At 41.8% G+C, this 246,172-nt stretch overlaps 1 protein-coding gene across 1 annotated transcript; it reads right to left on the bottom strand.

Annotated features, from left to right (window-relative positions):
* Positions 1-85,561: 85,561 nt before the first annotated feature.
* Positions 85,562-225,650, bottom strand: LOC126473892 (facilitated trehalose transporter Tret1-like). Its single transcript, XM_050101232.1, has 6 exons — positions 225,523-225,650; positions 150,027-150,358; positions 140,240-140,509; positions 110,966-111,274; positions 96,072-96,180; positions 85,562-87,288 (listed from the first exon to the last, which is right to left on the bottom strand). The coding sequence occupies exons 1-6, from the start codon at positions 225,578-225,580 to the stop codon at positions 87,020-87,022; spliced, it is 1,347 nt and encodes a 448-aa protein (XP_049957189.1). The 5' UTR covers positions 225,581-225,650; the 3' UTR covers positions 85,562-87,019.
* Positions 225,651-246,172: the final 20,522 nt, after the last annotated feature.

The raw sequence follows: 246,172 nt of genomic DNA, 5'->3' as shown, positions 1-246,172 counted from the left end.
CAGCCTCTCATCGTTCGCATAAAGAGGTAGTTGCTAATATAACGTAAATAGTTTCAGTATTCTCATCCACATTTTACATCATATGATTTTATCCGCGAGAACTTAGCATTTGCTCACATAGTGTAGAATGAGAAATTTAGTTCACTTCAGGAAACTGAACTTTCATACGGCTTAATTTTTATCGCTTTAAAAGATCCATAGCATATGTTCAGATTGTTTTAAAAGTATCTTGTAAGCTAATTCGGGTACAACATATTTTAGAATATATTTTAGAATATAATTTAGCATATTGCAAACTTCTAACGAGAAGTGGAATCAAATAAAATCTAATATCCATTGTAAGATATTTAAATTTATATCTTATCCTTGATGTTGTCTACGAATTCCGAAGTAAAAATATTGCAAAGCATTTGTTAATTATGCAGCTGACTTATTTACTCGTGTTCACCCTAAAGAATTACTTATCAAATTGTATGTTAAAGATATTTTAATGTAGAAAACATAAGAGAATAATAAAATTGTTGAATTAATGAGCTTTATCTTGTTTTTAGACTTTTTATGGCCTAATCACATTTCTACAATAATACATGCGTCACTTATACTAGGTTTTTTTGTGATACGTTATCCACCGAATTTGTTTGGCGCTTTAGATTGAAAAAGGTGTTAATTCAGCTGCGAGATACTTTGCTTAAATCACTGGATATTTCAGAGAGGTACTTCTTTGGTCGTACAGCTTGTATTGCCGAAAATTCAGATTTTCCCGAAATTATTTAATAGTTGCAAACCTATCAGAGGTGAGCTTTGTACGGAATTACTCTATGCTGAATTATTGTGGCGTATGACCATTCATTTAGGAACCTTTAGTGGGAAACGTTTGCCAACATCTGAAGAATTTGCTATAACTTCGGGCCTAAAGTGGTGGTGGCGAATAGGTCTTTTGATTTTTATGATTCACTGTCGTTTTTTGGAAATTAGTTTTGCTGGCACTCATACACAGCTGACGATAACCGTCTGTAAAAACATAAAGATCAAATAAAACTTTGACTAGCGGAAATTTAAAACTGAAATCCACTCATTTGAAGTAAAATGGAATTTGCTATCAATCTCGAGCCTAAAAGAAAGAATAAAAGGAAAGATATTTTAAAATTATGCGAAGAAAAGCTATATCAATGATTATTATTTTCGAGAATAACAGTTAAGAGATGCAATTTGCGTTTTTGTTCGTCTCTCATGCGTATAACCTGTTAAATTTTACCTGAGGAAAAGAGAAAAAAATTGAAAAATAATTATTGTAGGTGACAGACAGAAATACTTCATAGTAAATCCATAATATGCAAATAACTAGAAAAATCTAGGTTTGCAGTTGATTAGTAACAGACTAAAATTGTATAGCTGACTCGGCGGTTAATTTCATCTTTGAAGTCGGAATAAAATCTGACAAAAGAAGATAGATCCGCAGTGACTACGCCTGTTTCGAGTAACTGTAAGTAAAATAAAGTTTGAAATCGTTAAGGTTGCTAAAATATTTAACGTTATTGAGGTGGAAACTCGGAAAATAGATTATATATCGAGTGACAATAATAGGTTATATTATTAGCGCAAGTCAGAGGTAAAATTACGGTCCAATTGTGCGTCGTTACAAGGTATATAACTTGACTACAAGTAACTATATCTATTATAGCTGTGGCATATCGTATGTTATTACAGACTCACAAGAAGCAAAAAGGACATACGCTTACTGACTTTGTATCCCGGCTAAGCTCTAGTAAAACGTATTTAACGATTTGTTGATTCCAAGCTATACAAGTCTATACTAAGACGCTTTTATGTGTAAAAAAAAACAAAAACTAGACTTAGGTATTTCAATACCTACAAATAATTTGGTTGGAAAACTTCAGTAGAACGGATATACTTACTATAGGTGAACCATTAAGTATAAAGAAAAAGTAATAGTGATGAAGTGAAGTGGTATTGGAATCTGGTTTGGAAGAAATTCGCGATTAAATATTAGAAATTCGAACACGTACACTCAACATCGTAGCGATGTATCTTTGTACTAGGTGTGCCTCAGTCAGGTGTGAAATGGCGTAAGGTTGCATGTACGTACATAATCGCACGTGTGTTCGGAAGGAGTAATATAGGATCAATAGCAACAGTAGTTTTACACACCACTTAAGCAAGTAGTCGTTGGTTATTTACAAGAGTTCTCCAGACAGTAACATACGTAGATGTGCAGTACATGATTGTGTGTGTGTGTGTGTGTGTGTGTGTGTGTGTGTGTGTGTGTGTGTGTGTGTGTGTGTGTGTGTGATGGTATAAAGTAGTGGTCCCCAAACTTTATTTTGTAACGCGACCCGCTATTTTTCTATAAATATTTTCGCGACCCAGTATGTACATGTACATGTACTCTACCTCTACAGGCACTATGCAGTAGTTAATAGTAATATGAAAATTATATATAATATGAAACTGAACTTAGTATTGTGTGGAAAAGTACTTTGCTGAGTAATAATGTTGAAAATGGCGAAGCGAACGTAATTAAAAAAAAGAAACGATACTTTGGCCCATAAGAATTTTATTCCATGCAAATTGAATGGTGAACTTAATGAAATTTTCAGTGTTTAGTCTTGGTGTTAGTGACATTTTCTATATCTGGATTGAAGCTTGTTGGCTTTAGTCATAAATCGTTTCCCACGCAAAGTTAGTTTCTGTATTTGTTTTTTAACCAAGCTAGAAAAAGCACGTTCACATAAGTAGTTGTGAATCCCATTAATTCATTCAAAACTGTTTGCAAGCACTCGATACTGTCACTCTAATTTGCTCGAAAATGGGTTAGGCTTAATTAAGAAGAATCACACTGTAGTTCTATTGGGGAGTCTTCCGCAGGTGCCAACAGTTTTAACTTTTTAAGGTTGTCTTCTTCAGATTTCTTATCCATAGCAGTTATCAGGAATTCTTGAAAAGTAATACTTACAACAACAAATCAATATTAAGCAACGCTCTTGAATAAGCACACAATTATCAGTGAGATTAGCCTGGAACCTTGAGATTTTGAGTTCGCTATGTGAGGACGGCTTAACTATTATTTGGAAAATGGAGGTGGTTGAACTACATTGTTACTTTTCTGTGTTGGATGAAAAACAATAACATGAAAAAGCCGGCCGCGGTGGCCGTGCGGTTCTAGGCGCTACAGTCCGGAACCGCGGGACTGCTACGGTCGCAGGTTCGAATCCTGCCTCGGGCATGGATGTGTGTGGTGTCCTCAGGTTAGTTAGGTTTAAGTAGTTGTAAGTTCTAGGGGACTGATGACCTAAGATATTAAGTCCCATAGCGCTCAGAGCCATTTGAACTATTTTTTGAATAACATGAAAATCATAAACATGTTTAATAAGGAATACTTCAAATCCAAGTGATTACTAGTAAAATTATTTGAGAATAAGTACCTGCAACTAGAGGCCAGTGTTTCAAGATATTCCTTTATGGCAGCTGCTGTTTCCTCGTTAACTGTGATTCCATCTAAGAAATCATTGAGTGAGAATGCATCAAACCCCCCCCCCCCCCACCTCCACTCTGCGGGTCCACAGGTGTTCCCATACACGAGTTAAATTTTCTTCTAATGCAATCGCCAGCTATAGTTCTTTTTATTTTTATTTCCGTTGGATTCCTCTCTCACAGTAGACACTATTTTCTTAATCGTAGCCGTGAACCTTTACCGTTGCACTACACTGACTTTCTCGGAATGCATCTAACGTTACGGTATACAAAGCACGCAATGAAACTCAAAATCGATTTTCTCAAAAACTAAGGCCCGCCGATAAAAAAAAATCGGATAGCCAGGTACTCAGGGTAAGTGCCTCTACAGCATATTTGAAGCGCATCAGAATCCGTGACTAACGGTATGGAGGGTCCCCTCGTTAGCTATGGGAGTAAGATTTGCACTTCCGATGCTAGAATGTCTTCACAACTGATGAGAATGATTTGCTTCATTTTTGGTTACCAAACTTAAGTTACTATTTAGTTCCGGTTGCTTCCGCACTATAAAAATTATTTGGGCCAATGAGAAAGTTTCCGTTATTGGCAATTAAGTGCAATAGAATGCGTAATCTATATCTACGTTTAAACTCCGAAAGCTACCTTGTGGCGTGCAGCGGTGGGTATTTTTTGTACCACTGTCATTTCCCCCTCCGTCCCCCACCTTTTGCTGTTCCAGCCGCGAATATTCCGCGGGAAGGACATTTGTCGATAAGCCGCCTCTTGATGAGATCGAGTCTCTTACTAATTTTATGTTTATGCTCTTTTCTCGAGATACGTGTAGCAGGAAGCAATGTATAGGTTGGTCCTTCTAGCAACGTACGCTCTTGGAAATTTAACAATTTAACAATACATCACGCCGTGATGACCAACCCTACTCTCGCAAAAGGTGTTGGATCAGCATAGCGTGACGCTTACGCGCTTACAACACAAAATTGGGACGAAAAACACAACTCTTTTTTCTTCTCTTCTAATCCTATCTGGTTTGGATCTCAGGCTGACGAGCAGTATCGAATTATTGGTCGAATGAGGGTTTTTTGTAAGGAAAAAGAAAGCTATCTCCTTTGTGGTGAACTACTCTTCTTAAGGATTCTTCCAATGAATCTGTCTGATATCTGCGATTAGTTTTATGTGGTCAGTTGCTTAAAATCTCTCAGTACGTATGCTGCTAGTTATTTAATGGATGTGACGGGATCCAATGACTGCTCTCTGTTCTTTGTGCCTGTTATAAGTAAGATGCTATATTCGATTGTTCAGGATCAACTGTCAGTCCCTGTGAAAAGTGCCAATCTGTTACAGGTCATCCTGCATTTCGTAACATTTTCGAGCGTCGACTCCTCTGCGTAAAACAGCTTCATCCGCAAAAAGTTCATGAAACTTTCAAAGTCATGCACTACGTCATTTATACAGCCGTCTCTCCTATGGGTCGTCAGGCGCATTTTTTCTGGTGTTTCGGCGGATATTTGCGATTTCTTTTTGTAATTTGTAACTGGAGTTATCCCAAACAAATACTGCTCATCAATACTTTTCATTAAAACTGCCTTTTCCGACTGCTAGTTATTTTATCCCATAGGCGTTTCGCCTTCTCCTTCTCTAAGGCATCATCACTGGGATCTATAACGATGCAGTTTTGTTAGTTATACAGGGTGAAAAGTATGTAAACCGACAAGCTCTGCGAGGTTGTAGGGGACATCAAAACAAATATTTATCCCTAATGTCATTCCTACCTATGGGGATTATTTAAACCAGTGGAAGCCGTATTACGCTCTTCGGTTGTTAGAGGGCGTATTACACTCTTCGGTTGCAGGCAACTGCTGTCCATCAGTGTAGTAGTGCATTGTCTCTATTTACTAATGGAGCGATACACCTGGAGTGAGTACACTGATATGGTTGGTGCGTACTACGTAGCGCACCACAACGGACGAGCTGCACAGCGGGTTCATCAACAACAATATCCTAATCGCCGTATCCCGCATCATACGACCTTTGCTGCTGTGTACCAACGTCTGCGTGAGACCGGGTCATTTAGCTGATTACCTGGTGGGGGACGCCGTCGCACAGTAAGAACGCTGCAATTTGAGGAAGCTGTCTTGCAGCATGTGGAGCGGGATCCTTCAATCAGCACTCGTGCAATTCCACTTAACATGGGGACGAATCAGACGAATGAAAGAACAGTCCTTCGAGAGCAATTGTAGCGTCCATTTCACTTACAGTGTGTCAACAACCTGGAGCCAGTTGATTATCCACCCAGAGCACAGTTTTCGCAGTGGTACCTGGGACACTGTGAAATGCATCCTACATTTCCATCCTCTGTGTTGTTTACCGATGAAGCAACGTTCGGGCGTGATGGAATCTTCAACATGCACAATTCGCATGTTTGGAGTGAGGATAACCCACATGCCACAGTTACTAGCGCTCAAGTACGGTTCTTCGTTAATGTGTGGGTCGGTGTTGTTGGACACTGTTTAATTGGGCCGTATCTGCTACCTAGGCCATTAAATGGCTGGCACTATTACAATTTTCTTGCCAGAGCATCGCTAAAATTGCTGGAAGACGTCCCGCTCCCTACAAGACAATGCATATTGTTCCAACATGACGGGGCGCCGGCATATTTCAGTCGTCGTGTGCGTCGATTCCTGGACCGACGGTTCCCAGAAACGTGGATTGGCAGAGGTGGTCCTGTACCATGGCCTGCTCGATCCCCAGGTATGTCCCCTCTGGACTTTTTTTGTGTGGGGAGAGATGCGCAACCTTGTTTACGCAACTCCTGTTGCATCAGAAGAGGATCTGGTTGCCCGGATAGTAGCAGCAGCAGCAGGAACAATTCAGGATACTCCTGGGGTTTTTTCCCGTGTCAGACAGAAAAAGATCCGACGGTGTAACCTTTGTTTACGTGTCAATGGAGGCATTTTTGAAAATCTACTGTAATTGAAATTGAGTTGTGTTAATTTGTTGTCTCTTGGTCATATAAAAAATGGAAAAGTATTTGTTGGTTTAATTAATTTGCCGCTAGAGAAATCTTCCTCTACCGGATTAAATACTCCTCACAGGAAGAAATGACATTAGGGAAAAATATTTGTTTTGATGTCCCCTACAACCTTCCAGAGTTTGTCGCTTTAAATACTTTTCACCCTGTAGATTATCAAACAGTTAACTTTGCGATTTCTTGTAAAAAAAAAAAAAAAAGTAATTATTTACGATTTCTTGATCTGCGTTTCCTCACATCTGGTCTAGAGGTCGCACTGCCGCTTCTATCACTGCCACATAATCACATCTTTGTGTTCTCTCGCTTTCCACACCTTCCACACACTCTTCACTGTGTGTGTGTGTGTGTGTGTGTTATATATATATATATATATATATATATATATTAGGGGGGTATAGAGACCTTTTTCTGAGTGGGGGGGGGGGCAGTGAGTGGTTGGTTTGTGGTCATTTTTTCTTAGGTGTTCTGCAGATGTGGAGTGGTTTGTCCCATATTTCCAGGCTCTCATATGTTCCTTGTATCTGACATCAAATGTTCTCCCTGTTTGCCCTATGTATGTGCCTTCATAAGTGTTACACTGTAGTTCGTATATACCTGCTTTCTGGTATATGTCTCTGTTTTTTGTCAGTTTTGGGGTGTATTTTTGTATAGAATCGTCTGTTGTGTATGCTATGTTTATTCCCTGTCTTTTGAAAATGTTGGTGACTTTATGGATGAGTTTGTGCTTGTATGTCATTGTGTACCATCTTGTGTTTTCTTTCATGTTTTTCTGATTATGTTGAGTAGTTGTTATGGGACTTCGTGTTTGTGTTTGGTTCTTTTGTGCTGTTGTCTGTGGTTTGGAGCTTTCTACTTTTATTTTATTTTTACTGTCATTGTTTAGCTTTGTGACTGTGTTATTATTGTAACAATTATTTTGTGCTATCTGCATTATTATGTCCATTTCTTTTTTGGTAGCATTCTTTCATGGGTGGTACTGTGTTGAGTCTATGAGCATGTGTCAAAGTGCTGCTTGCTTTTGTGCGTGTGGGTGGTTCAAGGATTGGGGAATGATAATGTCCATTGCTGTAGGTTTACGGTAAATTTCAAACATATGCTTATTGTTTTGTGTTTTGAGTGTTATATCCAGAATGTTAATTTGGTTGTTCTGTTCTCTTTCAATTGTGAATTTTATATTTTTATCTATCTTGTTGATGTCAGTATGTAGTTTTTCAATTTTTGTTTGTGGCTCATCTATTAAGCAAAGGATGTCATCCATATACCTGAATGAATATAATATGTTGTATTCTTTTCCTACCATTTTTGTGAAGATGATCTGTTCAATGTGGTTTACAAAAATATTTGCTAAGGCTCCTGAAACTGGGGACCCCATTGGTAATCCATCTTCTTGTAAGTAAAATTCATTATTGAACTGGAAGTAATTTTGTTCTGTTATGAGTTTTATTAGTGCGCATATTTCCTTAATCTGTTCATCAGGCAGTTGACTATAAGTCTTCAGGTTCTTACATAAAATTTCTATTGTTTCTGCTACTGGTATGTTGGAATACGTGTTTTCTTTATCAAATGAGAGGAGTGTTGCTGTGTCTGAAATTTTTATATCTTTTATTTGTTGTAGTAGCTGTGTAGTGTTTTTAATTGTTCTGTCTTCCTGTACTTTTTCAGACAGTAGTTTTAACATGTATCCTGCAAGCTTGTAAGTGGGAGATTTTCTGAAGTCCAGTATTGGCCTCACAGGAAAATTTTGTTTGTAGATTTTTGGTTGGCATTGGAGGACCAGTGTATAGTGGTACTGATCTGTGTCAACTTTCTTTTCTCTGTGCTATCCAGTATGATGTCAATATTTTTCAGAGTGTTTTTTTACTTTTGTCTGGAATCTGTTTGTTGGGTCTGATTTTAATTTTGTAATGTTATTTTGTGAGATGAATTCTTGTGTTTTTTCATTGTATTGTTCTTTGTCTATCGATACTACTGTGTTCCTCTTGTCTGCTTTTGAAATGATAACATTTTCATTTTTAAGTTTTCTCCTAAGTTTTCTGAGTGTTGCAGATTGTGTGTTTTTGTTGTTTTTGTGTTGTGTTTTTACAATGGTAATTATATTCTGTATTTCTTTTTTTGCTGGTTCTCTAGTTGATCCAATGTTGACACTGCTATTTTGATTCCTATCTTCCCTTATCACAATACTTTGTGCTTCTATAATTAGATTTTCTAAGTAATCTTCATCTATTTCTGAGTTTACATTGTATTTTAATCCTTTCTCGAACAGCTGTCTTTCTTTATTGCTTAAATGTGTGTCTGTAAGGCTCACTAATCTTGGGTAGAATTTGTGTGTGTGTGTGTTTTTCTTCGCTATGTGTAAAGGTATTATGGTCGTAGATATTGCTATAGTCGCACTATTTCACTCCCATTTACGGAGCTTGTTAGCACTTGATGTTAGGTTGGTGCCATTAAAATGCATTGTGGTAATCGCTGCTGCTTGCTGGATCTCTGCTGTGTCTTGATGCTGATGCTGGCTCTAAATCTGGTTGTCTAGGGTTAAAAAGGATGAGGTCCTGTGTTTTCATGTGCTTTTGATGATAAATAACGAGCAAAACCAACAAATATTTTAACTTCAAATATTTATTACTCTGGCGGCCATCATAATTCCACTGTCCACCAAAGACAATGACACAACACAAAGTAGTACTTCTTTTACATGTTCTTTGCATTGTTTATCCACCTCGAACAATAACACACATACACACTCCACCAAAGTGACATTCTGACTGCTCTCCAACCCTTCTTGCTGCTTGTATTTATAACCTTGTCAAAGAACTACTAAAAAGAGATATAGTTTATAAGTCACATGTACATCTGTTATCATAATTTGTGCAGAAAAGTTATTCATTTATATCAAGTGACATAATTTAACAGGTTATTAAAATGACAGATTTATTGACTTGACAGAGTAATTCTTTGTTACAAAAAGGCAGTTTTTTAGAAGTTTGTCAATTGACATCTCTAATTTGCATAAATAAGTAAATAACATGAATTATTGAGAATTACATGGGTTTTCATCTAACATAGGAGTGTTCACATGAATACTGTGTGAAAATGGTCCTAGTGAACAAATAGGTTTCACTGGGTGATTTTTATTTAAGGAGATCTAGAATACATAAGTAGGCCACTATTTTTCGTACTTCATATTAACTATTTAAGATGTACTTAGTGTTTTTACATGATGACATTTGCTGTATCAGTGATCAAGTGATATTAACTTTTGTGGGGAACAGTTATTCAGTATAATTTAATGGGTTGACTGTTTATGGAGACATGTTATGCAATCATTGTTAACATACACAAAAACTTTTCTATAATCATAAATACTCACTAAACTGGTTGAATTTTGGAGGGTATCGCACACTTCGGTAAAGTAAAGCCTTTAATATGTTCCATTACAATACCCCCCTTGGGTAATATCATTTACAGAATGTTAATGATATTAGCCGACTAGGACCAATGTGTCAAAAGGCAAAAATTTGGAAAAGTTCTACTTTAATAATTTTTTTGTTTTTCTAGGCGTAATGTGTATGTATCCAATGACTGTTACACCATTTCAAAATGACTTCTTCCTGCAAATATTTTAGTTGTGTTGTTTCAAATGTATTTTGTGTTATGACTCTCAGTATGACAGCATAATAAAATTATTTAGTAATATATGAAAGTAAAAAAAATTGTATTATCTTTGCCCACAGTGAGCCACATGGAAAATGGTCAAAAACAGACACAAATATATCACATGTGATGTTAAGATATATAAAAAATGTATGCAAATTATTTTAAAGTCAGCTCTCATTGAGTCACAGAATAATCAAGATAATAGAAGGAACATAAATGTATTACATAGATGGACAGGTCATATGTCCAGTAAGAAAATATTGCAACTGTCTGCTCTTTTTAGCCACATAATGGAAATGAAAACAAAGAACATAATTATAAGTATGGACATGATATATACACACACACTAGACAAGTCACATTTATGAATATAATATGCATTTTAAAAAAAGTTTTTTAAATATTGACTCCCATTGAGACACATAGTCAAGACAGTACAAGAACATATTAATACCAAAATTGCAAACTTAAATTGGTCACAACATAACACAAACATCAAACTTGGTGAACATCTGATTAGCTGTAGAAAATTGTACACACATCTTATGCCTAAGAAAAGAATAGTAACAAAATGATGGGTCTTGCACAACAATTTTTACTTTGTCTTTTATATTTGGTGTAAGTATGTCCCACATTCAACAATACAAAAAGAAAGTAATAAATGTTTGTCACCTCTTTGGGTGCATGGTTAAACTTGCTCATTGCAAGTGAAGATGATGTCTCAAAATTTAATATTCAATAGTGGCAATAAAAATATAAAAACATTTTCTCAGAGATCTGGAACTTTTCCAGGGTCTGTAGGATGAGTGGTAGTTGCTATTTGACACACCCAGTAAAAAGTTTTGCTGGTAACATGCTTTACGGAAAATGGGTAAGTAACTGTATTCAAACAGGGAAATGTGCTTAATCATGTTTATATGGTTTCAATTCAGTGATGTTTCTTAATCCAAATAACCTTCTTGATCTGGGAATGATAATTCTATACGCATTAGGATGTGGGCTTTCTTTTATTTCAAATGGGCCAATGTCAATGTTTACTTTAACATATGGACAACCTAGCTCAAAATCTTTGTCTATTTGAGTATTTTCAAACAATAGATCATTTTCAATTTCCTTAGTTCCTAAGTCTGTCTCTTTCCTACACTCAGACACATCCCTTCCTCTTTGCAAAGCATTGACATTTAAACATAAACCTTTGTTTTCATCTGTTTCTCTTAACACTGTGTTGCCACTTAACAAACTACTGTTTTCACCCCATTTTTTATGAAGTCCACTACAGATTCTTATCCACCATACAGGATACAAGGTTGCACTTACCTTTGCTAATTCTTTCCAAAAGGCATCTTTGTTTACACAGTTTCCATAGTTGTTCCACAAAACATCTAAAAACTTTTCCCCTTTGTCTTGAAAACACATTTACATTCCATCCCTTTATATTTTCTTTAGTATTATTATTATTACCATTCTCATAGATTAGTGTTTCATAGTTCCCAATAGGCATTAGCTTGTCATCAGATACACATTCCCTAGGCTGCATTTCACTTAAATTAATCCCATTATTACCCATATTTGTCACATCACTTACCTTTAATTCATCATCACTCTTCAGCTCTACAAATACTTTTTATTTCTTCCTCCACACTCTAATCAATAACATCACTTAACTTAGGACCATTATTTGAGTGTCCCTCTATTACTTCTTCTTCCTCCTTCTCCACAACAACCCCATCTTCAATTTCCCCCCTATGTATCTGAATCTCAGCAACTGAGTCTTTGGCTCCATTAAACACTTCGTCATCCCCCTTCTTATCAAATGAACCCCCCAAAATAGATTCTATTTGTGGTGTGTCTGACTTGTTATTAACACCAGTATCTTTTTCAGCCCAACTATAGAATTCTGCAATACCTTCAACTTCTGCACTTTCACTAACTACCTGTTCTTGAACACTGTTTTTATTAACTGTATCACTTTCTCATAGTATCCCAAAACCTTTTATTAAATTCTAATTTATTCATTCTAATTTATTCAGTATTTCATGGTACTTACTCTTTACATTGTATCCTCGATTTTCCAGTTTCAGTTATGTGTTGTCCTGCCATAATATTGTCTAGCCCCATAACTACGGACATCTAGTGGGGCTGTCCACCGTTTCCTGGCTGGTTCCATCGGTCTGTCCATTTGTAGTTGTCGTTCTGTTCACTAGTTTCAACAAACCCCCTTCTATCTTGTTCCCTTACCCAATACCTATTTCTATCATTCCTGTTATCTCTCCTCCATTCTCCCTCCTGTGCATTGTTTCTGAAATCATTTTCATATCTCCTATCTCCCCTATTTGGAGCATTATTTCCAGAAATTTGCAAAGTCTCTCCTCCCATAATAATCTCTATTTACATTCCTGTTCCACCCCCCCATACTGGTTGTTGCCAGAACCAAAACTTTGGTTACTTTCTCTTTCGAAGGCCCTATCTAATCTATCTACAAATTTTAGGAACTCTTCCATTGAATCATCTGGTCCATGGACCAATTCCCACTGCAGTCTCTCTGGTAACCTTCTCTTTAAAACATCAACTTGTGTCATAATATCAAAAGAGTTATTCAAGTGAGCAAGTTTTTTCAATTGATCTCTGCAAAATTTTTGCATTCCCCCTACTTTCCCTCTATACATTGGTCCATTTAGAAATTCTGACTTTAATCTGGCTTGTATGGATTGTGACCAAAATTTACAAATAAATTTAGCTTCAAACTCTTCAAAAGTATTCCAAGAATCATTATTCTCATTTGCCCAGGATAGGGCTTCCCCTTCTAGAAACCTTTTTACTAACTTAATTTTTATGTTATCTGAATTCCTACATTCCTTACATTGGTGAATAAAGTCAATAGGGTGCTGATTTTCACCAGGAAAACATTTCACTTGGATGTGCCCATACATTGTATTTTGATTGTAAAATATATGTTGGGACATCCATGTGTCTTCCAATTGTGTATATTTAGTGTGTATATTTTCTACTTTTGTATCTACATTAGTGGTAAACAGGTTGTATTCTTGTTTAAGGTTTCTGATAGTTTGTCTATTCTCTGATCTAATCTTTCTACTTCAGTATCTACTCTGTTGTTGATGACAACAATGCTGTCTGTGTTAGCTTGTATGTTTTCATTTCAAATTTCAACTTTAACTTGAAATTCTTTTCTGAAGTGTATCAACTGTTCTCTAGAGTCCTTATTAGTTTCCTCACACTTCTCATTGAGATGAGTACTTCATAGATCAAAATTCAAACTTAACTTATCCAGTCTGTTTTTTCTTTAAGTTTCAAACTTACTTGTTCACTCGATTGTTTAAGTTGCGAGCTTATTTGAGATGCAAACTCTGTTAGCCACTCTATTAAGTTTAATTGTTCACCATCCTCTGCTTCAATTTTTACATTCCCTACGATCTCAACACTCTCAGGTAGAGACATGTTAACTATTAATTTTTTAAATGACAACAACAAAATACCTTGCTTTTTTTCTGTAGCTATGCTATGATGTCGTGGTCGGTGTTCTTGTTGGTTTTCTTCACTTCTTTTCGGTTTTATCGAAGTAGCAGTCTTGACTGATGAATTCCATTGACATAACCCAGATGTTAATCTTCTGAGTGGTGTGATGATAATTTTTCGTACTCGCACATACACACGTTTTTTCACTTTGAAATATTTTCACTGTTGCCACACTACACAAATAAACTTTTTTGTAGTGCTAAGCACTTACGAAATTTATCGCTGCACTATTATCATCGATGCACTTAAAGATCCACTTTTGTAATGGTCGCCTAGTCGTAGATATTGCTATAATCGCACTATTTCACTCCCATTTACGGAGCTTGTTAGCACTTGATGTTAGGATGGCGCCATTAAAATGCATTGTGGTAATCGCTGCTGCTTGCTGGATCTCTGCTGTGTCTTGATGCTGATGCTGGCTCTAAATCTGGTTGTCTAGTGTTAAAAAGGATGAGGTCCTGTGTTTTCATGTGCTTTTGATGATAAATAACGAGCAAAACCAACAAATATTTTAACTTCAAATATTTATTACTCTGGTGGCCATCATAATTCCACTGTCCACCAAAGACAATGACACAACACAAAGTAGTACTTCTTTTACATGTTCTTTGCATTGTTTATCCACCTCGAACAATAACACACATACACACTCCACCAAAGTGACATTCTGACTGCTCTCCAACCCTTCTTGCTGCTTGTATTTATAACCTTGTCAAAGAACTACTAAAAAAAGATATAGTTTATAAGTCACATGTACATCTGTTATCATAATTTGTGCAGAAGAGTTATTCATTTATATCAAGTGACATAATTTAACAGGTTATTAAAATGACAGAGATTTTTTTGACTTGACAGAATAATTCTTTGTTACAAAAAGGCAGTTTTTTAGAAGTTTGTCAATTGATTTCTCTAATTTGCATAAATGAGTAAATAACATGAATTATTGAGAATTACATTGGTTTTCGTCTAACATAGGAGTGTTCACATGAATACTGTGTGAAAATGGTCCTAGTGAACAAATAGGTTTCACTGGGTGATTTTTATTTAAGGAGATCTAGAATACATAAGTTGGCCACTATTTTTCGTACTTCATATTAACTATTTAAGATGTACTTAGTGTTTTTACATGATGACATTTGCTGTATCAGTGATCAAGTGATATTAACTTTTGTGGGGGTCAGTTATTCAGTATAATTTAATGGGTTGACTGTTTATGGAAACATGTTATGCAATCATTGTTAACATACACAATAACTTTTCTATAATCATAAATACTCGTTAAACTGGTTGAATTTTGGAGGGTATCGCATACTTCGGTAAAGTAAAGCCTTTAATATGTTCCATTACAAAACACACACACACACACACACACACACACACACACACACACACACGATATAAACATCATAAATAGAAGTTAGTATCGAACATGTACTTCGTTAGGTTGGCAACAAATAGGTAATCATACCAAAGAAGATGAAACACGTAATGGAGTCGCAATATTTACGATGTGAAAAGCAGTGTACGACGAAATAGTTGTATCGAGTGACAAAAGAACAGGCGGCCACAAAAAAGTGAGAAACATGGTGTGAAGAGTGTGTAGAAGGCAAGAACACAAAGATGTGATTATGTGGCAGTGATAGAAGTGGTAGTGCGACCTCCAGACCAGATGTGAGGAAACGCAGATGAGCAAATCGTAAGTAATTGCTTTTTTTACAAAAACTCGTGAAGTGAACTGTTTGATAATCTATAAGTAACGAAACTGTAACGTTATAGATCACACTGATGATGCCTTAGAAAAGAAGGCGAAACGCGTATGGGATAAATAAAACAACTAGTAGCAGGAAAAGGCAGTTTTATTGAAAAAACAAGTATTTATATGCTTGCTGCGGAGGATGGCCACACAAACAAACTTGTTACTGCTCATCGAGTCTATCATGGGACGCTCAGTGCCGACAGAAAGATTCGGCTTGTTTCCGCTTATGGACAATAGAGTTGTACGTGTCCATTCGATTTAGCGGTATCAAAATAGTTTAGTGCGATATTTGTTATATCGATAGGTATTAAAAAGGTCAGTAAAACACGAGGAATAACAGTACTCCAGCAGCGCTCAAGCCAGCACTATCTGCAACTGCCGAGCAAGCAGCGCGGCTGTATATCTGCTGTTTTCAGTACTGGTTTTTCTTCGTGTTTTACGGACCTGACTTACCGATAAAACAAATATCGCACTAAACTAATTTAGGACCGCTCAATAGAATGGACATGTAAAATTCCGCTTTAAAAATCATTTTCTCCATAAGGGGAAACAAACCGACCCTGTCTGTCGGCAATGATAGGCTCGGTGAGCATTATTTGTTTGGGATAACTCCGCCTACAAACTACAAAAACAAATTGCGATTATCTTCCGAAACATCATCTAAAATACATCTGACGACTCTTACGAGAGACACCCTTTATATATTGTGAAAAATAATGCTCCCGTAACACTCCGTTGTGGGGTACGCCCGAAATTGCTTTTATGTATGAAGCGTCCTCTGCATTAAAAATGACATGTTCTGTTTGTTAGAAACTCTTCAATCTAATCGCATAAACTTATATTCCGTACGCTCTTATTTTATTCATTAGGTGCCAGTGCGGAACTATATCGAACGCCTTATGGTAGTCGAGGAAGACGGCATCCACGGCTTTTGTAGTATCGTGTGGTTTTCATACAATCTGTATTTTCGAGAACCACCTTCATTCATATGGATGAGATTTTTTGGTCTCCAGAAGTGTCAGAATACCTAGCATAAAACATATTTCAAAATACAACAACAGACTGGTGTCAGTGATGAAGGCCTACATTTCTGTGTTTGTTTGACGACTGTTCTTGAAAACTGGAATTCCGTGTATCTTGCCAATCACTACGAACACTTTTCTCTTTCAGCGGCCTACGGTATGCCGCTTGCTGCTAGAAGAGGAGCATTTCTCTCCGTAGTTGTATATCCGTATTAAGCGTGAAATCCAGTAATTTACTTTTTCAAGTAATTATTACCACTTATCTGTAGATCTCATGAGGCTCCCATACACTGGAGCAGTACTCAAAAATGGGTAGCGCTAGTGTTCTACAAGCTGTCTCTTTTGTAGATGCGCCACACGTATCTAGAATTCTCACAATAAACTGAAGTCGACCAGTTAGCATTCTTTACAACCGACCTTAAGTGCTCTTTCTCTTTCAAGTCGTTTTCCAGCGTTACGCCCAGATACTTACCAACGTGACTGTGTCAGCAGCACGCCACTAATACTGCCTTTTAACACTACAAGATTATTTTGACACTCATCTACTTACACTTTTCCTGATTTAGAGCGAGATGCTATTCATCACATCAAATAGACGTCCTCTGCGAGTCATCCTGTATGCTCCTACAGTCACTCAACGAGGTCTCTTCACCATGCCTGTAAGTAGGATGTTTAGGTTTTTATGTTGGTAACGCCTCGTAGCGCTCTATATGAAAATCACTGGCTGTGCTGTGTGCAGTCTGTGGCTGGTTGGCATTGTTGCAATATTCGCTATTGTAGTGTTGGGCAGTTGGATGTGAACAGCGCGTAGCGTTGCGCAGTTGGAGGTGAGCCTCCAGCAGTGGTGGATTTGAAGAGAGAGATGGCAGAAATTTGTAATACTGGATATCATGAACTGATACATATATATAATAACTTTTGAATACTATTAAGGTAAATACATTGTTTGTTCTCTATCAAAATCGTCCATTTGCTATGCCTATCAGTGCCTTCAGTAGTTAGAATCATTTATTTAGCTGGCAGTATTGGCGCTTGCTGTATTGCAGTAGTTTGAGTAACGAAGATTTTTGTGAGGTAGCTGATTCATGAGAGGTATAGGTTATTGTTAGTCAGGGCCATTCTTTTGTATGGATTATTGAAACTCAGATTGCGTTGCGCTAAAAATACTGTGTGTCAGTTTAGTGTTGATCAGAATACGTAAAGAGACAAATGTCTGAGTACGTTCAGTTCTGCTCAGCTGTTTGAAAATCAAATAACGTAAAGGTTTATCAGCACAGTAATTCATTAATTTTTTTAAGGGGAGGCTTCACACTGAGTGATCAGAAAATAGTTGCACGTATTGCTCGCCCTGTCTGTTAGCTCGTTTCTGTGTATAGTGAACAAGAGCGGCCCTATCATACTTTCCTTTACATCCAATGACTTTCGGGTTCCAGGACAACGCGCTGTTTTCTGTTATTTACTGCTCTAGCAACTCACTTACCCCTGTAAATCTATTCCGTATGCTCGGACATAATTGTCGCAGAGTGGCACTGTGTCAAACGCATTCCGAAAATCTAGGAATATGCAATCTGCATGTGGGCTTTTATCCAATGCTCGCAGCACATCGTGCGAGAACAGGTCAAGTTGACTTTCAGACGAGCAATGCTTACTAAATCTGTTTTGATTTGTGGATAGAAGCTCTTCTTTCTCAAGGAAATTTAGTATGTTTGAACATAGGATATGTTCAAGAAATCTGCAGCAAACCTATTAAGGTTACACTGATCTGTAATTTTGCGATTTCGTGTTTTTGACCCTTCTTATATGAAGGGCTTACTTCAATGGCGGTACAAGTCCAGTACCTCCACTTTTCTGCCTATATTGCTTCCGAATTTAGTGATCCAAACAAACAGAAAGAAAGGTTCATCTCTAGCAAGAAGCCATATGCTTGAATATTTCTGGTATCTCAACTGCAGATTTTCAGCGCTCAATTAACTTTAGGACTCTGTATCTCAAAATGAACAAAAATGGACTTGAACCACTACTGAAATAAGCCCTTCATATACCGTAGTCACCTGAGCTTTTTTCCAGTCGCTTGTGATTCTGGGCTGGGCGACATTCGCGATAAATGCAAGCTAAAATATGGAGCCGATGCCTATTTTCTTTTGTTTTTTGGGTCATCAGTCTTCCGACTGGTTTGATGCGGCTCGCCACGAATTCCTCTTCGTCTCAGAGTTGCACTTGCAAGCTACGCCTTCAATTATTTGCCGGATGTACTCCAATCTCCGTCTTCCTCTACAGTTCCTCCCCTCTACAGCTCCCTCTAGTACCATGGAAGTCATTCCCTGATGTCCTGTCATCCTGTCCCTCCTCCTTGTCAGTGTTTTACACATATTCCTTTCCTCTCAGAGTCTACGCAGAACCTCCTCATTCCTTACCTTACCAGTCCACCCAATTCTCAACATTTGTCTGTAGCACCACATCTCAACTGCTTCGGTTCTCTTCTTCTCCGGTTTTCCCACAGACCATGTTTCACTACCGTACAATGCTGTGCTCCAAACGTACATTCTCAGAATTTTCTTCCTCGGGTTAAGGCCTATGTTTGATACTAGAAGACTTCTCTTGGGCAGGAATGCCCTTTTTGCCAGTGCTAGTCTGCATTTTGATGTCCTCCTCGGTCCTCCGTCATTGCTTATTTCGCTGCCTAGGTAGCAGAATTTCTTAACTTCATCTACCTTGTGACCATCAATGCTGATATTAAGTTTCTCGCCGTTCTCATTTCTGCTATTTCTTATTACTTTCGTCTTTCTTCTTTTTCCTCTCAATGCATATATTATACTTACTAGACTTTCATTCCATTCAGCAGATCATGTAATTCTTATTCATTTTCACTCCGAATAGCAATGACATCAGCGAATCGTACCACTGACATCCTTCCACCCTGAATTTTAATTCCACTCCTGAACTTTTCTTTTATTTCCATCATTGATTCTTCAGTGTACAGATTGAACAGTACAGGCGAAAGATTCTATCCCTGTCTTACACACTTTTTAATCCGAGCACATCGTTCTTTATTGTCCACTCTTATTATTCCCTCTTGGCTCTTGCACATATTGTATATTACCCCCTCTCCCGATAGCTTGCACCTATTTTTATCAGAATTTCGAACATCTTGTACCATTTTGCATTGTCTAACGCTTTTCCAGGTCGAGAAATCCTATGAACGGGTCTTGATTTTTCTTTAATTTTGCTTTCATTATCAACCGCAACGTCAGAATTGCCGATTACTCTCTGTAAAACTGACTTGGGATTCCAACTAGGCCTGGCGAATTACGTATTTTCGATTGTTTCAGTTGCTTTTCAACGCCAGGGATGTCTATTTGTATATCCTCAATACTCCTGTTTGTGGGGCGCTCAAACGACGATATGTCTAAACGATCCACTTGCGTAAATGTTTTTATGAACGCGAAACGAACTTCAGTCTTCCTTGTGTTGTCTTCTGTGGTCACACCATAGTGGTCTACGAAGGCCTATCTCACGCCTAGTGATTTTATTAGGACCAGAATTTTCTAGAACTCTTGCCAAAACCCTTAGCTAAAATATGACGGTCGAAATTGCATGCTTCGCACATGAATCTTTTGACGGACTAATTTTTGCGTACCGACATTTGTACGTTTTGAACCGTGAGTGCAACATTCGCTGTATTCTCACCCATTTTCCGAATTTTGTTATTAAACAGTGGGTCTTTCCGTCCTTCATCCAGTTACGCGACACATAATTCTCCAAAGCGCGATTTACAGTGAGTTTAGACTTTGCAGATACTTACTCTGCTTCCACCATACTTAAACTAAATGACATCAGTTATTGTCTAAGTAGGACGCCAATAACGACTTATCTGCTCTTTCCTGAGTAAAAACTCTCCTAGTTTTCTTGATGGTTGGTTAACTTGATTATGATACCGTGATCACTACTCTCTTTCTCTGTATTGAAAGTGCTAAAAGTGTCAGGACTGTTTGTATCTACTCGCTTTAAAATACATCAATTCCACGCGGGTTCTCGCACTAGTTGCTCAAGACAGTTTTCGGACAAAGTGTTCAGAATTTATTCGCAACACCCTCTGTACCACCTGATACGAATCCATAGCCGACCTAGGCTCTATCAGGTAGCTTAAAAGTCACGTCTAACTAAGACTGCGTGATATTTCCAAGTTACTAAGCTTAAGACTTTCTTTGAATGATTCTAAAACTGTTACAGCAATATCGGGTTAACGGTGAAAATATCCGGTGATTAATTTGTGTTCGCCTAGACCGGATACACGCGTCCAGATAACTTCGTAATCAGACTCGATTTCGGCGTTGATAGATCTAATATTTATGTCGGTTACAATTATCACTCACTCTCCTTTGATGACTAACCTGTATTTTCGACATATGTTCCTTGCTTTGTTACGATATTCGGAGCTTTCTACTTCGGGTTCCATAGAGCTCTTTGTTGCAACGCTTCCTAATGATAGTTGAATGTGCTCGTCCTCCGACTTTGGTTGACATACGTAACTGTTTAAGTGCGCAGGTCATATCCATTTTTAAGAAAAACTGTTGAAGGGATGCACGTAATTGTAAGTTTATATCGCTGACGTCAGTGCGTTGTAGAATTCTTGAACACGTTTTATGCTCAAGTATTATTACTCTTTTCGGAGACCGGAAGCTTTCTGCACGAACCAACATTGATTCCACATACCCATCCTGTGAAACGAAGATCGCTCTGTTTATCAACAAGACCAGAAGGCATTACATACTGGGGCCTAAGTTTATGCAGCGTTCGATGACTTCCGGAATGCGTTAGACGAGTTTTCGCACTATCCACTAATGAACAAAATATGAATGTATCGAATATGAGACCAGTTTTGTGACTCTGACGCAGAATTCTTGTAAATACATAGAACACATCATATCCTTTTTAACGGAGGGCAACCTGACCCTAAAGAAGCGTTGTAAGACCATTCATTACTGTTCACAATACACTATGCTGACAGAAGTCATATGATACAAATATGTCGAAGGTCCTCCTTTTGCTCGGCATGGTATGGACTCGACAAGTCTCGTGAAGAAATACTGAGATTTGCTATTTCTACAGCCGTACATAATTGTGGTAGTGTTGCCGGTGCAGGATTTTGTGCACAGACTAATCTCTCGATTATGTGCCATAAATTTTCAATGGGATTCATGTCGGGCGATGCGGGTGGCTAAACCATTCGCTCAGATTCTCCAGAAAGGTCTTCAAACCAATCGCCAACGATTTTGGCCTGGTGACATGGCGCTTTGTCATCCATAATTATTCCATCGTTGTCTGGGAACACGAAGTCCATGAATGGCTACAAATAGGCTGCAAAAAGCTGAACATGCAGAGGGCCCAGTCGAATCCATGTAAGCACAGCCCACACCTTTATGGAGCCACCACCGTCTTGCACTGTGCCTCGTTGTCAACTTGGTCCCATGGCTTCGTGGATTCTGCGCCACTCTCGAACCCTACCCTCAGCTCTTAGCAACTGAAATCGGGACTCATCTGGCCAGGCCACGGTTTTCCAGTCGTCTAGGGTCCAACCGATATGGTCAAGGGCCCAATAAAAGTGCTGCAGGCGGTGTCCTGCTATCAGCAAAGTGACTCGCGGCAGCCATCGGCTGGCACAACCCATTAACACCAAATTTCGCCGCACTATCGTAACGGATACATTCGTCTTATGTCTCACTTTGATTCCTGTGGTTGTTTCACACAGTGTTGCTTGTCTATTAGTACTGACAACTCTACGGAAACGATGCTGCTCTCGGTCGTCAAATGGAGGCTGTCGGCCACTGTATTGTCTGTGGTGGTAGGTAATGCCTGAAATGTGATATTTTCGGCACATTCTTGACACTGTTGATCGCGCAGTATTGAATTCTCTATTTCCTAGCCGGACGCCGTGGCCGAGCGGTTCTAACCGCTTCAGTCCGGAACCGCGTGACTGCTACTGTCGCAGGTTCGAATCCTGCCTCGGGCATGGATGTGTGTGATGTCCTTAGGTTAGTTAGGTTTAAGTAGTTCTAAGTTCTAGGGGACTGATGACCTCAGATATTAAGTCCCATTGTGCTCAGAGCCATTTGAACCATTTGAACAATTTCCAAAATGCTATGTCCTATGCGACTACCTCCAACTACCATTCGGCGTTCGAACTCTGTTAGTTCCCAACGTGCGGCCATAATCACTTAGGGAACCTTTTTACATAAATCACCTACGATGGTAAATTAAAACTTTAAATATTTTTTAAATATTATTTATTGTGCAGAAGTGGTACAAAGCTGTATCACTTTTCAACATAATCTCCCCCACGCTCAATGCAAGACCTCCAGCGCATAAATTCCTTTACAAAAAAAATTCTTTTGGTAGACCGCGCAACCACTCATGCACCGCGTGGCGTACCTCTTCATCAGAACGGAACTTCTTTCCTCACATTGCGTCTATGAGTGGTCCAAACATATGGAAATCACTTGGGGCAGTTCTGGTGAGTATGGTGGATGAAGAAGACACTCGGTTGTTGGAACTGTTGTACGGGCAGTGTGGGGCCTTGCATTGTTATGTTGAAAAAGGACACCTGCTGACAGCAATCCACGTCGCTTTGCTTTGATTGCAGGCCGCAGATGATTTCTTACGAGATCTGTGTATGATGCACTGGTGACAGTGGTCCCTCTAGGCATGTAACGCCCCAAAATGACGCCTTTTTCGTCCCAAAAAAGAGTCAGCATAACCTTCGCTGCTGATGGTTCTGTTACAAACTTCTTTGGTTTTGGTGATGAGGAATGGCGCCTTGATCGCTCTCTTCCTTTCCGGTCGGTGGAAGTGAACCCAGGTTTCGTCCGCAGTAAGGATTCTTGCAAGGAAGCCGTCAACTTCTCGTTCAAAGCGCCGAAGATGTTCTTCACAAGCATCAACACGTCGTTCTCTCATGTCAGGTGTAAGCTGCCGTAGCATCCATCTTGCAGACACTTCGTGGAACTGGGGCACATCGTGCACAATATGGTGTGCTGACCCATGACTAATCTGTAAACATGCTGCAATGGCATTCAGTGTCACTCGGCGGTTTCCCTTCACTATGGCTTCAACTGCTGCAATGTTCTGTGGAGTCACAACTCGTTGTGCCGACCTGGACGAGGAGCATCTTCCACTGAAGTCACACCATTTGCGAACTTCCTACTCCATTAGTAGACTTGCTGCTGTGACAAACACGCGTCACCGTACTGAACCTTCAATCGTCGATGAATTTCAATAGGTTTCACACCTTCACTACGCAAAAACCGAATAACAGAACGCTGTTCTTCCCTGGTGCAAGTCGCAAGTGGGGCGGCCATTTTTATACTGATACTGCGACGGTGTGTGTGCATCTGCACTATGCTGCCTCCTACATTCCATTCTGCACGCTATTTGTAGCACGCTTACGAACCTACAGGATAACGGCGCGAAATTTTGATTTGTTATTAGAAATTTAAGGTTTTCATTTGACTCACCTTCGTAAATACAAATGACAGATCCGTCAATTCAATGCCCTTTTCTACCTTGTGTATAAGATACTACCGCCATCGGTATAATGCATATCGTTATCCCATGACTTGTGACCTCAGCATAAATGCAAGTGACCTAGTGGATAACGTCGGAAGCTCCATGACGCTGTTCTTGGATGATGCTGTTCCATATAGATAAGTTGCAACAATAGGAATTTCTAGTGAAAAGGAGGAGCGTAAGCAGAGGATCGATGACTTGTACAGGGTCTGGCAAATGACTCTCAGCTTCAACAAAAATAACGTACAGCGCAAAAATACACAGATTGACCAGTTATGGTTTGTTTGTACAATTGCCGAACAGTCACTGGAAATAGTGACATTTATTAAATATTAGGAGCAATGTATGGAGTGATTTAGAGTGCAGTTACCACCTATTAATAGGAAAGGCAGATGCCAGACTAAGATTCAATAACAGTCAGAAACTACGAAATAGATTCCCATATTGTGATTATACACTGACGTCGGCTGTTTACGAGACATAACACATCGTGCCGGACCGAGACTCGAACCCGGATTTCCCTGTTATCGCGAGTGGTCACCTTAACCACTTCGGCTATCCTGAGCACGAATACAGGAGCGATCCAAACTGCCATACGCCAGGGAGTCGTAGGTCTTATGCTTGCACACTTCTTGATCCCCGCACAGGGAGAGAAATATCATTTCGCCATTTTAGCCCATCAAGGCATGGACACGTCATTGGTGTTTACAACGTCTATTGATACAGCGTGTGTATTTTCGCAATACAGTGTCCTTCAGACAAGCATGCATGTGTGATGTAACAGACACTGTCTCTGACGACTACTCCTGTTGTCAACATTACGAAATAGCTTCGCGTATTGCGACCATACAGTGACGTCAGCTGTTTATGGCACATGAAAGTTTGTGCTAGACCGGCACTGTAGCCCGGATTCCCCGTTTATCGCTAACGGTCGCGTTAATCGTTTCGACTATCGAAGCCCGTCGCGCATGGAAGGTCGTAACTACGTGGCCAGTGGAAGTTTCGACTGGTCCTGGAGGCGTACTGGGACACCCGAAGCGGTTAAGGCGACCACTAATCTTAGCAGTAGCACAAGCTTGGTTCATTTGGAGACTAAACATTTCAAAGATATCTTTCAAAATAACTGCACATCCTTGACAGTTAAAAGCCGGATACAAATAATTACTATCTGCTTGAAATGAATGAACAGGGTTCTCACAGCGAAAACAGATAGTATCACAAAACGCTTTTTTGAATTTTACCAATCATCAGACGCTAGGAATTCAACCAACATAAATCCGATGACTGCCCCATATGAATCCACGGTGCTTATTATACACTACTGGCCATTAAAATTGCTACACCACGAAGATGACGTGCTACAGACGCGAAATTTAACCGACAGGAAGAAGATGCTGTGATATGCAAACGATTACCTTTTCAGAGCATTCACACAAGGTTGGCGCCGGTGGCGACACCTTAACGTGCTGGCATCAGGAAAGTGTACAACCGACTTCTCATACACAAACAGCAATTGACCGGCGTTGCCTGGTGAAACGTTGCTGTGATGCCTCGTGTAAGAAGGAGAAATGCGTACCATCACGTTTCCGGCTTTGATAACGGTCGGATTGTAGCCTATCGCGATTGCGGTTTATCGTATCGCGACATTGCTGCTCGCTTTGGTAGAGATCCAATGACTGCTAGCAGAATATGGAATCGGTGGGTTCAGGAGGGTAATACGGAACGCCGTGACCGATCCGAACGGCCTCGTATCACTAGCAGTCGAGATGACAGGCATCTTATCCGCATGGCTGTAACGGATCGTGCAGCCACGTCTCGATCCCTGAGTCAACAGATGGGGACGTTTGCAAGACAACCACCATCTGCACGAACAATTCGACGACGTTTGCAGCAGCATGGACTATCAGCTCGGAGGCCGTGGCTGCGGTTACCCTTGACGCTACATCACACACAGGAGCGCCTGCGATGGTGTACTCAACGACGAACCTGGGTGCACGAATGGCAACACATCATTTTTTCGGATGAATCCAGGTTCTATTTACAGCATCGTGATGTTCGCATCCGTGTTTGGCGACATCCCGGTGAACGTACATTGGAAGCGTGTATTGGTCATCGCCATACTGGCGTATCACCCGGCGTGATGGTATGGGGTGCCGTTGGTTACACATCTCGGTCACCTCTTGTTCGCACTGACGGCACTTTGAACAGTGGACGTTACATTTCAGATGTGTTACGTGACTCTACCCTTCATTCGATCCCTGCGAAACCCTACATTTCAGCAGGATAATGCACGACCGCATGTTGCAGGTCCTGTACGGGCCTTTCTGGATACAGAGAATGTTCGACTGCTGCCCTGGCCAGCACATTCTCCAGATCTCTCACCAATTGAAAACGTTGAAAGCTGGCTACACTGAGTCACAGCGCCAGAAATTGCGCCAAAGAGTATTATTCAGCCGTCCCCACTGGCAGTGGTAGTTCGGAGGTTGCCGTGGGCAGTGCTTGTTGAGACGATGTCGATAGCAGTACTAGTTGTGAGCATGTCGTGTGCAGTTGTTCTGATGGGCTAGACAGCCGACGCTGTTCGATTGGGGATGTTGTAATGATCAGAGTGTATTTTTCGTCAATATACAGGGTGATTCAAAAAGAATACCACAACTTTAGGAATTTAAAACTCTGCAACGACAAAAGGCAGAGCTAAGCACTATCAGTCGGCGAATTGAGGGAGCTATAAAGTTTCATTTAGTTGTAAATTTGTTCGCTTGAGGCGCTGTTGACTAGGCGTCAGCGTCAGTTGATGCTAAGATGGCGACCGCTCAACAGAAAGCTGGACTACAGTATCTGGAGATGTTAGAGAATTGGCTGTTCCCTCAGCTCGAACAAGAAGCACAACAATTCATATTTCAGCAGGATGGAGCGCCACCACATTGGCACTTATCTGTCCGTAACTACCTTAACGTCAACTACCCGAGGCGATGGATCGGCCGCCAGGCAGCCCGTGACAGAGCACTTCATCACTGGCCTCCAAGAAGCCCTGATCTTACCCCCTGCGATTTTTTCTTATGGGGGTATGTTAAGGATATGGTGTTTCGGCCACCTCTCCCAGCCACCATTGATGATTTGAAACGAGAAATAACAGCAGCTATCCAAACTGTTACGCCTGATATGCTACAGAGAGTGTGGAACGAGTTGGAGTATCGGGTTGATATTGCTCGAGTGCCTGGAGGGGGCCATATTGAACATCTCTGAACTTGTTTTTGAGTGAAAAAAAACCTTTTTAAATACTCTTTGTAACGATGTATAACAGAAGGTTATATTATGTTTCTTTCATTAAATACACATTTTTAAAGTTGTGGTATTCTTTTTGAATCACCCTGTATATTAGGTAATAAAAAATTTTTTGTATTTCAAATTTCCTAAATAACAATGCTTCTTGGTCACAGGTTCAGTCAACAAAGCATCTGGCTTGTGTTCATGTATCAGAGTGTAATTCTGATTTCTATGTGCAAAAAGCTACGAAACAACAAAGCACAAGTGTAACTGTTCTGTGTGTGGAAGTGTGATTCAACGTACACATCAGGCACGGTTCTTCCTCAAGACGACAAGATGCTTTAAACGCCAATTACAATGAAGTAATTAAAAAAAAACAAAAATACTATGATTGCACATAGAAATCAGAATTACACTCTAATACATGAACACAAGCCAGATGCTTTGTTGACTGAACCTGTGACCAAGAAGCATTGTTATTTAGGAAATTTGAAATACAAAAATTTTTTTATTACCTCATATATATTGACGAAAAATACACTCTGATCATTACAACATCCCCAATCGAACAGCGTCGGCTGTCTAACTATAATGAATTCTACTCTGTAAATGATGAAAGTCTATATGAATGCAGCTTGCCGCTAACTTGGTGTAATGTTTTGTCTGTACAGAAGTGTATCTGTCGCCTTTATCGCTCTTTCACTCTCACACATAAATCGGTACAATAAAGTCAGGGCTTCGTGTTTTCTAGTTAGGCTGATCCGTGAAAAGACAGACAAACAATTATGCTAATGGAGGATTCTGAGTAATTTCTCGAATTTCATTCTCTCTCTCTCTCTCTCTCTCTCTCTCTCTCTCTCTCTCTCTCTCTCTCTCTCTCTCTGTCCTTTGTCTGTGTACAGCTTAACTATATTATTTACGTGAAATCAGCCTAGTAGAATCTCTGGTGGAGCCCTTCGTCTTAATATTCAGCGGCTGGCTTGCTAGAAAAGATCTTTACATTTGTTATTATTATTAAGCGCTGCATTCAGTTGGGAAAACCGATCGTTTGAACAATTCGTTCAGTTTACGACAGATCTAAAATTTCAGATGTGGACGAAGCCTTTTTGGACGATTTATAAAAACTCAGAGATTGCAGGCCCTCTTCGTCACAGCTGAAACTTCCCAATTAATTACAGAGCCCAGACAATCATCAATGATTCAGACAGAGAACTCATTCGTCATTCACTCTAGAATAAAATGGTCACAAACCTTATTTCTGAGGCAAATTGTATATTGAATCCATTTCCGTACATGTTCCGTTTTCTGTTGGTTCCAAGTCTCATGTAATTTTCTTTTACAGGTTTTTTTTTTCACTTTATCTATCACGCCAGCGGCACAAACTTTCCTAGCTCGCTTTAGCGCGAAGAAGAGTAAATAAATCTCTTTTAGCAATCCGAAAATCTTCCAACCGATACTTCCGAAGCTGTTCCTTTATCCCCCTATAATAACCATGGAGCATACATTTCTGTACCTCTGTTGTTCCAAAGAATAAACGTGCTAGAAAAATACCTTGGCGTCGACGAGCTGTCGGCGCATATATTACTAGAAAATCTGATCAGATACCTTTCAAACGTAAATACATGTGGATGATTTGGTTGACCATTATTAATTATTGCGTGGTAGAGGGTAATTTTCCGTGGGGAGATTACAATGCCCCTCGCAGCGAGCGAAGTTTGTGAGCTCAATTTTGATTCACCGAACACACTTCGCGAGCTATCTATTAGCGTGGATAACCCGGAAGTGATGATTGTCAGTCCTCCGACTGAAAAAGAATATTATATTTGAGACAGACGAAGAAAAGAAATGTTGAAAACAGAAGAAATGAAGAGACCGGTACTGCGGCTGTATTGCTTTTACGTGCCTCTAGGTGTTATATTTGCTGTGCACAACCAAGGAAGATAATCTTTCATGAACTGATGTCAGGGTCTACCCATTCGGGAACTTTCTTAAGCAGGGAAACCTTGGAAAACCTCTTAAGCCTAGACCCCCAGCCTACGGTACATAGAAGATAGGAAAGCCTATAGAAGAAAAAAAAATACAATTTTGAAATTGATCTCTAAAGGAAAGACAGGAATCAATTTGTATCACGATTTGGAGAAGAGTGGTTTGTGCCTCTAGCAAAAAAGACGTTTTACAATAAATAACGTGAATTCTCGTTTTACAATCTTGCTCCTGGTACAATATCTTGCGGTGCTAAACTCCCCCGGGTCTTGCATGTCCCCGACGTCCACATTTGTAGTCGGTCTTCTATGCGGCCCCCTCTGTAGTTGATCTTCTACGCGGCCCACAATGGGAAGAGTAGAAGGAACAGGGATACTCGAAGTCACATGCAACATTCATTCCAAAAGAATTAGCAATGACCAAAAGGAAAACTCTTCCTGTAAGAGAACTGATTAGGTTGCACCGTCCAAGATTCTCCTTTTTGAATGCAAAATCCTTATGGCTTCATGGATCCTTTTTGTTACGACGTACTTCAAGGAATTCAACAATTAACTAATGATGTTGCCAAAAGCATCATCCGATTTACTCCCTTTTGAATACTCCTTTTAACTTTGCCTCCCCCCTTGTGCTTATAAGTCCAAAAGTTCTAACACATTTTCTATCACTGACTTGTTCTTCGTAATTTAAAGGATTCATGTAACTTACTATAGATTTTGGATTCAAATCATCGAATAATGGAAAGTGTATTTCATTTTATACCAAGACGTCATCTATATTTCCTTGATAAGTCATATAATTTAGCTCTACTAAAAACTTTTTATTCTAAATACATATATTTCTTCGCTTGAGTGCTGAAATGTAAAAGTTATTAGCATTGAGGAATGCGGATTCGCTTCTTTCAATTACTCTCTGATTCATACGGTGTTCATCCATGCTCATATATGGAAATGGATTTTTCACACAAAATTCCCAAACGAACATGAACCATTAAATTACTACTGAATCTATGAATATTATTTTCTTTAATCATTCATTAATAAATTAAAAACTCTTAACTTCTAATTATAACACCTATTCCTTTTAGAGTTCAACATGAATCAGTTTATCCTCGCGTTTGTTGCGAGTCTCTTACAAAGCATATCTGTATCGTCTATATCGATTTTAATTCTCGCGCCGACGTCAACTGTTTTGCGCGGGAAATTATCTTTGCGGCGTTAACCGTCACTCACGATTCACTACCACAACACATCCCTTCACACGTTACCCATGTAAGCGTTCACATGAGATTATATATGAATCTTCACTCGAACCTCTTTAGATTATTCAGCGTCATTTGCGGGAAACATTTCATTCTTCTTGAAGGTCAGTTAGATCCTTAATCATTCTTGATGACATTAGCAATGCTAAAGTTCTATGTTCACCCAAACCACAGGTGAAGCCTATCTCCACTATCTTCTTTACAACACTCGATAATAATAGTTAGTCACTGTTTCTATACTCTGTCACTGATTAACTATTTCAATTTAAAGGTTTCTATTACTACACACACAGTCTATTGTTATGTTTTTTACGAGCGTTCATTTCTGTCACTCGGAACACCATTCTTCACTATCTTCTACTCTTCATTATATCTTTTTAAGTCGTTATGAGCAAATAACCCTTTTATTTTGTTCGATCCCGGGTATGCTTTTGGCACGACCAACAATGGGGAGCAGTACGGGCTTGTAGAGGGTTCGATCAAACCCCATTTCAACATGCGATCTACACTCCTGGAAATGGAGAAAAGAACACATTGACACCGGTGTGTCAGACTCACCATACTTGCTCCGGACACTGCGAGAGGGCTGTACAAGCAATGATCACACGCACGGCACAGCGGACACACCAGGAACCGCGGTGTTGGCCGTCGAATGGCGCTAGCTGCGCAGCATTTGTGTACCGCCGCCGTCAGTGTCAGCCAGTTTGCCGTGGCATACGGAGCTCCATCGCAGTCTTTAACACTGGTAGCATGCCGCGACAGCGTGGACGTGAACCGTATGTGCAGTTGACGGACTTTGAGCGAGGGCGTATAGTGGGCATGCGGGAGGCCGGGTGGACGTACCGCCGAATTGCTCTACACGTGGGGCGTGAGGTCTCCACAGTACATCGATGTTGTCGCCAGTGGTCGGCGGAAGGTGCACGTGCCCGTCGACCTGGGACCGGACCGCAGCGACGCACGGATGCACGCCAAGACCGTAGGATCCTACGCAGTGCCGTAGGGGACCGCACCGCCACTTCCCAGCAAATTAGGGACACTGTTGCTCCTGGGGTATCGGCGAGGACCATTCGCAACCGTCTCCATGAAGCTGGACTACGGTCCCGCACACCGTTAGGCCGTCTTCTGCTCACGCTCCAACATCGTGCAGCCCGCCTCCAGTGGTGTCGCGACAGGCGTGAATGGAGGGACGAATGGAGACGTGTCGTCTTCAGCGATGAGAGTCGCTTCTGCCTTGGTGCCAATGATGGTCGTATGCGTGTTTGGCGCCGTGCAGGTGAGCGCCACAATCAGGACTGCATACGACCGAGGCACACAGGGCCAACACCCGGCATCATGGTGTGGGGAGCGATCTCCTACACTGGCCGTACACCACTGGTGATCGTCGAGGGGACACTGAATAGTGCACGGTACATCCAAACCGTCATCGAACCCATCGTTCTACCATTCCTAGACCGGCAAGGGAACTTGCTGTTCCGACAGGACAATGCACGTCCGCATGTATCCCGTGCCACCCAACGTGCTCTAGAAGGTGTAAGTCAACTACCCTGGCCAGCAAGATCTCCGGATCTGTCCCCCATTGAGCATGTTTGGGACTGGATGAAGCGTCGTCTCACGCGGTCTGCACGTCCAGCACGAACGCTGGTCCAACTGAGGCGCCAGGTGGAAATGGCATGGCAAGCCGTTCCACAGGACTACATCCAGCATCTCTACGATCGTCTCCATGGGAGAATAGCAGCCTGCATTGCTGCGAAAGGTGGATATACACTGTACTAGTGCCGACATTGTGCACGCTCTGTTGCCTGTGTCTATGTGCCTGTGGTTCTGTCAGTGTGATCATGTGATGTATCTGACCCCAGGAATGTGTCAATAAAGTTTCCCCTTCCTGGGACAATGAATTCACGGTGTTCTTATTTCAATTTCCAGGAGTGTATTTCCTTTCGAACTTGAGCCTTTAACCTCCAGGGAACAGGATAGAAAGTTCTACAATACGTTTCGTGCGGCTTAACGTAGGGATGGCATATGTATCCCTTAATAACTCCTGGCCTTTCATCAAACACGTTTTCATACGCTAATAATAATTCTTTGAGCTGCTTCTTCTGATCTTCAATAATGCAGTCGGATTCATTTAACTTCTCATACACTAATTGACCGAAATCTCCTTTGACTTGTAACTCATTCTTTACGTGCTGTTTAGAATTTTGTGCAGTCCTGATTACTTGTACACTGATCCCACTATTATATTTTCTGATAAGGCTTTCCCTTTTCAACAAGTCCAACTCAATTTCTTGTTTATTTACATTTAACCAAATTTTTCCTGTTTTAAAATCTATTCTACATCCGTATTGACGTAGGCTGTCGACTCCTATAATGCAGTCTACCAACAAATTTTTCACAACAAGGAATGTGCTTAATATTGCTACATTTCCGATTTCTACACTAAGTAGTGACTGCACTTTTACATTAGCCGATCTAGCCCCAACGGCGTCTATTATTCTGCAATTTTGAACTGGAAAAATTGGTGCTCGTCTTATATTTCTGATCTTGTTGAATAGAGCCTCCGAAATAACATTTGTGGTTGCAGCTGTGTCCAAAACCGCCACTATCGGTACAGTCTCTAAAATGACTTGCACTTCGGCTACTGCCACCTGTTCCTTATCCTCATCTTGGGGTTCTAAATCCTCGGTCAATTCATCTGCCAGTAATCGTCCATCATTATACGTTAGCATGGGTACACATATCCTGTTGCCCCTCAACCAATTGTTGACCGCTCCTCCGGGGCACGAGTGGGTCCTTACAAGTTTGTTGGATTTTGATTCGCCTGGTGGTTGACATCGTCCGTCACTTCGGTAATTACCGGTTGATTCGTAGATGTCCGTCCCCACTGATGGTTATTTGAGTTTATTCCCCCCGGTTGATTCCACTTTCTATTATCGTTATTGTTCCAAGCTTGCGGTCTGAAATTCCTTTCGTTTCCCCATACGGGATTGTATCTTTTCCCATTCCTGTTGTTCCTTGGATAGCCCCTCGCAAGACTATTGCCGGTATTATTGTTGAGATTTTGAGGGGTTTCTCCACTATTTATCGATCTCTGTGTGTTTACTTGCCTACCATTTGGCGGAGGTTCTATCTCCCTATATTGGAATCTGTTGTTACGGGCTTTCTGGTTGCTCTCTTCTATAATGTCTATATGATCGAACGTCGTGAGGAACGACTCCAGGTCTTTATCGTTGCCGTAAATTAATTGATTCCGTATACTAGTTGGTAGTCTTGCCTCAAGTATGTTTATTATGTCTGGCAAAGGCATAGGTCTGTCCCAATATCTAGTTTTATTTATATATTTTTCAAAATACTTCCTAAGACTTCCTTTTGAAAAAGAGAATGGCTCTGGGTAGAGCACCTCCTGCCTTAGGCGTTCCTGTACCCCTTCTGACCAGAATTTTGCTAAAAACGCTTTCTCAAAATCTTCATAGGTTGAGCAAACAGAAGTCATGTCCGAGGCCCAGATCGCCCCCGAACCTTGTATATACCCAGTCACGAAACTGATCTTCTGCCACTCCGACCAATTTCTGGGTAGTACTCCTCTAAAACTTCGAATAAAAACAATCGGATGGACCCCCCTTTTGTCAGTGTTAAAAATCTGAAATTGCCGATGCTTTAGCATTTTTTCTTCGGCATGGCAAAGGCTTTCGTAATCTCCGTCAGATAAAACTTCACGCGAACAACTAGCTCGTGGCAATTTAATATTCGAGTTACTCACACAAGTCGGTATCGTGTGCGAATGGGCAGTAACTGGCTCTACAGTCGCTGCCAACTTCTGCTGCTGGCCTGTATTCATTTGTTCTGAGCCTTGTTGTGAAACGCGTATCGACTCTGCTATCGTTTGTTTCCAATGCTCGAAATCAGCCCCTAACTGCTGTCGCACTTCCTCAAGTCCTTTCGCAAACAAATTCTCTTCCTGTTTGCCGCATAGACTCTGGAATGCTGCTTTAACATTTTGCTCAACGTTTTCACACATTAGCCTTTTGTTTTCTAATGTGATTTCGGATAATTTACCCGTTAATACATTAATTTGATGGTCTATAACGTCCTGACGTTCTGTCAGATGTTCCACACTTTCCTTTAGGTTCGTCTGCGTACGTGCCAATTCAGGAAGTTGGGCAATTGCACATGACATGGCATCTTGCTTTTGTACTAATTGCGGAACCATTTCCACCTGTTCCCGTACGGTATCTATCTTAATAGCCACATACTCCTTCATTTCTACACGTACGCGTTGAGTAAATTCCTCACATTGAGCTTTAACCAATTCTATTTGTGCAGTTAATTTTCGTTCCGTCTCTTCGGCCTGATCTTTAAGTTCCTTTGTCTTCGCCTCAATCCGCTGCTCTAATTCGGAAAAACTGTCGTGTAACTGCTGCTTAATCTCAGCTTTCAAATTCTCCTGCCCTTCCGTAACTGAGGCTAACTTCGCATTCAAATCATTTTGCCCCTCAGTAACTGAGGCTAACTTCGAATTCAAATCATTTTGCCCCTCGGTAACTGAGGCTAACTTCGCATTAATGTCAATTTTCAGATTTTCTTGCCCTTCAGTAACTGAGGCTAATTTCGCGTTAATGTCGATTTTCATATTATTCATGCTCTCGGTTATCATCTGCATCTGTCTCATGATAATCACTAATGGATCTAATCCATGTTGCATACCTGCTGTTACATCTCCAGCCGTGTCTACAGGGCGTTCTATTGCGCTATCTGTAGCGATCGGTTCTACAACACTTCTTACTCCATCATTATCATCAGTGCTAACAGCTGAAGGCTGTTGCGTGTTGCTCTGCTCTGTTTGACTCATCTTAAACATTGCCCTAGTTAAAGCCATATAAATGTTCTACAGTCAAGGTGTATATATCTCCCTTCACACAAGAATACTTCTGTGGCTACTTTCTTATAGTATATCCAGGTAAATGCAACTAGGGCAGATCAATCAAACTACATGTAGCATGAACACAATTAGAAAATGTTCCAATCTACGTCTACTTCCTCAATACTAGCAAGCTTTAATAAAAAACTATAGGTCTGGCCTTCTATTTTGCGCCCAGCGTGCTGCTTTTATTTGTAGATCCAATTATATCACCTGCGAGTCTTTCCTCTCTTTTCCAAGCGTCAGTTAGGTTAGCTCGTCGTAGTTGACATGAAACAGAGAACAAAATTATTTTAGCAACGTCCAAAAACGTGTCCTGTCACGGATTGGCCATTATAATGAATTCTGCTTTGTAAATGATGAAAGTCTATATGAATGCAGCTTGCCGCTAACTTGGTGTAATGTTTTGTCTGTACAGAAGTGTATCTGTCGCCTTTATCGCTCTTTCACTCTCACACATAAATCGGTACAATAAAGTCAGGGCTTCGTGTTTTCTAGTTAGGCTGATCCGTGAAAAGACAGACAAACAATTATGCTAATGGAGGATTCTGAGTAATTTCTCGAATTTCATTCTCTCTCTCTCTCTCTCTCTCTCTCTCTCTCTCTCTCTCTCTCTCTGTCCTTTATCTGTGTACAGCTTAACTATATTATTTACGTGAAATCAGCCTAGTAGAATCTCTGGTGGAGCCCTTCGTCTTAATATTCAGCGGCTGGCTTGCTAGAAAAGATCTTTACATTTGTTATTATTATTAAGCGCTGCATTCAGTTGGGAAAATCGATCGTTTGAACAATTCGTTTAGTTTACGACAGATCTAAAATTTCAGATGTGGACGAAGCCTTTTTGGACGATTTATAAAAACTCAGAGATTGCAGGCTCTCTTCGTCACAGCTGAAACTTCCCAATTAATTACAGAGCCCAGACAATCATCAATGATTCAGACAGAGAACTCATTCGTCATTCACTCTAGAATAAAATGGTCACAAACCTTATTTCTGAGGAAAATTGTATATTGAATCCATTTCCGTACATGTTCCGTTTTCTGTTGGTTCCAAGTCTCATGTAATTTTCTTTTACAGGTTTTTTTTTTCACTTTATCTATTACGCTAGCGGCACAGACTTTCCCAGCTCGCTTTAGCGCGAAGAAGAGTAAATAAATCTCTTTTAGCAATCCGAAAATCTTCCAACCGATACTTCCGAAGCTGTTCCTTTATCCCCCTATAATAACCATGGAGCATACATTTCTGTACCTCTGTTGTTCCAAAGAATAAACGTGCTAGAAAAATACCTTGGCGTCGACGAGCTGTCGGCGCATATATTACTAGAAAATCTGATCAGATACTTTTCAAACGTAAATACATGTGGATGATTTGGTTGACCATTATTAATTATTGCGTGGTAGAGGGTAATTTTCCGTGGGGAGATTACATAACCCATCAGAACAACTGCACACGACATGCTCACAATTAGTACTGCTGTCAACATCGTCTCAACAAGCACTTCCCACGGCAACCTCCGAACTACTACTGCCAACAGCAACTTCTGGACAGGCACTGCCAGTGGAGGCGGCGGAATGAAACTCTTCGGCGCAATCTCTGGCGCTGTGACTCAGTGTAGCCACCTTTCAACGTCTGGTCAATGGTATTCGAGCAACTGGCTCGCCACAATACGCCAGTCACTACTCTTGATGAACTGTGGTATCGTGTTGAAGCTGCATGGACAGCTGTACCTGTACACGTCATCCAAGCTCTCTTTGGCTCAATGCCCAGGCGTATCAAGACCGTTATTACGGCCAGAGGTGGTTGTTCTGGGTACTGATTTCTCAGGATCTATGCACCCAAATTGCGTGAAAATGTAATCACATGTCAGTTCTAATATAATATTTTTGTCCAATGAATACCCGTTTACCATCTGCATTTCTTCTTGGTGTAGCAATTTTAATGGCCAGTAGTGTACTTTCGCTTCTTGAAAGGACCATCACGAGAAACGTGCGATCGTAGGACAGTGAAACTCTATGACTACATATGTAGGTACATGCGGAAAGGAAATAACGAATAAATAATTGAAGGAAACAAATTTAATTTCTATATAAGAGTGTATCATTTGTTATTACGTACCATGTATGCTACAAACTTTGCTCAATCTGACACCCATCTGCCTCCACGACAGCTTGGAACCGCCCTAGAGACAGCCAAATTATAGCTCCTATTGCTCATCGCTTCTTGTGCGAAAACACCTTTCGTGACTGGAACTGGACGCTAATGAAGTTTATAGCTACTAATGCGGCATCGCATTAAATTATATCAATAACAAATGTTTTGCAACCAGACTCACAACTTTTTTCAAAATTTAAACAAAACAATTATACCTGGATCATGGGTACTTAACTCATTACATACAAAGTATGTCGAACCCTTAAGAACAAGATCTGTATCACTACTTTTGTCACTGCCTTCCACAGTGACGCTGGAAGAAAGGGTTTAAGCTGAAACAAACATTTCACACTCACAGTGTAACAGAAGTTTGCAGCTTAGAGAGAAATGGAATTAAGTGTAACACTTTTATGTTTCGTATTTTCAAGAAAAATTTTAGCAAGCAGTCTATTAGGGCTATTTCAGTTCAATTTTTCTTCCTTTCCACCTAGGCACTAGGAAAAAAAATCATTAGTGAAAAGCAGGAGGTATTTGCTTTCTATAAGTGTAAGCTTTTACTGTTATCAAGACGCAGTTTTAAATAAGAAAAGCGAAAACACACAAACAGAAACAAGATACTCGTAGACTTTGATTTAAAATACATTTTAGCGTTGATGAACAAGAACTATCCTAAGAATATTCAATGACAGAGGATGATAATCTAAAAAGTGAATTTTGGAAATAAATTAGTTTGTGTTTGGTGTTAACAAGGGAATTGTTTTATCAAACAAGCCATTTAAGGCTTTTCCTTCACATAAATTTCAATAGGATAAAAAGCACTACTTTTAAAGGGGTAGGAATTTGTGTTTTATAAATATTATCAAGAGACAGAACTTCAAGTTAGAAATAAGGAAACACAGTGACAAAGTAAAAGATTCAGTACAGTAGAAAAAAAGAAAGACCTAGCGATTACAGTTCCTTTCAACCTTGGAAAACAACGTAAAAAAGGAAGAAAATGTAGAAACAATTGCCAATAATACTGATGGGTCAGGCGGCACCGGTTGCTGGCAGTGCCCGGGGGTGACGTGTCGCGTCTGTCGTCATCCTTAGCCCGTTACAGGCGGTTCATGATTCACGTCAGCACTGCCTTTCATTTATCCAAGAGTGCCGACATCAGCGTCTCAAATCTCTTTTCACGTCGAAATACATGAAAATACAAAAACCACACAACTTACTTACTGAAAGTCCCAACGAATAAATACAGTATAAGCACATCACGTGTGCCGGTTGGGGGTATAGCTCAGTGGCAGAGCATTCGTCCGATTACGCTCCTCAACGCCGACTATAAAATAGTAGCGAAATGCATCGCAAACAACCTGAAATCGGTGATGAGGAAAGTCATCAGTCCGTGGCAAACATGTGCGGTACCAGGGAAAAATATATTTGACGCCACATGCACCTACAGGGACATAATAGCACAGGCAGCCACCACCAGAAGCGCAGGTGCCATAATTTCGGTGGACTTCAACAAAGCCTTCGACAGGATCGACCACAAATATCTCGTAGAGACACTAAATAGACTCGGGTTTGGGCAAAAATTCATCGCAATCATCCATAAGATACTAAGAACTGCAAGATCGACAGTAATAATCAATAGTTGGGAAACAAAACTGATAAAACTGGACAGATCCGTGAGGCAAGGCTGTCCATTGTCAATGGCTCTATTCGCTATAGCACTGGACCCACTCCTGCGGAAACTCACAAACGACATCAGAGGCTACTCCGTAGGAGGCAAAGCAGTAGCATGTGTAGCCTACGCTGACGACCTAGGCATCTTTATTGAAGACCAGGAAGATATTGGGAGAGTAGAAACCATCATGAATACATTCCAAAAAGCGTCAGGCGCCCAAACCAACCCCAAAAAAACAGTGCTACTGCCGATAGGGAATCAACGACTCAAACCAGACAGCCAATGGTATAAAATAGCAGAAAGCCATAAAGTTCTTGGAATATATATACAGTCTTGTCCACTTAGAATGGCCGCATACAACTGGAGGGACGTGCTACACACCATAAGAGGTCTCTCCAGACAGCACGCGAACCGGAAGCTAACAATCCACCAGAAAACAGAACTGATAAACACGACGATCCTGTCGAAAGCTTGGTACCTGGCGCAAATCTTAAGCATCCCGACAGAAATTGCGCGAGCACTAACGAGCGCAGTGTACTACCTGTTGTGGCGTCGAAATATATTCAAAGTGGCGCAAGCAACGTGCTCGCTGCCAACAAAAGAAGGGGGACTAGGTCTAGTTGATATAAAGACTAAATGTGCAGCCCTTCTACTGAAACGAACGCTCGCCATCCAGGACAAAAACCCTGACAGCGTCACAGCCAAGATAATTGGAAGATACAAGCCCGCATCACAAGAAGCGCCGGTCGACACGAGACACATTCCCTGCAGAATGCGACACGTCAGGCTGCACTACGCCAACAAAAGTTACGTTCTGGACACCGTGGCGAACCCCAGCCACAGAACAGCCAAGAGAATATACTGGGCCCTCAGGGGGAAGCCGGAAAAAAACAAAATTGAACAAAAACTCCCGCAATACAATTGGAAACAAATATGGGGGAACGTCTCAGAAAACGTGTTACCTAAACATGCGAAGGAGACGTGGTACAAAATAATTAACAGAACGGTACCAACCAACCAAAGACTGGCGGAGATAAAACTCGTCGCAAGTGACAAGTGTGACGTATGTGGCATGACCGACACCCTCGAGCACCGATTCACGTGCGGGAATGCCATCAACATCTGGGAAGCGTGCCAGCAGATGGTGGCCCACATCAACAGAACGGCGCCGGGAAGCATCACAGTGGAAGCAATCACCGCCCCAGACTGCAACCCATTTCCACGACCCAAGCGACTGGCGACTCTCTGGATCCTCGCCATGACGGCACACGCCATCGTAGCGCGGAGGCAGACCGACCGGCTGGCCTTCCCGATGGACCTCTGGGAGGAGAACAAGACGGCCCAGCAGCACAGGCGATACCACGAGAATTTCAAAAACTTCCTGCAGATTCCACTGCAGACAGCAATCGCCAGAGTCCTCCCCAGCCTGTGACCCCCAGCACCGCCACCAGCCACCTCACCGCACTCACCACAAGAATAACGTGTGCAGTGATAGTGAACAAGTGCAACACAAAAGATAAATAGCTTTCTCTTCTCGCATCAAATAGTGAAGTATAGTAGTATAAAGTGTTCCTTTCTAGTGGAATCAGTGACACAAAGTGCTCCCTAGTGGAAAGTGCCAACTACTCATTATTATTAGATATTTGATTTCCTTTACTTTGTGCCTACAAAATTCTATTGATTACTCACACTATCCTTTCTGCTTCTCTTATGTAATATGACAAAATTTTCTCCCTTCTTCAGTTAGGTATATTCTGTAGTATATGTAAAAAAAAAAAAAAAAAAAAAAAGTTTCTTCCACTTCTGCTCCACCTATCATGGTGACGCTCCTTCATACTGTCCCACTAAATAGTGTAACTAGAGGAAGAGTTCAAACCAGAATACACAATGTGCCTATGTCATCACAAGTGCATCACATACAGAAACATAAACTCAAATCAATGCAACGATGCCAAATAAACTGTTATGCCTGTCCTGCAATGTCTACCCCCCCTCAAAAAAAAAAAAAAAGACGACAAATGGCCATGTAAAAGGGTTTAAGGAACAAACAATAAGAGAAAAACGAAAAAGGAAAATATAAAAACGAAAACATATAAAATGACAATAATATTAACCATCACTAGGATAATAGATTAATAGAAAAATGTCTTTTTTTTTAAATGTATCGTTGTTAAAATATTTAAATAAATATATATGGTTACAAAAAAAAAAGGTTCAAATCCGGGTGCCCCCTTCCGTTTTGAATTTCTCAATCTCACAAAATTTATGTACGTGGTTCCGCTTGAGACGTCGTGTAGCTGGGACGTGTTATGACTATGCTCCGTCGTAGCGGCGTACCTTCCAGTACTAGATGTTTACGCTGTCATCTATGTAAACGTTCAGTGAATTCTGTTCTTGATTTTTTTTTTGTTGTTCTTCGTTAGCATTTCCAGCGGCTAACTAATAGTGATGATGTGAAGAATGTTCCCTAGAAAATGCACCCTGTGCTTCGAATTCGACAAGGCAGCAAGACGTGGTCAACTACGTTTATTAGAGGTGGGCTATTGGAACGTGGAAGTGTTGACCCTTGTGGTGCTGGAAAGGATTCTACTCAGCTATAGAGCGAAGGCTGAATTGCGTCCCCGTGACGCCTTGGTGAGTGCTGTCATAATTTCTAAAACCGACTTGCACTGTAAAAATGTATGTGTGTTTAATCTACCTTCTGAGGTTGAAAACTATCATTTAAAAAAAGATTTTAACAAAGTATGTGAAGGTAAAACAAATTCGTAACGAACGCTGGTCTAGACATTTGAAATTGCAGTGTTTTAGCCGTGTGAGATCTGTTGAAATCCATGTCATGCAGAATATTCTCTCTCATCTCGACTTGGTCTCTTGACAAATAATCCTGAGCACCACCACGGATACAGGGATTAGTGACCACAAGGTTATGTAGCGACAGTGAACACCGTATCATCAGACTCACTACCGCTCGTGGTAGCCGTGCGGTCTGAGGCGCCTTGTCACGGTCCGTGCGGCTCCCTCCGTCGGAGGTTCGAGTCCTCCCTCGGTCTTGGGTGTGTGTGTTGTCCATAGCGTAAGTTAGTTTAAGTTAGATTAAGTAGTGTGCAGGCTTAACGACTGATGACCTAAATAGTTTGCTCCCATAAGACCTTACCACAAAGTTCCAAACTCATTAAAACTGAACGCAGAATGTATCTATTTAAAAAGGCAGGTAAAAAGTCAGTTGACGCACTCCTAAGAGACTGTCTCCTGCGAACTATGTAAGCCTAGACTAGATGTGGCTTACATTCCAAGAAATACGAGGGTTATTCCAAAAGTAAGGTCCGATTCGCCGTAACTATTGAAATTTGGCGCCAATGACAAAACACGCATGCGCGCCGACTCCCGGCAAGCCTTGCGCGTCAAACGCCGCCATTCGCTTTGTTACTGTTGCTGAGTGTAGTTCACAGTGTCACTTTACAATGTTTAAGACAATTGATCAGCCCGCCGATTGTGAAGTAAGGGCAGTGATACGGTTTTTGTCTGCAAGAAACAATTCAGCGGCGGAAATCCATCGGCAGATTACTGAAGTGTACGGTCCTAACATAATGAGCGACAGTAAAGTGCGCAAGTGGGTGCGAGCTTTTAATGAAGGACGGGATAATGTGCACGATGAACCACGGTGTGGCCGACCATCAGTGATTTCAGACGATTTGGTCAATGCGGTTGACAAAAAAATTCGTGAAGATCGCCGATTCAGACGTAGACATGCATTTTCCGAATGTGAGTAGAACAACTTTGTACAGAATTGTGTCTGAACATTTGAAGTTTCACAAATTGTGTGCCCGTTGGGTTCCCAGGCTGCTTACTGAGCCCCAACGAATGAAAAGAATGGCTTTTGCTCTTGATTTTTTGGAGCGATATCATAAGGAAGGTGACAGTCTTTTAGACAATGTTGTCACAGGGGATGAGACATGGGTTTCTCACATCACTCCAGAGTCTAAACGTCAGTCAATGCAATGGCGTCACACGTCATCGCCAGTCAAGGTCAAGGCAAAGCAGACAATCTCAACACGTAAGGTTATGGCGACTGTGTTCTGGGATAGACGTGGAGTATTGTTAGTCGACTTTATGGAGAGAGGAACAACGATTAATAAAGCCGCCTACTGCGCTACCCTGACTAAACTTCGACGTGCAATCCAGAATAAGCGACGTGGTCTTTTGTCGTCTGGAATCTTGTTGTTGCATGACAATGCCAGACCCCACACTGCGAATGAAACGCAAGCTCTGATCAAGAAATTTGGATGGGAACAGATGGACCATGCTCCTTACAGTCCGGACCTGGCGCCAAGTGATTTCCACCTGTTCCGTTACTTAAAGGAGTTCCTAGGCGGCAAGCGCTTCGACACAGATGATGAAGTGAAAGAAGCAGTTAAGGACTGGTTATCGTCACAGGCGGCCGATTTCTATAACATGGGCATTCAAAAGCTTGTTGAACGATGTGACAAATGTTTAAATAAGTATGGAAGTTATGTAGAAAAATAAAGATGTAAGGAATGTAAATAAAACAATTGTTTTGAAAAAACATTTTAGTTTTGATTTTTTTTTATAACCGGACCTTACTTTTGGAATAACCCTCGTAATATTGACAGCAGTTGTTCAAATGGTTCTGAGTACTATGGGACTCAACTGCTGAGGTCATAAGTCCCCTAGAACATAGAAGTACTTAAACCGAACTAACCTAAGGACAACACACACATCCATGCCCGAGACAGGAGTCGAACCTGCGACCGTAGCGGTCGCGCGGTTCCAGACTGCAGCGCCAGATCCTGCTGGCCGCGGTGGCCGTGCGGTTCTGGCGCTGCAGTCCGGAACCGCGAGGCTGCTACGGTCGCAGGTTCGAATCCTGCCTCGGGCGTGGGTGTGTGTGATGTTCTTAGGTTAGTTAGGTTTAAGTAGTTCTAAGTTCTAGGGGACTTATGACCTAAGATGTTGAGTCCCATAGTGCTCAGAACCATTTTTTGTAGCGCCAGAACTGACAGCAGTTGTGGAAATTATGCCAAGTAAGAGGCAGAACTCATCCCTCACGGTACACAAAACAGGTCAGAATACCGTTGCAGAAGCAGCGTAAAAAGCATGTCAAATTTAAAAGAACACAAAATGCGCAAAATAGGCGAATATTATAGGTCGATATTTACTCTCTACTTCAATGCAAGATGTTAATAGTTTGCACAACGAAACTCTGTCTCAAAATCTGTCAGAAAATCTGAAAATATTCTGGTCGTATGTATAGTACAAACAAAAACACACCTATTCTATAAAAGCCTCAGTGATATTGAGAACGCAGATAAAAAAAAAAAAAACCTGTTTATCACAGACCAATCTGTCGTCCTCTACAACGGCGTGTGTGTAGGACAGCTTTCGACGTCTGGGCGTAGTACCACCAAACTACAGACTCCCGCAGCGCTGCAGGCACGGTTAGCTGGGTGCTGTAAGTAGGATGTTTAAGTTTTCTTACTGGTAACGCCACGTAGCGCTCTGTATGAAAATCACTGGCTGTGCTGTGTGCAGTCTGTGGCTGGTTGGCATTGTTGTAATATTCGCTATTGTAGTGTTGGGCAGTTGGCTGTTAACAGCGTGTAGCGCTGCGCAGTTGGAGGTGAGCCGCCAGCAGTGGTGGATGTGGGGAGAGAGATGGCGGACTTTTGAGAGCGGATGATCTGGACATGTGTCCATCAGAGACAGTAAATTTGTAAGACTGGATGTCATGAACTGATATATATATATATTATGACTTTTGAACACTATTAAGGTAAGTACATTGTTTTTTCTTTATCAAAATCTTTCATTTGCTAACCATGCCGATCAGTAGTTATTGCCTTCAGTAGTTAGAATCTTTTATTTAGCTGGCAGTATTGGCGCTCGCTGCATTGCAGTAGTTCGAGTAACGAAGATTTTTGTGAGGTAAGTGATTCATGAAAGGTATAGGTTATTGTTAGTCAGGGCCATTCTTTTGTAGGGATTATTAACAGTCAGATTGCGTTGCGCTAAAAATATTGTGTGTCAATTTAAGCACAGTCATTTACAATTTTTCTAAGAGGACGTTTCAGGCGCACGTATCCATCTGACCAGCAGATATAAATTACACATGAGAGTGACAAGGATTTGTGAAAGCGCGTTTTAGAGACGGTTATGTTCATACAAAGTACTAATCTGGAGTAAGGAATATGAACGTAAATGAAATCAGTTTTATACAGCTCAATGAGTAGAAGGGAAATCACGTTTAAGATATTCATTTGTCTGGCAGCCAGATCGAAGCCGCGGAGTACACGATCGCCCATTCTCGGCGGCTTCTCATTGTCGGCAGCTTTTATGTCACAATATAGAAGTATGGAAAATACGGTGTGTTCCAAAATTGTCTTTACAACTTCGATCACATATATTTCAGAAATGAGGAAAGGTGGAGAAATGCGGTTTGTGTCTTAATGTTCCCGGCGGAGGTTCGAGTCCTCCCTCGGGCATGGCCGTGTGTGTTTGTCCTTAGAATAATTTAGGTTAAGTAGTGCGTAAGCGTAGGGACTGATGACCTTAGCAGTTACATCCCTTAAGATTTCACATACATCTGAACATCTTAATGTTCATGCTTACCTAAGGTTCTAGTAGCCACTTTTGATATTGCAAAAAAGTCTTAATTGAATGTAATAACCGCTAACTATCACTTAAATTTGTTGGAAAAAGTACATTAATTTATATTTTACTAGTACCTTCAAAGCACCTTACAAGCAGACATACAGTATTCACCAGCGTTCTAAATTTTCTTCAGTATACCTGTACTCTTCAACAGCATTATAAAAACATCATAATTCACTATAGTCACAACCATTGCTTTCATAATCTCTTCAACAAATTGTGTTTTGCTACATTACTCATTTTGGAAAATACCCTCTCAGTAACAGCATAGCCGAGCGGTCTGAGGCGCTGCAGTCATGGACTGTGCGGCTGGTCCCGGCGGAGTTTCGAGTCCTCCCTCAGGCATGGGTGTGTGTGTGTTTGTCCTTAGGATAATTTAGGTTAAGTAGAGTGTAAGGTTAGGGACTGATGACCTTAGCAGTTAAGTCCCATAAGATTAAAAAAATAGTAACAGCATACCGTTACAGGCGAATAAACATATAAATCGGGGTAAATCGTTTCATAATTGTCAAATCTAGGACACATAGGTGTCCCGAATTCGGGGCAGAGCTAGGAAAATCGTGACTGTCCGAAAAAAGATGGGACGGACTGACGGATGTTCACCTCAAATGTATGTGCCGTCTATAGCACACAGGTTACCTAAGTGATTTTCCATTTCCGGCCTAGGATGATCTCATTAAAGTGTGCTATTGCTGCTCACAGTTCGTGCATGTCCCGGAGGAAGAAAAAAATGCAGTAGGATCCCGCAGGACATGGGTGTCAGATGTGGTCTGTACCAAATATCCCATACGTTCTCCCAACTGCTGGAGGGTGGCCAGCCAGTAACTAACATGGGAAAATAAGAAAAAAAATCAGCTTTACGTATGTATGAACATTACGCCGTAAGCCGCGCCTTTCCACCTATTCTCATTTCTAAAATATACGCGATAAAAGTTGTAAAGATCATTTTGGAACATACTGTATGCGTATAGGAGAGTGTCTAAGCATGCTTGCCACTGCGTTTTTAATAGACTAAAACGAGGACGCTATCAATGGTTCGGGCCTGTTTTATTGAGTTTTAACTAAGGTTTCTTACAATCTGTTTCCAGTTAATAGAATTTCTACAGACACGAAGAAAGGTCCAGGTTTATCCCGGAGGCCGGCCGGAGTGGCCGTGCGGTTCTAGGCGCTACGGTCGCAGGTTCGAATCCTGCCTCGGACATGGATGTGTGTGATGTCCTTAGGTTAGTTAGGTTTAATTAGTTCTAAGTTCTAGGCGACTGATGACCTCACAAGTTACGTCGCATAGTGCTCAGAGCCATTTGAACCATTTCATCCTGGACAGTTGTGCAAATATCCTTCCAGCACGAATCTGGACGTTCTCAAAATTAGGACTATTCTGGGGAAATCCGGACGTACTGCAGCCATAATTGGAGATGCAAAGATGAGCGCAATGGTGCCCTTAATGGTATTTGAAGAAAAAGTGAATCTTGCTTCGTTTTAGAGACATTTTTCATTCTGTTTTGTAGGCAATGTGTGATTTTGTCCATAAATACAAAATCATCTGACTATTCAGCCATTTATTTGAGTAGAAGGAAAATATTTTGTACAGAAAATTACGTCATCGAGTACATACTTGTCCCAGACGTTTTCAGATCTACAGGTAGTGTCATAGTTTATTAATAATTCACAAGCACAAATTTTCACGACTATCTGAATGGCGTTAGGAATCTGTATGGGGCTAGGAGAGATTATTTAATATTTGTTAATTCGTTTTAAAAGCATTTTATATTAAAAAGTTTCTTTATTTAAATTGTTATTTTCTGAATTTTAGTCTTGTGTGTATGAAGTTTTTCAAGTGATGATATTATAACAGAGGCATATGGTAAATCTGAGGTTTCTTTCAGTTTCTCTTCTTAATGAGTGAACCAGTGTATTGCTTCCTCATAGGCCTATCTGACGAAAAGACCGCGAATGTAAAAATGAGAGAGAATCGAGCTCACAGGGAACCTTAGCAGCAATGGTTCTTAAATGTGAAACATTTGCGACTGGAACCTTAGTTAAAATACACCGTGTTCTCGTTTTAGTCTATTAAAATGCAGGGGCTGGCTGGCCTAGACGCTCTCCTGTAGCCTATAGTATATTCCAAAATGATCTTTACAACTTTTATCACGTATAGTTTAGAAATGAGAGTAGATAAAAATGTGCGGCTTACGGCGTAATGTTCACACATACCTAAATCTGATTTTTTCTTATTTTACCATGTTAGTTATTGGCTGGCCACCCTCTAGCAGTTGGCGCAATGTGTGGAATAGTTGGTACAGACAATATCTGACACGCAGGTCCTGCAGAACCCTGCTATATTTTTTTTTCTTCCTGCGGGACTCGCACGAACTGTGAGCCCACATCAGAGCAATAATAACACACTTCAATGAGGACACCCTATGTTGCCATGGAATTTTGATATCGCTTATATAGCCTCCGTGCTACATACCGCACACATATTTGAGGCTATCATCCATCCCTCTGTCCCATCTCTGTCCCATCTTTTTCCGTGACAGTCACGATTTTCCTAGCTCGGTCCCTAATTTTTCGGGAAGTAATTCGGGACACCTATTTGTCCAGGATTTAACAATTATGAAACGATTTATCCCGGATTATAAGTTCACTTCACATGTATCGGCATGCTGTTACTGAATTTTCCCCTAATGAGTACTGTATGGAGCAGTGACGAAACAAACTTTATTGTAGAAACTGTAAAAGCAATGATAGTGACAAGAGTGAGTCATGATGAAACATAAGTTCAATGTTTTAATAAGTTGAAGAACACAGACAGAAGAAAATTTACAGCGTTGATGAATACTGTATGTCTGCCTGCAATTCTTCATCTTAGAAAGTACTAATGAAGTACAAATTAATATACTGTTTGTAATAAATTTAAGTGATAGTTTGCGTTTATTACATTCAAGTAAAACGTTTTTTGCAATATCAAAATTTTTTAATGTGTCCCGAATTTGGCTCTAGAAAATATGATCACCTTAACACACTGAACTGTGTTAAGTGGCTACTAGAACACTGTTGTTGTTGTTGTGGTCTTCAGTCCTGAGACTGGTTTCATGCAGCTCTCCATGCTACTCTATCCTGTGCAAGCTTTTTCATCTCCCAGTACCTACTGCAACCTACATCCTTCTGAATCTGCTTAGTGTATTCATCTCTTGGTCTCCCTCTACGATATTTACCCTCCACGCTGCCCTCCAATACTAAATTGGTGGTCCCTTGATGCCTCAGAACATGTCCTACCAACCGATCCCTTCTTCTGGTCAAGTTGTGCCACAAACTTCTCTTCTCCCCAATCCTATTCAATACTTCCTCATTAGTTACGTGATCTACCCATCTAATCTTCAGCATTCTTCTGTAGCACCACATTTCGAAAGCTTACTAGAACACTAGGTATTTATAAACATTAAGACACAAACCTAGCTTCTCCACCTTTACTCATTTCTGCAATGTACGTGATCGAAGCCGTAAAGACAATTTTGAAATACTCTGTATTTTCCATACTTCTTCATTGAGACATGGAAAGCCGCTGACAACGGGTGATAGCATACACAGTGCTGTGGCCCTGCCTGCCAGATAAATGAATGTCTTAAACATCATGTGCCTTCTACTCACTGAGCTGCATAAAACGTACTGCAGATTAGTGGTGTGTGTGAACATAGAAGTCTCTATAATGCGCTTTCACAAATCCTTGTCATGTGTATTTTATATCTGCTGGTCTGATGGATGCGTGCGGCTGCTGGTGTTGTCGGCACTGAAACTCAAGCGAGAGAACTCCCCCCCCCCCCCCCCCCTCCCTCTCATGCGCCCACTCTCTCCGCAACATCATAGCCCTCGACCAACTTATCTTCTACAGATTGTTTGTGTCCAGGAAAATGATCTGATTTGACCCAGATGTCCGGGGTTTTCGAAGTTTTTGTTTGGGATCGGCAATTTAAGTGATTGCAAGCCTACCCAGTCATACATCAGGTTAATTAGTTTTGTGTTAATGGCACCTAAAAAAATTTAATCCACAAGAATACATGAATTAGTATGAAATGATGAAAAGAAAAATTACTTCATTCAGTGCGTAATTGGTGCAAATGGCTCTGAGCCCTATGGGACTTAACATCTGAGGTCATCAGTCCCCTAGAACTTAGAACTACTTAAACCTAACTAACCTATGGACATCACACACATCCATGTCCGAGGCAGGATTCGAACTTGCGACCGTAGCGGTCTCACGGTTCCGGACTGTAGCGCCTAGAATCGCTCGTCCACTCCGGTCGGCCAGTACGTAATTGAATGAAAATGTATACTGGTTATTTTAAGTTTGACATACCCCTTAGATATGTCTCCACTTAGGACCACCCTCTGTCAGTATAATGTAGCACTGACTTAGTTCATTTAATTAAATTATTGCGGGGTGGTTTTTCCCAGGAGAATGAGTCGATAGCTCGGTCATGTAAAACATTAAAGAGTGGTATCACTTAGAAGAATGAACACATGGGTCACCCGACACCCAAAACACTACTGATTGTTTTCAATTGAAAAGAAAGAATGAATAATTCACTCAATATGTAAAGTCAGAACAGTATTTAATCTTTTCATTGCATTGCTACCACTGACTGCTTTCACTCGAAAAAAGTAAATGAATAATAATCCAATCGACAGGTAAAACTATTCGTACAACCGACTGACACGATTGTTTTCATTCAGCATTGGTTTCATTCAAAGAATGAATAAGTAGTCCGACCAACAGAATGACTGTTTTCATTCGGTTGCTCCCAAAAACTGGTTTCACTCAAAAGAATGAATGATTAGTCCAACTGACTGAATCGATTGCCGGCCGAAGTGGCCGTGCGGTTCTAGGCGCTGCAGTCTGGAACCGCGAGACCGCTACGGTCGCAGGTTCGAATCCTGCCTCGGGCATGGATGTGTGTGATGTCCTTAGGTTAGTTAGGTTTAAGTAGTTCTAAGTTCTAGGGGACTAATGACCTCAGAAGTTGAGTCCCATAGTGCTCAGAGCCATTTGAACCATTTTTTTGAATCGATTGTTTTCATTCAGTTGCTCCCACACACTAGTTTTACTCAAAAGAATGAATGACTAATTTAACTGGTGCATGAAACTACAGCACAATCAGTTGATAGTTTTCCCACAACCGAATGAATAGATTTTTTGTTTTCAGTTGTTCCCATCGCTATGTTATATATAGGAAAATATGCTTCATTATACGAAACACGGTATAGTAGAAAATATACTCGTAATTTTGCTCTGATATTTTTCTGGTAGGCTTAGTGATTTTTTCACATTGTTTATTATTGACCACTAAAATCAAGTGTACTCTGGTTGACTTCACTGTTGTCTTCATGATCAATTACATCGTCATCATCCTCAGAGTCAGAGATAACTTTACCCACACCCACGGAAGCGACTACGTTTGAACAACTCGCAGTTGTCGGCTGGAAAATAAAAGCAAACCTTAGTGCCACAGAACTGGTTCATATTAATGCATCAAGTGGCCTGTTATTACGCTTATTATCACGAATTTTCTTCAGTCCCTTTCTATATGAGTCCTGTAAGCTTAGTAATTTATTTATATATTTATTTATTTTTCTTGTTTTTGTGCATAAAAATCACGGTTCACTTTAGGGAAAACTGGTATACAAAACGCACCAGTTTATTGTAAGCTTCATTCTTCATTTTCTATTCTTATTTGTACGGTTCTTGGATTCAATTTCCACAAGCATTTTCGTTCTTTGTACATATTTATAAATTCCATGCTTCAGCAACCAGAATCTCCCATGATCTTGTCGCATACTTAGGTAACTGAGAAGATTATGCAGGATGACGGGTACTGTGGGTAACTGACGAAGAACCTGCTGTACAGCGCGCAACAGCATGCGTGAGAAGGCCAGTCGTCAGTCAAGTGTTAAAATTCGCTGGCGGGCATGTACCGGGCGTATCTGACTGGCAGCTTAATGGCATACCTACCTGCTTATTGCGACTACGTTCACACGGGCATTCTTGTATGCGGAACTGCGCGGTTGGGAGTGTCTGTGTGAGACCTCTACTGTCTTTTACACTACTGGCCATTAAAATTACTACACCAAGAAGAAATGCAGATGATAAACGGGTATTCATTGGACAAATACATTATACTAGGACTGACATGTGATTACATTTTCACGCAATTTGGGTGCATAGATCCTGAGAAATCAGTACCCAGAACAACCACTTCTGGCCGTAATAACGGCCTTGACACGCCTGGGCATTGAGTCAAACAGAGCTAGGATGGCGTGTACAGGTACAGCTGCCCATGCAGCTTCAACACTATACCACAGTTCATCAAGAGTAGTGACTGGCGTATTGTGACGAGCCAGTTGCTCGGCCACCATTGACCAGACGTTTTCAGTTGGTGAGAGATCTGGAGAATGTGCTGGCCAGGGCAGCAGTCGAACATTTTCTGTATCCAGAAAGGCCCGTACAGGACCTGCAACATGCGGTCGTGCACTATCCTGCTGATATGTAGGGTTTCGCAGCGATCGAATCAAGGGTAGAGCCACGGGTCGAAACACGTCTGAAATGTAACGTCCACTGTTCAAATTGCCGTCAATGCGAACAAGAGGTGACCGAGACGTGTAACCAATGGCACCCCACACCATCAAGCCCGGTGATACGCCAGTATGGCGATGACAAATACACGCTTCCAATGTGCGTTCACCGCGATGTCGCCAAACACGGATGCGACCATCATGATGCTGTAAACGGAATCTGGATTCATCCTAAAAAATGACGTTTTGCCATTCGTGCACCCAGGTTCGTCGTTGAGTACACCATCGCAGGTGCTCCTGTCTGTGATGCAGCGTCAAGGGTAACCGCAGCCACGGTCTCCGAGCTGATAGTACATGCTGCTGCAAACGTCGTCGAACTGTTCGTGCAGATGGTTGTTGTCTTGCAAACGTCCCCATCTGTTGACTCAGGGATCGAGACGTGGCTGCACGGTCCGTTACAGCCATGCGGATAAGATGCCTGTCATCTCGATTGCTAGTGATACGAGGCCGTTGGGATGCAGCACGGCGTTTCGTATTACCCTCCTGAACTCACCGATTCCATATTCTGCTAACAGTCATTGGATCTCGGCCAACACGAGCAGCAATGTCGCGATACGATAAACCGCAATCGCGTTAGGCTACAATCCGACCTTTATCAAAGTCGGAAACGTGATGGTATGCATTTCTCCTCCTTACACGAGGCACCACAACAACTTTTCACCAGGCAACGCCGGTCAATTGCTATTTGTGTACGAGAAATCGGTTGGAAACTTTCCTCATGTGAGCACGTTGTAGGTGTCGCCACCGGCGCCAACCTTGTGTGAATGCTCTGAGAAGCTAATCATTTGCATATCACACCATCTTCTTCCTGTCGGTTTAATTTCGCGTCTGTAGCACGTCATCTTCGTGGTGTAGCAATTTTAACGGCCAGTAGTGTATTTCTTCATCATCAGCATTTGACGTGGTCGTCATCATTAACAGCAGTAGTGCAGTGGCAGCCGCTTTAAATCCGTCCTGCTAGATAAAACTCTCAATTAGACTTTTGTTCCATGCATTGTGGCCTTCAACGATACGTGTGCATGGTACTGCATGATTCTAATGTTTCCGACCCACTTTCCATAGGTCATCGTTCCCCTTTGTTCTTAGCTCTTGACACCCACTAAAGAACTTCCTTGGTTCATCTGCACATCACACTACCTTCATTTTATTTTCAATAGTCACAATTACGTCTCCTACATCAGTTTGTTTGTTATCCTGTTTCTACTTGTAATTCTCAACACTCATATCTCTGTTGTTGCCGGCCGCGGTGGTCTCGCGGTTCTAGGCGCTCAGTCCGGAACCGCGCGACTGCTACGGTCGCAGGTTCGAATCCTGCCTCGGGCATGGATGTGTGTGATGTCCTTTGGTTAGTTAGGTGTAAGTAGTTCTAGGGGACTGATGACCACAGATGTTAAGTCCCATAGTGCTCAGAGCCATCTCTGTTGTTCACTGAGTAACTGTAAGTTTTTGTGTGGGTTGTTGCTTTCTAAGTTGACATCTCATTGCAGTACGTCAAGATTAGTACCGTACTCTGATTATTTGAAAATCCTATTTAGTTTACTAAATGAACTTCAGGCTATCTTTACTGTTTTTTTTTTTTTATTCTTCTGTCCATCCAGTCATTGTCTCCACATGCTCTTATTTTCTCAGGCCCAAATGATTTCTAGCCCTGAAAAAAAATCTGTTTGCTGTAACAGGAAAAAATGGACATTACTATCAGAAAATATCGAACAGAATTACAGAATACATTTTCATTAACCTCTTATAGAAAGTTCATTGTAATGGACAGACAGTATCAACGGTTGTTGTTTCCACATTATGGAACACTTTAAAATAGTTTTGCTTTTGACAAAACATTGGTGCACCAGACTTTTCACAAAATATACGAATTTTATTCTTACAATTAGGCAAAGATACATTACAAAAACGGAAGTAAAACAACCAATCAGGCCAAACGTCCTTTGCAATGGGCACTAGTTTTTTAATGTGGGTAACACAATTATTTTCCAAAGTCGGTAACAAGTTTTACTACAGAGCATCCACACACTTTCTAAAAAAATAAAACATGAAGAAAGTATGTGCCTCTAAACTTTAAGCACGTAACGTTGTCGGAAATTCGCGTCCGCTGAGTGCCGTCTTGTCTCGTACAACGTCCAAATCCTCCGTCCTGTTCATTGTTCATTTGTATATTGAAGGATGGTTGTATGGTGATGGCAAAATGACAATAACGAAAAGAATCCACTTCTTTTTCTTTCCTTAGGTTTTTTATGAATAAAATTTGGATAATAAAAATTATAACGTTTTCGCAAAAAAAAATTATTCTTTCAGAAACTGACTTTATAGCAGCAGCATGCTCGTCCTAGAGAGTAGGTACTTACATGGTCTTTGTTTCACACCGGGTCCACCTGAACGAGAGACTTCTGTAGTTCTCAAGCTGGTCTAATAGAAGAATAAGTGGTTTTTTTCTTGTAATATATATGAAGTGAACAGTCGGAGGTTCGGCGTCTATACAGGATGATTAATATCAAAACAACAGAAAATAATGAGATGGAAAATATAATTGTATTCAGTAGATTTATTCAAATGGCTCAAATGGCTCTGAGCACTATGGGACTCAACTGCTGAGGTCATTAGTCCCCTAGAACTTAGAACTAGTTAAACCTAACTAACCTAAGGACATCACAAACATCCATGCCCGAGGCAGGATTCGAACCTGCGACCGTAGCGGCCTTGCGGTTCCAGACTGCAGCGCCTTTAACCGCACGGCCACTTCGGCCGGCCTTTATTCAAATATTTATGCAATAAAAGAGATACATTATAAATGCAGATCATACGAAAATAATGACGTTCCAGAACTGATGCCAGATGTGTTGAATAAAACCATTCATGCTAAGGAAGGAAAAGCGCCTGGAGATCATTGCGCTTCAGCAGAGGCCAGTAAACACCGATTCTTTAAAGAATCGACCTCCACCATATAAAAAAGCTTCAAACATCTGATTACATTTCATGTGAGTCAGTGTGTTAAACACTAACGTTAAGCATTTAAGTGAGAAAACGTTTGAAAGTCGGAAGTCGCTAAGTGTTCTCATTATGAATCGCTGGATGGTTATAGTCGGGGTAATTTGCGCTCCACTTTAAACAAAATTTTTTCGCGCATTTCAATCTCCTGAACTATGTGTCGTAAGATTATATAATTTGCAGGTACGTTCAGTGATATATGTAGATTTCGGCGGCGCGCCCTGCTTCAAGCGCCGATAGACGACCGTCACTGAGCTGCATCATTTCAACTCGGCCGACTCCGTAGTCCGTACTACCACCTGGCGACTTTCGGACCGCAGCAAGAGTTCGGCCGGCGGGCCGTTAGATGGCAATACTAGCGGTCACAACATGGAGAGCCTGTTTACATAGAGAGTGGCCATAGGTGAAGTTGCCCGTGATTGGTTGATTAGCTATGGCGCCATTTTTCTGCCAAACGTCTCTCGCGCTTCCTACGTTCGCCGTGCTTTTGAGTTGAAGTTCTGAGGACTTTAGGAAACGATTGAAAGGTATTTGAATTATTGAGAGACTTTCCGTTGTGCGTGCATGTTCGATTTAGTTGTATATCGTTTTTAGCACGTAATTTGCGTTTACGATCTTAAATACGAGTTGAAGCGTTTTGTGATGAAGTCGGTAGGCCTAGATGTTTGAAGTAAACACGTTAGTAATTGTACAGTATTGTTTTTGGCATTTGTAATTCGTTCTGCAGACGATTGTAAACGATGCCAGGAAGGAATGGGTAACTCTTGTAATAAAGTCCAGGTACAACTTTTTTAATGGTACATATTATCCGAAATATTTATTTAGTTACGCCTATAAAAATGTTTGGTTCTTCACTTTGCTCAGAAAACTTGATTTTAAGGTGTCAGTTTTTTTAAAATATTTTCAGTCACGCAAAACAGGTAGGCCTATTACAATTTACTGCATTTTTAAGCTCTTATTTCTTAAACAGTTCGTGCATACTGGTAGCATCACAAGCTATTCTGAAGTCGATATCTGACAGTCGTTGCTGGAAACGGAAAGTTCCTGTAATTGTTGTGCCAAGCTCATCGATTTTACAGCGTCAAACTTTATTTCGTTCCGAATCAGAACACTAGGCATGATTTTGGTTTCAGTATTATTGCCTGACTGTCGACGCAGGCGAGTTGTAAGCACGTTTTCTGCAGTTGTCGTGGTTGCTGAAACATTATTCGTAGTACATAACTGTAGGTACTTCTGAAGACGGTTTTTAATAGGCCTACTTACTGCGGGGTAGAAGGGATACGGTAGTTTTCTTGTTATATTTCGTCGTTATTACAGTAGCCTACATTTAACATTACCTTATTTTTGTAATGTTTTTCGTTTGTTATCTACGAGAGGTAATGAAAGAAAATCGTAAGCAGTTGTTTACTTGCGACATGCAAAAAGTTTGAAGACGTGACAAAAAGTACTAATACGTTTCACACTTTTTGCATGTCACAAGTAAACAACGGCTTACGACGTCCATTCATCTGACGTAGTACAGGTACGTTAAATCTTTCGCGTTATGCACTTCCGATACAAAACAAATGCTATAGACTATTTTTTTTATTTACGTTACTTTCATTGCAATATGTCTAGTAAACGAACTTTAAAGGAGATAAATGCAAGTAACGAATAATTTTTACAGCCACTGTATCAGATTTTCCTGTGCTTTACGTAGTAGGCTACTATGAGTATATTATAGCTGGAAAGAAAGGCATTTAACGAATGATTTCGCCATATTGTCTTGTGCTTCTGATTCGGTGAGCGTGTACTCCACTACTGGCCATTCAAAAGTTGGGCAGAAAAATGGCCGCCGTATCGGCCGGTTGGCCACTCTCTCCCTATACAGGCACTCTATCACAACAAACCTGCAATCGATAATCGACGCGCGCACCAGCCATTGGCGCTCGCCGATCGCACCACGTTCTGCATCCACCAACCAGGGAAACAGCCAATAAGAAGTCATCCACATGGCCATGATTTAAGACTGCACTCTGGCCGCAATCGGCGGTTCATCCACCTGCTGAAGACACGTTCATCGCCATAGTCGCCGCCACTGTTGCCGCCCCGTCCACCACTGGCCACTTTCGCTGTCCGCTTTCGACGGTGCGCTCCTGAAAACGGGTGATTTTGGATTTGGAGAAGTTTTCAGTGGTGACTATTGAACTTAGGCAAAATTCCATAATCCGTGCTGGAAATGGATTTTAGCTCAGAACCAAAGCAGAACATACGCAGCTGAGCCAAAGAAACTGCTACAACTGCCTAATATCGTGCATGGATCCCGCGAGCACCCAGAAGCGCCTCAATACGACATGATATGGACTCGAATAATGTCTGGAGTAGTGCTGGAGAGAACTGACATCATGAATCCTGCAGGACTAACCATAAATACGTAAGGGTACGCGGGGGTGAAAATCTCTCCTGAACAGCATGTTGCAAGGCATCCCAGATATGCTCAATAATGTTCATGTCTGGGAAGTTTGGTGGCCAGCGGATGAGTTTAAACTCAGAAGAGTGTTCCTGGAGCCATTCTGTAGCAATTCTGGACGTTTGGGGTGTCGCATTGTCCTGCTGGAATTGCCCAAGTCCAGCGGAATGCACAATGAACATGAATGGATGCAGGTGATCGGATAAGGTACTTACGTACTTGTCACCTGCCAGACTCGTATCTAGACGTATCAGGAGTCCCATATCACTCCAACTGCACACGCTCCACACCATTACAGAGCCTCCAACAGCTTGAACAGTCTCCTGCTGACATACAGGGTCCATGGATTCATGAGGTTGTCTCCATACCTGTACACGTCCATCCGCTCGATGCAATTTGAAACGAGATTCGTCATACCAGGTAATATGTTTCCAGTCATCAACAGTCCAATGTCGGTGTTAACGGGCCCAGGCGAGGCGTGAAGCTTTGTGTTGTGCAGTCATCAAAGGTACACGAGTGGGCCTTCGGCTCCGAAAGCCCATATCGATGATGTTTCGTTGAATGGTTGGCACGCTGACACTTGTTGCTGGCCCAGCACTGAAATCGCAGCAGTTTGCGGAAGGGTTGCACCTCTATCACGTCGAACGATTGTCTGCAGTTGTCGTTGGTCCCGTTTTTGCAGGATCTTTTACCGGCCCCAGCGATGTCGGAGATTTGTTGTTTTACCGGATTCCTGATATTCGCGGAACACTCGTGAAGTGGTTGTACGGGAAAATCCCCAATTCATCGCTGCTTCAGAGATGCTGTGTCCCACTATAACACCACGCTCAAACTCACTTAAATTTTTATAACATGCCATTGTAGCAGTAGTTACCGATGCAATAACTACGCCAGACATTTGTGGTCTTATTTAGGCGTTGCCGACCGCAGCGCCGTATTCTGCCTGTTTACATATATCTGTACCTTTTAGAGATAGGGCCCCTCCACGCCTGCACCAACGTGGTGACCAAACCAAAAGTTCTACTGTCACCTCCGTAAACATCTTAGTTATCTAGTAAGTGGATCACAGGATGCTGGGCTGTGATGTTATCCGTGCGTCTGGGTAAGACTACGCATTAACACGGTCCATCAGGTGATAGATAGTGGACGAAACGCGAGTGAGGGTCGCGATTTGAAGAGCAGAGGGAAAAAAGTGCCATGGCTCGTGCCGTGGGAAAAAAACCTCTGCGACAGTGGGATGGGTAGTAAGAGCAGTAGTGGCTTACTAGCTGCGATAGTTCATGCAAGGTTGGATTTGTTAGTATAGGTATCATGCATCATTACCGTGGCAAGCGATGGCGATGTATCCCAGTTGCTTCAGCTGCTACATTCCTGGAACGATCAAGATCGTTATACAGTAGTGGGAGATCGGCCATAGATCATCTCACTGTGTGGGGGGTGTGTGGAGCTTGTCTGCATGCAGTGTACGGTATGGCTTCCCTGCGTGGTGCCAGTTATTCGGCAGTGTATTCCAGCTGGATATCCAGCAATGGCGTCTGATTAACAGGGGCTCGCCTGTACTGTTATGTTTGCATATGCTTGGCCATAGATGTTAGGTCCTTACAAGTATGTCTTTTGGTCTTTTATGTTTCCATCTATGGTTGTGGTCGTAGTTCCCCAGATTCAGAATAAACGGGTTCTGCGAATGTCTGGAGTTTCTGTATAGTCTTGTGGTGAGTTTGTGGATTACCTCCGTGAGAGTCTCAAGTCGGTATTCCCGGTGAAGGTCCGCGATGCGTGTGTATCGTGGAGCATTGCTTATGATTTTGAGTGCTTTGTTTTGTATGAGCTGCAGACGGCGCAGGCGTGTAGGCGCAGCGTATCCCCAGGCAGGAGCTGCGTACGTCATCAGGGGTCGGATAAGTGTCATGTACATGGACCTCGACACCCTTCTGTTCAGTGTGCTACGCCTGTTGAGCATAGGATAGAGCTGTTCGAGCCTCGCGCTAGCTCGGTTGGTCATGTGTTGTATGTGGTCCCCCCAGAGTAATTTCGGGTCCAGCCAGACACCGAGGTATTTGACTTTCTCGCGGAAACGTATTGGGCGTGCATGAAGAGTTATTGCTCTGCAGTAGCGGTGTTTGCGCAGTTGATTCGGTCTTCTAGTGAACAGAACGGCTTCGCACTTGTCGACGTTTACTCTAACACGCCATTTCTCCAAGCGAGGCTCAGCCACTCTGAGTGCAGTCTGTAGGCGTGACGTAATGTTTGATGGTTTCCAATCTTGCGCAAGGATGGCTGTGTCATCCGCGTAGATTGCCACGTTGTGTTGTGTGTGGTGGGGAGATCGTTTATGTAGAGGTTAAACAGTAGGGGCCCTAGGATGCTTCCCTGGGGTACTCCCGCGTGTATACCATGTCGTGTTGATTGTTTTCCCTGCACGTCAGTGTTGAAACTCCTGACTGTGAGGTATGAGTGTATTAGACGCACCAGTCCGTCGGGGAACCCCGCGTCGCTGAGTTTGCGGATGAGGCCGTTGTGTCATAGACGGTCGAAAGCCTTTTCGATGTCCAGGAACACCGCCCCTGTAGCTTTGTTTATGTTGAAGCCATATGTTATATGTTCAACGACCCGTAGGAGTTGTTGTGTTGTGGAGTGCTGATTCCTGAAGCCGAATTGCTCCGGTCTCAGGATGTCATTTGTTATGCAGTGCCTAGCGATGCGTTTGAGAATCACCTTCTCAACAATCTTACTGAGCGAGCTCAGAAGGCTGATGGGTCGGTAATTTTGTGGGAGGCTGTGGTCTTTCCCCGGCTTCCTGAACATCAGGACCTTGGCCGTCTTCCAAAAGGCGGGGAAGTGTTGGTGTTTTAGTATGGCATTCGTTATGTGTGTTAGGTACTCAGTTGCTTTATCCGTGAACTCCTGGAGGACACGGTTTTGAATGCCATCATGACCAGGGGCTTTCCTAGCAGCGGAATGCATTATAGCCCAGGAGACTTTGGCTGTGCTAGCATGTCGAATGTCGTCGCGCGATGGTTGGGCTAGAATGCGTGTAACCTCTTGGTCAGTAGCAAGTGTGAACACTGGATCTGATGGTACCAGGTTCGGTGTGAATGACGCTGCGAGTGTTCGGGCCATTAGTTCTGCTTCCTCTTCTGCTGAGTATGCAGGTCCGTCAGGCCCTTGAAGCGTTGGGGTGCATATTTTCTCCCTGGTGAAGTGTCGGGCTAGTTGCCACATGCCAGGTCGTGCGGTGTCCAGCCCTTCGAGTTTTTGGTTCCACTGTTGTGTTCTTTGTGTTTGTATTTTATCGTGTATGATGCCCTGTAGCCTGTTAATGTGCCATTGTCTCCTGAGGCGATTGCTGATTGAGATTAGGCCCAGGATTTCCTGGGGCAGGGCCGTACTGCGTTGTTGTGAGGTGCGATCAGGCATGGTGCCCGCCATTGCGTCCTCGACGGCGTTAGTGAGGGTTTCTACTGCCTCGTCAATTTGTGCTGTTTCATTAATTTCGTGTATGGGTGGGATGTGGCTATCGAGCGTTTCCTTGAACAATTCACGCCCGTAGTCCAACATCTTGCGTTGTTCCGTGTGCTGCAGTGTTTCCTCAATGTATAGTATTACAGGTTGGTGGTTTGAGGGCAGATCGTTTTCAACGGCAACGTTGAATGTCGCTGTAATGCCCTTTATGAGGGCCATGTCTATCACGTCTGGCCTGTGTCCCCTCTGATAGGGAATGTGCGTCGGTTCAGTCGGCGCTAGTATAATGTAGTTTCTGCCTAGTGAATGTTCGTGCAGTTTTTTGCCGTTGGGATTTCGTATGCGTGAATTCCATTCTGGGTGTTTTGCGTTCAGATCTCCAGTGACTATTACTTCCGGTGAAATGTTGAGTAATGTGCTGATATCGCGTGTTGAAATGCCTACAGGGCTGTTGTATACCGATATCAGTGTGGTGTAGGCTCCGTTGAACTTGACTCTGACGGCCGTAGCCTCGATTTTTTCCAGTTCAGGGAGCTCTATGTTTGTGTGCTCGATGTCTTTGCGTATGACGATTGCAGTTCCACCTGCCACGGCGTCGCCCGGTCGGTCGGTACGACAGACACAGTAGCCAGGAAAGTTTAATTGTTGTGCGGTTTAAGCTTAGTCTCCCTCGTAGCGCGACAAGGATTCCCTTGCGCTCCATGAACGCGGCAAATTCTGCCCTTTTGTTGTGGATCGAGTCTGCATTCCAGAACAGGATCTGTGATAGTGTGTGCGGGTTAGCGTTATGGGCCGGGTGTGGTATATTATTCATGTAAGAGTGTGAAAGAGTGTTGTGATGGCAGTGTGTATGACAGCCCAGTATTGCCCGGGTTCGGCGCTCATGAGCTGGGTGGTGAGTGTAGTGACGGCCGTCAGTACCTTGGTAAGGATTTGAACGGTCGTGTGTCGGGGGAATAGTGTTTCCAGTATTCCCCCAGGTGGTGTGTTGGTGTTGGGTGTGGCAGCCTGAGGTGCTGTTGTGGAGTTAGCGGCCGCTTGTGCGGGTATTGGTGTGTTGTTAGGAGTGGCATTTGTGCTTTGTGGCAGAGGTTGTGGCGCCTGTGTTACTTCTGTGGTGAGGGGGATGGTAGTGTGAGTTACAGTCTCGGTGCCTTGTTGACTGTTTACCTGTGTGTCGCTGATCTGTTGTTGCTCCGTGGTCTGTTGTGGTGATTTCGTGTTCCCCGCCCTGTGTTTACGTGTACATCTATTCCTCCTCTGGGCTTGGGGTTCGGGGGGTTCTTGTGTGGATGTGTTTTCCTGTATATCGTGCGTCTCTTCGCAGCACCTGATTTCCGGGAGTGGCGTCGTGTTGTTTGGGGGCATAGGTGTCGGTACCGATGCTTGTTGGGTTTCAGGTGTTGTCTGTGGCTGTTGTGTAGCTGTTGCAGCGGTTGTTTCGCGTGTGTGTGAAGGGCGCTGAGGTTCCGCGGCATGTGCCGTTCCGCCAGGGCGTGCAACCGTGGCAAACGTTACGCCGTTCCTTACTGGGTTCGGCGCTGGCCTTGGGCGTGGTATGTCGTACAGTACCCCGCTCTTGTCTTGTTTACGCTTCAGCGCCTGTTTGTATGCACTGCACTGTCTGAAGTTTGCCGCATGGGGCCCACCGCAGTTGGCACAGCGTCGCTGGTTTGGCTGTGTTTGTGTGCAGGTGTTGGATGCGTGACTGCCAGCACATCCGCTGCAGCGATTTGCCAGGCCGTAGCGGAGGCCCGAGTGGACGAACCGCTGGCAGATGTTACATTGTTGCGGGACGTTGGGTGGTTCGTAAAGTTCTACACGTAGGTCCATCCGCAGAAAGCTCTTTATCTGCAGGATGGCGCGGGAATCAGACGTGCCGGCTAACTCAACCGTGTAGTGTGGTAGCGGTGCGTGTATGCGGAACCCTGTCATCCGGGAGGCACTTTTACAGTCGAATCCCAGATAACAGAGCGCCGCCTGTACTGTCTCGTTGGGGGTACTGGGATCCACTCCCTCGATCACGTACCGCTGGGTTCTCTCGTCCAGCCTTCTGTACGTGTAATGTTCGATCTTCCGATCTTTGAGGAAGGTCAGAAGATCTTTATATTCGTTGTCTGTGGCAACGTACAGTGAGGCCCTATCCCCCGAGTACTTTGCATGTAGCGTACTGTTTATGTGCCTTTCCGCGAATGCAGTGTTAAGGGCACTAAGGTTCCCATAGTTTTGTAGAACGACTGGGGGGAAACCAGTCTCGTGTTGTGTGGGCACCACTGTGGCTTTGTTTGCTTTGTTGTTGTTCGCCACAACTGTGTTTGCGTTTTATTTTGTGTTAATATTGTTGCTAGCCTGAGATGAGCTAGTAGGTGTAGGCAACAGCGCCTTTCGGTTGCCTAGCGAGTTTGGTTGCTCGCTTGTTTGTGTTGGTGTTTTTCTGGGTCTGCGTTTTGGGCCCTCCACCTGCCAGGGCTCTGTGTAGTGGTTTTCTGTGCCCACATCCGCCGCCGCTGCCTCGATCTGTTGAGGCTGCGGCGTCGGTGGGATAATAGTACATAGGATAGGATAGGCGAAGTAACATTGTTAAACTGTTCGCTTTGATCCTGTGCCCATTACACATGTTGTACAAATGGAGATGATATTTTAATTACTGACGACGCCTTTTGGCATAATTGTTTCATTATTCTCCAGTGCATGATGTAATTTTAGAAGTTTACTTCTGATGAAGGTATATTTATATGTACCGAAACCTTGGTCAAGAATTTTAATATAAAAAAATTCTATCCTGCAACTGTTTTTGGCTGCCATCCTTTATTGCGAAGAATTTTAACAGTTGCTGCTGCAGCCATGTTTAAAATCTTGTAATAGTACATGACTGTCCAGTGACGGGTGAGTGTAAGGTTATGTTAAGTGTTGCTGTTTTGGTGGGTGAGACGTCTGCCCCGAATAGTTCGGTGATTAGCCGGTGCGACTCGAGCTGCTTTTGCGCTTTCGCGCCAAGCTGTCGAACATCACCAGCCGCTCCCTTGCGTTCGGTAGCGGGCGGGGCGCGAGTTTCGGCGGGTGCAGTCGATCCTCGCGCCTCGTGTGTTGCAGTCTTACTGCGGGTAACAGCAGCGGAAGTGCTAGCAGCGTCCGCCATCTCGCACTTAGGTTTGTTTATTAGGTGGGAGGGGGGAAACGACAATTTTGCTTTTCTCGATAGGCGAGAGAAGTGTCTCTTGTTCCCTAAGCCGGCCGCAGTGGTCTAGCGGTTCAGGCGCTCCGTCCGGAACTGCGGGACTGCTACGGCCGCAGGTTCGAATCCTGCCTCGGGCATGGATGTGTGTGATGTCCTTAGGTTAGTTAGGTTTAAGTAGTTCTAAGTTCTAGGGCACTGATGACCACCGATGTTAAGTCTCATAGTGCTCAGAGCCATTTGTTCCCTATTGAAGTGGGTGTTCCCTACGTTACGCTAACATGCGCTGTCGGTGCAAGCGCGGCACCTAAAGGAGGTGCGGAAGAAGAATGCCCTGCAGCACGCGGGCGTGGTCCCGTGAAGGAGCCCTGGTACTGCCTCAGAGTCTCTAAAAGAACGTGAGAATCACGTTGGGGGCGTTGGGTAACCGGAGGTTACCGGGAGCTGCGAGCCGAAGCTCTTTCGCGGAAGTCCGCGACTGGTTGCGCGGCTTTGTGTCGAAGGGGAGCGAGCTCAACCCTTCGGCACTCGGCCGGTTGCCGCTGGGCGGCTGCGACGGGAGCGGCTGATGCGCACTCCCCGGACTGTGGGGCGCTGGTAGCGGCCGGCTGGAGGGGGTAGCGGGCGAGTTACGGCTGCTGGCGGTCGGCGGCTGCGCTGCGAGCTCCTCTCCGCCCGGCGTCCACGCGACGACTCTCATACGAGGCCTGTTCAGAAAGTAAGCTCCGATTGATTGCCAAATTGAAACCACAGTGAACATCAGAAATGTTTTACTTGTAACAATTAGCTACACCTTTCAGCTACTTCTCTACGTAGTCGCCGTTCTGACTTAGACTTTTGTCATAGCGTTGTACCAACTTTTCAATAGCCTCATCATAGAAGGCAGCCGCCAGTGCTTTCCGCCAATTCTCCACGCTGGCCTACACCTCGTTGTCTGTGTCAAAATGTTGTCTTCAAAGACAGCGGTTCATGTGACCGGAGATGAAACTCAGGGGGAGACAATTGCGGACTGTATTGTGGGTAATCTAACATTTCCATTTGAAAACGATGCAGGAGCATCTTCATTGCCCCTGCAGAATGCGGCTGAGAATTGTCGTGAAGACGAAACAGCACGACAGTTATGTAATGTTAGCTGCATAGCTTCAGGCGAAATTTCTCACCAGGCCCCCGTACTTGGCGGCAGACACTATTTTCTAGACATCTTTACGCACTCACTACGAGCTCAGAAATGAGAAGAGCGACGTGATGCTAACTGGGGTTATACTAGAGACACTACCCAACACATCTGTGCAAAGCTTTATCGGATTTTCATATTCGTTTCCATTTCGCGACCGATCGGAGCTTACTTTCTGAACGCCCCTCGTATATCTGTACCTGAATACGCGTGCCTATACCAGTTTCTTTGGCGCTTTAGTGTGCTACGCACCAGGGTAGTGACTTTGCCCTTTTTTGTTGTTCCAAATGTTGTCCGAGTTTCCTGCTGAAAACACAAATTTTTTCTTTGGACCTCGACACTTCAAAAAGAAGTTAACTTTTCGTAGAATATTTAGAAGAATTTTATTTCCTTCTCTGATTCAAGCAGCAGATCAAATTTTTTCAGAGTCCTTTCAAATTGCGTGTCAATAAACTTATTATGAGGCATTGCTTGCTGGTCTCAATTTTTGGAAGACTTTTCATTGGTACTGTCTGCAAGATGTGTTGTGTATTGAGTTAGTAACAAAGAACGAATAAATTAAAACATCATGCCTGATGTTGAAGTATTTTTCGGCATCATTTTTAAGCCGAAGCTAGGGTTTTTTCACATATAAATGTCTATTGCGTCGTATCTTGTGAACTATGTGTCGTACAATGATGTAATTCTTCAGGTACATTCAGTTATATATGTGGCTACAGTCTGCAAACTGTATTTCAAATACAGACAGTAGTAAAAAACGTAAATTACGTCATGTGTGATGCCGAAGTTTTACTGCATGAATAGTGAAAATTAGCAAGCGATTTTTTTTTTCATTTCATCATTTTGTAGGAGTCTCAGCAAGAAGTAGTTTCGTAAAGGTTTGAAATTATGTGTGAAGTTCACTGGAAGTCGCTAAATGCTTTCATTCTCCAATACCGGATGAAAAAAGTCCGAGTATTTGCGCTCCGTCAGTTACACTCCATCAAGAGAAATGCAATTTCCAGATGTAATGCTTGACTTATTGTTTTAAACTTTCAGCATAAGATTATACACGCATTAATCAGTAGATCATGACAGCATTTTAAATTTTTGAAGTCTACCATTTATTACGCGAAATGTAGAAGTTCAAAATTTTGTTGTGTCTTTTGCCCTCAGATGGGCAAGCTGCAACTGATACTGGCTTCCGGAATAGCCGCTTCGTAATATAGATACAAGAAAGGTATTTCTAAAGAAACATGTACAATTATTTGGTTGTCAGCAAATGGGAAAAAATCTGTCCCAAAGTGGAACAATGCTGTGTGGCTGTGGTACCTAAGACAGGCCACCCCAAATGTATACACAATGAACGAGTACATCGAGATGCGGTTATCGCCAAGTAATAGTGGAAAATTGGCAAATTTCCTGACATTCGCAAATAATTATCATCATTTATAGTCTCAAAATTACGCCACCTTCTTAGTTTTATTAATGGAACTATATATATTTTTATGTGGCATTTGAAAGAAGTTTCTGTCGGACTGATCAAATAATATCTAGATAACAGTGCCGCCAACCACTGTCCCACACTCAGAAGAAAATATTCCACGAACGTCTGTTCTGCTGTACAAAATGTAAGCAAACATTTAAGTCTAGTACGGTTCTTGTGTTAACCTGTGTGTTGGGAGCCCATCAGTCTGTGTTGTGCTGTTGTAAAGCTTTTGAGACATTCACAATGTGTACGACAGTCGAAAAAGTGACTATCGTTTATGGCTAATGTCGTCAAGCTATTACAGCAGCGATGTTGCTGTACGCTGAAGAGTATCCAGGTTGTACTAGACACTCACGATCTGTCTTTATAGACAATACAAAAAAAGTTCTAGAGATCTGAAGTGTAGGGAATAAAATTCGCCAAGGAAAAAAAGTGCAATAGAAGAATTAAATTAAACTAAGGTTGTAGATGCAGTAATATACAATCCAAATTCCACTAACAGGCATCTCGGGAGTACGAGAGTGATAAAGAGAACGAGTATACTGCGAACACTATATTCGATTCCATCTCATCTTCTTGACATTTCGCTGTGTTTGCAGCTTCATAGCAATGAGCTGCAAAATTGGGTATAGTTCTCCGAATTTTATCTATGAAATGTGCAAAGTGATGCGGTATATACCGGGTGGTCCATTGATCGTGACGGGGCAGAATATCTCACGAAATAAGCGTCAAACGAAAAAACTACAAAGAACGAAAATTGTCTAGCTTGAAGGGGGAAACCAGATGACGCTATGGTTGGCCCGCTAGATGGAGCTGCCCTAGGTCAGATATCAAATGCGTTTTTTAAAATAGGAACCCCCATTTTTTATTACATATTCGTGTAGTACGTAAAGAAATATGAATGTTTTAGTTGGACCACATTATTCGCTGTAATAGTCACAAACATATGGCTCACAATTTTAGACGAACAGTTTGTAACAGGTAGGTTTTTTTAAAATTAAAATACAGAACGTAGGTACGTTTGAACATTTTATTTCGGTTGTTCCAATGTGATACATGTACCTTTGAGAACGCATGCTGTTACGCGTGATTACCTGTAAATACCACATTAATGCAATAAATGCTCAAAATGATGTCCGTCAACCTCAATGCATTTCGCAATACGTGTAACGACATTCCTCTCAACAGCGAGTAGTTCGCCTTCCATAATGTTCGCACATGCATTGACAGTGCACTGACGCATGTTGTCAGGCGTTGTCGGTGGATCACGATAGCAAATACCCTTCAACTTTCCCCACAGAATGAAGTCCGGGGACGTCAGATCCGGCGAACGTGCGGACCACGGTATGGTGCTTCGACGACCAATCCACCTGTCATGAAATATGCTATTCAATACCGCTTCAACCGCACGCGAGCTATGTGCCTGACATCCATCACGTTGAAAGTACATCGCCATTCTGGCATGCAGTGAAACATCTTGTAGTAACATCGGTAGAACATTACGTAGGAAATCAGCATACATTGCACCATTTAGATTGCCATCGTTAAAATGGGCGACAATTATCCTTCCTCCCATAATGCCGCACCATACATTAACCTACCAAGGTCGCTGATGTTCCCCTTGTCGCAGCCATTGTGGATTTTCCGTTCCCCAATAATGCATATTATGCCGGTTTACGTTACCGCTGTTGGTGAATGACGCATCGTCGATAAATACAACGCGTGCAAAAAATCTGTCATCGTCCTGTAATTTCTCTCGTGCCCAGTGGCAGAACTGTACCGAAGTTCAAAGTCGTCGCCATGCAATTCTTGGTGCATAGAAATATGGTACGGGTGCAATCTATGTTGGTGTAGCATTCTCAACGCCGACGTTTTTGAGATTCCCGATTCTCGCGCAATTTGCTAATGATGTGCGAATTAGCCGCGACAGCAGCTAAAACACCTACTTGGGCATCATCATTTGTTGCAGGTCGTGGTTGATGTTTCACATGTGGTTGAACACTTCTTGTTTGGTTCAAATGGCTCTGAGCACTATGAGACTTAACATCTATGGTCATCAGTCCCCTAGAGCTTAGAACTACTTAAACCTAACTAACCTAAGGACATCACACAACACCACTTCTTGTTTCCTTAAATAACGTAACTATCCGGCGGACGGTCCGGACACTTGGATGATGTCGTCCAGTATACCGAGCAGCATACATAGCACACGCCCGTTGGGCATTTTGATCACAATACCCATTCATCAACAAGATATCGACCTTTTCCGCAATTGGTAAACGGTCCATTTTAACAAGGGTAATGTATCACGAAGCAAATACCTTCCGCACTGGCGGAATGTTACTTGACACCACGTACTTATACGTTTGTGACTATTACAGGCCGGCCGGAGTGACCGAGCGGTTAAAGGCGCTACAGTCTGGAACCGCACGACCGCTACGGTCGCAGGTTCGAATCCTGCCTCGGCCATGGATGTGTGTGATGTCCTTAGGTTAGTTAGGTTTAAGTAGTTCTAAGTTCTAGGGGACTTATGACCACAGCAGTTGAGTCCCATAGTGCTCAGAGCCATTTGAACAATTTTTTTGACTATTACAGCGCCATCTATCACAAAGCCAAAAAAGTGGTCCAACTAAAACATTCATATTTCTTTACGTACTACACGAATATGTAATAAAAATGGGGGTTCCTATTAAAAAAAAAAAAAAAAGACGTTGATTCCATTTGACCTATGGCGGCGCCGTCTAACGGACCAACCATAGCGCCATCTGGTTTCCCCTTCAGGCTAGACAAGTTTCGTTCTTTGTAGTATTTTCGTTTGATGCTTATTTCATGAGATATTTGGCCCGGTCACTATTAATGGACCACCCTGTATATGCAAAATGTTGTTTAAGGAAGAAGCTTCGTTTACAAACTATGGTCAAGTCAATCTTCCCAATATACAGTAATCGTCAGTCCAGAATACACGCATACTCAAGGAAGTGGATAAAAACAGAGCTCTTCTGTTGCAGTTATTGGAAGACATATCACTGGACTTCCGGCAGTCAGTGTGGTACCACGTAATGGCAGAGCGTCTTAAGAGAATATTCGGAGAGCATTGAAAAAAGAAAAAAAAAGGAAGGAAGCAAGATTGAGTTAGTCTCGTCGACATTGACGTTATTAGAGGTAGGGCACAAGTACTTTTCGTGCCAAGACGGTGGAAGGAAATCGGCCGTGCCCTTTCAGGGGAACCATTCTGACGCTGGCCTGGAGTGTTTTATGAAATCACGGAAAACCTAAATCTGGATGGCCGGACGCGGGTCTGAACCATCGTCCTCCCGAATGCGAGTCTACTGGAGAGCATTGGAACGGCCGTTCAGGAAACGCAAAATGTTCTGTACACTCACCAAACTTAACAATTCTATACTTTTATCTATGGCGAAAATTAATGCAAGAGGTGTATTAGGAAACATCGATTATTGCTGAAGGCATGAAATGCCTTGTAACTCGGGCCTGTGCTGCCATTAACTGGACGTGAAATTCAACATGCAGTATTGTTCCTCCAGAATCATTTTACAGCTTGTAGCATGGTCAAGGTCATCATTTTGAGGACTTAGTTTGACAGCCGTGATAATAAACATATGAACCATACTTGCGTTACGTGTTTCCTTACATTTGGTATAGCAATGCAGACGTTTGTGAAACCTCTTTTCCTGACGGCGAGACAGTGTTTGTGGTGCCGTTATGTTAATACTATTCGATCAAGCGCCATACATACGTGTATTGTGTCGTTGAAATTCTCTCAGAAGCTTCTTTCAAATGCCGCAAAAAAAAGTATATAGTTCCATTAGGAAAAGACAAAGTGGATGCCGTAATTCGATGACTATAAACGATAAAAATTATTTGCGAACATTTCTGGAAGGTGACTACAACAACCGTCAAGTAATGTATATAATGCTTGTTTGACCATCAGCTGCTTTTATTTTAAACCCAAATATCGACCGGTTTTAGTCATGGACCATCTTCACTGATAAGGGTTAAAATTGTTTAAGCCACAACATTACACTCGACATTACATAAATAATTTGTAGAGCATGTTGTGGTTGGCAGGAGAGCCAACACCGTGTTACTAGAGAAAGCCGAAAGGCACGCGTTTTAGCTCACGCAGGCTGGCGTGAGGTCTGGAACAGGACAAGGAAATTAGAATTTAGAAAAAACGGACGTAGCTGGTGGAATACTTAACTTTAATCCATTAATGGTGAACGTCGCTCTTGACCGTACATTATTCACAGTATCAATAGTAACTGGTAATGGCATCTTGCTAGGTCGTAGCAGATGTAGCTGAAGGCTATGCTAACTATCGTCTCGGCAAATGAGAGCGTATTTTGTCAGTGAACCATCGCTAGCAAAGTCGGTTGTACAACTGGGGCGAGTGCTAGGAAGTCTCTCTAGACCTGCCGTGTGGCGGCGCTCGGTCTGCAATCACTGATAGTGGCGACACGCGGGTCCGACGTATACTAACGGACCGCGGCCGATTTAAAGGCTACCACCTAGCAAGTGTGGTGTCTGGCGGTGACACCACAGAGCATGTCATGAATAACAATATACGACACAGGACTTTTAGAAGCTGTCATTCCACCACCACACGCAGTCTTTTTATTTCTCTCTGTCTGCTATCCCCCCCACCCCCCCAATCCCATCCCCACCTCCTCCTTACCCCCACCAAGTCACCATTCCCATCATGCACCGGTGCTGCTGCTCGCAGTGTGGTTTCACTTGCCTGAGACTGCAGTCGTGTGTTTGTCACCTGTTGTTGATGAAGGCCATAACGGCCAAAAACTATAATTGTGAGAGTCTTTTTGTTGTGCCTATCTGCGACTCAGCACCTCATCTACATGGTGAGTAGCAACTTTCCTTCTCATCATCATTTAACAGTTCCAGTTGCCCAGGTACTGGTAATGAGCCACTTCCACTTTGTCCTGTCACACCCGTTCACACAGAACATCATCCACTGTCCATCCTCTGGTCACTAGATCAGCCTTAATCAAGTACATCCATTGGGTTCGATGTCTTCCTTGAGGTCTTTTCCCACCCACCTGTCTTTCCAAATTTCTTTTGGCTGCTCTAGTTCGCTTCATTCTCATCACATACCCGTGCCATCGAAGTCTAGATGCGGCAAGAGGAAAGTCTTTATTCCGGTTTCTTTCCTCAACTTGTCATCCCTTAACAAGTCTTCTGGATGGCGGATCTAAGAAATTTCATCTCTGATGCTTGCAGCCTTGATGATTCTCTTTTTGTGAGGGCGCATGTTTCAATACCATAGGTCAATATTGGTATGAAATAGCTATTAAACATGATCAGTTTGGCCGGGTTTTGGAATCAAGTCATCCTATAAAAGTGATCTTACTTGTTGGTAGAATTCATATCCTTTTTGCACTCTGTTGGTGATTTCGTTTCTGACCAAATTATCACTGGAGATGACACTTCCAAGGCAAGGAAAACTGTCCACACAATCTAGTTGGTGGTCTCCCAGTTTTACACTTGTTAGTCGTCCATCTATGTTGACTGCCATCACCACTGCCTTGGTATTGCTGATGTTGACGTTATATTTCTGGAACTGAGATTTCCATTCATCAAGTCTGATCTGTACTTCCTCTTCAGTTTCACCCTATATCATGATGTCATCAGCAAAGGCAAATGCATTCAGTTCACCTGACTTCTCCTTGACGTTCTTCATTATAGTATCCATAACAGTGATGAATAGTAGTGGGGACAGTGCACTTCCTCGCTGAACTCCACTCTTGGTCGCAAACAATGATGATCGTCCATCCCCAATTTGTACACAGCTAGTACAGTCTTTGTACAACATCTGAATTTTTCTTATCAGTCCTTCAGGTACATTCTTTTTCCTCAGGCATTACCAGATTTTATTTCTTATAGTACTATCAGGGGGTTTTTCTACATCTAGGAATAAAATGACCAGGTTCTTGCCTTTCTCCCAATACTTTTCCATCAACATGCGGATCCTAAAAATTAGATCTATTGTTGATCTGTTACTTCTAAAGCCATATTGTTACTCATCCAGCTGTGGTTCTATGATAGTTCTCAATCTCTTTTCTGTGATCTTCTAAAGTATTTTCAGCCCATGAGACAATAGGGTTATTCCTCTACAGTTGGTGGATTTCCGCCTGCTACCTTTCTTAAACAAAGGAGTTATTTCACCGTTGCTGCAATCCGCGGGTATTCCATTACCTGCCCACATGGCACTGAGTACTCGGTGCAGCCATTTTATGCTTTGGATGCCTACTGCTTTTATCATGTCTGCGTTCACTTCATCTGCACCGGAAGATTTTCCTTCAGGCTTAGATTTTAAGGCTGCCTCTCTTTCTGTCCAGGCGATGGGAGTTTCCTCATTGTTAGTTTGGATTTCCAGTTACGTATTTGGTTCTTCAACTGTTTTCGCCCAGGTGATGGGAGTTTCCTCGTTGAAAGTGTGCATTTCCAATTCTGTATTTGGTTCTTCAACTGATCTATTTAATAGGTGGTCAAAATGGTTTTTCAGGACTTCACTCATGTCACTTTTTGTCCTAACCAATAATGAATAATCAAAAACATTTACTTACGTTTTGGGAAGCAGTCATGTAGAACATAACAAGCATTTCCAGTCTCTGAATAAAGTCTTTTGTCAGCCCAATTGAATATTATCTTTCACCTGCGCTGGTTCTCGCAGAGGTCGGCAGCTGCTGTCCTGTGGAGCTGAGCCTGTCGAACTGAAGAGGCGTTCTGCACTGACGAAGTGGTCCCTGATAACCATCACCGGCCTTACTTATGCCTACGCCGGAGAGGCCGCTTGTGTCGTGTAGTCTTCCCAGAGAGGGGAGGTGCGGGCCTGACTTGCATGAACCGCCACGCTGGCGCCACCACGCGGAGTCCGCAGGTACCAACGTTCGTGCTGGCGAGCTTTTGACGGCCAGCGTACGAATCGTGTCGTACGATGACACCACTAAGATTCTTCCTATGGATCGCAGTCTGGCATCTGCTTTTCCCACTATCTGTTTTATGTGTTCCTATATACACTCCTGGAAATGGAAAAAAGAACACATTGACACCGGTGTGTCAGACCCACCATACTTGCTCCGGACACTGCGAGAGGGCTGTACAAGCAATGATCACACGCACGGCACAGCGGACACACCAGGAACCGCGGTGTTGGCCGTCGAATGGCGCTAGCTGCGCAGCATTTGTGCACCGCCGCCGTCAGTGTCAGCCAGTTTGCCGTGGCATACGGAGCTCCATCGCAGTCTTTAACACTGGTACCATGCCGCGACAGCGTGGACGTGAACCGTATGTGCAGTTGACGGACTTTGAGCGAGGGCGTATAGTGGGCATGCGGGAGGCCGGGTGGACGTACCGCCGAATTGCTCAACACGTGGGGCGTGAGGTCTCCACAGTACATCGATGTTGTCGCCAGTGGTCGGCGGAAGGTGCACGTGCCCGTCGACCTGGGACCGGACCGCAGCGACGCACGGATGCACGCCAAGACCGTAGGATCCTACGCAGTGCCGTAGGGGACCGCACCGCCACTTCCCAGCAAATTAGGGACACTGTTGCTCCTGGGGTATCGGCGAGGACCATTCGCAACCGTCTCCATGAAGCTCGGCTACGGTCCCGCACACCGTTAGGCCGTCTTCCGCTCACGCCCCAACATCGTGCAGCCCGCCTCCAGTGGTGTCGCGACAGGCGTGAATGGAGGGACGAATGGAGACGTGTCGTCTTCAGCGATGAGAGTCGCTTCTGCCTTGGTGCCAATGATGGTCGTATGCGTGTTTGGCGCCGTGCAGGTGAGCGCCACAATCAGGACTGCATACGACCGAGGCACACAGGGCCAACACCCGGCATCATGGTGTGGGGAGTGATCTCCTACACTGGCCGTACACCACTGGTGATCGTCGAGGGGACACTGAATAGTGCACGGTACATCCAAACCGTCATCGAACCCATCGTTCTACCATTCCTAGACCGGCAAGGGAACTTGCTGTTCCAATAGGACAATGCACGTCCGCATATATCCCGTGCCACCCAACGTGCTCTAGAAGGTGTAAGTCAACTACCCTGGCCAGCAAGATCTCCGGATCTGTCCCCCATTGAGCATGTTTGGGACTGGATGAAGCGTCGTGTCACGCGGTCTGCACGTCCAGCACGAACGCTGGTCCAACTGAGGCGCCAGGTGGAAATGGCATGGCAAGCCGTTCCACAGGACTACATCCAGCATCTCTACGATCGTCTCCATGGGAGAATAGCAGCCTGCATTGCTGCGAAAGGTGGATATACACTGTACTAGTGCCGACATTGTGCATGCTCTGTTGCCTGTGTCTATGTGCCTGTGGTCCTGTCAGTGTGATCATGTGATGTATCTGACCCCAGGAATGTGTCAATAAAGTTTTCCCTTCCTGGGACAATGAATTCACGGTGTTCTTATTTCAATTTCCAGGAGTGTACTTTACGGTAGCTTTTCTATTTTGTGATCGGTTATCTCAGTATCTGTCATTTCGAGATTCGTACGATGATTGAAAGTAGAGACAGATTATGATCTTCAGTAGTGAACCACCTTGGCAAGAGCGAAGTCAGTATTGCAGCCTTCTCTCTGTCATCTTTCGTTTCGGTGCCAGTATGGTCTCTGAGTGACTGAACGGATGATTTCGATCTGCTTGCTGATTTTATATAAGACCAAAAGCTCTTAGGAGTTTTCGTCAAATGGGTTCGCAAAATTTTACTTTTTTAGTCATTTTACGCTTCTCTCATTTCCCTCCTTATGCTTGCTTTTACTTCAACTTTTGTTCGTCGGCTGGATTTTGACTTCTCTTGAATCTGTGATGAAACTTTCTTAGTTTACGATGCAGTTTCTTAACGCAGTTATTATACCACAGTCGGTGTTTCCCATCCCTTAAGATTTCACTCGGAACAGACTTGTTTAAGGCTTATTATACAATAATTTTTAATTTTTTACATTTGTCCTCTATATCTTGTAATTGACTTTTTCATTTTAATAGTGGCTGAAATCTAGGTAATGACTGGAAGAGTGGAGAGGGAGGCGTGTTTTGAATTTTTTGGGTAAATCAAATGGTTCAAATGGCTCTGAGCACTATGGCACTTAACTTCTGAGGTCATCAGTCCCCTAGAACTTAGAACTACTTAAACCTAACTAACCTAAGGACATCACACACATCGATGCCCGAGGCAGGATTCGAACCTGCGACCGTAGCAGTCACGCGGCTCCGGACTGAGCGCCTAGAACCGCGAGACCACCGCGGCCGGCTTGGGTAAATCATTCAGATCGTTCGGATACTTTTGAAAACCGCCCGAAAGGGGTTACATTATAATTAGTTCTTTCATTTTAATGGTGACTAAAGTACTAGGCTATGTTTGAAGGAGAGGAGTTACATTATGTAGTGTGTGTGTGTGAAATATCTTTGTTATTTTATGTGATCTTGTCAGTTTTACATGTCATTTTCTTACTATACTGTGACTGGCTGGAAGGGGTACAGAGAGGGCCCCCTGATCCAGAGGCAGCAGCACTACTCAGTAGACCACGAGCTGCGGACAACTTGTCCTCTTTAAGAATCCATGTGTTCATGGTTGAAACTTGGTGCAGCTTTATTATTGCATTAATATAATTGAGTGCTGTAATTAGAATTCTCTATTACAAATAGAAAAGTCACTTAACCTACCACGAACAAGAACTTTTCGTTCCGAATTCGGTTTTTAGTAAATAGCTTGGAAACTAATAGAAGTAGTTTATTAGTGGCACAGGTTTTTGTATGAAACTGAGCCTACACAAGAATTTTCATCTTTCTGATTTTAATATTTAGCGCCTTCAATTTTTCGTAAAAACGGCAGTTTTGGCCAAAATATTGTTCTGGTCATTCTGCGACTTAACAATGTTAACATTAATGTACTGAAACATACATTGAGGAAGTTTGTAAAAGTTATTATAATTTTTAATTTCACTCTTAGATTATGGTCCAGTCCTTTGAATTTTAAGCACAAGCTCATTATGTCGACGTGGTGCTGGAAGTAGTGAACTGGGGTAAGCCCCAGTACACTCACTCGCCCGTGTACATCCTACAACGATTCAGCGCTTGTTTCACCTCAAAGTCTCCAAAATTATTCAGCTGGCGAAAGAAACGTCGATTTCTTTCTGCATAAGCTGTAGCTATACTAGAAGCCCTAAAATTTTCACCTACCGTCAAGTTCCGACGTCCCCATTCTACCCGATTCTATTTTGGTTTTCAAATACCTACCGCACAAGCAGTGGAATTCCAATACCAGCAACCTCACCATCTTGGCAATCATTTGGCAGTGAATCCAGTGTGAAATCCAAAGTCAGGCGATAGAATTCCTGTGAGTTACATCTGACTGCGGCGTCGTACATAAGTAATAAATCGATATTCTCGCTAATGAAGCTACAAAAGCAGAACTTCTGTCGATCTCAAAACTTTCGCCGTCTGACTTGTATCGTCTGGCACACAAATTGTCTGTCAACAGTGGCAAGGGGACTGGAATGTGTTTCAGTGCTCCAGAGGATGATATTATGCTTGTGTTCAGCCTGTTATTCCACGTAGACACTGGTCTCGTATTTCTTGCCAACCCACATGCCTGGTACCTGCTGTCCGCCGTATGAAATTCATCCACGGAAGTCGTGTGAGGGACCTCCACCGCAATGGAATTACCCAAATTAGTTCCGTGCCTACACTAACACTACAGAAGCTGACATCAAACATATCCTGTTCGTATGTGCAAAATATCACTTTTGTAACAGTTACGTCATCTGAAACTAGAGTTTCCTACGAGTGCCGACATTCTACATTTTTCGAGTAATACTGCATATACTAACGAACTTATGTAATTTTTACAAGCTACTAAGATATCATTGTAGCACTGGCAACTATGTTAACCATCGTTTTTTGTTAATACGCGTTTTATAGGTATAGTTATTTCAATTTATGCACTGAACGTTTGTGTGTCTATTGTTCTATTGTTCACGTGTTATTTCTTGATTTTATGGCACCAGAACAATTAACTCTGTCAAACTGCAGTGCTACATTTTGCACATGTCAAACACCTTTGTTAAACGTGTACACGTATCTTATATTGTACTCCAATGCCGCTGTTGATGGTTAACATTGTTATTCTCTCTTTTCCTTTAAATTATCAAACCTATTGCAAAGTATCGAAAATGTCCTCTGTTAAACTTCTGTCTGTATGCTTGCAGACTATGTCATCAATTTATGTTTTGTACTGGACGTCAGTTATTTACCTTCTATCTTTTTAAATGGCCGTTAGCTGCCAAAGACTAAATCCATACATACAGGGTGTTTATAAAAGAATATCGGGGTTTTAACGCTTTATAATATTTATTACATTAATCTTACAGTTATAAATGATATGTCAAATGAAAGAGCAACTCAAACAGTTGTGTTTGGCACCAGTGCGCATGTGCAGCGCGCGATGTTCACTGTACCCAAGCGCTGGATAGGTCGCAAGGAGACCAGTGACAGGAATTGCTTTGCATGGCCTCCACGTTCATCCGACCAAACGCCATGCGATTTTTTCCTTTGGGGCTTCATCAAGGATCGTGTGTACGTGCCTCTGCTACCAGCAGACCTCCCTGAATTAAGAAACCGGGTTGTAGCAACTGTTGCTACAATCACGGAAGATACACTTGTCAACGTTTGGGAAAAACTCCGCTATAGACTTCATGTGTGCCGTGTAACAAATGGTGCTCACATTCAACATCTATAAGGTCCTTGGTAAAACTGTTTGAGTTGCTCTTTCATTTGACGTATCATTTATAACTATAAGTTTAATAGAATAAATATTATAAAGCGTTAAAACCCCGATATTCATTTATAAACATCCTGTATTGTAAAAATGTTTGTGTATGTGTGTGTGATTGTGTTTGTTCCAAATCTCCTCCTAAACCACTGGACCTATTTGAACCAAACCTCGTACATATATCCCCTAAGGTCTGGCAACAATCTTTGTCTTAGCAAGAACCACCTACCTGTCACAGTTCAAGAGATACGACGTCATAAACAATTAGATGCGTGAAAAATTGCCGCATCAAATATGATGTTTAAATTTATAACTCCTGTCTACTAACTCTATTGACAATAAATTGTGCAAACAGTGCCTGCATATGCAGCAAAACGTACCTACCAAGTTACATTTCTGGAGATATAACGTCATAAAGACTGAAATACGTGTAAAACTGCCATATTGTGCATGACATTTAAATTTACTTTTTTCGTAGCAGCTCTATTCGCAACACATTTTGCAGACAGTCTCTACAAATTCCGCTGAATGTACCTAGTCAAGCATATCATTGTACTACACAATTTTCAAGAAATATGTCGTCATAAACACTGAGACGTGTGAAAAAGCCCGTACCATGCGTTATGTTTTAATACATTTATTCTTTACTATTAAGGCACCCCAACAGTTGAGCCAACGTAAGGATATCGCTGACGGCTAGAATCGCTTTTGGCAGCTTTCAACTGCGAAATGCAAACGAGTGTAGGCGAAAATAAGTACCATCCACAGAGTTATGAAGGGACGTTGCCATAGAGAATCGCAAAGTAGACACGCGAAGCGCGTGCGCACAGCGTAAAGAAACTGTCTGGGATATTTCACTAAAATCATACTTCATTTTTTCTTTTTCGTTCCTAACATTCAATAAGCAAAATGACTACCGAGGCAATTCTGGGTTTCCAGGAAGTTTCAATGCTGGGTTTGACAGCTGGTATTCGAGAGTATTCCTTGTATATGTGTGAAGTGCGAAATCAAAATCTGCTGTTGGGTAATACACTACTGGCCATTAAAATTGCTACACCACGAGGATGACGCGCTACAGACGCGAAATTTAACCGACAGGAAGAAGATGCTGTGATATGCAAATGATTACCTTTTCAGTGCATTCACACGAAGCTGGCGCCGGTGGCGACACCTACAACTTGCTGACATCAGGAAAATTTCCAACCGATTTCTCATACACAAACAGCAGTTGACCGGCGTTGCCTGGTGAAACGTTGTTGTGATGCCTAGTGTAAGGAGGAGAAATGCGTACCATCACGTTTCTGACTTTGATAAAGGTCGGATTGTAGCCTATCCTGATTGCGGTTTATCGAATCGCGACATTGCTGCTCGCGTTGGTCGAGATCCAATGACTGTTAGCAGAATATGGAATCGGTGGTTTCAGGAGTGTAATACGGAACGCCGTGCTGGATCCCAACTAGCAGTCGAGACGACAGGCATCTTATCTGCATGGCTGTAACAGATCGTGCAGCCACGTCTCGATCCCTGAGTCAACAGATGGGGACGTTTGCAAGACAACCATCTGCTCGAACAGCTCGACGACGTTTGCAGCAGCATGGACTATCAGCTCGGAGACCGTGGCTGCGGTTACCCTTGACGCTGCATCACAGACAAGAGCGCCTGCGATGGTGTACTCAACGACGAACCTGGGCGCACGAATGGCAAAACATCATTTTTTCGGATGAACCCAGGTTCTGTTTACAGCATCATGATGGTCGCATCAGTGTTTGGCGACATCGTGGGAACGCACATTGGAAGAGTGTATTCGTCATCGCCATACTGGCGTATCACCCGGCGTGATGGTGTAGGGTGCCATTGGTTACACGTCTCGGTCACCTCTTGTTCGCACTGTCGGCACTTTGAACAGTGGACGTTACATTTCAGATGTGTTACGACCCGTGGATCTACCCTTCATTCGATCCCTGCGAAACCCTATATTTCAGCAGTATAATGCACGACCGCATGTTGCAGCTCCTGTACGGGCCTTTCTGGATACAGGAAATGTTCGACTGCTGCCCTGGCCAGCATATTTTCGAGATCTCTCACCAACTGAAAACGTCTGGGCAATGGTAGCCGAGCAACTGGCTCGTCATAAAATGCTATTCACTACTCTTGATGAACTGTGGTATCGTGTTGAAGCTGCATGGGCAGCAATACCTGTACACGCCATCCAAGCTCTATTTGGCTCAATGCCCAGGCGTATCAAGCCCGTTACTACGGCCACAGGTGGTTGTTCTGGGTACTGATTTCTCAGGATCTATGCACCCAAATTGCGTGAAAATGTAATCACATGGTAGTTCTAGTATAATATATTTGTCCAATGAATACCCGTTTATCATCTGCATTTCTTCATGGTGTAGCAATTTTAATTGCCAGTTGTGTATTCAGGACCATCTTACTCTCCCCCGTTAATTTTATCTTAATTAGGAGTTTTCTCTACCTCGTTTTTTTGTGTGTGTGTTCACTGAAAGAAGGTTGTGAAGGTTGGTACTACTTTCAACAAAATCTTATACAGACATGACCGTCGTATGTGAGACACAAGTCTGCAGTTTCAGATAATGCTATTGTTTTACTGCGTCGTTCCGAGACACTCCGTCAGGGGGAAGACATCTTCGTTTGTTGTAACGCAAACACAGCAACAACTAGAAGATGGGTCGTTGGGAGGGAACTCTCGTGCGAGAAAATGCTCGTTTAGAGTAATTAATATGCAGCATCTTTATTCCTATACGCTTCCAACGGCTCTGTCATTGCAATTCCTTCCCCAGATACCATGGTTTTCAGATCTGACGCGTTAAGACTGTTTTGTATTAGGGTGTGTCAAACATTTTGATTTCGTTTTTCAAAAAAAGTTGTGCGTTTATTAGCAATTGCCAACTATGTTTACAAGAAATAGCAATAAAATTGTTTTACTCGGTAAACAGCTGCTTCAGTTTCGCGGTATTTTGACGTGTCATGTAAAATTCCCAGAAAACTCTCTTCTATCGAGAAGTCCCTTCTTATCATTATTTCCGCCTGTACTTCTGCTCCAAGGATAAGAATATACTATAAAACCTGTAAACTTTTGTAAGTCACTCGTAAAAGTTTTAAACCAGCAGTACTCATTCGCAGCAGAGTGTCTTTTTATTAATATCATACACGTAGAGACATTTTCTTCTCTTTATATTTCCATAGACTATTAGTTTCTTCCACTTGTAAAATCTGAAAATACGGAATCGTGGCCACTAGATGCAAGACAAGACTGGCAACTACGACTCACACGAGTTACTTCGTTGGAACTTGTTGAGAAACGCTGCCTTCTGAACGCCAAACTCTGCGTGATGTTCTAAGACTTGGGCTTCTGCTAAGGTAACAGAGTGAAAACAATCCCAGAGATTACGCAGCAACCAGTCCTGCAAAGGATATTTATCCAAAAGTGCTTAAACAGTGTAATCTAGCAAACAGCTGTATTGTGGGGCTAGTTTTCAATTTGAGAGTCACGGTTCTGTAGAAGATAACAGAAATTTGGGAGAAAGCAAAAAACTATCATTCTAGGAGAACTATAAATGAAAGAGGCTTTCATAGAAACATTAGACAAGCTCTTTGAAATCCTCAATAGCAAGTGTGAGATTAAACTACGTTCAGAATTTGCGAGCCCATGTCCAGGCGATGCTGACTGTAAACATGAAGTGTACATCTCCTGCTCTTGTTTTAAAAATCTGAAGATTCCTGTAAAAGAACTAGAGTTTAATAAAGGTTAAGGAGAGAGGGGTGGATTTGTTGGACAGAATCCATTTGTATTACCAGATCTGTCTGAGCAAAGAATACAGTTTAAAAAGCTGAGGAGATAGGCAGATGAGTTAAGGAGAATTTCTGAATACAGACGGAGAAGGAAGGGAGAATTAACATTAGAATTACTGGATCTGTCTGAGCAAAGAATACAGTTTAAAAAGCAGAGGAGGTAGGCAGATGAGTTAAGAAGAATTTCTGAATACAGACGGAGAAGAAAGGGAGAATTAACATTAGAATCAAATGAAATTCTTTTCTACGAAGAAGATGGAGACAATTGCTGTTAAAGATTAAGAATCTGAAGATCCTTTGACGTACCTTCTACTTCAAGTACAAGTTAGTAAGACATTCTAAATGCGCAGTGTTGCAGCGCAAAATATTAGCTATGGTTTCGGTCTACGTGCTACAGCTGCCATTACAACAGCTGCACATTTGTATGCTGGATGAATTACTGAAGGAGACACAAGACATGTCGTTGATCAGAATAAAGTGAAAAGGGCCGAAGAAACAGTCATGAGATCACTTGATGAATAATTTCATGTTCGATGCAGGATATGCAAGATTGAATGTATCTTCTTTCACGTATGGCAAGATTCCATTAAAATTCTATTACAAACAGACAACTCAAGTCATCAGTTGTGAAAGAAGAGTATTACATTATTTGCAGTCAACCGTATTGAAGTTGTGCTTGACATTTAACTCCAGAGAAAGAATTGACGAAAAGTAAACCTGCTGAAATTATTGCTAACCATCTTTTGGATTTTTAAAAGAAAACCAGCGTTGATATAAGTTTGCTGGCTATTGGTGGTGACTCAACGAATTTCAGCACTTGTTGGGAAGGAGGAGTCATTCATTGGATTGATACAAAGCTGAATCGTAAACTCATACGGTTTATTTGTGCTTTTCAAACCAATGAGCTGCCTTTGAGCTGCGTGACCGAACAGTTGTCTGGGAGAGCTTTGTTTAACAACAAGTGGAGTAGTAAGGTTGGCAACATGCTTGATAGTGCAACAGAACTTTGTCAAAATATCATTTCCAGTGTCTTTGGTTCCATTGGGTGACACTGTTGTCAAAGATCTCTCTACAGATCAGGCTTATGGTTACAGAATAAGTCAGACTGTAAGGGCAAGTGCACTTACAACTGATCTGACATTATCAGAAATTTGTCCTGTAATCCACTCTTAGTAGCAAACAACTGCCAATAAGAATTGCCGCATAAACGTTTCAAATCATGACCTTAAAGGCAACAACTTGACGTCATTACAACTGCTTGCAAAATACATTGTTGGCGGTTACTATCCCTGCAGGGTGAGAAGCTGCTAAAATCCCCAAAGATATTTTTTTGCCTACAATCCTAGATTAATCGTGGCTCGAATTTAGTGAAATGGAGCTTCAGACACTTTTATGGTCGGAAGAGTAAGAAGAAAGGAAAGTAATGGTCCACAACATAACTGAAATGAAGAATGAAAACGATAATATACCAGGAGACCTATCTGTCCGGCCTTGGAAAATACCTGCAGTAAATCCAAGTGCAATTTCACTTTTGGAGCTGATAAACTGCTCTGAGAACATTTTTATGAAGATCCACTTACTTGTAAACTCAAACTGGCAGAAATAAGAAAATTTGTTCAAGGGCCAATGCAAATTCCGAAGTCGCCATGCCATGGAGAGTCGATAGAGAGGTTTTTGAAAGAAGTGACAAGGTTTTCTGACGAAGTGTACGCTCATAAGAATCGAGAAGAATACATTAGAGAATAGGAAGCAAGAAGAAGAATGATGTCTAGGAATGAATCGATGCAAGATTTGATGAATATTGTTGGTTGAAGCTTTTTACATTTTTTTCAATGTGTTTTCAGTGTTTGTTTGAGTTCATTAAACCAGTTTTAGAGCAAATTTTGGTGGAATTTATATTAATTTATGCCCTTTTGTTGGAAATTGCAATATATTTTATGCTTTAGCAGAAATGTACTGAGCTAAATGTTTATCTGCGAAGAAAATCCTTTTCAATTACGATATTACACATCAAAAGGCATATTTTTGGACACTCTCATTCACAAAAATCACAAAGTTGGCGTTGTCTCAAGAGTGAGGTTCACATGTGAAACACACCAACTATAGTATGAACACTGCTACCTAGTCAAGGAGCGACCTGTCACTGTCCCTAACAAAGCATTTTTCGACACTAACTCGTATCGCTTCATCAACAGAATACTGATATCGCAATTAATCAAGCTATCAAAGTAACTCATTCTTTTTTTGCATTTCTGTCATATTTGATGGGTGCTTCGTATTCCACCAGAACCACCCAGAAGAAAATTCACCCTTCATATGACAGCTTTTATTTACTATTATACGTTATCGATTTTTCAAGTGGAAATAATTTCTGCAACACACTATTGATAAGCCGTATGGCCATCTGTAATTTTCAGCTATTCAATTAGAGTGATATATACAAACATATAAGCTCATGTATTTACACAGTTACATTTACATGGTAATAGTAACACTGGGGCGGATTGTACATATTTAGATCTTATAGTATGTGTTAATACTGGTCATTTATAAAATAGAATTACAAAAGAACACAATAAATCATTGTTTACCTTTTAACGTACTTACAAAATTCTATCCGTTTGACACATCAGAAACTGACTGTGGCAGGAAGAAACGAGCATGCATTACGTGATGATTTTACATACGTTAAATAATAATGTACACACTCATCAAGTAGGAGCACAATTTGTCTTCACGAAGTGCAAAACGTATTGCTTTAGATCTATAGCATTTTGAACAACAGTACTCAAAGAGAACAGGCAGTACAGTACAATACAAAAGGAACCGTTTACTACACACGCTGTAATAAAATTGCTGTATCTGGTTGTCCACTGCGAAATGAGCGTATATTTTTTCGAAATATTATTTTTATTCATTGAAAAGGGTCCGTTTCTTCCCATAATATCCGGCATGGCATGTGCTGTTTATGATGTCATACAATCGTATATTTGCACCAACGCTTTTAGTACCTGGGAAAAAGTTTGACCGAATTATCAAAATATCTCAACGCGAAAAGAAAATATTTTGTTTAATCTAATAACCTGTTTTTTTAATTGTACATATGACGTAGATCTCTATTATCAGAAGAAAGTCATAGGAGCTAAATGAAGAGAATCAGGGGTGAACAGTGATCTTAAAAAGGAAATAACAATAAGGAAGTTGTTATTTGGCGGAAACCAGAGCGCAGAATTCCAGACGTCAACGTTTCCATTTAAATGTCCCTTTATTTGCATCAAAATAACGGGCGATACTGAAAGCTTTTGCTCTGCTGGTGCAGGACCGTTAATGAGAAATGTAGAAACGATGTTGTAGAGCGTCCTTGGTGATGTATAAAATGTAGTAGTCTTTCGTCATTGCTATCTAAGTTTCTTGTTCTTTACATGCTAACTTCGGCCAGTACAAGTATCTCTTGCATTGGTAGCACAAGACAAAACAGTTGTTCTAAATTCTCCATACTGGAGTACAGAATGTGTCATTTTTACACTGGAAGTTAACTGCTAGCGATACACGGAAGACATTCCACAGCCATAAAATATCTTTGCAGAGTTGAGCGGCTACAACTTAGCATCCCGATGACACCTTTGGAGAAGGAGTTCTGAGTGTGCGAGAAAGGAACTGATCGTGGCGCTGATGAGGGGATCTTTCCCAAAGTCAATTGAAGTCATCTCGGTTCCAAGCGAATGTAATTAGACAGCTACGTAGCGTCACGTTGTGTCGTAAATGTCGACTTCAACTGTTCACACTTTGAACTATCTCCCTCTGAGACATTATACGTGTAGTTCACGTCTAATAACGAAACAGACGGTGCATTTTCTGTGTTCTTACTTATGAAATAATTTCCTAGTAACAGGGTTGCATGCTTCTTCTTCTTGAGGTGCTCCATCGAAGTATTGGCAACTCTGGACATACCATCACAAGAAGAAGCCACTGTCTACTAACACTTCCACATAACGAAACAGCTCCCGGCACAGAATATTGCACAGCAGAGTTCTCTAACTACCGATCGCTGGCAGCACAGATCCGACGGGCGCGCCCTTCTACTCGCCGAGCATCTCTTGTATTTCCTCAAGAGTCTTCCCCTTCGTCTCCGGCACCACAAAGTAGACGTAAATCGTTACGAGTAGTGCGCATCCCGCGAACACGAAGAAGGGACCGCCGTTTCCCACTGCGAGGGCGATGTCTTCGTAGAACCTGGTGACTATGAAGGACATGAACCAAGACACGCATGCGGCCATCGGCATCGCCACGATCTTCACGTTGGGTGGGAAGACTTCGCCAGATACCGTGAATGGTAGGCAGCCGTAACCTGAAACAAAGACACCAAACTCTACATACATTGTGTCAATACCGATTTTTATCTACAGCAAACTTAAAATAACTGGATCCTAGCTGTATATATAAGGCGAGCCAGAGCTCTACCGGCAAACTTTCATAGATGATAGTATGCACCAAAACACGAAACAATATCTACGAGGCGTGTTTTTTTAAGTAAGTACCGTTTTGAAATTAAAAAAAGACGTGCTAAGATATCTCAATAATTTTATTTTTACATGAAAGCCTGTACCTTAATCTACTTTTCTACATAATTTCCGTCAATATTGAGGCACTTGTCATAACGTTGTACTAGTTTTTGCATACCCTCGTCATAAAAGTCTGCCGCCTGACCTGTTTACCACTGCATCACCACTGTTTTGACTTCGTCATCGTCTTGAAGACACTGACTGCCCAGGTGTTTCTTCAAGTGCAGGAACAGATGGTAGTCACTGGGCGCAAGATCGGGGCTATACGGAGGATGATCTAGAGTTTCCCATCGAAGAGATGTGATGAGATCTTTGGCCTGATTCGCCACATGCGGACGGGCATTGTCTTGCAGCAAAACGGCGCCCTAGCTCAACTTCCAAGGACTGTTGCTTTGGTTCTGGTGTGACGTAGGCCTCGCATGTTTCATCGCCAGTAACAATTTGGCTTAAGAAATCATCACCGTCGTTGTGGTACCGCTCAAGGAAAGTCAATGCACTGGTTAAACGTTTGGTTTTGTGCACATCCGTCAACGTTTTCGGTACCCAACGTGCGCACAATTTTCGGTAATTCAAGTGCTCGGTCACAATGCCATACAAAACACTACGAGAAACATTAGGAAAGTCATCCCGCAAGGAGGAAATCGTAAAGCGTCTGTTTCCTCTCACCTTATTGTCCACTTTCTGCACCAATCTTTCATTAACGACCGAAGGACGCCCACTCCGTTTTTCATCATGCGCATTTGTGCGGCCATCTTTAAATGCTCTCACCCACTTTCTTACCATTCCACAACTCATAATGTTTTCTCCGTAAACTGCACAGATCTCACGATGAATATCGATCGCTTTTAGGCCTTTAACATTAAGAAATCTTATAATAGCCCGTACTTCACCGTCGGCGGGACTGACGATTATCGGAGGCATCTTAAACACTCAGTACACAACGTAAACAAGGAAGAATCAGACTGTAATGGCGTCAGTGTGTAGATTAAGGTTCAGGATTTCATGTAAAGATAAAATTATTGAGATATCTTAGCACGTCTTTTTTTTTAATTTCAGAACGGTACTTACTTAAAAAACACGCCTCGTAGTAAACATGGGATCTAACGTTCTTACGCTAAGAGCTTTGAGCACTTTTTAATCTTCAAAACTGTGTAACACGTCTCTTCTGTTGCAAGCTCTTTGCTTTCCTTACTTTGGGAGGATGTAGTGCGGACCAACCAGAAGAAGACATAAACAATAAGAAGCAGCAGAAATGAGAGTAGCAAGAAGCTTAATATCAAAACGCGATCACAGAGTAGGCGAAGTTAAGGAATTGTACGAACTTGGAAGCAAAATATCCCATAACGGACGAAACAAGAAGGCCATAAAAACAGTCTAGCACCACCAAAGATAGAATTCCTGACCAAAAGAAATTTACTGGTATCAAACATAGGCCTTAACCTTAGGAAGAAATTTCTGAGCATGAACGTTTCGAGCGCAGCACTGAATGGTAGTAAATCATGAACAGTGGGAAATTAGAGGATAATTAAACTGTAATGGTTTCGGTTGTGATGTTACAGAATAATTTTGAAAATCAGGTGGCCTGATAAGATAAAGAATGAAGAGGTTCTCCCCAGAATTCGCGAAGAAGAGAACATATGAGAATCAAAACGGGATGATAGGACATGTGTTAAAATCTCAGCGAACATCCTGCATGGTACTAGAGGGAGCTGTAGGGGGTAAAAACTGCATGAAAAGGCTAGCGCAGGATAGCGATTTGTGTCGGTCCGCGTCAAATCAGTCAAAATACCGGTGCAAACAAGGGTGTGGACCAAAGCAAGGAAAAAATGTCCAGTCAATATGGGCTCTAAAATGCTTCTCTTAAGAACTATAACCACTTGTTTAAGGAAGAGATGTGTTTCCCAGTGGCGAAGACGAAAAAGCTTTCATAGCCCTTAATGTACACATTATAGAACCCGTGTTTACTGGAATTTTTTTTTGTCCATACTACCTGCTTCGAAAGTTTTTGGTGGAATCCCGGTTCACCATTTAGACAAACAGTCCTTAGAAGACGTGTCACATATTCCTACAGAAGCTAGTATTGATCAGACACTGAAGGAAAGTTCCTACAGTTACTGGTACGGAAACCAATACCTGATGAGACATGGACCGTTGAAGACGTGCAGTTCCCAGCCTCCATTTTATTTATAGATGAGGCATGACCCATAAAACATGACCTAGTGAATTACCATAATACGTCTGCGTAGGCAGATGCAAATCCTCGAGCAATCATGGCGGTGAACCATCAGGGTCGCTTCAGTATCAGTGTATGTGCAGGAACTGTCACTGACAGACTTACGGGGCCTTACACTTTACCAAACAGGTTGACAGATGTCGAGTATCACCGATTTCTGCTCAATAAATTACCACTTCCAATGGAGAATGATACCGTTATAGAAAGACAGCTTTGGTTCTCGCACTACAGGGTAGGTCGATGAGGTCCTGTACCATACACTCACCATTCACCGGAATTGAACCCGTGGGATTTCTGGCTGTGGGGACATATAAAGGCATTGGCGTATGCCCAACCAATCGACAATATGCAGACGTTATAGGAGCGTGTGACCAAAGCGTGTGTGTGGTCTTCAGTCCAGAGACTCGTTTGATGCAGCTCTCCATGCTACTCTCTATTCTGTGCAGAGCTTCTTCATCTCCCAGTACCTACTGCAATCTACATCCTTCTGAATCTGTTTATTGTAGTCATCTCTTGGTCTCCCTCTACGATTTTTACCCTCCACGCTGCCCTCCAATACTAAATTGGAGACCCCTTGATGCGTCAGAACATGTCCTACCAACCGGTCCCTTTTACTAGTCAAGTTGCGCCACAAACTCCTCTTCTCCCCGATTCTATTCAATAGCTCCTGATTAGTTATGTGATCTACCCATCTAATCTTCCGCATTTTTCTGTAGCACCACATTTCGAAAGCTTCTATTCTCTTCTTGTCTTAACTATTTATCGTCAACGTTTCACTTCCATACATCGCTACACTCCATACAAATACTTTTAGAAACGACTTACTGACACTGCCGATGTTAATAAATTTCTCTTTTTCAGAAACGCTTTCCTTGCCATTGCCAATCTACATTTTATATCTTCTCTACTTCGACCACCATCAGTGATTTTGCTCCCCAAATAGCAAAACCCATTTACTACTTTAAGTGTTTCGTTTCCTAATCTAATTCCCTCAGCATCACCCGACTTAATTCGACTACATTCCACTATCCTCGTTTTGCTTTTGTTGAGGTTCATCTTATATCCTCCTTTCAAGACACTGTCCATTCGGTTCAGCTACTCTTCCAGGTCCTTTGCTGTCTCTGACAAAATTACAATGTCCCCGGCGAACCTCAAAGTTTTTATTTCTTCTCCATCGATTTTAATTCCTACTCCGAAATTTTCTTTTGTTTCCATTACTGCTTGCTCAATATACATATTGAATAACAACGGGGAGAGGCTACAACCCTGCCTCACTCCCTTCCCAACCACTGTTTCACTTTCATGCCCCTCGACTCATAACTGCCATCTGGTTTCTGTACAAGTTATAAATAGCCTTTTGCTCCCTGTATTTGACCCGTGCCACTTTCAGAATTTGAAAGAGAGTATTCCAGTCAACATTGTCAAAAGCTTTCTCTATGTCTACAAATGCTAGAAACGTAGCTTTGCCTTTCCTTAATCTATTTTCTAAGATAAGTCGTAGGGTCAGTTTTGCCTCAGTATTGTTCCAACATTCCCATGCGTTCACAATGCTGTTTGTAGTAGCTTACCCGCATTCCTATTTTCCTATTCATTATTAAACCTACTCCTGCATTACCCCTATTTGATTTTGTATTTATAGCCCTGTATTCACCTGACCAGAAGTCTTGTTCCTCCTACCACCGAACTTCAGTAATTCCCACTATATCTAACTTTAACCTATCCATTTCCATTTTTATATTTTCTAACCTACCGGTTGTAGTTTCCCCTTGCTTTCAGCCGTTCGCAGTACCAGCACATCAAGGCTTTTTTGGTTAGTGTTACAAGACCAGATCAGTCAGTCATCCAGACTGTTGCCCCTGCAACTACTGAAAAGGCTGCTGCCCCTCTTCAGGAACTACACGTTTGTCTGGCCTCTCAACAGATACCCCTCCATTGTGGATGTGCCTACGATACGGCTATCTGTATCGCTGAGGCACACAAGCCTCCCCACCAAAGACAAGGTCCGTGGCTCATGGGGGGAAGGTGGCCAATGCATGTGACGAAATTCGAACAGAACCTGTTGTTTCCGAAAGAGAGCATAATTCACTGCCAAGAAAGGCTGAAGGATGTGTCAGAATGCATGGTAATGAAATGCTGCAAGGCCTATAGTGTCTATTTCCATGCAATAAGCCAATGGGAATGAAAGGACAAACTGACCCATATCTGAACAGCTATTGGTTTCTATGCATACTTCTATAGGGACACTAGATGAGTGACTAGCATTGCCTGGAAATGTATTTATTCCTGTCTTCTATAAGTCCATTTCCTCCCTTCCCTTCCACTGTCCATCTCCTCCTCCCTCTCTTAATCTGTTTCTCTCCCCCTCCTCTCTATCTGCTTCTCTACCTTCTGTCCATCTGCTCGTTCCCCTTTTGTCCATCTCCTACTCCCCCTTCTAAGTTAATCTTCTCTCCCTCTACTTCCTCCTCACCCCGTCTAAGTCTTTCCCCTGATCCCCTCTATCTTAATTTACCTCCTCCTCCCACAATCTCTGTCCATCATCTTCTACCCCTCTTCCTGTTCCTCTCCCCCTACTCCTCTCACTGTCCAGCTCCTCCTACTCATGTCTCTGTCCATGTCTTTCTCTTTTCTTTTTCATTCATTTCCTTCTCTCCCTCCTCTCTGTCCATCTCCTCCTCTTTCCTCTCTCTGTCCATCTACTCCTCCTCACTCTGACCATACCCTCTTTCCCCTCTGTCCATCTCCTTCTCTCCCCTCTCTCTTTCCTTCCAGTCGCTTCTCTCTCCACATTAGGAGGTGCTGGTTCTTACTCCCCCAGTGTTTCTTTCCAGATAGCAAGTAATATCGGCTTGTTTAGTTGAAATTGGTCCACGGGTTTAAGAGGAGTTTCTACCCACAAATATTTAACACATTCTACACACATTTGTGTACACATTTGACCTACATATCTAGCGGATTGCGCCCTGAAGTTTCGTATCCACACAGCTCGCTGTTTATGACGTCATGTCTCCTGAACTATGTGTTGTACATAATTTTAAAGGTACATTCAGTGGTATACGTGAACACTGTTTGCAAAATGTGTTACGAATACAGCTCGTAATAAAGAAGGAAGAAATTAAAACCTCATGCCTGATATGGCAATTTTATTGTATGAACAGTGAAAATATAATAAACCACAAGTCTTTTTTCTTTGATCATTCACGTAAACATGTCATTATTAAAAACCTAACACTAAACTGACTCTGACTCTCCTTCTTTTCAGTACGCAGCACCGAGCGAAGTGGCACAGTTGTTAACGCACTGACTCGCGCACGACCGTCCAATCCCGAGTCCGCCCATCCTGATTTCGGTTTTCCGTGATTTCCCTAAACCGCTCCAGGCAAATGCCGGAATGGTTCTTTTGAAACGGCACGGCTGACTTCTTTCCCCATCCTTCCCTAATCCGATGGGACCGATGACCTCTCTGTTTGGTCCCCACCCCCAAATCAACTAACCAACCTAAGTAGCATTGTACCCACCTTCAAAAACAATAACCGAAAAATAATGATGATACAGTTTCTAATCAAGGACTGTCTTTACGTAAACGACGTATTTTTTTAAAAATTACTACAGTACTGTGCTACATGCACCTGTATTGTAAATAAGAGAAGTAATTGCAATAATTATTGTTCTACTAACTTACATTCTCCATGCACGATTAGAATTTCTACCCTCTCTTCGTTGATGTACGGTGGATTCACAAAATCCTTTGACTGACGACGCGGTTGACTGAATGAGTAGTGTGCAATTTCCTTTCGTTTCCATTTATTTGCTTTCAACTCCAGGATGTGCACATTATGATACATTTTTGAACAGGTGTTGAGGAGCAGAAGTGGATTACCAAATAAAAATGTGGGGTGCTATTTAAAAAGGACGTACTGCTAGTCATTATTTCGTAATTAAGTTACAAGGGTGATATTGTTGGTTTATTTCCATCTGATTGCTATAAGACTGCTCGTTGGCTGCATGCTGGTTTTTAGTTTACATTGTTACTATTGAACCTGTGTGACCATCTACTTGCATTACCTTGGAGAATTATACTCGACTTTGCGTCCTGGCTGCTAATATACCAGGCACATAAGAAATGGTGTCTATATTATGACCTTTATTTGATTAACTAGGTAAACAAATTAATTATTTTAGAAATGTGCGCAACGGAAACTGGTGCGTGTTTCTCTAAGATAACACGTGATGTGGTGGTTGAACTCAAAGCCGCCACTCTAGTAGCTGGTAGCCTATCTAAATTCAAATTGCAGATTATTTCTATGTTTCATTAAATTTAGAAGATCGAACTGAAAAGGCTTGCCAGGTTTAATTGAACTGAATAAGATACATCCTATCCATTTCATTTATCAGGTGACTGGGGGAATATTTCTTAATTGAAATGCAGACTCTCATTTAATACATTTATTTTCTACTCTGATGAAAATATTTTAGAACAACACACATTAGAATTTCTCCTCAGTTACAAAACTTATGTTTGAATGAGCGTTAAATCTCTCATGGGTAGAACAATGACAAAAGGAAAACACTACACGAATAATTTCATCATGGTCTCACAACACAAAAAAATACATAAGTGGGCCACACCGTTTTTAGCGGTATAATCGTCATTCATTCCTTGAAACTCACGTTTCATCATGCATGAATTACACAATAGAAATTTAAGGTAAGCCACTGCTGAAGGTAGAAAACCTCAACCAAAGAAAAGATTTGGGCAAAACGTTACTAAAAATTTTGTACATTTTACAATAATTTATACGCCGCTGTCTGTTTCAATTGAAAGCACTATGCAATGAACACAGTTAAATTCAGTTTTAGCATGGTAAGGCGTGGTATCTATTGTTCTATGCCTGCTACGGGCCATGTGGTCGAACATAAACTACAGTAAAATGCTAAAAACACACACACTTTTCAATCAAAATTCATAATAAGGCATGCAAATTCAGTTTTAAAATGTATCAGCAAGAAATCGTGCAAGCAGAAACGCAATTATCAGGCAGATGCACGGTACTGTTTATGCACTGGATTCACTTTCCAACGCCGCGAAAGTAAGAAAGAATTAGAATTTATTCTGGTTTAAGCACCGAATGCTGTTAGGTGAACTGATTAATTTGCTTTCAGTGCTGAAAACTTCACTGTAGCAACGACTGTTGAGCTCTAAAGCGTGTGCTACGCTGAGGGCGCAAACACGTGGTCGATCATATGAGATTTAGGTAAAGGCACAGTAGCACACTAATAACGGTTAAATATGTCACTGAAAACAACTGTAAGCATACTGAAACTCGAGAATTGACCACATTATAGGACTTTGTACTATTGGCGCCAAAATGAAGTGCGAACTAAACTCACAAAGAAAGTACCAAAAATAATTGAATTTCGCGACAGAAATTTCTCGATCTAACATCTGATACGCAATCTGCACTCATTGAGTTAAAAGTGAATCTTTCAACTCGGGAAATAGCTACATGAACTCATGGTTCTTGTTGCATGGCTCACTGCCACAAAGCAAAATTTTACAAACACGTTTCTGAGAAAACTATTCCAAATAAATTAAAGCCGTAACCTCTACCGATGAAGATATGTTGAATGCGTACTATGGGTATACCCTTTCGTGAAATTTTAGCCATATTACCTCATTTTTATCTCACCAAATCTGCGACTGCTGAGCTCCCGCGTCCGCTCCGTCTCATGGCTGATCCCACAGTGCTCTCCAAGCGCCAAAATCCGACCAACGTTCCTCTTCAAACGCGGTGGTGGGAAGACTCACCCCATCCGCGCACCAACTTTGTAACCTACCCTCGTGCCGGTTTTCATCTTTGCTTGCTGCTCTGGCCTACCTGCCGTTATTCTTGTAATGTTGGCAATGACTGCTATTCCCTTAATCTGTTCCCTTTGGTCCATGCTCCCGCTACATTCATCCCCATGCACACTCATACAGGATGGAACAAGGAGTATACATATAAACGGCGTGTGACCTCTTTGTGAAATGATGAAAAGAAATAAAGGAATGCGTCAAATATTTCTTTCACCCACCGAAGTATTGAAGCTGCTAGCAATCAAAGAAAAACATATATCTCGATATAGAAAACATAATTACTTCGTACTGTAAACTGAGGCAAAACGAAAGTAACGCCTCATGATGACTAAGTAATATTTGCACTATAGATCCATTTTTTACTTTGCTTCTAGACAAATGTTATTTTGGTGGTCAAGATAAATAGTACACTCTGTATAAGTTAATGCTGATACCAGTGAATGAGACTGGTATTGCTGATGAGCAAGTAAGAAGCTCACCTGGCGTATAGACGATAATATAGAAGATTAGGGCTGTGACGGGAATCCATCCGATGCTCTCCACATCCTGCTTTGCGTCGCTCAAAACGAAGAATACGCCCAAAGGAATCTGCAACATAAAGATTTGACAAATCTGTGCCATAAAGGCGACCACGGTGAATGATTTGAATGGTCACAGATGAAGGAACTGTAATGCAGAGAAAACTAGACTCCAGTATTCCTTCATTATTATTTATTAATGATCATATTCGTTGCAAGTCAACCAAGTAGCTACGTAATCCTCTTGTTTTTATCTGAACCAGGATTCTGAAGATAGCTAACACAGAAATGCGTAGCAATGGGTCAATAAATGAAGGAATATTGGATTCTACTTCCCTCTGCATTACGATTCCTTCATCTGCGACCAATTAATCAAATTGAAAATCACGTAAATTAAGGATTTTTCTGCACAGGAGATAACTGGAAACACATTGGACTTTGAACGATAAAGGGTTGTAAAATGATATTTATTATTGAATGTGATCTACTTTCTACCCAGTACAATTTATACAATAATTGTTTGGCTGTTGTTAATTAAGCTACCGATTTCGAGACTATAATCAACTCACAAGTCCTTACAGTTGTCCAAATAAGTCGACAATGGAATCGCACACGTAGAAGATCCACAGTACAAACCAACTTATGACCAATTTAGCGGCGTTTCCTGTTCACAGGATACGGGGTGTCTCCAATAGCAAACATCGATAATGTTTCATAGACATTTTGTGACAATGAGAGACAATTTTGGTGAAGTAGGCAACGCGCAAAACATACTTAACTTTTTAATTTATACTGATATTTTATTTCATGAGAGCGTATGTTCCATTAACGATGCACTACCGCTAATAATGTAGAACGTTCAAAGCGGCAGTGGAAGTAAGAACTGAAGAGGTGTTTAATGAAGGAAGACGGTAGGTGAGTGGGCCAAAAAATGCAATTTTTAGCTAATAATTTTTCTGTATTCTCCGATCCTTTCATCTTGTTTTAGCAGTTCTTTGACGTCGACAGAACGTCGAGGGTTAGTCTTTAGATTTTAATTGTCCCCTCGAACACATGAAGTTCTGTAATTAACTTTTAGTTTGTTAGCAGGTACATGTATGCAGCTATGGTATACACTGAAATCTCCTAGCCACAGTACTTTACCATGCCTCAAGACGAGCCAAACAAAATTACTAAAGCCATTGATAACGTGTAGTATCGTCCGGCAACCAGTGTTCGTTAGCAGCGAAAATACTGCAGTTCTGGCACGCCATGAAATGAATTCGCAGGTGCGAATACGAACAACCACCAGCTGTGTAAGGGAATGACAACAATGAAAATCTGTCCCGGACTGGGACTCAAAACCGGATTTCCCGCTTTACGTGAGCAGTTGCGTTAACCACTTTGAAAGAACAGATGGCATCTTCGTATCGTTAAGGCTAACCGGCTCATGACCTTCTTCGATGCGGATGCGCACGAATTGCCTGAACTCTTACGGGACTCGGTGGATTTTCTGCGCGAGGATTGGGTATAATGGCAGGGGCACTAAGAATGCAGTGTGTCGACTATAAGTTGAGAATGTGGGTCTCACGGGGAAAGTGCCAGGGATAAGTCCCTGCAGTCGCACTATCTTCTGTGCCTTGGGTGGCTCAGACGGATAGAGCGTCTGCCATGTAAGCAGGAGATTTTTTATTTGCTTATTTACATCTCAGGTTCAAAAATGGCTCTGAGCACTATGGGACTTAACAGCTGTGGTCAGCAGTCCCCTAGAACTTAGAACTACTTAAACCTAACTAACCTAAGGACATCACACACATCCATGCCCGAGGCAGGATTCGAACCTGCGGCCGTAGCAGTCGCGCGGTTCCGGACTGCGCGACTAGAACCGCGAGACCACCGCGGCCGGCTTACATCTCAGGTTCCGTAGGACCAAATTGAGGAGCAAATCTCCAGGGTCGTGGAACGTGTCAGTACATGAAATTACAACATAAAAGTAATAACAGTTAAAAATAAATGTTCATGAACCTGAAAAAATTCCGTCCATAAGTTTAAGTACACGCTATCAGCAATACAATAAGAATCAGCTAAATTTTTCAAGGAACTCCTCGACAGAACAGAAGGAGTGATCCATGAGGAAACTATTCAGTTTCGATTTGAAAGCGCGTGGATTACTGCAAAGATTTTTGAATTCGAGTGGCAGCTTATTCAAAATGGATGCAGTAGTATACTGCACACCTTTTTGCACAAGAGTTAAGGAAGTCCGATGCAAATGCAGGTTTGATTTCTGCCGAGTATTAACCGAGTGAAAGCTGCTTACTCTTGGGAATAAACTAATATTGGTAACAGGAAACGACAATAAGGAACATACATATTGAGACGCCAATGTCAAAATACCCAGACACGTGAACAGAGGTCGACAAGAGGTTCGTGAACTCTCTTAAGGCCCGAACCGCCTGTTTCTGAGCCAAAAATATCCCTTTAGAATGGGAAGCGTTACCCCAAAATATAATACTATACGACATAAGCGAATGACAATAAGCAAAGTAGACTAATTTTCGTGTAGAAGTATCACTCACTTTCGATACCGTTCGAATAGTAAAAATGGCAGTATTAAGTCTTTGAACACGATCCTGAAAGTGGGCTTTCCACGACAGCTTACTATCTATCTGAACAACAAGAAATTTGAACTGTTCAGTTTCACTAACCACATGCCTGTTCTGTGAAATTAAAACGTCAGGTTTTGTAGAATTGTGTTAGAAACTGTAAAAATTGGGTCTTACTGTGATTTAACGTTAGTTTATTTTCTACAAGCCATGAACTGAGGTCATGTACTGCACTATTTGAAACCAAGCCATTGTTGCACACAACATCCTTTACTACCAAGCTAGTGTCATCAGCAAACAGAAATATTTTATAGTTACCTGTAATACTAGAGGGCATATCATTTACATAAATAAGGAACAGGAGTGGCCCCAACACTGATCCCTGGGGCACCCCCCACTTGACAGTACCCCACTCAGATCCCACATCACAGCCTTTATCAACATTGTGAATAATGATCTTTCGCTGCCTGTTTGATAAAGTAAGAGGTGAACCAATTGTGAGCTACTCCCTGTATTGCGTAATGGTCCAACATCGGGAGCAATATTTTGTGATCAACACAATCAAATGCCTTAGTTAAATCAAAAAATACACCAAGCGTTCGGAACTTTTTGTTTAACCCATCCAGTACCTCACAGAGAAAAGAGAATATAGCATTTTCAGTTGTTAAACGACTTCTAAAGCCAAACTGTACATTTGATAGCAAATTGTATGATATAAAATGATCAATTAACCTTACATACACAGCCTTTTCAATAACTTTTGCAAACACTGATGCCATAGAAATAGGTCTAAAATTATCTACATTATCCCTTTCTTCCTTTTTATAAAGCCGCTTTACTACTGAAAACTTTAATCGCTCAGGAAACTGACCATTCCTAAAGGAAAAATTACCATTATGGCTAAATACAGGGCTAACATGTGCAGCACAGTACTTTAATATTCTGCTATACACTCCATAATAACCATGAGAGTCCTTAGTCTTCAGTGATTTAATTATTGACTCAATCTCCCTCTTGTCTGTATCGTGAACTCTCACCACTTATTGCCCTAACAGCCCGTTTCTGAACCAAAAATATCCTATCTCGGAAAGGCATTTGCAAGAAAGTTATATGATTTCCTGTAGAAACTAAACTTTTATTTAATTCGCCAGCAATGCTCAGAAAACGATTGTTAAATACTGAACATATATCTAATTTAACAGTAACAGAAATAGTTTTACTGCAAACTGACTTTATATCGTCGACCTTGTGCTGCTGACCAGACATTTCCTTCACAATTGACCATATGGTTTCAATTTTATCCTGTGAATTAGCTATTCTATTTGCGTACCACGTACTCTTTGCCTTCCTAATAACATTTTGAAGCACCTTACAATACTGTTTGTAATGGGCTACTGTAACTTGATTGTGACTACTTCTAAAATTTTGATATAATTCCCGCTTTGTTCTACATGATATCCTTATCCCACTAGTCAGCCACCCGGGCTGCCCATTACTCCTAGTACCCCGTTTAGAATGTTGTAATGGAAAGCAACTCTCAAAAAGCATGAGAAATGTGTTAAGGAAAGCATTGTATTTATCATCTATGTTATCGGCACTAGAAACACCCTGCCACTCTTGTTCCTTGACAAGTTTTAAAAAACTCTCTATTGCTGTTGGATAACTTTCCTACATAGTTTGTAATTAAATATGACATTGGTTTGAGTACAAAAGCCTTTTAGTGTTAAAATTTGTGCAGCATGGTCTGAAACGCCATTCACGCTTCTACTAACAGAATGCCCATCTAGTAATGCAGAATGAATAAAAATATTGTCTATGGCTGTGCTACTGTTCCCCTGCACCCTAGTTGGAAAAAACACAGTTTGTGTCAGATCATATGAATTTAGGAGATCTACCAACATCCTTTTTCTTTCACAATCACATATAAAATTAATATTGAAGTCACCACATATAAGTAGTTTCTGGTACTTCCTACAAAGTGAATCAAGAACCCTCTCTAGCTTGAGCAGAAATGCTCTGAAGTCGGAGTTAGGGGACCTGTAAACAATAACAATTAGAAGTTTAGTTTCACTAAATTCAACTAACGCTGCACAACATTCAAATATCTATTCAGTGCAGTGCGGTGATACGTCTATGGCCTCGAATGGAATACTGTTTTTTACGTACAGAGCCACTCCCCCACCCCGCAAGGAACTCCTTGAGAAACAGCTAGCTAATCTGTAGCCTGGTAAAGGAAGCTTCTGAATTGTCAAATTATTTAAGTGCTGGTCTGATATACCAATAATTTCAGAGTCAACATCTATAAGCAGTTCACTAACTTTATCTCTAATACCTCTTATATTTTGATGAAGTACGGTAATTCCTTCTCTTCTTGGAAACATTACATCCTCTGAAGGTGAGCCCTTAGTTAGAGGGACTTCCTTTAGGCAGGTATACCTATCCCGGGTTCGAGTCAAGGATGGGACACAAATTTTAAACTGTCCCCGTTGATGTATATCAACGCCTGTCAGCAGCTAATGGCATTGATTTAATTGTAATTTCATCTTAATTGAAGGTCGCTGCCTGGTATCGGCGGGTAAACAAAATATTGCGTCTCTGTGTTGTTAAGAAGAGCGATACAGTGTTCTTCCAGACGTGCACGTTTGTCCGAAGGAACAGGTAGTGACACAGGAACGACGACGTATTGAAGTTTGGTTCTGGCCTTGTCGGGTGCACGGATGGGCGAAGCGGTTAAAGCGACTGCTCGCGAAAAGCGGGAAATGAATGATCGAATCCCGGTCCAGAAAAGATTTTTCATTGTCTTCATTCCCTTAAACAGCTGATGGTTTTTCTTGTTCACAACTGCGAGTACACTTGATGTATTTCATAACGACCGTAGTCACCACATTGGCTGTTCTTTCGAACATGCATGCAAGTCCGAAGGAACATTGCTTAGTTCTTCTTAACGACACAGGCACTGCAATATCGTGTTTGTCAGGTCTACCTACTTGACTTCTTTAGACGTCTGGATTGCCCTTGTGGCAAAATGTTTTGCAGCAGCGGTAATACAAATCATGGCATTTGGGGGAGGGGGGAGGAGTGATGTGTTGTGTGTTGCCTGCGAGAATTAGTGAACGTATGAAAAATAGGTGCCAGGTTTTCTAGGTTGACTACTGAATTAAGTCAGGATACCACAAGGCAACTTGCGCTTGAACAGGTGTTTATACACTACTATTTGGATCGACACTGGTTGGTTCCCTTAATCCTCACTAAGATGCAGCTAAGGGCTCTCCTCCACTCTCTTACTAAAGTCAGCTTTCTCAGCCATCAGTGCATCAGACAACAAGAGCGCAGCACAGTTTACATGAAGAACTGAATACGGGATAACATCGTGCAACGTGTGTGCCGCATTTGTTGAATACTGATCAAATTCAAACGCTCCGACCAATAGGTGGAATGTTTTGAAATGAATCCTGTTGTGTTTTGCGTGCCGATTTGCAGTTGGGGATGAGACATGTCTTCACCACTTACCACAAGAGATGAAACAGTAATCAAAGCACTGAAGAAAATTCGTGGTCCTGAACTAAAAACGTAAGTTCCCTTCATTTGCCAGAGAGGATGGCAAGATTTTCCCACTGGCTAGTAGGAAAGGTGTAAATCAATGACAGGCGAATATTATGTAGGTGTTTTATATCAAACGGATGAAGAAAATACTCGATAAGAGGCTATGATTGCTAAACCAAACCAGTTGTGTTTCAGCAGTCCAATGCAGTACAACGATATACTGTGCTCTTGTCTTCGGCAGTTCTTTGACAATGCGTAAACAGAGTGATCTCAAGAAACTATTTCTGGAACAAATAAATCCAAACAAATTTTGGCTGCTAAACATTTTAGTCCAATTTACATGTTGTGATTTTCGGAAACAAATGTGCTGCCCTTTCTGCACCGCTGTTGAGGCGTGTCATTTACGCATTGAAAATAAGTGTAGCAAAAACAAAAAAAAACTACTTCAAAAATGACAGTATTTTTGAACATGGAAAACAATGGATTACCTGCCTTTGTAAAGGCCGAGCAGTAACTCCAGATCTACATTCACATCTACAGTTCCCAAGTTACCTTAAGGTGTGTGGCGCAGTGTGCCTCGGACCCCATTGCCCCCCCCCCCCCCCCCTCTCCCTGTCACACTGATAAATGCTACGTGGGAAGAGCAACTGTCCGTAAGCCTTCGCATGATTTGTAATTTCTCTGATTTTGCAGTCTTCGTCATTTAGATAGATTAATGTGGGAGGAAGCAATAAGTTGCCTGACTGTTCAGGAAACGTACACCCTCCAGCAAACGTCGTCATGATTCAGATACACTACCTTGTAACATCTGTAGCCGTTGTTTGACAAGCGACTCTGAGAAAATCCTTATCTCACAAAATAAACCTTGCTGCAACGTGCAGCTCATCTTTCTTGTCTCTTTCTCCCATTTTGTGTATGTGCGTGTGTGTGAGTTTCGGCGGGGAGGGCGATGCGTTTACCTCCCGTTTTGCTCTCCTGTTGCAATGTCTTCGTCTCAGCGCAGCTCTTAATCGAACGTCCTCAATTACGAGGGTCACTCCAAAAGAAATACACACTATTTTTGTAAAATTACAGTTTTCATTCTCCATGTGTGAAAGTTTTACAGTGTGTAGATACATCCTTCCCGCTTGTTTTCAAACTTAGTTCAACCTGTTCCCGTGAGTGGCGCCGTCACAGCATGTCTTCTACATCTACATCTACATCTGCATCCATACTCCGCAAGCCACCTGACGGCGTGTGGCGGAGGGTACCTTGAGTACCTCTATCGGTTCTCCCTTCTATTCCAGTCTCGTATTGCTCGTGGAAAGAAGGATAGTCGGTATGCCTCTGTGTGGGCTCTCTGATTTTATCCTCATGGTCTCTTCGCGAGATATACGTAGGAGGGAGCAATATACTGCTTGACTCTTCGGTGAAGGTATGTTCTCGAAACTTTGACAAAAGCCCGTACCGAGCTACTGAGCGTCTCTCCTGCAGAGTCTTCCACTGGAGTTTATCTATCATCTCCGTAACGCTTTCGCGATTACTAAATGATTCTGTAACGAAGCGCGATGCTCTCCGTTGGATCTTCTCTATATCTTCTAACAACCCTATCTGGTACGGATCCCACACTGCTGAGCAGTATTCAAGCAGTGGGCGAACAAGCGTACTGTAACCTACTTCCTTTGTTTTCGGATTGCATTTCCTTAGGATTCTTCGAATGAATCTCAGTCTGGCATCTGCTTTACCGACGATCGACATTATATGATCATTCCATTTTAAATCACTCCTAATGCGTACTCCCAGATAATTTATGGAATTAACTGCTTCCAGTTGCTGACCTGCTATTTTGTGGCTAAATGATAAAGGATCTATCTTTCTGTGTATTCGCAGCACATTACACTTGTCTACATTGAGATTAAATTGCCATTCCCTGCACCATGCGTCAATTCGCTGTAGATCCTCCTGCATTTCAGTACAATTTTCCATTGTTACAACCTCTCGATACACCACAGCATCATCTGCAAAAAGCCTCAGTGAACTTCCGATGTCATCTACCAGGTCATTTATGTATATTGTGAATAGCAACGGTCCTATGACACTCCCCTGCGGCACACCTGAAATCACTCTTACTTCGGAAGACTTCTCTCCATTGAGAATGACATGCTGCGTCCTGTTATCTAGGAACTCCTCAATCCAATCACACAATTGGTCTGATAGTCCATATGCTCTTACTTTGTTCATTAAACGACTGTGGGGAACTGTATCGAACGCCTTACGGAAGTCAAGAAACACGGCATCTACCTGGGAACCCGTGTCTATGGCCCTCTGAGTCTCGTGGACGAATAGCGCGAGCTGGGTTTCACCGTCTTTTTCGAAACCCATGCTGATTCCTACAGAGTAGATTTCTAGTCTCCAGAAATGTCATTATACTCGAACACAATACGTGTTCCAAAATTCTACAACTGATCGACGTTAGAGTTCTGTACATCTGTTCGACGTCCCTTCTTGAAAACGGGGATGACCTGTGCCCTTTTCCAATCCTTTGGAACGCTACGCTCTTCTAAAGACCTACGGTACACCGCTGCAAGAAGGGGGGCAAGTTCCTTCGCGTACTCTGTGTAAAATCGAACTGGTATCCCATCAGGTCCAGAGGCCTTTCCTCTTTTGAGCGGTTTTAATTGTTTCTCTATCCCTCTGTCGTCTATTTCGATATCTACCATTTTGTCATCTGTGCGACAATCTAGAGAAGGAACTACAGTGCAGTCTTCCTCTGTGAAACAACTTTGGAAAAAGACATTTAGTATTTCGGCCTTTAGTCTGTCATCATCTGTTTCAGTACCATTTTGGTCACAGAGTGTCTGGACATTTTGTTTTGATCCACCTACCGCTTTGACATAAGACCAAAATTTCTTAGGATTGTCTGCCAAGTCAGTACATAGAACTTTACTTTCGAATTCATTGAACGCCTCCCGCATAGCCCTCCTCACACTACATTTCGCTTCGCGTAATTTTTGTTTGTCTGCAAGGCTTTGGCTATGTTTATGTTTGCTGTGAAGTTCCCTTTGCTTCCGCAGCAGTTTTCTAACTCGGTTGTTGTACCACGGTGGCTCTTTTCCATCTCTTACGATCTTGCTTGGCACATACTCATCTAACGCATAATGTACGATGGTCTTGAACTTTGTCCACTGATTCTCAACACTATCTGTACTTGAGACAAAACTTTTGTGTTGAGCCAACAGGTACTCTGAAATCTGCTTTTTGTCACTTTTGCTAAACAGAAAAATCTTCCTACCCTTTTTAATATTTCTATTTACGGCTGAAATCATCGATGCAGTAACCGCTTTATGATCGCTGATTCCCTGTTCTGCGTTAACTTTTTCAAATAGTTCGGGTCTGTTTGTCACCAGAAGGTCCATATGTTATCGCCACGAGTCGGTTCTCTGTTTAACTGCTCAAGGTAGTTTTCAGATGAAGCACTTAAAAAAATTTCACTGGATTCTTTGTCCCTGCCACCCGTTACGAACGTTTGAGTCTCCCAGTCTATATCCGGCAAATTAAAATCTCCACCCAGAACTATAACATGGTGGGTAAATCTACTCGAAATATTTTCCAAATTATCCTTCAGGTGCTCAGCCACAACAGCTGCTGAGCCAGGGGGCCTATAGAGACATCCAATTACCACGTCTGAGCCTGCTTTAACCGTGATTTTCACCCAAATCATTTCACATTTCAGATCTCCGTCAATTTCCTTCGATACTATTGCACTTCTTATCGCTATAAACACGCCTCCCCCTTCACTGTCCAGCCTGTCTCTGCGGTATACATTCCAATCTGAGTTAGGATTTCATTACTGTTTACGTCTGGTTTCAGCCAACTTTCTGTCCCTAGTACTATATGGGCATTGTGACCGTTTATTAATGAGAGCAGCTCTGGGACCTTTCTATAGACGTTCTTGCAGTTTACTATTAGCACATTAATATTGTTATTCCCTGTTGCATTTTGCCTACTCCTACCTTGCCGCGTCTCAGGAGGCGTCTTGTCGGACCTAGGGAGGGAATTCTCTAACCTAAAAAACCCCCATGTGCACTCTACACGTACTCCGCTACCCTTGTAGCCGTTTCCGGCGTGTAGTGCACGCCTGACCTATTCATGGGGACCCTACATTTCTCCACCCGATAGCCGAGGTCGAGAAATGTGCACCCCAGATCTCCGCAGAATCGTCTGAGCCTCTGATTTAAGCCTTCCACTCGGCTCCAAACCAGAGGACCGCGATCGGTTCTGGGAACGATACAAGATGGCTGTCATAGAATTCCTGTGCTGTGAAAACGAGGCAGTGGGAAACATCCACAAGAGATTGAAAAAGGTGTATGGAGATGCTGCTGTCGATCGCAGTACAGTTAGTCGGTGGGCAAGCAGGTTACGTGATGAAAGCGGGCACGGCAATATTGAGGATTGTCCTCGCAGCGGCAGGCCTCGTACTGCACACACTCCAGACAATGTGCAGAGAGTTAACGAATTGGTGACTGCTGGCAGACGCATCACAGTGAACGAATTGTTACGCTACGTTGGGATAGGAGAAAATGTTGGCGTTAAAAAAGGTTTGTGCCAGGTGGGTTCCCTGTGGCTCACAAAGAAACAGTGGCTCTCTGAAACACCCGCCTTACAGTCCTGACCTGGCTCTATGTGACTATCATCTCTTTGGGGAGCTGAAAGACAAGGTTTGAAGATGATGACTCCCTTATGCACGCTGCCAAACAGTGGCTCCAACAGGTTGGTCCAGAATTTTACCATGCAGGTATACAGGCGCTGGTTCCAAGAGGGCGTAAAGCAGTTGAGAGGGATGGAAATTAAAAGGATGTATCTACACACTGTAAAGCTTTCAGACATGTAGAATAAAAGATGGATTAAAAAAAAAAATAGTGTGCATTTCTTTTGGAGTGACCCTTGTAGTTATGGATATATTCCTTATCAGTGTTTTCCACATCCGTCTCTAGCATTCTGTGGCCTGCAGCTGATAGGAATGACGCGTTTCAGGCTCGCAGGTAGTATTAGGCTATTAATTAATGTTTTGTCTACTACATGGTCCTTTCGTCAGTCCAGATACGGTATTCAATGCCAGTTGTAATGGTTTTCATTGTTTACGTTGGTAACGATATCAATATTTTTGACAGTCAATATCCTAAAGAGTAAATAGCCTTTCGAATTGGTTTGGATCTTCTTCATGATTTGCTCTAGTGGTGAATTTTGAAATTTGTGGTAAGTTCCTATGGGACCAAACTGCTGCACTGATCGGCCCTGCCGAGCGGTTCTAGGCGCTGCAGTCTGGAACCGCGACACCGCTACGGTCGCAGGTTCGAATCCCGCCTCGGGCATGGATGTGTGTGATGTCCTTAGGTTAGTTAGGTTTAACTAGTTCTAAGTTCTAGGGGACTAATGACCTGAGAAGTTAAGTGCCATAGTGCTCAGAGCCATTTGAACCATTTGATCGGCCCTAGGCTTACACACTACTTAAATTGACTTAGGCTAAGGACAACACACACACCCATGCCCGAGGGAGGGCTCGAACCTCCGACGGGGTGAGCCGCACAAACCATGGTAAGGCTCCTCAGACCGCACAGCTACCCGGCTTCTGTACTTACCTTGAACATCGGTACGCTACTCCACAATTGCTTGACACACTAACGAGTGAGAACACCGTGGTTGTCCGCACAATGCGGTGAAACAGAAAGGAGTCGTCGGACTTTCTGCAAATGAACACGTGAAGAAGGGTATATACGTAACGGGCTACGGGAACAAGCAGATAGTGATGAAACTGGAGCGCAAGGGAGACTCCGTGACTGTCAGCACGTTCTTGACGAAACTTTTCAAGAAGTAAACTGAAAGAATAACGTCTTGCAAAAGTGCAAGTGTTGTCTCGTATTACGAAACTATGGGAGACATAGATAAGATCGATTTCTTGTTGAAAACGGAGCGAATTGCCGGAAGTAGACTTAAAAATGCATGCTGCGGTGAGTACATTCCATAGAGAAAAAATGGCGGCATAAAAAGCTGTTTGGAATTCATAATAAGTCTCGGGCAACAGCTGGCTGTATGCTCTCTGCAAAAGGTGTCCTCGATTGGACGCAAACATCGAACGCCAGAAGCGACTAGACTTATAGCCAAGTATTTTCCAGAATTTTTGCCAAGGACTCCGACGAGAAGACCAACAAGGGTATACAGAGTATTTCACACAGAAAACGACCTGTAATTCTGTGAAAATAAAATTTCATTATGTTCTTTAATCTATCCTATTCGCTATTAATCCACGTTAGCTTTCGTGCATAAGCTCAAATCAACAACAAAAAATTTAGCAAGTGAGTAGGCAGGTGACACGGTTGCGACCGTCAGCGCTCGGAAAATGATCCACTGAGGAAGAGGAATGTGCACGAAAACTACTCTATTGGGCATTAAAATTGCTACACCACGAAGATGACGTGCTACAGACACGAAATTTAACCGACAGGAAGAAGATGCTGTGATTAGCAAATAATCGGCTTTTCAGAGCATTCACACAAGGTTGGCGCCGGTGGCAGCACCTACAACTTGCTGACATGAGGAAAGTTTCCAACCGATTTCTCATACACAAACAGCAGTTGACCGGCGTTGCCTGGTGAAACGTTGTGATGCCTCGTGTAAGGAGGAGAAACGCGTACCATCACGTTTCCGACTTTCATAAAGGTCGGATTATAGCCTATCGCGATTGCGGTTAATCGTATCGCGACATTGCTGCTCGCGTTCGTCGAGATCCAATGACTGTTAGCACAGTATGGAATCGGCCTCGTGTCACTAGCAGTCGAGATGACAGGCATCTTATCCGCATGGTTGTAACGGATCGTGCAGCCACGTCTCGATCCCTGAGTCAACAGATGGAGACGTTTGCAAGACAACAACCATCTGCACGAACAGTTCGACGACGTTTGCAGCAGCATGGACTATCAACTCGGAGACCATGGCTGCGGTTACCCTTGACGCTGCATCACAGACAGGAGCGCCTGCGATGGTGTACTCAACGACGAACCTGGGTGCACGAATGACAAAACGTAATTTTTTCGGGTGAATCCAGGTTCTCTTTACAGCATCATGATGGTCGCATCCGTGGTTGGCGACATCGCGATGAACGCACATTAGAAGCGTGTATTCGTCATCGCCATACTGGCGTATCACCCGGCGTGATGGTATGGGGTGCCATTGGTTACACGTCTCGGTCACCTCTTGTTCGCATTGATGGCACTTTGAACAGTGGACGTTACATTTCAGATGTGTTACGACCCGTGGCTCTACCCTACATCCGAGACATTCGAAACCCTACATTTCAGCAGGATAATGCACGACCACATGTTGCAGGTCCTGTACGGGCCTTTCTGGATACAGAAAATGTTCGACTGCTGCCCTGGCCAGCACATTCTCCAGATGTCTCACCAATTGAAAACTTCTGGTCAATGGTGGCCGAGCAACTGGCTCGTCACAATGCGCCAGTCACTACTCTTGTTGAACTGTGGTATCTTGTTGAAGCTGCATGGTGTAATGGTTCTTTATTTACGTGACCATTACGGCACTCCAACCCCAGTTCTCGATACCAGAAATATCGATCTACTTTTCTGCGAAGTAAGAGACGTATTTTTGTGACAATATTCACATTTGGTTTTATTAATGTATAGGTACTCCGATGTATCGATATATAACAGTGATATGGTTCTTGTGTGTATTCATTTCTGTGAGACTATCATAATCTTCGACCTACTTGTAACCGTTTTGGCGCGAATGCGCACAGAACAGTCTTTGTTTCACTTTGGAAAAGTTAAGTTGTTATTTCGCTTTGTAAAAGAACAGTCAAGTCTTGTGTTTGGTTAAAGTGGAAATTAAATATATGAAGATTGATACAAAACTGTTTTCTTGAGTGATGTGACAATTAAGAAGAAATATATGTGAATTGACAAGAAGTTTAATAAAAAATGTAGATCGTGAACGCCAAGTCAAAAAATATTTCTACCATACCATTGTTCTGACCTGGGATTGTTTGATCATTAAGAATTTTCTGAAAAATGCATTTGTTAGGTCTTCAAATACTGCTAAAATACAGATCTGGACCTTCTAGCAGTCAAAGTGGGATCACCCTAGAATCAACAAGATGAGCCATAACAACTTCGACGAAATCTACGTGGGAATCCATTCAAGATAAGTGCCAAAATTAATGACTTTATTACAGTGACTTCATTATTTCTATTCTGATGGTACCATCCACAGTCAATAACTTCGTTGTTTGCCCGATAAAGCGAACATAAGCTACGTGAGCAACATTATTAATCTGATTTCTAACCTACTTTTCAAGTGGTGGTATTGTTAGAATGTTCAGCTGTACCTGTACACGCCATCCAAGCTCTGTTTGACTCAATGCCGAGGCGTATCAAGGCCGTTATTACGGCCAAAGGTGGTTGTTCTGGCTACTGATGTCTCACGATCTATGCACCCAAATTGCGTGAAAATGTAATCACATGTCAGATCTAGAATAATATATTTGTCCAATGAATACCCGTTTATCATCTGCATTTCTTCCTGGTGTAGCAATTTTAATGGCCAGTAGTGTACTTACGCATTGAGTTAATCCTGCCTCTTATGGCTTCCAGAGCAACAATGGGGAATCGGCCGAACGACTATTTGGTGAGTCTGGCTAAAACGAGACAATGGGCTGATAGAGGAATAACGGCCACTCACCAGCGCCAGACACATGCCGGTAGAAGAGAAGAGCAGCAGCCGCCTGCGTCCCACCCGGTCCACCAGGAAGGGAGCGAAGCACGACTCCACGAGCATGGTGCCGTTGATGATCATGGGCGCGACGATGTCGCTGACGGAACCACCTGCCGCGATGAAGATGCTCTGGCTGTAGAAGAGCACCGCGTTGATGCCCTGGATCTGCTCGGAGCACACCACGCCCAGAGAGATGGCCAGCGCGCGGCGGCAGCGGCGCGACCGGAACAGGTCCAGCACGGAGGGCTCGTTCAGCTTGGACTCCTCCACGGCTTTCTGCAAAGGAGACCCATTTCGTCACTTTAAAGCAATAGCCCTGAGGGCAAACAGAATGACAACGATAAGCCATCACTGTTAATAATACACAAAGAATCATACACCTAAGACCTATAGGAAGGTCCCAGAACTCCTCTCATTAATAAACGGTCACAATGCCCACATAGTATTAGGGACATAAAGTAGGCTGAAACCAAATGTAAACAGTAATGCAATTCTAAACTCAGATTGGAATGTACACCACAGAGACAGGCTGGACAGTGAAGGGGGAGGCGTGTTTATAGCGATAAAAAGTTCAATAGTATCGAAGGGAATTGACGGAGATCCGAAATGTGAAGTAATTTGGGTGAAGGTCACGTTTAAAGCAGGCTCAGACATGGTAATTGGATGTCTCTATAGGCCCGCTGGTTCAGCAGCTGTTGTGGTTCAGCACCTGAAAGATAATTTGGAAAATATTTCGAGTAGATTTCCCCACCATGTTATAGTTCTGGGTAGAGATTTTATAATTTGCCGGATATAGACTCGGAGACTCAAACGTTCATAACGGATGGCAGGGACAAAGAATCCAGTGAAATTTTTTTGAGTGCTTTATCTGAAAACTACCTTCAGCAGTTATACAGAGAACCGACTCGTGGCGATAACATAGTAGACCTTCTGATGACAAACAGACCAGAACTATTTGAAACAGTTAACGCAGAACAGGGAATCAGCGATCATAAAGCGGTTACGGCATCGATGATTTCAGCCGTAAATAGAAATATTAAAAAGGGTAGGAAGATTTTTCTGTTTAGCAAAAGTGACAAAAAGCAGATTTCAGAGTACCTGACGGCTCAACACAAAAGTTTTGTCTCAAGTACAGATAGTGTTGAGGATCAGTGGACAAAATTCAAAACCATCGTACAATATGCGTTAGATGAGTATGTGCCAAGCAAGATTGTAAGAGATGGAAAAGAGCCACCGTGGTACAACAGCCGAGTTAGAAAACTGCTGCGGAAGCAAAGGGAACTTCACAGCAAACATAAACATAGCCAACGCTTTGCAGACAAACAAAAATTACGCGAAGCGAAATGTAATGTGAGGAGGGCCACGCGAGAGGCGTTCAATGAATTCGAAAGTAAAGTTCTATGTACTGACTTCGCAGAAAATCCTAAGAAATTTTGGTCTTATGTCAAAGCGGTAGATGGATCAAAACAAAATGTCCAGACACTCTGTGACCAAAATGGTACTGAAACAGAGAGTGACAGACTAAAGGCCGAAATACTAAATGTCTTTTTCCAAAGCTGTTTCACAGAAGAAGACTGCACTGTAGTAGCTTCTCTAGATTGTCGCCCAGATGACAAAATGGTAGACATCGAAATAGACGACAAAGGTATAGAGAAACAATTAAAATCTCTCAAAAGAGGAAAGGCCGCTGGACCTGATGGGATACCAGTTCGATTTTACACAGAGTACGCGAAGGAACTTGGCCCCTTTCTTGCAGCGGTTTACCGTAGGTCTCTAGAAGAGCGTAGCGTTCCAAAGGATTGAAGAAGGGAACAGGTCATCCCCGTTTTCAAGAAGGGACGTCAAACAGATGTGCAGAACAATAGACCTATATCAGTTGTAGAATTTGGAACACGTACTCGTATTATGTTCGAGTATAACGACTTTTCTGGAAACTAGAAATCTACTCAGTAGGAATGAGCATGGGTTTCGAAAAAGACGGTCGTCTGAAACCCAGCTCGCGCTATTCGTCCACGAGACTCAGAGGGCCATAGACACGGGTTCCCAGGTAGATGCCGTGTTTCTTGACTTCCGTAAGGCGTTCGATACAGTTCCCCACAGTCGTTTAATGAACAAAGTAAGAGCACATGGACTATCAGACAAATTGTGTGATTGGGTTGAAGAGTTCCTAGATAACAGAACGCAGCATGTCATTCTCAATGAAGAGAAGTCTTCCGAAGTAAGACTGATTTCAGGTGTGCCGCAGGGGAGTGTCGTAGGACCGTTGCTATTCACAATATACATAAATGACCTTGTGGATGACATCGGAAGTTCACTGAGGCTTTTTGCGGATGATGCTGTGGTATATCGAGAGGCTGTAAAAATGGAAAATTGTACTGAAATGCAGGAGGATCTGCAGCGAATTGACGCATGGTGCAGGGAATGGCAGTTGAATCTCAATGTAGACAAGTGTAATGTGATGCGAATACGTCGAAAGAAACATCCCATATCGTTTTGTACAATATAGCAGGTCAGCAACTGGAAGCAGTTAATTCCATAAATTATCTGGGAGTACGCATTAGGAGTGATTTAAAATGGAATGATCATATAAAGTTGATCGTCGGTAAAGCAGATGCCAGACTGAGATTCATTGGAAGAATCCTAAGGAAGTGCAATCCGAAAACAAAGGAAGTAGGTTACAGTACACTTGTTCGCCCACTGCTTGAATACTGCTCAGCAGTGTGGGATCCGTACCAGGTAGGGTTGATAGAAGAGGTAGAGAAGATCCAACGGAGAGCAGCGCGCTTCGTTACAGGATCATTTAGTAATCGCGAAAGCGTTACGGAGATGATAGATAAACTCCAGTGGAAGACTCTGCAGGAGAGACGCTCAGTAGCTCGGTACGGGCTTTTGTTGAAGTTTCGAGAACATACCTTCACCGAGGAGTCAAGCAGTATATTGCTCCCTCCTACGTATTTCTCGCGAAGAGACCATGAGGATAAAATCAGAAAGATTAGAGCCCACACAGAGGCATAACGACAATCCTTCTTTCCACGAACAATACGAGACTGGAATAGACGGGAGGACCGATAGAGGTACTCAAGGTACCCTCCGCCACACACCGTCAGGTGGCTTGCGGATTATGGATGTAGATGTAGATGTAGAAAACATAATGACTATGTGCTTCATAGTCTGTTGGTTCACCTTTGGAATGCAATACAGCATCGATTCTGTAAGTACTTCTGTAAGTTTATGGAGGTGTTACAATGGATTTGCAACAACACAGGCAGTGGAGTGGTGGTGGCCAATGACTGTCAGGATGCTAATATATTTTAGCATTCATAGACAATTTTTTAACGTCTCTTCCACTGATTTCGTCTACATCTATATGGCTTCTCTGCAAATCACACTTAAGTGCCTGGCCGAGGGTTCATTGAACCACCTTCATACTAATTCTCTATTATTCCACTCTCGAACAGGCTGAGGAAAAAACGAACATCTATATCCTTCCGTGTGAGCTCTGGTTTCCCCTATTTTATTAAGATGTTCATTTCTCCCTATTTAGGTCCACGTCAACAAAATACAGGGTGTATGAAAAAGAATTATCCGATTTGGCACGTCTATAGTTATGAAACTAATAAACATACATAATGAACTTTGTTTTTTGATGAATGGGGCCCACACTGATGTAGGCATGTCTTGAGTTACAGCTTCCACAGCTACTATTATGCAATGTCCCAGTTCATTCACGCTTCTTGATAATGGAGACACATAAACAGAGTCTTTAAAACCCCCACAAGAAATAATCACATACAGTCAGGTACGGTGACGTTGGAGACCAGTAATGTAAGACTGAATGATTTGGTCCAGCATGACAGATCCACGATTCAGTAATCCTTTGATTTAAAAATCCCCACACTTCCAGATACCAGTGGGGCGGTGCCCCATCCTCTTGGCAAATGAAGTCATTCGAATCAGTCTCCAGCTGTGGGAAAATAAAGTTCTCAAGACCATCGAGGTATGAGCTTCGTACAATAGCGTTCTCAGCTAAGAAAAATAAACCATACACCTTTTACTGTGAAACTGCAGGAAACTCATTAAATTTTGGAGAGTTCCTATCATCTTGTACAACTTCATGTGGTTGTTCTACATGGATACTCTGCAAATCACATTTAAGTGCCTGGCATATTCTCATATTATGACGGTTCACCTTTCCATTTAAGTGGAATGTTGCTTCGTCACTAAACACTAAGTGTGGAAGAAAACTGTCATCCCCCATCTTGTCAAGAACGAAATTATAGAACTCCACAGGTTGTTGTTTGTCACTTTCACGAAGAGCTTGCAGTAGCTGAATTTTGTATAGTTTCATGTTATAATGTGGACGCAACACACGCCAGCCGGACATCTGGGGCATGCTGAGCTGTCGAGTTGCACGGCGAACGGATTTCTTTTCAGATTGTCTCCTAACTCGTTTATATAGATAAGGAAAAGCAGAGGGCCTATGACACTACCTTGGGGAATGCCAGAAATCACTTATGTTTTACTCGATGCCTTTCCGTCAATTACTACGAAAACCACGAACGTTGTTGCATAACTGAAAGGATATTCCATAAGCACGCAATTGGATTACAGGTATTGTGATGACAGGTATTGTGTCAAAAGCCTTCTTGAAATCTAGAAAGACGGAATCGATTTGAAATCCCACGTCAGTAGCACTCAACACTTCATGTGATTAAAGAGCTACTTGTGTTGCACAAGATCGATGTTTTCTAAAGCCGCGTCAAGTAATGTGTCAATAGTCAGTTCCCTTCGAAGAAGTTCATAATTTTCGAGCAGAATATATGTTCCAATATCCTACTGCATGTCGACTTCAATGATGTTGGCCTGTAATTTAGCGAATTGCTCCTACTGTCTGTCTTGAATATTTCTATGACTTGTGCAACTTTCCAGTCTTTGGGTACGCGTTTTTGGTCGAGCGATCGGTGGTATATGATTGTTAAGTATGAAGCTATTGCATCAACATACTCTGAGAGGAATCTAGATGGTAATACTTGCTTTTATTAAGTGATTTAAGTTGTTTCATTACTCCGAAGATATCTAATTCTAAAGTAGTCATGCTGGCAGCTGTTCTTGATTCGAATTCTGGAATATTTATTTCGTCTTCTTTGGTCAAGGAATTTCGGAAGGCTGTGTTTAGTAACTCTGCTTTAGCGGCACTGTCATTGCTATCGTGCAGAGAAGGCAGTGACTGCGTCTTGCCGCTAGCATACTTTACATATGACCAAAATCTGTTTGTATTTTCTGCCCGGTTTCGAGACAAAAGTTTCGTTGTGGAAACTGTATAAGCATCTCGCATGGAAATTCGCGCTAAATTTCGAGCTTTTGTAAAAGATTCCCAATATTAATTGAAACTCCAAAGAAGTTACTAAAATTATCACAGTAATCTTAAAAACCTTAACTGGTTGTCATTTAGTAATTTCCAAGAACAGTAGTACAAAATCTTTCGTGAGTGAAATACCCAATCCCATAGGTCAAATAATACTAGAATTAAATCATTGTACCAACTTATATTACAAAAGTTCATAATCCACAACTGAATTGTGGGTCAAATTTCTCGAAATCCTCAAAAGAAAAAAATGTATGCAGTCAGACAATAACTTAAAATCCTAAACACTGCCTTCACCCATAAAACTGAAATTTCACAGAACAGATTATTTCCAAGAAGAAAATGCGTAAACCAGGTACATACTGAGAATTTACTGGACAGAATAATTCTTACCTTTATTTACAGCCTTTTCATTGAACATACAAATATCAAGTAGCATATGGTGAGATGTCACCCAAGAGACTCATAAAAGAAAAACGTAAAAAGCTAAACTCAAGTTTGCCACAAAATTTTCTCAAACACACAAGCTGTAACAAAAGCGTCCAATGCGAGCCGCGTAACTCTGTTAGTATTAGCGCTCAGACTCAAAATAAAACGTGCACAGGCTTCAATCAAATACCGTCAGACTCCAAGAGAAAGCCTAAATAGCACTAAATGATTTTTTAGCGACTATATAGAGTAGGGTAACAAACTGCATCCTGCTGCACTCTGCATTGTTATGGTTCAAATGGCTCTAGGGACTTAACATCTGAGGTCATCAGTCCCCTAGACTTAGAACTACCTAAACCTAACTAACCTAAGGACATCACACACATCTATGCCCGAGGCAGGATTCGAACCTGGGACCAAAGCAGCAGCGCGGTTTCGGATTGAAGCGCCTAGAACCGCTCGGCCACAGAGACTGGCTGCATTGTTATTAAACAACATCTTGTATAACCAAGAACCGGCCACCCCCTCCCAATGGTGGTATATGTGGAAACGATGCAGTTAAATAGATATGCAAATTAATTAAATTGACATGTAACTTAATTACATTAGTTATGAAAATTAATTAAATTCATAAATGGAGGAAAATTCGAAAATGGTAGGAATTTCAAAAATTGTTAGGAATTTCAAATTCTAGTCCTGGTTCACAATACCACCACCAGAGGCTGCTGTCAGACTCTCCCCTCTCCCATTTCCCCTCTCCCCTCCTCCCACTCCTTCTCCTCCACTTGTGAATCGGTGGGAAGAAACAAAGGAAGGAAGGAAGTTTGGGTTTAACATACCATCGACGTAGAGATCGTTAGAGATGGGGTGGGTAAAAGTCTCCATCTGTGTTGAGCTGCCAAAGAGGATGGACGTTAACTCTTTACTTTATTATTCGTGTGATATGTTCAGTGGATGAGATGTTGGTGTCAGACAAGGAACAATTGAACAGCTATATTAGCCATAATCATGCAGCTGAAGACTGCGTCCATACCTCCCTGCATCACGCTTGGAAACTGCGGATAATGGATGAGCAATAAGAAGAAGAATACATTTCATCAAAAAGTGATGAAATGTGTCCAAATTTCACAGCATGTTAATACTCTGCATCTGATGTGTCGAGTAGTGTGGTTTTGTTGAGTTTCCCCATACAATCCAGATCCTCCTGAGGAAATATCCCCTTTCTGATCGTTCTCAACACCGGAATTAGCCAAATGCTCAATGATAAAGTGAGCACTATACTCATTGAGATCGTTGAAAGAGATATGCATGTGTCATGCAACTGAAACTTCAAGTTGCGCATATTATGGGCAGCACCAGGGAACTTCCCAGTGAGGTGCAATGATCACTATGAGGTGTTTCCGCTTTTCCGCTTTCCAGTATAACAGCTGCCCACAGATATGACAGTCAACAGCCGTATTGAACAAATCATTGTTCTCCTTTGACTTCGTTATGGGAATATTGGTGCTGAAAAGCTGATCAACTTCCCATGAAAGTTTCTCGAGCTCAAAGAGCAACCAAATCGCAGGATCATCCCTGATATATAATTTTGGACAGTTTAGACTTGAATCACATGAACATTGAACTTGGTACACAGCCACATTTTTCTGTGAAGGTTGTATGTGAGGCTGTAGGGTCGCCTTCACAGCGTGTCACAGGAGCGAGGTGGCATTCAAAATCAGCATAAACTACAAAGGGGCATCGATCCTGCTGATAGGAATTCTTCAACTTGAAGAGCCTGTTTTCCTTGGTAGGCATTATAACACATATTGGTTTCCTTGTTGAACAATCAATTTGATGGTTTGCTAAAAACTAGCTTGTGGAAAAATAATTCAGACATCTTAAGCAAATATGGTCCCCCCCCCCCCCCCATGAACCATGGACCTTGCTGTTGGTGGGGAGTATTCCGTGCCTCAGCAGTATAGATAGCTGTACCATAGGTGCAACCACAATGGAGGGGTAGCTGTTGAGAGGCCTGACAAATGTGTGTTTCCTGAAGAGGGGCAGCAGCCTTTTCAATAGATGCAGGGGCAACAGTCTGGATGATTGACTGATCTGGCCTTGTAACATTAACCAAAACGGCCTTGCTGTGCTGATACTGCAAACGGCTGAAAGCAAGGGGAAAATACAGCCAAAATATTTCCCGAGGGCATGCAGCTTTACTGTATGGTTAAATGATGATGGCGTCCACTTGGGTAAAATATTCCAGATGTAAAATAGTCCCTCATTTGGATCTCCAGGCAGGAACTACTCAGGAGGACGTCGTTATCAGGAGAAAGGAAACTGGCGTTCTAGGGATTGGAGCATGGAATGTCAGATCCCTTAATCGTGCAGGTAGGTTAGAAAACTTAAAAAGGGAAATGGATAGGTTAAAGTTAGATATAGTGGGAATTAGTGAAGTTCAGTGGCAGGAGGAACAAGACTTCTGGTCAGGTGAATACAGGGTTATAAATACAAAATCAAATAGGGGTAATGCAGGAGTAGGTTTAATAATGAATAAAAAAAATAGGAATGTGGGTAAGGTACTACAAACAGCATAGTGAACGCAATATTGTGGCCAATATCTATAAGAAGCCCATGTGTACCACAGTAGTACAAGTTTATATGCCAACTAGCTCAGCAGATGATGAAGAGATTGATGAAATGTATGATGAGATAAAAGAAATTATTCAGATAGTGAAGGGAGATGAAAATTTAATAGTCATGGGGGACTGAAATTCGATAGCAGGAAAAGGATGAGAAGGAAAGTAGTAGATGAATATGGCGTGGGGGTAAGGAATGAAAGAGGAAGCCGCCTGGTAGAATTTTGCATGGAGCGTAATTTAATCTTAGCTAACACTTGGTTCAAGAATCATGAAAGAAGGATGTATACATGGAAGAAGCCTGGAGATGCTGGAAGGTATATAATGATAACACAAAGATTTAGGAACCAGGATTTAAATTGAAAGACATTTCCAGGGGCAGATATGGACTCTGACCACAATCTATTGGTTGTGAACTGTAGATTAAAACTGAAGAAACTGCATAAAGGTGGGAATTTAAGGAGATGAGACCTGGATAAACTGATAGAACCAGAGGTTGTAGAGCGTTTCAGGGAGAGCATTAGGGAACGATTGACAAGAATGGGGCAAAGAAATACAGTAGAAAAAGAATGGGTAGCTTTCAGAGATGAAATAGTGAAGGCAGCTGAGGATCAAGTAGGTAAAAAGACGAGGACTAACAGAAATACTTATGTAACAGAAGAGGTATTGAATTTAATTGATGAAAGGAGAAAATATACAGGGTGGTCCGTTGATAGTGACAGGGCCAAATATCTCACGAAATAAGCATCAAACGAAAAAACTACAAAGATCGAAACTCGTCTAGCTTGAAGGGGGAAACAAGATGGCGCTATGGTTGGCCCGCTAGATGGTGTGAGGGTACTGGTGTGTAGTATCTGTAAGTGGTTGTTCTTTGGAGGGCGACCATGCCCAGTGGCGCAGAGAGTCGCAAGCAGAGGCAGTTGTTGAGGGGCTGTGGAAGGTGTAGGCTTCGTGAGCCAAAGGCTGTTGCGTAGCGAAGGATTTATCTCTATGTTTAATAGTAGTGGCACACAGTTTGAATAATAGTGTGTTTATGTTTGTGCAGTGTGATAAAGGAAATAAATTTAATTTTACCAGTTCTTAATGCGTCTACGTCAGTTAGTACCACAACATTGCATTTAACAACGAACGAAGTCTCGATATACACGGTCAGCTAAAACAAGAGGGATGTAACATAATAAACATTAATTAACCCATATAATCTCCAAAGACGACGGGAGCTTATATTTGGCGACGCATGTGTCGGACGTCGATTCCTTCGCAATCTTCGGATCGTCGGAGAAGATGGGCATAACAAACGGTGAGTGAAGCAGCTAATTGCGACCGCGGTGCTTCGTGTCTAATTGTTTTCCACGTTGCACAGGAGAAATTAGGAAAGGACCTCTGAACTATGTTAAAGACTGTGATATTTATAATATGATTTTTAAACTAAGTGTTGGGACTAATCATTAATGGACAGTGATTTTTGTGAACAATGTTAAAATGGCGGACAAAACGCGAAACAACAGTGAAGTTATTAATGAGGAGGGACAAGTTAATGCTTTAGTCAATGTAGAATGCGAGTTTGGACTTGAGAATACCACACTTAACGTAATGGAAGATAGTGGTGTAGTTAGTTTCGATTCAAGGACACCTAGTTCAACACCAGTGAGTAGTCAACAAACGGGAACGAGTGTTAGCACTAACGATTTGATAGCGCAGATGTTGAGAGAAATCAAAGAGGAAAGTAGGAACGCCAATGAAGAAATAATGCAATGGTTAACTTGCGAACTGAGCTCATTAATTCACTTAATCAGAAACATAAGGAGCTCCAAAAATAATGTGATACCAAACATGAAAAACTTGAAAATAAAATGCAAGGTCTTAACACGAAAGTTAATGAACAAGGTAAACAATCGAGCACAACTAGTTAATAAAGTTCAAGAAACAGTTAAGGCTCAAAACGATGAATTTTTTAAAATTAAGAGTACATGTAAAGACAACAAAGAAACAATTTTTAAGTTAGTTCAAGGCATACAGACGCAATGTACTGAACTGAGTACCGGAGTAGGCGAAATTCGCCAAAAGGTAATGTCATCCGAAAATGGTTTGAACAATGTCAATAAAGACCTTATACGTCGGGAAATCAGTGCAGCGTTACGCGAAGTTGATAACAGTATGGTTAACGTACGTCAAGTTATTGTAGATAATGGATTGAGCGTACGCAATTTTCAAGATTACGATCCGAAACAAGGTATCCATGCAGTTGCCTTTATTAAGCAATTTAAACACGCGTCTCCAAGACATTATGCGGAACGTGCGAAAATTGATACTTGCATTAGCCACATGAAAGGCGAAGCACATATCTAGGGCATCAGTGTTTCAGAGAATTATTCACAGTACAAAGAAATTGAATCTGCATTCTTGAGTAAATTTTGGTCGCGAGAAAAACAGTGGGATGTAAAACCAAAGATTCTTACACCGCCGAACTACGCAAGACATTATGGAACAATGCGCGAATATATGCAGTAATTTTGAAACGACAATGCCTATCTTGATGATCCGGTCAAGGAAGAGGAATTGACGTCAATTTTGATACAGAAGCTACCTTTCGCGGTACGTGAAAAGTTAGCACTCACTCCAAAACCGCCGGCCGCGGTGGTCTCGCGGTTCTAGGCGCTCAGTTCGGAGCCGCGCGACTGCTACGGTCGCAGGTTCGAATCCTGCCTCGGGCATGGATGTGTGTGATGTCCTTAGGTTAGTTAGGTTTAATTAGTTCTAAGTTCTAGGGGACTGATGACCACAGATGTTAAGTCCCATAGTGCTCAGAGCCATTTGAACCATTTGAACTCCAAAACTGAACATGGAGCAGACCTGCCTAATGATCGATAGAATTGATGTACCTAACCTTGAACGCGAACAAGCGAGAGAAATAATGACGATCGTCATTCGCGTGGTAATGGCCCACCGCGACAAGAATTTATGACTAATGGAAGACCAAGCAGATTTGATAGAAGAGGGGACAGAAAACAAAGAAGAAATGACTATGACACACCGAACAGATTTAATTACAATGAGGACTCAGATCGATCACAGTATGAAGAAAATAGAAGACAACAACGATCGCCGGAACAAGAAAGGGGCCCAGAGTGAAATCCACAGGAATGTGAACCGGTAAACTAAGTCAAGTTTCGAAGACGACCCGCTCCGAAACTTAAGTCACAAGAAATGGGTCGGATGTAGCGATTAACGCAATCAAGTGTGAACGAGTAGATGATATTAAAGACGATTTGTATCGAGAGGATGAAAATAATGACTAAGAAATCTTAATGCCTTTTGTAGAGGTGGAGGTATGCGGAATTATTGTGGACCCACTACTGGACTCAGCGAGCGAAGCGAGTGCAATTTCAGAAAATCTGTGTTCACAGTTAAATAATCTGGTGGCATTTTCAACAGCCCTTGTGAACGGCGTACGTATTGTCAGTGCTGCATGTAATAGAAGCAAACCCATTAAAGGTCAAGCTCTATTGAAGTTTAGAATCAATGAAGACGAGTATGAGCAGAGCGTATTAATTGTTGGATCTCTTAATGTCGGATTAGTACTTGGAATCGATTGGTTGACTGAAATGAGGTGCAGTATTGAATTTGAAAAGGGTTGTCTGCGGATGAGAATAAATAACGTCGAGAAGAAGATAATGTTTAAAAGGATTTATTAATGAAGAAAATAAGGGCGCTGCGTACATCAAGATGAGGCTAATGCGTTTCCGAGGAGAAGAGGAACTGGCGACTTATGATGATTCTGAGGAAGATCCTGTTCACCGAGAAAAGAATAATGATGAACATGCTCTGACTGGTATTCGAATCAAGATTCAGACGTCAGTGAACTTGACGGAAGCAAAAAGAGAGGAATTAATGGAAGTGCTGAGACGCGAAGTTGACCTGTTTTCAAAATTACCTGGATTAATTAAAGGATGCGTTTGCAAAATTAAAGTCAAGGAACATGAGCCATTTCGCATCAAATCGTATGCAATACCTTTAGCGAAGAGAGAAGCAGTGAACAAGGAAATCAAAAGGATGTTGGCTAATCATATAATTGAGAGATCAGACAGTGAATATTCGAACCCAATACACGCTGTAGGAAAAAGGGACGGTACAGTATGCATTGTACTTGACGCTCGCGCAATGAACTGCATTATTCTTCCGCAATGTGATCAACCTGAAAGTTTAGAATGTCTTTTGCAAAAGTTCTAAGGAGTGAAATATTTGATGGCAAAGAAAGCAGAAGAAAGGAAGCAAGCCCACGATAAAATAGTGAAACCTATCACGTACATGGTTGGAGATCTGATCCTAATTCGGATACGCACGAAGCACGAAGTCATCTAGTGTGAATGAGGAGATAAAAAAGTTCAATCATTATTACAAAGGACCATTCAAGACCAGAAAGCTAGTCCACTGGAATTCAGTGGAGGTAGAAGTGATTAAATCTGGCAAATACCATAGCCTACAACATGTTGAGAATATTAAGTTGTATAAGTGTCCTGTACTATCACAAGGAAGTGTCAATTAGTGAACCGTGTTTAGTTATAAACATGCTATGTTACTGATGGACAAACCCTTGGACAATAGTCGGTAGCTGTTGTGAAATGTTGAAGACTGTAGTCGGTAGCTGCAGTGAGTGCATTTTATTCTCTGTATTTGATATCGTGTGACTTTCTCTTATGCCCTGTGACAGGCGCAGCAGTGGACAACGGAGCGACGCTTGTAGCGTATGTTTTGGGTTTTCAGGAAGCAGGCAACAGTGCACAGCTAAGCACGTTAGTCTTTTGTTACCTCACGCTGCCATAATGTTATTTTATTGTTTGCCTGCCAATGACCTTCTACACCTGGCGCGCTACGGTTTGGGGGGGGGGGGGGAGGAGGAGGTGGTGACGTCACGAACAGCAGACTGGCATCCGGCACTTGTCAACAAACGGGAATGTGCCGCCGACGAACCGTACGGCGGAATGCGGCAATTCTTCGTGGGCATAACAACAGCTCGTAGATCTTCCTGTCTCCGGCGGCGTCGATGTCACTCTTCCCTTGCATCAAACGTCGTAACTACGAGTGACGACCAGCTCAACACATAGGACAGTGATAAAAGCAGAGTAAAAGGTGCTATGTTACGTATAGTGTTTGTGAGTCCTCAGCAGCGACGATGCCACTCCCCCTAGTGAAATCGCGTGAAGTGCTGCTCAGCTTATAGGTAGGGCCCCAAAGCAGAGTACCCAATATTTCCTTATGGTGTGAAAAGTGCTCAAGCCAACAAAATGTCTTTGGTTTATAAAAGATTCACACAATGTAACCTGGTTGTAAATGGAAATATTTCTTTAAAGGTATGTACTGATTTTTGTATTAGTAGGCTGTGTGCTGTGTGCCAATTTACAAATTGCAATAATTAATTGGTAAAATGTTTTATGCCTGTAACTGTAGTTTTGACAGATGCATAGTGTCAATAGTTTTGTGTATATAGGTTTTACATTTGTATTAAGCTATTTAAAATTAGGCTCATTTATTCAGATTCCATTCCTTAGTGTCAATTATGTTGTTTACTGTGATTCATGTGTGTAATTAAGAGTAACCTGTACTAATATGCTTGATATCTCCAACAAAAGGGAAACTGTGGCAGTCACATTATCATATCTTTTTTACATTTTTCTTGCTGATTAACAAGCAGTTAGTAAATTATGTGTAAAATCCTTGCTGTCATTAAATAATTTTCAAATTGCTACATTCATTGATCATGTTTTATGTGTGTGGAGATAAGGTTAATTAACATTAGTTATATTTTGAAAGTCATTTGTTCTCAGGGTCAAATACTTATTGCAACTACTTTGACATGAAATACTATGTAGTGTAATTTTTAAATTTTGATTTTTTATTGTATAACTTTCGTTAGGACTTCTGAGTCCCCAAATCCCCTCAAGAGGTAACCTAGTTCTAGTTTTGTTTTGGTGGGGATGTGAGGATACTGGTGCGTAGTATCTGTAAGTTGTTCTTTGGAGGGCGACAATGCCCAGTGGCGCAGAAGGTCGCAAGGAGAAGCAGTTGTTGAGAGGCTGTGGAAGGTGTAGGCTGCGTGAGCTAAAAGCGGTTGTGTAGCGAAGGATTTATCTCTATGTTTAATAGTAGTGGCGCACAGTTTGAATAATAGTGTGTTTATGTTTGTGCAGTGTGATGAAGGAAATAAATTTTACCAGTTCTTAATGCGTCTCCATCAGTTAGTACCACAACATTGCATTTAACAACGAACGAAGTCTCCATATACACAGTCAACTAAAACGAGAGGAATGTAACATAATAATAATTAATTAACCCATATAATCTTCTAGGAGACGGGAGCTTATAATGGCGCTGCCATAGTTCAAACGGATAGCAACTGCGTTTTTTTAAAAATAGGAACTCCCATTTTATTACATATTCATGTAGTATGTAAAGAAATACAAATGTTTAAGTTGGACCACTTTTTTCGCTTTTTGATAGATGGCGCCTAAACAGTCACAAACGTATAAGTAGATGGTATCACGTAACATTCCACCAGTGCTGAAGGTATTTGCTTCGTGATACATTACCTGTGTTAAAATGGACCGTTTAACAATTGCGGAAAAGAACGATATCGTGTTGATGTAGGACTATTGTGATCAAAATGCCCAATGGGCGTGTGCTATGTATGTTGCCCGGTATCCTGGACGACATCATCCAAGTGTCCGAACCGTTCGCTAGATAGTTACGTTATTTAAGGAAACGGGAAGTGTTCAGCCACATGTGAAAAGTCAACCACGACTGCAACAAATGATGATACCCAAGTAGGTGCTTTAGTTGCTGTCAGCACATCAGTAGGAGACAAATTGCGCGAGAATCGGCAATCTCAAAAACGTCGGTGTTGAGAATGCTACATCAACATCGATTGCACCTGTGCCATTTTTCTATGCACCACGAATCGCATGGCGACGACTTTGAACGTTGTACACTATTCTGCCACTGGGCACAAGAGAAACTGCGGGACGATGACAGATTTTTTGCACGCGTTCTATTTAGCGCCGAAACGTCATTCACCAACACGGGTAACGTAAATAGGCATAATATGCACTATTGGGCAACAGAATATCCACGATGGCTGCGACAAGTGGAACATCAGCGACCTTGGGGGGTTAATGTATGGTGCGGCATTATGGGAGGAAGAATAATTGGCCCCCATTTTATCGATGGCAATCTAAATGGTGCAATGTATTTCCTACATAATGTTATACCGATGTTACTACAATATGTTTCACTGCATGACAGAATGGCGATGTACTTCCAACATGATGGATGTCCGGCACATAGCTCGCGTGTGGTTGAAGCAGTATTGAATAGCATATTTCATGACAGGTGGATTGGTCGTCGAAGCACCATACCATAGCCCGCACGTTTACCGGATTTGACGTCCCCGGATTTCTTTCTGTGGGGAAATGAGAAGGATATTTGTTATTGTGATCCACCGACAACGCCTGACAACATGGATCAGCGCATTGTCAATGCATCTGCGAACATTACGGAAGGCGAACTACTCGCTGTTGAGAGGAATGTCGTTACACGTTTTGCCAAATGCATTGAGGTTGACGGACATCTTTTTGAGCATTTATTGCATTAATGTAGTATCTACAGGTAATCACGCTGTAACAGCATGCGTTCTCAGAAATGATAAGTTCACAAAGGTACATGTACCACGTTGGAACAACCGAAATAAAATGTTCAAACGTACCTACGTTCTGCAGTTTAATTTAACAAACGTACCTGTTACCAACTTTTCGTCTAAAATTGTGAGCCATATGTTTGTGGCTATTTCAGTGCCATCTATCACAAAGCGAAAATAGCGGTCCAACTAAAACATTCATATTTCTTTATGTACAACACGAATATGTAATAAAAAATGGGGATTCCTATTTAAAAAAAACGCAATAGATATCCATTTGACCTATGGCAGCGCCATCTAACAGGCCAACCATAGCGCCATCTGGTTTCATCCTTCAAGCTAGACGAGTTTCGTTTTTTGCAGTTTTATCGTTTGACGCTTATTTCGTGAGATATTTGGCCCGGTCACGATCAATGGACCACCCTGTATAGAAGGTCTATACAGGGACGATGTTTTTGAGGACAATATTATTGAAATGGAAGAGGATGTAGATGAAGATTAAATGGGAGATGTGATAGTGCGTGAAGAGTTTGACAGAACACTGAAAGACCTAAGTCGAAACGAGGCCCCAGGAATAGGCAACATTCCATTGGAAGTACTGACAGCCTTGGGACAACCAGCCCTGACAAAACTCTACCATCTGGTGAGCAAGATGTATGAGACAGGCGAAATACACTCAGACTTCAAGAAGAATATAATAATTCCAATACCAAAGAAAGCAGGTGTTGACAGATGTGAAAATTACAGAAATATCAGTTTCATAAGCCACGGCTGCAAAATACTAACACGAATTCTTTACAGACGAATGGAAAAACTGGTAGAAGCCGACTTCGAGTAAGATCAGTTTGGATTCCGTAGAAATATTGGAACACGTGAGGCAATACTGACCCTGCGACGTATCTTAGAAGATAGATTAAGGAAAGACAAAACTACGTTTCTAGCACTGGTAGACTTAGAGAAAGCTTTTGACAATGTTGGCAGGAATACCCTCTTTCAAATTCTGGAGGTGGCAGGGATAAAATACAGGGAGCGAAAGGCTATTTACAATTTGTACTGAAACCAGATTGCAGTTATAACAGTCGAGGGGCATAAAAGGGAAGCAGTGTTTGGGGATGGAGTGAGATATGGTTGTAGCCTATGCCAGATGTTATTCAATTTGTATAATGAGCAAGCAGTAAAGGAAACAAAAGAAAAATTTGGAGCAGGAATTAAAATCCATGGAGAAGAAATAAAAACTTTTAGGTTCACCGATTATATTTTAATTCTGTCAGACACAGCAAAGAACCTGGAAGAGCAGCTGAACGGAATGGACAGTGTCTTGAAAGGAGGATATAAGATGAACATCAACAAAAGCAAAACGAGGACATTGGAATGTAGTCGAATCAAATTGGGTGATGCTGAGGGAATTAGATTGGGAAATGAGACGCTTAAAGTCGTACATGAGTTTTGCTATTTGGGGAGCAAAATAACTGATGATGGTCGAAGTAGAGAGGATATAAAATGTAGACTGGCAGTTTCAAGAAAAGCGTTTCTGAAGAAGAGAAATTTGTTAACATCGAGTATAGATTTAAGTGTCAGGAAGTCGTTTCTGAAAGTATTTGTTTGGAGTGTAGCCATATATGGGTGTGAAACGTGGACGATAAATAGTTTGGACAAGAAGAGAATAGAAGCTTTCGAAACGTGGTGCTACAGAAGAATGCTGAAGATTAGATGGGTAGATCACATAACTAATGAGGAGGTATTGAATGCAACTGGGGAGAGCCGCACGGGATTAGCCGAGCGGTCTTAGGCGCTGCAGTCATAGACTGTGTGGCTGGTACTGGCGGAGGTTCGAGTCCTCCCTCGGGCTTGGGTGTGTGTGTCTGTCGTTAGGATAATTTAGGTTAAGTAGTGTGTAAGCTTAGGGACTGATGACCTTAGCAGTTAAGTCCCATAAGATTTCACATACATTTGAACATTTTTTTTGAACATTTGAACATTTTTGATTTTGGGGAGAAGTGAAATTTGTGGCACAACATGAGTAGAAGAAGGGATCGGTTAGTAGGACATATTCTGAGGCATCAAGGCTCACCTGTTTAGTATTTTAGGGCAGCATGGAGGGTAAAAATCATAGAGGGAGATCAAGAGATGAATAGACTAAACAGATTCAGAACGATGTAGATTGCAGTAGGTACAGGGAGATGAAGAAAGTTGCACAGGGTAGAGTAGCATGGAGAGCTGCATCAAACCAGTCTCTGGACTGAAGACCACCACAACAACAACATTGGCAATAGTGTAGCACATTAACATAAGTATTCTGAAACAGTTGTCCAACCACTGTATTTTCTTGAAGATGTCTGGGCAGGAGATTCAGAACTAATATCAAAATAATATGGTTCTCGCAGAATGCTTCTGTAATCTATAAATATTATCCTTTTAAGCTTAGTTTCCGGAAAAATGGTTCTGTAATTCATTATTGAATTGAAATGTGTGGAATATATTAGTTACTTCTTTTTTAAGTAACCTGTGTCTATCATCAGTACTGCAAATACTGCTGAACTGAAAGCCTCATTAAATCTTGTGCGTGTGTTTTCCAGTGAAGGTTGTGATGCATCTTTAATGACCAAAAATTACGATCCTTTCTTGTATTTCATTGTCTGAGTTACTGTTTTATTAGTATCAGCTCTGAACCTGCTACATCTACCTTTCTAGAATATTTTATGTTCCATATGATGTGTTTTGGTTTACACAATCGAAAGTAAAAGAATTACAGAGAGATAGAGAGGAAATTTACAGAGGTGTATTAATCAGAGAGACGACTTTTACTGATTATGATGATGATGATGATGTAGATGTGGAACTATTGTATATAATAGTATTTGGAACTGTTTACCAACTGAACCAGCAAATGGCAGTGTGCAATTCCTTATTTGATATGTCAGTTGATACGGAATAATGAATTTGTTACAATTTCATGCGACATGGAGGGAAATTTGTTAAGATTTTGCTGTAACATTATGTTGTATAGGGACAATTTTTCAGTGTCACTGCAAAATGTAGTACAACTGGTTGCAGTTTCACTGTAACGTGAAGGATAATTTTTGGATAACAACTGCAATGTGGAAGGCTGTTTAATATAATTTTGCTGTAACAGTCATCAGTTTGCTACATGGAGTGTAATTTGTTGCATTTTCGCTATCACATCGTTTTGTTACAATCTTGCAGTAACATGTGTCAATTTTTTACATGGGGGCAATTTCTTACAGTTTTACTGAAGACAGTTTGTTACAGTTTCACTGAAGACAATTTGTTACAGTTTCACTAAAGACAATTTGTTACAGTTTTGTTATAATATAGGTCACTTTGATATATGGGGGGCAACTGGTTAAAGTATCATGAAGAGCAGTTTGTGGGCAGTTTGTTACAGTTTTGCTGCCACATGGACAAATTGCTTAGAATTTTAAAGCAGCATATATATATATATATATATATATATATATATATATATATATATATATATATATATGCTGCTTTAAAATTATATATATATATATAAAATTATATATATATATATATATATATATATATATATATATATATATGCTGCTTTAAAATTCTAAGCAATTTGTCCATATATATATATATATATATATATATATATATATATATATATATATATGGTGAGTCATATCCCCTTTATTTCGTGAACCGTTACACGTATCGAAACGCGGTTTTCGGCAAAAGTTTGAGCGTCGAGGGTTACTTATATTTAAATGTTTTTAGCGCTGTAATCAAATGAGATACTGAAGTACGAACGTTTTTTTAAATGAAAGAGTTTACATTTTATAACTGCATTTGATAGCCTTTGACAAGACAACTATAGTGACATAGTGTTTGTTAATGTTGACGTTGAAACCTGTCTTTAAAAAATTCGAGAAATGTCTTAGAATATGAGTGCGCAGTGGCCAGAAACATTATTTGCTGTGCAAACACTGCAGAGCAGGCGTCTCGAACCAGGCTGCGTAGTCGTATACCGTAAGGTAGGCCTGCACTACGAGGATATAGCTTTATTTCCCCCTGAACCCTTGAACCAGCTTACGACCTAGGTGCAGGTTCATCTACGAATGTTGTATATGGAAATATGACATAGGCTAGAATCTAGAGTATTAAAAAGGCCTTAGGAAAACTGTTTCATATTTATGCATCCTCCCAGATTTACATGAGGTGAAACAGAGAAATGAATTTTTTATTCTTCAAAAATAAAGAGGTCTTATACGCTGCAAATAGCAACTACTTTACTAAATATCTAAACGTTAGAAGGAAAATTTGACCTATCTTTTCCTTTATGTGCTTCTTAGAGGTAAAGTACGTACTGTCAGAGAACTGTCTCTACCTGCACTGCTTTAAACTATATGATGTGGGATACGTTCATTGAACTACAGATTTTATTAAAAATACTGTGGTGATCACTTGTAAACTGCAAAATAAATATTCCTCTTAACGAAATATCGTTTCATGTTGAACATAAACACGTAATGACAGTGTTACCAGCTATTTGCAAAACACGCTGTCGACTTTTTGACACTGCAATGCAATTTCGTACACACGTAAGTGAAATTAATAACAACGATTTGGTAACCACCCAAATCAGTCAAGGCACGTTTGCAGTAGCTGTTCGAAAGAACGATGAACATATGTAATTACAGTGGATGATATAGTAGAGCATGCACTGTCGATTCGACGACTCATATCGTCTGATGCAGATTGGTCTTCGTCATAGACTGCGTCTTTGAGGGCTCCCCAAAGAAAGAAATCAAGCGGAGTCATATCGGAAGACCTCGCAGGCCATTTGACAAAAGCATTTCGTCCTTTCGAACACCCAGGAAAGTTCTCATTCACTATTTTCTTTGCAACACGGGACGAGTGAGCTGGGCAACCGTCGCGTGTAACCATATACACTGCCGAATGTACAGCCGTACCTCTTCTGGAGGAACAGACAGAAGGTTTGTCAGAAATTGTGCATACGTAAGTCTATTTAGAACGCCTTAGATAGTGTAAGGTCCCACAATGAAATTTCCTATGATCTACATCTACATCTACGTGATTACTCTGCTATTCACAATAAAGTGCCTGGCAGAAGGTTCGAGCTGTCTCTCCACCGTTCCACTCTCGAACGGCACGCGGGAAAAACGAGCACTTTAATTTTTCTGTGCTAGCCCTGATTTCTCTTATTTTATTGTGATGATCATTTCTCCTTATGTAGGTGGGTACCACCAAAATGTTTTCGCAACCGGAGGAGACAACATGTGATTGAAATTTCATGAGAAGATCCCGTCACAACGAAAAATGCCTTTGTTTTAATGATTGATACTCCAATTCACGTATCATGTCTGTGACTCTATCTCCCCTATTTCGCGATAATACAAAACGATCTGCCCATCTTTGTACTTTTTCAATGTCATCCACCAATCCCACCTGATACGGATCCCGCACCGCACAGCAATACTCCAGAATAGGGCGGACAAGCGTGGTGTAAACAGTCTCTTTAGTAGACCTGTTGCACCATCTAAGTGTTCTGCCAGTGAATCGCAGTCTTTGGTTTGCTCTACCCACACTATTATCAATGTGATCGTTCCAATTTAGGTTATTTGCAATTGTAATCCCTAAGTATTTAGCTGAATTTACAGCCTTCAGATTTGTGTGACCTATTGCGTAATCGAAATTTAGCTGATTTCTTTTAGTACTCATGTGAATAGCTTCACACTTTTCTTTATACAGGGCCAATTGCCACTTTTCGCACCATGCAGATATCTTATCTAAATCATTTTACAAGTCGTTTTGGTCATCTGATGACTTTACAAAACGGTAAATGACAGCATCTTCTGCAAACAATCTAAGACGGCTACTCAGATTGTCTCCTATGTCGTTAATACAGATCAGGAACAAAAGAGAGCCTATTACACTTTCTTGGGGAACGCCGGATATTACTTCCGTTTTACTCGATGACTTTCCGTCTATTACTACGAACTGTGACCTTTCTGACAGGAAATCACGAATTCAGTCGCACAACTGAGGCGATACTCCGTAGGCACGCAGTTTGGTTAGAAGACGCTTGTGAGGAACGGTGTCGAAAGCCTTCTGTAAATCTCAAAATATGGAATCAATTTCATATCCCCTGTCGATAGCACTCATTACTTCGTGAGTATAAAGAGCTAGTTGTGTTCCACAAGAATGATATTTTCTGAATCCGTGGTGACTATGTGTCAATAAATCGTTTTCTTCGAGGTACTTCATAATGTTCGAATACAGTACATGTTCCAAACCACTACTGCAAACCGACGTTAGTGATATAGGCCTGTTATTCAGCGGATTACTCCTATTTTCCTTTTTGGGTGTTGGTGTTACTTGAGCAATTTTCCAGTCTTTAGGTACGGATCTTTCTGTGAGCGAGTGGTTGTATATAATTGCTAAATATGGAGCTATTTTATCAGCATACTCTGAGAGGAATCTGACTGGTATACAACCTGGACCGGAGGCCTTGCCTTTATTAAGTGATTTAAGTGCTTTGTTACGCCGTGGATATCTATTTCTATGTTTCTCATCTTGGCAGTTGTTGTTGATTGGAATTCAGGAATATTTACTTCGTCTTCTTTGGTGAAGGAGTTTCGGAAAACCGTTTTTAATAATTCTGCTTTAGCGGCACTGTCATCAGTGACTTCACCGTTGTTATCGCGCAGTATTGATTGTGTCTTGCCACTGGTGTGCTTTATGTATGACCAGAATCTCTTTGGGTTTTATGCCAGATTATGAGACAGAATTTCGTGTGGAAATTATTAAAAGCATCTCGCATTGAAGTACGCGCCATATTTCGAACTTCTCTAAAACTTTGCCAATCTTGGGGATTTTGCATTCTTTTAAATTTGGCATGCTTTTTTAGTTGCTTCTGCAACAACGATCTGACCCATTTTGTGTACCATGGGGGATCAGTACCATCACTTATTAATTTATGCGGTATATGTCTCTCAATTTCTGTTGATACTATCTCTTTGAAAACATTCCACAACTTTCCTACACTTACATGATCAGATCGGAAGGAGTGAAGACTGTCCCTTAAAAAGGCGTTAAGAGCATTTTTATCAGATATACTTTGCGTTCATTTTTGATGGTTGTAGGTATTACGGTGTTCAGCTCAGCAGAAACTGCCTTGTGGTGGCTAATCCCTGTATTCATCACGATACTATTTCTCCAGGATTGTTGTTGTTGTTGTGGTCTTCAGTCCTCAGACTGGTTTGACGCAGCTCTCCATGCTACTCTATCCTGTGCAAGCTTCTTTATCTCCCAGTACCTACTGCAACCTACATCCTCCTGTATTTGTCTAGTGTATTCATCTCTTGGTCTCCCTCTCCGATTTTTACCCTCCACGCTGCCCTCCAATACTAAATTGGTGATCCCTTGATGCCTCAGAGCATGTCCTACCAACCGATCCCTTCTTCTAGTCAAGTTGTGCCACAAGCTCCGCTTCTCCCCAATTCCACTCAATACCTCCTCATTAGTTATGTGATCTACCCATCTAATCTTCAGCATTCTTCTGTAGCACCACATTTCGAAAGATTCTATTCTCTTCTTGTCTAAACTATTTATCGTCCATGTTTCACTTCCATACATGGTACACTCCATACAAATACTTTCAGAAACGACTTCCTAACACTTAAATCTATACTCCATGTTTGCAAATTTCTCTTCTTCAGAAACGCTTTCCTTGCCACTGCCGGTCTACATTTTATATCCTCTCTACTTCGACCATCATCAGTTATTTTGCTCCCCAAATAGCAAACCTCTTTTACTACTTTAAGTGTCTCATTTCCTAATCTAATTCTCTCGGCATCACCCAACTTAAATCGATTACATTCCATTATCCTCGTTATGCTTTTGTTGATATTCATCTTATATCCTCCTTTCAAGACACTATCCATTCCGTTCAACTGCTCTTCTAAGTTCTTTGCTGTCTCTGACAGAAGTACAATGTCATCGGCGAACCTCATAGTTTTTATTTCTTCTCCATGGATTTTAATACCTACTCCGAATTTTTCTTTTGTTTCCTTCACTGCTTGCTCAATATACAGATTGAATAGCATCGGGGAGAGGCTACAACCCCGTCTCACTCCTTTCCCAACCGCTGCTTCCCTTGCATGTACCTCAACTCTTATAACTGCCATCTGGGTTCTATACAAATTGTAAATAGCCTTACGCTCCCTGTATTTTACCCTTGCCACCTTCAGAATTTGATAGAGAGTATTCCAGTCAACATTGTCAAAAGCTTTCTCTAAGTCTACAAATGCTGGAAAAGTAGGTTTGCCTTTCCTTAATCTTTGTTCTAAGATACGTCGTAGGGTCAGTATTGCCTCACATGTTCCAATATTTCTGCGGAACCTAAACTGATCTTCCCCGAGGTCGGCTTCTACCAGTTTTTCCATTCGTCTGTAAAGAATTCGTGTTAGTATTTTGCAGCAGTGGCTCATGAAACTGATATTTCGGTAAATTTCACATCTGTCAACACCTACTTTCTTTGGGATTGGAATTATTATATTCTTCTTGAAGTCCGAGAGTATTTCGCCTGTTTCATACATCTTGCTCAAAAGATGGTAGAGATTTGTCAGGACTGTCTCTCCCAAGGCCGTCAGTAGTTCCAATGGAATGTTGTCTACTCCCGGGGCCTTGTTTCGACTCAGGTCTTTCAGTGCTCTGTCAAACTCTTCACGCAGTATCGTATCTCCCATTTCATCTTCATCTACATCCTCTTCCATTTCCATAATATTGTCCTCAAGTACATCGCCCTTGTATAGACCCTCTATATACTCCTTCTACCTTTCTGCTTTCCTTTCTTTGCTTAGTACTGGGTTCCCATCTGAGCTCTTGATATTCATACAAGTGGTTCTCTTTTCTCCAAAGGTCTCTTTAATATTCCTGTAGGCAGTATCTATCTTACCCCTAGTGAGATAAGCCTCTACGTCCTTACATTTCTCCTCTAGCCATCCCTGCTTAGCCATTTTGCACTTTCTGTCGATCTCATTTTTGAGACGTTTGTATTTCTTTTTGCCTGCTTCATTTACTGCATTTTTGTATTTTCTCCTTTCATCAATTAAATTCAATATTTCTTCTGTTACCCAAGGATTTCTCCTAACCCTCGTCTTTTTACCTACTTGATCCTCTGCTGCCTTTACTACTTCATCCCTCAAAGCTACTCATTCTTCTTCTACTATATTTCTTTCCCCCAATCCTGTCAATTGTTCCCTTATGCTCTCCCTGAAACTCTGTACAACCTCTGGTTTAGTCAGTTTATCCAGGTCCCATCTCCTCAAATTCCCACCTTTTTGCTGTTTCTTCAGTTTTAATCTACAGTTCATAACCAATAGATTGTGGTCAGAGTCCACATCAGCCCCTGGAAATGTCTTACAATTTAAAACCTGGTTCCTAAATCTCTGTCTTACCATTATATAATCTATCTGATACCTTTTAGTATCTCCAGGCTTCTTCCATGTATACAACCTTCTTTTATGATTCTTGAACCAAGTGTTAGCTTTGATTAAGTTGTGCTCTATGTAAATTTCTACCAGGTGGCTTCCTCTTTCATTTCTTAACCCCAATCCATATTCACCTACTACCTTTCCTTCTCTCCCTTTTCCTACTACCGAATTCCAGTCACCCATGACTATTAAATTTTCGTCTCCCTTCACTATATGAATAATTTCTTTTATTTCATCACACATTTCTTCAATGTCTTCGCCATCTGCAGAGCTAGTTGGCATATAAACTTGTACCACTGTAGTAGGCGTGGGCTTCGTGTCTGTCTTGGCCACAATAAGGCGTTCACTATGCTGTTTGTAGTAGCTCTTCCGCACTCCTATTTTTTTATTCATTCTCCAGGATTATTTGCTGCTAAAAGCTCAAGTATGCTTTCGCAACCATTTATGCTTCGAGTGGGCTCATGAACTAATCAATTGTTCAAAAAAGTTTTCTGAGAAAGCATTCAGTACAATTTAGAATGACGTTTTATGCCTGCCGCCGGCTTTAAACGTATAATTTTTCCAGCTTATCGAGGGTAAATTGAAGTCACCACCGACTATAATTGTATGAGTGGGGTACTTATTTGAAATGAGACTCAAGTTTTCTTTGAACTGTTCAGCAACTATATCTTCTGAGTCGGGTGGTCGGTAAAACGATCCAATTAATAGTTCAGTCCGATTATCAGGTATAACCTCTACCCATACTATTTCACACGAACTATCTACTTAAATTTCTCTGCAATGGAAACTACCTCTGACAGCAATAAATACTCCACCACCAACTGTATTTAATCTATGCTTTCTGAACACTGTTAGATCATGTGAAAAAATTTCGGCTGAACTTATTTCCGGCTTTATCCTCTCTCTGTACCTACAATTATTTGAGCTTCAGTGCTTTCTATTAGGGGTTGGAGCTCTGGTTCTTTCCCAGCACAGCTACGACAATTTACAACTACAATACCAATCGTTTCTACAACTGTTTTACCTGCCCACTTTTAGCTGGGCCCCTTCTGTGGTTCCCTGTTGCACCATACGTTCATGCTCCACGGCCGTTGGTGTTGCACCTGACGAAACCAGTGTGGATTTTCGGCTGTTCAATAGTGCATGTTATCCAAATTTACATTAGGGTCGTTTGTAAACATTTCTTCATCGGTAAAGAGCAAACGTTGGAAAAAACGTAGCGCTGTCTCTCAGCTGCTGAAGAGCGAACCGACAAAATTCTGTACGATGTTCGAAATCACCGTTGTCGAGTGCCCAGTGTAGTGGTAGATGATAGGGATGGAAATTTTGTCGGTGCAACATGCGAATGAGAGTCGTCTGCCGGATTCCACATTCCTTAGCAATCTGTCTCGTACCACTGTGCAGGTCAATTAGCGTCGTAGCCAGAACAGCTTCTTCGTGTTCTCTGTCAGTTGCACTCTTCTTTCTTGTCCTCTTTTTGAAGTTCAAGCAGTCTATCCGTACCGCGTTTTAATAACTCGTGCAATTGCCTGGAGCATCGGACACTGGCGATCCAGGTAGGTAGCCCCACACCGCTGTACTATTTTTACGGTATTTTTTTTACATTCACCACATAAAAGTAGCATATCCATCGTCTCCTCATTGGTATATTTGTCTGCAAGCAACGAATATCGAAACAATAATGAATGGCCTGCTGTGCAGACAAGTAAACAGACAAATGTGTTGACATTTTGACACAGCGTAGCACGGGCACCCTTAATTCCGATTATGGCCACCGTTCTCTCACATTCTAGGACATTTCTCGAAATTTTTTACTACATTTTTCAACGTGAACATAAACAAACGCTATACCACTTACTTGTCTTTAAAGAAAAAGATTACAAATATTAGCAAAAAAAGAGAAGCAGACCCCCCTCAAAAGCTATCGAACGCGGTTATAAAAATTATACGGTGTCATTTAAAAATGTATTTGCTTCAATATCTCCGTTGGTACCAGCGCTAAAAACATTAAATAAACAAAAAAAAAAACAGGTGACCCTCCACTCGCTAACATTTGTCAAAAACCGCATTTCGATATGTGTAACCGTTCACGAAATAAAAGGGGTGTTACGTCTTACGTAACTCACCCTGTATAGGGATGAAGTGTCCTCCTCTATGTAAAAGCAGAAGATGACAGCGGTTTGAACTGCAAGATAATGTCAAAACCCTTGAGTCGAGTCATTATAATGTTTGACTGACTTGGTTATCAGGTGAGTTTTTGGTGTACGAATAACATTGTTTGTTTTGATAATTCATGGTGAACTTCAGGCTGTAAGCTATATCAGCAGCGTTTTGCAGACAATTTTTATGTATTTAGATGTACCGAGACCGAGATATGGTCATCGACTAACCTATAATTTAATTAGGTAGTGCTAATTAACATTGTGTGCATTTTAATAAATTATTGAGATGGTTCTTATGCAGAAATATTCAATTTTGAAGCCCATTGTGCTTACAAAGTATGTCTTATATTTTGCTGCAATGTTAGAATTTTTCGAGTTTTGTAATTGCACCTATGTACAACCTGCATGTGTTTTGATAAATAATTTTATTTTCGAAATATCAACTTTGTCATTATCTTTGCTTATCATTCATCTTTGGTCATGTTGTCTGTAAACAAAGTAAAGATTCTCCTTTTACATTGCTGTTTAAGTGATGTATCACAATACAACCACCTTCTTCATTCCTTTGTAAAATGGCGTTTGTTTGAGTATAGTGTTATTTTGTGGTTGAGTATAAGAAATAGAATTTTAGAGAGCCACAGTTCCAATTGGTAAATATTGCACCAGTTTGTTTTGTACTTAACCTCTGTTATGTGTAGTTCAGTTGTAATATAAGGCGTCTGTTATGTTTTCTAGTGATGCGCTATTTTTGGCCCCATAAAATGGTGGCGAAACATTACTGAAAACCTTTAGTGATGACACTACGTTCTATGACAAAACATCAAATTGAAATATCACGACTCTTTGCATATTTACAGTTGTAGCACTTGTAGATGTTGACATATTTAAATTGAGGGTGCATTCTACCCAATACCAAAAGTAGGCCTAATTATTTACAGTCTTCCACTAATTTAGAATGACTATTTGTTTGCCTTCCCCTAATTCAGAATGACTATTTGTTTGCCTAGTATTTTAGCTAACATGATGATGTCAAGGATGATTACATGATGTGCAAATGATAACCTTCAAGGTCAATGATTGTTGGAGGTCATTTCTGATCCAGACATACCTACTCACTTGGGTTATAGCATATGGAGATCACACCATTATTCGAATTTCTGAGGACAATTGTATCTAGAGTGGACCTACATTAACTTCAAGACCATGCTTCAACGTAGATGAACCACTGCACAGGAAGATCACAAATGTCCGATGAATGGGCATTAGCTGTATGGGACAATGGACGGTCCCCTGTCAGTCAGGTTGACGTCCATTTGATTATGGGACATCATTAACCCATTTCTACCAGGACTCTGTGGAGAAAAATGCGAAGGCTTTAGTAGTTGACGACTGACATCACATTCAGCCCCTTCCCATAACTTTTCATCACTGGAAGTTTTCTGCAGAGCTGCCCTCTCAAATATGGACTGACCTTCATCTGACGCAGTTCCGACATGACGTCGCGGTCTGGGTCCCGCAGCCAGCGCAGCGACTTCTCCGCGGCGGCGTCCTTTCCCACAGCCAGCAGGTAGTAGGGCGACTCGGGCATCCAGGCGAAGCACGCCACGGCCACCAGCGGCGTCACCATCCCAATGATCGCCAGTGTTGTGTACGAGACGAACGGGCCCACGCAGTAGTCGATCATGAAGCCGGTCGTCATCGAGACCTGGATCAGCGAGGAGAGCGCGCCTCTGACGTCTGCCTGCCAACGGAAATTACACAATACAGCACTACAGCATTCGAATCCACATTTGAAATGAAACTAATAAAAAAAGTAAAAATCATGGCTAATGACAATACTGAACCCCACACAGTATGTTTCCAAATGCAGTCTTCAACATCTACATGATGTAGACCCGTGTTGATGTTGAACCGTGCATTTGCAAACTTGCATGTGGTAGGTGTGCTTCATCCTTCTACAAATGCAGTTACGAAGAATGTATGGTTTCTTTACTGCATACAGTTCTTGGTAAATCGAACTTTGCAAGCCATGCCATTGGAAACTATTACATAGTAAACGACATCGATGAAACACTGGAGATACTCCTCGCTGCAGACATGTTAAATAATCAGGGATATGACAGGAAGCAAAAAAGTCCAGTAAGCACGATTCTGAACAGCAGGCCTTAAGAGCTAAGAGCATTTTTTCATCTTTGGTACTATTAAGCAAATCTTTTCTGTTGCAAGCTCTTTGCTTTCCATATTTTGGAGATGGTAGAGTGGACCAAAACAAATAAAATGACTAGTAAACATAACTTCTAAACTGCCTATTTTAAGAGCTATGAGCTATGAGCACTTCATCCTCGCTTCTGTGAAATAAATATCTTCTGCTGAGCTCTTAAGATGTGCATTTTTGGACTCAAGTCTACTAGACCTTTTTTTTTGTTTTCGTCTGTGCAACCTCCTACCAAACTACTGAAAGCACAGAGTTAGCAGTAGAAGAGATTTGTTTCACAGTATTAAAAATGAAGAAGTGCTTGTAGTTTTTAAGTAATCCATTGTAGATTAGATTAGATTAGATTTACTTTCATTCCAATTGATTCGTAGTGATGAGGTCCTCCAGGATGTGGAACATGTCACAAAAACAAAAATACATGACAAATATTTACAACTCAAACAAATAAGCTAATGTACCAATCCACAGGTCCTAAGTGGAATGATCGTCATTTTTTAATGAAAACTATATGAAAGAATCATTTTACAAATACTGATGCACTGAATTTAAAATAAAATTTTTTTATATTTATTTATAAGGTAATAAACGTGTAATACAACTACTATAATACTTATTTACAATGACCACCTTACTGCTCTGAAATGGTGCAGAAGTTAGATTGTACTCACACACACACACACACACTTATTTACAATGAACACATTGCTGCACTGAAATTGAGCAGAAGTTATTGTACTTAAATATACATACACACAAATCAGTTGGTTCTACAGAGAAATTCATCAATGGAGTAGAAGGAGTTGGCCACCAATAAATCCTTTTTTCTTCTCTTAAACTGAATTTCATTGATTGTTAAGCTTTTTATGGCTGCTGGTAAGTTATTGAAAATGTGTGTTCCTGAATAATGCACACCTTTTTGTACAAGACTAAGTGACTTTAAGTCCTTGTGAAGATTATTCTTATTTCAAGTATTGATTCCATGAATTGAGCTGTTGGTTTGAAAAAGTGATATATTTCTAATGACAAATTTAATTGAAAAATAAATATGTTGGGAAGCAGTAATTAGTATCCCTAGTTTCCTAAACAGGCTTCTTCAGGATGTTCTTGAGTTCACACCACATATAACGCTTCCTGCACGTTTTTGTGCCCTGAAAACTTTAGCCTGGCTTGATGAATTACCCCAAAAAATAATTCCATATGACATTATGGAATGAAAGTAAGCATAGTATGCCAGTTTTTTCGTTTTTATATCCCCTATGACTGACACAATTCGCATTCCAAATAGAGATTTGTTAAGAGGCTTCAGCAGTTCTGTTTTGTGCTTTTCACAGTTGAATTTATCATCAAGCTGTAATCCCAAGAATTTAACAGCGTCCACTTCTTCTATCTGCTTGTCATCATATGTCAGCCATATACTCGTAGGACTTCCCCTTACAAGTTCTGAACGGCATGTGGTGTGTTTTTTTTTCAAAGTTTAGTTGCAAGGAATTGGCTAGGAACCAGTGATTAATGTCCAGAAATATTTTATAGCTAATCTTTCTAAGACTACACTTGATTTGCTATTTATTGCAATGTTTGTATCATCGGCAAACAAAACGAACTTGGCATCTGGTAATGTTACTGATGAAAGGTCGTAGAAATACATAAGAAAAAGTAAGAGCTCTAAAATGGAACCTTGTGGGACCCCACATGTAATTAGTTCCCAGTTGGATGATGCCTGATAGCTTGATACATGTCTCTTTCCTAATAACACCCTTCGTTTCCTGCCAGAGATATAAGATTTGAACCATTTTGCAACATTTCCTGTTACACTATAATATTCTAATTTACTTAAAAGAATATTGTGATTTACGTAGTCAAATGCCTTTGACAGATCACAAAATATACCAGTTGCCTGCAATTTTTTATCTAATGAATTACACACATTTTCACTTCAGTGTAGATAGCCTTCTCAATATCAGAACCCTTTAGAAATCCGAACTGTGACGTTGACAGTATGTTATTTGAGATGTTGTTGTTGTGGTCTTCAGTCCTGAGACTGGTTTGATGCAGCTCTCCATGCTACTTTGAGATAAGATGGTTATAAAGCCGATTGTACATTACTTTTTCTAAAATTTTTGAGAACGCTGGCAAAAGTGAAATTGGACGGAACTTTGATGCTATTTCTTTATCTCCCTTGTTAAACAGTGGCTTAACTTCAGCACATTTTAACCATTCAGGAAATATTCCACTCATAAATGATTGGTTACACAGATAGCTTAATATGTTACTTAACTCAGAACCACATTCTTTAATTAGCTTTGTTGATATTTCATTATACCCACTAGACGTTTTTGATTTTAAAAATTTTATAATGGACATTATTTCTGCTGGGGTAGTGAGGGTCAAATTCATGTTATGGAAGTTACTTGAAATGTCTGGTTCTGAGGTACTCCATAGCAGCATCTACGGAACCTGGCAACTCCATCTTTTCAGTAACAGTTATGAAATGTTTGTTAAAAATTTCTGCAGCACTTTATACATCTGTCAGCAATGTATCATTTAAAATAATACTATTTGTGCCTCTTCATACCTGGTGCTACCAGTCTCCTCCTTCACTAGATCCCATATTGTCTTTATTTTGTTATCTGATATGACTATCTTTTCCTTGTAATATATTTGCTTTGATGTCCGTATTACAGTCTTTAACATTTTGCAGTATTTCTTTTAATGTGCTATAGCATCAACATTGGGACTGTTTCGAATTGACAGATACAGTTTTCTTTTTATTTTACAAGATACCCCTATTCCTTGAGTAATCCATGGCTTCTTTGTAGACTTTGCTCTAACCTTGGTAAGAACCCATGTTTATTAGAAATTTTTGCTTCAAATGGTCTTTCCTGTCACAACCCTGAATTTTGACCATTCCTCCTGGGAAAATCTGTATACACAAACAGTCTAACCTCAATCTTAATAATAATAAAATCAGTAACCCTTTATAATACTATACTCAACAACTCTACCATTCTCTATAACAGAATTAGTATAGTTTATTAATACAGGATGATTATCAACTTCATCCTGATGGATCAACCTGCATCACAAATTCTCATCCCCTATGTGTTAGGTTAGAAGAATCTAGATTTCCTTATGTGTCTTCGATAACTTTAATTTTTAACTTCGTATTTTTGTTTGATGTATTAAATTGCATGAACATTTAGAGATTATAAATTTGCACCCCTCCCCTCCCTTAGCCTAGTCTTGCTCCTCAGCTTGTAAAGCTATTATCGATATTACCTTTATTGGTCTGGTCTAACTTCTTTGTCTGTTTTTATGTAAAGTGACTTCTGTATAACTATGCTCTTTGATATACCATCTATGAAAATGTTTCATTCGCTATTTATGATAATTTATGTAACTGTAATTACTCTATGGATGTAATGTCAAAAGTAATGTGTTGTAAAAGAATGTAAAAGTTAAAACTTTAATTGTAATTTTGGTTTATGCATAGGGAAACTAGGTTTGAATTCATGAAAAGCTCGGTGGGAAGTCCTTCCGCAACGGAAGTGGCTAGGCAGGAATAGAAAAAGTGGATCTGGCGGTCAAACTGCGAAACTCCTTTGTGGCATGAGTCAGACAGGCTTGCAGCCAAAGGGTGGGCATCTTGTGCACTGAAAGAGGCGAGAACAACTGGAAGATTAAATAATATAGACTCAGATGCGGGAGTAATTTGGCTTACTTTTCATTGTGTACTTTGGTTAGCTCTGTACTATGAAAATCCGACGCTAAAAAGAGAATTGTCAGAGCTTGTTACACAGGAAGAACCATGGATACCTTTTTTCGTCTTTTTTTGAGTAGCACAGGAGATCGACGCTGCCACCAGCTTCATCTGAAATTATCAACTGTGTAATGCATACTTGCATGGATCAGTTATATGGTTTCATTTTCATTAACAATTCTGGGTTCTGTAAACTTTGTGCCGAGCCACCATGTTTTATCACTAGTCATTTACCTGGAGAGGGTCCTATCCCAAGTGCTACGACAAAATCTAAGTATCCTATTTTATTGAACTGAAAAGCCATTATCTTCCTTAATGAAAGTAAATAAAATTGGTGAATTTGTGAAGTACATAATTATTTAGTGAGCCTAAGTTTTGAAATACTGCATGTAGTTTTCATAAAGGGATAGTTAATATTTCATCAAAGTACAATTACTAAGAGCGGATTTAAAGTATTTAGTTCAAAGATATTTTTATTGCAATCATAACATGTACAACGTCATGTGTTACGTTGTTAACAGTGTTTCCTGTGTTGTGTTGTGACTGAAGTTCTCAGCCTCGATCTGATTCCACCGATAGATAAGTTTTAGATTTCACATTACAACAACAGTAATCAAGGATGACACGCGTAAAGCTGAAATACTAAACACCTTTTTCCAAATCTGTTTCACAGAGGAAGACCGCGCTGCAGTTCCTTCTCTAAATCCTCGCACAAACGAAAAAATGGCTGACATCGAAATAAGTGTCCAAGGAATAGAAAAGCAACTGGAATCACTCAATAGAGGAAAGTCCACTGGACCTGACGGGATACCAATTCGATTCTACACAGAGTACGCGAAAGAACTTGGCCCCCTTCTAACAGCCGTGTACCGAAAGTCTCTAGAGGAACGGAGGGTTCCAAATGATTGGAAAAGAGCACAGGTGGTCCCAGTCTTCAAGAAGGGTCGTCGAGCAGATGCGCAAAACTATAGACCTATATCTCTGACGTCGATCTGTTGTAGAATTTTAGAACATGTTTTTTGCTCGAGTATCATGTCGTTTTTGGACACCCAGAATCTACTATGTAGGAATCAACATGGATTCCGGAAACAGCGATCGTGTGAGACCCAACTCGCTTTATTTGTTCATGAGACCCAGAAAATATTAGATACAGGCCCCCAGGCTGATGCTATTTTTCTTGACTTCTGGAAGGCGTTCGATACAGTTCCGCACTGTCGCCTGATAAACAAAGTAAGAGCCTACGGAATATCAGACCAGCTGTGTGGCTGGATTGAAGAGTTTTTAGCAAACAGAACACAACATGTTGTTATCAATGGAGAGACGTCTACAGACGTTAAAGTAACCTCTGGCGTGCCACAGGGGAGTGTTATGGGACCATTGCTTTTCACAATATATATAAATGACCTAGTAGATAGTGTCGGAAGTACCATGCGGCTTTTCGCGGATGATGCTGTAGTATACAGAGAAGTTGCAGCATTAGAAAATTGTAGCGAAATGCAGGAAGATCTGCAGCGGATAGGCACTTGGTGCAGGGAGTGGCAACTGTCCCTTAACATAGACAAATGTAATGTATTGCGAATACGTAGAAAGAAGGATCCTTTATTGTATGATTATATGATAGCGGAACAAACACTGGTAGCAGTTACTTGTGTAAAATATCTGGGAATATACGTACAGAACGATTTGAAGTGGAACGATCATATAAAATTAATTGTTGGTAAGGCGGGTACCAGGTTGAGATTCATTGGGAGAGTGCTTAGAAAATGTAGTCCATCAACAAAGGAGGTGGCTTACAAAACACTCGTTCGACCTATACTTGAGTATTGCTCATCAGTGTGGGATCCGTACCAGATCGGTTTGACAGAGGAGATAGAGAAGATCCAAAGAAGAGCGGCGCGTTTCGTCACAGGGTTATTTGGTAACCGTGATAGCGTTACGGAGATGTTTAATAAACTCAAGTGGCAGACTCTGCAAGAGAGGCGCTCTGCATCGCGGTGTAGATTGCTCGCCAGGTTTCGAGAGGGTGCGTTTCTGGATGAGGTATCGAATATATTGCTTCCCCCTGCTTATACCTCCCGAGGAGATCACGAATGAAAAATTAGAGAGATTAGAGCGCGCACGGAGGCTTTCAGACAGTCGTTCTTCCCGCGAACCATACGCGACTGGAACAGGAAAGGGAGGTAATGACAGTGGCACGTAAAGTGCCCTCCGCCACACACCGTTGGGTGGCTTGCGGAATATAAATGTAGAATGTAGATGTAGATGTAGATGTATAAGCAATTGGCTAGAAACATTCAAACTACGCTAAATCCAGGTTTCACATGTTACACTTGAGCTAAATAATATCAGGAAGTGAATATTCCTTGAGAATGCAAATAATGATCAGTACAAAAGATACAATTACTTTATAACTATTTCAATAGTAGTAATTTCCTGTAGTTAAACTGACAAAAGATCCTCTTCTCCTAGTCAGTACTGCTCCACCATTAGTAAGCATTTACCTGTAAATATCATTGTCTTCCTACTGTAATGCACATACAGTGTTACTAAGAGCCAGTTGATGCCTAAACATATTAATACTCATCCTGTGTAGTTAAAGTCAAATCACCGGTGTATAACTTGCTTAATTGTGCTACTATCTTCCATCTTACCAGAAAACACAAGTTCAGTATCTAGTAAATTCAACCACAATAGGTAACTTTCTTTATAGACCATGTTAGTACTTGGTGCAACTTTGCCTAATTAGGATGGCGACCTTTACCTTTTGCGTAATTACAGTTTATTTTATTAGTAATAGAAACTTGGTTCGATTCCCATTTGTTTTTGATGTTGTTTCCTCTCAACAGCAATCTTTCCAGAGTCGAAAAACAGTCCAATAGCTTTCCAATGCGCATAGTCACAATCACAAAAATAAAAATTCTTTCACAGGAGTAACATTATCAGTATATTACTAATCTGATAGTATGCAGTAGTCTTATAACCTCCCCTTCCCCACCCAACACTCCACTCACTCCTCCCTCTCCCATCTCCTCCCATTTCCACCCCTCCTCTCCTTCTGTCTTCCCTCCCCTTCCCTTTCCTCCCCACCTCGCTTGTCCTCTCCCTTCCCCACCATTCCCTTCCACTCCTCTCAACTGTATCCCTTCTCCTTATCTCTCCTCTCCTTCCTTTCCTCTCTTTCCTTCCCCTTATTCTCCCCACTGTCGGCTTTCCTCCTCCCCACACGTTACCTCCTTCCTTCCCCTACGTGTTACATGCACATGCACATGCACAGCGTTAGTTTTACTTAGTATGCAAATATGACATTAAATTGAATAACTTTGCAAACTTTGCCAGAAAGCGAAATTTCAATTTAAGGCTGGTCAACATTTTTGCTGTAACCCTTTTCTGTTACTAAAGTAATCTCCATGGACAAACAGATTCGTCCATGTTGCTCCTGTGCTGTGTTAGTTTACTTGTCATTGGAACGCTTGTCATGGCGGTTAGAAGTGACTGTACGTGAGGTGACGTGTTCAAACTAAAGAACTGTGTTTACTATGCCCATGTATGCTTCTTGGTGCGAACCAACAAATCTTGCTTCGTATTGCTATTTTTGTACCTGCCTACCTTAAGGAAAGGAGTCAACACTTAGAGAAAGAGGAATATTCAATACACTGACATCCCATCTGTCATTCGTCCTGTGTTCATGGAGAAGGATTGCCACTTCCAGTTTCCCCACGTGTACCACCATCAAGCAGTGATAGCGATAATGCTGAACCAACACATACAGCCGAAAAAGTGCAGTCGACTGCCAATGATACTGACCCTAAATTTAGCCCAATGACGTCATTTGGGGAACCACGCAAACTCACATGGTGTGAACTTAGCGATCTGATAAGGGATTTAGATCCCGTACTCTTTCTTACCTTCACGACTGCAGAAGTGGAATCTCTCCACTGACACAGTATGTGATTCTGTGTTTCGGGAGTCGCATGTGCTGCCTTAACTAAAGAAAGTTATACCATGTTGAAATACGCTGATCAGGCAGAACATTATGGCCACCGACCTATTATCGATACAAACCTATCCAGGCGTAAGTCTGCACGGCTGGATGGTAACGTGCTTGCCTCCAATTCAAGCTGGCCTGGGTTCGATTCCCGGCCGGGTTGGAGATTTTCTCCGCTAGGGGACTGGGTGTTGTGTTGTCCTCATCGTCATTTCATCCTCAGCACCGGCGCGCAAGTCGCCCAATGTGGCGTCGAATGAAATAAGACTTGCGCTTGGCGGTCGAACTTCCCCGAATAGGGGCCTCCCGGCCAACGATGCCATATGCTCATTTAATTTCACCTATCCAGGCGATAGCAGTGTCACCTGGCAAGGAATAGCTGATATTCGGACACACACATGTTGCATATAGTATCAGTGAGTGTGCTGTCCGTGTGAAGAATGGCGAAGGGGTACTATCTATCAGAGTTTGACTGAGGACAGATTCTGATGACATGGAGGCTCAGCATAAGCAGTTTGGAAACTGAACGAATTGTCGGGTGGTCGAGGAGCGCTGTGGAGTATGTCTTCAGTGCATGGCGAAGCGAAGGTGAAAGGACATACGTATGTGTTAGGGTTGGGCGGCCACCCTTCATTTCAGATGTCGGACGTTGTAAGCTGGGCACAGTGGTAAAACAGGACAGGCAGCGAACTGTGGTGGAACTAACATCAGACTTTAATGCTGGATGGAGTACAAGGGTGTCTGAACACACAGTGCACCCAACACTCCTAATAATAATCCCATGCAGCTGACGACCCATGTATGTGGCAGTGTTCACGCCATGACATTGAAAACTATGACTCTAATGGGTACGTCACCATAGGCACTGGAATCTGACACAGTGGCAGAGTGAATACCGATACCTTCTTCATCATACTGATGGGAGGGCGCGAATTCGTCGTCTTCCAGGGCAATAGCTCCTTGGCACCTGTACTGTGGGACAGAGACCAGCTGGTGGCAGCTCCGTTATGCTCTGGGAAACATTCACGTGGGCGTGCGTGGCTCCAGTGGAGCTCGTGCAATGCATCACGATGGCCAAAAAGTATCGTACTGTACACTGGGTGCAGGCCATGTACACCCCTTCATGACGGTCATGTTTCCCAGTGGCATTTTTCAACATGAGAATGTGGCATGTCACAAGGCCAGGAGTTTGATGGATTGGTTTGAGGAGCACAGTGGCGAGTATAGTGATATTGCAATGTCTAGAAGCCCTCGGGTACAGCCAAGTGCAAGCACGAAAACGGGAGAGGAGCGACGTGTACCTGAGCGATCTCCCCCACGTAGGTCGGCATGGCGGCGAAGATGAGTCCGACGCCGAGGCCGGACACGAAGCGCACGACGCACAGCCAGACGGGTTCGTACTCGCAGAAGATGAGCGCCACCCAGCTGAGCACGATGGGCGCGGCGCCCAGCATGACGGTGGCCTTGCGGCCCAGCCTGTCGGACAGCCAGCCGCCCAGCCAGGGGCCCACGGCGGCGCCCAGCGACGGCAGAGACCCCGCCCACGAGCCCTGCGACGGGGTCAGGCTCATCTTGGGCAGCGCCGGCGACGACCACGCCATTACGATGCCGCCCGCCAGCATCGCCAGGTCGCCTGTCGGCAGCCATCAAAACTCTGCCAAACACCGTCATCCCTAAGACAGCTTACACATCCGTCTGTCGCATCTCTCCTCCAAGCCTCCCTGTCGACAACTAAATACTACAGACCTTAAAACGAGAGAGATGGAGCAGTGGTTAGCACACTGGAATCGCATTCCGAAAGACGACGGTTCAAACCTGCGGCCGGCCATGCTGATTTGGGTTTTCCGTGATTTCCCTACATCGCAAATGCTGGGATGGTTCCTTTGAAAGGGCGCTGCCGATTTCCTTCCCCATCCTTCCATAATCCGATGGGACAGATGACCTCGCTGTTTGGTTCCATCCCCCAAATCAACCAACCAACCAACGGACCTTAAGCATGGACATGTACTAAATGGTTCAAATGGCTCTGAGCACTATGGGACTTAACTTCTGAGGTCATCAGTCCCTTACAACTCAGAACCACTTAAACCTAACTAACCTAAGGACACCACACACGTCCATGCCCGAGGCAGGATTCGAACCTGCGACCGTAGCGGTCGCGCGGTTTCAGACTGTAGCGCCTAGAACCGCTCAGCCACTCCGGCCGGCGGACATGTACTGCTTGTCACTGTACTTAAGTAGGAAGAATTTTTGTCTGTGTTAACTGATTTCTTCCGTCACCTCTCGGCAAAATAACTTTACAATTACAAATAAAAAAGACAGTATTTTGCATCCAGAATCAGATTTTCACTCTGCAGCGGAGTGTGCGCTGATATGAAACTTCCTGGCAGATTAAAACTGTGTGCCCGACCGAGACTCGAAGTCGGGACCTTTGCCTTTCGCGGGCAAGTGCTCTACCAACTGAGCTACCGAAGCACGTCTCACGTCCGGTACTCACAGCTTTACTTCTGCCAGTACCTCGTCTCCTACCTTCCAAACTTTACAGAAGCTCTCCTGCGAAGCTTGCAGAACTAGCACTCCTGAAAGAAAGGATATAGCGGAGACATGGCTTAGCCACAGCCTGGGGGATGTTTCCAGAATGAGATTTTCACTCTGCAGCGGAGTGTGCGCTGATATGAAACTTCCTGGCAGATTAAAACTGGGCTTCTGTAAAGTTTGGAAGGTAGGAGACGAGGTACTGGCAGAAGTAAAGCTGTGAGTACTGGACGTGAGTCGTGCTTCGGTAGCTCAGTTGGTAGAGCACTTGCCCGCGAAAGGCAAAGGTCCCGAGTTCGAGTCTCGGTCGGGCACACAGTTTTAATCTGCCAGGAAGTTTCAGTATTTTGGATGTTCTACAGTTTTAATATAATCATACACTGCAGGCTTTCGTTGCTGGTATTTGCGTCCTGAATGATTTTTTGTTTTATCTACATGAGGCCATGGTCCAAAGTATATTTCTCTGCCTAATATTTTACATCCCAAAGCTGATGATGTCTTTAGCATTAAAAATCGGAACATGAAGCAAAGAAATATGCCTTGGGCCACGGCCTAATGCCCACACAACATAAATCATCAGGTATTAAACTTATTTCGTTAAGCAGTTTTAGCTTACAGGGCTGTCGCCGGGTCTCAAGTGACTATCGTCATCAAAGAGGATCCAGTACTATGAACAACATTGAAAAATATTTTACAGATTGAGCCTGAGATGCAGATTAGATTAGATTAATTATTCATTCTATAGACCCAGAAAAGAGGGGATCCTCTTGGGTGTGGAAAATGTGAGACAAACACATTACAAAAACTTAATTTGAAAAACCTGAGTTTCATTAATTTTAATGGTCCTCAGTCAATAAACAGTAACATTATGTACATGAATTAAAATTAAACTAATATTTACAGGTTTAATATTTACATCTACTTTCATTAAATCCATCATTCACACAGTAGCTAGTTACTTGGCTATTACAATCAAGTATTGTCAAATATTAAAGTAAATTGTTCATTCCAATGATCCTCAGTTAAGAACAGTTAAATTATGTACAATATTTAAACCTAACCTTCCACAATTTACAGACTTGAGACTTACATCTGCTTTCCATACATCCATCATTCACGCAGTAGGTAGTTCCTTGGCTGCTACAACCAAGTATTGTCAAAAATGAAAGTATAATAAATTTTCATTAAAATGGTCTACTGCACTTGTTGAAATCCCTGGATGGAATAGAAGCAGTTGGCCACCAAAAATTATTTTAAATTATGTTTAAATTGTGCCTTGTCTGAAACTAAACTCTTAATGGTTGCTGGTAACTCATTGAAAATATGTTTTGCTGAATACTGGACTCCTTTCTGGGCAAGAGTAAGTGATTTTAAATTTTTATGTATACTGTTCTTATTCCTAGTATTGACACTGTGTACTAAGCAGTTAGTTGGAAAAAGAGATGTATTATTTACAATAAACTTCATTAAGGAATAAATATACTGACAAGCTGTGGTTAGTATGCCCAATTCTTTGAATAGGTTTCGACATGATGTTCTTGGATTTACACTACACATTACTCTTATTATATGCTTCTGTAATCTAAAAATTTTTTCTTGGTTTGTAAAGTTACCCCAAACTATGATACCATGTGACATAATGGAGTGAAAATAAGCAAAATATGCCAGTTTTTTTTATATTTATATCTCCTATGGCTGACATCATTTGCATTGCAAACACAGACTTGTTTAGGCGCTTTAGCATTTCGTTAGTATGTCGCTCCCAACTGAATTTATTATCCAGTTGTAATCCCAAGAATTTTACTCTCTCAACTCCTCCTATTTCCATGCCTTCATATTTTATACACACACTAGAAGGAAATCTCTTGGAAGTTCTGAACTGCATATAGTGTGTCTTTTCAAAGTTTAATGGTAGTGAATTGGCTATGAACCACTTATTAATGTCAGTAAAAATTTGATTAGCTGCCCTTTCTAAATTTATATTTGATTTACTATTTATTGTAATGTTTGTATCATCTGCAAATAAGAGAGACTTGGCTTCTGGTAATGTAACAGATGACAGGTCATTAATATATACAAGAAAAAGTAGTGGACCTAGTATGGAACCTTGGGGAACACTACATGGAATTTCTTCCCAGTCATATGATGTCTGATTGCCTACTGTTGAAGTGTTACATAATGACACCCTCTGTTTTCTATTAGTAAGATATGACTGAAACCACTTTGCAGCACTACCAGTGATGCCATAATATTTTAATTTACTTAAAAGAATGTTGTGGTTCACACAGTCAGAAGCCTTTGACAGGTCACAGAACATGCCAGTTGCCTCTAATTTGTTGTATAATGAATTAAGGACATTTCCACTGTAAGTGTAAATAGCCTTCTCAATATCAGTACCCTTATGAAACCCAGACTGTGACTCTGACAGTATGTTATTTTCACTAAGGTGCTTAAGTAAACGCTTGAACATATCCTTTTGAAAGACTTTTGAAAAATCTGGCAAAAGGACAGCAATTTTGCCCTCCTATTCCACTATTTTCCTATCTCTGCTACATATCCTACAGAACCACTGACGACTCTGATCCACTTCCGCATTTCCCACGCCACTACAGTCACACCAAACCCCGGAGCTAACAATTCTGTGGCTCGTCAGGTACTTTTCACTCATGGTAAGAATCTTACTTCAGCGAGAATATGTCAAATTAAATTACTGAAAAACAAGAAAACACGTTTACGAAAGATTAGGTCTGCTCTCAATCCAATGTAAACAAACTTACTTTAGTGACAATAAGTTAGATTACTGAAAAAAGAAGAAAAACACGTTTACAAAAATAAGGCCTAGTCGCAACTGTATGTAAACAAAGCTATTACCGTATGTGCAAATTATCCACATACCGGAACTTAAAATTTACGCTGTGTTTCGCAAAATAAGAGTTAAACAACAAAGGGGTACGCTTTTCTTAACTTGCTGGAACGGAACAGAACAATTAGATGAGATTCTATAAGTTTTCTGTGCTAAAATGTATGCAAGAATACGATCGTAACCCTACTTTATGTTCCTTTCACGTTTTCTGGAATAATACGTAAAGAGAAGTGAAACCTTTAATAGTAAGCTTGAAAAACACACTAATACACGTATTAAACTAGTTTCCTGAACTAAACTGAGTTTTATTGCAGTCTAAATCACTTATCTGTACGGCAGGACAAAACTCACGCGTCTCGCCTGGTGAAGGGCTACAAACAGAGTAAATGCCTCTTCGATACTGCAGTAGTAAATAAATTTTAAATGCTAAAGTTAAACAATAAAAATATAAAGGGAACAAACCAGAAAAACATTGAAGACTAAACCTCTAAAAAACTTTAATTAATACTCCCATTTTTCCAATGCTTCTCATACTGTGTTCCATCCTATTTCTCCATTTTACATGTATCTGTTTGTCATACAGCTTCCTTACAGTAAGGTCGTTTGTGTACCACTGACATATAATTTACCTGATATACTGTCTTTTACAGCTGTCACTTCTATCTTTTACTCTCTTCCTGCCTCATCTTCCACATGTATCACCTCCTCAAGCTAGTCATCAATACTCTTGCATTTTATTAGTTTTATTTGATTGTGCTTGTTAAGTTAATTTAAAATTTCGTATTGTTAATTGCATTGTTTTAATATATGTATACTGTTTTACATAAAACTTGGCCACTGTCCAGCTGCCAATGAGACTAAATCGTAATCTTTCACTTAAGGTGCCAATAAAATGGGCCACCCCTCAGAATTCGAAGTTCAGCCATCTGCGTGATCTGGAAACACTGTAGGATGCAGAAGTTTCTGAAGGAAGTGTTGTTTCCACTCGAGCTGTTGCAGTTATGTACCTTCTATTGGTCTAGTGGTGAATGCCGCACAATTTAAACACAAAACGTGAGTTCTAGTTCACTTCTTCCTTTATTTTTTAAAACACATTTCGGCTTTCTAACGAAAACTTCTAGAAACAATTTTGCCAAAGATCTTGTGGATGTATCAAGATCAGAACAGTTTATACTCCAGATTTTTCTCGCCCATCAACTGACATTGCCATCAGCTGCCTGACGCCAGTCGTCGACCGGTTAGGTCATCACGGCGTGGCGCATCTATCACACGTTTCTACTCATGCATTGGTACCTGGTAGGTATAAGCCTGTTTGTTGTTTTGGTTTGATTTTCTGCATGAAATAACTTCGGCACACTGAGTGAACAATATGCAGTAACATAACACATTTCGTTTGTTACAAGTATATTTAGCAATCATAATTTCCTTATTTGCAGCTCTACTTTTATCTTGCAGTTACATATTGGATTTTGTGTACTTCAATTTTATAATAGATATTTAAACGTTGTAAAATGGATTCGATAATGAAACACGTCTAACATTTGCTATTTATTGTTTGCTTTGTGTTTAACATAGGGATGAAAGCAGCAGAGGCAGCCCTAAACAATTTTATCGTGTGTGGAACTTTTTCAAGAAAGATCGATCTTGCATTAATGATTTTTCACATTCAAGAAATCTTAATAATTAACATATGTGTAGAACTGCGACCATTTACCTTCATTAGAAGTTTGCATTCAACAGGCAAGGTTCAGTAGTCGGATACTGGAGTACTACATGCTGTAATTCAAAGCAACAAAAAGCCAATATCTGACTATTACTGCATTTTTCTTGTATGGCATCAGTGAACTCCTTAAGCACTCCAGTGTAGTATTGTTACTGGTGATGAGTGATGATGATTTTATGTTAATTACTTAAGAAGAAATAAATGGCTGAGCCCTAACAAAATGCAAATACTCTAGCAAAGCACAGTGTGAACAGATAATTTTTTGAATTTGGTGGCCAAAAGTGTGTTGGTCAATGTAAACTTCTCCGTATGTGTGTGTCCATCCGCAGATGGTATTTGTTGTCGACAACTGCGGCACCTTATGGCTGCAGTGTAAGAAAAACGACCAACAAAAGTGCATCAAGTGTTGCTATTACAGGACAAAGACCTCCGCTGATTTCATAGACCAAACCAGTCAGGAGTTTGTTAGTGAAGTCACGCCTCAAACACTTAACCTTCTGATCAGACACCCCCACATATTGACCTTTCCCTCTTGTTATAGAAGGACTGTCGCGAGAATTTTATTTCCGGGCGAGAATGCACTTCAAACCTGGCTTGACGACGTATTTAACTCATAGTCCTGGAATTGAAAAACTACATGAGCATCGTCAGACTATTTAAGATAAATTGAGAGACTATATTGTTTATCATTTATTTTTTTGTTTATTGTAGTATTCAATAAATCAATAGAAAAACGCTATTAAAACATGCACTATATTAACACTAATGAATTACAACTTACCATGTTAGCTTGCAACGAAAGTCTATTTTAATAAAACTTGTAGAATCTGTAGCCCAAGCATGCCTACATCAGCACAAATTAGTATGATATTCTGCATGGTCTGTATTTAGATGCTGTCCTTTGCCATATTAAAGTATCGTGGAAATGTGGCATTTGTATTAGAGGCATTAAGAGACACTGTCAATAAATTATTCAGTGCTAAAATTTGATGAATAAAGTTGTATAATCACAAAAACCATCTATTATGTCATCGCAAAGAGAAAAAGGCTCTATTACGTATGCAGTATCACAAGTATCGTATTTGGCCCTTACCTAAGGGATACTGACAGTAGCAAGAAAATATGACGGAGAAATCTTAAGATCTCCTTATTCAATTTCGATCTGACTGCTTCTACCGAATAGGTAAAAAAGAAATACCCAATGATATTGGAACCGAGAATCAGTGCAACCTCCACTTTACAACGTGTGCCCATTGCCTTAGAGCTAGCAAATACCTGCAGCATTTGTCTCTCCCTCATTGGCCCAGTGGTGGCAGGGACAGCTAAATCACAATATAAAAATGAGACTAGTTGTACCTTCCATGTAGAACGACATAGCTTGACTCAAAAACATAAACTGATAACTTGATATCACAGAATAATTCTGTGCCAGGCAGGACGTAACTTGATGGTCACACAGCTTCCAAATCTCTTTTGTGTTGTTACGTAGTTTCAATTATATTACCAGCAGCAAGAATACATTTCACAGCCAATGTGTTTCTTAAAGGGGCTCATAAGTGAGTACTGGTGTAGCCTGTATCTTAAAGACACAGCCCTTGAGGTCCAGAATATAAGCCAGTGAGATTTGTTCCCTTTTCTACAATTAGGTTTAAGGACTAGGGCATAGTTGGTAATAATACTCACAGCCATCAACTAAAATATTATTAGCCGGCCGAAGTGGCCGTGCGGTTAAAGGCGCTGCAGTCTGGAACCGCAAGACCGCTACGGTCGCAGGTTCGAATCCTGCCTCGGGCATGGATGTTTGTGATGTCCTTAGGTTAGTTAGGTTTAACTAGTTCTAAGTTCTAGGGGACTAATGACCTCAGCAGTTAAGTCCCATAGTGCTCAGAGCCATTTGAACTAAAATATTAAAAATAAGTAAATGTGACAAGTATTTTTGTTTCTCTGTCTTAAGTGTACTGGAAATGGAAAAGCTCATTTACATTTTTGGAGGATCTCCAGTTGCACTATGAACACTACGATTAGGCAACACATTTTTTAATAATTACAGACTTAGAAATCATTTGTCTTAAGAATTACGGAATACTCCAACATTTAAGAAATTGAAGAAAGGATTACTTAAACGTTTTCAAAAACAGAACAGCTGTAGATTTTATAGTGAAAAATTAACCACTATCACCCAGCGGCAAAACGAGTCGTTAGAAAGCTTTGTAGATAGGATTAGAAAAGTTAATATTAACACCTATCAGTTGACAACTAGTGATGAAGCAAATAAAGTTATTTTACAAAAGGCAGAAGATAGAGCTCTGTATACATTTTTACGTGGGTTACCTCCTGAAACGTCCCATCATGTCAGCGCAGAGTTTCCTAAAAATTTTGCGGGAACTGTATCTGTGGCGACGGCTTTCGAAGAAATAGACATTGCCACCAGATACAAGGAGAATCGAAATGTATTTTCAGCAGGCGTACAATGCTTTAGGTGTGATCGACAGTGACATATAGCAAAAAACTGCAGACAACCTAAATGCACTAACTGTCAAAGAACAGGTCACACATTCAAGGAACGCAGGTCTAAGAAAGTTTTTGGAAATAGAAATCAGTTAAACTCAAACGGGAAGGTCGGAGCCGCCGCCAAGCGTTCCCAATAAAATTTCATGCCATTAAGGCTAATGTGAAGGGGGAATGCTGGTTATTTGCTACCATAAAGGATAAAGAGGCAAAGATACTGGTGGATACAGGCGCAAACGTATCAATAGTGAGTAATGAATGCATTGGAGAAAAGAAATATGACCCTCCAAGGTATAGACTGAGTGGAGTAGGAGGAGGTACAGTGAAGTCATTAGGATATACATCACTGATTTTCTATATTCACGGTGTACATTTTCAAGAAGATGTAGAAGTGGTAACAAAGGTAACTGACGGGTACGACGCGATCCTAGGGATGGATTTCCTGAATAAACATCACGCTAAAATCGACCTCAGACAGCAAACTGTAGAACTTAGCGGAATAGTGTTTCAGCTAGGTGACACCGCGTGCAAAGGGCCCGCTGCCGCAAGATTTCGCCAACCGGAAGACTAAATCAACTACACTGCGTGCAACGTCCTTGAAGGTTGATTCGCGGAATAAAATACCATGTGGCTCAGGAAAACTTTTCTGGATGACCGTTGACCCCGAGGTACCTACAGATACAATGTGTCTAATAGAGCCATTAGAGGAAAATGAGGAATTAGATGTATCACATTGTTTCGTATGTAGAAGTGTTGTACGGGTTCAAGACGTTGAGTGAGAAAGAAAAGTACCGGTACATATTGACAATTTCGGAGTGGAGGACAAAGAGTTGCATAAGGGAATATTAGTAGCTACAGTCGGTACTTTTGGAGAAGAAGATTTCATTTGCTCAGATATTAATGATGGTCAGAAACCAGACGCCTATAAAACCGCATTACGCCAGAAGATTGAGCATTTGAAAGAAAATGATAGAGACACGATAGAAGCAGTTTTAGTTGAGTTCCAAGATTTATTTAATGCAGAAGGTCCACTGCCAGCAACAGATATCACACAGCATAGGATCCCAACAGGAAATAGCCCACCCCCCCTTTATAGAAAGCCTTACAGAGTTCCGCATCACTTACAGCCAGTACTAGATGAATTTTTAGAACAGCATCTAATAGATGGAATTATAGAATATTCTGATTCGCCTTATAATTCAAATATCGTAATTATTCCAAAGAAGTCTCCCGACGGTGCGAAACGATAGAGATTTTGTTGTGACTACAGACACCTTAACGAACAAACTATCTCAGATGTTTATCCTCTTCCAAACATTACAGATATCATAAACAGTTTGGGTAACAGTAAATACTTTTCAACAATCGATTTACGTAGCGGATATCATCAATTGGAAGTTGCACCTAAAGATAGGCATAAAACAGCATTTTCTACCCCTGGAGACCACTGGCAATTTAAAAGAATGCCTTTCGGTTTGAAAAACGCACCAGCAACTTTTCAAAGACTACTCGATGGAGTATAGCGAGGACTCAAAACTCAGCAATGTTGTGTATATCTAGACGATATTAATGAATTCTCCAAAGACATTAATGAACATACTGTGCGTCTGGGTAACGTTTTCCAGAGACTTAGAAAAGCTAAATTAACGTTAAATATGGAAAAATGTAGTTTTGCGTTGACGGAGGTTACATACCTACGGCATGTCATTAATGAAAAAGGAATTAAAACAGATCCTCAATTAATTTTGGCAGTTAAGGACTTCCCAACACCACAACGCGTTAAGGTAGTACAAAGTTTCATTGGTCTCGCATCGTATTACCGAAAATATGTTCAAAATTTTGTTGAAATTGCCCAACCCTTAACCCAATTATTGAAAAAGAGTGCAAAATTTCATTGGTCTGAAGATTGTGAATCAGCATTTCAAACCCTTAAAGATAAGTTAACACACAGTCCAGTTTTAGCCTACCCAGATAATAATAAAGAATGTATTTTATCCTGTGACGCAAGTGGTCATTCAGTAGGAGTTGTTTTGACTCAGAATATTAATTGCGCGGAACACCCCATAGCTTGCGCTGCGAGACAACTAACAACGGCAGAAAGAAATAATTCCATAACGGAGAAAAAATTGTTAAGTGTTATTTATGGCATCAAATACTTTAAATGTTACTTGTATGGTAGGAAATTCAAGGTTATTACAGACCACACAGCTTTAAAATGGTTGCTTGGGTTAAAGGATCAAATACGCAATTCAAAAACAATTTTACTTTGAAGACGGTGTACTATACCGTAAAACAAAACTTGTACCGCGAATTGTTGTTCCCCAACACCTTAGACAAGAAATAATGGCAGAGGCCCACGATCATATCCTTGCAGGACACGGTGGACAGCGGACAACCGAAAGACGCGTAGCAGAGCGATTTTGGTGCAAACCAGAAAGCAGGATATTGCGCAGTACGTTCGTAATTGCATTGCGTGCGCACAACGAGCTGAACTTTCTCGTTTAAAAATACCCTTACAGAGGCTCCCCGAGGCTTCATGCCCATTTCAAATCTGTGGAATGGATCTCTACTGACCATTTCATAAAACACCTGCTGGTAATAAGTATGTTCTTACGATTATAGATCACTTTTCACGCTATCTAGCTATGGTGAGTCTCCCAGATCAGCAAGCAAATACAGTTGCCCAAGCTTTAGTTAACAACTGGATACTTAAATTTGGCGTACCTGAAGCTGTTATCACAGATCAGGGATCTAATTTTATGTATGAATTAATGAAACAGCTATGCGACTTATAAAAATACGTAAATTACGGACAACTCCGTTACACCCTCAGTGCAATGGACGCACAGAAAGAGTTCATCGGACAATTGGCAAGATGCTTAGTTATTATATTAACGAACAACATTCTAATTGGGATACCTATTTACCAATAACCGAGTTGGTATACAACGCCAAAACGAATGAAGCAACTGGTATGTCACCTTATGAAGTGGTCTATGGGAGAAAAATGCTATCCCCTTTTTATGTAATCAGGCAGAAAAACGGAAAAGTCGGAGAAACAGTAAAAGATTTCTCTCGAATGATGCAGGATGTATGAAAAAGGTTCAAAAATCTAATACAAAGGCTTTGGGACGAGAGGAAAGATTAGGTAATGCCCAAGCTAAAGATCCAAATTACAAAATCAGTCAGTGGGTGATGCTGTCAACCCCATACATTGCGAAAGGAAAAACGAAGAAATTAACAAATTACAGAGGTCCTTATCAAATTATTGAGATCACGTCACCAGTCAGCGTTAAACTGCAACTGCCCACCCAATCTACTATTGTCCATGCAAGTCGTTTAAAACGTTTTAAGGGCGCTCCAGACGTAATTCATCCAACAATAGTGTCTGCTTTTCCGAAGGGTGGAAGAAGTTCCCAAAGAGGAAAAAGAGTGGCCACACCAGCACAACATACAGACATGGCACCATACAATTTTTGACCAAGGGTGCGAATGTCCTAGTTGAATCTTAGTAGACTGTGGATAATATACAAATGTAAATAATTAATAAATGATAATGATTTTTTTAAGAAAGCAAGTGAACATAGAAACAGGTAGATCTTGTAGTTAACACCGCTTGTCGATACGTGCAATCACCAATGGAATAATGGGGGTGCTACGTCTTACGCGACTCACCCAAATTATAGTACCATATGTCATAATCGAATGAAAATAAGCAATGTCGGCTAATTTTTGTGCCGAACGATCACTTACTTTAGATACCGTTAGAGTAGTAAAAATGACAGCATTAAGTCTTTGAACAAGATCCTGAATGTGGACTTTACACGACAGTTTACTATCTATCTGAACGCCTAGAAATTTTAACTGTTCAGTTTCACTAATCATATGCCCATTCTATGAGATTAAAAAGTCAGGTTTTGTTGAATTGTGTGTTATAAACTGCAAAAACTGAGTCTTATTGTGATTTAGCATTAGTTTATTTTTGAAACCTTTTGTTTAATACATCCAGTACCTCACGGATAAAAGAGAATATCACATTTTCAGTTGTTCTAAAGCCGAGCTGTATATTTGATAGCAAGTTATGTGATATAAAATTATCAATTATCCATACATACACAGCATTTTCAACAACCTGAGCAAACACTAATAGCATAAAAGTAGATCTAAAATTGTCGACATTACCCCTTTCTTTTTATAAAGAAGCTTTACTACTGACTACTTCAATCGTTCAGGAAACTGACCATTCCTAAAGGAAGAATTATAAATATGGCTAAGTACAGGGGTAACGTATGCGGCACAGTACTTTAATATTCCGCTAGTCACTCCATTATATCCTTAGTCTCCAGTGATTTAATTATTTACTCAGTCTTCCCCTTGTCAGCATCACTGAGGAGTTCAGATATCAATCTCGGAAACGCATTTTCCGAGTTTTATGATCATCTGTAGAAACAAACTTTTTTTATTTAATTCACCAGGAATGCTCAGAAAATGATTGTTGAATACTGTACATATATCTGACTTAGCAGCAACAGAAATATTTTTACTATGGGCTGAATTTCTACAGTCGACCTTGTGTTGCTGACCAGACACTTCCTCCACAACTGACCACATGGTTTTAATTTTATTCTGTGAATTAGCTATTCTATTTGCGTACCACATACACTTTGCCTTCCTAATAACATTTTTAAGCTCCTTACAGTAATGTTTGTAAAGGACTACTGCAGCTTGATTGCGACTACTTCTAACATTTTGATATAATTCCCGCTTTGTTCTACTTGATATCCTTATCCCAGTAGTCAGCCAGCCAGGCTGCCTTTCACTGCTAGTACCCTGTTAAGAACGTTATAATGAAAAGCAACTCTCGAAGAGCATGAGAAATGTGTCAAGGAAAGCATTATATTTGTCATCTATGTCATCGGCACTACAAACATCGACCCACTCTTCTTCCTTAACTAGGTTTATAAAACACTCTATTGCAGTTGCATTAGCTTTCCTACATAGCTTGTAATTGTATGCAACATTTGTTTGAACACAAAAGCCTTTTAGTGTTAAAATTTGTGCATCATTGTCTGAAAGGCCATTCATCCTTTTACTACCAGAATGCCCATCTAGCAATGAATAAAAATATTTTCTATGGTTGTGCTATTCTTCCTCTGCACCCTGGTTGGGAAAAACACTGTATTGAATGAGATCTTATGAGTCTAGAAGATCTACCAACGTCCTTTTCCTTGCACAATCACATACAAAATTAATATTGAAGTCACCACATGTACCTAATTTTTATTACTTCCTATAAAGTTTTTTACGTACATGGCCACTACCGCATTCCGCAAAGAACTCCTTGAAAAGCAGCCAGCTGTATTCTGGTAAAGAAAGCCTCTGAACTGTCAAATTATTTAAGTGGTGCTCCGATATACCAATGATTTCAGAGTCATCATCTATAAGTAGTTCACTTACTTTATCTCTAATACCTCTTTTAGTTTGATGAAATATGCTAATTCCTTATCTGCTTGGATACCTGACCTCGTCTGAATGTGATTCCTTTGTTAGAGCGACTTCCTTTAAGCAGGTACACCTATCAGCTGACTTCAATGTAAAACGGTGCAGCTCTAACACCAGCTACTACAGGAATTTTTCCACGAGTGATCGCATCACCACCCACTACACTGACACCTATAAGCTTTGCCAGCCTCCCCTTCCCATATCTACTGAGGTGTAGGCCATGCCTAGTGAAACCCGATCCACTGACAGACTCAACTGCCACCACTGCAATGTGAGCCGTGCCCTCCGCCATCAGTGTCTTCTCCAGCCCCGCGCCTAACAGAAGCAATAAAATGAGGCCGATCATGACGCTGAAACAGTCGCACAAAGTGCACATTAGTGCCACCACTTTGAGTAGCTATATTTACCAGATCACCACCTACATCATATTTCCCGTCCCTATAAAGACTATTCCCTGCTCCACCCAAAGTAACTACCAGATGTTCTTTAGTAACATTCTTACATAGCTCCCCTATGCTGTTCGTCACCTGAGCCAACGCTGCACTAGGCTTCACAATGCTGGTGACCTGGTACTCGCTCCCCAAAAACTTTCTGCAACTGCTAGCCCACACCACTACCGTGCGAACTACTTAGCAGCAGAACCTTCTTCTTTCTGTTAGAATTTGCAACTGACTTAGGCCTCCCAACAGATGAGAACTGCTGCAAGCAGCTGCAAGAGGCTCCTCTCCACTCAGTTCTGACGGTTGGTCGAATCTATTGCATACACGCAAAGTACGGCGGTCTAAACATCCCCTCCTCCTAGCTGCCTTCTTACCAACTGGCAGTTCCCATGTCTCAGCATCCTCCATCCTCCTCAACCTATCTAGTTCCTCCTGTCGTCTTGTAACTGCACCTAAAGGGCACAGATCTTACGCTCCTGCTCCTCTGTCAACTTATTTCTATTACAGATTCTGCATTGCCAGGAGAGAACCTCACTAAAATGCCCACTGGCTTCCCCACTGCATTTCACCAATGAAAATACTTTGATCAAATCCCACACCGTAACCCACTACTCACAAACCTAAGACAAAGCCCACACTTCTCACTCATGGTAAATTGTTAACAGTTATTGAAAAAACTAAACGTCTACGTTACCTAAGTTCAAGCAGTAGAACTATTTAAAGAACTAACAATTGTGGTCTCGAAATTCTCTCTCCACTAAGAAAACAACAACTTTTATTAATACCACTAAACTACAACTAATACCAATACCACCAATTTAGTAGCTAAAACCAAAAGTTCAAGCGGCCACTAGAACACTCAACGAAATTAAAACAGTGAATGACAATTTTACTGCAATATCTCACAAAACACAATAAGAAACGTTAGCTGAAAACTGCAACACGAAATTTACTAAACGACTTCAACGCACAGACAACTCTAAAAAAACACAGTGGGCGAACGTTTCCAGAAATTATTAACTCGCTATTTCGCCAGAAACAGCACGAGTCACCTTTGAAAACTACTAAATTTAATAACTGTATAACAGTGCACTAACAACTTTGTCAGCACTTAAGAACCGCTACAGCTGCAACTGCATGCTGTGAAACGTAAACACAATGCTAATAATTGGATTAACGATTAAAAACTACTAAATTTATATATATATATATATATATATATATATATATATATATATATATACGGGGAGTTACAAAAAGGTACGGACAAACTTTCAGGAAACATTCCTCACACACAAAGAATGAAAATATGTTATGTCGATATGTGTCCGGAAACGCTTACTTTCCATGTTAGAGCTCATTTTGTTACTTCTCTCCAAATCACAATTAATCATGGAATGGAAAGACACAGCAACAGAACAAACCAGAGTGACTTCAAACACTTTGTTACAGGAAATGTTCAAAATGTAATCCGTTAGCGAGGATACATGCATCCACACTCGGTCGCATGGAATCCCTGATGCGCTGTGCAGCCCTGGAGAATGGCGTATTGTATCACAGCCGTACACAATACGAGCACGAAGAGTCTCTACATTTGGTACCGGGGTTGCGTAGACTAGAGCTTTCAAATGCCCCCATAAATGAAAGTCAAGAGGGTTGAGGTCAGGAGAGCGTGGAGGCCATGGAATTGGTCCGGCTCTACCAATCCATCGGTCACCGAATCTGTTGTTGAGAAGCGTACGAACACTTGGACTGAAATGTGCAGGAGCTCCATCGTGCATGAACCACGTGTTGTGTCGTACTTGTAAAGGCACATGTTCTAGCAACACAGGTAGAGTATCCCGTATGAAATCATGATAACGTGCTCCATTGAGCGCAGGTGGAAGAACATCGGGCCCAATCAAGACATCACCAACAATGCCTGCCCAATGGCAGCAATGAGTCGCATGGCAACACAAGCACCGAAGTCAACATTATCTTCCTTCAATTGGGCCAACTGGTGGTGAATCGAAGAACTACAGTACATACTGACGAAACTAAAATGAGCTCTAACATGGAAATTAAGCGTTTCCGGACACATGTCCACATAACATCTTTTCTTTATTTGAGTGTGAGGAATGTTTCCTGCTGAAAGTTTGGCCGTACCTTTTTGTAACACCATATATATATATATATATAGGGTGATAATTATTCAACTATATGAAAAAAGCATAAATTAGTTACAAACTGCGGCGTGCACAAACTTTCAAGATGTAAACGTCACTACAGATATTCGTATATAGGTTATGACATGTTCCATCGGCCGCCATCATTAGCGATGATGTGGTCCGCTGAAGTGTCGGAATGTCGATGCTGTTGATGACCTTCTGAATGGCTGTTTTCAGCTCAGCAATGGTTTTGGTTTTATTGCTGTACATCTTGCCTTGAATAGAACCCTACAAAATGCAGTCCCACGTGTTCAGATCCGGAGAATATGACGACCAATCGAGACCCATGCCAGCGGCCTCTGGGTACCCCAGAGCCAGAATGCGGTCCCCAAAGTGCTCCTCCAGGACATCGAACACTTTCCTGCTTCGATGCGATGGAGCTCCGTCTTGAGTGAACCACGTCTTGTCGAAATCAGGTTTACTTTGGATAATGGTAAGAAATCATCTCCCAAAACCTTCACGTACCGTTCGGTAGCCACCGTGCCATCAAGGAATATCGCACCGATTATTCCGTGAATGGACATTGCACACGACACAGTCACCCATTAAAGGTGAAGAGACTTCTCGGTCGCGAAATGCGCGGATTCTGTCTCCCAAATGCGCCAATTTTTCTTATTGACGAACCTATCCAAATACAAGTGAGCTTCATCGCTAAACCGAATAATATTAATTCCCGTCGTGCCCGCGACCAGCTGTGCAGTTTCAACGTCCTAATGCAAGCCCTTCATAAGTTATGACGATTTAATTTCATATAGTTCTATAAATGGCTCTCTCTCTCTCTCTCTCTCTCTCTCTCTCTCTCTATATATATATATATATATATATATATATATATATATATATATATATCTTAAACTGGTGGGGTGGGAAGTGTCCTTAAACTGGTGGGGCGGGAAGTGTCTTTAAACAGTTTTTAGAGAGATGCCAAGTGGTACTTTAGACAGAATCGATGTTGTGGTAGATTGTGTAGAACACCAATACTTTTAATTTCTGTGAATACATCCAGTTGTAGGTTGTAAAGAATGAATAAATGTGTCCAATGTCAGTTGTTACTGTGACGATCTTTGGAAATGTTTTTTTTAAGTAAGTATTAGGCTATGAAGAAACGTATTGACTTCTTCAAATTTACGTGACATAGTTGGAAACACCTGTTAGCACAAATGAACTCCAGGACCAGATGCATGGAATTGACTGCAGATTTTGAAATTCGTTACGCGACATTGACGAAATCCACAAGTTCACTCTCCAGTGAGGAAACCACAGGGACAAAGTGACAGGGTGGTAGTTTTGGTTCTTTTCCCCAAATTTGGCCAATTCCCTTCTTTTTAAAATTTTTGTTTTTAGTTCTACGCAATCGCGCAGGTCTTTCCCCATAATTACAATAATTTCCCGCTCACTTCTTCTGTTGGTCGGGTTTGATTCATCAGGAGGATAAACTGAAAGTATTTTAGGCATTTCTGTAAAGAGCGCATATAGGTGTGGCTGTACATTTCTTTCCAAGGCCAGTCAGCTCAAACCCTCATAGTTTTGTGTCGACTCACTTCGTCTATTGAGGTGTGTGTGAGTTAAGCTCAGCGGATGACAGCGGATAAACTCTTTCTTAGGGTAAGGCACAAGAGGATACACAGATCTTCTTATGCAGCAGCGATCACAGTTCAGCTTCACCATCACGTGACACACAACGACTCGAGCAACAGATGTGATTTGTTCATTCTTTGATTATCTGAGTGGTGTAGCAGCACTGGGCAGAAGAAATGCCAGGCCCAACAGCATCCCCAGACATCATCGACTGTAACATCAGCACGACAGACACAGCTCTTACAAATTTTTGTAGTTTTGTCTTTCCGATCTATGTAAGGCTCTAAGAACAGGAGGATTAATGGGTGAAATACCTTGCACAGTTTTTAGGAGATGTGTTTGTATGTTTTATATGCTTTAATAACACTTATTACAGAAGGCCTTCCCCATGAACCATGGACATTGCCGTTGGTGGGGAGGCTTGCATGCCTCAGCGATACAGATGGCCGTACAGTAGGTGCAACCACAACGGAGGAGTATCTGTTGAGAGGCCAGACAAACGTGTGGTTCCTGAAGAGGGGCAGCAGCCTTTTCAGTAGTTGCAGGGGCAACAGTCTGGATGATTGACTGACCTGGCCTTGCAACATTACCCAAAACGGCCTTGCTGTGCTGGTACTGCGAACGGCTGAAAGAAAGGCGAAACTACGGCCGTAATTTTTCCCGAGGGCATGCAGCTTTACTGTATGGATAAATGATGATGGCGTCCTCTTGGGTAAATATTCCGGAGATAAAATAGTCCCCCATTCGGATGTCCGGGCCGGGACTACTCAGGAGGACGTCGTTATCAGGAAAAAGAAAACTGGCGTTCTACGGATCGGAGCGTGGAATGTCAGATCCCTAAACCGGGCAGGTAGATAAGAAAATTTAAAAAGGGAAATGGATAGGTTTCAGTTAGATATAGTGGGAATTAGTGAAGTTCGGTGGCAGGGGGAACAAGACTTTTGGTCAGGTGAATACAGGGTTATAAACACACAATCAAATAGGGGTAATGCAGGAGTAGGTTCAATAATGAATAAAAAATAGGAGTGCGGGTAAGCTACTACAAACAGCACAGTGAACGCATTATTGTGGCCAAGATAGACACGAAGCCCACACCTACTACAGTAGTACAAGTTTATATGCCAACTAGCTCTGCAGATGATGAAGAAATTGAAGAAATGTATGATGAGATAAAAGAAATTATTCAGCTAGCGAAGGGAGAAGAAAATTTAATAGTCATGGGTGGCTGGAATTCGTGAGTAGGAAAAGGGAGAGAAGGAAACATAGTAGGTGAATATGGATTGGAGCTAAGAAATGAAAGAGGAAGCCGCCTGGTAGAGTTTTGCACAGAGCATGACTTAATCATAGCTAACACTTGGTTCAAGAATCATGAAAGAAGGTTGTATGCATGGAAGAATCCTGGAGATACTATAAGGTATCAGATAGATTACAGAATGGTAAGACACAGATTTAGGAACCAGGTTGTAAATTGTAAGACATTTCCAGGGGCAGATGTGGACTCTGACCAGAATCTATTGGTTAAGAACTGTAGATTGAAACTGAAGAAACTGCAAAAAGGTGGGAATTTAAGGAGATGGGACCTGGATAAACTGAAAGAACCAGAGGTTGTACAGAGTTTCAGGGAGAGCATAAGGGAACAATTGACAGGAATGGGGGAAACAAATACAGTAGAAGAAGAATGGGTAGCTCTGAGGGATGAAGTAGTGAAGGCAGCAGAGGATCAAGTAGGTAAAAAGACGAGGGCTAGTAGAAATCCTTGGGTAACAGAAGAAATATTGAAGTTAATTGACGAATGGAGAAAATACAAAAATGCAGTAAATAAAGCAGGCAAAAAGGAATACAGACGTCTCAAAAATTAGATCGACAGGAAGTGCAAAATGGCTAAGCAGGGATGGCTAGAGGACAAATGTAAGAATGTAGAGGCTTATCTCACTAGGGGTAAGATAGATACTGCCTACAGGAAAATTAAAGAGACCTTTGGAGAAAAAATATCAACTTGTATGAATATCAAGAGCTCAGATGGAAACCCAGTTCTAAGCAAAGAAGGGAAAGCAGAAAGGTGGAAGGAGTATATACAGGGTCTATACAAGGGCGATGTACTTGAGGACAATATTATGGAAATGGAAGAGGATGTAGATGAAGATGAAATGGGAGATACGATACTGCGTGAAGAGTTTGACAGAGCACTGAAAGACCTGAGTCGAAACAAGGCCCCGGGAGTAGACAACATGCCATTAGAACTACCGATGGCCTTGGGAGAGCCAGTCCTGACAAAACTCTACCATCTGGTGAGCAAGATGTATGAGACAGACGAAATACCCTCAGACCTAAAGAAGAATATAATAATTCCGATCCCAAAGAAAGCAGGTGTTGACAGATGTGAAAATTACCGAACTATCAGTTTAATAAGTCACAGCTACAAAATACTAACACGAATTCTTTACAGACGAATGGAAAAAACTGGTAGAAGCCGACCTCGGGGAAGATCAGTTTGGATTCCGTAGAAATACTGGAACACGTGAGGTAATACTGTCCTTACGACTTATCTTAGAAGAAAGACCAAGGAAACGCAAACCTACGTTTCTAGCATTTGTAGACTTAGAGAAAGCCTTTGACAATGTTGACTGGAATACTCTCTTTCAAATTCTAAAGGTGGCAAGGGTAAAATACAGGGAGCGAAAGGCTATTTACAATTTGTACAGAAACCAGATGGCAGTTATAAGAGTCGAGGGACATGAAAGGGAAGCAGTGGTTGGGGATAGTTTGAGACGGGGTTGCAGCCTCTCCCCGATGTTATTCAATCTGTATATTGAGCAAGCAGTAAAGGAAACAAAAGAAAAATTCGGAGTAGATATTAAAATCCATGGAGAAGAAATAAAAACTTTGAGGTTCGCCGATGACATTGTAATTCTGTCAGAGACTGCAAAGGACTTGGAAGAGCAGTTGAATGGAATGGACAGTGTCTTGAAAGGAGGATATAAGATGAATATCAACAAAAGCAAAACGAAGATAATGGAATGTAGTCGAATTAAGTCGGGTGATGCTGAGGGAATTAGATTAGGAAATGACTCACTTAAAGTAGTAAAGGAGTTTTGCTATTTGGGGAGCAAAATAACTGATGATGGTCGAAGTAGAGAGGATATAAAATGTAGACTGGCAATGGCAAGGAAAGCTATTCTGAAAAAGAGAAATTTGTCAACATCGAGTATAGATTTAAGTGTCAGGAAATCGTTTCTGAAAGTATTTGTATGGAGTGTAGCCATGTATGGAAGTGAAACGTGGACGATAAATAGTTGGACAAGAAGAGAATAGACGCTTTCGAAATGTGGTGCTACAGAAGAATGCTGAAGATTAGATGGGTAGATCACATAACTAATGATGAAGTATTGAATAGAATTGGGGAGAAGAGCAGTACGTGGCACAACTTGACAAAAAGAAGGGACCGGTTGGTAGGACATGTTCTGAGGCATCAAGGGATCACAAATTTAGCATTGGAGGGCAGCGTGGAGGGTAAAAATCGTAGAGGGAGACCAAGAAATGAATACACTAAGCAGATTCAGAAGGATGTGGGTTGCAGTAGGTACTGGGAGATGAAGGAGCTTGCACAGGATAGAGTAGCATGGAGAGCTGCATCAAACCAGTCTCAGGACTGAAGACCACAACAACAACAACATTACAGAAGGGACCTTTCCCTCTCACGAGCAAGTGCTCCACCGACTGAGCTATGCAGGCACGCCTCACGACCCACCCTCGCAGCTTCACGAAGGGCAAAAGTCCCAGGTTCCAGAATCGGTCTGGCACACAGTTTTAAGCGGCCAGGAAGATTCAGTTCAGTGTACCCTCCGCTGCAAAGTGTAAGTTTATTCTGGAAACAATAGTCCAGGCTGTGGCCAAGCTGTCTTTCCTTTCTTCGAGGAACACTGGTCCCGCAAGGTATGCACTTGCACTTCTGTGAAGTTTGGAAAGTAGCAGACGAGGCACTATCTGAAGTAAAGCTGCGACCACGTGTTGTAAATCGTGCTTCGGTAGCTCAGTCGGCAGAGCAGTTTTTTTTTTTTTTTTTTTTTTTTTTTTTTTAAGGAAAGGACGCAGGATCGAGTCCTGGTACAACGCACAGTTTTAATCTTCAACGAAGTTTCGAATTAGCACACAATCCGCTCTAGAGCGAAAATTTGTTCCGGAAACTTACTATAGCTTTTGAAACGTATTTCATTCTTAAACCTTCGCCTTTGGACGGTTTCTGTAAAGAGTTGTCGCCTAGGGGTGAGGAACAGGGAAATGACGTCGGCAATGGAGAGGCGACATGGCGTCTATTCCACTTAACACCACAGTTCGTGACCAGTTAAGGTCAAAGGCCAAAATAGGTAAAGAAGCCCTCTTTCTCCTAATGAAGTGCTCGACGGTGCATCTGCTACAGTTCTGTTGGCATTATCGTAGCTAGAACTCCACTTACTTTTAAAAATGAAGCATAGTCACTTATCGGATTTACAGCAGTCGTATCCTTTCAGTTCGAGTGTTTATTTCCGGGTGAGTGGGGAAGGCCTCGTTTACTCAGCAGTGTGACACGTTGACGTTTTCAAGTGACAGACTATCGAGGAGCTATCAGCAGTTCAATCACAGACGGAGATTGCTTATGGAATAGGTCACTATCAAAGTGTGAATTACGAACTCACATCAGTTTACAAATGACCAGAAGTATTCGAAGAAAACCTCAACGAGGTCATTCGTGTGAACGGCAGTGAGATACGATAGTTATCCCTTGATAGCAGACGTCGTGAAGCAGAGATACGAGTATTATCGCTAATAATCCATGAGAACAGCTGAAAGACTGCAATCAAAATGCGTCAGCTTTTCTGGGCAACCAGTGGATGCAAAATACCGAGATCCTAAATACATCACCCTGCGCTGTGGTGAAGTGGCAACACATTGGACCCGTACTTGGGGGGACGACGACTTAAATGCCCGTCCAACCATCGAGTTTTAAGTTTCCTGTGATTTTCCAAAATCACATCAGGTAAAAGCCGGGATGGGTTCTTTGAGAGGGGACAGTCGATTTCTTTCAGAGTCTTTCCCAGAGTTTGCTCTCTCTTTAATGGCCTCACCGTCGACTTATGTTAAACCTTAATCTGCTTCCCTTCTTAATTATGTCGACCAGATGGAATAGTCTGAAGGAGATCAAAGGCTGTTAATGTAATCGAGTCACGGAATGAGTGTGGAAAAGCTCAGTGAACTTAAAAATGGAGAAAACACACAGACTTTTTTTTCAGCAATCCAGTGCGAACTATTGTACTGCTTCTATACCGGGTGTTACAAAAAGATACGGCCAAACTTTCAGGAAACATTCCTCACACACAAATAAAGAAAAGATGTTATGTGGACATGTGTCCGGAAACGCTTAATTTCCATGTTAGAGCTCATTTTAGTTTCGTCAGTATGTACTGTACTTCCTCGATTCACCGCCAGTTGGCCCAAATGAAGGAAGGTAATGTTGACTTCGGTGCTTGTGTTGACATGCGACTCATTGCTCTACAGTACTAGCATCAAGCACATCAGTACGTAGTATCGGCAGGTTAGTGTTCATCACGAACGTGGTTTTTCAGTCAGTGCAATGTTTACAAATTCGGAGTTAGCAGATGCCCATTTGATGTATGGATTAACACGGGGCAATAGCCGTGGTGCGGTAGGTTTGTATCGAGACAGATATCCAGAACGAAGGTGTCCCGACAAGAAGACGTTCGAAGCAATTTGATCGGTGTCTTAGGGAGCACGGAACATTCCAGCCTATGACTCGCGACTGGGGAAGACCTAGAACGACGAGGACACCTGCAATGGACGAGGCAATTCTTCGTGCAGTTGACGATAACCCTAATGTCAGCGTCAGAGAAGTTGCTGCTGTACAAGGCAACGTTGACCACGTCACTGTATGGAGAGTGCTACGGGAGAACCAGTTGCTTCCCTATCATGTATAGCGTGTGCAGACACTATCAGCAGGTGATTGGCCTCCACGGGTACACTTCTGCGAATGGTTCATCCAACAATGTGTCAATCCTCATTTCAGTGCAAATGTTCTCTTTACGGATGAGGCTTCATTCCAACGTGATCAAATTGTAAATTTTCACTATCAACATGTGTGGGCTAACGAGAATCCGCACGCAATTGTGCAATCACGTCATCAACGCAGGTTTTCTGTGAACGTTTGGGCAGGCATTCTTGGTGATGTCTTGATTGGGCCCCATGTTCTTCCACCTACGCTCAATGGAGCACGTTATCATGATTTCATATGGGATACTCTACCTGTGCTGCTAGAACATGTGCCTTTACAAGTACGACACAACATGTGGTTCATGCACGATGGAGCTCCTGCACATTTCAGTCGAAGTGTTCGTACGCCTCTCTACAACAGATTCGGTAACCGATGGATTGGTAGAGGCGGACCAATTCCGTGGCCTCCACGCTCTCCTGACCTCAACCCTCTTGACTTTCATTTATGGGGGCACTTGAAAGCTCTTGTCTACGCAACCCCGGTACCAAATGTAGAGACTCTTCGTGCTTGTATTGTGGACGGCTGTGATACAATACGCCATTCTCCAGGGCTGCATCAGCGCATCAGGGATTCCATGCGACGGAGGGTGGATGCCTGTATCCTCGCTAACGGAGGACATTTTGAACATTTCCTATAACAAAGTGTTTGAAGTCACGCTGGTACGTTTTGTTGCTGTGTGTTTCCATTCCATGATTAATGTGATTTGAAGAGAAGTAATAAAATGAGCTCTAACATGGAAAGTAAGTGTTTCCGGACACATGTCCACATAACATATTTTCTTTCTTTGTGTGTGAGGAATGTTTCCTGAAAGCTTGGCCGTACCTTTTTGTAACACCCTGTATAGGGATAAGATAAAATGGAAAACAATCTTTCATTCTGCATGGGTTTTGAATTCCTATGATTTTTTTTGACAAGAGCAGAGTTTGAAATCAGAGCAGTCACAGACTGGATACATCATTTCGAGGAGACAGCTAAAGCGGTCTCACCTTTTCAAAAATGGCGTATTTTGCTGTGGCAGTACCTTCTCATGAAATTTTAGTCACCAACTTTCTCCTCAGAGAGCAAAAATATTTTGTTGGCTCTCATCTACAGAGGGAGAAATAACCATCATAATATTATAAGAGAAGTAAGAGCTGGCACGAAAATATTTAAGTGATCTTTTCCCTGTACGCTGTTTGAGAGTGGAACAGTAGAGAAGCAGCTTAAAGGTGGTTTTATGAACACTTAGGCAGGCACTTACGAGTGAACTGTAGAGTAATCAAGAAGATGTAGATACAGATAGAGAGAGATAACAAACTTTCAGAAAAACATCAGCCACACAATTGCGGAGATAACAAGAGCCGACAAGTGCGAGAATTATCGCACAATCAGCTTAAAGCTGCTGCATCCAAGTTGCTGATAAGACGAGTAGACAGAAGAATGGAAAATAAAATTGAGGATCACTTAGATGACGATCAGTTTGGCTTTAGGAAAGGTAAAGGCACCAGAGATGTTCTGACGTTGCGATTGATAATGGAAGAAAGACAGAAGAAAAATCAAGACACGTTCATAGTATCTGTCGACCTGGAAAACCGTTCGAGAATGTCAAGTGCTGCAAGACGTTAAAAATCTGAGAAAAACCGGGGTAAGCTACAGGGAAAAGCGAGTAATATACAATATGTACAAGAACCAAGAGCGAATAATGAGGTTGGAAGAGCAAGAACGAAGTGCTCAGATTGAAAAGAGTGTAAGACAGGGATGTGGTCTTTTGCCGCTACGTTCAACTTACACATCGAAGAAGCGATGACGGAAATGAAAGGAAGCTCCAACAGTGGAATTAAAATTCAGTGCGAAAGGATATCAATGATATGTTCCACTGGTGACGTTGATATCTTAAGTGGAAAATGAATTGCAATAACTGCTGAATGGAATGAACAGCTTAAGGAGTACAGAATGTGGATGGAAACCGAATCGCAGAAACATGAAAGTAATGGTAAGTAGTAGAAATGAGAACAGCGAGAACCTTAACATCAGACTTGCGGATCACGTAGTAGACGAAGTTAAGGAATTCTGCTACCTCAGCAGCAAAATAACCCATGATGGACGGAGCAAGGAGGACATAAAAAGCAGACAAGCACTGGCAATAAGGTCATTCCTGGCTAAAAGCGAAGAGAAGTCCGCTAATGTCAAACATACGACTTAATTTGAGAAAGAAATTTCTGAGAATGTATGTTTGGAATAGAGCATTTTATGGTAGTGAAATATGGGCTGTGGGAAAACCGGAACAGAAGAGAATAGAAGCCTTTTTGAATGTGGTGCTACTGGAGAATGTTGAAACTTAGGTGGACTGATAAGGTAAGGAATGAGGAGGTTTTCCGCAGAATTGGCGAGGAAAAAAATATGTGGAAAACTCTGACAAGAAAAAAGGATAGAACGATAGGACATACGTTAAGACATCAGCGAATAATCTCCATGGTACTAGAGGGAGTTGTACATGGTAAAAAAAAACTGTAGAGGAAGAGAGAGCTTGGAACACATCCAGGAAATAAGTGAGGACGTAGGTTGCAAATGCTACCCTGAGATGAAAAGGTTATCACAGGAGAGAATTTCGTGGCGGGCAGCATCAAACCAGTCAAAAGAGTAATGACGTCACCCTCCCCACGCCCCACACCTCCCAAAAAAGAAGAAAAACGACATGGCTATTGTGGCTGTGTGTACTAGTTCTTCCTTTATAAAGGCAGCCTCATTAGTAGACAACACACACGTTTGTAAGGGTATTCACAAGTTTGTGTAAATACCATTAACAGAATTCCGCACGCTGGGGAAAGTACACTACTGGCCATTAAAATTGCTACACCACGAAGATGACGTGCTACAGATGCGAAATTTAACCGACAGGAAGAAGATGCTCTGATATGCAAATGATTAGCTTTTCAGAGCATTCACACAAGGTTGGCGCCGGTGGCGACACCTACAACATGCTGATATGAGGAAAGTTTCCAACCCATTTCTCATACACAAACAGCAGTTGACCGGCGTTCCCTGGTGAAACGTTGTTGTGACGTCTCGTGTAAGGAGTAGAAATGCTTACCATCACGTTTCCGACTTTGATAAAGGTCAGATTGTAGCCTATCGCGATTGCGGTTTATCGTATCGTGACATTGCTGCTCGCGTTGATCGAGATCCAATGAATGTTAGCAGAATATGGAGTCGGTGGGTTCAGGAGGGTAATACGGAACGCCGTGCTGGATCCCAACGACCTCGTATCACAAGCAGTCGAGATGACAGGCATCTTATCCGCATGGCTGTAACGGATCGTGCAGCCACGTCTCGATCCCTGAGTCAACAGATGGGGACGTTTGCAAGACAACAACCATCTGCACCAACAGTTCGATAACGTTTGCAGCAGCATGAACTATCAGCTCGGAGACCATGGCTGCGGTTACCCTTGACGCTGCATCACAGACAGGAGCGCCTGCGATGGAGTACTCAACGACGAACCTGGGTGCACGAATGGCAAAACGTCATTTTTTCGGATGAATCCAGGTTCTGTTTACAGCATCATGAGGGTCGCATCCGTGTTTGGCGACATCGCTGTGAACGCTCATTGGAAGCGTGTATTCGTCATCGCCATACTGTAGTATCACCCGGCGTGATGGTATGGGGTGCCATTGGTTACACGTCTCGGTCACCTCTTGTTCGCATTGACGGCACTTTGAACAGTGAACGTTACATTTCGGATGTGCTACGACCCGTGGCTCCAGCCTTCATTCGATCCCTGCGAAACTGTACATTTCAGCAGGATAATGCACGACCGCATGCTGCAGGTCCGGTACAGGCCTTTCTGGATACAGAAAATGTTCGACTGCTACCCTGGCCAGCACATTGCCTAGATCTCTCATCAACTGAAAACGTCTGGTCAATGGTGGACGAGCAACTGGCTCGTCACAATACGCCAGTCACTACTCTTGATGAACTGTGGTATCGTCTTGAAGCTGCATGGGCAGCTGTACCTGTACACGCCATCCAAGCTGTGTTTGACTCAATGCCCAGGCGTATCAAGGTCGTTATTACGGCCAGAGGTGGTTGTTCTGGGTACTGATTCCTCGGGATCTATGCACCCAAATTTCGTGAAAATGTAATCACATGTCAATTCTAGTATAATACATTTGTCCAATGAATACCCGTTTATCTTCTCCACTTCTTCTTGGTGTAGTAATTTTAATGGCCAGTAGTGTAATTAGTTTATAAGTTTTGTGCCACCTGACACTTGAATGGACGCATGACAGCCTCGTGCAGGACATTCCACATCGTGGCATTGGAAATATTTAGTTCCTCTCGTACTGATCGTGGTCCTCTATCCGCTGTTGCATTGTTTCCTCAAACTGAACAGTTCGTACGCTCCAAAGTCTACCAGTTTCCGCCGGTCTGCATTAAGGTATCCTGTTTCACGAAGATATCCCTGAATTTTTTAAAAATGTGACGTGAGTCTGTAACCTCTTCCCTGGAAATCATTCCGCACGCAGGAACCTTGCTACTCGACCGTGCATCATGCTTCCCCGTAATTAAGATGTAGTTCAGCTAACTCGGTTAAAATGTAATTAACCTACAAGAATTTGTAAATACCATCGGATACTTTCATACAACCACTGCAGAACATAAACAATAACAATGTAATTGTTAATCGAGGAACGTGGACACCATCGTCATTAATGAAAACTTGCCCTACATAACAGTAAGATGTTCGTAGAGACTTCAGAAAGTTAGTTACACATGCCGTCCCATGCTAAGATCATTGCGCCGAAAGAGTGGCCCATTGTCAGAAGAGAGTACATGTGGCGATTCTGCTGCAGACACTGTATTGTTGCAATACGTGTATCAGACGCATCAGGTGTGCGAGTAAATGGGCGCAACAGCTGGAGACGTACTCCAGAACTGGAGTACGTAGGACAGTACGATTCTAAATGCAACACAAATTCACCGTGAAATTCTGGCTGTTTACAGACCAAATGCAATGTCACATGCAGCCGCAGTTGAACTGGTGACAACAGTTTCCCAAGGCGGCACACATGAGAGTGATGCTTATCCTGAAAGCCAGGTCTTCCACCATACGATTTCATCTTTCCGGCAAGCTAAAAGAATTTGTTGACTCTCTTAGGAACTTACGCTCTCGGAATTTTAACAGTAAACCACACCATGACACAGAACGCCTGCCTTGGGGCATCCACCACTGGAGATGGCAGATCATCTCTGTGACGCTTTCATTCTTACTAAATGATCCCGTAACAAAACCTGCTTCTCTATTTTCTCTATCAATCCTATCTGGCACAGATTCCATACTGAACAGCAATAACCAAGTTGTAGAGAACAAGGGGCTATTTTTAGGAAATATGGTGCGAAATTGTGATTTAGTGTGTTTCAGTGTGCGATGCGCCAGCCTCACAGCAGACAGCGGACGAAGGCTGGCCGGCGCGTTATGCAGGCGACACAGTTTTGCAACGAGCGTCGGTATGTGTGTATGTGCGCGGCAGCCATCAACAGCCAGAATGCAGCATTAGGAGAATTACACAGGCGCAGGCCACGTGTGGTGCGGTAGAGTTAGCCAACTCGTCGAGTACATTCTGATAAACACAACGCCGCGTAACCGGCGGATTCAGCAGCGGTCTGCACTATTTAAGGTGGGCGTCGGCATGGGTTCAACCGATTGGGCGTTCGGTCGCTGCTACGTCGTCGTCATCTGTGACGCTGTCCCCGAGGACCGGCCGGCGGGGAGCATAGCCCGCTGCTGCACCGGCGACTCCCGGCGTCGTCACGAGCTGCAGCGTCTGCAGGAGGCAGGCAAGCAGGGCCGAGCCTCGTGCCGCTAGCCTCCTACCGCCTGCGCAGCTGCTGACCAAGCACGGCGTCACATCCCCCGGGCTGCGTGCATCAGCACTTCTCCACCAGGACACGAGCAGTGGGGCTGAGCTACCGGAAAATGTATTCGGAGAACCAACAATAAAGAGGAAGGTTGCTAAAAACAGTCACCTTCTTCTACCCAGCCACGCCCTACAACCTCGATCAGGTTGCCCGCTCCGGTCAGCCTATTACAAGTGGTGTCAGTCGGGCAATCTGCGCATCACACACTCCTGTTACTATTGGTGACAATAGTGGTCTTCTCTCTGGATTTGGAGGAAATTGTGGCTGGTAATCGACGAGGGAATTAGATTAGGAAACGAGACACTTAAAGTAGTAAAGGAGTTTTGCTACTTGGGGCCAAAATAACTGATGATGGTCGAAGTAGAGAGGATATAAAATGTAGACTGGCAATGGCAAGGAAATCGTTTCTGAAGAAGAGAAATTTGTTAACTTGGAGTATAGATTTAAGTGTCAGGAAGTCGTTTCTGAAAGTGTTTCTATGGAGTGTAGCCATGTATGGAAGTGAAACGTGGACGATAAATAGTTTGGACAAGAAGAGAATAGAAGCTTTTGAAATGTGGTGCTACAGAAGAATGCTGAAGATTAGATGGGTAGATCACATAACTAATGAGGAGGTATTGAATAGAATTTGGGAGAAGAGGAGTTTGTGGCACAACTTGGCTAGAAGAAGGGATCGGTTGGTAGGACATGTTCTGAGGCATCAAGGGATCACCAATTTAGTATTGGAGGGGAGCGTGGAGGGTAAAAATCGTAGAGGGAGACCAAGAGATGAATACACCAAGCAGATTCAGAAAGATGAAGGTTGCAGTTACTACTGGGAGATGAAGAAGCTTGCACAGGATAGAGTAGCATGGAGAGCTGCATCAAACCAGTCTCAGGACTGAAGATCACAACAACAACAACAATCGATGAGGAAATATGGCACCTGAGAAAGGCAACAATGGATCAGCAACTCCTGCAACATGACAAGTAAGTGACAATTTTTCGTTCGGTCGTTTGTCTGAACCTGTAGCATAGTCTGCCTTCCCTTCCTGTTCTTCTTTCTGGGCTTACTGGAGTCTTGATTCGATAGCTGGTAGTGATGGAGCAGTCTGTGTCAGCCGAGGTGGCTATTCAGCAGCTACTTGAGCGAGTGTCGGAATTAGAGATAGAGCTTGCTCGGTCTAAAGAAGCGAGCAAGGAACGGTTTCCTGTTAATGCAATAATTCTTGACACTAACGCTGCGTCTTTGGTCACCCCTTTCTCGGGAAAAGCTGGGGAGGATGTTATGATTTTTTTTTAGACTCTTAGCACTGCCGCTAAATTGGGAAATTGGGGTGCAGAAACACTTTTGCATGTGGCTAAGTTGAAAGCAACTGGGGATGCCAGAGCGTAAGTTACATGCCATGAAGAATTAAGGGATGCTTGGACATTTGAAGTATTCAAAAAAGGCATGAGCTTGTCTGTTACGTGCCACTAACAGTATTTCCCGTACGGTTAATTGTACGAATTTCTGCAAAATTTCCCACTTCACTGGATACGTAAGCAAGGCGTAACATTCAAATTTACAATCCTTACATGTTAATGGTATTATGATATGAATTCTCAGCAGGGTACTGTTAACAGTGGCCATTTTGTAGTACAGAGATAAGTATTCTTCTGTTAATGTCGTGTTACGAGAACGAGGATTTCGTAAGCCACCTCCTTTGTTGATGGACTACATATCCTGAGGATTCTCCCTATGAATCTCAGTCTCGCATCTGCCTTATCCGTAATTTATTTTGTGTGGTTGTTCCACTTTTAGTCGCTCCTTACGCATACTCCAAGGTATTTTATGGATGGCAGTGAAAACGTCAGTGCAGAGTCTATGATTTTCAGGCTGGGGACGCTTTACAACATTCAACATCGGCATCTGCTTCTATACATTGCGGTGATTCCAGTGATTGGTCTGCAATCGTACAATTGTGCGTCTTTCGTCTATCTACAAGCAATACGTTGCAGATTTGCCACTCTGCACAAAGCGTAGATTCTCTGCAGGTCTTCCGGCATTTTTCTTACAGTTTTCTAGCTTTATGACCTCTCTGCATACAACAGCATCATCATTGAAATGCCTCGTGGAACTTCCAATGTTTTCTACTGTGTCATTTATGTTTATTTCGAAAACTCATGGAGCCGTAACACTCCATTTGGTACGAGGGAATTCCCTTTTACGCTTGAAGACTTCTCTTCACTGAGAACACATGTTGAGTTCTGCTCGCTAGAAACTTTCATTACAATTACACGGTCTGATATTGCGTGAGCTTATATTTTGTTCATAAGGCGACAGTGCAGAACTGCATTACATGGCTTACAGAAGTCACGGGACTCGGCATTTATCTAGTCGCCGGTAAGTACTGTAAGTAGGCTGTTTGGGTTTTTATGTTGGTAACGCCACGTAGCGCCATGTATGAAAATCACTGACTGTGCTGTATGCAGTCTGTTGCTGGTTGGACTCATTGTTGGAATATTCGCCTGTGTAGTGTTGGGCAGTTGGAGGTGAGCCGCCAGCAGTGGTGGATGTGGGGACAGAGATGCCAGTTTTTTTGAGAGCGGACGATATGGACGTGTATCCGTCAGCAAGAGGAAATTTTTGAGACTGTATATCATGAACTGATATATATATGATGACTTTTGAACATTATTAAGGTAAATACAGTGTTTGTTCTCTATCTTTCATTTGTTAACTGTGCCTATCAGTATTTAGTGCCTTGAGTAGTTGGAATCTTTTATTTAGCTGGCAGTATTGGCGCTCACTGTATTGCAGTAGTTCGAGTAACGAAGATTTTTGTGAGGTAACTGATTCGTGAAAGGTATAGGTTATTGTTAGTCAGGGCCATTCTTTTGTAGGGATTATTGAACCTCAGATTGCATTGTGCTTAAAATATTGTGTGTCAGTTTATTGATGATCAGAATAAGTAAAGAGAAAAATGTCTGAGTAAGTTCAGTTTTACTCAGCTGTCTCTGTACCAAATAACGTAGAAGTTTACCACCTCTGTCATTTTCAAATTTTTCTGAGGGGACGTTTCACTACTGCCTTCTCGGTCTTGTGAACGAACACAGATTTTGTTTTTGTGATGGTCAGAAACGACGAAAATACAGCGGAGCGGCTGAACATTGTGTCAATACAAGCGGTACATTTCTCCCCCCAAAAAAATACATAGATAAACTCTAAGACAAAAAACACTACGCACCACGAAAGAAATTTTACGAATGGATCGAAGACCGGTAAATACGATGTACCTGCACAAACAAACAAATGATTACAAATTTTTCGTGACATCAAAAAATGATTCAAATGGCTCTGAGCACTATGGGACTTAACTTCTGAGGTCATCAGTCCCCTAGAACTTAGAACTACTTACGCCTAACTAACATAAGGACATCACACACATCCATGCCCGAGGCAGGATTCGAACCTGCGACCGTAGCGGTCGCGCGGTTCCAGACTGTAGCGCCTAGAACCGCTCGGCCACTGCGGCTGGCTTCGTGACATCAATTTGAAACTCTCTGAAGAAACTACAGACTCTATCTATATTCAGAAATCACAGTGAAGTACGTGGCAGAGGGTACTTCCCAGTGTACCAGTTATTAGGGCTTTTCCCCGCCCCACTCTAGTATGGAGCTCGGGAAGAATGACTGTTCAAATTCCTCTGCGTGCTGTAATTATTCTAATTTGGTCCTCATAACCTGTGCACGAGCGGTACGTAGGGGACAGTAGTATATTCCTAGACTCATAATTTAAATGCAATTCTTGAAACTTTGAAAGTAAGCTCACTCGGTACAGTTTGATCTTCAAAAGTCTGCCAGTTCAGTCCTTTCAGCATCTCCGTGACACTCTCCGACAGGACAAACAATTTTGTCGCCATTCGTGATTCTCGTCTCTGTGCAAGTTCGATATCCCATTTTAGTCCCAGCTGCTATGGGTCCCACACACGTGAGCAATATTCTGGGATGGGTAGCACGACTGACATGTAAGCAATCTCCTTTGTAGACTGGTTGCATTTCCATGATATTCTACCGAAAACCCAAAGTCTGACACCTGCTTTACCTAATGCAATTGCATATCGGAAGCTCATTTTTGTTTTTGAAGAAGGTTTTGTTGGTACTTAGCAATAATTCCGTAACGACCGTAATGCTAACCGTATGATGACGTTGTCATACCAGATGGTTTGTGTGTAACTGCATTTGTTTCGAATTAGAAATCACTCCGTCTTAGTAACAGCGTACGACCACTAAAAATATAGTGAATGCGAGGCAAACACTGTTGTAGACCCACTAGCGCTCACCTACAAAACATATTTCCGTTGTTTTTAGTAAACTCCCACTAGACTATGACGTATCAAGTATCTAACTTTGATCTCTTCTAAGTGCTTATTACGAAATAACACAGTTAGGCTGACAAGGTCAAACACTTGACATTTAGAAACACTTTAATTTGTTCCACAACGACGCTATCACACGGATCAGAAACGCGTATCAGTTATATTGAGAAAACAATACGCTGGAATTAGAACCCACAGCTACCTAATGTGCCTTATCTTGACAGCCAACTAGGCACTCTCTGATAGCACGTAGGAACTTTTGTGAAGAGTGTAAGCCTGGGTCCTCAGTTTCTTGAAGAGTACAGGGCAGCAGTTGTAATGGCGTCTACTTCTGTATTGCGAGGCTGTTTTTGCTGCAAGATTTTGTTCTATGCTGTAAGACAGTTGATAAGATGTCACACACGTAAGGCTTACGTGAAAGTGACACAGCAGTTTTTTTGAAGACCGCGTGGTTGAAATGGAAACGCCGTGTGGCTAGGGCCTCCCGTCGAGTAGACCGTTCGCCTGGTGCAAGTCTTTCGAGCAGACGCGACCGCGGCGACTTGTGTGTCGATGTGGATGAAATGATGATTATAAGGATAACACAACACCCAGTGCCTGAGCAGAGAAAATCTTCGACCCAGCCGGGAATCGAACCCGGGCCGTAGGCATGACATTCCGTCGCGCTGACCACTTTTTTTTTTTCATTAAAACATTTATTAAAAAAACAATGTTACACATTCTAAATACATACTAAGTTATACATACATGAAGTTATTTAAACAAAACGGTTTGATCATTTCAATTACGCTGACGTTAAGGAAAGACAACAGAACATTGTGTTACTGACTAAATTACCAGAAAGAATTACGTTAAACATCAAGAAAAAAAATTTTTTAAAGGCACTCAAACTTCAACCTGAAGAAGTAAAATCTGCACTTTGAATTACATGAGCTGCAATCTTTACAGAAGCATAATTTCTTTATGATGGATATCAACAAGTTCGTCGGATAATTTTAAATATAAAACAATTTATAATCATATTAGGCAATTTCTGAAATACTTGAGAATGGCGGAAAGGAGATATATATTACATTTATCACATAGAATCTCATGGTTTTAACCAATCGATAAGGACATTTCTATAAAAACTGTCTATTTCCAAATTTCTAGTATAACCAATAATGCACCTTCAAGGTATTGTGTTTTGACACTATTAGACACACATCTCAATGTCACATAAGTTCTGTACATTAGCTTATAAATTTCAAACACTACTCTCTGAAGTAGAAAAAGCACACATCATAAATATACTGTAAAATCGTAAATAGTATCCTTAAGGTAACTACAATACATCATTGTCAACACAGCCTTCTTTTTTATATTAACCAATGCCCATTCTTTCAAATACAATTTTTAACATATTACCGAACTTTTTCTTGTGATTCGAATAGCTTCTAATTTTGTGGAACTCACACAGCATGTATACCTTGAACTCTATGAGGCTATCGGATCCTAATTTGCTAAGGACGTAGTTAATAAAATTTCCCAGCAACCAGTACACAGCGTTATTTTTTGCTTCTGGGAAATAGCGTGCTTCAGGCCTGTGTATCAGTGACAGCGATATGTACTCAGGGGATGTTCTTGTAATCAGAGCTATTTGCTCCCGGATCCACTTCCAACTATTCATGTGACCACTGCAAGTATATCTATGAATTACTGTGTCAACTAGATGGCATTGTTGACATAAATTTGTTTCACAGAGTCCGATTGCATGCAGTCTTTCATTGGTGCAAACTATGTTGTTAACCGTCTTGTACCATGACGTTTTTATATTAGACGTGAGCACATTAGAACTAATGTTCTTCCAAATCTCAGTCCACTCAATGTTTGGAAATTGTCGTTCTATTTTGTTCCTTCCTTCGCTTTTCTTTCGTTCCCGCATTATGGCTCTCGATGTTAAGTGTCGGGACTGCCTGAGTTCGACACTGACATAACTAAACTCAACATAGAAAATCCTCACGTGCTGTAAGCGACTGTTGATATTCTGCACGTCAATCGGGGGAAGCAGGCTTGGAGGTTTAATGATCTCGAAAAGTTGGCTGGTTATGCTTTCTCGCGAGTCTCTTATTAAATTAACTTGCCTTTTGATAAAAAGAGCAGAGGCTTTATCCGTTATATCAGTTAATACTAGTCCACCATTTTTAGGATCTAAAGTGGCTACTTTAGCAGGTACTCTGAACACTTCACCTCCCCACAAAAAGTTGGTGATTTTAGACATTATTCTCCTCGCTATCATTCTCGGTATTGGAAACAGCTGGGCAGTATAATAAGCCTTAGCAAGGATGCATGAGTTGATATACTGTGTTCTTTGAACTTGGTTCATATATCGAGTTAAATTCTCCACAATGGCTCCTTGCACTTTATCTGCTGCAACTTTCCAATTTAAAGCCGTCGTTTTCATAGGGCATGCCGTCAGGGTGATCCCAAGTGTTTTATGTTGTGGGACTAATTTTGCCCACTCGACGTTTACATTATCAAAACCTCTGAGATTTAACATCTTACTTTTTTTTGCGTTTGCATTGGCTCCAGATGCTCTACAGTACGAATCAATCACTGTTGCTAGCGTGGTTACCTCATCATTGTTCCTTATAATGACCCCTATATCGTCAGCATAGGCTCTTATAACGGTTTTATTTCCTGATAATGTTAAGCCTTTTAATCTAGCATGGACATGTCGGAGGAAAGGTTCCAGCGAAATGGCGAAGAGCGACATGGACAGAGGACTTCCTTGAGGAACACCTCGTTGTATTTGCATCGGCCTGGATTGTTGACAATTCACCGCTATTTTAGCATTTATTCCAGTTGCTATGTTCTTAATCAACTGTATGACCCTATCGTTGAAACCTATTTTCTTCAATGGCTGTAGAAGATATTCATGATTTACTACATCGAACGCTTTATAAAAATCTAAAAACAATAAAGCACACTTTATGTTTGTTACCGAAGTTATAGCAATGATATCCCTGAATTCCGCTAGATTTTGAAAAATGGTTCTGCCTTGCGCACAGTTCTGATGTTGACTAATAATTTTATCTGTAAGGCATGAAATTCTCTTGTTTATTATTCTAGCTATTAATTTATAATCAGAATTCAGCAGTGAAATTGGACGAAAATTATTTAAATCTTTGTTTCCATTATTTTTTGGCACCAGAACAATTTTACTCTCCTTAAACTCAGCCGGAATCATTTTACCCTGAATAACCTCATTTACAATGTCCGTGATTTTCGCACCTACTATTGGCCAGTAACGGATGTAAAACTCTGCTGGCAGACCATCCGGTCCTCGGGATTTTTTTGGTGGTGAGGCGCACAGAGTCTCATACACGTCTTCTTCACTGACAACCTCGAGAAAATTTTCGTTGTCATCTTCTGTCAGCTGTGGGGCTAGGATGTCAAGGAATTCTTCCAAGGAAGCATCACTACTTTGATGTACAGAATATAGCTCGCAATAGTAGCGATAAATCTCGTTCATGATATCCTGCTGGGTTCTGAGAGTCGTACCGTGTTTCGTTCGAATTTCATCAATAAAAGTCCTTCTCCCGTTTTTCGTATGCTTCACTAAATGATATAGGGAAGTAATTTCATCTTCTGACACCGAATTTGCCTTCGATTTTATTTTCAACCCTTCCATTTGACTTCTCTTGATATTAAGTAACTTGGCTTCGACTTTTTTGACGTCTGCTATCCGAAGTGAGGAACCTGCTGAGACTTGACCATATAGATCTCTCAAAACGGAATAGTAATACTCTATAGTGCATTTCATTTCCCTTGCGCTCTGGGCACTGTATTGAATAAGAACTTTCTTCAACTTTGGCTTTGCCATTTTAACCCACCAGTCAATAGCAGTGGCATATCTACTACTGGCTCGCAGGCATATTGCCCATGTTTCTTTAATCAGATCTTCTAAATCATGATTTACTAACAAGGAAGTGTTCAAATTCCACTGATTCTGAACCGGCTGTCTTTTTAGATTTATGCAAGCTAAGACACTTGAATGGTCTGAAAAGTACGTAGGAATGGTTTCTACTTTTGTCACGGAAGTTTCAAGATTTTTAGAAATATATAGTCTATCAATCCTGCTACGTGATGTTGCCGTGACATAAGTGAACTCAACAGTGGAGGGGTATTTGATTTCCCATATATCTTTTAATTCTAAACCAGTAACTAGTAGTTTTAGTTCACTTGAGAAATTAAAATTAGGTAACTGATCTTTTCGATTTAAAACAATTAAAATCACCTCCTAGTAATAACTGTCTTGGCGATTTCCTTATCAAGTATATCAGGTCATCTTTGAAGAAACGTGCGCTGTCAGCTCGATGAGAACTTCCTGAAGGGGCGTACAAGTTGATGATAGTCACATCATAGATATTTAGTCCTATTCCCCTTCCGGATTCCAGTCGTTCCACCTCGCTTACTGTAATCCCTTCCCTCAGCAAAATAGCTGTTCCAGCACTTGTTTCGGGAGACACATTTATGTAACTGACAAAGCCGGGAATTACCAACTCCGAAACTAGAACTTCTTGTAATAGGGCAATATCAGTCGCGGATTCGTACAAAAATTCCTTAAGGGCCGATAATTTCAAACCGGTCGTGATTTTATTTATGTTTATAGTGGTGACAGAATAAGATTGCGTCATTGTGTTTTCACTATGTAGTTGTTTTGATGAACTAATTTCGTTTCCTTTGGTTCAGGGTTCAGCTAAGCTGTAACAGTTTTCTCGGAAGGCTGAACATGGAATAACACTTCCATCTGTTTATTAGTTACTGTCCCGTTTTTTTCTGCTTCTGATGTTTTCTCTTGTAACGCAAGCAGAATGATTTCCTGGTAAACTTTCTGATTTTTCCTCCAGTGATTCGTGTACGACCGTTTCGGACTGAACATTCTTTGGGCTTGGGTCGCCCCTACCGGATTTTCCCTTCCCTTGGTTACGAGCTACATTCTCATTTGGTTGCGTCGGTATTTTACTTCGCGGCTTATCTGGAGCAGCAGCAGACGCTTCAGCAATTTCGGTTGCCAGCGCCTGCCCTGAGGTATTGACCGTGATTTCAGTTTGGCCACCACTTCCTCGTTCTTTATTAATTTCACTCACTTTCTGATCGAGGGAAACAAATGGAGACTGCAGTTTTGCAACCTCTCCCTGAATTTGTTTATTATCAGATAGATTCTGATCTTTGCAATCGGCTACTGCACCTGTTGTTTCTTGCAAATTAATGCTGTTTACACCCCCTTCATTTTCTGGTACCGTATGTGTATTATCTTTCTGTTCATTAGTTTCCATTCGCATTTTGCCTTCAGGTTCCTCTGCCTCCTCATCGCACTGTTTTTGCTTGCGTAGTGAGGGAGTGGGACAAGACAGCTCGTCCTCTGAACAACTATCAGTTATCTCCAGAGGTCGTTTTTTCGGTTGCATTTCAATTTCACGAGTAGTGGCAACATGGTTTCCTTTTGTTGTTAACGGGGGAAATTGACTGTTATCGTGAAGGGACACATCAGTTTGGCCTGCTGCGTTAACATCCTCAACCAGTTGTTCCGGGCTATTCTTTGGTAACAGATCATTTAAGGTAAGCTTCTGACGCTGTATCAAATTACTTTTAAGAACAACAGTTCGCCGCGGACGTTCCTGTCTGAAGTGGCCGGTTTCGTTACATATATGACATGTAGCTTCCTGACCTGTATAAACAATTTGTGCCTTATACCCACAAACAGTTATGTGGGACGGAATATTCGTCTTAACGTCCATCTCTACACTGCGGACACCGTTAAAACACTGCAGTTTAAAGCGAGGCGACCATCTTTCATTTGCAATTGATTTAACGTCTCCGTAGTTTGAAAGAGCTTCCTTAATCTTATCATTTTCAATTTCAGTGGGAAGATTCAAGACACGAACGGTTTTGTAATGAATGTCCGCTCTATAGATGGAAACCTTACTTTTATAACCATTTCTATGCACAAAATCTACTTCATAGCCCCACTTTCGTAACACTTTATCAACAGTCGAAGCACTGATTAACTTGACAAAAACACAGTATTTTTCCTGATCCAGTTGTCAGGTATGAACGGTTTCAGAATTTAGTCCAATTACCTGTGTAATCCAGTCATCTATTTCCAGGGATGTCGGCTGAACAGGACGGGATTCCTTGTCAAACGCAAATACCAGAGTATTCTTCCTGAAGTTTGTAGCCATGGTTAATTCAGCGAAGCAATTTCGGTTAAACAACCGAAATTCCACGTAGCAGCAGCAAGACCAGAAAGAGCGATCAGATCACAAGGAACAGGAACGAACACGGAGATTAACGGACGGACAGCACTCGGCGAAGCACACGTACAGCGATGTAAACACTGAAGTGCAGCGCAACAGTTAACAGCGGCCACTCGCGAGCGCGGCTGAAACGGAACTACTGAGCTACCAGCGGCGTACGCGTGGTGAAAGAAAAGAGGACGTCCTCCAGCCGCGACTTTTTTCCTTGCCGAGTGTGCCCAGTTACTTCCTTCGAGATTATTCGAAATCGCAGGATGTTATTAAACTAGAGACCATTATACAGGGAAGTTACACTGTTGATATTATAATCCCAACAGTTGGCTGCGTTCACACTGCCGGCCGGGCCGGGCCGGGATGACGCGTACTGGCTCGGCTCGTGCGTAGCCAGCTCAGGCCGATGAGCAGTGCATTCTCCGATTTTCATGTTTTAAAAATTCTTAGCGGTATATAAGACTTCGCCACATCGTTTTATGAACTTATTTTTTCCTTAAAAGCGTTACTTACGTCGTGAAAAAAGAAAAAGTCTACTTTTCGTTTCGCGTGATTTCTTAGTTTCGTAACGCTCCCCAACCGATTTTGAAGAAAGTATGCGGTTAAAGAATCTGATTTTTGTTCATGTGGTAGTGCAACATCTTAGCTTCATATTGAATCATTTATCTTTCCATATTTCTTAACAGTCATTGTGACATGATGCTATTTGTCAACGTTGTGCACTTGATTTACAAATCTTGTAGTGAAAAAGTTATGTAGCGGGTAGCTTACTGTTAGATCCGTTTTAGACCATACATTGTTGGGAATGAAATGTAGCTAAAAGTACCAAAAAGTTTTTGAAATGATAATGATACTGATATCTGTCTCTGGTCTCAAGTAATGCGAGCTATTCACTGGCGTCAGTGCCGCGTCCGCAAGCCACGGAGTTCACGCGGTTACAGCTTGGTTTGTGTAGTCATATAGTGCAGGACAGAAAAAAACTAATTACTAGTGATCAGCGCAGACCTAGTGCCGGTACCTCTTATTATTTTAAAGGTCTCATTCTCTAGATAAATCCAAATGTATAAGAATCTTTCCCTCGGCTACTGGACAATCATCTGCTATGCTTTTATAATTGGCCACACGTTGCATCACAAAAGACAAACAATTATTTGTCATCAACATCCTACAATTAGTATGATGTACATTTCGTATTTCGAACTAAAAGATAACTGAAGCGCAATTCTGTAGTCTACTTTGACAGAAAAAATAATGGAGAGTTAATGAAACTACTGTAGATCGGCACAGATGTGCGTTTCATTGTTCTTCATTGTTTCTTTTTTTTCTTCCTTGGCGGGCTGCGCTACACTGTCAAGGTAATCCCCAGTCTTTGGCTAAATGGCTGGCGGGAGGCCAAATAAATAAATTTAAAAAGATCCCCACCCTTCGACAGCTGACAAGCAAGTCAGTAGAAAACGCAGCTGCAGTCAACAGTTGCTCGCCTTTAGCTAGTCTGTGCTGTCGTGTAGAACAATGTCTTCACTCTTTTATTGGTATTGTTTTGACTCTGCAGTAACTCGTCGAGTTTTGAAGTACAGAAGAACTAGGAGGTTATGGATTCATCTCATAAATGGCGACAGACATTTAGGAGAGTTTTTTTCTTTATATGAAGAACTTTAAAACTATCCTGAAAAATTTTAGTCAAATTACAGAATGAATCATTATACATTTCAGTATGTGCTGAAGAACATTCAAGACAAAATTTCTAAACAGAACACAAATTTTCGCAGAAGTATAACAGCAGAAGAAAAATTGTGTATAACGATAAGGTAAGATTCGTTAGTACGCACTTTTTGGATTGCAGTAGAAAGAACATTGTACAGCATTCACTACCTCCAATTAATTGTAGTCGTGCTTTTGTATTTTAAATTTCACAAACGCTTACCACTGAGGGGAAGAGAGTTTATGGGACTCCTGAGAATCATTAGGAAGTAATTAGCTTCGTCATTTTGGGTAATATCTTGCTGTGCCTTCAACGAAGAACCGCAGAAATACTCCTTCAGAATTTTCCAAATTTTTTCTTCTTTTTTCTTCATGATGCACCGCTTGGCAGTGGTGATGGTTCATCACGTGGAGCCACTGATGACCTCACAGAATTCTTTTCATTACCTTGTAAGATAGACAGATTGATAGGCGAAGAGTTTTCAGATAATGCCCTTTGACTCAGTGGTTCTATTTCCACTGATAAGGAACTGCCACAGCATGACTTTACAATGGATTATCATCTGGTAGGGACACATTTCCGTCCCTCAGTGACACTCATATCTGTCTCCGTTTACAAGTAAATGCGAACTATTCAGTGGCGGCAATGCCGCGATCGCTGGCAAGCTATTGTTGTAAATGCATGTAGATACGGTAGATTAAATAAATGAAATAAAAGTAATTTCGCATGTATCATTATAATAAACGTAATTTTTCCTCACTGATTGTGAAATGCGAGGTAACATCTTAAAATAAAAGACGTGGGCAGTCACACTTGTGATGAAAGCAGAAGGGAGACGTGTGATGCGTGTGCTGCAGAAGCTGTAGTGCTGCGCCACAGGCTCGCGCCTGCGGTCGGCTCGCGCCGGCAGTATTAAATATTAAACACTCGGGATGTCGCCGGCTCGGCTCCGGGAGGCTCACGCAGTGTCGGCGCGGCCCGGCCGCCAGTGTGAACACTGCAGTTCAAAACCATGTGTATGATATCAAAGCGGCCGGCGGCCTGGCCAGGCTCGGCTCGGCCCGGCCGGCAGTGTGAACGCAGCCTACAGTAAATGTCAAGACCCGCAAGTATAGGTTAGTGCACTGCGTGATAGCTTACCAGACATGGAGGTAAGCCAGACATGAAGTGTTGGCCTAGTACATTTTCCAGCTTCAGTGTTATTTCTAAGCATTTTTCCACGCAAATTGAGGGAAATGTTGCATTGTTCCTCAATCTTTACTCAGAAAATGTGGTACACAAAATACAAAAAGATATTCATTAAAAGCCATGAATTATACAGGATGTAAAAAAAAAAAAATACGTATACAAATTTGTACAGTTACTAGAGGAGATAAACAGTTTTGTTATGTTACACAAATGTCACAGACACACCATCTCCCCGCTAGGAGGCCTTAAAGTGGTTGAGGGCTGCACTTCCCTCACACGCTCAGACCAACTAGGTGAGTCACGAACAGTGGCTGCAGCTTCAGCCAAACGTGAAACTAGCTATTCTGGAGTGTCGGACGGTGTCTCGTACAGTAAGCGATTCATTCCCCCCCTCCGTAGGAGAGAGGCCGGGAGAATGGGTGACCATGGTACTGGCACAACTCTCCTTATCCAAAAATAATGGGAAAACCAGAGTGTAAATGTTCTCCGATGTCAGCGGCAAAGTGTGGTGGGGCTGCATCATACTGGAACCATAATCTTCCCCTGACATTCTCCAGCATTTCCGATAATATTACACGGAGAAAGGTAATATAATTTCCTCCACCGAACATGTTAGACAAATGATACGGCCAAACCAAATGGTCGTGAACAGTACCATCACACACGTTAAAGTAATTCGCTATTGATGATGGAAGACACGACCGGCCTTAGAATTTTCCAATTCCAAGACGCGACTACTGTGGCTCCTGAAAACACATATATGCCTTGTGCATTAATGTGAACAGAGGATACTTCCAGCAACACTGGCAATGAAGCCACCAGCGCCGACCGTGGTGTGGTCGGCTGCTGGCGTCATAGTGCCATCTGTCGCGGTGTGCGGACCGTGAGAACTGCTCTGTGGAGCGTACTAAGACCACTTATTCATCTTACCTAAGAAACTAAATAACTATAGTAAATATGATCTGTTTGTTTCCAAATTTGGTACAGGAACTTTTATAATTTAGAAGAACAGTGTGTAAGATCTTCATGCGGACAACTTTAATAGTTTTGGAAACAAAAAAACCTATTACAAAGTACTTAACCGACACTTAGTAAGGTAAATTAGATAGGAATCATGACAGTTTAAGTTTCTTTGTTATTTGAAAACAATAACAGCACTCTCAGTGAGCACAAGTTATTTTTAAAGAACTTTAATTCTAAACTTTCAATAATTTTTCTTTCGTAAGGAAAATAATAGTTTAAAAGTTGATATTTATATTTTGTATTAGGGTGGGAGTAGATGAGAGAGAATGTGAGTGTGTATTTGGGGACATACTTCAAATTTCAATTTTATAATGTATTACACCATCCGTAACTAACAAGTGTTACGTAACCAGGATGTCCTGGAAAGTGGCCGAGCGGTTCTAGGCGCTGCAGTCTGGAACCGCACGACCGCTACGGTCGCAGGTTCGAATCCTGCCTCGGGCATGGATGTGTGTGATGTCCTTAGGCTAGTTAGGTTCAAGTAGTTCTAAGTTCTAGGGGACTTATGACCACAGCAGTTGAGTCCCATAGTGCTCAGAGCCATTTGAACCATTTGTCCTGGAAACGGTGAATCCCCCTAAGTGGTGGATAACGCATGTCTAGGAGCGTTTTCTTTTGTAATAAGGCAGCCAGAAAGATAGTAAGAGGATACTCAGTTCTAAAGTATATTTCAAGCATAGTTTTCTTTTAATTTTCGTTTCGTTTGGTTTTGTGGAACATTTTGTGAATTTTTGCAATATGGAATGATGTAGATGCATCTGCGAATGCTGATTGGGGTAAAGAGGTTTGCGCGCGAAATTGATCATGAAAGGATAGTATGATTGGATGATCATTTTGATCAACCAATGAGAGAAAAGTCTTTCCCGCGTAGTTGAATGAGTTGTATGCCCTGTGAGCGGCGGCATTCAGTCAGTCGTGGACGCTCTGTCGGATGAGAAGGTCATGTTAAATGTGTTCGAAAAAATTATCTATAAGATGAAGAAATGACGGTTAAATCGCGCACGTATTATATCGCCGTGCTAGCAGATGCAATTACGGACATTTCGATGACGTTTTCAGTGGTTTTGGAATGTTCGTTGCAGAATGAACCGCGTGTGAAAATATCGGCTTTTGTGAGTAAGCTGCGTGGCGTGTTCCTTATGCATGTACAGAACATTTTGGCGAGCATCTCCTTTCGAAGAATCCACTGAAAAGGACCGGGTGTGAACTCGTTTTGTAACAGAGTGTTGCCTGAGTGAATCTCGTAATATTTCGCGTTGGGCTTGGCACATTTCTGGCTGTCTTACGTGTAATATAAGCGGCACCGACTAGTAATAGATGTACTACCAACGTAAATGTGAGCTTGGTGACACCTTAAATGAAAATGGCCGTAATAAAACATCAGTATGTACAAACATTTTCAATGAAGGGAGGAAGCACCCATTTTGCCCGTTATTAATGGAGATTTACAGGTTACTTGAGTTAAATGGCTCTGAGCACTATGGCACTTAACTGCAGTGGTCATCAGTCCCCTAGAACTTAGAACTACTTAAACCTAACTAACCTAAAGACATCACACACATCCATGCCCGAGGCAGAATTCCAACCTGCACGGTTCCAGACTGTAGCGGCTAGAACCGCTCGGCCACTCCGGCCGGCGTTACTTTACCGGCGTTACTTTAGTTACGCGGACTTTGTAATCGTAAGTATGGACGGTGGTTTTCTTCAACGCTGCTTTTCTCATCGTCTACATAGTACCTACGAATGCAGAGGAACGGGTGGTGAATGGACGCTATACTGAGGTAGGTGGACATCTATAATTAAATCGCAACGCAGCGCACCAACCCCGCCCCGCCGCAACCGAAAACAAAGAAAAGTAATGAGAAGTAGAAGAAATTAGACTGGCGAGAATCGTAACATCAAAACTGGTGGTCACGAAGTAGACAAAGTGAAAGAATTCTGCTACCTTGGAAACAAAGTAATCCACAACGGACGGAGCCAGGAGGACATCAAAAGCAGAAAACACAAACGAAGAGGGAATTCCTGGCCCAGAGAAGTCTACTAGTATCAAACATGGGCCTTAATTTAAGGAAGAAATTTCTGAGAACACAGGTTTGGAGCTCAGCATTTTATGGTACTGATTCAACCACAGTGGGGAAAACCGGATGAGAGGAGAATCGAAGTGTTTGAGATGTGGTGCTACAGGAGAATGTTGAAAATTAGATGGACTGATCAGATAACGAGTGAGTCGGTGAGGGAACGAACACGTGAAAGATAACTGAAGTAGGAGGGACTGGAGAAGAAGGGGCAATGTGATAGGACAGCTGTTAAGGCATCAGGAAATAACTTTCATGGTACTAGAGGGAGCTGTAGAGGGTAGAAACTGTAGAGGGAGACAGAGACTGGAACACATCCTGTATATAAGTGAGTGTGCAAGTGCTGCTGTGAGATGAGAAGGTTGACGCGAGAGAGGAGATCCCAGCGGGCCGCACCAAACCGTGAGCTGTACACAGGACAACTAAGTGCTTGGCGAATGGACGTCTCGTCACCTCCGCAGAACTTTATGGGGCAACCGACGAGTTACTGTCAGTTAGATCGAGGCTGGTTGGAATGTGGGACGTCACGAACCGCGTTCTACAAGAATGTACAGAAACAAATTAACCGCATTTCCTTCAGAAATAAAAGAGAGACTCGCTGTTAACATCACATCCAGAGCCGCTCAAAATAGTGGTTTTCTCTGAATTCACGTTTCTCCAGTTTGGTGTTAGCCTCGTATGTACCAAATCAGTGGCGAAACACTGTTGGCGTCCATTGCGTAATACCAGGTACCTGGAGAACTGTTCGATGCCCAGCCGCGGTTGCGGGTCGTCAGTAACTTAAGTTCTTATGTGCACTGCGACGTTCTGTCCCGGAGATCTACTTAAATTTCCGTTTCCCTCCCGAAATTAAGCCTCAAAATTGTGCAAATAGTAAGGTTTCAGGCCATCAGATTCTTACTAAATTTCACCAAGTTATCGCAAGTTCAGTTCATCACACACACACACACACACACACATATATATATATATATATATATATATATATATATATATATATATATATATATATATATATATATATATACTCCTGGCCATTAAAACTGCATCACCACGAAGATGACGTGCCACAGATGCGAAATTTAACCGACAGGAAGAAGATGCTGTGATATGCAAATGATTTTCTTTTCAGAGCATTCACACAAGGTTGGCGCCGGTGGCGACACCTACAACGTGCTGACATGAGGAAAGTTTCCAACCCATTTCTCATACACAAACAGCAGTTGACCGTCGTAGCATCGTGAAACGTTGTTGTGATGCCTCGTGTAAGGAGTAGAAATCCTTACCATCACGTTTCCGACTTTGATAAAGATCGGATTGTAGCCTATCGCGATTGCGGTTTATCTTATCGCGACATTGCTACTCGCGATAGTCGAGATCCAATGACTGTTAGCAGAATATGGAATCGGTGGGTTCAGGAGGGTAATACGGAACGCCTTGCTGGATCCCAACGGCCTCGTATCACTAGCAGTCGAAATGACAGGCATCTTATCCGCGTGGCTGTAACGCATCGTGCAGCCACGTCTCCTTGCCTGAGTCAACAGATGGGGACGTTTGCAAGACAACAACCATCTGCACCAACAGTTCGATAACGTTTGCAGCAGCATGAACTATCAGCTCGGAGACCATGGCTGCGGTTACCCTTGACGCTGCATCACAGACAGGAGCGCCTGCGATGGTGTACTCAACGACGAACCTGGATGCACGAATGAAAAAACGTCATTTTTTCGGATGAATCCAGGTTCCGGTTACACCGTCATGATGGTCGCATCCGTGTTTGACGACATCGCGGTGAACGCACATTGGAAGCGTGTATTCGTCGTCGCCATACTGGCGTATCAACCGGCGTGATGGTATGGGGTGCCATTGGTTACACGTCTCGGTCACCACTTGTTCGCATTGACGGCACTTTGAACAGTGGACGTTACATTTCAGATGTGTTACGACCCGTAGCTCTACCCTCCATTCGATGCCTGCGAAACCCTACATTTCAGCAGGATAATGCACGACCGCATGTTGCAGGTCCTGTACGGGCCTTTGTGGATACAGAAAATGTTCGACTGCTGCCCTGCCCAGCACATTCTCCAGATCTCTCACCAATTGAAAAGTCTGGTAAATGGTGGCGGAGTAACTGGCTCGTCACAATACGCCATTCACTACTCCTGATGAACTGTGGTATCGTCTTGAAGCTGCATGGGCAGCTGTACCTGTACACGCTATCCAAGCTCTGTTTGACTCAATGCCGTTATTACGGCCAGAGGTGTTTGTTCTGGGTACTGATTTCTCAGGGTCTATGCACCCAAACTGCGTGAAAATGTAATCACATGTCAGTTCTAGTATAATATATTTGTCCAATGAATACCCGTTTATCATCTGCATTTCTTCTTGGTGTAGCAATTTTAATGGCCAGTAGTGTATATATGATTGTAATTGTTTCCAAGTTAGCTAATGTTTAAGCCCCTACAGGCCTGCTTGCTGTTACTGTCTTTACATTTGTACAATTCCGGAAGTCACCACCGTGGCCTAGTTGTTTTGAAGTGGGGCATTTACTCTCTTAAATTGTTTTGGAAGACTTGTAAAATAAAAGAATTGTAAAATATCTCGATCTGTCTCCGTTTTTCTTTTTTAATTTTGATAAAGGGAGGCCGTCCAGAGTGGCCGAGCGGTTCTAGGCGCTACAGCCTGGATCCGCGCGACCGCTACGGTCGCAGGTTCGATTCCTGCATCGGCCAAGAGTGTGTGTGATGTCCTTAGGTTAGTTACGTTTAAGTAGTTCTAAGTTCTAGGCGACTGATGACTTCAGGAGTTAAGTCCCATAGTGCTCAGAAACTTTTTTTTTTTTTTTTTTTGTTAAAGTGAATATTTCTAAGTCTTTTGGGGCTCTGTATTGTTCTTGACCTTGTTGCAATATTTAAAAATTTAATGTCAATTTCTAAGTCTTCTGGCACTTGGTGATTATTGGTTTTGATCTTGTTTTAATACTTTTTGAGAGAGAACTTGAAAAAAATTCTAAGCCTTCTGGCTCTCTGTGATTATTAATGCTGATCTTGTTCTAATTTTTTTAGGGGAAAAAAGGGGGACAAATTTAAAAGCGAATTTTTAGACCCTTCTGGCGCCCTGTGATTATTGCTTGTTGTTAACTAGCTGTTCGCTTCATTCCGTTGTAAAGGAAAATTTTTAATGTTTTCACGAAATAAATCTAGATGTTATCGACCGCAAATGATGCTGGATCCGGGCTTTGGCCCTTCCATGAATTCCTGCCGGCACCAATGAAAGTCCATTTCAGCCGAGTTGGTGTCTCTGCACCGGCAGGCCGCTCACTGCATGACTATCTGTTGTTGTCCACCTTCCTGGTGAACAGTGGTTCGAGGTGGTTGGAGCAGGGGTCATCTAGCTCCCCAGCTGTCATCTACATCTACATTTATGCTGCGCAAGCCACCCAACGGTGTGTGGCGGAGGGCACTTTACGTGCCACTGTCATTACCTCCCTTTCCTGTTCCAGTCGCGTATGGTTCGCGGGAAGAACGACTGTCTGAAAGCCTCCGTGCGCGCTCTAATCTCTCTAATTTTACATTCGTGATCTCCTCGGGAGGTATAAGTAGGGGGAAGCAATATATTCGATACCTCATCCAGAAACGCACCCTCTCGAAACCTGGACAGCAAGCTACACCGCGATGCAGAGCGCCTCTCTTGCAGAGTCTGCCACTTGAGTTTATTAAACATCTCCGTAACGCTATCACGGTTACCAAATAACCCTGTGACGAAACGCGCCGCTCTTCTTTGGATCTTCTCTATCTCCTCCGTCAGACCGATCTGGTACGGATCCCACACTGATGAGCAATACTCAAGTATAGGTCGAACGAGTGTTTTGTAAGCCACCTCCTTTGCTGATGGACTACATTTTCTAAGCACTCTCCCAATGAATCTCAACCTGGTACCCGCCTAACCAACAATTAATTTTATATGATCATTCCACTTCAAATCGTTCCGCACGCATACTCCCAGATATTTTACAGAAGTAACTGCTACCAGTGTTTGTTCCGCTATCATATAATCATACAATAAAGGATCCTTCTTTCTATGTATTCGCAATACATTACATTTGTCTATGTTAAGGCTCAGTTGCCACTCCCTGCACCAAGTGCCTATCCGCTGCAGATCTTCCTGCATTTCGCTACAATTTTCTAATGCAGCAACTTCTCTGTATACTACAGCATCATCCGCGAAAAGCCGCATGGAACTTCCGACACTATCTACTAGGTCATTTATATATATTGTGAAAAGCAATGGTCCCATAACACTCCCCTGTGGCACGCCAGAGGTTACTTTAACGTCTGTAGACGTTCTCCATTGATAACAACATTCTGTGTTCTGTTTGCTAAAAACTCTTCAATCCAGCCACACAGCTGGTCTGATATTCCGTAGGCTCTTACTTTGTTTATCAGGCGACAGTGCGGAACTGTATCGAACGCCTTCCGGAAGTCAAGAAAAATAGCATCTACCTGGGAGCCTGTATCTAATATTCTCCCCAGTGGGCAAATCCTGTCGCTGCTCGTTGTTCGCGTGGGCACATGCTGTCGCTGTGCGGCATTGGGCATAACGGCACACGCCACAGCCATCATTCATGCTGGCTGGGCGCGCTTCGATCCTGCCGCACCCAACGCACTTCCTGCTGAGCAGCGGGCCAGCTACCATTGGCACAGTGCGCTGTCCAACGTACATCCCCCGGCCTGTTCCTGAATCACTGCTGAAGCTGCCGTGCTGACGACATCACCTTGCTGGCTCGCTGGCTTCCAGTTTTGAAGAAGGGTCGTCGAGCAGATGCGCAAAGCTATAGGCCTATATCTCTGACATCGATCTGTTGTAGAATTTTAGAACATGTTTTTTCCTCGCTTATCATGTCATTTCTGGAAACCCAGAATCTACTATGTAGGAATCAACATGGATTCCGGAAACAGCGATCGTGTGAGACCCAACTCGTTTTATTTGTTCATGAGACCCAGAAAATATTAGATACGGGCTCCCAGGTAGATGCCATTTTCCTTGACTTCCGGAAGGCGTTCGATACAGTTCCTCAGTGTCGCCTGATAAACAAAGTAAGAGCCTACGGGGTATCAGACCAGCTGTGTGGCTGGATTGAAGAGTTTTTAGCAAACAGAACACAGCATGTTGTTCTCAATGGAGAGACGTCTACAGACTTTAAAGTAACCTCTGGCGTGGGAGTGATATGGGACCATTGCTTTTCACAATATATATTAATGACCTAGTAGACAGTGTCGGAAATTCCATGCGGCTTTTCGCAGATGATGCTGTAGTATACAGAGAAGTTGCAGCATTAGAAAATTGTAGCGAAATGCAGGAAGATCTGCAGTGGATAGGAGGATAGGCACTTGGTGCAGGGAGTGGCAACCCTTAACATAGACAAATGTAATGTATTACGAATACATAGAAAGAAGGATCCTTTATTGTATGATTATATGATAGCGGAACAAACACTGGTACCAGTTACTTCTGTATAATATCTGGGAGTATGCGTGCGGAACGATTTGAAGTGGAATGATCATATAAAATTAATTGTTGGTAAGGCGGGTACCAGGTTGAGATTCATTGGGAGAGTCCTTAGAAAATGTAGTCCATCAACAAAGGAGGTGGCTTACAAAACACTCGTTCGACCTATACTTGAGTATTGCTCATCAGCGTGGGATCTGTACCAGGTCGGGTTGACAGAGGAGATAGAGAAGATCCAAAGAAGAGCGGCGCGTTTCGTCACAGGGTTATTTGGTAAGCGTGATAGCGTTACGGAGATGTTTAGCAAACTCAAGTGTCAGACTCTGCAAGAGAGGCGCTCTGCATCGCGGTGTAACTTGCTGTCCAAGTTTCGAGAGGGTGCGTTTCTGGATGAGGTATCGAATATATTGCTTCCCCCTACTTATACCTCCCGAGGAGATCACGAATGTAAAATTAGAGAGATTCGAGCGCGCACGGAGGCTTTCCGGCAGTCGTTCTTCCCGCGAACCATACGCGTCTGGAACAGGAAAGGGAGGAATGACAGTGGCACGTAAAGTGCCCTCCGCCACACACCGTTGAGTGGCTTGCGGAGTATAAATGTAGATGTAGTTGTAGATATACCGCCGTCGCCTGAGGGAACCACACAGTGTCTATGCACTGGGCTGCTGCTAACACCAGCACGCTTCGCCAGTCGATATCAGTCTGTCACGGAAAGTATTGGCTTTCTTTCCAGTACTCTCTTCACTGCTGTAGCTTGTTATGACAGAGCCGATTATTCAACCAGTACTGCTTCCATGACGGAACACTGCCTGACACGTGCCACCAAAGCACTGCAGCCACGACCTGGGGGTTGAATTGCAAATATATTGACCCATCACAGCCAGCCTTACCTGAGCCACCCAACTGTCACTCACTCCGGCCGCCACACGCGTGTGGTTTCCAGACGAAACTATCCTCAAATCTACCTTAGGCAATTTAGGGAAATTTTCTTCTGGATGAGAGCCATAGTCTCGATATTTTTGAAAAAGGGCATTATCCTAATGGGCCGTATTTTAAATTACTTTATTGGGAACTACTAGTTTCGAGCGTGGCCTATTCTGAATTCATTTATAGCAACAGATGTGGATACATCTCCTTGTCTCGATAGTAATTTTCCTGCTCATAGTCATACAAATGTGGCAGTCCCATGGATAAGTACGTTTATGTACGATTTATAGCTATGCATTACAAGATGGTGAACTCTGACAACCGTGCTTTGTGCAAATATGTATGGTATGCTATTTATTTGTCGAGACGAGGACGATGTGTCCATATCGTTTGCTACAAATGCACTCGAGAACGGGCTGTGTCCAACACTAGTAGTTCAGAATCAAGTAATTTAAAATACAGACCGGTGGTATAATGTTCTTCATATTTAAGGAAATCATAGGAAAATAGAATCGCCGGCTGGGGTGACCGAGCGATTCTAGGCGCTACAGTCTGGAACCGCGCGACCGCTACGGTCGCAGGTTCGAATCCTGCCTCGGGCATGGATGTATGTGATGTCCTTAGATTAGTTAGGTTTAAGTAGTTCCAAGTTCTAGGGGATTGATGACCTCAGAGGTTAAGTCCCACAGTGTTCAGAGCCATTTGAACCATTTGAAAACAGAATCAGGGTAACTTAATGGGGATTTAAATCTATACAGGCCTATTCCTGAGATCAGTTGCAGACAACGATCCAATGGACTTCCAATTAGATTTTGCAATGAATACGCTGTGAAATCTTCTCCATTCCTAACTCGTGTTTTTGGAGAAATTCTTGTGCAGCAAACAACCACACGTGCCTGGAAAAGAGCGCTAATCACTCCTGTTTACAAAAACCCTATAAGATCTGATACGTAGATTTAGAGTGCGTGCAATGTTACGTGGTCCCTAGCTGCGCTGACGGGGCAGTAGGATAGGGGAGAACAATAGTGGTTGCTGCTCGCTTGCGGCCGGGACAGCTCAATAAGGGAGGTGTAGTTCTGCAGTACGAGCCTTCACACGAGCTGCCATCTTGCCGAGCTGGTAAGCTACAGCTAGCTAGTCTGCAACAATCGTATTAACACATTATGCTAGTACAACCCATAACTCCACAATTCATCCGATTGTTATTAAAATTGCAAAGGCTACAGGATACGCTGAAATTGCAACAGAGGAAGCGATTTATTTTCGCCTGTCTTGTACAAATTTCTTCTTTCTCTTTTTGGTATAATTAGCTTCGTTTCCCAAAAGATGGAGGGTTTACACAATTTCACCTCAGTAACGCGTTAAGACATTTGCAATTGGGACAGAATCCTGAAACAGTCATGTATTAATCAAACAACTCAGGGCCAATAAGGTCTGCAGCTTAACAAAAGCTGATACTTTCTATACAAAGTAGGAATGTCATTCCTTCATTTATATGGTTACAAATACATACTATCATTTGACCCGCTATCGATCACACCTCAAAGAATTTAGTTATTTCATTGAAAAAAAAGTATAGCGACTCGTATATTGCAGTAGATAAGGAAGTTGTGCATGTCAGCTATGTGGCAACATACTCTGTGTTTTGCAAGCTATCATTTGCCCAAAATTCATTTTGGTATCTCAAACCACGTTATCTGCGCATTCGAGCAGAAGTGAGTGCACTACATACAATACATTGTCTTGATAATGGTGTTCTTGTTTGTGTTCACATTGTTCAAGATATCACAGGTAATCTATACACGCATATCTCAAAAATGATCTGAGGCTTCAAAACAAGGTTTTCCATTACTGTTATCACGTAAAGGGCGTTTGTTCTACTGTTCAATTAAAACTTGTGCGTCTGTAACCTACCGTTATGTTTAAACTGCGTCGACCTTTTTGATGATGCCGTGTACAAGTGTTACAGAAGAAAGGGCTAATAGTACAGCATAGTTTCACCTCCATCACCATCTAAACGTACCGTGCAGCGCCTAAAACTTTCTTGGCCCTGCAAGAACGGTTATTATGCCCAAAGCAGTCCCTGGTCACAGGGGGATTTACATGTAGGCCCACTTGGCATATGTTTAAACAAGGCGTAAGAACGACAGTCGATAATACGAGCTTTGAAATATTATTACTTTACTTGGTGACTCAATGGAAATCCAAACAATTTCCGTCTCGAATCGTGTTTATGAAATTGTTCAATAATACTGTAAAGCAAGCTATCACGACACTCGACAATATGAGCTTTGAAATGTTATTACTCCGAGAATGCTGTCGGCTTCTAACTCCTGTTCATTGAGAATAGAGAAGGTGTCGACAATTAAATTACATTCTTCTACGTCGTCGTTCCTGTCTCAACGACTTCATTTCATAGCACATTTCGCTCACGTAAACCAGGCTAGGCAGTTGATCACTGTCATGTTTAAAGTAAAAAGCTTTGTGCTCGTCTGTCGTGTGGGACGCTTTTGAACTGGATACTTTTAATTTACGAACTTCATGTGCATCTACGTCTAGTTGACTTCTCTGCAATTCACAATTAAGTGCCTGGTAGAGCACTCATCGGACCGACTTTAAGCTACTTCTCTACAGTTGCACTCTCGGACAGCGGACGGCCCGCATCTCGTGGTCGTGCGGTAGCGTTCTCGCTTCCCACGCCCGGGTTCCCGGGTTCGATTCCCGGCGGGGTCAGGGATTTTCTCTGCCTCGTGATGGCTGGGTGTTGTGTGCTGTCCTTAGGTTAGTTAGGTTTAAGTAGTTCTAAGTTCTAGGGGACTTAGGACCACAGCAGTTGAGTCCCATAGTGCTCAGAGCCATTTGAACCATTTGAACAGCGGACGGGAAAAACAAACACTTAAATCTTTCCGTGTGAGTTCTGATTTCTCTTATTTAATTCCGAAGATCATTTCTCCCTACGTAGATGGAGAAAGTTGATGACAGAAATTTTGATGAATGCCGCCCCAATTCATGTATCAAATCCGTAGAACTCTCTCCCTTACTTCGCGATAGTACAAAACGAGCTGCCCTTCTTTGAACTTTATGGATGCCTTCCATCAATGCTATCTGGTGCGGATTCCACACCGCACAGCAGTACTCAAGACGAGGGCGGAGACCCTTGGTGTAAGCAAAAAATGGTTCAAATGGCTCTGAGCACTATGGGACTAAACTGCTGAGTTCATCAGTCCCCTGTAACTTAGAACTACTTAAACCTAACTAACATAAGGACATCACACACATCCATGCCCGAGGCAGGATTCGAACCTGCGACCGTAGCGGTCGCGCGGTTCCAGACTGTAGCGCCTAGAACCGCTCGGCCACTCCGGCCGGCTGGTGTAAGCAGTCTCTTTTAGTAAACCTGTTGCCATACATTTTCTAAGTGTTCTGCCTGTCTTTGATTTGCTTTCCCCACAACTTATCTACTTGATTGTTCCAGTTTAAGTTATGCGTTTGTAATTCCCAAGTGTTTGGGTCAGCTGAAGCCTTCACATTTTTGTGATTTATCATGTAACTGAAATTTGGCGGATTCTTCTTAGTACTCATGTTGATGAATTCACACCTTTCATGATTTCGAATCTGTTGTCACTTTTGCACCGTACAGATATCTTTTGTAATTCGTTTGGATCATCTGATGACTTCACATGACGGTAAATCGGAGCATCATCTGCAGAAAATCTAAGAGGGATAATCAGATTGTCTCCTAAGTCGTTTATGTAGATTAGGAAGCCGCGCGGGATTAGCCGAGCGGTGTCAGGCGCTGCAGTCATGGACTGTGCGGCTGGTCCCAGCGGAGGTTCGAGTCCTCCCTCGGGCATGGGTGTGTGTGTTTGTCCTTAGGATAATTTAGGTTAAGTAGTGTGTAATCTTAGGTTCAAAATGGTTCAAATGGCTCTGAGCACTATGGGACTTAACATCTTAGGTCATCAGTCCCCTAGAACTTAGAACTAATTAAACCTAACTAACCTAACGACATCACACACATCCATGCCCGAGGCAGGATTCGAACCTGCGACCGTAGCAGTCCCGCGGTTCCGGACTGCAGCGCCTAGAACCGCACGGCCACAGCGGCCGGCTGTAATCTTAGGGGCTGATGACCTTAGCAGGTAAGTCCCATAAGATTTCACATACATTTGAACATTTTCGTAGATTAGGAACGACAGAGGACTTACAACACTTCTGTTTTACCCGATGACTTTCCGTCAGTTAATACCCACTGTGACTTCTCTGACAGGAAATCAAGAATTCAGTCACACTACTGTGACGATACTTCACATGCACGCAATTTACTTAGAAGTCGCTTGTGAGAATCGGTGTCAGAAACCTTCGAGAAAACTAAAAACATGGAATCAATTTGATGTCCCCTATCGTTAATACTCATAAAGAGTTAGTTTTGTTTCTCAAGAGCGATATTTTCCGAATCTATGTTTGGTTATTTGTCAATAAATCGTCTTATTCGAAGAGTTCATAATTTTCGAGCACAGCATACGTTCCAAAATCATTCTGCAAATCGACGTTTGTGATATGGGTCTTTAATTCAGCAGGTAACTCCTGTTTCCTTTTTGGGTATTGATTTGACTTGTGCAACTTTCCAGTCTTTGAGTACGGATCTTTCTATTAGCGAGCGGTCGTATATGATTGTTAAGTATGGTAGAGTATCAGCATACTCTGAAAGGAACCTGAGTGGTGTACAATCTGGACCGGAAGCCTTGCCTTTCTTAAGTGTTTGAAGCTGCCTCGCCACTGTGAGGCTATCTACTTCTGTGTCACTTATTTCCGTTTGTGCTGGTGTTGGCTGACTGCCGTGTTTAAAGTAAAAAGCTTTGTGCTCGTGCGCCGTGTGGCATGATTTTGAACTGGATACCTATTATTTACAAACTTACTTCCTTTTGTGTTAGTTGACAATTTCGTAAGAAAAAAATTGGAAATTTGTGGTAAGGCGTCATGAGGCCAAACTGCTGAGGTCATCGGTCCCTAACCTTAGACTCTACTTAATCTAACTTAAACTAACTTATACTAAGGACGACAAACACACATGCCCGAGGGCGGACCCGAACCTCCGAAGGGGGGAGCCGCCTCAGATCGCCATTTTTTGTCATCGTGGATCCATTGACAGTTTTTTTATTGCAGAGGGCAGCTAACTCTCTGACCGAACACGCTGAGCTACCGTGCCAGCTCCGGCCGGGTTGGCCGAGCGGTTCTAGGCGCTACAGTCTGGAACCGCGCGACCATTACGGTCGCAGGTTCGAATCCTGCTTCGGGCATGGATGTGTGTGGTGTCCTTAGGTTAGCTAGGTTTAAGTAGTTCTAAGTCTAGTGGACTGATGACCTCAGAAGTTAAGTCCCATAGTGCTCAGAGCCATCTACCGTGCCAGCAACCACTCGGCTACCCCGCGCGGCGAGTTTCGTAAGCATCTTTGACGTGAATAAGAGTGACAAAAACGTAGGTGCAAACTTAAGTGGGACAACATTTCGGAAATGAGCTTAGGAAAAGCGAGAATGAGAAGCTAATGTTGTGAAAGCGTTTGGCAGAGTAGGTAAGTTTTTTACGAAAAATTTTGCTGATTCGATTTCGAGTTAGCTTGTACTAATGACAAGTCTATCACTGCAGCTGTCGTGAAAGATAACAGTTTGGAAGGATATACTCCAGAGATTTCATAGTGTAAATGTGAACTTTCAAAGTGTAGAAAGTGATACTGGTGTAGTGCATGAGTTACACGTATCACTTGTAAGGTTTATTAGCTCTGTTCGTGGGATTTTCGACTATTATGAAAATAAATCCATGGAGATTATGACTGATGTGGACTATGAATGCGCCTATAAAAGATCAAGGAAAAGCAAACATCATATTGATGAAGAGGCGAACACTGAAGAAGTTTCTTATTGCTAGGGAGAAATTTAGTAACGAAATATTTTTCCCAGAACTCGGCAACTTGTACGCTGAATTAGTGAGGAGTAAGCAAAGTTATAAAACAATGTTAGACACCTTCGTAGTTTACTGAAAACTTAAGAATAGTTCACCAGACGTTATTTCTGAACGCGCAGCAGAAACTCCAAGCATCATATGAAAATGATTTAGAACCTTTTTTGCCAAGTGAATCTGTACCACTCGCGACACTTTTGAAACCCTGTGATATTATTGGTGTACCAGTCGAAATTAGTAAATTTATACGAAAGGAGAGGTTACAGACCATGTTTCCGAATGTTGACATAGCTCTTAGAAAGTTTCTATGTACGGCACTTACAAAATGGTGATCAGAACGCTCGTTTTCGGCTCTTAAAAGGTTAAAATCATACCTACCTTGTACCTTGTCTGAGGAGGGATTGAACGCCTTGTCCATTCTTCACATCGGAGCTGACCTAACTGACGACCGCCTCAACTATGAAGGTATGATTAACGAGTTTGCTGCCATCAACGTCACATGCAAACTTTGCTGACTGGTGAGTTTTGTTTATTTTTTCATATTAAATTTAAAAATTCCTTATTATAATGTGATTTTTATTTGCAACTTGGAGTACTGTAATTTAAGAAAAATATATTTATTATTTAAAACTTATATTTGGAATGGCGGATATTTTACAGTGTGCCTAGGTGTGAAAAAATTTTAAATCCGCTACTGTCTTTGACTGAAATAAAGTTTAGCAGTAAACATTTAGGGGTGGTTTCAACAAGTCGGCTAATTACCCACAAGAAGTATCGCTACTTGATGTGACTTGCCAAGGATATTATTTCTATATCCCAATTTATACACTACTGCCCATTAAAATTGCTACACCAAGAAGAAATGCAGACGAAAAACGGGTATTCATTGGACAAATATATTATACTAGAACTGAAATGTGATTCAGGCTGTAATAACGGCCTTGATACACCTGGGCGTTGAGTCAAACAGAGCTTGGATGGCGTGTACAGGTACAGCTGCCCATGCAGCTGCAACACGATACCACAGTTCATCAAGAGTAGTGACTGGCGTATTGTGACGAGCCAGTTGCTCGGCCACCATTGACCAGACGTTTCCAGTTGGTAAGAGATCTGGAGAATGTGCTGGCCATGGCAGCAGTCGAACAATTTCTGTATCCACAAAGGCCCGAACAGGTCCTGCGACATGCGGTCGTGCATTGTCCTGCTGAAATGTAGGGTTTCGCAGGGATCGAGTGGAGGGTAGAGCCACGGGTCGTAACACATCTGAAATGTAACGTCCACTGTTCAAAGTGCCGTCAATGCGAACAAGAGGTGACTGAGACGAGTAAAGGCACCCCATACCATCACGCCGGGTGATACGCCAGTATGGCGATGACGAATACACGCTTCCAATGTGTGTTCACCGCGAAGGCGCCAAACACGGATGCGACCATCATGATGCTGTAAACAGCACCTGGATTCATCCGAAAAATGACTTCTTGTCATTCGTGCACCCAGGTTCGTCGTTGAATACACCATCGCAGGCGCTCCTGTCTGTGATGCAGCGTCAAGGGTAATCGTAGCCATGGTCTCCGAGCTGATAGTCCATGCTGCTGGAAACGTCGTCGAACTGTTCGTACAGATCGTTGTTGTATTGCAAATGTCCCCATCTGTTGACTCAGGGATCGAGACGTGGCTGCACCATCCGTTACAACCATGCTAGTGACACGAGGCCGTTGGGATCCAGCACGGCGTTCCGTATTACCCCCCTGAACCCACCGATTCCATATTCTGCTAACAGTCATTGGATCTCGACCAACGCGAGCAGCAATGTCGCGATACGATAAACCGCAATCGCGATAGGCTACAATCCGACCTTTATCAAAGACGGAAACGTGATGGTACGCTTTTCCCCTCCTTACACGAGGCATCACAACGTTTCACCAGGCAACGCCGGTCACCTTCTGTTTGTGTATGAGAAATCGGTTGGAAACTTTCCTCATGTCACCATGTTGTAGATGTCGCCACCGGCGCCAGCCTTGTGTGAATGCTCTGAAAAGTTGATCATTTGCATATCACCGCATCTTCTTCCTGTCGGTTAAATTTCACGTCTTCGTGGTGGAGCAATTTTAATGGCCAGTAGTGTAATTTTTGAAATGCTGTGTACTACTACATCAAGTGTGATATGGTCTTCCTCTCGGCGCCATACTCTTGGTTGCTATACGTAAATTTTAGTTTTCAGAATGAGACGACAACATTTGATATAGTGGGATATTGGAGCAATCAGTTTGAAATGGTAGTTCTATGGTGTAGACGACCGGTCGAGGTTAGTCTGCGACATTGAGAAAGTGCCGCAGCTTTGTTGTCACTGGTATGAAAAGGTACGTGACCTCGCAAAGGAACGCGTTTTAGCGAAAGGCACGTAACTGATAAAAAGTGGCCTTGCCATCTTCTAAGCTTCGGGATTAAGGTGAGAAGAAGTTCACAGCTGGATCTAAATCGGCATTTAAACAGTACTCTGGCCGATGCATTAAAGCATGTTCCATCTTCTTGTCACAGAGCCAACACCCAGCCTTACGTTATGTAACCACTGAACTTCACCTGTAGATGAGCCTGAAAAAGTTCGAAAACCGGTTCATGGAATAAATAACTATTTCGAAAAAGAGACTGGTTGCAGCTTTCTGTACTTATACTGAAACATCTGTAACGGATAAGCTTAATCACCGAATCTACCACGTATAGAGAACGTCATTTTAGGGTAGAAGAAGAAGTAATTGTTTTATCGCTATAATAAATGCGTGGATAAATATCATAATCAAAAAATGCGGAGGAGCTCGTATGCTGCGTGATGATACGCAGCATTTTGAAGTAGCGCTGAAGAGGTCAGTTATTTCACTTCAGCAAATGTGTGAGATTTAACGTGAAAATATGTGTGGGCACATCTAAAATTGTTATTCTTTTTTCATGTGAAAATAATGTAGATGAGGAGAGTTACAATAAATTAGCTTCCCCAGATTATGTTTTCCAAAAAAATATCTGAAAGAATCCACATTCATAGATCAAGCTTTAACTCGTACAACAACAAGTTTATGTTAGACCATTTCATACTCATCCAAGGAAATTACTTATCTCTGACATTATATTTAGAATATCTTTGATATACAGAAGAATGTGGTATTTATATCACCTCCATTGTTTGTAGAACAATGATAATGATGATCGCCGTAGAAATGTACACCCCCATATAAATGAATATTGTCTTGATCCCAGTAAAAGTTGTGGAATCAATTTTAATACTAAAAAAGACGTGGAATAATAAATCGAAAAATGTCCACAGCTATAAGAGGACTTTTTTTAACACTACACTTCGAGGTGCTTTTAGAATCGCGTCATGGAAGTGGTATTGTCTGATCAGCCACCAGCTTCTGATACTGTTGACCTTAACAAAGTTCAATATATGGCTTGTGCTGCGGGTATTTAACAGTGTGTTCGTGGACGGAAAACACGGGATTTAATTCTCCTGACAATCGTCAAGGTTTAGTTTTTCTGCGCTTTTCCTAAACCGCATCAGGTGAACTCCGACATGGCTCTTTGAATAAATCACGGCTGATTTCATGCCTGATTCTGTCTGATAATGCGGCCACACAGCAATCCGATTATGGCACGTGAAGTTCAGAGCTCAAACATCAGTATTCCAAAGCAGTTCCATACAACTCTCAAAAATTCTCGAGAAAATCGACTCTGATTTTTTCCGAGCGCATAAACGTTTTAAAGCAAGGTCGTTTCTTCGACAGGCATAGAATGCTCAACTACTGTTTGGAGTTCTGGGTTCCATTCCCGTCGGATGCAAATTTTTAAACAAGGTGCATGCTTTACGAGTATTTTTGTGAAGCGTAAAATATTTAAGATGAAAAAAAAATCAGTAATACTCAAGACTGGAAATCGCTAGATCGCTGTTTCCGCCCTCGTTTCGTCATTATTTTTTTCGTTTTTTTTCCTCTTTCAGTTCGAACACCTACGTATTCAATATAAAATCCATCGAATATATGCTAATTAACACATACCTAATTTATACGTGTCCGAGAGAACAGACACAATTCTTGATTGCGCAACCGTGCATATACATGATGAAATGAAACAGAAATTCTTACATCCTCCACAGTCGGGTGCGTAAAGCAGGAAATCCTGGTTCGGGTCACGATTCGGCAGATATTTTTACTTGTTGCCATTGAATTCATTTCAGTGCCTGAATGCGGCCGATGTCAGAATTTCTGTTTCATTTCATCAAAATTATAATTGTCATTTTTCTGAAAACTCCGTTTCTTCTTACAGTATTTGTAATTAAATATTGCACACAAAAATCCAAAATCCAGTTTTTATTGCAAATATAAATTGTTAGTTGCCAGTTTTTTCTAGAAGATGGTTAATATCGACTGCTTAAATTAAAAACATTACAAATTAATTTATGTATTTTATGCTTCATGGAAATGCTCGTGGAACATAGATTAGATTAGATTAGATTAGATTAGATTAATACTAGTTCCATGGATCATGAATACGATATTTCGTAATGATGTGGAACGAGTCGAATTTTCCAATACATGACATAATTAGGTTAATTTAACAACATACTTAAGTTAATATAACAACTTCATTTTTTTTCTTTTTTTTTTCTTTTTTTAAATATTTTTTCTTTTTTTTCTTAATTTATATCTAAAAATTCCTCTATGAAGTAGAAGGAGTTGTCATTCAGAAATTCTTTTAATTTCTTCTTAAATACTTGTTGGTTATCTGTCAGACTTTTGATACTATTTGGTAAGTGACCAAATTGACTTTAGTGCCAGTATAATTCACCCCTTTCTGTGCCAAAGTTAGATTTAATCTTGAATAGTGAAGATCATCCTTTCTCCTAGTATTGTAGTTATGCACACTGCTATTACTTTTGAATTGGGTTTGGTTGTTAATAACAAATTTCATAAGAGAGTATATATACTGAGAAGCTACTGTGAATATTCCTAGATCCTTAAATAAATGTCTGCAGGATGATCTTGGGTGGACTCCAGCTATTATTCTGATTACACGCTTTTGTTCACTAAATACTTTATTCCTCAGTGATGAATTACCCCAAAATATGATGCCATATGAAAGCAATGAGTGAAAATAGGCGTAGTAAGCTAATTTACTAAGATGTTTATCACCAAAATTTGCAATGACCCTTATTGCATAAGTAGCTGAACTCAAACGTTTCAGCAGATCATCAATGTGTTTCTTCTAATTTAATCTCTCATCAATGGACACACCTAAAAATTTGGAATATTCTACCTTAGCTATATGCTTCTGATTAAGGTCTATATTTATTAATGGTGTCATACCATTCACTGTACAGAACTGTATGTACTGTGTCTTATCAAAATTCAGTGAGAGGCCGTTTACAAGGAACCACTTAGTAATTTTCTGAAAGACAGTATTGACAATTTCATAAGTTAGTTCTTGTTTGACAGGCGTGTTTACTATACTTGTATCATCAGCAAAGAGAACTAACTTTGCCTCTTCATGAATATAGAATGGCAAGTCATTAATATATAATAAGAACAACAAAGGACCCAAGACTGACCCTTGTGGAACCCCATTCTTGATAGTTCCCCAGTTTGAGGAATGTGCTGATCTTTGCATGTTACGAGAACTACTTATTTCAACTTTCTGCACTCTTCCAGTTAGGTACGAATTAAACCATTTGTGCACTGTCCCACTCATGCCTCAATACTTGAGCTTGTCTAGCAGAATTTCATGATTTACACAATCAAAAGCCTTTGAGAGATCACAAAAAATCCCAATGGGTGGTGTTCGGTTATTCAGATCATTCAAAATTTGACTGGTGAAAGCATATATGGCATTTTCTGTTGAAAAACCTTTCTGGAAACCAAACTGACATTTTGTTGGTACTTCATTTTTACAGATATGTGAAGCTACTCTTGAATACATTACTTTCTCAAAAATTTTGGATAAAGCTGTTAGAAGGGAGATTGGACGGTAATTGTTGACATCAGATCTATCCCCCTTTTTATGCAAAGGTATAACAATAGCATATTTCAGTCTATCAGGGAAAATGCCCTGTTCCAGAGAGCTACTACACAGGTGGCTGAGATTCTTACATATCTGTTGAGAACAAGCTTTTAGTATTTTGCTGGAAATGCCATCAATTCCATGTGAGTTTTTGCTTTTAAGCAAGTTTATTATTTTCCTAATTTCAGAGGGAGAAGTGGGTGAGATTTCAATTGTATCAAATTGCATAGGTATGGTCTCTTCCATTAACAGCCTAGCATCTTCTAATGAACACCTGGATCCTACTATATCCACAACATTTAGAAAATGATTATTAAAAATATTTTAAACTTCTGACTTTTTGTTCGTAAAGTTTTCATTCAATTTGATGGTAATACTGTCTTCCTCTGCTCTTGGTTGACCTGTTTCTCTTTTAATAATATTCCAAATTGTTTTAATTTTATTATCAGAGTTGCTGATTTCAGACATGATACACATACTCCTGGATTTTTTAATAACTTTTCTTAATATAACACAGTAGTTTTTATAATTTTTGATAGTTTCTGGGTCACTACTCTTTCTTGCTGTCAGATACATTTCCCTTTTCCGGTTACAAGATATTTTTATACCCTTAGTAAGCCATGGTTTGTTACAAGGTTTCTTACAAGTATATTTAACTATTTTCTTGGGGAAGCAGTTTTCAAATGCATTTACAAAAATGTCTTGAAATAAATTATATTTTAAATTTGCATCAGGTTCACGGTACACCTCATCCCAGTCTATCTGCTGTAGGCTTTCCCTGAAATTTGCAATTGTTAAATCGTTGACTGAACGTACTACTTTAGAGGACTGTTTAGTATTGCTGAATGGAGCTATGTCATATATTGTAACTAGCTGTGCACCATGATCAGAAAGACCATTCTCAACAGGCTGAGCATTTATCTGGTTAAACTTATCTTGGTCTATAAAGAAGTTATCTATCAGTGAACTGCTATCCTTTACCACCCGAGTAGGAAAATCAATAACAGGTGTCAAATTGAAAGAACCGAGTAATACTTCAAGGTCATTTTTCCTATTACCCTCTTTCAGAGAATCTACATTGAAGTCCCCGGAAATAATAATTTGCTTCCCCCTGTCTGACAGATAGCACAACAAGGAGTCCAAATTTTTCAGAAATAGATGAAAATTTCCTGATGGGGACCTATATACAGTTACAATTATAAATGTGCCTTTATTTAATTGAAGCTCACAGGCACATGCTTCTATATGTTTCTCTACACAAAACTTTTTTGTTTCTATACTTTTTGCACAATGATAACTTTTGACATATATAGCAAATCCTCCTTTCTCCATATTTTCTCTCATTACATGTGCAGAGAGCTTATATCCACTTACATTTACCTTATCCACATCAGTAACAATGTGATGCTCAGACAGGCATAGTATATCTATTTCATTCTCAGCTTCTAAATCTTCTAAACAAACCAGAAGCTCATCTACTTTGTTCTTTAAACTTCCAATATTTTGATGAAATATACTTACATTATTTTTAATTATACTTTTCTGAGAACCTCTGCTTATTCTAACATTTGCAGTACTCTCCTGTCTGAGTTTCCCATTGTGCTTAGGCCTAGTTCCTATACCAGTGGTCACACGGTGTTCAGAGAGGCAGATTATGTCAACTGGGTTGGGTGACTTTAATTCATCAATGCAATTACCTAGGACTGAGATACAACTTGGTGGAGATAAAATTTCTGGTGATTGGTGAAAATTTATAATTGATAGCTGTGATTGGTGATCCAATGTGCAGAATTGTGCTGTTTAATTTCTTTCCTAAACTGAAGATTTGTTTCAATCCTGACCTCTCGTAGAACTTGACATCTTTCTGTCCTACCTATCCTAAAAAAGGTGCTGCTCCAACACCTGTAACCACTGGTATTTTATCACTCATGGCAGTGCCTTCCCCCCTTAAGTTTCCTGCTATTACCCCAGCCAGTTTCCCCTTCCTTTTCCTGTTGAGATGTAGGCCGTGCCTGGTATAGTCCCACCTACTGAGATAATCAACAGGAACCACACCAATATGAGCCCCCGCACCCGACCCAAGCAGCCGTTCCAACTCCAAATTAACTCTCCCAACAGAAGAGTTCAAATGAGGCCGGTCATGGCGTCTCAGGACAGATACAAATTCAACATTGGTGTGTCTCGATGCCGACGCAATCTTTACCAGGTCACACTCTATACTGTACCCAGGATCTCTGTCGATGCTGTTCCCTGGCCCTCCCACAATAACCACGGTGTCTTCCCTGGTAAATCCTTTACAGAGTGAACCTAAATCCTCTGTCACCTGATCCAGACTAGCACTTGGTTTGAAAAAATTTGTGACCTGGTATTCTGGTCCTAATTCCTCCTGCAGAAGTTGGCCTACACCTCTGGCATGAGAACTGCCTAACAACTAAACTTTCTTCCTTTTCAATGACTTTCCTACATTCTTTTTCAATTTCCTATTGAAAGTTTGTTGTGTCCTGTCTACACCTACCTCTGCTTGAGGCTCATCAGTTTCTAACTGAAGCAACAGGTCAAACTTATTTTTGACATTCACCACAAAACTGTCAGACCTAGTTCTAGGCCTGTTCCTTCTGCTACCTGTTGCCACTTCCCACCTCTCTTTGCCGTTCTCCCTCCTTAACCAGTCCAGATCTTCCCTAGCCTGATCTAGCTCAGCCTGAAGGGCAGCAATTTTCCCCTCCTGTTCCACTATCTTCCTATCTCTGCTGCAAATCCTACATAACCACTGATGAGCCTGATCCACTTTCCCAACACCCACGCCACTGCAGTCCCCCCAGTGAAAAAAACTACTACATCCATCACACCAAACCCCGGAACTAACAATTCTACGGCAAGTCAGGCACTTCTCACTCATGGCAAAAATAATACTTTAGCTAGAATAAATCAATTAAATTACCTCTTATAAAAAAATTTGCTATCATCAGGACTCGAACCCAGGGCATCCACATTGCAGACGAGCCCTCTACCACAGTCCCACTTGCGGACATTGCATGACGGCCGTTCTAGTTTATTTGTTGATCCCTCCTCTCAGTGTTTTTTTTTTTTTTTCTTACAGAGGCGGACCGCCTCTGACCAAATACGCTGAGCTACCGTGCCGGCGCTTGCCGGTAGAAAAAGCGGGCCAGGTTTAGGAAATTAGAGAGCTTGGCAGACTTCAATTTCGATTTTCTCGAGAATTTTTTAGAGTTGTATCGACTGGTTTTGTTCGAACTTCACGTACTATAAAAACAAAAGAATACAGAAACACGATTGCCGTGTGATCTCGTAAGACGAGCTTGTGTTCCACGTATGCATACAGAAGAGGAAAGTCAGCTGCTAAACAATCTCGAAATTCATGGTGAAAACCTTCAGCTGTGTTTTATTTTGAACAGTGCTACTAGTTTCGATCATAGCCCATTTTCAAGTTTATCTTAGTTTGTTATTGACTTTCGATGTGAATAATCCTTTTGGCGGCAATTGCTCTATACCATTATTAAATTGTAGACAGTTTTGTTGACTACGACTTACGAGCAACAGCAACTAGTAAATGTTTACATCACGGCATAACATTCCAGCCACTTATGCCTGCTAAGCTTGAAAATAGTCTGTGACCGAAACTAGTAGCACTGTACAAAATAAGATTTTCACCATGAATTTCAACGTGTAACTACCTTGTTGTCCCCATGAGTTTAAACTCTAAACTTACTTCCTTATTCCTCTCCTACTGAGATGTTGATTTCTCGTTAATCTGAGAGAGGTTTCTGTCCGCTGGAATATTACACAGAAATTGTACTCTCTAAAACACCTTGTTTTCCGTAGCACAGTTACGCATTTACGGCAATAACCAACCAGTTGTTCCCAAAGTGGAACCATCCACCTAAGGAAAACATCTGACCGTCACTAATCTTGACCGAATCCAAGTCGCTTTTTTGCAGTTTTATTTTCTTTAGCTAAGCCTTCTCTGGACCACAATGAACAGCTAGATTACGTCTCCCCACATCTTCTGAAGCTTTTCAACTCTGTTTCACTTCGTCAGACAACTAATCAAGGGTGTATCTTCCCAGGTATTTGATTCTCTCGATGAAAATTTGGGTAATAGAAACTTGCTGTGCTACGAATGTTCTATAGAAACGAAAGCAACATCAGTTATGTTCTAAGGAAGCGTAATACGATCTCTGATGTAATCAGTTTACATAAACGATTGATCATATATGGTCGCAGCATTGTAAGATTATTCTGATGATCCTCCTGTAAAGAGGAAAGTATTGTCGTTGTGCGATATTTACACCAAAATGAAGGGACGATGCGACGGCTGATTTAGAGAGGCTTTTACAAGAAAATATCGGTTAGCTACATACAGTCATTCTTTGGTTGTAGAGGAAACGTGGGAACCTGGCACCTCAGCCACAAGGACAATGCCTCCCTGGATGATGGTGTCCGTGGGAACGTTGCGTATGCTGACACGTCCCTGGGAAGCCGGAAGGTTGGCTTACGTAACATTCAGGTACAAGTGCCCTTGATACACTAGACACAGCAAAGTTAACCCATTCTCGGCGATGTTTGCTACGAAGCCTATATGACACCTGGAGTCGTTGTGGAACGATTTCGGCTCCGGGAACTCCGCGCCTATTTACAACCAATGAACGGATGTGGGTCGGCACTGGAAAGTGATACTTCCCTGATTGAAACTTTCACTCTGCAGCGCGTAGCTGAGTCGGTGCACCAGTTGCCCGCGAAAGGCAAAGGTTTCGAGCTCGAGCCTCCGTGCTACACACAGTCTTAGTCTACCAGGTAGTTTCATATTTCTTTCCTGTTGAAGGTGATAGTTTTGGTTTTCAGATGACACCTATAGCAGGAAATTTAACTGAGAGCGGCAATCTACGCGGCGAACTAGTAACGAGCCGAATGATCAATGTGAGCACGTTTCTTTGAATATTTAAGAGACAACCATACAAAAGAGAGAAGAGATCCAGGGTGAGTATCGGTGTACAGGTGTTAGAATGGAACGGAGCCAGTAGATGTTAGGCTGGCGCTGGCGGCCCAAGGGTGGACTGGAGAGAGTGGTGCGCGACTAGTGATGTCAAATGGTTCAAATGGCTCTGAGCACTATGGGACTTAACATCTGTGGTCATCAGTCCCCTTGAACTTAGAACTACTTAACCCTAACTAACCTAAGGACATCACACACATCCATGCCCGAGGCAGGATTCGAACCTGCGACCGTAGCGGTCGCGCGGTTCCGGACTGAGCGCCTAGAGCCGCTAGACCACCGCGGCCGGCAACTAGTGATATCGTTTCGTTTACACAGCTGATAGGGTCCAGTGTACTGTACTACTCCTTCATTGGTGTCTAAGCTGACATCACAATCTGACCTGAAGAGGGCGTTGATGAAGCCAGCTGCCAAAAAATAAAATAATAAAAACGTGGCGTGGGCGGCGTCAAGATTAGTAATTCAGGATCACTTGCTAACGTTTCTAAGAATTCGTGTCTAGACTTAAACATCTGACCATGTTGAGTGCCAGCTGAATTCTACTTTAGTATGTCTGGCATTCTACAACGAACCGATTTCGATTCAACTATACCTAATCGTCAAAAACGGGCCTTCCACCTAAGAATCAAAGTGCCTGAACGGGAGAGGTTCGCGTGAAGCAGGGAGATACGCATTTTGGACGACCTGACTTGGTACTTCGCTTTCATTATTGGCGTTTATTTACTATGGTGCTCCAAAACTGGTTCACGATAGACTCGTCAAAGATGTATATCTGAATAACTAGAGTGTAAAATGTAACTCGTGAGCGCATTTGTTCGTAAATGCTACTCGCTTTAAATTTGCTTGTCAGAGTCTGTGTTCATTTTTGCAGTGTGGCTTGGGGTAGGGAAAGGGCCACTCCCATTTTCTGACATTCGGTTTATTTTGTCTTTCAATATGAACGGTGGGCCAAACACGATGGTGCACCACGGAAATCTCAGTTGCTACCAATTGTGGATGCTTTCAAATGAAATTTCTACCTACTTCGCAGTGGACGTGGTTGTTATCTTTTAATAACACGGTAACGCCAGACCATACGTTAGAGGGAACCCTGATTCATTCCTATAAATTTAGTGGGCATTCAGCTGGACATTCACTGGACATTCAGCTGATCAGCTCATTCTCCAAAGCATGGATGAGACGATGATGTTTGCCATTTAAACTACTAATTAATAGCAGCAAGTCCTACTCGTATTCTGCAAACCATAATCTGAAGGAGAACATTCGAGAATATGAAACGAGTTAAAGTATAAATTAATAGAGATGAGTAGCTATCAGAAACAACCTGTGTAGTTTTTTCTCACTCATGCGTACTCCAAAACAGTCTCATAGGCTTTAAGAAGTCTACAGATGCATGTAGTACAGTTAACAGAAAAACTGCTGCACTGAAAATTCGTTGCTTACAAATATGCTACCCAGCTGCTCTTAATTTACTACTGATTGCTCCATTTTTACACGAGCAAATTGATAGCCGGCATACGGAAACAGTTTTCTATAAATTGTAATCTAAAGAGCTATATACAGAAAGAGCATTATTACTTAACAATTTTTCCAATTTATTTTATGCAGTATGTGATTAGTGACATTAAAAAAAAATATTTAGTCTTTGCAAGGATTCTCAGTTTCTCATCTTACGTCGTAGGCAACTTTACATCAGAATATGATGCCTCGCCTTAACTATGAACAAGGAAACAACTTTTACATGAACATTATTTTTATACTTTGTGTTGTGGCTGTGTAAATTACAGTTTAATAATTGTGTGTCAATGTATCTCTTAAGAATACGGTATACAGTATACAGTTAGCTTGTCCACATAACATTCCTTTTGTACGGTTTTCCAAAATACATTACGTAGTCGCTTTAGCTGCATTTTTCCTTCATTTAATGCTGTAAGTGGAAATCTGCAATATCAGTTACCATATATGTATGCATGTCAGTACTTAAAAGACGAAATCACGGCGATATGCACCTCTAGGTCATCTTTTTCTTCTGTTTCATTTAGTATATAAATGTAAATACACAGCTACGTCGTTTTTATTTGTTTGAGATTCCGTAACACGAACAGATGTAAGATTAACACTTGAGTGATTTTGTGGGAACGAACTGCACGGTTGATTAGCTATTGTTCTTGCTGTGTCTGATATGGCTGGACAAACACGTTTAACTGACGTGACTGTGCCACCGCTCACTTATTCTCTATTGTACGTCAGTTATGCGGTTCATAACCAAAAGTGAACCAAAAATAGATCCATGCGGGACAGCATATTGTATATTTCCTTGTGGACTATGTTTGAAGAAGATTCACAGACTCGTCACAACGTAGAAGCCACAGAGTTGAAAATCAAACAATATCCGCACATAAAATATGTTACTTATCAAATGTCAACAGAAAGCTCCCCGCTGTCGCAGTACTTGGGATAAGACTCGAAACAGTGAATATTGATACAGTATGATTCGGTTTGTGTGTTCTACATCCATACTCCGCAAGCCACCTGACGTTGTGTGGCGGAGGGTACCTTGAGTACCTCTATCGGTTCTCCCTTCTATTCCAGTCTCGTATTGTTCGTGGAAAGAAGGATTGGCGGTATGTCTCTGTGTGTACTCTAATCTCACTGATTTTATCCTCATGGTCTCTTCGCGAGATATACGTAGGAGGGAGCAATATACTGCTTGACTCTTCGGTGAAGGTATGTTCTCGAAACTTTGACAAAAGCCCGTACCGAGCTACTGAGCGTCTCTCCTGCAGAGTCTTCCACTGCAGTTTATCTATCATCTCCGTAACGCTTTCGCGATTACTAAATGATCCTGTAACGAAGCGCGCCGCTCTCCGTTGGAACTTCTCTATCTCTTCTATCAACCCTATCTGGTACGGATCCCACACCCGTCAGCAGTATTCAAGCAGTGGGCGAACAAGCGTACTGTAACCTACTTCCTTTGTTTTCGGATTGCATTTCCTTAGGATTCCTCCAATGAATCTCAGTCTGGCATCTGCTTTACCGACGATCAACTTTATATGATCATTCCATTTTAAATCACTCCTAATGCGTACTCCCAGATAATTTATGGTATTAACCGCTTCCAGTTGCTGACCTGCTATATTGTAGCTAAGTGATAAGGGATCTTTCTTTCTATGTATCCGCAGCACATTACATTTGTCTGCATTGAGATTCAATTGCCATTCCCTGCACCATGCGTCAATTCGCTGCAGATACTCCTGCATTTCAGTACAATTTTCCATTGTTACAACCTCTCGATAAACCACAGCATCATCCGCAAAAAGCCTCAGTGAACCTCCGATGTCTTCCAGAAGGTCATTTATCTACACTCCTGGAAATTGAAATAAGAACACCGTGAATTCATTGTCCCAGGAAGGGGAAACTTTATTGACACATTCCTGGGGTCAGATACATCACATGATCACACTGACAGAACCACAGGCACATAGACACAGGCAACAGAGCATGCACAATGTCGGCACTAGTACAGTGTATATCCACCTTTCGCAGCAATGCAGGCTGCTATTCTCCCATGGAGACGATCGTAGAGATGCTGGATGTAGTCCTGTGGAACGGCTTGCCATGCCATTTCCACCTGGCGCCTCAGTTGGACCAGCGTTCGTGCTGGACGTGCAGACCGCGTGAGACGACGCTTCATCCAGTCCCAAACATGCTCAATGGGGGACAGATCCGGAGATCTTGCTGGCCAGGGTAGTTGAATTACACCTTCTAGAGCACGTTGGGTGGCACGGGATACATGCGGACGTGCAGTGTCCTGTTGGAACAGCAAGTTCCCTTGCCGGTCTAGGAATGGTAGAACGATGGGTTCGATGACGGTTTGGATGTACCGTGCACTATTCAGTGTCCCTTCGACGATCACCAGTGTAGGAGATCGCTCCCCACACCATGATGCCGGGTGTTGGCCCTGTGTGCCTCGGTCGTATGCAGTCCTGATTGTGGCGCTCACCTGCACGGCGCCAAACACGCATACGACCATCATTGGCACCAAGGCAGAAGCGACTCTCATCGCTGAAGACGACACGTCTCCATTCGTCCCTCCATTCACGCCTGTCGCGACACCACTGGAGGCGGGCTGCACGATGTTGGGGCGTGAGCGGAAGACGGCCTAACGGTGTGCGGGACCGTAGCCCAGCTTCATGGAGACGGTTGCGAATGGTCCTCGCCGATACCCCAGGAGCAACAGTGTCCCTAATTTGCTGGGACGTGGCGGTGCGGTCCCCTACGGCACTGCGTAGGATCCTACGGTCTTGGCGTGCATCCGTGCGTCGCTGCGGTCCGGTCCCAGGTCGACGGGCACGTGCACCTTCCGCCGACCACTGGCGACAACATCGATGTACTGTGGAGACCTCACGCCCCGCGTGTTGAGCAATTCGGCGGTACGTCCACCCGGCCTCCCGCATGCCCACTATACGCCCTCGCTCAAAGTCCGTCAACTGCACATACGGTTCACGTCCACGCTGTCGCGGCATGCTACCAGTGTTAAAGACTGCGATGGAGCTCCGTATGCCACGGCAAACTGGCTGACACTGACGGCGGCGGTGCACAAATGCTGCGCAGCTAGCGCCATTCGACGGCCAACACCGCGGTTCCTGGTGTGTCCGCTGTGCCGTGCGTGTGATCATTGCTTGTACAGCCCTCTCGCAGTGTCCGGAGCAAGTATGGTGGATCTGACACACCGGTGTCAATGTGTTCTTTTTTCCATTTCCAGGAGTGTATATAGTGAATAGCAACGGTCCTACGACACTCCCCTGCGGCACACCTGAAATCACTCTTACTTCTCTCAATGGAGAGAATGACATGCTGCGTTCTGTTATCTAGGAACTCTTCAATCCAATCACACAATTGGTCTGATAGTCCATATGCTCTTACTTTTTTCATTATACGACTGTGGGGAACTGTATAGAACGCCTTGCGGAAGTCAAGAAACACGGCATCTACCTGGGAACCCGTGTCTATGGCCCTCTGAGTCTCGTGGACGAATAGCGCGAGCTGGGTTTCACACTATCGCCTTTTTCGAAACCCATGCTGATTCCTACAGAGTAGATTTCTAGTATCCAGAAAAGTCATTATACTCGAACATAATACGTGTTCCAAAATTGTACAACTGATCGACGTTAGAGATATAGGTCTATAGTCCTGCACACGGGTGTTCCACGTATCTGTACAACAACAACTGACACGTCACGTATCTCTCGAGTGTAAAAAATATTTCGGTCTGAAAATGTTGAAACACCACTTTTCGAAAACAGCGAAGTTTATGAAACTTATTGGTCGTCGAAAGTCATGCAGAGATGGGTAATCATTCTGCCGAAATTACCTATACTTGATGTAAAGAAGTCAGTACTTACAGACTGCTGTAAGTATTTACTTACCGGCCAGAACGGCAAGAAGCTGCCTCAGGACACCACTGAAGCGGAAGAGTTTGATCATTGTGCCGCGGGCGTTCTGGAACTGCCGGTCTGAATTACACGCCACTGGAGGCCGCCGTGCGAACCCTACGGACGCGTTGCCGTGACTGCGTCACTAGCGGCTGCCGAGAGTCACGCAAATGAGTGGCGAAGTTGCTCGACAAGAGACGCGATAACGGCATCGCATACGGCAAAGGAAGCTATACGCTCTCGGCTATCGAGTTAATCTAAACGACTCTTTCACGTCACTGGATGCATATAACGGCCGTGTCAGTTCTCTTACACAAAAGAATTTTGAACTCTGACAAAGAGTACTTGAAATACGTCCTTCAGAGTGGAAATTTACCACAGATACGAGGGACATTTATAAATGAACCTGCAACAGGCTATTAAAAACCAATGAACACTTGCAACTTCCTGGCGCTTGCATTGCTAAAAAAAAATGAGACCTTGAAGGTCGCGTTGCGTCATTCGGTTCTCTCTTTCGTTCGTCAGCGTGTAAGCAGTAAACGACTGAAAGGACGGTGTTATTGTGTCTCCCTGTACTTGCGAGTTACGTTCTGTGTTTTGCTGCCTGCAAGCAGGAGGAGTCAGTGGTGCCGAGATTCATCGTCGATTGCGACGTGTGTGCGGGGACGCGATTACGAGTGATGGTTCTGTGAGGGAATGGTGCGGAAACTTCAGGACTGGTGACACAGATGTGCTTGATGTGAGTGGTCGAGAAAAATATTTAGATGCGACTGAGGAACTTGTGCAGCACGTTGAGTAATCTGTGCGTGTGAGACGTCGGTTCACAATTTCCGAACTTTCTGTTGATGTGCCTGAGATTTCTAGAACAATCCTCTTGAACATTGTCGCACAGAAGTTAGATAACCACAGGTTTTATGAACGGCCAGTGTAAATACAGAGGGGTCCAAACAAATGTATTCACTGTTTAAAAGTCCATAAATGGCAAACTAATTGACAGAGTTGTCTCATCTTTGGTAGTGTAATATTTTGTAGTTCCGGCAATCGCCACACAAGTGTTGTATTGCGTTGTTTTGTTTTGTCCAGGCCCCCACAACAGCACCAGTGGTCGACTGTGAAGAGCGGACAAATTGAATAGCTGGCCGGCGGCCATTAGAGTGGTAAACTGACGCGCGGATTTCAAATGTTTATACATCGCTTTTGGTTATAAAATGCCTTCCCTAGAGTTAGGTCACAAACATAATGCCTCATTTAAATACGTTATTACAATATAGTTTTTAGTTTATGAACAAACAGCAACTAGTCACTGTTTATGAATTTATGTTACGTAGTACATGGAATCTGCCGTAGCTAAAAGTTATGCACTGGGCCCCTAGCATTTTTCGTAGTACATTTACGATAGATGTACGCAAAATGCATCAAAATACTCGAAGATTTGCCCACTATGTTAATAGATATTTTCTGCCTCTACCTTGCTTTAGATTTTATGACGAAAAGTGCGTTATATATGGTGTAGTGCTTTGGCAACTCACGACCAAATTATCAAGTTTCAACGTAACCTAGACCATGAAACCACTACCGATCAGCCAGCTACAACAAACAAGACTTTAGGCAGGTATCCAGTATCGCATTAGTCACAATATTTACTTACGAAGATGTACACTTCAGTTTATATGTATGGTTTTTTCATATAATAAATAAAACTCAACAACTGTTCCATCGAGAGAAGTTGTGAAATCAGATTACAATTACACACATTCAGTTGCATTTTATAACGATAAAAAGCCTGCTAACTCAAATTTCGTGTTGCTTGCAACTCAACGTTTATAGTTAAAATAAAATGTGGTTCACAAAGAAAAAATTATCTTCTGCTGTATATGGTCTGGAAAACGAAAGATGGATGAACAGCATCATCTTTCAGCTTTCTGCGGTTTACGTAATTTTCAAGGAAACAACTTTCTTCAAAATGATCGGAACTTATAAAATGGTATTCTGTCGGTCGGAAATCTTGCCTCCTGACAGCGTGCAACCATTTTTGTAACAGCTGTGGTTTTGAGAAAGGAAACCTGCAAATATATGCACGGACATTATGCTAATACCGTGTTACAAAAACATTTACTAAGCAAGTGCACTGACACACAAAACAACTTAAAATATCCACATACCTGTGAAATGTAATATTCGTTCCTTTCTCGAATTTATTTGTACAATTAATCGCTGCACAACTCTTCACCATTGTACTTCTTTTGATTGGAACGTACAGACAGTAGAATTACGAGTAACAAATACTGTATGCACGCCCCAACAAATATACAACGTCGAATCAGGGTCTTCATAAACAACAGTACTACACAACACATTAGACTACAACCACTATAATGGCGTCCAGCCGAAGGTTCAAATTATCCCGCGACTGCAGCGCCATCAGTGAGTCTAGTTATTTTTCACAAGGTCTTTGGTTTTGTCAGATGACAGTCGCCAATAGTCAGCGTTTTGTTCTTAGTTGCACCCAACGACCTATATAAACAACATAGACTGGCTATGGCCCCGCCATCTTTGAAGCAACTTGAAAACTGAGCCGCCATGTCTTCTAACGTCAAGGTGCAGCCTACACGTCGTCTGCTAATACTGAATGTTGTTATTGTTTACTAACCATGGCGTAAAAAAAAGCCAATCTGCACTGACAACCTGATTTCTCTACTGTAAAACATATATTGATGTAGGCTAAAAGAAATGAAACTCACTTCTGACATCGATTAATTGAAAAGTTTATTACGAAATGTTGTAGTTCATTTCGCTGCAATGCCATATAGATTAGGTCAAAAACAATTTTGAATAGTTCAGTAGGTCGGGAAACGATCAATTTACAGCGCAGGACATTTCATTGTCCCTTAAACAATATAAGTTTGTATATATTTGCCGGATATGCTTCACTCTTTCTTTTATTGGCCTGGTTTTTGCACAAATGGTGTAACCTACAATTAAAATACTATTTTAACAGCATCCTGACTAGAAAAGAGTAATGTGACTCTTCTCCAAATTCAGCTGGCACCATTAGATGATCAAAAATCGAGTAAATAAATTCGGCCTGTCACCCAACATTCTGAACAATTCCACACACAACTACAGAAGGAAGTTCTTCTTCCATATTAAGATTTGACAGTCCCTGAAAACCCTTTCTGGCGCTGTTAACAATTCGAATACACCCTTTGGAGCAGTATAAAAACTATTTTTGATGCATTTTATTGCAATGAAACCTGTTTTCCATCAGTTTCCTCCAATTTACGGAGGCACTGCTGCAGTAAATTAAGTGTCACACTTGCTGTTAAGCCATTAAGAAAACAATAGCCAACAGGAATTTTCCAACTCTTATTAATCCCAGTGACCATAAACACTAGTGTCTCTTTTGCTATTTGGCTATCATCATTTTCCTCACATCCTTGCCCTAAGTCAACATAACCCCAGACCTTATTACCATCCCATATTAAGTCTTTTTTAAGAGCCACCTCATCGAACATAAGTGCAGTTAAAATAGGTCCTGAACTACATTGAACCTCATCTGCTAATTTTTTAAGCTTTCTTTCGTAAATCCAGGACTGCCATTTACTGTAGTTGCCCACCTGCGGAGTGTTCGAGGATGGGGTAATTTAACAGTCTTCCTCAAATAATTATAAGGTTTGAAGGAGTAAAAATTGAGTGTAAGGGCAAACAGTCTTATTTCTTTAGGATATTCACGAATTGAACATTTGTTTTGCATTGCAAAAAGTGCTTCATAATATCACTATTTTTGTCACATCCTATCACTTCAGAAGCACAGTCTTGAAGTCTCTTATTTAGGCCTACAACCACTGTTTTATATGTCACAATTTATTTCTTCTTTCTTGAAACACTGTTCCTTGCATGTTTCGCTTGCTTCCTCAGCTTCTCGGTCCTTTTCTGTAGTGCCTCATAGTTCTGTTTCAATCTTTTGGGGCTAGGCAAACAATAAGAATGATCTGTATGATCATTCTGATTCACTCTTTCACCTACTGAAGTGAAGTATTATCATTAATCTTTATTTTTCTTTAAACATACATTGATTAACAGTAAAATTCACACATAACCCAAATAGCAAATAAATAACAGGAAAACTATTTTACCTGGTTCATTTGATAAGGAAGCTGATTCTTCACTGACAGGCCGTTTCCTTGGTTGCCTCTATACTATAGTAGTTTTCTGCAGATGGTCAGAAAACGTAAATATTGTCGGTACTGCGTTTGCCAGAAGTCGCCTTTTCTCGTTTATACTATACATGTATCTATCTTCAAAGTGAATCGAGGATATGTAACTATACTGAGTTGGCTGCCACTTATCTCGCCTCATATTTGCTACCCACCGACTTAACAGCTCTTTCTTTTTCAGAGGAAATCTAAAAATAAAGAGACGTGTATACAGTAGCTTATTTACATTTTGTATACAGCTTAAACACGAAAATGATGCACAAGACGCTAAGTACAACACGCATTTAGATACTCACCTGAAATATGATATTCCAGTTCTTTTATCACTTCTATTAGCGCAATTGTACGCTGCACTAACACTGGGCATGATTCGCGATCGGTCAATAAGACTTTTAAAACAAATTACAACCGGGAAACAGTGATTTTCTAACGCCAGTACTATACATCAAATGTAAATACACTGACATGTAGACGTTTCAAAAAATGGCGGCCGGTGTTGCTTTTTGCTGCCGCTGGGAGCGCTGTCACCTCACAGATGTGAGGTTTATGTAGTTTATATACCTCCTTGGTTGCACCTACTTACTCGAGTAAACATGGCTGGCGCAAGGCTTACATTCGATAAAAGGAAGTCAGTTTTGAAGTGGTATTCTAAGTTCGAAAACATTAATGAGGTTCAACGGCAATGACGAAATGAGTATCAAACATAGCCACCGACACGTTTAACGATTCGTCGCACTCGAGACAAATTTTAAGCCGAAGGCTGTGTTAAAGATGTACACAAACAACGATCTGGACGACCTGTAACAGTAACAAGTCCAGCTAACTCCCATCGTGTGTTACAACAATTCACTCGCTCACCACAGAAGTCTGTGAGACAGTGTGCCCGTGAAACTAGAGTAAGTCGCTCAAGTGTTCGGCGAATTTTGAAGACAGCAAACTGGAAGTGCTACATCCCACGATTGCTACACGCATTGAACGAGGACGACCCAGATCGTAGAATGGAGTACTGCGAGTGGTTTACTAACATGGTGCGCAACGATGAAGAGTTTGCAGAGATGATTGCGTGGTCTGATGAGGCACAGTTCAAACTCAATGGTACAGTAAATCGCCACAATTGCATGTACTGGGCCGCCGAAAATCCGAGCGACCATGTAGACAAAGCCGTGAATTTGCCAGGAGTAAATGTGTGGTGTGGGTTGTTTTACTGGGGCTTGATTGGGCCATTCTTCTTTGGCGGCACAGTTACCGGTGAGATGTACCTTCAGAAGCTTCAGACATCCATTTTACCTGCCATCCGAGACTTGTATGGAGAGGGAAGAGTTTACTTTCAACAATATGGTGCCCCAGCCCACTACCAAAACCGTGTTAGGGCGTATCTCGAGAAAAATCTACCAGGAAGATGGATAGGCCATAGAGGTGCTGTGGAGTATCCACCACGTTCCCCAGACCTAACTCCTCTGGACTTTCACCTGTGGGGAACTCTAAAGGACGTCGTTTATCGACAAAAGCCACGCACATTGGATGAACTTCGAGAATCCATCGTACGTTCATAAGCAAACATCGAACTGAACACGTTGCAGTCAGTAGTTCGTGCTGCAGTTCGGCGGCATCGTTTGCGTGTGGATGTTAATGGTGACCATTTCGAACACCTACAGTGATATCTTTAAGTTGGACTTTAAGCTACACTTTCACCAAAAATCAGACAACTCCGTCAATTAGTTTGCAAGTTATGGACTTTTAAACAGTGGATACATTTTTTTGGAACCCTCTGTGTATCTAGCTGATATTTACGGAAACGAAAGAATGGTTGACATTATTTCAGCGCTACCATCTACAGCATACTCCGTAAACCAACTAATGGTGTGCGGTGGAGGGTACTTATTGTACCATCAACTGAACCGTCCAACCATGTTCCAGTCGCGAATAGCGCATGGAAAAGAATGATTGTCGGTAAGTCTCTGTATAGACTCTAATTTCTCGAATTTTCTCCTCATGGTATTTACGCGAGATGTATGTAGTGGGACGTAAAACATTATCCGACTCTTCCCGGAAAGTGCTCTCTCGAAATTTCAAAAATAAATCTCTCCGTGATGCACAACGCCTCTCTTGTAACGTCTGCCAATGAGGTTTGTTGACCATTTCCGTGACGCTCTAGAGTCGTCTAAAGATCCCGTGACGAAAGCACCGCTTTTCGTTGGATCTTCTCTATCCCTTCTGTCAGTCCTATCTGGCACTGATCCAAGATGGACGAACAATACTCAAGAATCGGTGGAACAAGCGTCTTATGAGCCACTTCCCTTGTGGATGAGTTACATTTCCTTAAGATTTTGTCCTCCGAATCTGAGTGTGGCATCTACTCTTCCCACTATTTGTTTTACGTGGTCATTGCACTTGAGATCGCTCTGGATAGCTACGCCCAGACATTTTTCGGCAAATACTGTTTCCAGTAGTTTGTCATCAATAGTGTAGTTCTACAGTAGTGGATTTATTTTCAAAACTGTTCAAATGTGTGTGAAGTTTTATGGGACTTAACTGCTAAGGTCATCAGTCCCTAAGCTTACACACTACTTAACCTAAATTATCCTAAGGACAAACACACACACCCATGCTCGAGGGAGGACTCGAACCTCCGACGGGGGATGCTGCGCGAACCGTGGTACAGCCTTCGAGAGCATCTGACGCTTTCTACTACATCATTTATGTACAGGGTTATTACAAATGATTGAAGAAATTTCACAGCTCTACAATAACTTTGTTATTTGAGATATTTTCACAATGCTTTGCACACACATACAAAAACTCAAAAAGTTTTTTTAGGCATTCACAAATGTTCGATATGTGCCCCTTTAGTGATTCGGCAGACATCAAGCCGATAATCAAGTTCCTCCCACACTCGGCGCAGCATGTCCCCATCAATGAGTTCGAAAGCATCGTTGATGCAAGCTCACAGTTCTGGCACGTTTCTTGGTAGAGGAGGTTTAATACACTGAATCTTTCACATAAACCCAGAGAAAGAAATCACATGGGGTTAAGTCGGGAGAGCGTGGAGGCCATGAAATGAATTGCTGATCATGATATCCACCACGACCGATCCATCGGTTTTCCAATCTCCTGTTTAAGAAATGCCGAACATCATGATGGAAGTGCGGTGGAGCACCATCCTGTTGAAAGATGAAGTTGGCGCTGTCGGTCTCCAGTTGTGGCATGAGTCAATTTTCCAGCATGTCCAGATACACGTGTCCTGTAACGTTTTTTTTTTTTTTTTTTTTTGCAGAAGAAAAAGGGGCCGTAAACTTTAAACCGTGAGATTGCACAAAACACGTTAACTTTTGGTGAATTGCGAATTTGCTGCACGAATGCGTGAGGATTCTCTACCGCCCAGATTCGCACATTGTGTCTGTTCACTTCACCATTAAGAAAAAAATGTTGCTTCATCACTGAAAACAAGTTTCGCACTGAACGCATCCTCTTCCATGAGCTGTTGCAACCGCGCCGAAAATTCAAAGCGTTTGACTTTGTCATCAGGTGTCAGGACATGTAGCAATTGTAAACGGTAAGGCTTCTGCTTTAGCCTTTTCCGTAAGATTTTCCAAACCGTCGGCTGTGGTACGTTTAGCTCCCCGCTTGCTTTATTCGTCGACTTTCGCGGGCTACGCGTTAAACTTGCCCGCACGCGTTCAGCCGTTTCTTCGCTCACTGCAGGCCGACCCGTTGATTTCCCCTTACAGAGGCATCCAGAAGCTTTAAACTGCGCATACCATCGCCGAATGGAGTTAGCAGTTGGTGGATCTTTGTTGAACTTCGTCCTAAAGTGTCGTTGCACTGTTATGACTGAGTGATGTGAGTTCATTTCAAGCACGACATACGCTTTCTCGGCTCCTGTCGCCATTTTGTCTCACTGCGCTCTCGAGCGCTCTGGCGGCAGAAACCTGAAGTGCGGCTTCAGCCGAATAAAACTTTATGAGTTTTTCTACGTATCTGTAGTGTGTCGTGACCATATGTCAGTGAATGGAGCTACAGTGAATTTATGAAATCGCTTCAATCATTTGTAATAGCCCTCTACATTGTAAACAGTAACGGTCCTATCACACTTCTTTGGGGTATACCGGAAATTACCTTTAAATCTGTCGATTTTGTTCCGTCAAGAGCGACGTGTTGAGTTCTATTTGCAAAGGAGTGTTGAATCCAGTCGCAAATGTTCTCCGATACTCGATAGGCTCGTATTTTTTCACTAAACGGCAGTGCGGGATGCTATCAAATGCCTTCCTGAAGTTAAGGAACACGGTATCAATCTGAGCGCCATGAAGAGAAGAGGTACATCTGAACAGAAACGTGACTGGGGAGGACGAGGCATGGATGCAGTTCGTGAACTCGGCAACTCACGAACAGTCCATATACTGCATGCACATTCATTCTCCCAATAAGTTCAAAAAATTAAGACAGATGGTGTCAAACCAAAAAATGATGGATACAATTTCCTTAGGATCGCAAAGGAATTTGATGAAAGTAATGCGAGAAAATACTGTGACATCACTAGTTTATTGTGAGACACTTTTCTTGATATTCCGAAGATAAAACCAAAACAAACGGTGCGGGATGATTACCGTAAGGAGTCAGTCTCGTTCACGACAATGTGTGATCCCATGCTGCGAATCAAACGAAGTAAAAAGTCAGACCTTATAGCTGGGAGGTTGTTCTACATACTCCCTACATTCCTGAATTGGCACCGCGTGACTTTAATCTCTTCCCCGAGATCAAGGCCAGGCTGGCTCACAGCACTTCACGATCAACGATGGGCTCTAGAAGGCTGTCAACAACTGGCTGAAGCACCGGGCGGTATCTTTGTTTGATGAAGAGATAAAGGAACTGGTGTCACGGTACGTTCAATTCTTGAACTTGATTAGCAGTCATATGGAGAAATGTCAAGATGTACGTAGACGCTGTACACAAAAAATCGTCTATTCCTTTTTTTTGATAGCCAGCTGGAGATTAGTTTACGAATAGCCCTTATACAAACAACTACCTACCAATCTGTTGCGAATTGAAGTAGTCGGTTAGACTGTCCACCACGCATTTGAATTACGGTGCTGCATCAAGTTACCATTCACCAAATTAGTCAGAATACGGTACCGCTGACTAAGAATCAGCATCTAAAAACTGTAGTCAGTAACAGCCTATTCTAGAGTACTGTTGCAGTGTTTGGCGTGACAGCACACAGCGAACGAATTCAGAGATGCTTTACTGGGATCGTAATAGACCGGTAAATCCTATACGAAAGAGTAACAGAAATTCTCAGAGAACTTAAGGCGAATCTTTTTAACGAAGGCGCTGCAGTTACTGCGAAACCCTGTTGTCCTTGATTCGAACATGACTGTGCGACCAACGTACATAACGCATAGGGATCACGGAAAATTCAAGACATATTAGAGGATGAACATAGGCATGTTTACTTCACTGAATACGCTAACTGATGAGGGAGAAAAAACTCATAACGTTTCGTACGATGCACCCTCCGCCATTTTTTGAACAGTAGCTCGCGGATTATTTATTTAGATACAGACCAATGCTCTGGTCTTGGAAAGACAAGAGCTGCATCTCAACCTGGTTTTTTTCTACCTGTGTGTCATCTGGCAGTTTTGATGTGGCTTGTCAAATTTCTTATTTTGTGCCAATCTCTTCATCATTTAGGGGTCCTACATCTTATTTTCTATACGTTCTTTCTCCATGTTCCAAATTCAGTTCACGCAGACAACTTTTTTCCCTGTATGACTCTCACAGACATTATGGAAGTTATTCCGTGATGTCGTAGTGCACATCGTACCATCCTATCCGTTCTTGCCCCTAGTGTTCCCACACATTTCTTTTCTGATCCACGGAGAAGCTCCTCAATTTTTATGCTATCAGACCACTTAACTTTTAGCGTACGGCCGTGAAACTAAATGTCAAACGCTTCGATTGTGTGTACCTTACGTCTGCTTTGTTACGTCCGTCGTCCATTGTTTTCCATCCAAGATAGCAGGGTTCCTTCACTTTTTCTACTACACGGCTACCAATTTGCTATTAAGTTTGTCGCTAATCTTACTTTCGTTATTCCTCCGCTCTTTCCTCTACCTTTGGTTTTCCATATTTCTGGCACTGTTCACTAATCATCCCAATCAACAGGAGCTATTATTCTTCTTCGGTTTCACTGAGGATAGCAGTGTCATCATCGATATTTCTATTGGCGCCCTTTTACTATGACGTTTAAGCCCGCTTTAAAACAGTATTTTATTTTTCTTCTCTGATTCGAGTGCTTTTCGCCCTTCTTAACCCGCTTACTCATCTAGTATTGTTCTCTCTTGATTGTCTTACACATTGTACACTACTGGCCATTAAAATTGCTACACCACGAAGATGATGTGCTACAGACGTGATATTTAACCGACAGGAAGAAGATCATGTGATATGCAAATGATTAGCTTTTCAGAGCATTCAACACAAGTTTGGCGGCGGTGCCGACACCTACAACGTGCTGACACCGATTTTTTATACACAAACAAGAGCTGACCGGCGTTGCCTGGTGAAACGTTGTTGTCATGCCTCGTGTAAGGAGGAGAAATGCATACCATCACGTTTCCGACTTTCATAATGGTCGGATTGTAGCCTATCGCGATTGCAGTCGAGATGACAGGCATCTTATTCGCATGGCTGTAACGGATCGTGCAACCACGTCTCGATCCCTGAGTCAACAGATGGGGACGTTTGCAAGATAACAACCATCTGCACGAACAGTTCGACGACATTTGAAGCAGCATGGACTATCAGCTCGGAGACCATGGCTGCGGTTAACCTTGACGCTGTACCACAGACAGGAGCGCCTGTGTTGGTGTACTCAACGACGAACCTGGTGCACGAATGGCAAAACGTCATTTTTTCGGATAAATCCGGGTTCTGTTTACATCATCATGCTAGTCGCATCCGTGTTTGGCGACATCGCGGTGAACGCACATTGGAAGCGTGTATTCGTCATCGCCATACTGGCGTATCACCCGGCGTGATGGTATGGGGTGCCATTGTTTACAAGTCTCGGTCACCTCTTGTTCGCATTGACGGCACTTTGAACAGTGTACGTTACATTTCAGGTGTGTTACGACCCGTGGCTCTATCCTTCATTCGATCCCTGCGAAACATTTCAGCAGGATAAAGCACGACCGCATGTTGCAGGTCATGTACGGGCCTTTCTGGATACAGAAATGTTCGACTGCTGCCCTGGCCAGCACATTCTCCAGATCTCTCACCAACTGAAAATGGCTGGTCAATGGTGGCCGAGCAACTGGCTCGTCACAATACGCCAGTCACTATTCTTCATGAACTGTGGTACCGTGTTGTAGCTGCATGGGTAGCTGTACCTGTACACGCCATTCAAGCTCTGTTTGACTCAATGCCCAGGCGTATCAAGGCCATTATTACGGCCAGAGATGGTTATTCTGGGTAATGATTTCTCAGGATCTATGCACCCAAATTGCGTGAAAATGTAGTCACATGTCAGTTCTAGTATAATATATTTGTCCAATGAATACCCGTTTACCATTTGCCTTTCTTCTTGGTGTAGCGATTTTAATGGCCAGTAGTGTATATCAACAACACCTATCGGTAGCTAAGGATTTCTGATTTAATTATCATTTCCTTCTAGAGAAGCTGTACTGTCATCAATGGTATCTGTTCTTTCGGGAACAGAGATGTTCGATTTTCTTTTCCATGCGTCTACCTACCATTTTCGTAAGCAGCTTGGATGCATGAGCTGTTAGTTTAGTCATCGTAAACATGTCCCTGCAGATGCTGCTCGCCGACCGTGGCCGTGTTTGTTACAACACGCAACTGAACGTCGGAGGTTTCAAACGTCAACTTTAGGTTACAATATCTCCGGATGTAATTAACATTTTACAATGCAACAAACGGCACTGATTACGTATTTGTTTATATGTTCAGATGTGCTAACAAAACTAACGGGGTTCCATTTTAAAAAAACGTAGGTTTGTGTTATAAAACATACATCCGTGCATTTTTGTATGGTTTGTATTAAACAATTACACTAGCCCCTCTCCTCACGTTCGGTCTGTGGAATCGATTCATCAGTATTTGATGTGGTTTACGAAATATATCCAGCGGTAATGTCAGGTGACTCAACCTGTATACTAAGACGACGATGTACAATGACAAGACTGTGCCAAAGACTTTGACAAAGAGTTACAGTATGTACATAGACTGAAACGAATCGGTCACGTGGTGGACTGATACGTCTCAGATATCATTGCTTTCGATTCAGTTTATCGAAATCCGTGTCATATTTCCACTGATTGATGTATATCTGGTGCTGATAATATGGGTAATATCGGTGATTGCACTAATCTAGCCGATAACACATGTCTTAATTTCCCTCTACCTCTACAGTTTACTGCATGTCCTGCATCTGCTGTATTGTGTGAATCTGACGATCTTGGGTAGGGTCTCAAGGGAAGAGGGGGCACGGACCGCATGCGGCCATCCTGTGGAAATCCCCAGGGAGGACAGGCGGCTTCTAAAGCTGTCGGCACGCGGACCGTGCTTTCGAAGGCCAAGGTTGAGCGCGCTGAATTCAACTTGCCGATGAACGCTCAGAAACGATGTAACTGTGCCTCGGTACGCGTGTCTCAAAGCGGTATACGCGATCGCACCGCGCTCCAGCGGCAGTTGTCGGCTGTATCTGGCTCGCAAATAACACTGTCGTGAAATGGACGAACGTAAAATTCCAACGTTAGCGCAATAAAAATGCAAACTCCCTCTCTTGTCCATATGCTACTCATGTTGTTCTGCGTGGAACACACATAAATAAAAACTTCGATACCCACGAACGTGTTGTAAGGCAAAAAAGAAAAGTACCATTTCCAGACAATAAGGACATCAGCTTATAAAGGTGCCGTTAGAAATAGTGCGATACAAATTTACATTAGTTCTGCTTATTAGATACACATAACTTCATCACTCTCGTTTTATTGTAAAACCCTAAGGTCATTCCTACTTAGTCACTGTTCCTGTTCACTTTACAACAAGTGAAATATAGAAGTTGAAGCAAGAAAGAGCAAAATATCTTCCTGTAAGACGTTCAAGCTGTCTTGTAGATTATTCAGTCGAACAAACTGACTGCTCGGAAAGAGCACACTTAGGAAGTGTACAACTTTGCTTCCGCCTGTTTTCCCCAACATTTGAGGCTTTAATGAAACAAATTGGTTACGTATGTATCATTCAAAGTATTTTCCATCGCTTGCCACCACTTTATTCCATCTTTCGGACAGTCTACGAATCCCGTGTCGAAAAAATTGTTCATCTTTTGAAGCGATCCACGAATCTATCCAATTTGTGAATTCTTCATGAGATCGGAAGTGTTGGTTAGCCAGGCCATGCGCCATTGATGTAAACATGTGACAGTCGGAGGGAGCAATGTCTGGAGAATACGGCGGGTGGGGTAGGACTTCCCATTTCAAGGTTTGCAAGTACGTTTTGACCTCTTTCGCAACGTGGGGTCGAGAGTTGTCGTGCTACAAAATCACTTTATCGCGCCTCTCGCTATATTGCGGCCGTTTGTCTTTTAATGCTCTGTTCAGACACATTAATTGCGTTCGATAACGAGCACCTGTGATTGTTTGACTTGGTTTTAACACCCCATAGTACACGACGCCGACATGGTCACACCAAATGCAGAGCATGATCTTGGAACCGTGAATAGTCGGTTTGGTCATCAACGTGGAAGCATTGGCGGGATATCCCCATGATTTTTTGAGTTTAGGGTTATCGTAATGAACCTACTTTTCGTCCCAGGTCACAATGCGATGCAGAAATCCCTTCCGTTATTGCCTCTGAAGCAACTGTTCACAAACACACAAACGCCGTTCAACGCCTCTTGCTTTCAGCTCACATGAGACCCAAGTTCTTTCTTTCTGAATCATGCCCATAGCCTTGAGACGTTTGAAATGGCTTGCTGTGTCACTCCCACTGTTCGTGCCAATTCTTCTTGAGTTGTACGTGAGTCTTCATTCAGCAATATCTCCAGTTCTGCATCTTCGAAAACATTCTCTCTTCCACCACTATGCTGGTCTACGACGTTAAAATCACCGTTCTTGAAGCGTTGAAACCACTCACGACACGTACTTTTACTCAAAGCGTCCTTAGCATATGTACTTGATAGCATTCGATGAGACTCAGCCGCTGTTTGGCTGGTTCAGATGGCTCTGAGCACTATGCGACTTAACTTCTGAGATCATCAGTCGCCTAGAACTCAGAACTAATTAAACCTAACTAACCTAAGGACATCGCACACATCCATGCCCGAGGCAGGATTCGAACCTGCGACCACAGCGATCGCTCGATTCCAGACTGCAGCGCCTAGAACCGCACGGTCACTCCGGCCGGCCCAGCCGCTGTTTTCTTCATATTGATACGAAACAGTAACACCTCCCGCAAATGACGAGAGTTAGGCTCTTAAATTGACATTTTCAATCAAGAACAACTTTATGATGCGGATACAAATCGACTGTTTGAATGAGGTTATGTTGACCAAGGTCCAAGCTAACTACCTGACGTCTGCGATCTGTTTCTTTCGACTGCTACTTACCGTTGTTGCCACTTATCGGCAAACGGCGGAAGCAAAGCTGTACACCTTTTATATTTACACTGTAAGTAGACTGTTTATGTTTTCTTATTGGCACCGTTACGTAGCGCTCTGTATGAAAATCACTGGCTGTGCTGTGTGCAGTCTGTGTCTAGTTTGCATTGTTGTCTGCCATTGTAGTGTTGGACAGAGGCAGCTGGATGTGAACAGCGCGTAGCGTTGTGCAGTTCGAGGTGAGCCGCCAGCAGTGGTGGATGTGGGGAGAGAAATGGCGGAATTTTGAAATTTGTAAGACTGGATGTCATGAACTGCTATGTATACTATGATTTTTCAACACTATTAAGGTAAATACATTGTTTGTTCTCTATTAAAATCTTTCATTTGCTAACTATGCCTATCAGTAGTTAGTGCCTTCAGTAGTTTGAATCTTTTATTTAGCTGGCAGTAGTGGCGCTCGCTGTATTGCAGTAGCTTGAGTAACGAAGATTTTTGTGAGGTAAGTGATTTGTGAAAGGTATAGGTTAATGTTAGTCAGGGCCATTCTTTTGTAGGGATTTCTGAAAGTCAGATTGCGTTGCGCTAAAAAAAATATTGTGTGTCAGTTTAAACACAGTCTTGTATAATTGTTCAAAGGGGACGTTTCATATGTCGACCCTTAGCCGAGGATACCTCTCTGGAATCTTCTGTCTTTGTCTTATAGTTTGTGTAATTAGTGTAGACTTTGTTTATTGCTAGCGCGTAATTGTAGCGAGGATCTCCTTTGTAGTTGCAGTCCTTCATTGTTGTACAGCAAAACAGGTGTGGTACGCATGTAAATTTGCACCAAGTATTTCGCAGCTGCGCTTGCAATTGACTAGATATTATTTTCAATGCTATGTTAATGTGTTTTGTTATTTTGCTCTTCAAATTGTGCTTTTCTGTGTTGTCGTGTGAAATATTGTGACAATAATGGCGTGTGAAAAACGTAATACTAGGCTTCAAAGTAAACTTAGAAATGACAGTGAAGACGAAAGCAATGTGTTAGCGCCGCCGAGTAATGAATTAACTAATGTTCAAAGTAGTAATTTGGTAATTGTGCATAGGGAAATGGAGCGGGCTGCAAATAATGGTGTAGACACTGAAACAATTAGTGAACAGGGAAGCATTATCGATCGGTCGGCAACAGCTCGCCTCAGGAATCCGAAATGACAGGACACAATCTTGCAAATATTGCAGATTCAGGTTTTGGGTCCTCACCGTTTTCTCAAATAAGTCAAGACACATTTTCTGCTTGTCAAAATGTCAATGTTGCCGGTGCAAATTCACTGCCGAAAAGCACTGAGGAACATGTTTCAGACACCAGTGCATTGTTATTACAGTTAATGCAACAAATGGGACAAAGGCTACAAAAGTTAGACACAATGCTTGAACAAAATCAGAAACAAATGGGACAAAATCTTCAAAAGTTAGACACAATGGAACAACACCAAAGACAAACGCAGCAACAGTTAGACACAATGGAACAAAATCGGAGACAAACACAGCAACAGCTTCAAAAGTTAGACTCATTGGAACAAACTCTTGAACAAACACGTGAAGATTTAACTACTGAGTTACGTAACATTGAATCGAAATGTCAAAAAGCCTGTAATGACGTAAAAACACAAATTTGTGAGCATTTTAAACCTATTTTTTCGCGGCATGAAAATGCATTACAGAATCACGAAGCAGCCATAAAAGAACTGCAAATTATTGTTCATGAAAATCATGAGACCTTGCAAGCTAAAATTGACTCAGTTGCATCTACCGATTCGGTTACGCAACTTGCAAAAACTCAGGAAAACTTAAAGGACACAGTAGATACGATTTCAACACAAATGTGTAGGGAAGCAGCCTACTCACGCCATAATAAATTCGCATCAGTCTTTCCATTGTGTGCCAGCCTAGTCCGCTGTAACTAGCTCTGACGTCATAAATGTTGCGCAATACTTTTAAAATCAAGTAAATAACCTGAAACGATTCTAGCATGTCAGGAGTAATACTAAATCAATATGTGTTGAATATCAGTTCGATAACTTTAACCATTTTCGAAATTTGGACGTTTTTCTGTAAAAATCATTGGCGCAACAGAAAAGAGCTAGAGACTTAAAAATTTATATTTAGATTCCTTTTTCATAATAATTTAATATAAACAGCACTTTGGATCTCACAAATTAAGATTTTAGTTGAAATTCAATATTTTCTGGTTTTTGTCTTAAAAATTAAGGAAGCAAGATAGATTAAGTAGGCTAATAATTAAGGCTAGGATGTTTATATTTAAGTAGAATGGAGATACGCTATAATCATAAAGATGTGAGAAGTTTCAATTGAATAACTATAAAACTATAGCGATAGCGTATCTCCAAAGGGTAAGTTCAGAGCTCGTCCACTGCGTGTAGTGTAATTAAATTAATTCTCTCGCCTAAAATAATTGACTTAGCCACATCAACCTTTTATTATAATTACTTATGTGTGTGCTGATTGCGCATTTAAATTGAGAGCTTCATCTGCCATCAGCAAAGGAAGCGATGATTTATTCAATAACTTAAAGTGGTGCATTACTAGCCCAGCGGCTAGTCGGGAGAGCCGATTTGATCACGCGTTCCCTTAGCTGTCCGCACCGCGGCTTTATATATAAGAAGGCTGCGCGAGGAAGAAAGGCCCCAGTTCTCTCCAGACGCTGAATAGCACACCATCTGTGTCGGGAGTTGCGTCGCGTCGGTATCATTGCTATAAACAGCCTCGGATGCCGTATTAAGTTACTCGGGTTACGCGCAACCATGAAATCATTTTCAAGTGAAGTGTTAATTCTGGGATGACTTTAATTATCTATCTTCAGTTTGCGTATGTCGTATTTTCACGTGCTGCCGCGGGACAGACATTCTACCATTATCTTAGCGTGGCGTTTGATGAACATTATCATCAAATTATGGCGAGCATTCATTTAAACATTTAATTTAGACAGTTATAGTTGCATCACCGCATTAGACTCTGAACTGCTCTGTTAGTCAGATTGTGTGGATTCTTTTTTTTTCATCTGTGACCTTCAGAATATAGAGAACGTTTCTACACGATCGTTTTTGATTATGAATCCCAGACAATCTCCTAATTCCTCAGAGCTATAAGCTGTAGCTATAAGTGTATTTCTCAGATGAAGTGGGCACTAGGAATTCCAATTACAGGCTTCACGTTTTGCTAATCACTTTCTGGTTGCCAAAATTGTAGTTAGAGAGCCAGTGTTGAGAATGGCAAAAGACAGCATAAATAATGGGAACATTTAAATAACAGTAATTCTACCCGCCACCCCACTTATGGTTAAACGGCAGCGATATGCATCTTTTCAACATTACAACAAAAATTATTCCACCCGCCGCCCCACAAATGGACACTCTGAAACTTGGTTCAGAAAAACACAGAAAGGAAATAATTTCAATATCGGATGAAGTAGCCGAACTTTCAGATCAGTTTACTAACCTATCTACAAAGGTATATGATGATCTGAATGACACAAGACCTGTAGCTTTCACTGACACTGAAGAGTATGAACAAATTAGAAAATTCAAACAAAATCAAAATCAAATCAATACACAGTACAAAAGAGAAATCCGGAAAGTACAAGATCAGTTGGCACAAGTAATACAAGAATTACATATTTCAGAGGACACTCGCACTCCAGTACGGGAAGAGTGACATAGAAATACGGAGCAACCACAAAATAATAACACAGGACACTTCGGAAATTATGAAAGAAATTGGCAAGGCGCATGGAATTTTGAGATGGAACCGCCGAAACGAAGTAACAATGAGCGATGTGCGACTCGCCGACACGATGATTTTGACTATAAACTGTTCATTACTACACGTAAATTCAAAACATTTAAGAATTCTGGCAACGACATTCATCCACGAGCATGGGTACATCAATTCTCTCATTGTTTTCCTGCCAACTGGTCATTAGAGCACGGATTAGAATTTATGTGTGGCTATTTAGAGAATGAACCAGCTGTAAGAATGCGATCGGTCATTCACGATTGTCACAGTGAAGGAGAATTTTATCATGCCTTCCTCTCAGCATATTGGTCTCAAGCTGCACAAGACCGAGTAAAACATAGCATCATAATGATGAAACATTTCGAACAATCTGAATTCTCCAGTCTTGTGAAATATTTTGAAGACATGTTGCACAAGAATCAGTATCTGTCAAACCCATACAGCCCCTCAGAACTCGTCCGCATTTGCTTAATCAAATTACCTGAAAGACGACATTGAAGCTTTTCAGGGACTCTTACAAGAATTAGAAATTGACACTGACAATAGCAGAACGCGAAAACAGGAACACAACAATAACAGGTCACATCCGTCGCAATTCCGCGATGAAAGAAATAATAACTGGACACAACAAGGCTATTCTCACAACACAAATCGTGACCAAAACAGACACCACCCATATGACAACCGTTGGCAGAGTAGTAATAATTACAGGGAAAGATCACCTCTTCGTGGTAGTGACTATCACAGAGACAATCAGAGAAACAGACAATATGGCAACCAGAACTACTATTATCACGGGAGACAGAATAACTTCAGACGCAACGGTCCACCGTGCAGTGATAATTCAGGGAGAAATTCTCCACCACTTAACGGACAAGAAAGAAACTACAGGAACTACCGACATGACGACAGACGATATAATCATAACGACAGACCTGAATTTCATCGGAACTGGCGGTTTTCAAACAGGGCAGGGCCCTCTCGACAAGGTGAATTTGTAGAAGTTAGACCTCCAAATCCCAATAACGATGCGCGCCAACAAAGAGACAGACAATGACTCGCACTGCAGGCAGCCACATGCGCCGGCTGGCTCAGAGAAAAATAACATAGACGCTAACCTTGAGAAAAATTCCAATATTCTTTACCGACATATACCGCATGATAATTGCATTCAAGTTCAAACTCTGAGTACTGTGATGAGTAATGGATTGCACCACACTTCACATGTAAAACCGCTTATTGAGAGATAATTTGCTTTTTAACTTTGTCTTTGCTATAAAAATTTTCAGTTCACGTTATTAGTACTCTTTGTCACACTTAGAAACTGTTAACATGCAACTATGTTTTAAAATGAACTATCCAGTCTAGAACCTAGGGAACATATTTAGACAGTAATTACCACTGCATTGTTATAGTGAACAGACGACACAGTGTTATTGTGTGTGTACATTCTTGCTTGTTAGTTGCACAATTACGTAATGACTATAAGACTTACATACTTAGAACATATACCGGTACTGCTAATGAGACTTTAATGCAACATTTTGGTTTACTTGAAAATACATTCTGGATTTAAAGTACTTTCTGTGAGATACCATATGACACAGTGGTTAGTTTATGTGACAGCTACACGATTTTATCACGACGCTACTAATGAGTGACAATTTACAATGTTGTTTTTGCGGTGTATCTGTTTTATATCTGCACAGGTTTTCTGAATTCTTCTGGAAAGTAAAACATGTTTTAGTAGTAACTTTTGTGGTATAGCTACAATGAGACAGCCTTTTCCGTAGCACAACAATACGTTACAGCACAGTCCTTCCTTCATCATGGCAATAAGCGTAATAACTAAGATATCTATACACAAAGCATTTCACTTTTGTTTATCATGAGGTAAGTACATAGGCTTCTGCAGAATTTAGCTTTCAGAGGACAATAACTACGACACTTCCACAGAGATTATCTTACAGCAAGACGCACATTTAGCGCTACAGGACACGCATTTGAGTGATTA

This window comes from Schistocerca serialis, chromosome 4 (genome assembly GCF_023864345.2).
Source record: "Schistocerca serialis cubense isolate TAMUIC-IGC-003099 chromosome 4, iqSchSeri2.2, whole genome shotgun sequence".
Lineage (NCBI taxonomy): Eukaryota > Metazoa > Arthropoda > Insecta > Orthoptera > Acrididae > Schistocerca > Schistocerca serialis.
The sequence above is the reverse complement of the archived record's forward strand: the minus strand, read 5'-3'. Positions and strand labels throughout refer to the sequence as shown.

What these genes read in the sequence shown, in the direction of transcription:
- LOC126473892 (XM_050101232.1), bottom strand. Translation starts at nt 225,580, where the DNA reads ATGATCAAACTCTTCCGCTTCAGTGGTGTCCTGAGGCAGCTTCTTGCC. An exon ending in CCGGCATGTGTCTGGCGCTG is followed by an intron (nt 96,181 to 110,965) that starts GTGAGTGGCCGT and finishes TTTATGTTGCAG; the next exon opens with ATTCCTTTGGGCGTATTCTT. An exon ending in TATTATCGTCTATACGCCAG is followed by an intron (nt 87,289 to 96,071) that starts GTGAGCTTCTTA and finishes TCTTTGTTTCAG; the next exon opens with GTTACGGCTGCCTACCATTC.